Source organism: Eleutherodactylus coqui, chromosome 11 (assembly GCF_035609145.1).
Source record: "Eleutherodactylus coqui strain aEleCoq1 chromosome 11, aEleCoq1.hap1, whole genome shotgun sequence".
In the NCBI taxonomy this organism is placed as follows: Eukaryota; Metazoa; Chordata; class Amphibia; order Anura; family Eleutherodactylidae; genus Eleutherodactylus; species Eleutherodactylus coqui.
Window position 1 is genome coordinate 128,012,081 of NC_089847.1, and position 274,475 is coordinate 128,286,555.

Genomic DNA, 274,475 nt, shown 5'->3' on the forward strand with positions numbered 1-274,475 from the left:
CACACCCTGGTTACCAGGGTGACGGGGAACTTTTGGAGTGTTGCGCTAAACACAACTTTCCCCACCAGTGCCCAGAGGGTATAGTAATAAAACAGAACATTACTAATAAACAGCATTTAAAGGGAGAGTACAAGCAATAACATCCCAGGACTAGGTTCCACCTTCTTATATTACTATAGTGCCCCTGTCCACATAGTTAGGGGTGCTAACAAAGACTCATGTCCTGGTTCTGGCCAAACCGGTTCCGGCAAAGGCCGGTGTAAAAAAATATGCTCTTTTAGTTGCTAGAGCATGGAATGCTTCGAGGGTAAGTCACAAAAGACTTAGGAGTCAGCATTGTTGCTATAACCAGTAGGAGGCACAAAAAAGGGGGATACTATTACTGTGTGAAGCACCACAGATGGCATCATTACTATCTGGAGCACTATAGATGGGGAGATTGCATAAAGATGTGGAAAACAAAAGCATGTTGCTGGAGAATTGAGGAGCCAAAAATGTCTGTGTGTCATTCTGCAGAGACAAGTTGTGACAGGGAGAAGTCCTCATTGTGGTCTGGGCTGGATGGAGAAGAAAAGGGAAGATGAATTACTCCAGTCAGAGGGGACATCGCCTCACAATATGGTGGTATTATGTAATCACGGTCTTGGGCATTGCTATTTTTGGTATTACTGATCTTTGTAGTGGTCTTTATTCAGTAACATCATGGCAGTATTATTGCATCACTATATGGTGGTAGTATGTGATCACGGTACGATATGTCCCTCTTTTCTCTTTTAAGTTGGGAGGTATGTGTTTTGTGCCTTGTAGAAAATTTGGTGTGGCGAGCTATGCACTCTGCATATCCTTCTTCCCTCCTATCGCCAACATGCTTGTGTCTTTGTAACCCCTGTCTAGTTGTGTTCCCCCCCACTTACTGCTAGTTTTTGTGCCTACCTACAAGATGAGCCCACTTTGTAATTTTTTTGCCGGACCACTTTGGGTTCCCAATCCACCCTGTCTGACACAATAGGGCTAGCCACGGGAACTGATATTGTTTGGGGAGGTAAGCTAAGTGGGGCATGGTTAACTTGTAGTGGGCGTCATTTGCCAGAATTGGGGTGGGTCATATTATTCATGGGAGGAGCCTCTAGGAATCGGTGACACTATACATACAGTGTTCACTGTGATGCTTTAGATTTTTCAGCTGGTCATGGCATCGGAGGGGTTAAAGTCAACGCAGAACCGCACTACTTCTGTTCTGCTCCTAATCCTATAAAGAAGATGGATGGTTTGTTGCCACCTGAATTATTAGTTACGCTATTACTTACAGAGGGAATAAAACCAAAAGCCATTTATCCGCCTGTCAATATTTTCTAAAGGCAGCTCTTCAGATCCGGCCCATAATGTGCGGTCATCAGCGCTTACGCTAAATTATTATTAATGCCGGCAGAATGGGATATGAGATGTAGCTGTGAAAGTGTACATTAGATTTATCGTCTCCCATCTACCGATCTATGCTGCTTCATGCGCAGGAAGGCGGTAGGATTTACATAACCACATTGTTTCCTTCCACGTCCCGTTCTATAGAAGAGCGTGTAGCTAATCCGTTCAGTACAGTCATCGGAATATCAGAATGTTGCGAGTTGTGATCCTAAAAGCGCCTGCACCAGGCCACTGTATATTACGCTGTGAGCGCATGTTGCAGTCGGATGGCGGTATCAGCAGCGGTACTCTACATTTCGTAGAATGAAGAACGTTGCATGGTTTTTTCTGTACAGCAGAAGATCAATTAAGGCAAAGTTCAAAGACATGGCTACTTACTCCACCGGATGGGCCTAGTTGGGGCTCCCAGAATGGGGGGTGTGATGACCAGGATGGACACAACCAGCCGGACAGGACGTAGGCCACCTATTGTGATGGAGCCTGTCTCGGTACTGAAGCCACAGCTATAAGCTGTAGTCTCTATGCCGACCGGAGGAACATAGATCGTCTTCCTTCTGGTAGCCTTGTTTTCATCTCTCTTGATAGTACATCCACATCTCAAAAAGGCATGAAGCACCACTATATATATGTCCAACCTCGGGAGGATGTCCTAGAACACATGTGACCACCACCACCATCATATGACTACATCCCAAAATGAACATCAAGTGGAGCCGGAACCCAACCATTAAACCTCCCATGATTCATTGTATAGCTCATTCAATAAAACATCAGAAATAGGCAAACGTAACACATGACCCCTTCGATACCACAGCCAAAGTGGGACAAGAACCGTGATATGACCACCATGTGTGCCATATGCTGCCATATGTTTTAATTACCTTTAAATTAACTTAGGGTTTACCTTCTAAAAACTCTTACAAAAGCCTCTGGCCTTAAGGCCTAGGTGTGACTGCTACGAAGAACCCCCCATGTAGCCACAGCCCAGATCTAGTTCATGTGTCATACTAATGTCATGGGGGGGGGGGGTATACTTTTTTGTTCCATTATCTTCTGAAATTTGTCACAGTAACAGGGTTTATTGGTCCAACAGTCACCAACCTGTGACATACGGCACCCCGGGGCAGACCACAGGGTCGATTTATTTCCAGCTTCATGCATCCTGCAGTGATGCAATACAGAGCCCAAATCGCACCTTGCATGGCTTAGCACGCCCCCAAACCACTTTGATGTTACCACTGACCGTTTCTGACAGGTAGGTCAGCCACCTTGGTTTCCATCAGCCGACACGCAATTAACACACTTCGGGGTGATGGATCACTTAAAGCATTCATGGACGACTAATACATTTTGAAGCTTTATTCTAAGAAGGGTCAGCAGTGCTTGGGTAAAAATATACAAAAGTGTGAGGAGCTACAAATACACACAAAACGGTATGGAAACAAAAGGGATAAAACGATAGAAAATGCCAGTCTATGAAGTTGTTTCCAATAGTACTGGGGGCGAGGAGCACGTGGAAAGGTGGACAGTCTGTCATTTAGATGCCACTTTTGGGTCTAACCATGAAGGGGGAGATACCCCTTTAGTTTTAAAGTCCCTCGGGTTCCACCTCCGCCGTCCTCCTCATGAACACATCACCGAATGCTGGCTAAGTAGATGCGCAGATCTTCCGGATGGAAACTGTTACGTCTGCTGCTGGGATCTGTAGTTCTAAGCTTCCTAGCAGCACAGACCTCACAGGGTTAATTGATTGAGCTGGCTGGGTGTGGTTCTTCCTGCTAGCCAATCTCCTGGGTCTGTGCTCACATATAAACCCAGCTCCTGGTCAGTCTCTGCCTGGTATTCAGGGTGAGCGGTCATGAATCCTTGTCTGTTGAAGTTTTCTGTGTGATCTGTGTCTTGCAGGTTCATGTCCGTTTGTTCATTTATTTTCTGTCAGTTTTGTGTTAGCTTGCTGTGTGACCTGTGATCTGTGTCCTGTCCTGTTGCAGCGTTCTGTGTGAACTCTGTCCGGTTCTGCTGGACTCCTGGTTAGTGTAGGGACTTGCAGTATAACCAGGAGCCGTGAAGTGGCCCGCTAGCTTTCACGTTTTGTACAAAATGTCAACTAATACCTGGTATTCATATTCAGCTTCCTATCTGTTACTAGTGGTTGCATTTTGGCTGCTGTATGCAGTGTATTCTGGGTCTGTGTGTCCTGTTGTTCAGTCCCTGTCATGTGACATGTGAATGCATCCTGTTCTGGTGTGTGGTTCCTAGGATCAGCTAGGGCCCAGATCCAAAGACCGCTGGGCTGCCCTTATTGGGGCAATGTCCCCGCTTAGGTAGGGCCAGGTCAACCTCCCTATAGCCAGGGCCAGCTGCTTGAAACCTGTGTGACGCGTGTGCGTACCCAGTCCTCCTTTGGTCGCGATCTTTTGGGCCCCGTGCTTAGTTTGCCCACACGATCGTAACAGAAACCCAATTTTACCTTTTGTCCATATTTCCCTAGGAGGCTGCCATATTTCATATCATGACTTTACCTAGCAGTGGATACCAAACATATATGCAACAGATGATTAGCTTCATGGGTATGCGATTCAGTGCATTCCAGGGGTCACACAGAGACAGGACTGCATGTAATGCGTCCGTGGTACACTCACGGTTTCGAAAATGTAATTGCTATTGAGCTGGGACCTTCGATTGATCCATAATCCTTGTTAGCAATTTTTTCTTTGTCCCTTCACAGTGGAGGGAAATCGCAGTCAGCAAGTCAGAAGAATGTGTACTGGAGGGGCAAGGAGACAGTTGGATCTCCGGCAAATAGTTAATTTCGTCATCACTACAACAGATGGCTTTCTTGTCCATCTCAAAAGGAGAAAATGCGATCAAAGGCGCCTCTGGTACAGGTGAGAAAGGCAGTGGAATGGATATTGATGAGTTCTGCATGGCAGGAAATACACTTAAACATTTGCCTAAATCCACTCCACTTTTCCCAGACCAGGAAGATGGCAGATTGGCATGCAGCGATGGGCGATGATCTACCAGTGTCATTTCATTGCAAAATTCAAAAACTTTTTCTAGTCTCCCCAAACGACCTCACAAAAAAAAACCAGTTTGGATAATCGCCAGCGGAGGATTAATAAGAATGTGCAGAATTTTTACGCAGCCCCTGAGCAGTCGCTCTAAATGCGAGTAACCTAATCCCACATTTATATTAGATTCTCCAGAAAGGACAAAAAGATGATTATATTGTCTTGATACACCGGGCTGAGCACATGTAAATCACCACCAAAATGATGAGTTACGCACTTGGCGCCCATTATATTTATTTTACAAAGACGACGTCAGGAAAGCAATTTATATTCAAATTTCCACAGCTTTATTCTATACATTACAGCACAATATCAGAGAACCTCCAAAATCCCAATAAATGACCTTAAATGAAGACTAATCTCTCGCAAAACAAAATGAAATAAGACATAAAAGCTCTTCAAGCAGCCGATGTGGATCTATGGAAAGGCAAAGGCGGCCATATTGAAAACTGAGCAGTTGGCGATAGCAGCCAACCCAACAGCTCTGGGGTTTCTGGGTAATATAACGCTTCCAGTACATTTACTATGAGCCACATTCATGTCAGGGCAGAAGTATGTAGCTGATGGTCACAAAGGGCGCCATCCACTAGCCTGTAAGGGAGGCACCAGACAAATGTAGGCTTGGGGGCGATCACCCCCTTTAGGTCCGCCTGGCCAGATGATCTTCTTCCTTCATGTGGCAGTGTCTTGTGGAGCTACATGAATCTCCTCCTCGTATTCTGTCTCCTCCCCTCTGATGTTCAGTGGTGCCTCTGTCAGCCCATTGGCCCCCCAAAAAACAAACAATTAGTTCTGCTATTGTATTTATGTATTGAGCTTCATTCTGGTGCTGTATTTGATTATGAGGTTGGTTCTGGTTTTGTATCTATGAATAGAGCTTGATTTAGGGACTGTATTTATGTTATGTGTTTGGTTCTGGAGCCGTAAATATGTACTGAATAGAGATGAGCGAGCGTACTCGGAAAAGCACTACTCGCTCGAGTAATTTGCTTTATCCGAGTATCGCTGTGCTCGTCCCTAAAGATTCGGGTGCCGCTGCGGCTGACAGGTGAGTTGCAGCGGGGAGCAGGGGAGAGCGGGCGGGAGAGAGGGAGAGAAAGATCTCCCCTCCGTTCCTCCCCGCTCTCCCCTGCAGCTCCCCGCTCCGTGCCGGCACCCGAATCTTCAGGGACGAGCACAGCGATACTCGGATAAAGCAAATTACTCGAGCGAGTAGTGCTTTTCCGAGTACGCTCGCTCATCTCTAGTACTGAACCTAATTGTGGTGATGCATTTATGTTATGAGGTTGGTTTTGGTGCTATATTTATGCTATTAGCTTTGTTCCGGTGCTGTATCTATATTATGAATTTGGTTCTGGTGCTGTATTTTTGGTATGAGCTTGGTTCTGGTATTGTATCTATGTATGAAGCTTGGTTTGGGGGCTGTATTTATGTACTGAGTTTGGTTTTGGTGCTGTATGTATGTATTGAACTTGGTTCTGGTGCTGTATGTATGTTATGAGCTTGGTCTAGGTATTGTATTTATGTTATGAGCTTGGTTCTAATACTGAACTTGGTTCTGGTGCTGTATTGATGCCATGTGATTGGTTTTGGTACTGTATTTATGCTATGAGCTTGGTTCTAGTACTGTATTTATGTGATGAGGTTGGTTCTGGTGCGGTATTTATATTAAGAGTTTGGTTGTGGTACTGTATTTATGGGATGAGGTTAGTTCTGGTGCGGTATTCATATTAAGAGCTTGGTTTTGGTACTGTATTTATGCAATGAGATTGGTTCTGGTACTGTATTTATAGGATGAGGTTGGTTCTGGTGCTGTATTTATTTTAGGAGCTCCATTTTGGTACTGTATTCATGCCATGAGATTGGTTCTGGTACTGTATTTATGTGATATGGTTGGTTCTGGTACTGTATTTATGTGATGAGGTTGGTTCTAGTGCTGTATTTATATTAAGAGCTTGGTTCTTGTACCGTATTTATGTGCTGATCTTATTTCTGGTACAGTATATATTCTCTGAGCTGTTCTGGTGTGGAGATATCGCTATCTTGCTGCTTTTTGCACAAACACAATACAGGCAGACTGCCTATCATTGCAATGTATATATCATTTATTTTCGTAAGAAGGGGGGTAGCAAAAACATTTCTGCACAGGATGTCATCTAATCTAAGGCCGGCACTGCAGGAGTAGATGGGTAGATGATTCATTAAAGGAGTTATTCCACAAAAATCATTTACCATCTACCCAAAGGATAGATCCAACTGCTGGGACCACCAATCCGAAGAGTAGCGCAGCCCAAGTCCATTAGTGAATAGAGTGATGATGCGCATATGTGACCACTGCTTCATTCATTTCTATGGACTCACCCATCTCCCATCGAAGGGAATGGACCGGTGGTCACACCTGAGGCACCATCACTTCAATCAACAGCGGATTTGGGACACCCTATTCCCGTGATCGCAGGGGGTCCTAGAGGTTGAACCTCCAGCGATCAATCACTTCTCCCCGATCCTGTGGAAAGGTAATGCATGATTTTAAGGAGATAACCCTTTTATTTTCATCATCACCATCCACCTATGTGCAGACAAGCGGGTCATCACACATAGGAGTAATTAACTTAGATCAGCTATTTATATGTTGGCCTTAATCCAAAGAGCGCTGGAGTGAAAAGTGGCAAATTTATGAAGAGGCTAATGCCAATTAATAAATTTGTTGCATTTCTGGTCGTTCATGCGTCAGAAAGTCAAATCTACGCCAGCTGGAATAGATTTGCACTATAATTTATGCCAGTCTCTGGTGAGGTCACCCTGTCGCCTTCTGCTAAGCCCCACCTACTTTTATAGAAACGTTTCAAGAAGGAGGAAAAAGGGCAAAAATGTGCAAATTTTTATGCAGATGTGGGTTGTATGCAAGTTTTAGTGTCAGACTAGTGACGTACAGCTCTAGTTACATTTCTTGGAAGACTTTAAAATATGTTGGAAAGTCTGTGAAAGTCTCGGGGCTCAATGGCGTAAATAAAAAAACTCTGCCCACAAACGGATGTTTTTCCATCCCTGTGCAGCTCCGGGTGGCCTGTGTGTTTCGGTCCATCAACAAAAAAGAGCTGAAACAAGACCATTTTTTTCTACATTTTTTTTTTTTAAAAACAGACTGCGCACGGACGCATTGAGTTGGGGAAAACAAAAAAAGTCACAGCGGCACTACCACATTACCACATTCGTGGGAGGTTCCTGCGATCAATGTTGCAAAGCTTCACCAGCGAGCGAATCAGACTCCTGTGATTCCAAATTGTCCAAGTAGTGACAGCAAAAAATCAGTGAGCAGCAACCTGAGCGTCTTCCTTAAAATTGCACCCAGTTGGTGCTTCTTTATTTACTCCATCAAAACACCACAACGTTTCAACCCACCCAGGGGTCTTTCTCAAGTGAGTTGAAACGTTGTGGTGTTTTGATGGAGTAAATAAAGAATTTTAAGGAGGACGCTCAGGTTGCTGCTCACTGATTTTTTGCTGTTACTGCATTGAGTTGGGGATGAGCCTCGCCTGTACATTGGCTTAGAATAGTAGATGTCATAGGCTTTTTCTCATAGTCCGTGTCTGCGTGAAAAAAACGTTTTTTTAAAGGACGCCTGTCACCTTAATTTGGCCCAGTAACCCAATATACTGTTATGTAGGCGCTGCCATAAGGAGCTCAGCGTTACCTTTATCTTACGCTGTGGTTTTTCTATCTCTGACTCCAAGTCCGACGGAGAAAAATGACTCATGTGTATGAAGATAAGGATAATAATGGGTCGTTTTCTCATGTGAGTTCCGTTCACATCACAACCGGAAGAAACTCATGCAACGAAATGATCTGTGTCGATAAATTGTCCTGAACATATCACTGAGCTGTCGTTGTCCCTCGTACCACCACTAGGGGGACCGACTGTTGTATGCGATGGCCCCCCAGACCATCACACCAGCAGGGGGCAGTGTGCTGCTCCACAGCAAGGGCAGGATTGAAGCGCTCACCCTGAGGTCTCCAGACATGAACACGGTCGTCAGCGCCCAAACTAAACCTGGATTCATCGCTGAAGACAACCCGGTTCCCCTCCATAGCGTTCAGTTTCACCGTTTGTGATGCTGCTGCAAACTGAGGCCACAGTGGGTGTCAGAGGCCGTACATGTAATGGGGGCCCTGAGACCAAATGTCCTTCATCCAAGCACCTGGAAATGGTTCTGACAGACACAGGGGTGTAACGATGGCGCCCCTTGTCTCTGGATGGCGGACAACGAGACAGTTGGAGCTGCTTGTGGTTGTTGGACAATCAGATGCTTCTCTCTACTGGTGGTCTGTAGGGGGCATCCTGAGCTCAGTCACCTTGTGTGCCCTCACACATCCACTGGTCCCAACACTTTCTAACAGACTGGTCAGACGCTTCTCTCTACTAGTGGTCTGTAGGGGGCGTCCTGAACCTGGTCGCCTTGTGTGCCCCCATCCACTGGTCCCAAAACCTCATAACAGTCTAGTCAGACTCTCCTCTCTACTGGTGGTCTGTTGGGATCCTCAGTCCGGTTACCTTGTGTGCCCTCACACATCCACTGGTCCCAACACCTCCTAACAGTCTGGTCATACGATACTCTCTAGTGGTGGTCTGTAGTGGCGTCCTGAGCCCAGTCACCTTGTGTGCCCTCACACATCCACTGGTCCCATAACCTTTTAACAGTCTGGTCAGACGCTCCTTTCTACTGGTGGTCTGTAGGGGGCGTTCTGAGCCCGGTCACCTTGTGTGCCCTTACACATCCACTGGTCCCAACACCTCCTAACAGTCTGGTCAGACTCTTTTTTCTACGGGTGGTCTGTAGGGGGTGTTCTGAGCCCGGTCACCTTGTGTGCCCTCACACATCCACTGGTCCCAACACCTCCTAACAGTCTGGTCAGACACTCCTCTCTACTGGTGGTCTGTCGGGGGTCCTGAGCCTGGTCTCCTTGTGTGCCCCCATCCACTGGTCACAACACCTCCTAACAGTCTGGTCAGACGCTCCTCTCTACTGGTGGTCTGTAGGGGGCGTCCTGAACCCGGTCACCTTGTGTGCCCTCACACATTCACTGGTCCCAACACCACCTTACAGTCTGGTCAGAAAGGTCGGTTGGGGACAATTAATCAATACGACCATCCAACTTCTCACATCCCAATAATGCGCCCCTCTCAAACTGGCAACGGGGTGAAATCTCTTCTCTGCGTCGTAGAGGCGTCTAGTGGCCAACAAGCTCTACACAAGCGGAAGAAGCGGTCACTACACACAAGGAGCCTCCGAGAGCCTCTTATAGGCCAAGGGGGGAACCACTTTTAGGGCCTACGGTGACAAGACCGTCCATCTAATCACCACAACTCATCATTTACAGATCTGCCGGAGATGGAACTGCATGCCCAGCTTTGCAGCAAAATGACTTCTTTTTCTGGGGGCGCAATTGTTTTTGACAAAGAGTGTATAATGGATGTGTTGCACCATTACTATTTGATGTGTGCCTTGGTACATGCAAGAACTTCTGTGCTGCAAACCGTAGTATTGGCGGATCAATGTTAATTATAGACTTTATGATTGATAAGCAAATTTTTGGAGGGAAATGTGTCTTTGAAATTTTGTATCTCTGTGGTGTTGGCGGGAGAAAGTTCACTTCCTGGAGTCTGTAGTAATCTATGACATCTCATTATCAGTTATGTCCTCCAGAGAATAGGAATTGCTGCATACAGAGCCTAAAGGTGCCTTTAGATAGAATGATTATTCCAAAGGTCATTCAAACGAACAGAACGAACAATAATTGTCCAGAAAAGTAAACGAGAACTGAACGATTCTCAAGAACTGCCTCGCTAAACAGGCTGCACCAGTGCAAACAAGCTGGTGATGACGTCACCATGTTGTTCACTCAGGCAAACGACAATCGTGCATTTCTTGTTGTGTGTCAAAGGAGCATTATCTGGATAGAAAATGTGTAGTGTTAGCATCCTGTCTTATCTAGGTCTCCAGCAGTATAATGGAGCTGTCATTAACTAATGACGATGAGATGACTCAGCACCTCTGTCCCAGTCTATACAGCAAAGCTAACAAGTGAACTACAGGAACAACCAGCTTATTATCCGTGTGAAAACTAGATATTTTACGATGTTTTATGTAGATAATCACAAAAAACTACCAAAAAAGCCAACAATAAAAAAAATCATCTCTATCATAAAACCTGATTGAAATATGTTTTTTAATCTCGCTTTGCCTTTAAGGCTAGGTTGACATCTGCATCGGAGGCTCCAGTTGAAATCTCAGATGAAATAGCACAACATGCTACGCAATTTCATCTGGGAAAGCATCTGTCAACCTGCTGGAAGCCTTATGGACCCTATGATAGTCAATGGGCTTTATCTGGCGTCTGGGTATGCCGCGTGCTGAATCAGGCCCTCCCGGTCTTTCTATTGCTTGGATCAAAGGATGGAGATGAACAATGGAAACATTTTATTGGCAGCGTGAACTTAGCCTGACATGAAACATGAACATCAAGGACTCCGGGCTTAGTGAGTCAATGTATAGAGAAGGCCTTACTGTACTATTCCCATCGCGTTACTACTGAATGGGTTAAGAAGTGCTGAGTAGCAAAAAAGCCCCAGGCAGTCTGAGAGAAGGGGCTGCGCTCACCTTCCATCAGCCGAGATCTGCTCTCTATGCACTTTCCAAGCAAATTAACCACTGACAAGCCGATGACATGGCTCGGAGAGTGTATATGACCGCGGCCCACTCCATAAATCATCCGCTATAACCTGTTCCACTGATGCCCATGAGATGGAAAGCTGCATCCAAGCCCAGAGGTCAGCAGCACTTACATTCTAGCAGCACATCCGCCCCATTCATCACAGCTTCCCAACCATGTGCCAAAGGACCACAACCCACCACCGCCCATGGCCGGGCCCACCCCGCTGCTGTTTTTATACCGTTACCACCAGGCTTTGGAGATAAAATATTCCGTTGCGTTCGTTTTCACAGCCCAAACTTGTATCCCACATAGAGTGCTTATAAATAGCAGAGGTGAAACTTCCAAGAATCATCACAACGTAACGGAAAAATATCTGCGGAAAGACAGGAGCGGAGACCTCGGGGGGGGCAGGAGGTTTCTTACAGAGCTTCATAGGATCACCATTTGGTCCATACAGTCGGAGAAGACACTGAAACGCTTTCTCTAAATGCTTAAAGGGCAATGACCCTCACATGTAGAAAAGTCCTTGACCTGTTCGGATCTATTCTATTGTCTATAGGGGGCAGTATAAGTAACAGTGAAATACTTTCTACTGAAGTGCCCTTTGCAGAAGTGGCCAACAGTCGTCCCAAGGACTGTCACTCCAGTGATGGTCATTCTGTGAATAGAGGTGGAACGGGCCGGAGATCATTTCAGCCCACCATCCTCCATTCACAGTAAATGGGCAGTCGCTCAAAAATCGGCCTGATAGTCGTTTGGTTTTTAGACAGTTGTCCTGTGTAAACCCTCATGGATGAAAGCTCTCCCAGATAAGGGGAATGTGAAATCTTTGCTCCACCCACAGGTATAATAGGAGTGTTTATATGGATTTGACTTTGACTAAGAAATTTGCTGAAGTCAGACATAACAACTAGAAAGTTCTAGAAAAATTTGGGAGAGGGTATGAAATAGTTAAAAATAGCAAATTAAAGGAGTTGTCCAGTTGTCAACTGTTGATGGACTAGCCTCAGGATAGGTCATCAAGAGTAGATTAACAGGGGTTTGCTGCCAAGGACCTCCGCCCATCAGCTATTTGCGGGGCTTGTGTACTGAGCTGATTTCTCCAGAAAGCAGATAGCTCTGTTCTTATTGCAGTGGCCAGGCTTGGTATTGCAGGCTGAGCTCGCATTGAATTGAATGAGAACTCGGCCAGCAATACCACACCTGGCCACTGAAGTGGCAACAGAGCAGTTTCCTTGTTGCAGAAATTAGCTCATTGCATAAGTACACTGACCCACAAAACAACTGATTAGCAGGGGTCCCAAGTGGCAAACACCCCCACCTGATGTATTATTGATGGCCTGTCCTGCCGATAGGCTATCAGTAGTTTACGACCCCTTTAAGACATACTCACAGGTCCAGCAATGCAGCTCCTATTCTCTTTTCACTTGGCTGCAGAGGTGATGTTCTGTATGCATGTGACTGCTGCAGCCAATCACAGGCCTCAACAGTACACTGTTGGGGACTGCTGAGACCTGTGGTTGGCTCCAACCGTCATATATGTATTCAGAACAAAAGTAAAGTAAACACAGACTAGTGGTGAGAACAGGAGTGGCAGTGCTGGATCGGCAGGGGATCAGAGCAGTGTGTATGCATCAGTTTATTATTTTTAACTATTTAATACAATCTCCCAAATTGTTCAAGACCCTTTAAATGCTGTGAACACTTTGCCAACCTTTCTTATGTTGCTCCATTGCATCTAAAATAAAAAATAAAGGAATGATAAAAATTGTCCCGATTAAAAAAAATCTATTAAATTGTGTCTACAGCTTCTGTGCAGGTCTATGTGTCTCCATGGTAACAGACTACAAACAAACTGTGCAGTCTGATTCTGTAGTCATACTCTCATCTGTCCTCTACCTGCCAATAGAGGTCAGCAAGAAGCAGGGAACAGACGGATAGGTGTATAACATCAGGATCACACTATACAGGGGTTGCTTTGTCGTTTGCACAGGTGCATTATGGGTGGTGCTTGGAAACAGTATGGACGCTGGCACAGCCTTTACTGATGCCCATGATACCTACACGGAATAACACAATGTGTGAAGCCCTGGTTTAATATATATATATGCAGTCCTCAAGAGGCCTTGTCATGCCACAGTCAATTATCTCTAGTTTACTCAGGAACCAATGCGGCATCGGCGCTGGCACCTCCCGTAAATTGGGTTAAATATTATTCGCCATCTGCCATTACCGTTTATAGACTCTGCGAATCTCATATAAGATTACACATCCAGAGCTGTTATCTTGGACCGGCACACGCCCCATCTGTTAGAAATTCTGTTGACTTTTACATTTGACGAGCGAACTACCTAAGACAGCGCCAGCCGCGACAGAGGAATGGATTAGACTCTCCGCTGTATTGAATCCATCTTCATTATTAGCAGGCGATACTTTGGAGAAGACACTTTACAATGTAGCAGTAGGAGAGGCAGGAGTATCAACTTTAATGTGGAACGGTTAGTCCCTTCTGTCCTGTCATCGTGAAATGGGGGTAACTAGATACTTATGATGCCATGCCCTGGTACCGAGAGGGGCACAATAGCACCTCTGCCACATACGAAGACACCAGTGTATTAAATGGCACATACTTGGTGTGGACACCAAACTGTAAGGCCGTGCTTAGAGTTGTAGCCGGAGAGCCACAGATCCCAAGTCTCCCTCCCGGCAAACTTTGATTCTGCCAGGGAAAGGCACTGCCAGCCAGGCATTTTGCAGGCGAAATGAAGTATTACATAATGGCCATTTACAAAGACAGTTCAAAGTCCGCCAGCATGTTTTAGCTCATAAGGGGCGAGCAAAGGACCCCCTTTATGACTTTTGTATGTCCTAATTGGGCAGAGGTTGTCTTCTTCTTCAGACAGTTGAGGGCGTAACTGAAATAGGGGCAGAAGATGCAGTTGCTCCTGAGCTCTAAAGCCTTAGAGGACCCATAAGGTCTCTTTGGTCCATATGAGGAGACCAATACTATGAATGAAGCATTATAGTTGGGGGCCCAGTTACAGATTCCTTAATGAGGACCAACAGATTCAAGTTACGCCTCCGGGGACAACCGCTTTAATAGAGGGGGGTCCACTGTTCAGGAACTTCATCTATTAGTGGCTTCAAAGAGAATCTCTCTCTGGAGGACCCAAAACATGATTAGCTCATTGATTCCAATGGGAGCCATATAATACTTCATTTCCCCTGTGGAGGTGCTGCAGGAAAAGTGAACACTTGCTGTCAGGTCTCTTGACAGATGGCTGGGAATCACATCAGTGAGGCACCCTGTTATCAGCTTATTATCAGGAGACCAATTTAACAAAAAGTTATTAAGTGGACAAACCCTTTACTAAAAAAAACGAATTCACTCCATTTACTTATTCTTAACAGAAGTCACTAGATCCTAGTCTTCTGTTCAGGATCCTCATTTATTAGTCAGTGTGGAAAGTGGCTTTAAAGAGCCCCTTCTCTGGAGGACCCAACACATCCATTACTGAGATCATCAGCCCATTGATTCCAATGGGAGCTGTGCAATACTTCATCTTCCCTGTGGTGGTGCTGCAACGAAACGAAACACTTGCTGCCAGGGTTCCTGACTAATCATAGTTGATAGCTGATGATCACATCAGTGAGGCACCTTGTGATCAGCTAATTATCAGGAGACCCTTCTAACAAAAAGAAATTGCCAAAGCTGAAGACCCCTTTACTAAAAAAATTATTTGCCTCATATACTTTTTTTTAACAGGAGTTTATAGACCGGAGCCCCCCATTCAGGATCCTTATTTACTAACCAGTGTGCAGAGTGACTTTCAAAAGCCTCTGTTTAGAGGACTCAACACATTGGTACCCAACATGGTCAGTCAACTGATTTTGAAGGAAGCTGTGTAATACTTCATTTCCCCTGTGGTAGTGCTGCAGGGAAAATGAGCACTTGCCTTCAGGGTTCCTGACTGATCATAGCTGATCGCTGAGGATCACATCAGTGAGGAACGTTGTTATTAGCTTAGCAGGAGAGCCTTACGACAAAAAAAGAATTGTCCAAAGTAGAAAAAAAAATGCTCAATTTACTTTTATTTAAGAGGAGTTAATAGATTGGAGTCTCCCATTCAGGATCCTCATTTATTAGGTTTTAAACAGCCTCTGTCTTGATGACCCATCACATTGGTACCCGACATGGTCAGCCAATTGATTTCAATGTGCGGCATGTAATGCCTCATTTCCTCTGTGGAGGCGCTGCAGGGAAATTGAACACCTACTATTAGGTTTCCTGACTGCACATAGCTGATTACTGAGGGTCACATCACATCAGTGAGACTCCCTGTGATCAGCTAATTAATGAGAGACCCTTTTAACAAAAAGGAACTCCCCAACTGGATGACCTAATTAAAAAAAAAAAACCTACCCATAAACCTATTTTCTAAAGAGGAGTTAATAGATTAACACCCCCTTCCCTCATTCAGGACCCAAATATTTCAGTAGCTTTAAAGAGCCCCTCTCTGGAGGACCCAACACATTGATACCTGACATGGTCAGCCCATTGATTTCAATGGGAGTGTGTAATGCTTTATTTGCCCTGTGGAGGCACTGCAGGGAAATTGTACACCTCCTGCTCAGTTTCCTGCATGATTGATGAGCGTCGCATCAGTGAGGCACCCTGTGAGCGGCTAATTATCACGAGACCATTCTAACGAAAAGGAATTACCCCAAATGGATAAGCCCTATAATAAAAAAAATGTCCCCATCTACTTTTTTTCTTTTTAACAGGAACGATCTGATCTTTTTATATCCGCACGGCATCATTTTGCTGTATCCCATGACAACAAGAGGTTAGCTTTTCTTGCTCAGCGCTATAATCGGGTCGCTATGGGTCACGGCGCGGGCTCGGCCGAGTAGAGGTCATGCTCAAAAACCAATCAGTCTTTTCATTTTTTTGTGTCTGATAAGCTTAAACTTTATAAATGTGTCAGGATTTAAGGTGGATTAGGAGCAAACTCTCTGGCGGTCTGGAGCTGGAGTGAATAGAAGGAGAAGTTGAAAAAAAAAAAGAGGAGGAGGAGGCGGGGGAGGGGGGAGTCTAGTTTCAAAAATTCTGGTCTTTGATGTGGAAAATCCCTGCCGGAGCGGTGACCGGCTTCTCCATGATCAGAAGGTAGAAAATCTATTATTGTAATGTGCCGACATGACAATAATGTATGCAGATGGGGTAACAAGCCCACCAGGACCACCTCCGTACCAACCTGCTGCTGTGCACCACACCCAAGGGGCATGTCGCCCATGAGGACTTATAGGACCTCCAGGGCTCACTCACATATGTGTCCTGTATATTACACGCACTTCTGCACACGTTAAATCCCCATAGCCTCCATTGGGGCGTAGTACACACGTGAAAAGCAACGTAGGCATGGGTGGCCCAATAGAAGTCAATGGGATTTTAGCACCACATATTGTAATATGGGGCAACATATGAATGAGTCCTACATGATCTGCCCTATCAGACCTCACACAGGGTCATCCTCTGGTGTGCCTCGCCACATGGTCTAGCCAAAAACTGAGCTCATCACTGGCTTCTAATGGGCCAGTCTGCCCCCAGACCCCAATATCCATCATTGTATGGAGGAAACACCTACTATGACCCGCTCTGCGGTGCTGATCACTGCTCATTCCTTGCTGCGATACCAAATACCGTGTTTACCCGAAAATAAGACAGTGTCTTATATTAATTTTTGTTCAAAAAGGTTTGACTTTTTTACATGTGTAGCTGCCTGGACACTATTTGAATTGACTTTTTTAATTAACTGTTAGCAGGGCTTAATTTTGGAGTAGGGCTTATATTTCAAGCATCCTCAAAAAGCCTGAAAAATCATTTTGCATCCTCAAAAATTCTGGAAAATCATGCCATGTCTTATTTTCAGGGAAACAGGGTACTATGTAAAAGCCATAGATGTAGCAGAGCCAACTTTTTGCAAGTTAGACCAATGCAGTGGGCTTGTCTGCAAGACATAAAAACATATTAGGGCGTTTTTACACAAACCGGAATATTCCGCAAGGCGCCGTGAAATATTCCGTTGTCCGGAAAAATCCGCAGGTTTTGATGCGCAATTAAAAATGGCAGAATTCTACTGTCAGTTTTGCGTAACAATCCAAGTTTAGAAGTGCAGATTTTGGAGAGTTGACTATTCCACAGAATTCCGTCTACAGAATATTGCGCCGTTAGAATCCGCGCGTCGACATGAGGACCCGCCAGCGTTTTGTTCACACGGTGGATTCCAGCGCTGACGTTTCTGCATGTAATCCACCTGTAAAATCACAGCTATTCTACCGCGGTTTTTGCCGCGGTTCCGCACGTGGATTTAGCCCAATCAATGAGCAAAATCTGCGCGCGCAATTTCCAATGTGTTTTCCCGCGGATCCACGCAAAGGACTGGCAGGTCACTTCTCATTACAGATCTGCCAAAAATGCGCACCAAACTCCGCTAATTGACAGCAGAATTCGGCCATTATCAATTCCGCATCAAAACCCGCTCGTTAGCAGAAAAATCCGCAACAAAATGCGCATGTTTAACGGAATATTCCGCAGCGTCTTGTGACGGGGCAGATTGGCCGCACATCATTTCCTGCCATGAAAATCTGCAGCAATTCTGCGCGGGAAATCTGCTTTTCAAATCCGCAACACGTGTAGATTTGTTGCAGATTTTCTGTGTATTTTACGTGGAAAGTCAACAAATTGCGCGGCTTCTGTTGCAGATTTGATGCAGATTTCAGCCTCTGGATTAAAGTCTATCGGCCTAAATCCGCAGCATACCCGCTGCTGTAATTGCCATGCTTTGGATTTAAATTCCGCATCACATGTCAATTTCCGAACGGCTTTTGCGCGTATTTTTTCGTGACACGGAACAGACGGCACACTCCCGCCATTTTCAAGTCCGCATCAAAATCCGCACATGCAGATTTGGGCACAGCTCGTTACACACAGCGGAATGTTCCAGAGCATCCTGCGGAATCTTCCATCCCATGTGAAAGTGCTCTTATGGTATCCTAACAAGAGCCGAAACTCACCGCGACAAACTCAGCTCTGCTACATCTGTAACCAATCGCGGGTCATTTGTTTTCGACAAAACAAAGCAAACAGCAGCGACTTCATAAGAGAATTTATTTGGTCCCTCGTTTCTTCTACAGCTGGTGGGGAATAAAATCCGTTCCTGATAAATTATTTCCGTTTCGCCCTATTTACAGCGCTAAACCCATTGTCGCCATCGAGGCATTGAACGTGGTGCCCCTTAAAGGGCCATACACACCTAATACAAAAGTTTCCTTTATAGAAAAGAGAAGTTAGTAACATTCAGAAGAACATTTCAATATACCTGGAGAGTAGCTGACATCATTTGCTAAGAGCTATTGTTCTCTGTTATCAGCCTAGATATAATCTGGCATCCTGCTGCATCCTAGACAATCGTGAATGTTATTAGTAGTTTAAACATTACATTTTTAGTCCCTGAAACGTTAAGAAATATCATTTCCATCCTAGTGGGTAGAATAGAGCGGCCTCCAACCGGTGGCTCTCCAGCTGTTGGGGGACTACAACTCCCACCGTGATGCGGAGGGCCAGAGAGCCACCGGATGGAGACCACCAACCCAGAGTCAGTAGTATTTGCCTATCTCAAGACCAGATCCTGTAATACCATAACCTACACCGCTCCCCTCCCCCCCACATCTCCACACCGGTTCTGTCCATGGTAACTGGTATCTGGCGCTGCCAGTTAACCCTTTATCAGCTGTACTTGCCTTGGCAGGTTTGTATATGTCTATAAATTACCCCCACCCTTTCCTGCAAGATCTGCGCCTCTTGCTCAGTCAGCATGCCAAGATCTGCCGCCAAGGGCTCCCTGGCCGTGTAGAGCGCATGTAGCTCTTCAGCTGCTCTCCGCCCTATGTAGAGTTCCCGCAGTCGCCTGAACACGCCCCTGCGGAACAGACACACTGTGCTTAACAGCTGCCCATTGTACTTGTCCCACGTGTCCCGTAGGCGGTATCCATGGACCAATCCGGCCTCGTTATCCAGTAGTACAAGGGTCCCATCCGGGGTGCGGTGTAGATTGTTCGTTCCTCGCAACATGACGCGTGAATCCCACTGGAGACTGAAGAGATTGCTCACCAGTCTGTCAAAGTTGGCGGTCAGATAGTCAAAGAGAATGAGGTCCCCCCATTGTGCCAGTTCCACCAGACTGGCATGGCCTGAGCGCAGTTCCTCACGCAAGGGGAGCAACTTGCCATCCTCGGCACGAAGCGCTAGAGGCGGCAACACGGAACTTAGATTGTACAGCCAAGGGGTGATGGTGACCAACGACCCTGACGTCCATCCTGTGCCCCCTAGTTCAGCTTGTACCGGTGCCCACTGGGAGCTACCCACTTTCGAAAGAACACAAGGTGGCACAGTACGCAAGCCCAGAAGGCGAGAAAGGTAGAAAGAGAGGACCTCTCCCTGGATCTGCTCCGGGTTAATTCCATAGCGTACACATGCTCGACTGCCATCGGATAGGGTCACCAGTCTATTAGTGCTGCGCCCGCAGCCCCTCTCCATGGACACAACACTCGCTGTGCGAGCAAACTCCTGCCAGTGTAAGGTGTACTCATCGGAGAAGCCCTGGGGCAGTGCCCTTTCCAGTGCCCGAGCCCAGAAGATCCCTTGCTCTAGAGGAGTAAAGGTCTGCGAATGGTTACCCGCATCAGTGGTGCCCACCGAGTGCCCATATGCAGTAGTTCTATGTTCTGATCTAGATGGGTGACCCTCAGTGGCTGGGGGTGTCTGCGGAGAAAGTGCAGGCAGGCGCAAAGCTCGGGGTGCCCTTTGGGGCAGATATCCAGGGTGATCAGTTGGGTGAGGGTCTCTCCATACCCAAAAAATGCCTGCAACGAGGAGGAGGACTCCGGATATGATCAAAGCCACCGCTGCTTTCATCCTGGAAGAAAACCCCTATTCAATAGCGCTTGGAACATCCACAGGGACCCTCAGGGTGCAGCGCAATTACTCGCTGGGTGCATCCTCGGAACCTCTGTCCAGTTTTCTGCGGGCATATGCCAAGGGTTAGTATTTGGTCCTTTGCCTCGGTAGGCACATTGTGTCTTTGGCCAGTTCTTTGTGTCCTGGAGCAAAGTGCTGGAGATCCCACGCCGGGCACATTGCTGGATGATGAACTGGCATACAACTACAGGCAGCTCATTGTGTCCTGTGCGCGGCGGTGGCGGCACATGCTGGGGGCTTTGTCTTCGGAGGATGAGACCCTCATGCCAGCCAGGGTCTCCCAGTTCCTAGAAAGTTACGATTAGCTCCTTGTATTCAGCAGCCAAGCATGCAAACCCAATAGAGACTATGCAGGGGGCATGCAGGGTGCCCTGGGGGCTCAGCGTGCAGCCTCTGCGCCTCGCCTCGCTCCCTCTTATCTGTTGTGAGAAGCATTAGGCTTTGCATCTTCCAGATGAAGAAGAGAATATTCCCACACCCTCCCCAGCCCACTCATGACCCTGCAGCTCCTCCTCTTAAAGGGGCTGAGTCTTCCCAGGCTAATTCTGTGAAGGATTCCAGATGCAAGAAGGAAGAGGAGGAGGAGGATGCTTTCCATTCAGGGCTTGAGCTGTTGCAACATTTTAGGGATTGTCATTAACCCTTTGCAGGAATAGATAAGAATGTCAGGGAGTTTCATCTGTCATTTCCCTTTTTTTTTGGAGGGGGGGGAGGGGCAGATTTAATAATGCAACCTGCAGTCCTATGTAAGAGAAGAGAAAATAACGAATGCAATGCCAAAATAGTAATTAATACATTGTATCATTAATACAGCAGTGGAAGAAGTGCAATGACAAACTCAGCTCTGCTATATCATTACAGTGGATGTCCTTGCTTATTCACTCGGGCGAGAGAATTGCAGGCGTTCTGTGCGTTTGCGGGGCGCACGGAACCCGTGTGATGTATTAACCCATTGTTTCTAGCGGGTTTATTTATACAGGCGTTTTTCCTCTTGCAGAGATGCTGTGAGAACAGAAGAATGCGGCATGTTCCGTTTTTTTGTGATATTGCTGAAATCTTGCGCATTATTTGCTATGAGCAAATTAAAAATCGCGCACATTTGCATCTCGATGTGAATGTATGCAAACGCAATTTTTATTTTTTTCCTATGGAAACAAGTGATTTTTCACTCGCGTGAAAAACATGTTTGAAAATCGCAAAGCGGCGAGATGCAGTTTTCTCGCAAAAAATGCATTGCACTCATTTAGAAATTGCAAATGTAAGATGTACTTTCAGGGCGAGTTTCTTGGACCGATATCGCACTCGTCCGTGTGAAGACGCCTTTAAATATAGTAGGTTGAAGGGGTCGTACCAAGATCGATCCCAAGTGATCCACCGGATTTCCGCAGGTTCTGAGATAACTTGCTGATCGGAGAGCTTCTCACTGCTGAGACCCCCCAACACTCACGCATGTCTCAAGAATGTGACTCCTGTGCCCCCCCTCTGGTTGTTGCTTCTCCCCTCCGCAGTGACATCACTGCGAATGGAGCGCTGGTCGAGCATGCGTGGTTGACGCTCCATTTATATTAATAGGGCTGACGAAAATACCCGAGCAGCTGCCGCTCGGATATCTCCGGATTCCCATTGAAAGTGAATGGAGCGTCAGCACACTTGCGCAACCAGCACACCATTCAATCTCCTCCACACTGTATGGGTGTGTGGGGGAGGGGGGGGGCAGTAAATTAGTAGTGAGGAGGAGGGGGGACATGGGACCCCCATTCTCGGGATTGGTGAGACCCCCGCTGATCAGCAATGTATCCCCTTCGGGTTTTCTGCTTCTTTCAGTTGGTTGGTATCCATTTTGGTACAACCCTTAAAGGGTTAACGTATTCTTACATGCAACATGTTTTTTATTTATGTTTTTTGTGTCCTTTTAATGTTTCTTTGTTACATTCAATATTTTTCTTCTCTTCTCTGAATTTGGGAGCAAAGAGTTAATTCCCCCCCAGCGCATCTCTCCAATTAGGAGTGCTTTACACAGGCACGTCCACCAGCAAACTTGCTGTGCTTGCAATTTTTTTTACGTGCGTGAAAACCGCTAGTTGTTCCAATAGCAAAAAAAAAATTTGCATCCTATTCAAGTGCGATGCCATTTTTTTTTAACTCACTCATAGGAAATAATGGACGAGTTTTCTGCTGAATCGCAGATAAATGGGACATGCTGGTGTATTTCTATCGGTGCGAAAAAATATATATATACATGTAAATAGACCCATTTAAAATAATGGATTGCGTTACCGTGCGATTTCGGAGCGTCTCGCAACGTGCAAAAAAAAATTTTGTTAAAGTTGCCCATGAAAATGCACCCTTAAAGGGTTAATATATTCTAGAAGGCGAAATATGTTTTGTTCTGTATTTTTGTTTATATTTAATGTTTCCTTGCTACATTAAATATTTATCTTCTCAGCTCTGAACTTGAGAGCGAAGAGTTAATTCCGCGCGGCTGCATCTTCCCTATGAAGTGGCAGCCTCAGCACATCGTCCTGCAGCCCACCTGCTCTGCCAGGGTCATCCATGCAGGGTCTTCATGCTCCCCTCCTTGTAGCTCCTAATTAGGAGCTGTTGCTACTGTAGCAATCTGACTGATGTGAATAGATACACACAGGGCAGATCAGGAGCTCCCCCTAGTGGAGCATAAGGGGAATTGCATTTCTGGTCTTTACAGCTCGTATAGAATAGTATTTCATATGGGCGCGACAGCTGCTGTATCCGCTGGCTGTAAAGGTCACCGGCTGCACTTTTTCTCGCTTTTACTCCTGTATATCGAGGAGAATGGAAGTAGCCGCTGTAAATCTATTACTAATGAAGATCAAATTAAAGGAATTTTCTTGGACTTCAAAAAATAAAGCCAAAAGGGTTTAAAATGACTAATAATACTAATCTTTATTTGTATAGCGCCAATTTATTCCGCAGCGAATAAAAAATGAATACTCGCCTCTCCTGTCCGCTCCCCGTCTAGCACTGCAGCCCCGATGCCCGCCGCGCGGAACCCGGAAGAAGGCGGTCCTGTGCCGTTCATTGTGCACATAACCACTCAGCCACTCGCAGACTTCAGTGGGGATTCTTCCATGGAGTAGCTGAGTGGTCACATGCACAATGAACGGCACATGACCGCTGCTAGCTTCTTACGGGTTCCAGCGGGCACCACAGCTGCAGAGCTGGACGGGGAGCAGACAGTTTTATACAAATTAAGCTCATTTAATGCAATGTAAAAAGAAATGCAAATGTACATTTTTAACTATTTTCTGCTTCCTGTCAGTGAATGGAAACATTCAATGTTCATATTCTGAGCTTAAAAAACGAATTTGGCCAAGATACATGAGCCCACTAACCGCATCAAGGTTCCTTGCTTGTAGTGAGTCCCTACACTACTATAACTATGTCACAGAAGGGGAAATGTAAAAACAATCACAGAACATGGCCATATACTAACTGACTAAGGCCGCCTGCAGACGGGCGGAAATTCTGCGGCGGGATTTCCCACGGGATTTCCGACGCTGGAAGCCTGCATAGGATTGCGTTAACAAGCGCGATCCTAGGCAGACGGCCGCACGAAATCTCATGCAGCAAGCAAACCGCGGCATGTTCTATTTCTGTGCGGGGCTTGCAGAGCCCCGCACAGAAACGTCACTCACCCGCCGCCGACTCCAGTCTGAATTCTCGCTGCCGGATCTGACCGGACCGTCTGCAGGCAGCCTAAGGAGCGCATATAGCTGCATCCTCTAACCATGCAGGTAGCATTGGCCAAAATCCAACCAATGCCTTGCATTTATTATCTATCATTCACATGCAGTGTGGCTTTAAGACTCCAGGGGGAGCCCAGGGTGGCAGTACCAATGTGGTTCACTGATGAAAGTGCAGGGCAGCCCGCCGAATTATCATGGCGTCATTAATAGGTTGCTGGTCTGCATGGTGAACTACATATATCAGAATGGTCTGCCACTTTGTATCTATTCTGTGTAGGAGTGTACACCAAGCATCCACCCCCTCTATAGTAGGAGGTTGTGTGAGAGGCTGTCTCATCGGTGGATGCAGCTATCTGCCCTCCTCAGTCAGTAAGTATATCTTTTATATTTCCCCTCCTGATCATGTCGAAGTATAACTGAAGACTGTAGTCCTGTGGGAGTATAGGAATATCTACACTAAACGGCCGCTTTATTAGAGACCCCCATCTAGTAACGTTGGACTCCTTTTGGCTTTAGAACTGCAGCCATACATCACGGTATAGATTCCACTCAGTGATAAAATCATTCTGCAGGAATATCGGCCCCTGTGGACAGGAAGCTTCTTGTAGTTGTTGCAAATCAGACAGAGGTGCTGACATGTTCTGGCCAGCTGACAGGAAGAGGTCAGCGATTCATGGTGCTTGTGCCAAGTTCTGACCCCATCAGCACAGGGCAACAGAAATCTGGATCCATCTGACCAGGAGATGTTTCTCTTAGACACATAGTGCTGGAGCTGGCCGTCTGAGTTGTACATTTGCACACATTAGTTGGAGCCCCAGTGTTGTATTTAGCTGCTCCTGACTGTGTTGGTCAGAACGATTCCTGACATCCTCCTCTGACCCCTTTCGTTGACGAGTTTTTTTCTATCCACAGCATCCCCTTTCACTGGATATTTGCTTGATCACACTATACTCAATACACACTCCACACTGTTACACAAGAAAAAACCCCTGCGGTTGGCAGTGAGCCCCTGCCTAGTCCAGCACCGATGACCGGCCTCGTTGGAAGTCGCTCCGATCGCTGGATTTTCCCATCGAATGAGGATTCACACTGAAGCTGATCCACAGAAAACTTGTGACGTGATTTTATGCCGCGCTCCGGGGTCACGGGGAGAATTTCTATGCAGGGAAGCATCAATCGTAGGGGGGGGGTCAGGGGCTCTAATAAAGGGGCACTCAGTATGTAAGCTGGGAGAGCCCTTTTAATGGGCATTTCTTGAGAAAAATGTGAAAAAAGTTTATTAAACTCTTCTTATTGGAATCTCAAACTTGGGTAGCAAAATTAGAAAAACATGACTGCTTTCTTCCTAAAACAGTGCCACGCCTGACCACAGGTTGTATGCAGTACTGCAGCTCAGTCCTATTTACTTCAATAGCGCTGAGCTGCAATTCCAGGCACAAGCTGTAGACAGATGTGGCGCTGTTATGGTATTGATAGACAGATTTTGCCTTGCCACAGACAGTCAGTTAGGCATCAGCGGGGGTCCGCCACTTGGAAACCCTAGCGATCAGCTCATCTTAGCCCCAGTCCTGACTGCAGCCGGCCAGATGTTGATAGTTCCATTCACATTTGGGTTATAGTTAGAAAAGCAATAAAAGGTGTAGATTGATTTCAATAGGACGTTGGACTTCAAGCTTTGACCCCAATGCGGATGTCCAGTCCTGCTGCAGTGAGTGCAGGGGCTAGGATCAGCTGTTTGGATCCAGTCCGATCCACTACTGAGGACCTATCCTAAGACTAGGTCATCAATATTGCAATGGGTTAAATGCCCGCAATACGCCTTTAAGTACATCCCACCATTCATTGTATATTGCCTAACTATCAACATCTGATCAGTGGGGTCCCTGAAATATGAATGGGGCTGCGCTGCAATTCCCACACGGCATCTGATTGGTTTGCAGTGTCACTGTATTGGGGATAATGGGCTACTATGCTTTACCAAAAACCGGGGACCCGTCATTCATAGAATGGTAAAGTTGGAAGGGACCTCCAGGACCATCGGGTCCGACCCCCTGCTCAGTGCAGGATCACGAAATCATCCCAGACAGATGTCTGTCCAGCCTCTGAAGACTTCATTGAAGGAGAACTCCCCACCTCCCGTGGTAACCTGTTCCACTCATTCATCACCCATTCTCCAGATGTAATCAGTTTCTTACCAGTGTTATTGTTGAGAACCCTCTTCAAGTCAGCCATAAGAGAAGGAGCCCTACATTCAAGATCAAACTTTGCAACCTTTATGGAGCCACGTTTTATCATACAGCACAGTAGGGCTGGTATTTGTTTGGCCCCTTCTGTGGCATTTGGGCCAACCCACACCCACTTAACTGACAACTGGCAGTTGGAATCCTGCACAAGCTCTCCCCATGGATGGCCATAGCTATGTGTGATCTCTGTTGCTGCACAGGCCACCAGCTTAGGGAGGGTGAGGGGGCACCAGGCGCATGCTGTGGGTCCACATGGCCAGATGATCTTCCTCCGTCTGACAGCATCTCTTGGAGCTACATGAATCATCTTTCTCCCGGCTCTGTCTCCTACCCTCTGATGTTGGCATATGCTTGCTGTCAGCCCATTCACGGCCCTTGCGACACAATCGCTTAGGTCTGCTGCTGTATTTATGTTCTGAAGCTGCATTCATGTTATGAGCTTGGTTCTGAAGCTGTATTTATCTACTGAGTATGATTATGGTGCTGTGTTTATGTCATGAGCTTTGTTCTGGTGCTGTATTTATGTCATGAGCTTTGTTCTGATGCTGCATTTATGTTATGAACTTGGTTCTGGTGCTGTACTTATGTCATGAGCTTGGTTCTGGTGCTGTACTTATGTCATGAGCTTGGTTCTGGTACTGTATTTATGTCATGAGTTTGGTTCTGGTACTGTATTTATGTCATGAGCCTTGTTCTGGTACTGTATTTATGTCATGAGCCTTGTTCTGGTGCTGTATTTATGTCATGAGCTTGGTTCTGGTGCCGTATTTATGTCATGAGCTTGGTTCTGGTGCTGTATTTATGTCATGAGCTTGGTTCTGGTGCTGTATTTATGCTTAATCAATTTTTATTGAAAAAAAAATGTTTTAACAAAACCAAAAATCGACAATTTTCCTGACAAATGATATTTCCAATTTCTAGCATTTAACATATCACTTATGTTAGAACTCAGTCTATTGATTAGATACCAGAGGTGATAAATTCCTCATTAGACTGCTAAATCTTAATCAATTTCAACCTCCATTGAATGAACCAAGTATTGTACTTCTCTAAACCCAACTCTGAGCTTTCCTATATCCTAGCTCCTAGTATGACTACCCAAATTAAAATATCCTAATAGGGAGAGAGAGGGAAGGAGAAAAAACCACAACCGTCCACGCACCTTGCACACGTCTGTGGGATAGGAGGGATACTTAATATAAGGATAGATAAAGGGGGAGATATGAGTCCACAACCCTGCAGCGTTATCCCTCCTCAATCGCCAATGTACCAATCCTAAACAACTGCCTGCGAGTCTCCAATCAGTCTCCAAAATTCCAGGGAGCTCTGAAAAAGTATCCAGGGACTCCAAATGCGTATAAACTTGTCCTGATCGTCCCTTTCCTCCGCCACCAACTCCTCCATATTCATCAACTCGTTAAGCTCCTGCATCCATTTGACCGTTGTCAGGATCTTTTGTGTTTTCCAAGTCTTGGTAAGTCTGAGATAGACCTGGTGCTGTATTTTTGTTATGAGCTTGGTTCTGGGGCTGTATTTATGTTATGAGCTTGATTCTGGGGCTGTATTTATGTTATGAGCTTGCTTCTGGGGCTGTATTTATGTTATGAGCTTGGTTCTGAGGCTGTATTTATGTTATGAGCTTGGTCCGATGCTGTATTTGTTAGGAGCTTCGTTCTGGTGTTTTATTTAGGTACTGAGTTTGATTCTGGCACTGTATTTATGTTATGAGCTTGGTTCTAGTGCTGTATTTATGTTAAGAGCTTGGTTCTGGGGCTGTATTTATGTTATGAGATTGGTTTGGGGGCTGTATTTATGTTATGAGCTTGGTTCTGGGGCTGTATTTATGTTATAAGCTTGGTTCTGGGGCTGTATTTATGTTATGAGCTTCGTTTTGGGGCTGTATTTTTGTTATGAGCTTGGTCTGATGCTGTATTTGTTATGAGCTTTGTTCTGGTGTTTTATTTAGGTACTGAGTTTGATTCTGGCACTGTATTTATGTTATGAGCTTGGTTCTGGTTCAGTATTTATTCCCTGAGCTTTCTTCTGAAGGTATGTTGCTATCTTGCTGCTTTCTGCTCAAGCAGAATACAGGCGACTGGCTAGTAGTGCAATATAGATAGAAGGGGAGACAAAAACAATTTTTCACAGGGAGTCATCTAACCTAAGGTCAGCACTGGCTCTCCACCTAATAGGAAAAGGGATGAAACTGACCCTGACTGGCCCTCTCTCCAGGGGCCCCATAGCAGCCACATCATCTGCCTCTATACCAGTATTAGTCTGGGTCCTGGATTTCTTTAATACCATCCGTTGCCCTTTAAGCTTTGAAGTGTTTAGGAAAAAAACAACCTCGATCACAGAAGACTCCGGGTTTGATTGACACCTGAGCTGATAAGCAAATTATTCCCTGTGGGGAATTCTCCGGGCTGACAGCTTTGATACTGACAGCCACACAGATGCCTAATCACCGCACAATGATGCCGAATATTCAGGTACTCTACATGCAAACCACACCTGATGCCGTCTGATTTACACCCCTGATTGGCAGGAAGCCGGATTATTAATAGTTTTACTTGTGTCATTCTAGTTTAACCCTTCGGGTGAACTTCCAAAAACTGTTCAGTGTTTGTTTAAAAGTATCACCTTACTTTAGTGCCATTATTAATAAAACCCAAGTAGGAGAAGAAGTTGCCACTTCCCCTCTCACTGATGTCACCACGCAACTACATGGTGGTATTATCATTGGCCTTACAGGATATAAGTGAGGTTGGAGGCTCCGGTCACCCTGATGGACAACTAAACATTTGGTCACCAGATTATGCTTCACAGTTTACAGGATGAGGGTCAACCAGCCATGTTTTTACATAGTGGGAAGAATGGGAAGCAGGGAGGGAGAGGAGGGCTGCTTTAACCATGGAGGTAAAAGGTGCATCTATGCTGGGCCCTCTGGCAGAGTCACCACTTTCAATGTATCCATGTTACATACACTATCCAGCAAAGTAATTGCGCATCTGAGCAAGAATCAAAAGTAGTATTTATTTCCATGTGTTAACACTTATTGGGGCTCCTTTTGGATTTATTGACATCAGGTTCTCCCCATGGCATATTTTCTACTAACATCTGATAAACATCAGTTGGTATTTCCCTCCATCCATCCTGCAAACATCTGGCACGTTCTCATACAGAAGATGTACGCTATTCATATTTCCTGACCAGACGTTTCAGTTTGTCCCAAAGATGTTCAGTAGGTTCCGGTCTGGACTCTGTGTAGGCAAGTCTAATCATGGAACATCCACATCCTCAAAGCAACATAAAGCATCACTGGATTGGTGACAAGCAAGTTGTCTTGTTGGAAGTATGGCCGACCATTCCCAGAGTATTACCACATTGTTGGCAGCACATTATTGTCTAGAATGTCAGGGTCACCTCCGTGGTCATACTTCTTGTCACTACAACCAACCGAGACCATGCCATGTAACACATCCACAGACCATAATAGAACTTCCACCGTGTATAACTGTTGGCACAGCACACTCAGGCAGGCGGCGCTCCCCAGGATCCTCCACACCCGGGTACATCCATCTGATGTGAAGATGGAGTAGCGCGATTTGTCACTCCATCGAACTTTCTTCCATCTCTAAACTTTCCAATGACGACACTCATTGCACCATTGTAGATGGACTGATACATTTTCTTTGAGAGAATTCACCAGATGTTTGAAGGATGAATGGAGGGAAATACCAGCTGAAGTGTATCAGCTGTTAGTAGAACAGAGAGTACCTGATGTCATGAGTGCCAAAGGAACCCTACTAAGTATTAAAGGGGTTGTCCCGTGCCGAAACGGGTTTTTTTTTTTTTCAACCCCCCCCCCCCCCCCTTCCCGTTCGGCGCGAGACAACCCCGATGCAGGGACCTAAAGAAAGCTTACCGGAGCGCTTACCTGAATCCCCGCGCTCCGGTGACTTCTTACTTACCAGCTGAAGATGGCCGCCGGCATCTTCTCCCTCCGTGGACCGCAGCTCTTCTGTGCGGTCCATTGCCGATTCCAGCCTCCTGATTGGCTGGAATCGGCACGTGACGGGGCGGAGCTACACGGAGCTACACGGAGCCCCATAGAGAACAGGAGAAGACCCGGACTGCGCAAGCGCGGCTAATTTGGCCAGCGGAGGGCGAAAATTAGTCGGCACCATGGAGACGAGGACGCCAGCAACGGAGCAGGTAAGTATAAAACTTTTTATAACTTCTGTATGGCTCATAATTAATGCACAATGTACATTACAAAGTGCATTAATATGGCCATACAGAAGTGTATAGACCCACTTGCTGCCGCGGGACAACCCCTTTAACATAGGAAATAAATACTAATTTAGATTTTGGTTCAGGTGTCTAATTACCTTTGGTAGAACAGTGTATACTCACCTCGTGTGCCCCTGCTTCTCTGTTCCTGCAGTCTCTGCTCAATTCTGGGTCCAGCAGTCACATGCCCGTCTTAGCATGTACCTGCTAGAGCCAGTCACAGGTCTCAGTACCGTTAAGACCAGTGAGATTGGTTTCAGCAGTCACATGCTTTAATGGGTGCATAACCTCAGAGCATAGGCCGTGGGAAGTAACACAGGGGCAAGCAGCCTGCTGGGTAAGGGGTATGACATTTATGATTTTCTTTATAGTCACAGAGAAGTTTGGGGGTGAAAGAGGAGGGGTGATGGCACAGAAAACACAGGACAATATTGGAAGGGCCCATTTTAATTTTAATACCCAGGCACTGAGCCTATTAGGGCAATAAAACAGCCCCAGAGGGCTACACCTATTGTGATTGACTGCCAGGAAGAACTAAGAGAGGGAGCAAGGAGGAGCCACTGGTTGACCAGATGACAGAGAAATTATATTTGAAGAGCTAATGTGATGGTTGCTGTCAGAAATCTACTTTTCATGCTAGAAATCAAAGCTGCAGTAAAGATGGAGCATTCTGGGTGAGCAGACAGAGAAAGGGCTGGCTTAGTGAATAAAATGAGCCGAACAGCCCCCTGTGATGTCTTAGCGAATGCAGAGAGGGTTTGTACCATGTGACCCAGTGGGCTGGAAGTGGAGGTCCATATAGGTATTTTGACTCCCTGCACAATCCCTTTAACCCAGCGGCATAGCTAAAGGCTCATGGACCCGGGTGCAAAAAAGTTTATCTTGGGGCACCTCAACTTCTTTTACCCCTTAACCCAGAGGCACAACTTGAAGCTCCCGGGCCCCGATGCAAAACCTGTAACGGGGCCCCCACCTTTAATGCTTTATTCATAGTACTGGGCTCCCTATATGGTGAAGAGAGGCCTTATGGGCCCCCTAAGGCTTCTGGGCCCGGGGGCAACCGCATTCCCTATAGTTACGCCAGTGCTTTAACCCCTTCAGGACCAGAGAATTTTCTTTTTCTTTGTTTTTTCCTCCCTGCCTTCCAAGAGCCATAACTTTTAATGTTTTTGTGGGACTGCTTGTATTTTGTAATGGTACCATATAACGTCCAGGAAAACCTTTACAAAGGCTTAAGCGGTAAGAAATGAAAAAAAAAATCTAACTGAGCTCAATATTGTGGGCTTCTGATTTTACAGCCTCCACAGTGCAGTAAAAACGATACATGACCTTTGTGTTATGAGCCCGTACGCTTCCGGCGAGGCCAAATTTATATAGTTTTTAAAATATTTTTCTATTTTTTTAAAGAAAATCATTTTTTTCTTAAAACTTGCCTTCCACCACCGTATTCCGAGACATGTAACTTTTTACAATTTTTTATCGAGTGGGCTGATAAGGGCTCGTTTTTTGCGGGGTGAGCTGCAGTTTTTTGCGGGGTGAGCTGCAGTTTTTTGCGGGGTGAGCTGCAGTTTTTTGCGGGGTGAGCTGCAGTTTTTTGCGGGGTGAGCTGCAGTTTTTTGCGGGGTGAGCTGCAGTTTTTATGTCTTTTCGAATCGCTTTGTAGTAAATTTTTGGGGGTAAAAAAAAATATTGAAATTCTGGCATTCCGTCTTTGTTTTGTTTTTTGCTCATAGCCTTGCCCATGCAGGATAAATATTGTGATATTCTAATACCTCTGACTTTTACGTACACGGCAATATTAAACATGGGGAATTTTTAAATTATTTCAATATTTTTATGGGGAAAATCGGAAAAGATTTTTTTTAACTTTTAATATTTTAGTTACTCTTAAAAAAACTTTATTAATTTTTTTTTTACACTTTTATTTCTTCCCTACGAGGTACTTGATCTTGTAATAACTCAATCGCTCCTATTATATACTGCAATTTTTGATGTTGCCTTTCAAGCATGTCAGCCCTGGGCGCCTGCAGTAGGTTTTGGGCTGCCATGCTATTCCATCGGTACTCCCTGATCATGTTTTTGGGGGGTGCTGATGGGGCGCAGGATGGTGCCCCCCCTACTGCTGAAAGAGGTATCTGCCACAATCAGCTGGGTATTGGGCAGACTCAGCTCCCAAGCCGACTCCATACACCCTTGACGACCCCCCAACATAAATTTATATTACGGACTGGCGGTTACGGTAGATGATGGCGGACACAGAATTTTGGCGTAAATCTGTGTTGTTTAGCGGGGGAGTAAGTAAAGGTCCTGGTGCAATGTACATATGATCCCCCTGCTACATTTCTCATGTGTTTTACTCATATCCGCGGGACAGATGTTTCCACACTCAGCGGCCGCAATGACTTTCCCGTAAACAATAATAAAGTGAAAGGGAAATTGCGGCGGCGAGGATGGAGTTCCATCACTCAAGGTCCCCCAAGTCCTGGCATCTGCCCATGTTTGCCTGGTGCTACCGCCATGTCTGCCATGTCTGATTCTGCCCCTCTTACTAGCAGCAGGGACCTTCCATGTATGATGATACCGACGAGGTTATAATAGCGGACGTGATAATACCGGACGCCGGCAGAGTAACACTTTTCATTCCAAGTTTAAAGTAGCTGTGAAATCTCAGCGTGCGACTAAATTCTGATGTAAAGAAAAGGCTATTATTAATAAATAACCAGTAGGTAACCGGTGTGATACTGCCCCCTAGTGGATGAGACAAGCAATGAACATAGATCATTTGTCCATAGAGATCAATGGGAAACATACAATCCGCACCAAAATATGCAAATACAGTCATTTTGTTGTGGATTGTAAAGCATTTCAGCTGCGGAAACCTAAATCTGCTTGAAAATCCGTGTTTGTCCATGTTTGAAAATAAAGTTTACCATCCAGGAACTATAATGTCGCAAAAATGCAACACATTCTGCAGTGAAAAAACGCAAAGAAAAAACAGAATTACATCAACAAATCTGCAGCAAAGATTGCTGAAAATTCCGCAAAGCTTATTAGCTCCGCCCATTCTGCAGGTGAATGATAATGCGTGACAAGCGTCCTGTGAGCTTCGCTGTGATGGCGGGACGAGCGCACGGGGCTGAATATTACTTTAAATTTGATGCAAAATTCCACACGCAAGTTTCACATCTGTTACTTCTTGATTATGATGCAACACCGTATCTACACAAAATCTGCATTGAGATCTACATCTGGTATAGATGTGCATTGCAGGACTTAGGTCTAAAACACATGAGCGCATGCAATAATAAGTTTGCCGCTATGGAGCATATTAGTGCATAAACCACATTTTTTCGGGACTATTCAGAATCTAGTATGAACAAAATAAAAAAGCTGGAAGGTAGGTCCTGCCCTAGCTTTCTGGCGTGTAGTATTAACCACATGCAAGAAAGATAGGGCAATTCCTATTTTTTCTCACACTATTATAATACTGCCTCCTATATACAAGAATATAACTACTATAATACTGCCAGCTATGTACAAGAATATAACTACTATAATACTGCCCCCTATGTACAAGAATATAACTACTATAATACTGCCCCCTATGTACAAGAATATAACTACTATAATACTGCCTCCTATGTACAAGAATTTTTCTACTATAATACTGCCCCCTATGTACAAGAATATAACTACTATAATACTGCCCCCTATGTACAAGAATATAGCTACTATAATACTGCTCCTATGTACAAGAATATAACTACTATAATACTGCCCCCTATGTACAAGAATATAACTACTATAATACTGCCCCCTATGTACAAGAATATAACTACTATAATACTGCCTCCTATGTACAAGAATATAACTACTATAATACTGCCTCCTATGTACAAGAATATAACTACTATAATACTGCCCCCTATGTACAAGAATATAACTACTATAATACTGCTCCTATGTACAAGAATATAACTACTATAATATTGCCCCCTATGTACAAGAATATAACTACTATAATACTGCCCCCTATGTACAAGAATATAACTACTATAATACTGCTCCTATGTACAAGAATATAACTACTATAATACTGCTCCCTATGTACAAGAATATAACTACTATAATACTGCTCCTATGTACAAGAATATAACTACTATAATATTGCCCCCTATGTACAAGAATATAACTACTATAATACTGCCTCCTATGTACAAGAATTTTTCTACTATAATACTGCCCCCTATGTACAAGAATATAACTACTATAATACTGCCTCCTATGTACAAGAATATAACTACTATAATACTGCCCCCTATGTACAAGAATATAACTACTATAATACTGCTCCTATGTACAAGAATATAACTACTATAATATTGCCCCCTATGTACAAGAATATAACTACTATAATACTGCCCCCTATGTACAAGAATATAACTACTATAGTACTGCTCCTATGTACAAGAATATAACTACTATAATATTGCCCCCTATGTACAAGAATATAACTACTATAATACTGCCCCCTATGTACAAGAATATAACTACTATAATACTGCCTCCTATATACAAGAATATAACTACTATAATACTGCCAGCTATGTACAAGAATATAACTACTTTAATACTGCCCCCTATGTACAAGAATATAACTACTATAATACTGCCCCCTATGTACAAGAATATAACTACTATAATACTGCCTCCTATGTACAAGAATTTTTCTACTATAATACTGCCCCCTATGTACAAGAATATAACTACTATAATACTGCCTCCTATGTACAAGAATATAACTACTATAATACTGCCTCCTATGTACAAGAATATAACTACTATAATACTGCCCCCTATGTACAAGAATATAACTACTATAATACTGCTCCTATGTACAAGAATATAACTACTATAATATTGCCCCCTATGTACAAGAATATAACTACTATAATACTGCCCCCTATGTACAAGAATATAACTACTATAATACTGCTCCTATGTACAAGAATATAACTACTATAATACTGCTCCCTATGTACAAGAATATAACTACTATAATACTGCTCCTATGTACAAGAATATAACTACTATAATATTGCCCCCTATGTACAAGAATATAACTACTATAATACTGCCCCCTATGTACAAGAATATAACTACTATAATACTGCCCCCTATGTACAAGAATATAACTACTATAATACTGCCTCCTATGTACAAGAATTTTTCTACTATAATACTGCCCCCTATGTACAAGAATATAACTACTATAATATTGCCCCCTATGTACAAGAATATAACTACTATAATACTGCCCCCTATGTACAAGAATATAACTACTATAATACTGCTCCTATGTACAAGAATATAACTACTATAATACTGCTCCCTATGTACAAGAATATAACTACTATAATACTGCTCCTATGTACAAGAATATAACTACTATAATATTGCCCCCTATGTACAAGAATATAACTACTATAATACTGCCCCCTATGTACAAGAATATAACTACTATAATACTGCTCCTATGTACAAGAATATAACTACTATAATACTGCTCCCTATGTACAAGAATATAACTACTATAATACTGCTCCTATGTACAAGAATATAACTACTATAATATTGCCCCCTATGTACAAGAATATAACTACTATAATACTGCCCCCTATGTACAAGAATATAACTACTATAATACTGCCCCCTATGTACAAGAATATAACTACTATAATACTGCCTCCTATGTACAAGAATATAACTACTATAATACTGCCCCCTATGTACAAGAATATAACTACTATAATACTGCTCCTATGTACAAGAATATAACTACTATAATATTGCCCCCTATGTACAAGAATATAACTACTATAATACTGCCCCCTATGTACAAGAATATAACTACTATAGTACTGCTCCTATGTACAAGAATATAACTACTATAATATTGCCCCCTATGTACAAGAATATAACTACTATAATACTGCCCCCTATGTACAAGAATATAACTACTATAATACTGCCTCCTATATACAAGAATATAACTACTATAATACTGCCAGCTATGTACAAGAATATAACTACTATAATACTGCCCCCTATGTACAAGAATATAACTACTATAATACTGCCCCCTATGTACAAGAATATAACTACTATAATACTGCCTCCTATGTACAAGAATTTTTCTACTATAATACTGCCCCCTATGTACAAGAATATAACTACTATAATACTGCCTCCTATGTACAAGAATATAACTACTATAATACTGCCTCCTATGTACAAGAATATAACTACTATAATACTGCCCCCTATGTACAAGAATATAACTACTATAATACTGCTCCTATGTACAAGAATATAACTACTATAATATTGCCCCCTATGTACAAGAATATAACTACTATAATACTGCTCCTATGTACAAGAATATAACTACTATAATACTGCTCCCTATGTACAAGAATATAACTACTATAATACTGCTCCTATGTACAAGAATATAACTACTATAATATTGCCCCCTATGTACAAGAATATAACTACTATAATACTGCCCCCTATGTACAAGAATATAACTACTATAATACTGCCCCCTATGTACAAGAATATAACTACTATAATACTGCCTCCTATGTACAAGAATTTTTCTACTATAATACTGCCCCCTATGTACAAGAATATAACTACTATAATACTGCCTCCTATGTACAAGAATATAACTACTATAATACTGCCCCCTATGTACAAGAATATAACTACTATAATACTGCTCCTATGTACAAGAATATAACTACTATAATATTGCCCCCTATGTACAAGAATATAACTACTATAATACTGCCCCCTATGTACAAGAATATAACTACTATAATACTGCTCCTATGTACAAGAATATAACTACTATAATATTGCCCCCTATGTACAAGAATATAACTACTATAATACTGCTCCCTATGTACAAGAATATAACTACTATAATACTGCTCCTATGTACAAGAATATAACTACTATAATATTGCCCCCTATGTACAAGAATATAACTACTATAATACTGCCCCCTATGTACAAGAATATAACTACTATAATACTGCCTCCTATGTACAAGAATATAACTACTATAATACTGCTCCCTATGTACAAGAATATAACTACTATAATACTGCCCCCTATGTACAAGAATATAACTACTATAGTACTGCTCCTATGTACAAGACTATAACTACTATAATACTGCTCCTATGTACAAGAATATAACTACTATAATACTGCCCCCTATGTACAAGAATATAACTACTATAATACTGCTCCTATGGACAAGAATATAACTACTATAATACTGCCCCCTATGTACAAGAATATAACTACTATAATACTGCCCCCTATGTACAAGAATATAACTACTATAATACTGCCCCCTATGTACAAGAATATAACTACTATAATACTGCCCCCTATGTACAAGAATATAACTACTATAATACTGCTCCTATGTACAAGAATAAAACTACTATAATACTGCCCCCTATGTACAAGAATATAACTACTATAATACTGCCCCCTATGTACAAGAATATAACTACTATAATACTGCCTCCTATGTACAAGAATATAACTACTATAGTACTGCTCCTATGTACAAGACTATAACTACTATAATACTGCTCCTATGTACAAGAATATAACTACTATAATACTGCCCCCTATGTACAAGACTATAACTACTATAATACTGCTCCTATGTACAAGAATATAACTACTATAATACTGCCCCCTATGTACAAGAATATAACTACTATAATACTGCCCCCTATGTACAAGAATATAACTCCTATAATACTGCCCCCTATGTACAAGAATATAACTACTATAATACTGCCCCCTATGTACAAGAATATAACTACTATAATACTGCTCCTATGTACAAGAATATAACTACTATAATACTGCTCCTATGTACAAGAATATAACTACTATAATACTGCCCCCTATGTACAAGAATATAACTACTATAATACTGCCCCCTATGTACAAGAATATAACTACTATAATACTGCCCCCTATGTACAAGAATATAACTACTATAATACTGCCCCCTATGTACAAGAATATAACTACTATAATACTGCCCCTATGTACAAGAATATAACTACTATAATACTGCTCCTATGTACAAGAATATAACTACTATAATACTGCCAGCTATGTACAAGAATATAACTACTATAATACTGCCCCCTATGTACAAGAATTTTTCTACTATAATACTGCCCCCTATGTACAAGAATATAACCACTATAATACTGCCTCTATATACAACAATATAACTACTATAATACTGCCCCCCCTATGTACAAGAATATAACTACTATAATACTGCCCCCTATGTACAAGAATATAACTACTATAATACTGCCTCCTATGTACAAGAATAGAACTACTATAATACTGCCCCCTATGTACAAGAATATAACTACTATAATACTGCCAGCTATGTACAAGAATATAACTACTATAATACTGCCCCCTATGTACAAGAATTTTTCTACTATAATACTGCCCCCTATGTACAAGAATATAACTCCTATAATACTGCCCCCTATGTACAAGAATATAACTACTATAATACTGCCCCCTATGTACAAGAATATAACTACTATAATACTGCCTCCTGTGTACAAGAATAGAACTACTATAATACTGCCCCCTATGTACAAGAATATAACTACTATAATACTGCCTCCTATGTACAAGAATAGAACTACTATAATACTGTCCCCTATGTACAAGAATATAACTACTATAATACTGCCCCCTATGTACAAGAATATAACTACTATAATACTGCCTCCTATGTACAAGAATAGAACTACTATAATACTGCCCCCTATGTACAAGAATTTTTCTACTATAATACTGCCCCCTGTGTACAAGAATATAACTACTATAATACTGCCCCTATGTACAAGAATATAACTACTATAATACTGCCCCCTATGTACAAGAATATAACTACTATAATACTGCCTCCTATGTACAAGAATATAACTACTATAATACTGCCCCCTATGTACAAGAATATAACTACTATAATACTGCCTCCTATGTACAAGAATAGAACTACTATAATACTGCCCCCTATGTACAAGAATATAACTACTATAATACTGCCTCCTATGTACAAGAATATAACTACTATAATACTGCCCCCTATGTACAAGAATATAACTACTATAATACTGCCTCCTATGTACAAGAATAGAACTACTATAATACTGCTCCTATGTACAAGAATATAACTACTATAATACTGTCCCCTATGTACAAGAATATAACTACTATAATACTGCCTCCTATGTACAAGAATTTTTCTACTATAATACTGCCCCCTATGTACAAGAATATAACTACTATAATACTGCTCCTATGTACAAGAATATAACTACTATAATACTGTCCCCTATGTACAAGAATATAACTACTATAATACTGCCCCCTATGTACAAGAATATAACTACTATAATACTGCCCCTATGTACAAGAATATAACTACTGTAATACTGCCCCCTATGTATAAGAATATAACTACTATAATACTGCCCCTATGTACAAGAATATAACTACTGTAATACTGCCCCCTATGTATAAGAATATAACTACTATAATACTGCCCCCTATGTACAAGAATATAACTACTATAATACTGCTCCTATGTACAAGAATATAACTACTATAATACTGCCCCCTATGTACAAGAATTTTTCTACTATAATACTGCCCCCTGTGTACAAGAATATAACTACTATAATACTGCCCCCTATGTACAAGAATTTTTCTACTATAATACTGCCCCCCTATGTACAAGAATATAACTACTATAATACTGCCCCCTATGTACAAGAATATAACTACTATAATACTGCCTCCTATGTACAAGAATATAACTACTATAATACTGCCCCCTATGTACAAGAATATAACTACTATAATACTGCCTCCTATGTACAAGAATAGAACTACTATAATACTGCTCCTATGTACAAGAATATAACTACTATAATACTGTCCCCTATGTACAAGAATATAACTACTATAATACTGCCTCCTATGTACAAGAATTTTTCTACTATAATACTGCCCCCTATGTACAAGAATATAACTACTATAATACTGCCCCCTATGTACAAGAATATAACTACTATAATACTGCCCCCTTTGTGCAAGAATATAACTACTATAATACTGCCGCCTATGTACAAGAATATAACTACTATAATACTGCTCCCTATGTACAAGAATATAACTACTATAATACTGCCCCCTATGTACAAGAATATAACTACTATAATACTGTCCCCTATGTACAAGAATATAACTACTATAATACTGCCCCCTATGTACAAGAATATAACTACTATAATACTGCCCCTATGTACAAGAATATAACTACTATAATACTGTCCCCTATGTACAAGAATATAACTACTATAATACTGCCCCTATGTACAAGAATATAACTACTATAATACTGTCCCCTATGTACAAGAATATAACTACTATAATACTGCCCCCTATGTACAAGAATATAACTACTATAATACTGCCCCTATGTACAAGAATATAACTACTGTAATACTGCCCCCTATGTATAAGAATATAACTACTATAATACTGCCCCCTATGTACAAGAATATAACTACTATAATACTGCTCCTATGTACAAGAATATAACTACTATAATACTGCCCCCTATGTACAAGAATTTTTCTACTATAATACTGCCCCCTATGTACAAGAATATAACTGCTATGCGTAGGAGCGGTCTCATCTATGACTGCTATACGTATATATAGTAGTAGACACTACCGGACATTCAGGGTTCATCCATGACTTCCCTTCTGTCAGTGAGATTGTTATGACCCTGCACTATGTGGCGTGTGATGCAGATGGGGTCGCCTCTCCATCACAGGTTGGATTTGACTCTCGCTGACTCTTGTTGTGTCTTGTAAGAAGGTCAGATATTATTGTGAGGGGGTTTGAAGAAGGAGCTGCTGCATCTCAGGATATAACTGACTGTACTTTCCCCTCCTTAATCTGAGGTATTAATAGCGGAGGTGCCATCACCCTGCAGAGATCTCTTCTCACCTCCGCGCTTGTCATCCTGTTCTCTCTGCGGCTCTTCCCCAGATAAATTGCTCTTGTTTAACTCCCTCTGTTCTGACGCAGGAGCATGCTGACCTGACTGCAAAGAGAACATCATGCAATATCTGTCAGTAACGAGTATAGAAAGTATCTTGTAGACTAGACAGATCTACTGTACCTTCCAGGCTCAGGGAACTCTGTTCCTTCTCACTGCTGTGTGGGGAAGGAGACTTGACAACCTCCATGAGTACATTCCTCACCCAGAATATGAGTTGTCACTATCACCACTGCAGGCATTCGCGTACGTAGAGGAGAACAGTTCCCCATTACGGTACCGGATTTTTAAACTCAAAAGAGTATTTAGTTCCCCATCTACACTTGTTCCACCTTTGGGCCAATTTCCCATCCCCTTATTTGCTACCAATGTAGTTGCTAGGGTACTCTGCTGGTGGAGTCACTGTGTACATACATTACGTATCAAGTACTTTTCAAGTACTGATCCTGAGTTACATCCTGCATTATACCCCAGAGCTGCACTCAGTATTCTGCTGGTGGAGTCACTGTGTACATACATTACTTATCCTGTACTGATCCTGAGTTACATCCTGTATTATACTGCAGAGCTGCACTCACTATTCTGCTGGTGGAGTCACTGTGTACATACATTACTTATCCTGTACTGCTCCTGAGTTACATCCTGTATTATACTCCAGAGCTGTACTCACTATTCTACTGGTGGAGTCACTGTGTACATACATTACTTATCCCGTACTGATCCTGAGTTACATGCTGTATTATACTCCAGAGATGCACTCACTATTCTGCTGGTGGAGTCACTGTGTGCATACATTACCTATTCTGTACTGATCCTGCGTTACATCCTGTATTATACTCCAGAGCTGCACTCACTATTCTGCTGGTGGAGTCACTGTGTACATACATTACTTATCCTGTACTGATCCTGAGTTACATCCTGTATTATACTCCAGAGCTGCACTCACTATTCTGCTGGTGGAGTCACTGTGTACATAAATTACTTATCCTGTACTGATCCTGAGTTACATCCTGTATTATACTCCAGAGCTGCACTCACTATTCTGCTGGTTGAGTCACTGTGTACATAAATTACTTATCCTGTACTGATCCTGAGTTACATCCTGTATTATACTCCAGAGCTGCACTCACTATTCTGCTGCTGGAGTCACTGTGTACATACATTACTTATCCTGTACTGCTCCTGAGTTACATCCTGTATTATACTCCAGAGCTGCACTCACTATTCTGCTGGTGGAGTCACTGTATACATACATTACTTATCCTGTACTGCTCCTGAGTTACATCCTGTATTATACTCCAGAGCTGCACTCACTATTCTGCTGGTGGAGTCACTGTGTACATAAATTACTTATCCTGTACTGATCCTGAGTTACATCCTGTATTATACTCCAGAGCTGCACTCACTATTCTGCTGGTGGAGTCACTGTGTACATAAATTACTTATCCTGTACTGATCCTGAGTTACATCCTGTATTATACTGCAGAGCTGCACTCACTATTCTGCTGGTGGAGTCACTGTGTACATACTGTACATTACTTATACTGTATTATACTCCAGAGCTGCACTCACTATTCTGCATTATACAGTGGACTGCAGAGCTTTTCGCTGCTGGATTTTGCACAATTCTTTGAGATGAGATCAGCTGCAGACATATCACACATGATGGAGCGCTGTATGGCAGCACACTGAGTGCCGTATAGTTTTTTAGTCTGGAGCTGAATTAGACTCCATGTTGGTGCTGTGCACAAGAGGTCTAAGGGCTAATGCCCACGGACGGATTATCGCTGCAGACAACCGCCACGAAGTCCGCAGCAATAACCCTCCATAGACATGCCATGCAGTCAATGGAAGCCGTCCGTCCCGCAATACTTCCGCTGCAAGTACAGCGGAAGTATCACGTCACCGCCCACCGCTGGCGCATCATGCGCTGCATTGCACATGTGCACCGGCTCGCCGGCAGAGACTCTCGCCGCGGTTGCGGAGAGGTGAGTGTAGGTTTTCTGGTTGGCGCTGGGTCTGACCCGGCCGTGGGGCATGAGCCCTAAAGGTAATATAATTGGATAAGCAGCTGTACTCAGGTTTATCGGGAATCGCTGAAGGAAAAGTGTAAAATAGAGTTTTCTATCACTTGTGGATTTGTTTTTCCAGCTCTATCGTCCCATCTGGTGGCAAGAACGAGAACTACAACCTATAATCTGCAGTTTAAAAACACAAGTCTGTTTTAGGGCTCACACCCACCAGTGCTCTGACTTCCCTGCGATGCGAGAGTGACTGAAAACGCACGATAATGAAACCAATGATTTTCAATGGTTTCATTCTCATTTGCGATGTCTTCACTGTAACCTCGCATCGCAAAGCAGAATATCGCCCATTGTTTTGGATAGGGCCAGGGGCAGCAGCGCTAGCCCCATTGAAAACAGAGAGAACATTGCGCTCCCCTGACACAGCCCAGGGACTGTGGGGATGAAGGAATGCCTTGTTACAGCTGTGGCAGAGGTCCGCGATGCTATCCCATCGCTTTGAAAGCAGTGGAATAAAGGCTACCACTGCGGCAATGATTTTCGGGGAAGGGCTTGAAATATAAGCCCTTTCCTGAAAATTTATGGCTAGCTGTAAAAAAAAAAATGTGAAAAAAAAAAAAAAAGGATTAAATCACCTAGAAGAGCCATCTGGATCTTCTCTCTGGTTCCGGCCGTTGTCTTCTCTGATCTGAAGAAGTACGAAGAAGAATATATGCAATTATATCAGGGACAACTCGTATATAGGGGTAAAACGAGACCCTGGAGGTGATAGCTATCTCTTTGGACCACGCATGTTATGGACATTGATGGTGCTAAACAATACACAACATCACCAACTATTGTAACCCCCCCCATGTGAACAACGCCCTAAACTCCCCCAGACTCGGCTATCATTTCTTCTTCGATGACTTTCGATTAGGTCAATAGGTTTGTTTTGTCACTTTGCAGTTTGCTTTGACAGTCCGAGTAGTTTCTGTGATTAATTATGGATGACTTTTCTGCGCTGGCATCAGCTTCGACTGTAACCTTCTTCTACAATATCCTTACGCAGCCGCTTCATCTGCCAATTACACACGGTGAAGGGCCCATTTCCTGCCCACCTGGGACCCATATTTTTCCACTTTAGATAATTCTCCTTGATAAATATTCATGATCAGAAGAGAGGAAATGATATCAGATATTTATCAGTAACTCAAAGTAAGCAGAATTAGAAGGTAGGATCTGCTACAATATCATAAAATACGGCTGAGCAATCCGCTAAGAACTGTAATTACCGTGAGCCCTGTGGGGCATTTGGCCTCAAACTGCTGTGTTTTATTGGTTCTTCTTGGACAGATTGGTACGCCCGACGCCCTGGGATAGCGGTATGTAGATTGCTGATGAAGTGGCATTACTTCAGGTGACATTTGGGGACGCCCGCACCTGTAGAAGTAGTGAGGGGTTATCTTGTGAGGTTGAAAACCGGCCAGCGGGCTCATGGGAAGGTGACACGAATTATCGGAGTTGGAACGAGGCATAGTAGAGGGCACCAGACAGTTGGCACGTTCTGTTTCCCGAAGTTGTCGCGCATTTAATATTTCTCGATCAGCAGTGTCGCATGTGTACCAGGAATACGTCATAGAAGGCATTCGCACCAACAATGGACTGTGCAGTCGAGGCCCACAGGTGCTCAATCATGGTGAAGGGCACCGTCTGGCTAGAACTATCCGTGCAGACATATTAGGGACTTCATCAGAAATTACATCCACATTGAGTACAGGAGACCCCGCAGGTATATCCCACAGGTCAGCGCAGCGTTCTGTAGCTTTCATGGGATATGGAGCAGAATCATAGACTCCTAGAATGGTAGGGTTGGAAGGGACCTTCAGGGTCATCGGGTCCAGCCCCCTGCTCAGTGCAGGATCACTAAATCATCCCAGACAGATATTCGTCCAGTCTTTGTTTGAACACTTCCATTGAAGGAGAATTCACCACCTCCCGTGGTAACCTGTTCCACTCATTGATCACCCACACTGTCTAATATCTAATCTGTGTCTCCTCCCTTTTAGTTTCATCCCATTGCTTCTAGTCTTTCCTTGTGCAGATGAGAATAGGGATGATCCCTCTGCACTGTGACAGCACTTCAGCTATTTGTAGACAGCTATTAAGTCTCCTCTTAGCCTTCTCTTCTGCAAGCTAATAAGGGAGATGGAATAAATCCTCCACAGTGCCATCTAGTGAAAGGCAGTATTCCTTCAAGCCAAAGTCAGGCTTTTTATACAAGCCTTGTTACAATGACCGGGAATTACAAGCAAAGCCAGACTCCATGTACAGACAGCTGTTTCAGGGTTTTTGCCCTTCATCAGTGTACAGTAGGAGTCTGACTTTGCTAGTGAGAGGCCTGGGATGGGGGTCAGAAACGCTATCTTTTCTCCTTAGGGAGAGCAAATATAAACTAGGTAAGGAGCTAAACATTCCCAGATCCCTTAACCATTCCCCATAGGACACGATTTGCAGACCACTCACCATTTTGGTAATGTAGTGGCCCAGTACAACGGGCCCCTTCTTTAATGGTGTGTATGCTCAGAGTTAGGTGTCTGGTATGTGGATGACTGTCTGGTTTTGTATCTTTTTGTCTGTCACGGGATGATGCTTGAGGTATGTTTTCTGAGTCTGAGCGGTAAAGAGAGAGTCTGTTCTGAGTTCTGCTAGAGAGAAGAATGCAAGGCAGCTGTCTGTGGGAATCTTCAACCCACAGGCACAGAATGGAGGAGGTCAAGAGGATGGTCTAGCAAATGTGGGGATTTCTACTCCCTATCGGTTCTGCAGCGTGTTCCCGTTTGTGAATGTGAAACCGGTAGAGAGAGAGAGAGAAAGCCAGGACCTACAGAGAACTGTGACTCTGGTTTCTCCTGTCATCCCGTGAGTCCTCCCCGTCACATCATTTTCCAAGAAGCTGCTGAATTGTTATGTTCTTCAAGTTAAGTAAAACGACCGGTCGCCCGTCTGTTTCTGGAGGCTGTGTCTTCAACTGTACCCGTGTGTGTGTGTGTATTTACTCCGTCACCCAGGAATCCCCCCCTTCCCCCACGGAAGCTACATGGGAGAGGATTTACCTCACTATCCAGGAATCCCCCGTTGTGGAAGAAACGGTGGCGTCATGAGACAAAAACAGGACACAAGGTAATCCATCCCTTGGGTTCCCCTTTATTAACCTGTCCTTGGCCCTTGGACATGTCACTGGTTACCCTCTGGGTGAGAGATGGTAGCGCACCATGACTAGGCCAAACTCAACCCTGCTGTCTCCTAGCCTGGGACCCGCTCCTCGGTCACTGCAGTAACTCTTCTCTGAACTTGCTCCAGTTTGTCTGTCTTTTTTAGAGGCCTATGTTACTGTTACGACACTGGACACCGCCTGTTCTGGACTCGTGAGGTTGTTCCTAGACCCTAGAGGATGTAACTTGTGGCGCGGTCTGATGAGTCACAGTACAAATTGTTTTGGGCTAATGGTTGGCTTCATGTGTGGTGCAGCCCCCATGAAGCCGTGGATCTCAGTTATCTACAAGGCACTATGCAGATGGTGGTGGTTCCATAATGGTGTGTGTTGTTCTCTTGGTATGGGTTGGGTCCACTGGTCCGCCTAAATACATCATTGACCTGTGCTTGCTACGTTTCTCTGCTTGGTGACCATTTGCAGCTCTTCATGGACTTCATGTCCCGCCACAATGATGGGATATTCCAGCAGCATAATGCACTGTGCCATCGGGCCCAAGTTGTCCAGAATTGGTTGGAAGAACATTCTCGAGAGTTCCTATGAATGGTTTTGCCTGCACATTTGCCCAACATGAGCCCAATTGAGAATTTATGGGATGTGATGGAGAGGTCCATTCGCACCCGAGATCCTGCACCTGCAATGCCTCAGAGCTCTGGGTGGCTATCCAGATAGCTCAACATCCTTCCAGATGTCTGCCCATTCAATTGTGAAATCGATGCCATGTTGAGTTGCTGCACTTCACCAGACTGGAGGGGTCCTACATGATATTCTTCCCAGGCCCATGACTTTTGGCATTTCAGTGTACATTATAACCCATATCGGGCTATGTTACCTGAATATTACATATCTGCACAGCACTTACAATTTGTCCATCTTGGGCAGAGTGAGTGTACTGATGCTCTTGTGGAGATCCAGCTGTTGTAGGGAATTTTACAAGCAATGCTAATTGGGAAAAGTATGCAAATTAGTTTTAGCAGCATTTAGAAGTCTGGCTGTCTACACGTTGGGGGTTAAGTGGTTTATATGCCTGCCCTCTTGTATCAGTATATCCATGAATATATGGGCGCTTTCTGTGATATTCTTTAGTTTGTTTGTCACTTTCTGTGATTTTACTTCAAACTCTGAACCAACTTTAGTTATGTAAGGAGGGAGCCCAGGTTGGAGTTTGTGCTGTAATAAGCTCTGTCATGGTTCCTACAGTTATGTAATTTGGATGGTATAAAGGCGACCTCTGCTGATCGTCATACATTACTGCAATTTGTACATTTCTCTTTGAAGTGTTGTATGTAACTTTCTATTGCCTGCAGAGATCAGGTGGGAGATCTGGAGGACTTGAGATCAGAGAGAGCTGCAAGCTGGAGAGCAATTCCAGTGAAATGATCCAGTGATCGCTCTGAGAGAGATCTGCCAAAGGAGTGAGGAGTCAGCTTGGGGAGCTGTGTGAGACGTGTCCTGGAGAATCTGTGTCTGTTAGGGGCAGTTGTACAAGAAAGGAGGCAGACGGTGTTTGAGAAATGCAGCTCCATAACACACCAGGACCGACGTCGCTGAGAGAACAAAGCTGCAGGGACTACAGAGACTGCTGCAAAGATTCACTTCGTCCTGCTGCTCTGTGAATCTAGGCGCCCCCAACAGATGTCCAAAGATGCGTCACCTACATTGCGGTACACATTAGATATATGTAAGTGAGGTAGGCCCTCAAAAAAAGGCCCGACGTATGCACAGAGGTAGTGACTCAAAATCAGACCTGCAAGTTGAGCTTGAGCAACACCAATGAAACACATTCATCTGCCAGCTGTGGGCAAGTTATTGGACAACACTCGCATTACTTTTGAACTGTTTGCGGGTGACCGCCATTGCTGTGGTGACACGTTGGGTGGTACAACCACGTCTTCTACAGTGAAATGCGTTGCTGATGTCTGTGATATATATAACAGGTTGTTACCATCCCCCATTCACATGAGAGTTAAGCATATTATTAGTTACAGCCAGTTGGGTTGTCTAACGTTTCTGAAAAACTGCAAATTACTTATCTACTAACAGAAGCTTCTACTTCAGGCAACCTCATTTCCAAGTTATCTGTTAAAATAAAAATGTATGTTTTTGTAAGCCCGGTGTCCGCATCGTACCCGATTCCTGTGTCGCCGGCCCCTACCACGACAGTTACGTCCCTGCTCTTGACCCTCAACATCTGATCTCCATTCAATATCTAGAAATGGATGTACATTGTTGATGAGGGCGCCGTGCCCAGGAGGAAGCAGCAAAAAGAATCGCAAGTAAGTTTGTGAGGCTGCAGATTCCTTTAAGGCAAGATTTTTTTATTTTTCCCCATGTTTTTGCCCGGTGATCATGTGGGACAATCTCCTTGAGTAGCCGCATCCACAGTGGATTCCACGGTCCGCACGAGGTAGCGGGTCTCAGACATTTGTGTATGGCGCAATAGCTGGAAAGGAATTCCAACAACTTGCAGCGTCATGGTAACGGGGAATACACATGGTGTTATCACAGCTACAAGCGTGTGGAAAAAACATCTCAAGCTAAACAAACGAGCTGGAAACACTTGATTTATTTCACTTTGTTACATTCCATTTTTGTCTTCATTTAGGAATCAGTGTATTCCTTTCACATTTGGAGAAATACGGTATGGCGCCCGCCGGGCAACAGTCTGCACTATTTATCTTACGAGCCTGAAGTATGTAAATAGAGGCCTGTTACAGTAATAAGTTGCCACTGGACTTGAGCAGAATTATGGTGCCCTATCAAAGTTGAAGCCATGGGTGCAACTGAACCCACTAAATAGCCCCTTGAACACCTTGGAGGTCGGTCCAGTGGCATAACTCCCAACTTTAGAAAAATGAAAAGAGGGACAATTTTTGGGGTGTACAGCAAATCCTTATATGCTAAGTCACATCTTTTGTGTCCCCTCACAGTAATAGTGCCGGTTAGTGACCCTCTCACACTAATAGTGCCCCTCAGTGACCCCCTCACAGTAATAGTGTCTGTCAGTGACCCTCTCCCACTAATAGTGCTCCTCAGTGACCCTTTCAGTAATAGTGCCCCTTAGTAATAGTGACCCTCAGTGACTCCTTACAGTATTAGTTCATCTAAGTTACCCTTCTACATTAATAGTGCTTTTAGGGACCTGTTCATAGAATTAGGGCCGCTCAGTGACCTCTTCACAGTAATAGTGCCCCTAAGTGACCCATCCACAGAAATCCTGACCCTCAGTGACTCCCCACAGTAATAGTGCCCCTCAGTGACCCACACACACTAATTGTGACCGTCATGTAATAATTACTGTGAGGGAAACTGAGGGGCACTATTACGGTGTGAGTGTCAGTGATTTGCACTATTACTGTGAGGGGGATCTCTGAGGGGCACTATTATTGTGAGAGGGTCACTAGGGGGCATTACTACTGTGAGTGGGTCACTGAGGGGTTCTATGACCGTGAAGGGGTCACAGAGGTGCACTATTACTGTAATAAGCCACTGAGGGTTACAATTACAGTGTGAGGGTCACTGAGAAGTACAATTACTGTGAGGGAGGCCCTGAGGGGCAATATTACTGTGAGGAGTCACGGAGGGCCACTATTACTATGTGAGGGTCACAATTACTGTGTTATGGTCACTGAGAGGCACTATTACTGTAAGGGGATCACTGAGGGGCCCCTCAGTTTCCCTCACACAGTAATAGTGACCCTCAGTGACTCTTCACAGTAATAGTGAGCCTCTAACAATAATAGTGTCCCTAAGTGACCCCCTCACCGAAATAGGGACACTCAGTGATGCCTTCACAGTAACAGAGCCCTTCACTAACCCCTTCACAGCAATAGTGCCCCTCAGTAACCCCTTTACAACAAAAGTGCCCCTCAGTAACCCCTTCACAGCAATAGTGCCCCTCAGTAGCCCCTTCACAGCAATAGTGCCCCTCAGTAACCCCTTCACAGCAATAGTGCCCCTCAGTAACCCCTTTACAGCAATAGTGCCCCTCAGTAACCCCTTTACAGCAATAGTGCCCCTCAGTAACCCCTTTACAGCAATAGTGACCTTCAGTGTCCCTCACACAGTAATAGTGCCCCTCAATAACCCCCTTCACAGCAATAGTGCCCCTCAGTAACCCCTTCACAGCAATAGTGCCCCTCAGTAACCCCTTCACAGCAATAGTGCCCCTCAATAACCCCCTTCACAGCAATAGTGCCCCTCAGTAACCCCTTCACAGCAATAGTGCCCCTCAGTAACCCCTTCACAGCAATAGTGCCCCTCAGTAACCCCTTCACAGCAATAGTGCCCCTCAGTAACCCCTTCACAGCAATAGTGCCCCTCAGTAACCCCTTCACAGCAATAGTGCCCCTCAGTAACCCCTTCACAGCAATAGTGCCCCTCAGTAACCCCTTCACAGCAATAGTGCCCCTCAGTAACCCCTTTACAGCAATAGTGACCTTCAGTGTCCCTCACATAGTAATAGTGCCCCTCAATAACCCCCTTCACAGTAATAGTGCCCCTCAGTAACCCCTTCACAGCAATAGTGCCCCTCAGTAACCCCTTCACAGCAATAGTGCCCCTCAGTAACCCCTTCACAGCAATAGTGCCCCTCAGTAACCCCTTCACAGCAATAGTGCCCCTCAGTAACCCCTTCACAGTAATAGTGCCCCTCAGTAACCCCTTCACAGTAATAGTGCCCCTCAGTAGCCCCCTCACAGCAATAGTGCCCCTCAGTAGCCCCCTCACAGCAATAGTGTCCCTCAATGTCCCTCACAGTTATAGTGCCCCTCAGTGTCCCTCACACAGTAATAGTGTCTTCAGTGACCCTCTCATAGTAATGACGCCCATCAGTGACCCTCACAATATTAATGCCCCCACATACTCAGTCATAATTCATCTAAGTGTCCCTTTTTATGCAGTAAAATCAAATAAAAACAGCAGCAGCACATTTTTGGATGATATAGAATTAATTAGGAAGGAAAAGAAATCTTTGTTTCCTAATTGTCCATCGGTCCCAGAGGATGAGGTCCTCTGTCCCAGAGTTGTTTGCCAGGACATGTAGTAATAATAATCATTTTTATTTCCAAAGCCCCAACACATTCCACAATACTTTACAAATTGGCGAAAATATACAAAATAAGTCAAAACATCCAGTAATAAACCAATGACATCTTGAAGAATAGGGGTGACGGCCCTGCTCACAAGAGCTTACAGATAATAGGGAAGTACACACATAGGACACTATACACACACACACACATATATTATATATATATATATATATATATATATATATATATATATATATATATATATATATATACACATATACATATACATACACACACACATATAGCTGTGTGAGTGGATCACCAGTCGTGTTTGTGAAGCAGATAAGAGGTGCAATGGGATGTGTGGGGGAAGCAGTGGGAAGAAGGGGGAGTGTAAAGGCAGGGTAGATGGAGGAGAGTTTAGATTAGGGAATATGATGGGCCTCCCTAAAAATATGTGTTTTTAGAGTACACCTAAAGCGGTGGGCAGGGAGAACTAACCTAATTGTCTGGGGTAGCGCATTCTAGAGACCTGGTGCAGCTTGAGAAAAGTCTTAAAGACGAGTGTGGGAGGTTCGGATTAGAGAGGAATTTAGTCTAAGGTCCTTAGCAGAGCAGAGAGCACAGGTAAGGCAGTAGACAGAGATGAGGGAGGAGATATTGGGTGGCGCAGCATTGTGGAGGTACAGGGTGGAGGCATCAGTGTAGTAACGTGTACAGGGTAGAGGCACCAGTGTAGTGACTGGCACAGGGTGGAGGCATCGGTGCAGTGACTGGCACAAGGTGGAGGCCTTAGTGCAGTGACTGACACAGATTTAAGGCATTAGTGTGGTGACCAGCACAGGGTAGAGGCATCAGTGCAGTGACTGGCACAGGGTGGAGGCACCAGTGTAGTGACTGACACAAAGTGGAGACATCACTGTAGTGACTGACATAGGGTGGAGACATTAGTGTGTCAACTGGCACAGGCTGCAGGAATCAGTGTGTCGACTGGCACAGGCTGCAGGAATCAGTGTGTCGACTGGCACAGGCTGCAGGAATCAGTGTGTCGACTGGCACAGGCTGCAGGAATCAGTGTGTCGACTGGCACAGGCTGCAGGAATCAGTGTGTCGACTGGCACAGGCTGCAGGAATCAGTGTGTCGACTGGCACAGGCTGCAGGAATCAGTGTGTCGACTGGCACAGGGCGCAGGAATCAGTGTGTCGACTGGCACAGGGCGCAGGAACCAGTGTGTCGACTGGCACAGGGCGCAGGAACCAGTGTGTCGACTGGCACAGGGCGCAGGAACCAGTGTGTCGACTGGCACAGGGCGCAGGAACCAGTGTGTCGACTGGCACAGGGCGCAGGAACCAGTGTGTCGACTGGCACAGGGCGCAGGAACCAGTGTGTCGACTGGCACAGGGCGCAGGAACCAGTGTGTCGACTGGCACAGGGCGCAGGAACCAGTGTGTCGACTGGCACAGGGCGCAGGAACCAGTGTGTCGACTGGCACAGGGCGCAGGAACCAGTGTGTCGACTGGCACAGGGCGCAGGAACCAGTGTGTCGACTGGCACAGGGCGCAGGAACCAGTGTGTCGACTGGCACAGGGCGCAGGAACCAGTGTGTCGACTGGCACAGGGCGCAGGAACCAGTGTGTCGACTGGCACAGGGCGCAGGAACCAGTGTGTCGACTGGCACAGGGACCAGTGTGTCGACTGGCACAGGGACCAGTGTGTCGACTGGCACAGGGCGCAGGAACCAGTGTGTCGACTGGCACAGGGCGCAGGAACCAGTGTGTCGACTGGCACAGGGCGCAGGAACCAGTGTGTCGACTGGCACAGGGCGCAGGAACCAGTGTGTCGACTGGCACAGGGCGCAGGAACCAGTGTGTCGACTGGCACAGGGCGCAGGAACCAGTGTGTCGACTGGCACAGGGCGCAGGAACCAGTGTGTCGACTGGCACAGGGCGCAGGAACCAGTGTGTCGACTGGCACAGGGCGCAGGAACCAGTGTGTCGACTGGCACAGGGCGCAGGAACCAGTGTGTCGACTGGCACAGGGCGCAGGAATCAGTGTGTCGACTGGCACAGGGCGCAGGAATCAGTGTGTCGACTGGCACAGGGCGCAGGAATCAGTGTGGTGACTGGCACAGAGAGGAAATAGGGTTACTTCCTAATGCAGGTAGTAGGGTGAGAAGAAGAGAAGAGCCTGGAGACTTCTTCTGTTGTCTCAAATACTGGGAGTGAACTATCAGTGCTAATTGGGAATCGGGAAGTTATATCCTGCTGGATGTTGTCAATTTTCTCTTTGAAATAAGCTGCCAGATCTTCAGCACTGAGATCCATCATACGGGGCCGTATTTTAGGGCTGAGGAGGAAGCGAAAAATATCAAAGTCTTTTTGGTTTATTAAGGAGAAGAGAGGTGAGGTAGGCTTGTTTGGCTCGTAACGTAGCATGATTTTGCAGTGAAGGAAATATGCAGAAGTTGACGATTTTCTGCACATGCATTTGGCATATCTAGAGCGCCGTCAAAGGAAACATGTTTGAGGCGTGAGCCAAGGTTGCCATGCGCTGCAACAGGAGGGATGGGTCATGTGGATGGGGGGGGGGGGGATATGCCCTTTCATCAAGTACATGTTTTATTGTAATGCTAAGCTGCCTGACCGAACAAGAAACGGAAGAGATTGGGGACAATGATGACTGTAAGGAGCCTGAAAATTGCTGAGTAGAAACATCCAGTAGAAAGAAATTCATGCAGAAAAGATGTAGAAATAAGGAAAAGGTTTCCGAAAGTACGTGACAAGTTATTAAATACAATTTCTATTCATCTTCCTCAGCAGGAAAACATCAAGAAGACAATTTACAAGGAATGTAAATACTAATGTAGCTGCACTATGTCCTCCAGTGCTGGAAATTGATCCTGTTGTCTAACATACTCATTTGTTATGATCTACAGATGTAACTTGTGCAACTCGATGAGTCTGGTGAGGTTTGTCAATTTTCAATAAATAATACTGCCCCCTATGTACAAGAATATAACTACTATAATACTGCCCCCTATGTACAAGAATATAACTACTATAATACTGCCCCCTATGTACAAGAATATAACTACTATAAGGGCGAGCACCCACTGGCGTTTTTTTACCTGCGTTTTGCGTTTTGCGTTTTTCCTGCACAGGCATAGAGATAACATGTGTTCCTGTCCACTGGCGTTTTTTTTGCGTTGCGTTTGCGTTTTTAACATAGGAACTGTCAGTTGCATATGTGTCCTTATTTTTCTCCATGGAAATTAATGGAAAAGCCGCGAAAAACGCCGCGAAAAACGCTGCGTTTTTTCCCCGCGGAAAACGCAAACGCCAGTGTGTGCTCGCCCTTATACTGCCCCCTATGTACAAGAATATAACTACTATAATACTGCCCCCTATGTACAAGAATATAACTACTATAATACTGCCCCCTATGTACAAGAATATAACTACTATAATACTGCCCCCTATGTACAAGAATATAACTACTATAATACTGCCCCTATGTACAAGAATATAACTACTATAATACTGCTCCCTATGTACAAGAATATAACTACTATAATACTGCTCCTATGTACAAGAATATAACTACTATAATACTGCTCTCCTATGTACAAGAATATTACTACTATAATACTGCCCCTATGTACAAGAATATAACTACTATAATACTGCCTCCTATGTACAAGAATATAACTACTATAATACTGCCCCCTATGTACAAGAATATAACTACTATAATACTGCCCCCTATGTACAAGAATATAACTACTATAATACTGCCCCCTATGTACAAGAATATAACTACTATAATACTGCCCCCTATGTACAAGAATATAACTACTATAATACTGCTCCTATGTACAAGAATATAACTACTATAATACTGCTCTCCTATGTACAAGAATATAACTACTATAATACTGCCTCCTATGTACAAGAATATAACTACTATAATACTGCCTCCTATGCACAAGAATATAACTACTATAATACTGCCCCCTATGTACAAGAATATAACTACTATAATACTGCCCCCTATGTACAAGAATATAATTAGTATAATACTGCCCCCTATGTACAAGAATATAATTAGTATAATACTGCCCCCTATGTACAAGAATATAACTACTATAGTACTGCCCTCTATGTACGAGAATATAACTACTATAATACTGCCTCCTATGTACGAGAATATAACTACTATAATACTGCCCCCGTATGTACAAGAATACAACTACTATAATACTGCCCCCCTATGTACAAGAATATAACTACTATAATACTGCTCCTATGTACAAGAATATAACTACTATAATACTGCCCCCTATGTACAAGAATATAACTACTATAATACTGCCCCCTATGTACAAGAATATAACTACTATAATACTGCCCCCTATGCACAAGAATATAACTACTATAATACTGCCCCCTATGTACAAGAATATAACTACTATAATACTGCCCCCTATGTACAAGAATATAATTAGTATAATACTGCCCCCTATGTACAAGAATATAACTACTATAGTACTGCCCTCTATGTACGAGAATATAACTACTATAATACTGCCTCCTATGTACGAGAATATAACTACTATAATACTGCCCCCGTATGTACAAGAATATAACTACTATAATACTGTCCCCTATGTACAAGAATATAACTACTATAATACTGCCCTCTATGTACAAGAATATAACTACTATAATACTGCCTCCTATGTACAAGAATATAACTACTATAATACTGCCTCCTATGTACAAGAATATAACTACTATAATACTGCCTCCTATGTACAAGAATATAACTACTATAATACTGCCTCCTATGTACAAGAATATAACTACTATAATACTGCCCCTATGTACAAGAATATAACTACTATAATACTGCCTCTATGTACAAGAATATAACTACTATAATACTGCCTCCTATATACAAGAATATAACTACTATAATACTGCCTCCTATGTACAAGAATATAACTACTATAATACTGCTTCCTATGTACAAGAATATAACTACTATAATACTGCCCCCTATGTATAAGTATATAACTACTATAATACTGCCCCCATGTACAAGAATATAACTACTATAATACTGGTCCTATGTACAAGAATATAACTACTATAATACTGCCCCCTATGTACAAGAATATAACTACTATAATACTGCCTCCTATGTACAAGAATATAACTACTATAATACTGCCCCTATGTACAAGAATATAACTACTATAATACTGCCTCTTATATACAAGAATATAACTACTTTAATACTACCCCCTATGTACAAGAATATAACTACTATAATACTGCTCCTATGTACAAGAATATAACTACTATAATACTGCCCCCTATGTACAAGAATATAACTACTATAATACTGCTCCCTATGTACAAGAATATAACTACTATAATACTGCCCCTATGTACAAGAATATAACTACTATAATACTGCCCCCTATATACAAGAATATAACTACTATAATACTGCCCCCTATGTACAAGAATATAACTACTATAATACTGCCCCCTATGTACAAGAATATAACTACTATAATACTGCCTCCTATGTACAGGACTATAACTACTATAATACTGCCTCCTATGTACAGGACTATAACTACTACAATACTGCCTCCTATGTACAGGACTATAACTACTACAATACTGCCCCCTATGTACAAGAATATAACTACTATAATACTGCCCCCTATGTACAAGAATACAACTACTATAATACTGCCCCCCTATGTACAAGAATATAACTACTATAATACTGCTCCTATGTACAAGAATATAACTACTATAATACTGCCCCCTATGTACAAGAATACAACTACTATAATACTGCCCCCCTATGTACAAGAATATAACTACTATAATACTGCCTCCTATGTACAAGAATATAACTACTATAATACTGCCCCTATGTACAAGAATATAACTACTATAATACTGCCCCTATGTACAAGAATATAACTACTATAATACTGCCCCCTATATACAAGAATATAACTACTATAATACTGCCCCCTATGTACAAGAATATAACTACTATAATACTGCCCCCTATGTACAAGAATATAACTACTATAATACTGCCTCCTATGTACAGGACTATAACTACTATAATACTGCCTCCTATGTACAGGACTATAACTACTACAATACTGCCCCCTATGTACAAGAATATAACTACTGTAATACTGCCCCCTATGTACAAGAATACAACTACTATAATACTGCCTCCTATGTACAAGAATATAACTACTATAATACTGCTCCTGTGTACAAGAATATAACTACTATAATACTGCCCCCTACGTACAAGAATATAACTACTATAATACTGCCTCCTATGTACAAGAATATAACTACTATAATACTGCTCCTGTGTACCAGAATATAACTACTATAATACTGCTCCCTATGTACAAGAATATAACTACTATAATACTGCCCCTATGTACAAGAATATAACTGCTATAATACTGCCCCCTATGGACAAGAATATAACTACTATAATACTGCCTCCTATGTACAAGAATATAACTACTATAATACTGCCCCTATGTACAAGAATATAACTACTATAATACTGCCCCCTATGTACAAGAATATAACTACTATAATACTGCCTCCTATGTACAAGAATATAACTACTATAATACTGCCCCCTATGTACAAGAATATAACTACTATAATACTGCCCCCTATGTACAAGAATATAACTACTATAATACTGCTCCTATGTACAAGAATATAACTACTATAATACTGCCCCCTATGTACAAGAATATAACTACTATAATACTGCCCCCTATGTACAGGACTATAACTACTATAATATCGCTCCCTTATGCACAAAGTATAATTACTAGTTCTAGAGTTGAGCTGATTGCAGTGTCTCCGTTAGCAGGAAAGTAATAGTAGATAATAACCATTTATTTCTGGCTAGTATGATGTTTATCTCCCTCTGAGGAGTTCCTGTAAACTGTTGCTAATAATCAGGTCAGCTCATCCTTTAAAACCGCAAACTTCTTCTAAATGATCACACAATGAAAATATAAAACACAATCTGCAGGATTATCTCAGTGTCAGTACGGAGGAGCCTGGAAGTCCCATCGCTGCTATTTATTATCTGCTACATGATTCATGTGTTTTATGGGAAAATGGTGTAAAAGAAGAACTCCTGACTGAGGCGTACAGATTAGAGAGGCACTAGTCTTGTAGAACTCAAATACATACTGGGGGGAAAAGAAATTGTAACAGTTGTATAAACAATGTAGCAACCCGGGGATCATTCGCTCGCATTACAGGTAGACACCAATGGGTTAAACTCCAAATTTCTATTTATTTTCAACTTCTGAGCAATATCAGCTTGCTTCAGCTCAGCACTTTATGCAAGTAAATCAACTGAAATGTCCTTTTTCATTAGGTTCAATAAACAGTCCAACTGTGGTTCTCACCCACTCTCCAGGGCAGCTTCATACAGTTGTCTTCAGGACTCACTGTTTTCCCTCAAGAAGGCTTCACCCCAACCTTCCTGAGGCACACGAACAGTCTCTTTCAGCGTCCAGGTCTCTCTCCAGACCTCTTGCTCCCAATCCAGGTCTCCCCCTGGATCTGTCTTGGATTCCCACAGCCCAGGTCCCTCTCAGTGGACCTGTCTGGCTTGCAGCCCACTTCACCTCTGATTGCAGCAGGAACAAACACCTTTATCCTCTTTACTAACCACACCTGTGGGTGTTTTCCCTTTGTCTCAGGCACCAGACTGCCTGTCTGTTGCCCCCTACAGGTCACTCTCTGCAGTGCACCCCTACAACAAGCAATGGCACAGTATTTTATAGCCCCGCCCATTTATAAGAGCCCCCCACAATTGGCGCTTCCCTGTATGAGAATCATGCCCATGACCCTGGAGTGCAGCATAAAATCACGTGACATGGATCAGTTTCAGTGTGAATCCACATTAGATAGGAAAATCCAGCAATCGGAGCGACTTCCAACAAGGCCCGGTCATCGGTGGCAGACTAGCCGGAGCCGGAATGTCACTGCCAACTGTGGAGGTTTTCTCATGTAACAGTGTGGAGAGTAGCGAGAATGGCGTGATTGAGGAAAAACATCCAGCGAAAGCAGAACCTGTGGACCGAAATAACTTGTCAGTCAAAGGGGTCAAAGGAGGATGTTAGGAATCATTGTGAGGAACAGGTACTGCACAGTCAGGAGCAGCTGGATACAACGCTGGTGCTCAAAATAATGTGTCCAAGCACACAACTCACCGTTCCTTAGAACAGAATGGCTATAACAGCAGACGACCAGTTCCAGCACCATTGTCTCTGAGAGCTACAATAAGGCGAGTCTCCAGCAGGCAAAAAAAGCCCAAAAATTGTATCACTAAGCAGTGCAAAAACATCGCCTGGTCAGATGGATCCAGATTTTTGTTGCATCATGCTGATGGGATGGTTACAATTTGGCACAAGCAGCATGAATCGATGACTGCTACCTGTCAGCTTGTGAGACAATGTCAGGACCTAAATCTAGGAGTGGGAGGAGTCTGTTGATACTCAAAGTCCTCCGGCAGGCATGTTGGTTGGTGGCTGGAGGTTCAGGAGCAGGGGCTACAGTTTCAGTAGTTAGGACAGTGCCAGGTGACCCTGGCCCCCCTCGTCCTGTACCATGGTCTGCTTTTATTGCCGGAACACTATTGCTTGTGAACATGGTTAACATATTATTTTGCAGATTGCTTCTACAATGCACTGCAATACTGAAGTATTGCAGTATATTGTAGAAGCGATCAAACCATAGCAAGTTCAAATTCCCTTAGATCTCCTTCACATGAGTGTATGCGCTATTGCGCATGCCTCAGCGCAACTTTTTTGAGCACTGAACAAGGCTTTTTGGCCTGTGCATTAGCATATTTTACATGCTTTGCTTGATGCAGGTATGCCATGGATTTCACTATGGAGTTCATTCATTGCAATTAAATGGGTGAATTCCTGTGTATTACCACCAAGTTCTGCATCTAAATTCCCACAGAATTCTGGTTGTGTGAACACAGCCTAAAGAATTGTTACTTGATTTTCTTGCAATTGCTATGACTTTATAAACAGAAGTTTGTTGGATGGTTGCAGTGGTGTCACGTCCACCCAGGATGTGCTAGAACCGTAACCCGCAGATTTCGCACATAAACACAAAAACTGTGTCAAAACAATAATAAACTAAAACATGGGAACTCTTTCCCTATCTGAATAATCTCAGGGATGGGGACCTGCTTACACGCAGGCAATTCGCCCTGACAAGGACGTACCTGAACTTGTACCTCGGTCCTTAGTTAAACCTGCATGGAATATGGGGATTAACATAAGAAACACAAAAGAAAAGAAACACAAACTTAGCTTTGTGATCCAGCAGGCAAATGATAATTCCAGGACCAAGCTCTGACTGAGACCACAGTCATAGCTAGGCTGAAGATTCAACAGCAATTCAGTCCAGCAGCAGCCAGACTAAAATAGCCATGACAATTAACCTTAGGTGGGCTTAAGCATGTCTTACCTAATACCACACCCACCAGGGCCAGAAGATTGAGAGCCACATGCAAAACCTGCACCAGACTATCAGCATGGCAGCAATCCCAGAACCACCGCAACAAGTGGCTTCTTTTTTGTCATTTTCGAATTCCATTTATTTGTTAACAAGCCAAATTATTTATAGTCGTTTTAGACAAATACATTGAAAGCGAGGCTGAAAGGTCACCTGACTTATACATATGCATAACTTGTTACTCCTCTTTATGATTGATTATTAAATTTAGCATGTGCAGTGATGTCGTTCTCTGCGCAAAACTCTTCTGTAGTCATGCGCTGTTTACTAACCATCTGAGGTGATTCGCGTTTTTGCAGAACGAACTATGCTTTTTGGGGCATCAGTGTATCTCCCTGCACTGTTTGCGCCCGCAGGGCTAGTTCAATAGCATGCAGCAAACAAAGATGCACCAATGTAAATGGCTAATTAGTCTAATGAGTTCCAGATGTGTTCTCTTTTACCTGCGCAATCACGCAGTGTTTCACGCATTTCCTAGCATATCTGATGCATTTACGCATCCCCATTGACTTCTATGGGGGCTTTGGGTGCGCAATTGCTCAGAGAAATACAGCATGCTGCATTTTTGTTTGCGTGACCAAAGTGTGCAAGAAAAATACACGCATGCGAAAGAACCCGTTGAAATCAATAGAAGTGGAATAAAATTTTTTAAAAATTAACAAAAATTAAAAAAAGAAAAAGCAATGCCAGATTACCATTTTTCTCGTCACCCCACCTCCAAAAAAACTAAGTAATAAAAAGTGAACAAAATGGTACTAATAGGAACTAACGGACGTCCCACAAAAGACGAGCCCCAACACAGCTATGTCTGCGGCAACACAAAAGTTATGGCGGTTAGAATTTTGTGTTTTCCAAAGATATTTTATATTTTAACAGTAGAACAGCAAAAAATATCAATTTAGTATCGCAGTAATCGTACTGACCTGAAGAATAAAAATATTGCGTCATTTTCGTTGCAGTTTGTGCGCCATGGAAACAAGACCTCGCCAAAGATGGCAGAATTTCGCTTTTTTCCGTTTCACTCCACTTAGAATTTTTTAAAGGTTTTTCAGTACATTAAATAATACCATTGAAAAATACAACTCGTCCCGCAAGAAACAAACCCTGATATGGCTATTTTGGGCGGGAAGATAAAAAAGTCATAGTTCATGGAATTCGGATGATAAAAATCGAAAATGGAAAACCCGAAAAATGTCTGTTAAAGGGTTAAAGAAAATATCTAAGGACATAAACAATTTCCGAAGCTGTACCAACCAACCATGCTGTACCAACATAGAAGCCATACTCATCTTCTCCCGCTGCTCCTGTTCTTCTACTGCCTGGTGTCCTACAGGCAACGGGACATGTAACCGCTACAGCTAATGACTGGCCAAAGTGAGCTAGTGATTGGCTGCAGCAGTCACATGTCCCTGGTGACCGAAAATGTGTCATCCTGACTCTTGCCCGACAGCAGTTATCAGAGGAGACAAGAATTGGGCAGCTATATTTCTGCACCCCCAATCCTTTTATTACGGTGGGAGATAAGCAGCTCCCAGGGTGGACTGGCAGTAGCTTGTTCTCTCCTCCCTATTGAATGCACATGCACCCAGTGGGAAGGATAGCTGTCAGCTGCTACGGGTTCCTTTGATACAGAAGGCCCAGTCCTAGATAGCCCCACCCCCCTTTGTTATTGGGTGACAGAAGTCCATGTAGGATTCTCCTCCCCCGAGGAACTGGATTGTTAGCAAACAGTATGGTGTGGAATGGGCCCATGGATAATGGAAAGAATAAGAGGTGGGGAAACACACACTAGGTCCTTTGGTTGCATAACTTGCTACCATAAGGGTCCATTTTGAGTTTTGCTATGGGGTCCCCTCTACTCCTGATGGCCTTCACTCTCTTTGTTAACTTCTTATATCTTGTATTCTTACTGGAGCTGCAGTCAGGGTCACCTTCAAGCCCTGAAGAATGGTCACGATGGCTCTGAGGTCCATACTCCTCATTACATCCCAGCCCTGTGGTTTTTTTCAGCCATCCTGAGACCTTCGAACATTTATTTTGGATATTCAGAAGGTCTCTTTGTACTACATGATGAATGGAGGTAATCACACTAGTTAGCTACAGTCTCTGGAAGCCATCAAATCGAGAACCACAGTCTGTTGTCCGACTGCCCAGATGTGTAAGGTACACTTACCCCATATACCAGTGCGCTATAGCCCCTCATTGTCTACCACAATATCATGTTACTTGCCGCTGGTTCTGGAGCTGTGAATTCCTGGCAAAGAGCATTGGCAAAAAAGTTTCAAAAACATTCCTGAACTCTGAAGAAACTCTACACCATTGGGGTAACGGTAACCAGCAAAGGTGACGTAGTTCATACCTGGAGCTGTGAGTAAGGGTGGCTTTACACAGGACAACTGGCATCTAAATACTTGCTCAATAGAGCAAATGTAAGCGGCAGTCATTTCCTGTAGCCAACCGGGTGACGAGTGAGAATTCATTCACTAGTCGCTAGTCACTGGCTGATTAATTATCGTCTGGTGTAAAGGGGTAATCATTGTCTTTCAACCACTTGCCAACAACTTTGCAGGGAGGTGTGCGCTTGCTGGAAATGTGTGTTCCATCAAATGCTGATTGGCTTCCACCGTTTTTTTCAACAAGGGGTTGTCCAATTGTAAACTACTAATGGCCTATTAACAGGATAGACCCTCGATAGTAGAACGTCTGGAGTCCACCTCTCAGGACCACCGCCAATCAGTTGCCCACCATGCCAATATACTTCGGCACTGAGCTGATTTCTACAAGAAGCAGACAGCTCCATTGCCACTGTTAGGCCAGGCTTGGCATTACAGGCAAAGTTCCCATAGAAGTGAAATGCTGCAATACCAAGCCCGGCCACTGCAGTGAGAATGGAGCTGACTGCTTCCTGCAGAAATCAGTTCAGAGCACAAGCCCAATGGCCCAGTGAACAGCCGATCAGTGTAGATCCTGGGTGGCAGAGCCTAGCCAATCTATTGATGGTTTATTCTAGGCTATCAGTAGTTTACAACTGGACAACCCTTTTAAATCTCAGGGGGCAATTAGCTACCCTACTGGAAATGGCAATTCCAGAGAAGTGGTATATTGTACAGAGGAATGGCATCCACAGACCACCAGGGACAGTGCCAACAAAAGTGCATAGTGCAGAGGAGATAGTAAGACGGGCTATAAACATGAAGAGTGTCCCCATTGTCCTGTCTCATCTGCTGAGAATTTGTAGACTCAGCTTTCTTCCAAAAACAGCGCCACACTGAGCTGCCATACCATATACAACCTGTGGTCAGGTGTGGCGCTATTTTTTTTGAAAAGCAGAAATCTTCTTGTAATTCTGACAGGTAATCCTATATGGAATGAGGAGCTGCTGTCAGATGTTCCTGCCTCCATACACAGCGCTCCCCTAGGTGTTCTGTACTCCCACATACACCCTGCCGCTGCACTATAACCCCCATCACATCCTCCCCTCTCAGTAGAGCGATGTGAGCCGGTGATTCCTAGTATTACATCTACGCTCCCCGCTCTCCTTTTTATTATAGATGTATACATGAAGAAAATGGGATTCTCTTCTGCGGCGGAAACCTTGTAAAAGTTCCAGCGGTCTTAAATGTTCCTCACAGCTGTCAAAGTGATTTTCAAAAACCGCAGCGTTCAGCCGTGCTTAAGACGAAAATAAGAAGATGAGTTTCCATTTATTAAAACTTGGGCCGCTGCGAGGAAAATACTTCACAAGCGTGTTTTATACGAAAAGCCAAATATGTGGTATAATACAGAAAAAATGCATGTCAGATCCATCATCTGTCTCATATATAACCATCATCTATCCAATATCTATCTATCTATCATCTATCTATCTATCTCATATCTATCTATCTATCTATCCCATATCTATCTATCTATCATCTATCTATCTATCCCATATCTATATCTATCTATCTATCTATCTATCTATCTATCTATCTATCTATCTCATATCTATCTATCTATCTCATATCTATGTATCTATCTCATATCTATCTATCTATCTCATATCTATGTATCTATCTCATATCTATCTCATATCTATCTATCTATCTATCTATCTCATATCTATCTATCTATCTCATATCTATCTATCTATCCCATATCTATCTATCTATCTATCTATCTATCTATCTATCTATCTATCTATCTATCTATCTATCTCATATCTATCTATCTCCTATCTATCTATCTATCTATCTATCTCATATCTATCTATCTAATATCTATCTATCTATCTCATATCTATCTATCTCCTATCTATCTATCTATCTATCTATCTATCTCATATCTATCTATATAATATCTATCTATCTATCTATCTATCTATCTATCTATCTATCTATCATCTATCTATCTATCCCATATCTATATCAATCTATCTATCTCATATCTATCTATCTATCTCATATCTATCTATCTATCTCATATCTATCTATCTATCTCATATCTATCTATCTATCTATCTATCTATCTATCTCATATCTATCTATCTCATATCTATCTATCTATCCCATATCTATCTATCTATCTATCTATCTATCTATCTATCTATCTATCTATCTCATATCTATCTATCTCCTATCTATCTATCTATCTATCTATCTATCTATCTATCTATCTATCTCATATCTATCTATCTAATATCTATCTATCTATCTCATATCTATCTATCTCCTATCTATCTATCTATCTATCTATCTATCTATCTATCTATCTATCTATCTATCTCATATCTATCTATCTAATATCTATCTATCTCATATCTATCTATCTCCTATCTATCTATCTCATATCTATCTATCTAATATCTATCTATCTCATATCTATCTATCTCCTATCTATCTATCTATCTATCTATCTATCTATCTATCTATCTATCTATCTATCTATCTATCGCCTATCTATCTCCTATCTATCTATCTATCTATCTATCTATCTCCTATCTATCTATCTATCTATCTATCTCCTATCTATCTATCTATCTATCTATCTATCTCATATCTATCAATCTATCTATCTATCTATCTATCTATCTATCTATCTCATATCTATCTATCTCCTATCTATCTATCTATCTCATATCTATCTATCTATCTATTATCTATCTATCTATCTATCTATCTATCTATCTATCTATCTATCTATCTATCTCCTATCTATCTTCTATCTATCTATCTCATATCTATCTATCTAATATCTATCTATCTATCTCATATCTATCTATCTCCTATCTATCTATCTATCTATCTCATATCTATCTATCTAATATCTATCTATCTATCTCATATCTATCTATCTCCTATCTATCTATCTATCTATCTATCTCCTATCTATCTCCTATCTATCTATCTATCTATCTATCTATCTATCTATCTCATATCTATCTATCTATCTATCTATCTATCTATCTATCTCCTATCTATCTACCTATCTATCTATCTATCTCCTATCTATCTATATATCTATCTATCTATCTCCTATCTATCTATCTATCTATCTATCTATCTATCTCATATCTATCTATCTATCTCCTATCTATCTATCTATCTATCTAATATATATCTATCTCATATCTATCTATCTCCTATCTATCTATCTCATATCTATCTATCTATCTATCTATCTATCTCATATCTATCTATCTAATATCTATCTATCTCCTATCTATCTATCTCATATCTATCTATCTATTTATCTGTCTCATATCTATCTATCTCATATCTATCTATCTATCTAATATCTATCTATCTATCTCATATCTATCTATCTCCCATCTATCTCCTATCTATCTATCTCATATCTATCTATCTATCTCATATCTATCTATCTCATATCTATCTATCTATCTCATATCTATCTATCTATCTATCTATCTATCTATCTATCTATCTATCTATCTATCTCATATCTATATCTATCTATCTATCTATCTCATATCTATATCTATCTATCTATCTATCTCATATCTATCTATCTATCTATCTCATATCTATCTATCTCATATCTATCTATCTCATATCTATCTCATATCTATCTCCTATCTATCTATCTCATATCTATCTATCTATCTATCTATCTATCTATCTATCTATCTATCTATCTCATATCTATCTATCTCATATCTATCTATCTATCTCATATCTATATCTATCTATCTATCTATCTCATATCTATCTATCTATCTATTACCTATCTCACTCTTTTTCTCTTTTTCTTCCTCTCTCCTTCTTACTCTCTGCCTCTCTCCGTTCCTCTCTCTTTTCATCTCTATTTTCTTCTCTCCCTCTTTCAATTCCCATTTCTCTTCCCCTCTCTCTTTTCTATCCTTTCTTCATTTCACTCTTTATCCCTCTCTTTCTCCCTATCACTCTTGTTCTCTTCCTCTCTCTTTCTCTCTTCCTTCCTCTCTTTCCCTCTCTCTCTTCCTCACTTTCTCCGTTCCTCTTTCTTCCTTTCTCCCTTCCTCTCTCTTGTCTTTCCTTTCACTCTTTCTCTCCCTCTCTCTTCCTCTTTCCCTCTCTCTATTTCACTCTTCCTTCCTCTCTTGCCCTCTCTCTTTTCCTCTCGCTCTCCGTTCCTCCTCTTTCTTACTTTCTGCCTCCCTCCCTCTCTCCCTTCCTCTCTATTGTCTTTCCTCTCACTCTTTCTCTACATTTGTGTCTTTCTCTTTCCCTCTCTCTCTTCCTTCCTCTCTTCTTCTCTCTTCCTCTCTTTCCCTCTCTCTCTCCCTTCCCCTCTCTTTCCCTCTCTCTTCCTCTATCTTTCTTCTTATCTCTGTTCCTCTTCTTCTTACTCTCTGCGTCTCTCCCTCTCTATCTTCCTCTCTTGTCTTTCCTGTCACTCTTTCTCTTCCTGTGTCTTTCCCTGTGTCTCTCCCTCTCTCTCCTTCCTCTCTCTCTCTCTCTCTCTCTCTCTCTCTCTCTCTGTTCCTCTCTTTCTTACTCTCTGACTCCATCCCACTCTCTCTCTTTCTCTCTCTCTGCTTCTCTCTTGTTTTTCCTTCACTCTTTCTCTCCATCTCTCTCTTCCATTTACTTCCTCTCTCCCTCCCTCTCTCTTCCTCTCTTTTCCACTCTCTGTTTCTTCCTCTTTCTTTCTTGCTCTCTTTTCCTCTCTCTTCATCTTTATCTCTTTCTCCCCTCTCTCTTTGTATCTTACGGTATATCTGCTTCTACTCCCTGTGTAATACACATATTTAGAGTCTCTGACTACGTCAGCTGTGCAGCGGTGTACATACGATCAATGTGGCGCAGGCCTCTGACTGCCCTTGGTGACACCTCTGTGCTCCGCGCGGCTCCGTTCTGACGTAGGTTTCAGCTATAGTTTATGCCAATTTCTGGAGTACATAACAGTACGTCTGACAGGCTGCGTGTGGTCGCCCCCTGATGCGAGGCCCCGCACGCTTTTAACCCCTAAGTCTGCCAAAATTGTATCTTTTCTGCGCCAGAATTCTGCCCTGAGGGGTTTAATAGATATAGTATACTCCACTGCGGTCGCCGACAATGACAACAGGGTCCTATAAGGGTCGGCTCAGCTTTTGAGCTGTGAGTGACAGTCGGCCACTCGCTGCAATAGCAGGGATCGGTGAGAATGCTGATCGGCGCCGTTAACCCTTATGTGCAGCGATCAATGTTGATTGCAGCATGTAGATAGTTCACAGAGGCAGCGCGCTCCTTCTGTGACATCATCAGCCCTCAGCTATGTACTCACAGAGGGCCGATGGATTGCCATAGCAACCAGACATCAGATAATAGTATCTGAGTCTGCCATGACCTGTGTTTGCTAATAATAACAATAATATATTGCAGTACAACTTACTACAATGTATTATCAAAGCAATCATAGACTCACAGGTTCAAGTCCCCTGCAGGGAGATAAAAAATGTTAACAAAAAATAGTAGAAAAAATGTTGTAAACAATAGTACTATAAAAAACACATTTTTGCGCACTTTATCCTTAAAAAAAATTCCCACAATTTGGATATTGTCACTTCGATAATAACAAATACGATAAAACCCACTTTTTATCCCGCATGGCAAATGCTGTAAAAAAAAAAGTATAAAAAAATGGAACCAAAATGCTTTTTTGTTCATTAGCTTGTCACACTAAAACAAGCCCCCACAGTGCGCCGCTGATGGAAAAATTAAAAAGTCATAGAACTTTGAATGCAGCGATGCCAACATTTTTTTTTTTTTTTTTAAAAAGGGGTTTTTAATTGTGCAAAAGTAGAAGAGCCTAAAAAAAAAGCCACATCATTTTGGTATCGTCATAATTGTACCGACTCGAAGAAAAAATTCAATTCATGCTGTATGATAAACGCTGCGGGAAAAAAATGGCAGAATTGGTGTTTCTTCTCCCCAAAAAATTACTACAAGTTATACAATACATTATACGTACGCCAAAAATGGTAACAATAAAAAAAGAAATGTTACGGCTATTGAAAAGTGGAGATGAAAATCCGAAAAATTGTTGCGTCTTTAGCGCCAAAATAAGCGGTGTGACTAAGGGGTTAATCTTTGTTCGTCTGCTACATGGTTGTCTTCGAGAATAGAGCAGCGGCAGACACATATTGAGATGCCATAAAGCGGAGCGCCGGTGCGAAGGATTCTTGATGTACAGCGAACTTGGAACAACCAGCTGCAGTTTATTTACACTTTTCTGCCCCGGGGTCGTCGGGGACTTCCCATTCTTATTACGCACACTATAAATTAGGTAATAATTAGTATTTGGGGGTGGCGTCACTGATGAGGCATGTATGTTATTGCAAACACATGTATTGGACGCGGAGCCGAGAGGTTTTTCCAGACTCCATGCCAGGTCAGGACGAAACATTATATAGACGTCTCGGTTGCCTCAAGACACATCTGCCTCCTGCGTACGGTCCCTACTACTGTCGGCGTAGGGTCGGGGCGTTGCGGAGCAGGAACTCCACATCTGCAGCTTAGCGAATGACCTCCGCTACATTGTTTGGGATTCCCTACCGCCAGGACTGTCTGCTGCGGGCCGCCAAGAGTTAATACAGCTGAGTGTTTTTGGGGTGACGTAGTCTGGAAGACCCCAGTGGAAGCGTTGGATGAGGGTGTCACTGCCGGAATGATAGAAAAGCCTGAAACCCGAGACCCCAGCACTGCAAGCATGAAGAGACGGAGACCCTGAATCCACGCAGAGCGCCTGGACCGGGATCGCAGCCGGCACCATGACCCTGCTGCTGAGGAGCGCTCTGGCTCTGCTCTACCTCTGCGCCTGCCACATCTCTGCCCACCCCAGGGCTTCAAGTGAGTACCAGCTGTGATGTCAGAGGGGCGTCAGACTAATGGAAGGGCTCTCCTTCTTGGTCCGAAAATGAGTCAAAGGTTTTCTTGTCTTCGAGGAACAAGTTACGCAGATTTTCCGTTTTTGAGTCACATCGTAATAGAATTTAGGGCTCGTTCTCATTTGCGTTTTGCTCTCAGTATTTAAAGGGACCCTGTTCCCATGAACAGCACCATAAACTAAGTTATTCAGGAAGTGACGGGGAGCCGGTGGATGTCTTTTTTATACTCCCGCGTTCCCCGGTTCTTGTGATATTCGCCAGTGAAGTCGGAAGATTTTACTCTTTTCAGATGGCTGTGCTGGGGACTCCCATAGAAGTCTATGAGAGCGCAGGCACAGCAGACTGAAAAGACTCAGATTTTCCATCCGCGCACAGACTCCACTGGCGAATACCGCAGGAATCGGGGAACGGGTGAGTATAAAAAATACACCCCCAACTCCCTGTCAGCTCCCCAAACTGCTATTCGGTGGTCACTGGATCCTTTCATATAGGATGAAATTTCACAGCAGCCAAATCCGCAGCTACGGAATTTCGCCCTAAAATCCGCAGGACTAACTGTGGATTTAGATATGGAATTACAGGTTTTAGGGTACGATCACATGAGGTGCAAATGCTGCGGAGTTTGCGGTGGAATTTCCGGCTGGACATTTAAAAATTCTACATCAAAATCCGGGTGCGCAATTGTTCAAAATGTTTGCCCGCAGCATGTTAAATGGGGCGCAAATATCTTTTTCTCTGTGGTGAAAGGCCATCCTGTAAATAGACCTCGGCGCGGGAGTAGCTGCGCAACTTTTTATGCAGCTTTTTAAAAATAGATCAGGTCTGAACTGCTGCGCCACCTAAACCACGCCTACAAATTTAGGCAAAAACTTACGAAGGGCTCCTGCACACGGTAGATATTGCGCACGTTTTCAGACATGCAGAACCTCTCGTGCAAACTGCAGACAATAGAACCCATTGATTTCAATGGGTTCCCTCACATTGAGCGTTTTTGCCCCCGCATTTCTGTCGGGCGAAAGAATATGTGACATTTGCGCACCCGACGCACAACAGGATTCTATTGGGGTGCACAAATACGCACTCCATCATGCACATAACTGCGCAATTTCCCGATGTTAAGCACTGCCACTTGGGGACTAATTAAGCTGTTGAGCCGGTTCAAAACTAACTGATGTGAACGGGCCCAGCTGCACAAAAATGTGCAGTAAAATGCACAGAAACGCACGCAAAAGCACGTTATCACGCTCCATTCAGAGCGCAATCACGTCATCCTCATACACATACGCTCGTATGCAGACCGCTATTTCTAATGACAGTTTTATTACAATTTCCGCTGCTGCATCATGCACCTAACATATAAAGAGGCTCACATCACCGAAAGGGGTCAGAGGAGGATGTCAAGAATGGTTCCAGCAAACAGGTGCTGCACATTTAAGAGAAGCCAGAGTAATGGGGGGAAGGTTTTCATGTCACATGATACCTCTGATACCTGTGGACAGGTGCCACAATGAATTGCTGCGGTTCGGAAGGGCCAAGTAGGTCCAACACCTACTAGATATGGGTCTCTAATAAAGTGGCGATTCAGTGTATTTGTAAACTCTGCAGAACGCCAAAAATTGCAATGATCATGTAATGTAATGGAAGAATCCGGGAGCCTGGAGGGGAATTGTAAAACAGTTAGTCATGGAAAACACATTAGTAGCAGATGTATCTGTTCTGCCATACAAGTTATAGTAAATAGTATGCTGACAGCCAGCACGTCCATCTCACTGCGCAGGACGAAGGGTCAAATAGAAGACACACACGTTCCAGCCGAGAGATTACTAGCAGGCGCCTGGACATAATAACCTCCGTCAGAAAATGACACATTCATTTCCATGGAAGAATGTTGTGAGCATGCTCAGTGCCTGTGTATAAAAAAGTCCATGAGCAGCGAGAGGGAGGAGGGAGGAGCAGAGCTTTCCCCATCACCTTATCCATGGCATGGTCCTGTAATATCTGCCTCCGGATTAATAACAGAGGTGTTAATTCTCATTGTAATCCTGACCTCTAATGATAATGTGTTGACTGCTGGCCCCGCTCCCGGCGTACACGGCACATGCTGTAAATTGCTGCCCTTGCAGGTTTATATTGTTACTTGATGGTCATGAATTTTTCCACATTTTGAACGTATATTGTTTTTTTCCTCAGAATACACAGTGATTAATGAAAACTGCCCGGGAGCCGAGTGGAATATCATGTGCCGAGACTGCTGTGAATACGATCAGGTGGAGTGTACATGTCCGGGGGTCAATAAGAAGGTGGGATATACCATCCCATGCTGTAGGAATGAAGACAATGAGTGCGACTCCTGCCTCATACATCCAGGTATCTGGATATTACCTCTCTGTGATAGAACCTTGCTGTGTGAAGGCCATGATAAATAGCAGAACTCCAAACCAGAAATACCGCGCCAATGTGCTGACAGAATGACGTCCAGGAGCCATCCATACGGGCCTAATACAGCTGTATACATATGGCAGATAAGGAGAGGGAACAGAACAAAGGCACAAAACACACGGAGATATCTGTTACCAAACTATTTCCTTTACTTCCTTTTCTTTGTATGACAGTTCATCCTTCTTCCTGCAATCTTCAGTCTCTAACCTTCGCTATGTATAATCCTTGCCTTTATATCTTTCTTCTCTTATTACATTCCTCTGTTCTGTACAGAGGCGTAACTTGAAGCTTCTGGGCCCCCAACTATAATGCTTTATTCATAGTCCTGGGCTCCCTATATGGAGAAAAGTGGCCTTATGGGCCCCTAGGCTGGGTTCCCACGGGACAGATATCCCGCGGAGATTCTTGCGGCTTGGCCGCACCAAAAAACCGTGAGATTTCCGCGGGAGAGCCGCAGCTTTAAAACCCGTGGCATTTCGCCACAGGTTTTGGAGCGGTTCAGCCGCCGGCATTCTGTGTCAGGTTTCTCTCCCCATAGAGAGGAGTGAGACCGCAACGGAAAAAAAAAAGAATTGACATGCTGCGGCTGTTAATTCTGCGCCACATCGCTGGTTCCGCCTGGCTTTGCCGTGATGGATTGGCTGTTCCATGTGGACGAGATTTTTGAAAAATCTTGTCCCCATGGCTGGCCAATCCCGGGATTAGGAGCCGCGGGCAGATTTGCTGTACACAAATTCTACAAGGAATTTCTGTGGCAAATTCATCCCGTGTGAACCTAGCCACAGGGTTCCTGGGCCCGGGTCCAATCCTTGTCTTTACATCTTTCTTCTCTTATTACATTCCTCTGTTCTGCATCCTTCTTATCTTAATACAATTCTTCTTTCTATATCCTTCTTTAGTTACTGTTAGCTAAACTGAATTCTTTCTTCTCTGCTTTGTCTAGCTTTGTGTTAATTATTTTCTTGGGTACCATTTGTTATGACTAGTCACTCCTACCTGAGTATGTGTACATTCTGTTAAGTCCAGTTCACACATGAACTCAAGAATTCAGATGGAACACGAAAAACTGTGAACTGGACTCATGGACAGACATACCACAAACACAGGGGAGAGGCCCAAATGACACGCATACCTCCCACCTGAAACGTGTACATTCTGCTATGTCTAGTTACTCCTATCTGCCATACGTGTACATTCTGTTACGTTATTCATACTCACTAATTGGCAAAACTCTGGCGGAACTCGGAAACGGCAGATATAAGTCATGTACAGACATAACACACTGACTGACAAACACCCAAAACACAAGCAAGCATACCCGCACGCATAAACGGATGTAAAAAGATACAATGCAAGGTATTGGTTTGTAGTTTAGCCAAGATACTTAAGCCCGAGAGCCCACTTCAAGGGTCCACGTTGACTCGCAGGTCCCTACTCTAACGAGACAACCTCCAAATGAAACCTGCCTGCATGTGGGGCGATCGTCCCGAGAAGGATAGCCCTGTGCTGGAACCTAGGGACCTACCGAGACATAGATGACACATGAAACACAGCAGGACTGTACACAGCAACACAGCAGGGATTTGCATACAACACATCACACCATGCACCCTGAACAGGACTGTTCACACCACAAGTCTGGCCCATGCAACGACACGTAGAAACATTACTCTGTTCACATTGAACAAATTTAAGAAAATGAGGAAAGCCCAGCAGCCTCTAGCAGAGGAGCTGGTATATATGAGCAGCAGACCAGTAGTGATTGGCTGACTGGTGAAATACACACCTAGCAAGCTCAATCAACTTCCACCTGTGGGGCGGCGCTGCTGGAAACCCATGTAGAAGACCAGATCCCAACAGCACACCCTAACAGCTCCCTATGTATAAGACTATAACTACTATAATACTGCCTCCTATGTACAAGAATATAACTACTATAATACTGCCCTCAATGTACAAGAATATAACTACTATAATACTGCCCTCCTATGTACAAGAATATAACTACTATAATACTGCCCCTTATGTAGAAGAATATAACTACTATAATACTGCCCCCTATGTGCAAGAATATAACTACTATAATAATGTCCCCTATGTACAAGAATATAACTACTATAATACTGCCCCCTATGAACAAGCATATAACTACTATAATACTGCTCCCTATGTACAAGAATATAACTACTATAATACTGCCCCCTTTGTACATGAATATAACTACTATAATACTGCCCCCTATGTACAAGAATATAACTACTATAATACTGCCCCCTATCTACAAGAATATAACTACTATAATAATGTCCCCTATGTACAAGAATATAACTACTATAATACTGCCCCCTATGAACAAGAATATAACTACTATAATACTGCCCCCTATGAACAAGCATATAACTACTATAATACTGCCCCCTATGTACAAGAATATAACTACTATAATACTGCCCCCTATGAACAAGCATATAACTACTATAATACTGCTCCCTATGTACAAGAATATAACTACTATAATACGGCCCCTATGTACAAGAATATAACTACTATAATACTGCTCCCTATGTACAAGAATATAACTACTATAATACTGCCCCCTATGTACAAGAATATAACTACTATAATCCTGCCCCTATGTACAAGAATATAACTACTATAATACTGCTCCCTATGTACAAGAATATAACTACTATAATCCTGCCCCTATGTACAAGAATATAACTACTATAATCCTGCCCCTATGTACAAGAATATAACTACTATAATACTGCCTCCTATGTACAAGAATATAACTACTATAATACTGCTCCCTATGTACAAGAATATAACTACTATAATCCTGCCCCTATGTACAAGAATATAACTACTATAATCCTGCCCCTATGTACAAGAATATAACTACTATAATACTGCCTCCTATGTACAAGAATATAACTACTATAATACTGCCCCCTATGTACAAGAATATAACTACTATAATACTGCCCCCTATGTACAAGAATATAACTACTATAATACTGCCCCCTGTGTACAAGAATATAACTACTATAATACTGCCCCCTATGTACAAGAATATAACTACTATAATACTGCCCCCTATGTACAAGAATATAACTACTATAATACTGCCCCTATGTACAAGAATATAACTACTATAACACTGCCCCCTATGTACTAGAATATAACTACTATAATACTGCCCCGTATGTACAAGAATATAACTACTATAATACTGCCTTATATGTAATGGTCGTTCATATATTCTTATTTAGTCTCTATAATTGACTGAATGTTGGTGATTTTGACTCTTTCATAACACTTTTGTTGTTTTCTAGGATGCACTATATTTGACAACTGCAAGTCCTGTAACAATGGCTCGTGGGGCGGTACTCTGGATGACTTCTATGTGAAGGGCAAGTACTGCTCGGAGTGTCGGGTCGGCTGGTATGGTGGAGACTGCATGAGTAAGTAGTACCAGTAGCCCGATGACTCTCTGCACTCCATGTCTGTTGTGTTTTCTTAGAATGTGTTCACGTGCACCAAAAAACACCCTGCGAGTGTAAAGTGCCTGACTAGTTTTTGTGTGACTTCAACATGGAAAATGTGGCTGATCGACCGTGAACGGGTTATTCCTTATTCAGCTTCCTGTCGCGGCTTCTCCAGTTAATACACGGACATGTCTAACATGTGTGAACCTCTCCGGCCGCAGTCCAGGAGTAAGAAGATACTTGGATTTAAAAATTCTTTGAAATGCATGATGGTCCTAGATCAAGGACATAAAAAAATGTAGCGAAGCTGAAAGAAACGCTGTAGAGCCGTGTTTGCCACACTTAATACTGTGTCCACTTGTGACAATCCCTGTTGTTTGTAGGAGACCCCAATAATAAACTGATCATGGGTTATGTTACTGCTAGGATCCCCAGTGATCATCTGTAATCTGTGTAGGAATCCTGAATGTTCAATTCCCCTGCAGTGCCACCACAGGCAATATGAAGCATTACACAGCTTTAGATCCCATCCATCAGCTGATCATCCGGCCCACTGTCAAGTACAGCAGGCCTGACATCCTGCCATTATCATCAGCAGACAGGGGACGAAGTGGGAGCACCGGCCTCACTTCAAATTAAATAAATGGGAGTGCCGGCCTCACTTCAAATGATATCAATGTGAGCGCTGTGCTGCTATTCCACTTCCTGCCCAGCACAGCACATCAGCAACAAGAGTGTAGTGGCGCCCCTCCATAAATGTTATATGTCTGTCCTGTGTCAATGTCTTGTTAGAGTCTTATTTGTGGAATGCATCAGGTCATGTGTATTGGATGTTTGCCGGACTGAAGGTACCCTGTATACTTGACTTACGTGAGGAGCTGAAAGGGATAAGTGTTGGCTTGTCATGGCGGCACTTACGGACTCCTTTTTCCCAGAGGGATAACACATAGCCAAGGACAGAGCAGGATTGCAGGACACCTTCAACAACCCTGGGATATGGAATGCCAATAAACAGGATGAGGGGGGTAGTAGTTGTTGTCACGGGTGACACCACCGTTCCCACACACTGGTATGCTACACGGCGGAAAATAAACAGACACTGCTGTATAGTACCCTGGGTCCCCAGGAATGGTTAGGGCCCGGTATAAGCTTTACTTGAATGAAAACAATGGTGTAGGGCAGTGTAGACGTTTAACTTTACAGTGCAGGTAAAATTATGTGCTGCAGAAATTAGACTTTAACCCTATTAGACTGAAAGATGCACGTGTGTAAATGAAGCCACAGAATGGCAGTACCTCCACTCCGCTCTCATAGACTTCTGGGTGGGTGTGACAATTATTGGGTGCACCTGTACACGGTAAACCTAATTCTGGACGGCCGTGTAGGAAAATCAGATAATCAAGACGTGTTTTAGTACCTCTGCACTGGCCTTGTCAGGGGAAGTGATTACTTACAAAGCTCTCTTTTAGGCTTGGGCTCACTCCACTCTCATTCAGAATGCAGCTGCTACGGGATATCTCTCCTTCTCCTCCATCTTCACCACAAGGAAGCTGAAGGTGCTTCCATGCGGCTTTGTGTTAGCACTCTCTCTTGTGTCAGGCAAGATGGCACTCTCAGTGAAGATGAATTCCGGACCTTTTCCTGCTCTCACGCACTCCTATTTATACCCTCACTTATACCACATGACATGACAGACTGATAGATTTACAGGCAGGCAATGATTTTATTAAGAGTTAACCTCTCAAGCGCCGCAGCTGTGCAACACACACACTGGAGATAACAAGACAGGCTTGCACAGTGCATCCACATGAGACTAACATGTATGACATTTATGGAGGGGATCTGGATGATATTGATATGTGCCTGAGATATATGTGTTTGCAAGGATGCAATGAGTAGTTATCAGGTCAGAAGGAGAGAAGTAGAAGTCTGTCAGTCAGGAAAGAAGAGTAAGGTCTGACAGTGAGTGAGCTTCACAGACATCGGGCATCGGTCTGCTTGTGGAGGGAATGGAGGAAGCCAAGCGACTTTCTTATCCTTGGCCTGGGCCCATTCTACAGACAGAACCAACCTTCCCAGTTCTTGTTCAGGAAGTTGCCCTGTGTAGGAACTACTTTATTTCATCGGGAAGATCCTCCGCAGAGGACGGAACGGTGGCGTCACGAGTGACAATCGGACTTAAGGTAACCCCCGATCTCCCCCAGCAGTAACGTGGTCGGGTCCCAAGCTACATCCAGGGAAGGAGATGGTAGAGCCCCGTGACAAGGTCTTTATCTACCTTGTTGTATCCTCGGCTGTGGGCCCGCGCCTCAGACGCTGCAGGAACAAGAAGTGGAATAGCAGCATGGTGCTCCCATTAATATCATTTGAAGTGAGGCCGGCGGTCCTACTTCCTCCCTTGTCCGCTGATGATGATATCCGGCTCGAAGATCAGCTGATGGACAGTGATCCTGATCGGCGGATCCCCATTCATCAACTACTGATGACCCATCCAGAGGTTAGGTCATCAGTTGAAAAAAAGAGCAGAAAACCCTTTTAGTAGGCTGCCACTTCTTGACGTGGATGCAGGCGGAAACACGCCGTAAGTTCCGCATGTTGAGTTTCCCCATTTACAGAGTTCAATCCTCCTGCGCCACGGTTTTAAAGGCAGATTCTGCATTGAAAATTCCACCGAGGAATCCGCCCTGTGAACACACCCTCAGGGCTCTTTTACACGGGCGTCTTTGTGCGTGTAAAATTTACGCACGGACTGCGCAGAGAGTAGAACTCATTGATTTCAATGGGTTTGTTCTCATTTCCCTTTTTTGCGCGCACATTTCTCGTGCATGCAAAAAAATAGGACTTGCTCTATATTTGTGCATATTTGCGTACCAAGTGTCCCCATAAAAGTGGAAGCCTATGGGAGCTGCCGGCAAGGGGAGGGGGAGGGACTTTAGCAGCGGCTCACACTGCTAAACTCCCTCCAACCTCCCTCCCCCCTCCCTTTGCCGGCAGCTCCCATAGGCTTCTATGGGAGCTTCTATTGCTACGAACAGCCGGAAAGGGACCACAAAAAAAGTTGAATAGTTGGCGATAACAAGCAATCAGCTCCTGTGATTGGTCGCTGTCGCCCAGTGCCCCGCTAGTTCTAGCACATTGAGTTATATTACATAACATACTAGAACAACCTCGGCTCTGCTACATCTGCATACAAGTTATGGAGGAAATGTTTCCTAATTTAATGTGATGACTTATTTTCTGTTTGCTCTTATTTCCTGATAATTATGCCCGCTCGTGTGTGCTTACGGTAACCCGCGGGCCCGGTAATGTATGCGCTGCGTCTGCCCAATGCACACAGCACCCCTGTTGACTCAACCCTCCCTCCGTCCCCCTCTTTATACAATGAAGCACTTTCTCTGCAGGCAATTAATTAGACTTTTTCTCCATCTTGGCCGGGCAGAAGGATTTTTTAATTACTGTGCATTCTAACTGCTAATTATGCTTGATCAGGCCGCTGGTTAGTCTGTACTCCGTATGTGCTGGCGTGGGATGAGAGGCGGATCGGGAAGTTCTGTTCCCGGGACCGCTCCTGCATCTGCCCGTCTGCTCGCGCTGGCACGTCTCTGGGCATTAAGTAAATAGCTGTCATTATTCCATCACACACACAAAAGCGCAAATGTGTAGCACGGCACAAAGCGTCAGTAAGGAGGCGTTATGTTTTTTGTTTAACCCCGTGGAGGACTTTGGGTCTTAAAGGGGAATTCCAGTCCAAATCGTCTTCAGACACAGTCCTTACCTAAAGTATTTGGACCACCTATCAGTAGAATGGATCGTGTCTTGTTAGCATGTCACGTGTCCTAGACCACGCTACATCAGATGTAGACCCTTGGAGGTGTCCATGTGGTTTGTGATGGGAACTGCCGGCATTGGATATGCGGGTTATGCCGCTGCACACAAGCCGTCCATCCTGAAGTGCAATGCATTAGTCCGTCTACAATGGTGCAAGGAGCGTCGTCATTGGACAGTTCAGCAATGGAAGAACGTTCTATGGGGTGATGAATCGCACTTCTCCGTCTTCACATCAGATGGAGGATCCTGGGGAACGCCGCCTGCCTGAGTGTGCTGGGCCAACAGTTAAGTATGACGGAGGATCTATTACGGTCTGGGGATGTGTTACGTGGCATGCTCTTCGTCCGTTGGTTGTAGTGACAAGAGCCATGAACATGGAGGTGTACGCTGACATTCTAGACAATAATGTGCTGCTGACAATGTGGCAATACTCTGGAAATGGTCGGTCATACTTACAATAAGTCAACACACCTTGTGACAGACACGTTGATTTGAGGTTATGGATGTTCCACCACCTGAACCCTACTGGACATCTTTGGGACAAACTAGAACATGGAGCTAGTAAATATGAATAGCGTCCATCTTCTTCGAGAAATCACCTGACATTTGCAGGATGGATGGAGGGAAATACCAGCTATCAAATATTAATAGAAAGTATGCGAGGAAGAGTATCCGATGTCATTAGGGCCAAAGGAGCCCCACTAAGTATTAACAGATGGAAATAAATAATGCTTGTGATTCTTGCTCAGGGGTCCGATCACTGTTGGTAGGATCGTGTATTATTTTGAGCCCCCACCCCCTATAAATCACCAGTATGACACAAAAACCGAAGGCCCTGACATGCGTTGGTTCACTGCATATCCCTGAATGTGCATTTCTCAATTATCATTAACATCCGTCGTTGAACTCAACTTAAAAATAGCTGCGGAGCGCCGGAGAGCGGCATCTGCGCCGCCGTATGCCTCTTTTTTTTCCAGCGATGTAAATGAACTTTGGTGGCTGTAAGTAAGGCCGATCTTTACGCTGCAGCACAGCTGTCACACTTCTGTTGTCAGTTCCCTGGGAAACCGTGTGTGATGAGAAGCGCGGGGGGCCGCTATCACCAGGGAAGTCTCCGGGAATTTGCTGTAAATGCATATTTTTGGGTTGGGGTTATTTATAGTCAAACCATTCATGAACTGCAGCGTTAACCTCACACACGGCGTCCCTGAGGGCTTTAGGAGGATGCAGCGAGGTAATAGGCAGCGTTCCTGGGCTCTTCTGTATAGTAGTACCGGTTACCATGGCAACAGCCCGGAAAAAAAAAAATTCCACAACAGCAACTTCTCCTTTTTTAATTTTAGCAGCAGGAGATGAGAATGGAAAAATATGGGGAGGCCCTTACATGCTTCAATGCTGGAAGGCTTGTAGCTGACTGTGACATGAAGGTTATGGACATTGTTGCACTTTATACAATGTATCTTTAACTTAGGGGGGGGGGAGGGGGAGAAGGGGGAATTCAAACTACGCCCCATATGTGCAATATAATTCCTCGTTGTGTATAGTGCGAGGTCCCTGCAAATGTGTTCGCAGGAATATGACTCCCACTACATACAGGGTGGAGTCAAAAAGACGGATCCAGCGCTAGATGTCGATACTGGCGTCCTACAGTGAGATAACATCGTACTAGGAAGGGATGGATGCGCTACATAATGATATGGCGCACGGGCTCCTGGGGGCCCAGGGAAACAAGGATTTCAATTTTGTGTTGTAACTCAAACACAATTGCAAAGTTGAAGAATAGCGAGTGAGAAGCAGAAATCCGCTTTCCGCGCGTCTCTAAGGCCTTATTGGCACAAACGCTTTATCGCAGCGATGTTGCCGTGATAAAACGTCGGCTGAAAATCGCGACCATCTAAGGCATTGGATTCCAATGGATTCGTTCTGATAGGCGATTATCCGGCGCGTAAAATCAGCCAGCCGGAAAAGATAGCGCGTACGCTGCGGATTCCGGAAAAGAAAGGTCTTGCCCTTTCTTTTGACCGCAATGAGCCGGCAGCTCCCATAGAAGCCTGACTACACCTTTACATGCAGAGTGATCACCCTACAAATGTGACCGCCAACGCATTCTTTGCACCTTTTATTTAATGCACCCTGCAATGTGACCCCCCACGGCGTGCCATATAATCCCTATGTTGTGCCAGTGAATGTAATGACCCATCTACATTGTAGTGGTCCTCCTATGATTGTGACCCCTCCACCAGAAGTGCAAAGACATGTAGTGATGTTGCTCCCAGAACTAATCAAATTCGTTATAAAAAGTCCCAAACATCCCAACTATGACGGAGGTATAAAGTTATGGTTATTCTGTTACCCCCCCCCCCCCCCCCCCCATCACCACCAAACCCCACCCATACATGCATCGAATTTGGCATATAAAAAGGAGCCAGTCTCTCTGAAACACCATTATCCGTACAGAAAGATTCACAATAGCGTTCTTTATCTTTTTTTATGTCTTCTTTTAACTGTTTATATTCCTACATACACAAAGTAGTACCCTGATGTGACCAGTAGAGGGAGCTCTAACACATTGCAATGTGTTGTAACTGCTGAAGACAATGACCTGAATAGGATACTGCTGTTTTAATTTGATTGTTGTATAATGGACTATGATGGGTTAAATGACTGTTTTCTTTGTTTTCCTCTTCTATAGGATGTGGGGAGGTGATACAATCCGCCCGCGGAGAGATCATGATGGAGAGTTACCCGTTTAATGCTCAGTGTGAATGGAGCATCCAAGTGTCACCTGGATATACTGTAGAGCTCAGGTAGGGACACAACGGACATATTTTCTCATGCACTTGGCGCCTTAAAGGAGACGTTCACCTTCCAGCGCCATTTCACTGAAGACAACATCTGTATGGAGTTTGGCTTCCTATGAAATTGGTCATAGCGTGTATAAGATTATGCGCTCTACTGGCCAATGATATGGTGAAAATGTCTGTACTGCGCCGCAAAATATGTTAGTGCTATATAAGCAATGGAAATTCATATACACATGTGCAAAAAAAATAAGTTAACCCTTTGTAACTACACTGAAGTCACAATTACAGACACTAAATAACACACAAATACAGATAGTTGTATCACCCATGACTTTTTTTGTGCATATTGAGTAATCATGCTCAGTACGGAGAGAAAAAGTAAGTAAACCTTTGCGTAAATGACTTCCCCAGGAGCTAATTGGAAAAGGGTTAGGGAAATGGGTTTGCATTGCGGGTTACACAGGTGCTTTGCCCATTAAATAAAGGCACATAAAGCCTGGATACTGACAAAATCAGTTCTTCTCAATAAAGGTTGGTTATTGTCACCCATGCCCCAAATGCAAACAACTTCTAGAAAGTCTCAGAAGATGTCTTATAGAGATACGTGAAATTGGAAAAGGCTACAAAAGTTGAAGATCTGCGTGTACATCAATCCACAGACAAATAATCTACAAATAGAAAACATTCAGGGGAGTTACTACTCCCCCTAAGAGCAAGCGTCCTGTTATATCACGCCAAGAGTCATCCTGAAATAGGTGAGAAAGAACCCTATAGAAGACTCTTCAGACTGCAGGAACCTCTGCTCATCTGTTCACTATTAGAGGAACACTGAACTGGGATGGTGTTCATGCAAGGACACCACAAGGAAGCCGATGTGGTCCCAAAGAACATTGCGGCCTGTTCCAAATTTATCTGAGACCATATGGATGCGCCAAAATGCTTCAGGGAAATGTTCTATGGATGGATGAGACTAAAGTGGAACATTTTAGCTCAAATGCATAATGCTATATATGGAGAGAAAACAGCAACGCCAAAACCTCATCCAACTGTGAAACCTGGTGGAGGGTTCATCATGGTTTGGGGCTATGGTTGGTGTATGGGACATCATGGTTTGGGGTTATGGTTGAGGAGGGATCATGGCTTGGGGCTAAGGTGGAGGGGACATCATGGTTTCAGGCTATGGCGTAGGGGCATCATGGTTTGAATACATGGTGCAGGGCACATTATGACTTTGGGCTGCGATGGAAGGGCATCATGCTTTGGGGCTATGGTGGAGACAGCATAGTTTGGAACTGTGGTGGAAATAGGATCATGGTTTGGGGCTATGGTGGAGGGGCATCATGGTTTGGGGCTATGGTGGAAAGGTATCATGGTTTGGGGCTATAATGGATGGGGAATCATTGCTTAGAGCCATGGTGAATGGGGCATCATGGCTTAGGGCTATGGTAGAGGGGCATCATGGTTTGGGGTTATAGTGGAGGGGACATCATAGTTTCGGGCTATGGTGGAGGGGCATCATGGTTTCAGGCTAAGATGGAGAGGCACATTGGTTTCGGGCTATGGTAAAGTAGACATCATGGTTTGGAGCTAAGGTGGAGGGGCCATCATGGTTTCGAACTATGGTGAAGTAGGCACCATAGTTTGAGTTTATGATGGAGGGGCATCATGGTTCGGGGCTATGGTGGAGGGCACATCATGGTTTGGGGCTATGGCAGAGGCAACATCATGGTTTGGGACTGTGGTGGATGGTGCATGATGTTTTGGGGCTGTGGTGGAGTGGGCATGATGGTTTTGGGCTGTGGTGGAGGCATGATGGTTTGGAACTGTGGCAGAGATAGCATCATGTTTTAAGGCTCTGTTGGAGGGACATCATGCTTTGGGGATATGGTGGAGGGGCATCATGGTTTAAGGCTCTGCTGGAGGGACATCATGCTTTGGGGATATGGTGGTGGGGCATTATGGTTTGGGGCTATGGTGGTAGGGCATCATGGTTTGGGGCTATGGTGAAAGGGCATCATGGTTTGAGGCTATGGTGGATGGGGCATTTGGCTTAGGGCTATGGTGGATTGACATCATGGTTTGGGGCTATGGTGGATTGGCATCATCGTTTGGGGCTGTGGTGGAAGGGCATCATAGTTTGGAGCTATGGTGGAGGGGACATCATGGTTTCAGGCTATGGTGGAGGGGACATCATGGTTTGCGGCTATGGTGGAGTGGGCAAGTTGATTTGGGGCTGAGGTGGAGGGGACATGATGGTTTGGGTCTATGGTGGAGGGAGTATCATGGTTTGCGGCTGAGGTGGAGGGAGCATCATGGTTTGGGGTTGCTTTGCTCCTTGGGGCCTGGACACATTGGGGTCATTGAGGGAACAGTGAATTCTGAGGTGGATCAAAAGATCTTACATGGGAATATAAGGGCCACCATTACACAAGTAAAAGAGGAAAAGGGAAACAAGGAACAGGATAAACTAAATTACAAAGTATTATTAGAGATTTGCATAATTATTTTTTTGCATTATCTTCTAATAAAACTTTATTTCTACAATACAGCAAACTCCTTAAAACTGAAAGAAAGTAATGTCATCGGTGGCCTGTATATACGTACAAGGTTGGCTGAGTGTAGCGGTTGGTGTAAGAGAAGAAATGGCCTTTCATGTGTTTTTATATTTCCATTAAGCCAAATGACTGTAATGGGAGATCCTTCAGTAAGTGCCCCGCCTCCCTCATCATCCCATTATACCTTCATTATAATAATCACCCTAATTAACCAAGTATAATAAGTATGAGCTATCCTGGAGGCCATTATACAGGTAATAGCCGGGGCCTCCGTGCTAGCGGGAGAACATATTCATTAACTGTAAAGAGCAACGTACGTCATATAGTCTGGATTATTCACATTACACACTAGCCTACAAAAGTATTTGAACCCCCTATCAGTAGAATGGATTGCGTGTTATTAGCATGTCACATGTCCTAAACCACGCTACATAAGATGCAGACCCTTGGAGTTGTCACTGTAGTTTGTGATGGGAACTGCCCGCTATTGGATATACGGGTTATGGCGCTGCACACAAGCCGTCCATCATGAAGCGCAATGCATCGGCCCGTCTACAGTGGTGCAAGGAGCGCCGTCATTGGACAGTGGAGCGATGGAAGAACGTTCTATGGAGTGATGAATCCCGCTTCTTCATCTTAACATCAGATGGACCTACCTGGGTGTGGAGGATCCTGGGTATTCTGCCTGAATGCGTTCTGCTAACAGTTATATACGGCAGAGGGTCCGTAATGGTCTGGGATGTTTCGTGGCATGGTCTCCGTCCGTTGGTTGTAGTGACAAGAACCATGAACACGGAGGTGACCCTGACCTTCTAGACAATAATGTGCTGCCCACAATGTGGTAATAATCTGGGAATGGTCGGCCATACTTCCAACAAGTCAACGCGCCTCGTCACACATGCAACGCTGTTTCATATTGGTTTGACAATATGGATGTTCCACGATTGGACCGGCTACACAGAGACCCAACCTGAACCTACTGGACATCTTTGGGACAAACTGGAACATCGGGTCAGGAAATATGAACAGCATCCATTTTCTTTAAGAAAACTTGCCAGACATTTGCAGGGTGAATGGAGGGAAATACTATCAGATGTTAGTAAACAGTATGCCACAGAGAGTATCTGATGTCATTAGGGCCAAATGAGCCCCACTAAGTATTACCATATAGAAATAAGTATTACTTTTCATTCTTGCTCAGGTGTGCCATTACTTTTGGTAGGAGAATGTATATTAGGTTCGGACCTTTTGGCCCCATTGATATCATTAGAGTCCTGTACGTCCTCCACCTGTACTGTTGGTGGCTTCACCGTATTCAGGTGGCAGTCACCTTTCCTTTTTTATCATGGTCAAGTAGCCCCTGGAGATGGGATGGGATCATCCCCATTCCTATACCACCTCTCTGCACCCATTTGGAGCTGCATAACAGATATATCTGTCTATAGGGGACCACATCCATGAGATGTACAACAGAAGGACATATATACCAGAAGAAAGGGGCCCCATTCCAGGTTGGTCTTGTTGCCATTTAGATGCCCACAGGTGCTACAATGTTAGCAAACAAGGATATGTAATTACAACATGAAAAATGGAAGGGGCACCAGGAACGGGCGGTTGGGACTCATTCATATCTATGGAGGCTTCATCCAAAGCCCTCATTGCAGATCTCTGTCACTTCCGTTCAGTAGCCTGAAGGCTACAGTTTCTGGCGTAAATTATAGTAAAACTGATAGGCCAATAAGGTCACTCCCACTTTTGTGCCTAGTCCTGCCCACTTCAAAAAAAATGTTGTGGCTCAACACTTACTCCTCCCCCCAACCTCCTAAAAAAAACCACAATTTTGGCACTTATGCCAAAACTGCAACTTTTTCGTTCTGGAATTCTGGTGCAAGTGATATATGCCCCACTGTGTATGTTGTGTACTGCAGAAAGCTTAGGGGTCATTTATAGAAAGCTGAGACTGTAAATAAAAAACATATACTTTACCACTAGGTGGCGCTTACAAATATTGTAATACCTCTGTCTGAATAAGGGTGCATTGCACGTTGTGCCACTAGGGACAGCACTGCTAATAACAGCACTCCGTGTGGTCAGGCAAGGTATTGCAAATAGCAACTGACAATATCTGAAGAGTTACAATGATATAGTCGTACATCTGTGCACTCCTGTTCTCGTCAATCACATTATACATTAGATTGGTTGATTCTACAGGTCAGCTCCATACTCTACCTAGGAGGGAAGGATGGTTTAAGTATTTTTCAGGCTCTGCTCCAGTTAGACTACAGGTCTTCTTACTGTACTTACCTTTGCTGCTGTTAATTAGACATCTCCCAAGTAGTTGCGCATAGTGTTAATGATGACGAGTATGAATTATTAAGTGTCCCTGCTGAATCATCTCTTAATATATGGCGCAGTGAGGGAAGATTAATAACGTGCCGGCCGCCCGGGATGCGACACGGAGATATGAGATGAAAAATGATGGCAGCATCAGGTCCCCAGGTCCGATCCGCGCCGAACGGAATCTCACTTTTATTAAAACGCAATATCTATTGAAATTCATATGAACTCAGCGGAGACTTGATTGTGACTTCACCGATCATTTCTCATATTTTTTTGGATGATCTGAGGGTATTTTTAACCCTTCCGTGTCAGTGTGGACTGGCGCACTCAGGACTAAAGCAGAGAACCCTGTCAAGAGTCGCCTGTATGATCATCACTTTTATCATCAGGTCATCTTATGGTCCTGAATTCTTAATATAACTTTATTGCAGTTGGAGCTCCAGTTTTCTGATACAGAACTCCAAAACTTCTCACTGAAGCTGCCATTAGGGGGAACTAAAGAGCTTACTTCAGACTGTTTTATGATTAAGCTCTATGTATAAATAGTATGCATTTAGCTCCTAAGCTCCCCCTAGTGGTGTCTGAAGGCAGCCAGAATTTTTATTTTAAGAGTGGTACATTCAAAAAGCGTTTTCCAGAACTAGGATATTATTGACCTATCCACATGATAGGTCATCAATAGTCAATCTTTGGGGTCCGCTGCTTGGGATTTCCGAAGACCAGCTGTTTGAAGAGGATCTGGTACTAAGTCGAGCCTCTTCTTAGGCAAGTGATTTTACCTGGCCATTCTGCAGCCCAGTCTCATTCAAATAAATGGGATTGAGCTGCTATACCAGGCCCGGCCACTATGAAATGTACAGCACTGTTTCTTGTATGCAGTGAAGTGGTTATAGCACTCTTCAAATAGCTGATTGGCAGTAATCCTGGGTGGTGGATCCACACTGATCCGGATGATAGGTCATCAATATCCCAAATTCTGAAAGCCCCTTTAAATAAAGGTCGTGGTCTGACCACTGGATCACCCACAATCACAAAAAGGAGGTCCCTGTGAATGGAATAGCAGTTGAGCATGCTCCATTCTTCTATATGGGACTGGAGTTGTCTTCAGCAGTCCCATGGACGTTTGTTCTCACAATCAGCAGGGGTTGTTATCACATATAATAAGCCTTGAATAACTACTCTTCATTATTATAGGGGTCCAGAATTAGGAGAACATGGCTACTTTTTTCCAGAAACAGCACCACACCCGACTATGGGTTTGCATCTGGTATTGCAGATCAGCTCCATCTGAGTGAACGAAACTGAGCTGCAGTACAAGACGCAACCTGTGGACAGGTGTGGCGCTATTTGTAGAAGAAAGTAATGTATTTCTACTGTAATCCTGTACAAACCCCTTAATAAACATGGCTGCCTACAGTTCTGCACATTGCCCCTGATGTGATCTTTTTTTGTCGGCCAGGTTTGCGATGATAAGTCTGGAGTTTGATTACATGTGCCAGTATGACTACTTGGAAGTCCGAGACGGCGACAGTGTGGATGCTAAAATCATCAAGCGGTTTTGTGGGAACGAGCGGCCACCATCCATCCGCAGCTCAGGGAATGCTCTACATCTTCTTTTCCGCTCAGATGGGTCTAAAAACTTTGATGGGTTCTACGCTACCTTTCAAGAAGTTACTGGTAACAGTTTTACTACTGAACAGTATATCTGTCCTCTGAAAGCATCATGTCAGGTGTATGAGGGCTTAAAGGGGTTGTCCTCTTTGGACAATACGTATTTGTTAGAAGGGTCCCTTAATGAATGGATGATCACAGGGTGTCCCACTACAGTTATTCCCCGAGACCAGCTGTAATCTGTTGGTGAAGCCAGTCCAGGTATTTGATGTGTTTTGGCTCAAGCACACCTGATGCAACTAATGAAGCCATTGATTAGTTGCATCAAGTGTGCTTGAGGTATGCTTGATCTTACCTTTAGACCTATTGATATATGAGAGAGCAAGGTATTCCGGGTAATTCATCTAAATTCTGCGTTATTGTATGTCTTTCAGCGTGCTCCTCTTCTCCATGTTTTCATGATGGGACATGCATTGTGGAGAAAACTGGAACCTATAAGTGTGCTTGTCTGGCTGGATATACAGGAAGACACTGCGAAAATGGTGAGAGCTGAAGCATTAAACTGCAAACACTCATTTAGCGTTCCCATCAAGCTCCGACCAACAAGAGGATGGGGTGCATTGTCTTGCCTAAAGGGGAACGCTACTGAAAATGCATAATTATCCTATTGATTCACTATCCGGTCCCATCGTACTGCTTTCAAATAAATCTCAGCTAATTCCAATAGACCCCCAATGCCTTTAATGGAGTCGGTCGGGGTTCCAACGAGGTTTCAGTATCGTGTGATGGCAATACAGGCTCATATACACTTTTATTTGGAAGCAACCACTTACATTCCAGATTCCCATATACTATGAAGTCAACTAAGGGTAAGACCCCATTTACACTGACAGATGATCACTCAAAAGTCGCTCAAATGACAAATGAGTGACAATTTTGAGCGATCGTCTTTGCATAGTCTATAGTAGCTAACTAGCTACTTAAGAGCTATGCAGGCGGAGCAGGCCACCACCGCTATCTCTCGGCGAATGATACAGCTGTTTTCCATAAGCAAACAGCTGTATTGTTCTCCACGATTGCAGCTCGCGTCCCGCTGTGAACTACCAGCGGGACGCGAGCTGAAAGAATCTTACCAGCGCTGCTGACTGTGATAACAGCCTGCACCGCTGATAAGAGTTCATTGCTTAATTCAAGAAAACTAGAATTGAGCTAGGAACGACTTGTGCACGAAAACTGCATGATGTCCGTCCAGTTAGACCCAACGATTCTCACTCAAAAGACGACTTTGAGCAAATTTTGAGCGAGAATTGCTGGTCTAAATGGGCCTTTAGTCTGGCAATCTGTCTACTAATCTGTTTTCTAACACATTACAATATCCTGCTGGCGTTAGAAGAAGCAGTTTAGTAGATTGCTGCTGGTGAGCTGAGCAAATTTGACTCTTCTCCAAAAATCGGACTCTTTCCCCCTAATTTGCATACAGAATAGGAAAACGTCAAACGAAGATTATAAAGCTACCGATGCTCCTACAATACATTGTTTAGTGCTATTGAATTGACTGTATCAGTGCTATTACAACATTAGCTTAGATTGCATTGTGAAAACCCGATGACTGGTTCCCTTTAATGCCCCTGTGATGTCAGAGGGGTTTCTAGGTCCCTCAGTTTGTCTCAGTTTGAGGACGTTCCATCAGGTTTCAGTTGTTGTTTCACAAAGCAATGCTACAGGCTGCAGGGATATTTTTTCATCCACAAAAATGGAAAACCGACATAGCAGCCTTCCATCTGCACACGTTAGTTGCCATTGAGGAACAGATGGCATTTAAAAGTCCTGAAAGTCCACAATGAGCTTCAGGTGTCATGGCAGCCCTCATGAAGGCGCCCAGGACGCATATTTGGTACTTCAGCCGCACTTAAGCGGCGCTGCTGATTAGAGCCACCTGATTGGCTCTTTGGCACCACGTGACTACACTGCGTGCACGCGGATTGCCTTAAGCAGCTGTGCACAGACCCCCCTTTGCAGATGTGCACGATTGCTACTTAGGGTTAGGTTTAGGGTTAGGTTACGGTTAGGGTTAGGTTTAGGGTTAGGTTTAGGGTTAGGGTTTAGGGTTAGGGTTTAGGGTTAGGGTTTAGGGTTAGGGTTAGGTTTAGGGTTAGGTTTAGGGTTAGGGCTAGGGTTAGGTTTAGGGTTAGGTTTAGGTTTAGGATTAGGGTTAGGTTACGGTTAGGGTTAGGTTTAGGTTTAGGGTTAGGTTTAGGGTTAGGGTTTAGGGTTAGGTTTAGGGTTAGGTTTAGGGTTAGGGTTTAGGGTTAGGGTTTAGGGTTAGGTTTAGGGTTAGGGCTAGGGTTAGGTTTAGGGTTAGGTTTAGGTTTAGGATTAGGGTTAGGTTACGGTTAGGGTTAGGTTTAGGATTAGGGTTAGGTTACGGTTAGTGTTAGCACGGATGCTTAAGTGTAGTGTGTAGTGCACGGCTGCTTAAGGCAATCCACGTGCACGCAGTGTAGTGACGTGGTGCCGAAGAGCCAATCAGGTGGCTCTAATCAGCAGCACCGCCTTATAGCGGCTGAAATACCAAATATGCGCCCAGGGCTGCTTTGTACGTTTGCCTATTAAGCCCTTCCAGGGCAGGTTGCCTGTCAAAATATAGTATAATGCAATACTGATGTCTTGCAGTATATTGTATAAGCAAGCAGTCACAACTTCAAGTCTCCTATGGAAACTAAAAAAAAAATTTTTGTTACAAAAAATAAACATTGAGGGCGGCTTTTCATGGGCGTATGTGCAATTGTGCGCACCTTAGTGCAACTTTTTTGCGCTATGAACGAGGCTTTTTTTGTGCATGTATCAGCGTATTTTACTGTACCTTTTTGATCAGCAGGGCATGCGTTTTTGCGCCCGGGACACAAACGCGCACCGCTTAAAATGCTTAATTCATCTAATAAGTTCCAGTGCGCAGTGCAGAGAATGTCGCGCCGGCGATTGACACGGATCCGCGTTAATTTCAAAAATTGACATTTCAGAATCGCCGCGGGATGGATGGCTTCCATTTACTGCAATGCCAGGCCACACTAGAATGGACATGCTGCGATTTCCCCCCGCGAGCGGAAAATCGCAGTCGACTTCCGCCGGTGGGCATGGAAAAGCCTTTTGCATAGCATGTCTATGGGCAGTATTTGCCGCGGGATCCGGAGGTGCGAATATGGCCGTGGGCATTGGGCCTAAATGGGGCCATTGAAAAATACAACTACTGCAAAAAAAACAAGCCCTCCTGTAGCTCTGCTGTCAGGAAAGGAGAAGATGAACGCACAAAACCGTCTGCAACGGGAAGGGGTTAAAACGGAGATGTAGAGGGGCCGCTGATCCAGCGCCAGCGCAGCTCATCGTGTATTCTGTAGGACCTGCAGCTTGTCTACACATTGCTGGTGATTGATGCTTGGTGTCACAGTAAATATACTGAAGACGCCTTATTATCCGGGATGGACGTTCACCGTGATTTGTTCTTCGCGTTGCTTCACCCGATGCCACATGTGGGAATAGAGGAGTGCGAGATGGATGGAGCCCAGAGATAGAAAGTACTGCACGGTATATAAAAATGATATACGCTGAAGCAGGCTTTATGTAATGTATGCCTACCAGGGCATGCTGGGACATTTAGTTCCTCCATTGGGTTGTCAGTATACCCAGATCAGAAGAAAAGTGTCTTAAAGGGGTTGGCATATAAACACGATTGATCACTTAGCAAGGATGGATGATAAATGTATGACCGCCGGGGTCCGACCCCGCTGATCATGAGCATCGGGGTCCAAAGACTCCAATGAGGATGCAGCGGCGGTCGCGTACGTGCGCTAACGTTCATTGCAGCAGTTGACTATTGCCTATGGACAGTGAATGGACTGGTAGTGCCCATATGTGACCATCGATCCATTTAAAGAGGGGGCTAACTAGCCCACCGGAAGCTTTAGGCCCCTTTCGCACGGGTATATTTGCACGCGCAATACGCAAAGATTAGGACCCATTGATTGCATTGGGGTGCGCGAATGCATGTGCAATAAGCAAGGAGGTGCGCGATACACTGTCATACCGCTGGAAGAGGAACACGTCTGGAACTCATTGGACTAATCAGTCATTTAAATTGGAGCGTCTTTATTTGCCGGGCGCAAAGGAGCGTGCCTTGTGGGCGCAAAAATTACACTAAAATACGGGAGCAAAAAAGGCTCATTCAGTGCGCAGAAAAGGTGCGCCGAGGCGCGTGCAAATGTGTGTGAAGGGGCCTTATCTCCATACTGCACTGGAATGCAGCAGGAACAGCCGACTGATTGACTTCTTGTACGATTTATGAGGACAGGGAGTAAAGTGCGTTTCATTGTTAATGATGAGGGAACATGAACATTTCGCGGACATTTTACTCATTTATCCCGCAATCCGGACGTTCTGTCACTTTCGTCTTCGCTCATTATAATTGAATTTTTGATGTGCACATTTTTAGCTTCGCTCATTTTTGCTCCCGCAGATCACAGCTCAAGGTTTTTTTTCCTGAAGTCACTTGAGAATTAACCTGAAGTCTTGTGTCGCTTTGTGTTTAATGTGAGGATTTGGCGCAGCGGGCGGATTTTAAAATAACCTGCGTTTATAATATTCATATTGCAGCAGACTTTAGAAGAGTTGGAGCATTAAATAGTCTTTTTTTCTGTGTGAGAGACACTATTTTGGTGCCGCGACCGTTGTGCATATGTGTTAGTACAGTCTGAGGCTTATTTTGCAAAAGGAACAGATAGTACTGCCTCCCTGTCTCTCCCTGTAAATGATATAGGTACAGATAGTACTGCCTCCATGTCTCTCCCTGTAAATGATATAGGAACAGATAGTACTGCTTCCTTGTCTCTCCCTGTAAATGATATAGGAACAGATAGTACTACCTCCATGTCTCTCCCTGTAAATGATATAGGAACAGATAGTACTGCTTCCTTGTCTCTCCCTGTAAATGATATAGGAACAGATAGTACTACCTCCATGTCTCTCCCTGTAAATGATATAGGAACAGTTAGTACTGCTTCCTTGTCTCTCCATCTAAAGGATGTAGTTACAGATAGTAATGTTTCCCTGTCTCTTCCTGTAACTGATCTAGTTACAGTTAGTACTGCCTCCCTGTCTCTTGCTGTAAATTATGTTGGTACAGATAATACTGCCTTCCTGTCTCTCCCTGTAAATGATGCAGTTACAGTTAGTACTGCCTCCCTGTCTCTCCCTGTAAATGATGCAGGCACAGATAGTACTGCTTCCCTGTCTCTCCCTGTAAATGATGCAGTCACAGTTAGTACTGCCTCCATGTCTCTCCCTGTAAATGATGTTGGTACAGATAGTACTGCTTCCCTGTCTCTCCCTGTAAATGATGTAGTTCCAGTTAGTACTGCCTCCATGTCTCTCCCTGTAAATGATTTAGTTACAGATAGTACTGCTTCCCCATCTCTCCCTGTAAAGGATGCAGTTACATATAGTACTGCCTCCATGTCTCTCCCTGTAAATCATGACGGTACAGATAGTACTGCTTCCCCATCTCTCCCTGTAAATGATGTCGGTACAGATAGTACTGCTTCCCCATCTCTCCCTGTAAAGGATGCAGTTACATATAGTACTGCCTCCATGTCTCTCCCTGTAAATGATGTCGGTACAGATAGTACTGCTTCCCTGTCTCTCCCTGTAAATGATGTCGGTACAGATAGTACTGCTTCCCTGTCTCTCCCTGTAAATGATGTAGTTACAGTTAGTATTGGCTCCATGTCTCTCCCTGTAAGTGATGTAGTTACAGATAGTACTGCTTCCCTGTCTCTTCCTGTAAAGGATGTAGTTACAGATAGTACTGCTTCCCCATCTCTCTCTATAAACGATGCAGTTACAGTTAGTACTGCCTCCATGTCTCTCCCTGTAAATGATGTTGGTACAGATAGTACTGCTTCCCTGTCTCTCCCTGTAAATGATGTAGTTCCAGTTAGTACTGCCTCCATGTCTCTCCCTGTAAATGATTTAGTTGCAGATAGTACTGCTTCCCCATCTCCCCCTGTAAAGGATGCAGTTACATATAGTACTGCCTCCATGTCTCTCCCTGTAAATCATGACGGTACAGATAGTACTGCTTCCCCATCTCTCCCTGTAAATGATGTCGGTACAGATAGTACTGCTTCCCCATCTCTCCCTGTAAAGGATGCAGTTACATATAGTACTGCCTCCATGTCTCTCCCTGTAAATGATGTCGGTACAGTTAGTACTGCCTCCATGTCTCTCCCTGTAAATGATGTCGGTACAGTTAGTACTGCCTCCATGTCTCTCCCTATAAATGATGTCGGTACAGATAGTACTGCTTCCCTGTCTCTCCATGTAAATGATGTCGGTACAGATAGTACTGCCTCCCTGTCTCTTCTTGGGAATAGAACGTACAGGCTTCATACCTCCTGCTATTTAGGGAGTCCTGATTCAGTCTCTTTTATTTGCTTATACAACATTAGAATTCAAAGTACAATCTTCCTGATAGTGAACCAGTGATCACGAAGCGACGGTTTCTTATATTTATCTCCTCCATATAATTTTCTCCGCCAGTCATTATACATGATTCCGCTGTATTACTCTAGTGTTACCACATTCAGATATTCTTCGTTACTTATATGGTCATTTCCACTCTTAGTTATAGAGGAGAAGAGCTGCACAGATCCGGGACCACCTCTCAACGGATATAGGAAACTATCTGAGCAGGGGGCTTTTACGTATGGGAATCGGGTCAAGATCGACTCCACTATCAACTACTTCTGTAACAACTCGCATGTCCTCAGTGGGAACCAGGAACGGAAATGTCTCGAAACAGGTCAATGGTCTGGGAAGCAGCCGGTCTGCATTAAAGGTAAAGTGTTTAAAATTTAATTGGCTATACAATGAATTAATCTAGCAGGTCTTTACACTGACCACTTTAAGCTCTAATAACGGACCATACGATCGTACGACCATACGTCATTGCTGGGCTGCAGGACAAATACGGCAAGTTGGACAGCTGTTTGTCCTTTCACACGGCCAGGCAAACCAAAATTCTAGCGAGTGCTCTTGCCTGACAAAGGGGCTGGGCAAAAAGCCTTTTACCGTATTGCTTGCGTGCAAGAATATGAGAAGTTGGCCCAAGTGCCTGTAGGGGGAAACAAACATCGGACCCTCGAGTCTTGAATAGCTAAACGCAGCACCTTAATTGGGAGACTTGATTGTATGAAGCATACATACCAAGCTATGGGTCTCCTAGGCTAAGGAGGTTCATTCCAGGTTGGCCTCATCACCAGTTCAATGGATGGTGGGATGTTGCACAGTAGTAAGATTTCTACAGGAGCCACAATGTTAGCATACAGCAAGGTAGAACTAGACATCAGGACCTTCTATCCCAGGTGGTTAGGACTGTGGTGATGCTTAAGTGATCCTTGGGTTTTGGAACAAAATTTTGTCCCAGAACTGGAGGGGCAGGGGGTACATTATCTTTTCTGTAAACCCTCTGATCCACCGGTTCCAGGTCCTGTTTTCAGCCGTCCAAGATGACCGACACTTGTCTTGCTTGGCCAGGCAATAGAGCAGATTTTTACAGAATCAGATTGGGTCAGCTCAACCTGATTTTTACCAAAAATAGCTGAAATATAATGGAAGAGGAGAGTCGGTTGTTAACACTGTTGCCTTGCAATGCTGGAGTTCTAGGATCAAATCTTTCAAACTCCATGCAGATGTTGTCCTGGATGAGATTGGACCCCAGGAATCAATCGCTGTAAGGCAACAGTGCTAACCACTGAGCTACATTCATTGAAGGGGCTCCTCCTCCTCCATCATCAGCATTAGGGACCTTCTGCAGGCCAAATTAGTAAACCCAATTTTCGTTCCCATTGCCTTTAATGAGAATCAGGGTCAGGTTGTTCCAATTCTCAATTATTTTTGGATAATTGGGCCAATCACACCCGACTCGATTATTTCAATAATTGCTCACTGACACCCACTTCAGACTACCTAATCTCCATAGTGCACTGATAGTGTTAGACTACCAAAACACTATACCTGCTATCTGATTGGCCATGGATGGTCATATGATCAACACTGGCCAATCAGAGAACAGTGTGCAGTGTATTAGGTAGTTAGAAAATTGCTGCAGCCATCTTGGATGGCCAACAACAGGGCCTAGAACTAGGGAGGGTTGGTAGAGAAGAACAGCTGCAGTTCATATACTGTACCCCCATCCCCTTCTTATCCTGGGACAGAATTTTGTCCCAAAACCAAAGGATTAAGGAACTCCTGAAAGTAGAATGTTACTCCACTGGCGGGAAGTAATCTGTTAGAAGTTTAATGAAGTTTCTTGCTTCTCCCTTTGAGAACACAAGTCTCCCTGCATATAACCGTGTTGTATATGAGTAACAGGCTGTAATTGACATAAGTGGATCCCCGCGAGGGACAACATTTTTTTGCCTTTTACATGGCTTGCCCTAAAGTAGATCAGATTCCAGCACACAGCTGGTTAACGCCCGTGGCGCTGACTCTCTCCGGGTGGTTCCTTTATCCGGATTACACATCTACAGTTAGACAAATTGGAAGTGGATATTTTCTGAGTAATTCCATTTTCATTTCAGGGTAATAGCTAAATATAAGCTGAAAAATATGTTTAAAGAGCAACTCCGGCCCGAACTGATAATAACATTAATGGCACAGGATGCGGCCCTAAGTGACGTGCCGAGGAAATGAGAAAAGAAAATCACTAAATATTCCACTCCCATGATGCCTCACAACAGAGTCCGGAATTAAAAGGGGATGCGCCAATATGCACAATCCTCTCAGGATGCCAGGCCAGGGGCGAGCAGCTGATTATTACGAGTCCCGTTCCTGGCACCCACTGCCAACAGCTGGGGCCAACCAATCCTATCCCCTGCAGCAGATATGTAGTATTACAGAATGGCTATCCCGTAATACCAGGACGGCACAGAGTCCGCCAGAATGGGAGCCGCTCTTACAAGAGTAGACTATCCTACCAAAAGTAGCTGAGTACCTTAGCGAGAATCACAAGGATAATCCCATAGGGTAATACTTAGTGGGGCTCATTTGGCCCTAATGATATCAGATACTTTCCGCATCCTACTTTCTAGCAACTTCTGATACACTTCAGCTGGTATTTCCCTCCATTCATCCTGCAAACGTCTGGCGAGTTCTCTCAAAGAAGATGGACGCTGTTCATATTTCCTGACCCAACGTTCTAGTTTGTTCCAAAGATGCCCAGCAGGTTCAGGTTGGGACTCTGTGCAGCTGGTCCAATTGTGGGACATCCATATTCTCAAACCAATGTAAAACAGCATTGGATGTGTGACGAGGCGTGTTGACTTCTTGGAAGTATGGCCGACCATTCCCAGAGTATTGCCACATTGTTGGCAGCACATTATTGTCTAGACTGTCAGGGTCACCTCTGTTCATGGCTCTTGTCACTACAACCAATGGACTGAGACCATGCCACGTAACATCCCAGACCATGACAGAACCTCCACCGTACTTAACTGTTGGCACACCACACTCAGGCAGACAGCGTTCCACAGGCTCCTCCAGGCACGTCCACCTGATGTGAAGATGGAGTAGTGGGATTCGTCGCTCCATAAAATGTTCTTCCATCACTCAATTGCCCATTGACGATGCCCGTTGCACCAGTGTAGACGGGCGGATGCATAGTGATTTATGATGGTTGGCTTGTGTGCACCGGCATAACCCGTATATGCAATAATGTGCAATGTCCACCACAAACTACGGTGAGATCTCCATGATTTACAACAAGTGACATACCAACAAGACACAATCCAGTCTATGGATTGGGGTGTCCAAATACTCTTGGTAGAATACTGTAGCTCTCCCTTGTGGGTCAAAGAGGGGGTTCTGACTGGGGGACCCCACTCTATGTCATTCATATACCACAATAGAGCATATGAAGAAGGGCTGCCTTTTTGGAACAAGTGCTTTAACATTCCCTTCACCTTGGAAGAGTATTCTCCTGCACTCATTCAAGTCCTTGAAGACATTGGATACTGGTTGACTGATTCTGGCAGTTTTGGGTGAATCTGCTCACAATCTGATCTTCATTAAGGGCCGAGGTGTATGATTGTTTGTAGATCCTAACAAAAAAGGCTGGTTTTGCATATATGTGCCAGTAATACGGATGGGATGTGTGATTTGGCCTGACCATGGGTCTATTAAACAGTACTCATAGTCCAGGAAACTATGATATTGTTAATTCAGGTCTGCAGAATCACAGTCAGGTCAGGACATAGCGATAATCATTTTGTGCAAATGCTTCAATCCTTCACTCTTCGGCTGAGCGATGATTTTTAGGTGAGCTTAAAATCCATTGTTCAGAGGGAAAGAGATAGCAGGGACCACATGCTGTTTTCTCCAGGGGCACAGCTGATTACATTGTATTCAGCTGACAGCCCCCAGCAGCCTGTGTGAACACAATGCAGCTGAGCGCAAAGTCCAGACCACATGCTGGGATTTGCAAACAGCTTCTGGAGGCTCATTTACATGCAAATGAAGGTAATAAACTGCTAATGGACATTAGCAGTTTATGCAAAACGATCACTAAAACTGTCGATCTTTCAATTGTTTGAAAGATTGTCTTTGCATGTAAGTGGGCCTTAGGAATCTAAAGCCCATGACCTTCCACAACCCATCCAACAACTTAATATTCAAAATGGGCCTATCTATGGTAATACCGCCATACCGCTACCACATGTTTGGCGCCTGTAAAGGGCAGCATGATCAGATAAGACGGTCGGTCATAAGTAAACCTGATTTTCTCACGTCTTTGTTTCAGCTTGTCGGGAGCCCAAGATTCCTGATCTGGTACGTCAGAAGGTGCTGCCATCGCAGGTTCAGTCACGGTGAGCTACTACACCCCCTGTCACGGCCCTGAATGTTGTAAGCCGTCTGCATCTACTTACTAAACCTCAAATTCACCATTAGTAAGTGGAAGTATTATCTTAAAAAAAGCGGATTGTGCATGTTAAAGATAATCCCGTCTTATGTCATCCATTTGGTGACTTGGTTTCTCTATATAATCCATCCCTGTCTTGGATGCTAATGTGATCCTCTGATGGACAATAGGGGATCAGATGTAATGCAATGAATGGAACGAATGGGAAAATGACGCAGAAAGCTGATTGGCTGCAGCTCTGGGGATATGCTAATTTGCAGACACATGATAAAAAGTGTATTAAGTATCTCGTTAAAGGGCCACTTTGAAGAAAACACATTTTTCCATCCCTGCCCCCTCACCTGATTGCCTGTAACACTCTGAAGGGCTCCTCTGTGTATTGCAGCCACTTCCCTGTAGTGCAGCCCCCTGTCTGATGCTTATCAGGCACCAGATTTTTTGCTTTCACTTTCAATCAATCCCGTGATGCATCAGCACAACATTAGCTGAGGCTATACCATTTCTGCCTGCTGGGGGGAACAGTTTAATTATCATTACATTCTATATTCTTCTAAATAAGCTACAGCCCATAACTTTAGAGTCAGGAGGATAAGCTATGATCTCCTCTATTATACCTGTGTGATCATCATCAGCAACTGTGATAGGAGTGTCAGTTTCTATGGTAGATCCACGTAACAGCATCACACAGACTGAGAATATGACTAAAGAATGAATACATAACCCCAAGGAGATCTGAGCTGGTCAGAATTGAGATCACATGACCCTCTGTGGAGCCGTCTGAGGACCCTCTGTGGAGGCTCAGATAGTAAGGAACAACTAACCAAGATTAGACTAGCCGACATTAAATAAAATCACCGAAGTGGGCCCTTTAAATTGACGGTGCTGGCCAGTTATGAGCTATGGATGGTCCATCCTCAGGGTAGGTCATCAATAGCAGATCAGTGGAGATCCACCAACTTGGGGCCCCCGCTGATCAGCTGTTTTCCCGGCCGTTGAAATTGAATGGAAACTTGGACTGCAATACTCAACCCGGGCCACGGCAGTAGCAACGGAGCAGCCAGGTGAACAGCTAATCAGACGGGGTCCCGAGTGGCAGATCCTCGCTGATCTACAATTGAAAGGCCTATCAATACTTATTACTGAACAGACCCTTTAATTTATCACCAATCATGAAAACAGAGGTTCAGAGCGCCACTCCATGAATGGCGTGGTGGTCACATATGCATTCAACTGCTCCATTCATTTAAATGGGCCTGCTGGAGACAACCGAGTGCAAGCGCTTGTCCTGCTCCGCATTACCATAAAGATGAATGGAGTAGTAGTGCGCACATGAAACCCCTCTCCATTAATCTCTGGACACTCAGGATCCCCATTCTCATTATTGGTAAGGATCCCAGCGGTCAGATCCCCACCTATCAGATGCTTATTACCCCTCCTGTAGCTAAGTGAAGATAAGTTACTTTCGTGGGACAACCCCTTTAAACTCAAAATGGCATATGTCCATGTGAAGTGGCCCACACTCCGTTTCCATAATTCCTATTGAAGTGAATAGGAGTTACGGAAACAGAGTTAGGCTGCCGCCACGGTTGTGTCCATGGCACCCGAGACCAGACGTGGGTTAGTCTTCTTAGCCAGGAACCGGTGAGATGGGAATACCCCTTTAATGCATTGCATGCTGGGGGCTGTGCCGCTTCCTTGACTCCACTACTGTCTATATTGTTTAGGGAGACTCCTCTTCACCAGCTCTACTCTTCATCATCATCGTCATCATCATTCATCAAGGAGAAGATTGAAATTTACCCCACGAAGAAGCCGGCTCTGCCCCCCGGAGAGCTTCCTAAGGGATTCCAGCACCTTCATACACAGATACAATATGAATGTGTATCTCCATTCTACCGGCGCACAGGAAGCAGCAGAAGGACCTGTCTGAAAACCGGAAAGTGGAGTGGGCGAGCGCCATCTTGCATCCCTAGTAAGTCCTATTTATGAAAATGCCCTGCTATGGGTTTGTGGCCTGCCTTTAGCTGTGGGAGTTGTAGTTTTGCACCAGATGGATTCTTGAACCTTTGAATCCCCGGCTACCCTTCACACAGTCATTTATAAATGATAGAACTCTGTCTGCCTGCAGCCACCACTAGGGGGTGCTCTGTTTATGGAAGTATACAGCTGCTATTGCAAATCAGCCTCCTATCAGGAGAAAGAAAACTCAATAAATGCCACCTACTAGAGGTAGCTATCATATAAGTCAGCGTCCCACAAGGCAAACTCGTGCCCCTCCCTAACTAAAAAGCTACACTGTTATTTAAAGGGGTTTACAAAATTAACAAAACAGGACTGCTTCCTTCCAAATGCAGTGCCACATCTGTCCATGGGTTGGTTGTGTTTGGTCCTACAGCTCAGCTCAGTGAATACGGCTCAGCTGCAATACCTCATAGAACCGATGGACAGATGTGGTGGCAGCGACACATCTTACGAATGTAGGGGCGGGGCCGTGCCCACCGTCGTGTAGCATCCCCTCTTTTTTTACTACACTCTGTAAATGTCTGGGAAGTGGGAAGACGAATGGCTGGAGTTTTGGGAGAAGAATACTTTTCCATTCTTGTGTGATGGAGGATTCTAGCTGCTCTATTGGTGAAAAGTCTGGACTTCAGGCGGCCGCTGCAGCACCTCGACTCTCGTCCTGCGAAATCAAGCTGTTGTGATGGGTGCAGTATGTGGTTTAGCATTGTCTTCCTGAAATATGCCAGGCCTTATGTGAGAGGGATGCTGTCTGGATGGAGCATATGCTGTTCTACAACCTCTATATACTACTCAGCATTGATAATGCCTTTCATGATGTGTGTGCTGCCCATGCCATAGGCACCAATGCCACCCCATACCATCAGAGATGCAGGCTTTGGAACTGTGCGCTGATAACAAGCTGGACGGCCCCTCTCTTCTTTAGCCCACAGGACACGGCATACGTGGTTTCCTACATTAATTTCAAACTTTGATCCATCTGACCACAGAACAGTTTTCTAATTTGCCTCAGAACATTTTAAATGAGCTTTGGCCCAGAGAAGATGCCGGCGCGTTTCTGGATTGTGTTGATATACGGCAGCTTCTTTGTGGATTGGTAAACTGTGTTCACAGACGATGATTTCTGGAAGTCCCCTGAGCCCATGCAGTTATTTGCATCCTGCCTATTTTTAATGCAGTTCCGCCTGAGGGCCCGCAGATCTCGAGCATTTAATATTGACCGTCTGCCTTTTCCCTTCTGCACATACATTTCTTTTGATGCTATTATGTACTGTAGATGGTGGAATATTGAAAGTCTTCTCAATTTTATGTTAAAGAACATTTTTTTGAAATTGTACCCCAATTTTTAGATGCAGTTTTTCACAGATTGGTGAACCTCTGACCAGCTTTGCTTCTGAGAGACTCGGCCTCTCTAACATCATTTTTATATACAGAGTCATGTGACTTAGTAGGAAATTGACCCCCCAGCTGTTTTTTATTAGTACCGCTTATTTTTCAAGGCTTTTTAAAACCGTGTCCCGACTTTTGTTAGATGTGTCGCTGCCATCAATTTCTAAATTAGCTCATTTAAAAAAATAATATAGAAAAATGTCTCCCGTCCCCCTTCTGATATGCGTTCTATGTTCTATTACAAATAAAATATGGTTGGTGAGATTTCCAAATCATTGCATTCTTTTTCTTTACATTTATTTATAGTTTACACAGAATCCCAACTTTTTTGGAATTGACGGCTTTGTCAGACATCCGTATATTAGGGGGGTTTTTACGCTGTCCCTCTCTGCAGGGGAAGGAGGTGGGCCGGGCAGGGAGCAGTGCACTGAGCTCCCGCCCCCTCTCCACTATTTGCAATGGGAGGGGAGGGGCGGGACTTAGCTCCGTCCTCCCATTGCAAACAGTGGTGATGGGCGGAGAGAGGGCGGGAGGTCAGTGCACTGCTCCTGTCCTGCCTCCTCACCCTGCAAGGGGGACAGCATGAAAACCCGGCCGATATATGGATATTTGAATAAGCCCTGAGGTTGTAGACAAATATACTATTGATTTGTGCCAAAAAGAACAGATGTCAAGCTTTACTTTCAAAAGTTTCTATAAAAGGGGGGCCACATTCGAGCGGCGTACGGTTTTTAGACATATTTATGAATTGCAACTTTTTGGGGTACCTCATGTTTGAGCTACATTTGGACCTTTTACCATTTCTGCCTGCTTCAGAAAAGTGGCAAGTAAATGGATGTGGCCTCCCGTGGTCTAACAGCTTAATTCCAGCTTTTAACTAGGGTGGGTTTGACTCTCTGGCACACGGGGTAACCAGAGCCGCGTGCCTCTTAATAAATGAGCACATTACTACAGCGCAGCTCATATCCAGACCTGCATAGGGAAGTGTGTGTGGGAGGGCGGATTTTAAAGAGAAACCAGAATTCTGGCATAAAAAATTAAATAAAAACAATTTTGCAAAATTCATACATGCACAAAGATTTGCAATTTTTTTACTTTTTCTGATTTTCTAAAAAATGAGTGGGGTAAGTGTAAAGGTGCAGGGCTACAGGGTTCTGAAAAGTTTGATATCACAAATCTATGGCAGCTAATGGCTTGCTTAGAATTGACTCTCTAGTGTACAATTGGCCAGAGATGCACCTCTTAAGGCGACCCTCTGGTTTCAGGACAAAACTCTGTTGCAGGATCTAAGAGTGTGGAGGGTATATCACCTGCAGTTGTTCTCCTTTGCTGGCCTTCCGATCTGCTGGTTCCTGGTCCTTTTTTTGGCCATCGAAGTTGGCCGACACAATCTTTGGACTACCTAATCCCCAGAGTGCACTTGTAGTGTTAGACTACTAATCTACTATACCTGCTCTCTGATTGGTCAGAACTGCTCATGTAATCGGCACAGGCCAATCAGTGAGCATCTTGGATGGCCAAACACAGGACCCCAAACCCTTAGATTGCAGGGGTGGCTGAGAAGAGCAACTGCAGGTAATGTACCCCCCTCCAATTCCAGACAGAATTATGCCCAGAGGGTCGCTTTACTAAGTTTGTCACACATTACACCCTCAGGCGGTTCAATAAGTGTATGAAATGCCGGTTTTAGTAAATATGTCGCACCATTTGTATTTTGTCAATATGCAAATAAGGGAGATGGAATAATGCTTCCAGAGTGCCACCTATTGGAATAAAGCATTCCTTCAAGCCAAAGTTAGGCACCTTATAAAAGCCTTGTAACAATGACTGGGAATTAATTGTTACCATGCTTGTATAAAGAGTCTAACTTTGGCTTGAAGGAATGCTGCCTTCCACTAGGTGGCACTGTGGAGTTATTATTCCATCTCCCTTATTTGCATATTACCCAGAGGAGCTTGCATGGCCTTTTGAGTCTCCTCACTCACCGTCTAGGTGCTCTCCCTAAGGAGAAAAGATAGTATTTTGTCAACGTAATGATATATTATAATTTTTGTCGCAGTTTGTGGGAAGCTGGAGAATTTCACCATTCCCCGGGTGTCCGAAACGCGCTGGCCATGGCAAGCCGCCTTGTATCGCAGATCGAATGGAGTAAAAGACGCCAACCTGCGGAAGGGCGCCTGGATCCTGGTGTGCAGTGGGGCCCTGCTAAACGAGCGCACGGTGGGGATCGCCGCTCACTGCGTGACCGACCTCGGCAAGAGTACCATTATCAAGGTGTCAGACCTGAAAGTTGTGCTGGGAAAATTCTACAGAGACGACGAGCGAGATGACAAGAGCCTGCAGCATCTACATGTCAGTAACCATGGCAACTGGGAGCAGGGATGTATATAGGATGGCAGCCGCGTTCCTATAGAATACCAGCTGAATTCTCAGGAGTAGACGTGGCTGTCCCTGATAAGGATTTAGGGGTCGTCGTTGCTCGAGGTCTAATTTCCCCCGAGGAATGATGACTTGTCTCACAGAAACAGATCCTAACAATGGCGACCATTAAATCTCTTACTACTCACCACCAGCCGTTTATAATGTACTGTGTATACTACCTTATGGTGCTTTACACGGGACTGTTGTCTGGAGAGTCACTAAGTGTATGAACAACTGTTGTTTGTGGGCCTTTACGCCAGTGGGCCTTTAACTAGTTCGGGGGCGTGAGGGTCTTTGACGGGCGTCTATTCGATCTCCTAAAGCCATTTTTGAACACTCTTTTTGCAGATCTCTGCAGTCATCATACACCCCAACTACGACCCCATCCTGCTGGACTCCGACATCGCAGTCATTAAACTACTAGACAAGGCGAGAATCAGTACCAACGTCCAACCGGTGTGTCTGACCTCGTCATCCGATCTAGACTTGGCTACACTAGACTCCAGGATTGTCACCAGCGGTTGGAAGATCCTCTCCGACCCCAAAGCACCAAGTTACAAGAATGAGACCATTCGTGCCGGGTTGGTGCTGCCGGTGGACTCCCTCCTCTGTGAGCAGCAGTACGAAGAGAACGGCATCTCAGTCAGCGTGACAGAAAGTATGTTCTGCGCCAAACAGGCACCGAGCCCCGCACCTCACATATGTCCTTCGGAAACTGGGGGTATTGCCGCTGCTCTGTTACCAGGACAGGCATCGTCTGAGAGCACTTGGCAACTCGTAGGACTGGTCAGCTGGGGCTATGACAAGACCTGTCATCAGGACCTCTATACGGGGTACACTAAAGTCATCACTTTCAAAGACTGGTTGGAGAAAAATATGAAGTAGACTTTGAGGAGGAGGTATTTGTCTCCAAATAGACATGGATTTAGGCCTCAAAAAGTTGGATGTTTTTGCTTTTTCTATTATTTATATATTTGGTCACAAAATTATTCATCTCAGAGTTCCGGACAAGTAGAATTTTTGTCGTAAGATGCAGATGTAGGGGAGGCAGCCTTTTTGAGGGCTCATTTAAAATTCACGAGGACATTGATTGATGCAGAACCAGTGAACATTTCAAGTCGCATGAATGTTAGGCAATGTCTCCACAATGTCAATAGTTTCTAAATAATTTACAGCCTTAAGTCAACACAAGGGAACGCCTCATCCAGGGGCGTAGCTACAGGGCATGCAGGGATGTGGTTGCACTGGGGCCCAGGAGTCTTAGGGGGCCCATAAGGCTTCTCTTCTCCATATAGGGAGCCCAGTACTATGAATAAAGCATTATAGTTGGGGGCCCTGTTACAGAATTTGCATTGGGGACCAGAAGCTTCATGTTTTGCCTCTGGCCACAACTGATAATGTAGTATAGACACGAATGTAGTAGTCAGTAACTTAAAGTGACCCTCCGGTCGTGAAAAAACATTTCTCCCGGGACTGGAGGGCGAGAGTAATACCACCACTGACCTACTTGTTTCTGGAGCCCCTCTTCGTGACAGAAGTATTGGTGCCTCACTCCACTAACTGCAGTCTATGATTAGCCCTTCCCCAAAATAAAGACACGACACAAGGAGATGGATTGGATTGGCCACAGCAGCCATTATGTTTAACAGTCATACATAAATAACATTCTCAACTAAAAAACCCCAGGAGGACATACTGAACCCCAAAACGCAGACAAAGTGAAGGTTGGTCCTCGAAGCCTCAAAGTCTGGCATCCACCAAAAGCTTCCACAGCACTCAGTTGTCTTACTATTAGCTGATCGCCACCGGACCAGTGGCACCAATTACTGGACTTAGTGCCCGTAATAGCTAGAACATCAATTTTTTTAGGTCCACATGTAGCCAGACAATAACATTTTAGCCATCTTGGGGTACAGAACCAAAACTGGCTCTCTGCCCCCAACTTCAGGGAAGGTCCAACAAATCACCAACTTTGAGGATTCTCCCACCACTCAATTGCTAAGCTGCCATGAGAAACCAAAACACTTCCACTGGCCCAACTCAAAACATGTAATCCCCAAACACCCCCCACAAACATACATACTTCTCCAAATGCAACCACCTAGCTGACTAACCATACACAAAAAAGAAAGGGAGCGTAGGTGAGAGATACAACCAGATGATAACCAAAATGGTATAAAACCCTCCTAATTTAAATTCACCCCTATCCCTCCTGACATCATATCTCCACCCCACCATAGTTCTGTAACCACCCAAGCTATGTCATGCTCCCCTCCCCACAATGCCGTCAGCTTTCAATAGATCTCTACTTTCTTTCAAGACAGTCATGGAGATTCTTAGACTTCCCGATGCACACTAAGCCTTGGTGGTGCATCGGTAGTCTAAGACATTACTGTACATGTCCCTCTGATTGGCCAGTGCTGTTCATGTGACTGTCTCCCAGTGCAAAATGTGTATGGAGTAGTAACAGTGACATTATGGTTATCTCAGAAGAATGAAGAGGGCCTCCAGGAACAGAAGGATGGGCTCAGAATGTGAAGAATGGACGGTACTAAATAATATATCGCTCCTCGTCCAGTCCCTGGACAAATTTCATCCCTGGAATCGAATGGTCGTATGGGCACAGGGCAAGTTTTTGACCACCACCTGCACAAATTATTACTCAAAATATTGCGCTTCTCCTTCACTGTGGATTTCACCGAATACTATATGTTAAAATGGTGAAATCTGTCCAGAAAATCTGCCGCTTTTCTACAGCATGATTGGCATGTTCCCATCTCAAGAACCCCATTCCAATGTGCTACAAATAGGAAACTAAAGCACTCAGTAATGACATGTCCTCTTCAAAAATGCCTCTTTTTTTTTGAAAAGCTGTATTCTTCTTTGCAGTTGTGTATTGGTCATTGCTATGGAGCCACCACATGCTAACTCCTTGTGCAATGATCTGCTGGGTGGCTGGGATCTCTGTAGCGCATGCACAATAGCATCTGGCCACCAGCTACCACTGCAATCTCCTGTTTCTTTACGTCTGAGACGCGTGAACAACAAAGATTGCAAATTTTTGAAGGGATATGTCATTGGTGAGTGCTTTAGTCTCTTATTTGCAGCATATTGGCATAAGGTTCCCAAGATGGGAATGAAGGTGTGAGCCAGCGGTGGGGCAGGAACCTCTTCCACTCCAGACCTGGTCACAGCTTCTGCAGTCCCAAGCATTATGACCCTGGTCCATGCCAATCTGTACCAATAGTCCATAGTGAGTAGTCAAATGATGATTAGCAGATGATTGCTTTGTATGGGGGTCATCTTTTCACCTATTAGTGGCCATAGGATGGTAAAGGTATTGTACAGTAGTAGAAGGCCTTAAAGGTGTTGGGCCAAGAGTATAACTGTTCATATGCCCTGTAAGGTATATGAACATCATTAAGTAGGATCCTTCGCTGGGGCCCCCCTCTGTGACCCACATGTAAGAGCCACTCAATAAGAGAGGCTCCCATTCTGGTGGACCTTCTGCTGTCTTGGTGTTATAGAAATCAGTTGACCGCTGGGGGTGCTGAGAGCGGGACCTGGGGCAAACAGCTGTTCACCCCAGGCCCAGCATTGTGGGAAAGTTTGTGCAGGCTGGCACAACTTCTTTAAGATGCCCCTACATCTACAGTAGCTGTTGGCCAAATGCTCATTAGGCTGAAAAGTATTTTCCCCGACACTGCCAAACATGTAAATGCTTAGTTTGGTGGAGTGTTCATCTGTTTAACATGAGGACAGTGGAGGAAGCTAGAGCTAGACTGTTCTGGCGGCTGCTTATCTCCCAAGTTGACGAAAGGATCAAGCATTGAAATTCAACCTGCCCGATCCTTCTTTTCCCCCCGAAATCATTCATAGGGGATAAGTCAGGAGGCCCCCATACACATACAAGAGCCATCTTGTCCCACCAATATTGGTCGGTTAGGATGTCTTTTGTCTATTGTAGATCTTTAGATATTCAATGTAGAAGGTCAGGTTTCCAGTTTCCCAGAACTCAGGATGTATTTGGGATCAATTCATTGACAAATTCAACCCCACCTCATCTATATGGCCAACCGAATGGTCAAAGAGATTTCCCTGCCTGGTCATTGGCCTTTCTGTAGGGTGGACTACATGCTTTCATTTTTGAGGGGAGAGTTATGTTTCTTGCAATTAGATCTCCTCAGAAGCATTCCTTATCTCCCCCTTCATGGTCAGAGAGACAGGAGAAGACAGCCATGTATGTATTATATACTTACAAGTAGTATAAAGGAACGGACATCATACACACATGTTAGGACCAAAGCTTGCACAACTTTTAGTAATCCATAATTTACTGTAATGTCATTTGATGTTCGGCCCCGATGTCATCAGGGCTGACAACTCTTCACACATGTACTTTGCTAACATTTCTATAAAAATTTGTTGGTGACTTACATGTAATGCCAACTTTTTTACCTAAGAAGTTAACAAGACGATCAACCATCAAAACCTGGAAACCTGTTTCATACGAGGATGGAAAATGTGGATGTTTTTGGAAAAACAAGTTTTTGCTATTGGTCTTCATGGGGAAATGTTTCAGATCCTAGAAACTAGTCTGTGTGTATATGTAATTACCGATCACAGATTTCAATAATGGGAAACATTGGAAGGCTTGTTGGGGGGTCTTTGCGTTCATGAATTGCTTAAAGTGGTTTTCTAGGACTTTGTTAGCAAACTGCTGGCATTCGAGCTAATCAGTTGAATGATGGGGCCGCGCCAGGAATCAGCTGATCAGCAGGGATCTCGAGCGGCGGGTCCTCGCCAATCTGCTACGGTATTTATGACCTATCCTTAAAAAGTGGCAAAACCCCTTTAAAGCATATACATAAACTCTTTGGGGGGCATTGTGTGCCATAAACTGCGCATCCCCTTAAAGTCATGATTCCCAAATGACCCCCATCTAGTAGCGCGTTGGACTCCTATTGGCCTTCAAAACTCGTCGTGGTGTAAATCCTACTGGGTGATGAAATAGTTCTGCAGGAATATCGGCCCCTGCGGACAGGAAGCTTCTTGTAGTTGCTGCAGATTAGATGGCGGTGCTGGCACGTCTGACCGCCAGACAGGAAGGGGTCAGCGATTCATGCTGCTTGTGCCAAATTCTAGCCTCCCATCAGCACGGGGCAACAGAAATCTGGATCCAGCTGACCAGGAGATGTTTTATCGCTGCTCAGTGATACAAGTTTTGCGCTCTTTTGACCCCTGCCAGTTTTTATAGAACTTTTCATCTGCTGTTATAGTCCATCCGTGTTAAGAAATGGCGATCTATACATTCGGACACGCTCGTCAGAACACTAGCGCTGTGTTTGGCTGCAGTTTGCTTGACTGTATATCGCCTGTTCATCAGAACGATTCCTGACATCCTCCCCTGACCCCTTTTGTCAATGAGTTCTTTTCGTCCACAGTATCCTCTTTTGCTGGATATTTTTCCTTGATCTCGCCATTCTTGGTATACTCTTCACACCGCTACAAAAGAATACCCCAAGCGGCTGGCAGTGAAATCCCGGCCCCGGCTAGTCCAGCACTGATGACCGGCCTCGTTGGAAGTCGCTCAGATCGCAGGATTTCCCATCTAATGTGGATTCACGCTGAAACTGATCCTCGGAAAACTTGTCACGTGATTCTATGCCGCGCTCCGGGGTCACGGGGAGAATTTCTCTACCGGTAAGCATCAATCCTTTAAAGACCGTGGGCCGTTCTGTGTCTATATGTATCTTTCTGGCATTCTAATGCTTTTTAGGGCTACCAGAATCTGGGTCAGTACGATTCGTTCTAATCCCCCAGTAAAACAGCTGCGAGCTTCCTTCTGGCTACATTGAGTCTTTCCCAGGCAGAAGGATCTGAGACGGAATATTTGTAAGAGCAGCGCACCAATTATTCCAGGGGAAGAGCCGCGGCGAGCTGCTGACAGGTGCGGATTTACAGAGTGATGGGGGCGAGGTGTACGCAGCTCATTTCGTAGGATCAAAACCCAACTAAATGGGATGCCGTTACCCAAAGATTCCCTTGTGAGACATAAGTACATTAATCTCGGCACAATGAACCTTGTATGTAGAGGATCAGACTGTAAGATGAGATACGAGGCTATTCCTCCACTGCAGGCAATGAGGGGTTAAGCATCTCGGTGGGAAAACCCTGGATCTGGGAACTTTTCAGACACTAATGATGCCCCCGAAGAGTTGTATAATGAATGTTAAACGCAGGCGGTTATCGCTAAATGCTGAATCATCACTTGTCGGCGGTTAACACGATGCCGAGGATCAGGCTGGCGTTATCCCCGGGCCGCAGAGGGGGTGAGCTCGTACCACGGTGGCTTACATAGCAGTGTCAGCCCAACACCGAGTCAGGGTGCTCAGATCAGCTTTGGTGGGTAATGGGGTCATAAGGCATTCGTGTCTGGTCACGATAAATCTGGTTTGGGCTGTGACCGGATCTCTCTGACATAGACCTGGGCCAATGCGGCCATTCTGGTCTATCATGTATGACTGGCATAGGCATCAGACACCATCACAGGAGTCCAAAAGTTCTTTTTCCCTGTCAGGCGAAGTAATAAGCCAACATGAACAACAGTCCACTATAGCGCCAGTACTTCACAACTTGACATTATTTATGAGGATTTTCCAACTTGGTGCTAACTCGTAGAGTGGAAGCGGGAGGACACGGGGCTGCAGTGATCTGCTAATCATGCACATACTCCATTAATTCGTTTTAGGCTATGGGGCTTTGCAATCATTCTATACTCATCCATAGGGCTCAGTGTAGCTTTTCTTTTTTCTGTGCAGCACCTTGCTGCTCACTGCCTCACTGCAGACACTACACTTTAGCTGTCCTCACTGCAGACACTACATTTTAGTTGACCTCACTGCAGACACTACACTTTAGCTGTCCTCACTGCAGACACTACACTTTAGCTGTCCTCACTGCAGACACTACACTTTAGCTGTCCTCACTACAGACACTACAGTTTAGCTGTCCTCACTGCAGACACTACACTTTAGCTGTCCTCACTGCAGACACTGCACTTTAGCAGTCCTCACTGCAGACACTAGACTTTAGTTGTCCTCACTGCAGACACTACATTTTAGTTGACCTCACTGCAGACTCTACACTTTAGCTGTCCTCACTGCAGACACTACACTTTATCTGTCCTTACTGCAGACACTACATTTTAGCTGTCCTCACTGCAGACTCTACACTTTAGCTGTCCTCACTGCAGGCATAGCATAAACACGTCAGGACAGCGCCTCTATGGACAACCCGGAGTAATATAGATAGAAATACATAGTAAAGTAAAAACAGGACTCACCCGGTGTTTAATGAAAAACCCCTGTATAGGGGCTCCACTAACACCTCCACGTCCAGGTGGGCTTGTATGGATCCCATAAGTGATCTTTTTGTTGTTTCTGTCATTCTAATGATGTATCGGAAGAGCTGCTAGGCTTCTGTGTCCAACTGTCAGGCTGGACCCACGTAGTAAACGAAGTTGAGTAGAAAAAAGATCCGCCTGCGCTCCTTCAGGGTAACACCAGGGAAGACGTCTCCATGCAGCCAAAGATTTGTTTTATTAAAATACTGAACAACGCGTTTCATCACTTTAAACTGCGACTTTATCAAGCTGACAGGCAAACAGCCCCCACACAGCATATGCAGAAATCAGGGGGGAGCATGATAGCAAAAAAGGAACCCATCAAAAATGCAGGGTGGGCCATGGAAAAGTAGCGTGCCACTAACAATACTGTAACAGGAAGAAAAAGCAGGCGCATTGTTTTTTCAAAAGCTTTATTGATTTACCCACATGTTACAACAAATGCTGGAAGCAGTCCCTGTTCACTTTTATGCACATCTAGGCACATCACAGCATGTTGGCTGATACTGCCTGTAGCTCTTCAACAGTGATGCTGCAGATAATGTTTATGATGTTTTCTATGAATTTTTTTTCCCTTAAATGAGGAAAATTGGCTTCTACCTCATTAGAGTTTTTTTTGCCTTCTTCTGGATTAACATTGGAGGGGGTAATAGGCTGAACTGAATGGCGATAGGTCTTTTTTGGGCCTGTGGCTTTGGATGTTTGGACTGAAGGAAACCTTGCTTTCTTCATGTTTGCCATTTCTGAACCAGGCTTGGAATACAACACTTGTAGTGGCCTGAAGGGCCCTACAGAGTAGTCAACAGGTTTACGAAGTCCTGGAGAACTCACTTTGAGCCCTTACAGGAATGCAGAAGGTGCCTTGCATGAGAAAAAGATGTTTCTCCTGTATAGCGGGTTAAAGCTAGTCTGCCTGGCAACCATTCAATTCTGATTGGCTGGTGGCATATAGATTCCTGATTGGTGGAGTGGGAGGAGTTGAGTGAAGTAAACAGTCAGTTTGCCCTTTGTCAAGCCCATGCTAGCTGCTCCATTCCTCCACAAACAGCCACTCAGTTCAGTACCAGATAACCTAGCCTGGAAGAAAGAAAGAAAGAAAGAAAGAAGTAAGTGAGTTCAGGAATTATAATGTGTTGCTTCATGCCTGTAAGAAGAATTGTTGAAGTGTTCTACTGTCTGCTAACCCTACTCAGTAACCATTAATCTGTCAAGTTGCACGAGTCAGTAAAAACTGTGTGCCTCCGGTTTTACAAAAGCTCGTTGGTCTGGACTCTTTATTTTATTAATTACACCATACTTAGAGGCACTGGCGTCACGTTGAACTGTTACCACTCTTATTATCAGTCACCCCTGTGTAATCCATCTGCTGCATAAGCCATCATCTTAACCTGGGTACTTGTCGGAGAAGACCTCATGCATTTCCTTAATTCCTTAATGCTATGCACATAGCCTTCTACAATAACTATTCGCTATTGCAGGAAGAACACAATGGGGAAGATTTATGAAAGCTTTCTAAAAGAAAATCTGTGTTTGTTGCCCCTAGCAACTAATCGCAGCGCAGCTTCTATTTCTTATATTGCTGAGGTAAAGTTAATGGGCTACGGCCTACTCCAAATAGTGCGGTGCTTGGATGGGAGGTGGGCTACATTTCAATGGCCCACCCTGTAAACCCTCATTACTAGCCATGTCTCCATTATCATCCCACTCCCACTGTATCATGGGTAGTAGCAGTTCTGTGGACATGGAACAGAATAGTAGTCACCTGGTAGCTTTTAGGCTGCATGAATCTATTCTGGAGAAGGTCTAAGATGGTCATCCTCATCACTACAAGCCCAATATTGTCATCCAATCTTCTGCCTGGGATACTTCATGGGTAAGTGATCCACGTCCTCAGTTATTATTACCCGCCACATATTCAAATAATCAGAGCCCAACAGTTTTTGTCTTCCATCATGTGTCAGAACTTCTAAGCCAAGTAAAATACTTTTTCCCATTTTGGTATTGTAGACAATTGAGACCCTCAATACAAATGGTTCCTTGACCAAATCAAGATGTATCTTGAGGTACACATCATAGTTATAGCTGTCACATGGATGGATGTGGACACACCTTGCTGAAGCAGCCCCTGGGGTACCCCCATTTTCACCCTTGCCTCTCCAAGCGGGATACAGTCTTTGCTGCAGTGTACCCAAGCCATTACTTGTTCAGTGGTGTAGCTTCTGATGCTGCACAGGGCCGGGCGCGGTACATAATGGTGTGAATTGCAGACAGGCAATGGTTGGGGCTGGCGGCACAGGTTTAGTAACAAAGTCCAGGCAGAAAGTTAGGGCAGGCAACGAGCAACAATAAAGTCCAATAATAAGAATTGAGGTCAGGGAGCACAGAGGTCAGTGTAGTTGATGGTCAAGTAGGAGTCAAATGGAATACATACTTACAAGGCCTTTGTCACAATGGCTATAGGAGATCGATTGTGTAGGCATCTTCCATAGGGGGAGGATGCCTAATATAGGAGGATGTTGCAGGTAGTTGATGGGGGATCAGATAGAGAAGCACTTTATGAGAAGGAATAGGAACACGCATGTGCCCTACAGGTTGGAACCATGGAGGAAGCAAAGACAGTGGAGTGTGCATGCTGCGGGGAATGCTGGCCTTGACCGCTGCTCCAGTGACAGGTGAGTTGCGGTGGTAGTTCACCAGGACAATAGCTAAGGTTTGTTTTTCACAGTTTCAGTTTACTGCCTTGGCTCCGCATATACATAAATTCCCTTATGCAAAGCAAAGTAGCTTATTTGAACTTTCTCTAGTACCCTGGGCTTGTGCCACTTGCCCCATCTATACTGCTAGCACACACAACCAGATCGAGCCGTATCTCATGTTGGACCTGCTGTAACGCAACGGGTCACTGGCTGATTTAACTTTAGGCTAAGCCTGAGAGCAGCTCCAAGAGGTCCGTGGTCTTTACCCTTCAAGCCTTTTTTGAGAGAACTCTTCACTTAAGAGAAGTGTGTTCCCTCTGGAGTAGTCTCAACACAATGATAGCTGCCTCTGGCGGGTCAAAAGGCATTGAAGCATGGTACCAGAGGATTGGGCTAGGATGGAGTAAAATATTGGTCCAAGATCAGGGCATACAGATTTTGTGCAATATAGTAAACAGGCAGGAGATTGAAGCAGGCGGAAATCAGGCAAAACGTGGTTAAAAAAAGCAAGTCAAGGTTAGGACAGACAGACTTTGGAAAAGCTGGGTATACAGGCTGAGGTTCAAAACTAGAAGGCAGACAGGAGATAGAACACCTATACTTGGAACACCACTCGAAGGTACCTTATTGCTTGCGTACTTTCCAGAGGAAAAAGGTGCCTTAAATAATCCAGGTAGGGCTAGGATGCGCTGGGGATGGGAAAGTTGGGCATACAAGATGTGGGCTGAGCACATTTGCACACCTTACAGACAGAGGCAGCAGTCAAGGTAATAGTGTGGCATCTGCACATAGAAGACAAGAGGATGCCAATGACCTTGACCAGCAGGAAAGGAAGATGAGAGAAGGCATCATTTCACCTGCTACGAGAAAATGCTGCTTGATGGAAAAGACCATAAAACTCAGAAGATTCAAAGTTAAAAGTGCAATAAGATGAGCAACTATAAGACAGACAGTTATCACGACTACGTCATTGAGAAGCCCGAGGGACGAAATAGAATGCAGAATGTTCAGAAGAAACACTTAAATGGTCTTCGGGAGTTGACAGCGACTTGATGTCAAGATGATGATGTCTCTAGACGAGTTCCTATCAGGTTGTATAATAGCTCCTGGGCTCCAGAGCAGAATCTGTAACAGGGCCCCCAGCTGCCATTTATAATACTGGTGTCCTTCTATGTGGCAGAAGGGTCTTTAAGCCCCAGGAGCACCCGGCCCGAGGGCTATACTGCTGAAACAGAGCAGTACGTTCGTCACGCTACTGCATGGGATGACAAGTTTGCTTCTAAGTTCATGAGATTTACCACTAGATGTCATTACAAACTCACTAATGATGCACCAATCACGACTCCCTCACTAATCTGGATTCCGATTTGTATTAGCACAGTGTCGCTTTAACCTGCCGCATATCACTCGTTGTATATTAAACTGCTTAACGGGATCAGCAGAGCCTCCTGCAATCTTATCATCTCCGTTATCGTCTCCTCGATTATTGTTTTTTTTGGTATTTTTCCTGCCTGTTGTCGTCTAATCCCGCAGATCAGACCAGTTGCTCGCGAGTCCATTCTGTGGGCTTTATATAAGTCTTCAGGGAATACAACGCCAAGAAGCGTAAATGTCACATTCCTGTTGCGCATCACATGGTGTTTGATAAAGATCTTAACTGTTCAGTTATCTGTACTGATGCACCGAAGAGACAAATCTAGTAGAAGCATTCGAGATGAGGCTTATTTCTGGGCACTGTTATAATGGACCCTCTTAACTTTTGAGTAGAAGAGATAATGGGGTACAAATTCTGGACCATGCTGGCCACACTGGAAAAGTTCTAAAGATGTTTCCTCCATTACCGTAATGTCACCCTCTTAAATGGGAGATAAGTAAGAAAACGGCAGAGCATCCCAAAAAGGTCCTCTGCAAAGAGTGCAGGGTGGTGTTACCAACTGGTGGAATCACTACACCAGTGGGAGGTGATCTCAATAGACCAGGTAAAGGCAAGCAAATCAGGATTTGGCGCACAAGTTAGATAGCGATTGCGAATAGTAATGGGTGAACTTTTGAAAACTCGATTTTCCCAGTTTCCTGAACTCCAGCAAAAAGTTCAGTTTTGTTCGAATTAGTTTGAGCCAAATCAGAATTTCACCAATACTCCTAAAACACTCTCTAAAAGCCATAAAAGCTCTCTATATAGTGCCGAACTGGGGTGCCTAAGGCCCACCAATAAAATTCATTTTAGAGGCCTGCCGTATAGCTAAGCAAGGCAGGGACTAGGATGGGAGGATAGTGGCCGACCTCCCGAACACCCAGGTATCATTTCAACCAGTCTATGGGTCCATATGAATAAATAAACCAGCCACTTTACTATATGGGTTTTTAGGCTGGCTGATATGTTGCCTATCTGTATGCCCTTCAGTGAGCGTACTGTGCCATGTGCTGTTCATACAGGGGTGAGGGGCTGGGGTGCCCACCTCTGGCTCAGGACCCACCGGGCCATCCATCCGTTGGGCCAGTCCGAGCATGCCTGTATAACATTCTTAGAAGTGTATCTACGTACGTTTGAGCTGTTGGGTTCACGGCAAAATAGCTACGATAAAACGCTGGCGTGAAAGAGGCCTAAGACGGCAGAAAAAGCAATTTTTCTTCTTGCATTGGCTGCCAGATCTCTGACAGGATCTCCATGGTTCCAACACAGACGTGAACCTACCTTTAGGCCTCATTCACATAAGCACTGCGATCTTCAGCTGAAAATCGTACGAATGATGGAAAGCTATGACAAGTTGCAGCTAAATCTCACGTTTTCTCCCCAATCCAATTAGAATTCACTGTTTTTAAGGCACATTTAATGAAGAAAAAGAAGAAAGAAAGAAGAAGAAAAAAAAATGGTAAAAGAATGAAAGATTATTCCTTTTTTTCCTCTTTCATTTTTCTCCTTTTAGCAAGGTTTGACCTAAAACAGGGTTCAACTGTTTTGTTTCGCTCAACACCAGTAGTGAAGAACAAGTCCAGGCATGAACATGGCTTCGCTTTTGTTATAGCCAGAGACTCTAGGACGTTTCGGGGCAGTATGCTCTTCCTCAGATGGCTCTGGGGTGTGCACTCTCAGGTGATCCACAGACGTTGGGATGGATCCGTGGACTTCGCCCATAACTGGAGTTCCTACAAGGAGAAGCCATTAGGAGTTCGGGCGACACTTTGTATTTCGACCTTTCTATAAATATCTCCTGTTTTCTAGATTCGGCCACGGAAATCATGTGTAACCAAGTAGATGCGTCGGAATCATCCAGAAAATGGGAGAGATTTATAGAAAGGTCGAAATGAAAAGTGTCGTCAGAACTCCGAATGGCTTCCAAATCCGTTTCTGTAAGGAGTGCCTTTACACAAGAACGAGCATCGCTGGTGAATGGAGGTGGAGGAGATCGGAGATCGTTCAATAGATGGAATGCTGTCTGTTTACACGGGCCAATCCGTCATTCAGTTTTTTGCATGCATGATGATAGGCAATCAATAGTTTGCAACTGGACAACCTTTCTAAGTCCGAAGGCCCTGATTATCAGGTCCAATCACTGGGACCAGGGGCGTAACTATGTAGCATGGTTTAGGTATGGGTACGGGTACAGATACAGATAGAGGGGGGGGGGGGCCCAGCTCACGTTTTGCATCAGGGCCCCTGAGCCTTTAGTTACGCCCCTGACTGGGACCCTTACCAATCCCAATAAAGTCCTGCTTTTCGTCCATGAAGTTTGCACATATTCCCATTGACCTAGATGAGATGTGGAAACCACCCAGTGGAAATGCTTAACAGTGTCCAAGGCATAAATTATACATAAATCTGTTAGCCTGGGACCACGCCCCCTCTTGACAAGCCCCACCCACTTTTCTACACAGGAGGAAGAAAAATTTGTATCTGTCCCACATGATTCAGCCAATCATTGGCATCTATGGTCACATGCGGTTCATAGCCATATCACTGCTGAAGCCAGTGACTGATTGTGCGGTCTTGTGTACAATGACCATATGACCGCTCCAGCAGCTCAGCGGGGACCGGGGTGGCTGCTCTGGTTTGGGAGGCAATTTAACAGGTGTGTAGTGCTTATTTTATAATTTTCCACCCAGCCTATAGAAGCTTTTTTTAGTTCCCGAAAACCCCTTTAAAGTGACCCTTCGGTTTCAGGACAAATAGTCTTCGTGCTGATGCCCTTCTGATACGCTGGTTCCAGTTCCAGGACCAGAATCTGGGAAGGGGGCAGAGTGCAGCTAAAGTGTAATGTCTGCAGTGAGGGCAGCTAAAGTGTAGTGTCTGCAGTAAGGACAGCTAAAGTGTAGTGTCCACAGCGAGGACAGCTGAAGAGTACAGTCTGCAGTGAGGACAGCTAAAGTGTAGTGTCCACAGCGAGGACAGCTAAAGTGTAGTGTCTACAGTGAGGACAGCTAAAGTGTAGTGTCTGCATTGAGGTAGCTAAAGTGTAGTGTCTGCAGTGAGGACAGCTGAAGAGTACAGTCTGCAGTGAGGACAGCTAAAGTGTAGTGTCCACAACGAGGACAGCTAAAGTGTAGTGCCTACAGTGAGGACAGCTAAAGTGTAGTGTCTGCAGTGAGGACAGCTAAAGTGTAGTGCCCGCAGTGAGAACAGCTGAAGTGTACAGTCTGCAGTGAGGACAGCTAAAGTGTAGTGTCTGCAGTGAGGACAGCTAAAGTGTAGTGTCTGCAGTGAGGACAGCTAAAGTGTACAGTCTGCAGTGAGGACAGCTAAAGTGTAGTGTCTGCAGTGAGGACAGCTAAAGTGTAGAGTCTGTAGGGAGGCAGTGAGCAGCATGGTGCTACACAGGAAAAAGAAAAGCTAGTGAGTAGAGACGAGCGAGTATACTCGCTAAGGCACATTACTCGAGCGAGTAGTGCCTTAGCCGAGTATCTCCCTGCTCGTCTCTAAAGATTCGGGGGCGGCGGGGAGGAACGGAGGGGAGATCTCCCTCTCTCCCCCCCGCTACCCGCCGCAACTCACCTGTCACCCGCACCGGCCCCCGAATCTTTTGAGAGTAGTGAGCCTTATGGGGGAGTATGGGATGATTACAAAGCCCCACAAGTGGAAACTGATAATAGAGCATCCGCATAATTAGGAGATCACTGAAGCCCTGTGTCTTTCTGTTGATCAACACTGAGTTGGAAAATCCCCATAAGTAATGTCAGGCAGTGAAGCAGTGGTCCCATAATGCACTGCTGTTTATGGTTACTTACTTCCCCTGATAAAGGACAGAGGACTTTTGGACTCTTCTGTCTTGGTGACTTATATTCGGCCCCTATACGGCCTTCAACCTGTTGGGCTCGTTGCACCATTAAAGTAAAGGTGCGCTGTTGTTCCCAGCATAGAGAAGGTATCTGATGCCTATGACAGTCATACATGATAGACCAGAATGGCCGGATTGCCCCAGGTCTATGTCAGAGAGATCCGGTCACAGCCCAAACCGGGACATGAACGCCTTATGACCGTATTACCCACCAAAGCTGATGAGAGCAAAGCTGTCTTTGGCTGAAACTGGTATGCCAACTGTTCTAGCTCAACCCTCTCCAGCTTGGGGAAAACTCCAGCCTGGTCCTTGGCATCATGTAAACAGGGGAACCGGTGAATCCCCTGGTGGGCCCTGAGTGAGGAGTGGGCCCTCAGCACCCCAGTGCTGACACAAGGGGCACAATATGGATAGGCAGCCTTTCAACCACCTATTTATTAAACTGGCCAGTGCATTGGGAGGTCTGCCGGTATCCTCCCTCTATAAGCCTTTACTTTCCATTGACATGTATAGAGAATGTGGCAGTTAGTAATTTGTGAAGGAGGATCAGGTAATATTTGCATGCAGCTGCCATGACCACCAAGAAAGACAAGGGCTCCATGACTACACCGCTAGCCCGGTTACAGACCCAAACAGTATGGAGGCTCCAAGCCATATAGGGAGGGAGAGTGGGACTGCATGGGAATCTAATGGGTTAGTTTGTGCATTCGCCCGGTTATACTGGTTTGAAAATGGCCCCTGTCATTGGTTAATGTTTGGGGAGGAGATGGGGTTAAGATTAAATAAAAGTGTAGATAAGGGGAGTGTGCTCCTTCTTCCCCCCTGGACCACGTGCAGCACTCCCTCCCATCCCTCCCTATGATCTGGTGGTTTGGGATTTTCACCCAGTTTTTTGATGATTGCTATATTTTGGACAATCATTGGCTTGGAGTCTTGGTTTCACAGATGTCACTGTTGGTCCCTGAAGGCGATGGAGCAAATACACGCACGCCGTCCGTTTGGCGTGGGTTAGTATTACTGGACTTTCGGTTGAGTTCAAGTTCATTCCTTTGGGGGTCAAGGTTTTTCCTTAAATATTTATGTTAATAAAACCTGTGGGGACTCCCTCTAGACCCAACACGAAGAGTCCAAGTGGTTATTTACTGGATGGTTTATGGTGCCTGTTTTTAAAATGGGGAAGGTTGGTCTTATCCATGCAGTCTTGATCATGATTACTGCCTCCCTCATGTTCGGTTGGACTGACTATTGCTGAAGTAGAGCGACAGGGGAACCCCTAATCTCCATCAGGGGCCACGTCTATTTCTTTACATTGGGCCAATGTGAACCCTGATATTGTAGTGCCATCTCAACGCTTGGACATCTGCCTGAAAGAAGTACTACAGTATATGAGGTAACTACAAGACGTTCTTTATATCCTAGTAGAAGGAGCTGGATGTGGGGTTGCCCCTTTCACACATTAGGAGATGACTGCCATGATGTGTACGTGTGAATTCGTCATCTCTCGGGACATAAGTGTGGGGCCATGATTTTCACTACTGTATTTGGTCAAAGGCAGCTGGGCAGAGGGGTTCTTAGGAGCTAACATGCTGAACCCAATGGGGAGTCTTCTACTTACCTTCCCCGTTGCTTCCTGGCTCTGCGCTGTCAAAGTTGCAGCTACAACGTATCCCGCAAACTATATGGCTCATGCATAGAATGACAGAAGTAGTCGTCTCATCCTATGTGAATGGCAAGAAGTCCGCCGGGTCAAGACCATGCAGAATTCAGGGGATAACATTGTGATGCAGGAATGACCGCACGGACTAATTCCATCCAGTGTGAAAGGTCCATTAACGATTTTACAATTTCCACTTTAAGGGGGTTTCTGACCTTAAAAAGCAGAGGCGAATACCCCGGTTGGCCCGGAGTCAAGGTGGGCCGCTGACCTGGTAAACAGGATTTGCAGATATTGGTTAAATGGAGTCTACCAATTCCTGCTCGCCGCATCCTCCATATACATCAGCGGAAAGAGGGCGACATGCATAGGCAATCACCTTCTCTTGAAGTATATGGAGAATGCAGCAGCGAGGAATTTGTGAACGGGATCAGGTGATTGGGTAATATTTGCAAGTAGCTTTACTGAGGCCCCCAGAATGAATTGTACTGGTGGGCCCTGGGCACTCTGGTCTAACACTGCATAGGGCAGAACCATCTCCTCCCCATCATACTGTCAGATCTGAGTATTAGTATAGTATTGGGGTGATCAGGATAACAGCCTGGAGCACAATGTAGCAGAGGGTCGCGATCAGCCGCGGCTGTACGATTATGTGGGAGGTTTGTGTATGCCCCAATAAAGAAGTAGACATGTTCTTGCTGGTGTATGAGATCTGCTGGGTACAATAATTAGGGTCCTCGGTGAAGAACAGTGTGAGGCTAGGCTTGGTGTGTTCTGAAAATGTGGTTTGTCAATTAAGATGGCCATACACAAAGAACGTTAAACTGACAATCAAAATAAGGAATAGAACAAATGTCTTCTTTTTTGCCCAAAACAGCACCACTCTTGTCCATGGGCTGCGTCTGGTACTGCAGCTCAAACCAACAAAACTTTGAATTGTTGGAAGTCCTTGATTTCCCCTCTCAACTTTTGCCCAATGTAGGGTTGTATGCTGGCAGTTAACATATTCTGAACCGCCCCTTTACCAGAGCATCCGTCCCTTTCATGATTGGCGGTTCCCTAAATGGAAATTAAGAGTCATGACAGCATAAAATCACATGATAAGTTTTCAGTTGATCAGTTTAACATTAGATGGGAAAATCCAGTGATCGGAGCAACTTCCAACGAGGCCGGGTCATCGATGCTAGACTAGCCGGGGCCGGGATGTCACTGCCAGTCGTGTGGGGTTTTCTCATGTAACCGTTTGGAGAGTATATAGAGAATGGTGTGATTAAGGATAAACATCCAACAAAGGGGATTCTGTGGATGGAAACAACTCATTATCAAAAGGCGTCAGAGGAGGATGTCAAGAATGCTTCTGATGAACAGGCACTGCACAGTCAAGCAAATCGCAGTTGAACACAACACTGATGTCCCAACTACCATGTCCAAATGCACAACTCGCCATTCCTTAGCACCGATACATATGACCAGTTCAGCACCATCCTGCATAAGTAACAGAAAGGTGAGACTCCAGCGGGCAAAAGAGCGCAAAACTTGTATCACTGAGCAGCGGAAAAACATCTCCTGGTCAGATGGATCCAGATTTCAGTTGCTGATGGGAGATCAGAATTTGGCACAAGCAGCATGAACCGCTGACCCCTTCCTGTCCGCCGGTCAGAACATGTCAGCGCCGCCATCTAATCTGCAGTGACTACAAGAAGCTTCCTGTCCGCAGGAGCCGATATTCCTGCAGAACCATTTTAACAACTAATGAAATTTACACCGTGATGAAGTGCTACAGCTTAGAAGGCCAAAGAAGGTCCAACACATTACTAGACGGGGCCTTCAATAAACTGGCTATTCACGGTAGGAGTTAAATACATATAAAGATTAACCCTTTGCAATCCAATTTTTGATTCAGGGTTTCCTAGGGGGTTTTCTCTTTCTGCTATTATACAATGGCGCCATCTGTTGGCTAGAGCCAGTACTGCGGTATGTGACATGCCAAAGAGGCCCCCGACAACAGAGCGGCCAGTTTTCTACAGTAAGAATACCCTGCCGGATGTCTTCCAACATTGGAGGTGTACAGCCTTCAATCAGAATGTCTTCAGACATCAGACAGTGGATTGGAAAGGGTTAATACAGTTTGGACATTTTGGTAAATATTTGTTTTATGATTTTTCAAATTAAAAAAAGAACTAAAATCATGAATCTCAGTTTCCTATTGAAATCTAAAACAAGCGAACTGCTCTACAACAGAACAGCACAAGAATATCAGGATTTAGCTTTCACATTTAAGATGAAAATTCTTTTTAAAAAAGTGCTTTATTAATTTTTTTCCCCAATTTTTGTAAACAAAATTTCTTTTTTTCCTGTTTTTGGTAAATGGAAAACATAGAAGAATAATCTAAATATCGAGGGCGCTCCTCGCTTCTTTTTTCTATGTATGACGAGATGCTGACTACGATGTAAGGCTAGGTTTAACCGGAGGCAGAGAATTCCCAGTTCAGAGTGAGATCTCGATTGCCATGCATGCTCTTAGGGAAGGCTGAGGATTTAAAGGAGTAGCAGCGAGTGATGTCAGCCCTGCCTAAAATAGAGAGGGATAGACTGCAAATCCACTGCTAGGAGACTAAAACCTTCCAATCCCGCTCTAGTCAGCAGCAGGTCAACACAGTGCTCCTGGAAGAGGAGAAAGCAAAGGATCAAAGCAAACCCACAAGTCCACCTCCCCCCTGGCATCAACCAAGAGAGCTCAATCTTCACCAGGGGTGGCAGTGCAAGCCCTCAAGTCATTTCAGGTCTAGATGCTGGAGAGACATTGAACGGAGGCAGGTGCTCAGCGCGGCCAATTCCTATTTCTTTTTTGGGTGGGGGGAACTCTGAGGATTATTAGAAACGTCTTATGTCACTATTGAAGGACTTCCCAAAGATCTTTTAAAGTGACCCAGTCCTAGGGACCTCTTGGAGAAGACACAGAACCCTGAAACATCATGACGTCTACTGAAGGGTGAGATGAGTCTTCTTCTTCTTCTCTAGTAGGTTCCACCAGGTTGTTTTGGCTTCAGGTGGAAAGGAGTGTAATATGATGGCATGAGAATTGCTCAATGATGTTCCTTTAGACATTCGAAAACTAGGCTTTTGCAGTGGGAATTCACTACGAGACGGATGATCCTACTGAGATGAGCAGAGCTGGAAGGAGCGGGAGGATAGCAGGCTTTACACACAACCCATTAAGGGGTCTTTGTTGTGAACAGCTGTTTCCATTCTCCCCGTGTCTTCCAGACAAAAGATCGCAGTCGTAGACCGGAGGTTTTGTCTACGGTTTTCTAGTCTGTAGCTTCAGGGGATCGGGAGAACCTGCTTCATTCTTAGGTTTTTTTTTACAGATCTTCTTGATGCACCTTGGCCAGATCTTTGAGGGATCTACCACATGTATTTATATGTATGATTGGGTTAGACTGACAATGCTTTGATTTCCAACGCCGACTTCCTTCCCCAATTCATGCAAGGATGATTGATTGCTGAAAATTACCATAGCCATGTATAATAGGGAGGTGGAATGATAGAACGCGCCGGGGTCATGCACTAATTTGTTGCCAATTGTGAAATTATGGTAATGCCTTCCTATCGTCAACGGGTTCCTCATTCATTGAGTATTCCTTGGAAGAGCCGAGACGTCTCTGGAGGACGTTTCGCAGATTGTCCTTAGATTAATACTTTTACAACCACAATCTAGATGATTCAATTACTTTTTACCGAGAGATAAAACAGGTCCCGTGGGGGGCAGCGATGGCAGAAGGCCACAAGATGATGTGCCTTTTAACAGCGCTTGATTAGAGAGCATGGTTGTAAACACACGAGGCTGCTAGTCCAATCTCGCTCCGTCTCAGCTCATTTTCATTGCGTTGGAGTTGTTTCGATGTGCCGGGAAGAGGTTGAGCGGCCTTCGGAGACCTTCTGTTGTGTAAAGGAAGGGAATGCAAGACTTTCGACCAGGTGTGAAGTCATGTTGCATCTGGATACATAAGGGCTGCATTAAAATAATAGGCACAGAGCTACAAAACAAAGCAGGCAGCACTCAACCACCTCTACGGCTCAGAAAGGGAATGGTAGGGTATGGCTTGGATTCTGAGGGGTTATTGGGTCATTTAGGCAATTTACTCTATGAAAAGCAATAAAAGCTTTCCGCATTGATGGCTACTTAATAAATCATGCCTAGCCCCAGGTGTTCGGTGGAGCTGTATACAGCCTACAATTATTCATTACCCTACTTTACCACTAGAGGCGCTGTTTCCCATTGGCATCTAAAAATATTATTTCTTTTCGACCATTCGATGATATGCACTGGTCATAGATGGAAAGACTTGTCCACTAGCCCACCAGGTCTCCGATGTATTTTACTATAGGGATGTTCTTTGCATAGACAATGGTACGGCACATGATGTTTGGACAGACGTGGATGAGTTTTCTCCTTCTTGTAACTTGTGTTCATGGTTATTGGCGAACATGTATTCTTCAGTCATATAACTGATTTAATGATTCAATTATCATAAGAACAGGAATAAAAAGTTAAAGAAGGTCACATGATCGTTTCATTAAATGTCATCTGTAATTCCTTCTTCCCCACATCTGTGAATCCTATCCATAGATGGGGGAGTGTAGACCATCCTATCCGCACCTTCAATTCTGAACAGCTTCCCGCCCCAGAAATCAGCTTTTTTTTCACTTTGCATGCCGTATGCTAATTAGGTCTAATCCGTCTGATGGGTGGTCCTGTCCATGGCACTGGTATGGCTTTCTCCCCCTCCTTTCATGAGAGCCCTGCCCATTGTTAATTGACTGATTGTGTGTCTTTGACCCCGCGTGGGCGCAGAACGTCAGAGAAAGGTGCATGCGCAGGGACTTAAGCACCCGCATGTACTTTTTTACTGGTATTGCGGTGCATGTACGGCATCTGGAATGCACTATGTATGTCTTCAGCTTCCTGGATGTCAATCAATAACCAATAGGTGGGATTATTACAAAAGGAGGGGGGAAACCGGATCGGTGCCGAGGAGTCGGGGACTGAACCGCCCATCAGTCAGCTTAGTCCTATATGGAAGTGTGGAATGAAAAAAAGCTGATTTGGGGGACCTGGAGCTGCTCAGCACACAAGCGAGTGTAGACAGGGTGGTCATCATCCCCCCATCTCTGGATAGGAGTCGTAGATGGGGCAAATAGAGGGTGACAAACTTCTTTACTAATTAACTTTAATGGCACATTTTCATTGGTGGAGAGCTGTACTTAGGCCTTATTCACACGGGCGAGTGCCATTTCGGGCACTGAAAAATTGACTGGTTCCACTAAGAGTGTAGGTGGGCTGTACATCAGTTTGTATGGTGTTTAACCTGCGAGTGTCATCTGAGTGTAATCTGTTTTTCACACGTGTCAAAAAAAACCTGAAGTGGCTCAATTTTTTGTCATTTAAGTCCCAACCCCTTGAAGTCAATGGATATGTAAAAAAAAACGGAGCACACACGCAGGCCATATGAGCGAGTTTTGTATTGCTTTCATGCGCTCATTGACTTTGTGTTCTTGCGGTGCCAGAATAGGACATGCTGCCATTTTTTACCATGGACTATCAGGGCTCCTTCATACGGACGTATACGTCTTTGTGCACGCCTACGTATTTACGCTATGTGCGAGGCTTTTTTGCACGCAGATCGATGTATTTTATTGTACTTTTTGCACACGCAGGGCATGCTCATTGATGCGCGGCAGACGAACGCGTCACTCTTTAAATGGCTATTTAGCCTGCCGAGTTCCAGATGTGTTCTTTCGTTCCACGGAATTGCACAGCGCATTGCGCATCTGTGGGCGTTAGCGCGCCTCCCATAGAGTTGTATGGGGACCCTTGGTGTGCAAAGGCGCAGGAAAATAGAGCAGGTCCTTCTTCTGTGATGACATTTTGAACCGTAAGATCCACAAATTGCAGAGTAGATGCATTTGCCGGACCGTCTTGCAAATGAACCAGCCGTCTAATCTTTGTCGCCCACTTCTCAACCGTGTGACTACAATTACAATTTTACTGCAATATTAAGGCGTCACCATATGTGAAAACACATCTTTGATATTTTTCTTGTCACTACAACCAACGGACCAAGACCATGCCATGTGAAACATCCCCACCATAACGGACCCTCTGCTGTACTTAAAGGGGTATTTTGGTCACAGACTAACATTTTAATATCTACTGTACATCATCACAATAATTGGCTCACTATACCCGCTCGAGATACTTTCTTCATTCTTTTCTTCATATGACCCTCCGCCTAAAAAATATCTCCACTTCCTCTAACATCACTGTTGCTACTTCCTGTCCATAGCCTCCAACTTCCTGTGAGCAGTGCATGATGGGAGGACAGGAGCGGAATTGCTCATGTGCAGGTCAGAGTGCTGGGCAGTTATATCTATTGGCTTCAGTGTGAGGTTGGTGCAGGTAAGTTGTAGGACCCGTGAGTTGTGGGCAGAGCTACGGTGCTGGCTCTATGCATGTAATCACAGCGGCAGATCGGCGGCTGCACGGGATGAAGAAGAGGATCCAGAGTGGCCGATAAAAGGTTAAGGCTGCTGCTACTTAACTGTAACTCCTAGATTTCAGTCTTTTCAGAATTTCCATCTTGTGCCCAGAAAAGCCCTTTAACTGTTGGCGCAAGACACTCAAGCAAAAGGCTTTCCCCAGGATCCTCCACACCCAGGTACTTCATCTGATATGAAGATGGAGTAGTGTGATTCGTCGCTTCATAGAACGTTCTTCCATCACTGAACTGTCCAATGACGACGCTCCTTGCACCATTGTAGACGGGCTGATGCGTTGTGCTTCGTGACGGATGCTTGTGTGCAGTTCACATCATACACTATGGTGACACGTCGAAGGGTCCGCATCTCACGTAGCATCGTTTAGGACATGTGACATGCTAATAGGAAACAATCCAGCCTACTGTATGAACAGACTGGTGTGGTGGGCCATACCCAATCAGTGGGATATGGACTGATTCCAGAGATTATGGTTCATGGCAGGGATTTTGGCAACACCAATGGAATAGTCTACTTTAGACAATTTTGCTAGAAGGGTTCTCCGATAAGTTAATAGCTCCAGCGAGCAGCTGTAATGTGTTAGAGATCTTGGCAGCAGGTGTTTGATTCTCCTGCAGCACCACAACAGGGCAAATGAAGTATTACACCGTTCCCAACATGTTGTGTCCTCCAGAGATGGAGGCTCTTTTTGCAGACATGCTTTGCTCTGTTGGTTCTAAACACAGGACGCCTCTATTAAACCAGAATTCCCTAATAGGGTATTTGAAAATGGGTTTTATGAAGCCGGCATTTGTGAGATTGCAGCATTTCAATCAGTCGCTTTCAATCAAATGCAACATTCATCTGTTAGAAAGCTGGAAGCAGTGCAGCACCTGCCATTGTGATAAGCTTCCTTGGCTCTGCAGCCTCGGACGGCGGAATCCACTCAAACCGGATCTTAATGCACCCATTTCTGTTATTACTAAAGGCTGTAGGTGGCAAGAAGGGTTCTATACTATAACAAAATATACCATGTGATACCTGGTGATACCATGTGAAATACCTACAACCCAATCTGCATGTGGGCAAGAGAATGTACTGGATATAGATGCGGCTCAGTTACAGAATAGGGACTTATAAGAGTGTGAAGATCGTGAAAAGTGCTTTGCCGGATATGATTTTCACTGGCCATTAGATGACATTGAATACATTGAGTTACGAGGTTTGAAATCAGCTTTTAGTGTTTCTACGAAATCAACAGGTGAATTAATTTACCTATTGCATTGTACAGACTGATTGTCACTGCATGTCGGCCGCACCATAGTTACGGCGCACCGGCTGCAACACAGAAGCATGTCTGGGCTTGTGTCGTGATCTCAGTCCAGTCCATGTAATAATGACATTAGTACATGCTCCTTGTCATTCAGCGCTAGTCGCGAGTCCACATTCATTTGCTGATTGGTGGTCTGATTGGTCAGCAAGGAGGTGTTGTTCCTAGCCAGCCAATCATCCACTATTATATATATATATTACAGCCCCTCCTTTCAGAGGGCACCGGTTATTCCCTTCATGGTGGAGTTATGCTCCAGTCCATGTCCGCTGGGAGCCATTCTTGTCTCAAATGAGTCTCTAGAGTTGATTCTTATTTTCTGGTCTTGTACATCTGCTATTACAGTTGATATTTGTTGCGTCCTCAGGACGTGCAACCTCAATAACACAAACAAAAGGCACAACTGTGCAAAGGAAACATAAAACTAGGAGGAATTCTCTCCCTATAGACCCCTAACCCGGGAGGGGTCCCTGCCTACTCGGTGGACCGATCGCTCTGACAAGTGCGAGCCCACACGCGTGCCTAGGCCACTGACTAGTCCCTATCAGGGAGCCCTTGCACAAAAGAAAGGTGAAACAGAAAACTAAAACAGAAAAGCACTTAGCTAGTATGGAGAGCTTCAGCCGAGATGTGCTGCTCCGTCGCTGTCCAAAGGCAACTGAAGAAATTGACCAGCACAGGAGATAATGCTGGCACTGTTTAAGTAGGAGCTGGGCTACTCAGCACCAGGTGCTGACTGACATTACTCCTGCAGCTACCACACCCCTCAGCTCCCGGAGAAGCAAGGGCACACCCAAAACCTGGTCTGGCCTGCAAGCAAGGTGCAGGCCTCAGAACGTCTGCAACAATATTCTTGATATTTACATCTGACAATTGTTACCCATTTCTAATCGTGGGATACCCTCAGTAGCCCCCGTGTTCCGGATGTGGGTCCGTCCTCGTCAGGACGATTGCTCCACATTAATGTGATAGGGCGAGGTTTCCCTTACCTCATTTTAGTTATGTTATATGTTGTTTTCTTCTCCGCATTATTACTAGTGTGTATATCTGTCATGATGGACAACTATTATGTCTGATCCGGACGAGGCGTTTTGGCTCAGATGTAACACTGAAGAAGTAGCAAATCAGCCAAAAAGGTGCAATCATTTTCAGAACATCAACTTGCCCTCTGGCCTCTACAACACCCTCAATGGCTGGAACAAGTGTATGTTAGAATGATGCCTCATCTCAATGGTGGCTGTAGACACTCACTCCAATGATGATGGCCCTTCCCCAGAAGAAGTGAAGGTTCACATGTATGTTCTCTACAGAATTGCGTCATTCAACATCCAAAAACATATGATTATGTCTCTGTATAGGACTTATCCTTAGCGGCCTACACGGACGTTAATATATACACTCTATTAACGCGGATCACACAAATTAGTTAAAATTAAGCACAAAACTAGGAAACTAACCGTAGACAACTAACAAGGGAAGTTCTTGCCTAAAGGCAGGGCACTCACCCAGATGAGGGCAAAACCATGTCAGGAACCTAGGGAGACCCTGACTATCCCTAGATGATTAAAGGAATATGTGGTAAAGATAGATGATAATCTATAAATGACCACTTAGGAGCAGGTAATAAAATGTTAAATAACCTCCAGTAAGAGTACAAAATACACAGTGGGCTTAATTTAGCTTGAGATCCAGGCAAGGAAGAGCAGACTGGACCAAAACACCTATAGACAACAGTCTTCAGACAGGAGTCCACAAATTGGACAAAGAATACCTTCAAACTAGAGCCCACCAATAGACAAATGCCACAGACTTGACCAAAAGTATAACCGGCGTCCTCTCACAGGAGGAGCTGGAATAAATACACATGCACTTATGCTGATTGGTTGGTGGTCTGTCTCACCTCCCAGCCAACCAATCTGTCCACAGAAAAAAGAGCAAGGAATCTGTTGATGCCCAGTGCAGAAAATGAAAGGACGCACACACCAGTGTGATGATGATGTGGGCATTGGCTGACGCAGTCATGTCACCCTGGACCCATACTTTGGCTGCACTGGGACTTCTATGTAACATTTTGGACTACGCTTAGCTAAACAGCCAACATGCAAAAATATCCTCTAGGAAATCTACAGGACACCGAATTTGAGGATCACTCTGCATACTAGAACTGGCTTGATAAACGAGCTCAACTACTTCTTCTGGCCACTAGAAGTTAGCTATCTTAACACTGGAAACAGGGGCGTAACTATAGAGGGTGCAGGGGATGCGGTTGCACCCGGGCCCAGGAGCCTTGGGGGGCCCATAAGGCTTCTCTTCTCCATAGAGGAAGCCCAGTACTATGAATAAAGCATTATAGTTGGGGGCCCCGTTCCAGGTTTTGCATTGGGGCCCAGGAGCTTCAAGTTACGCCTCTAACTGGAAATATTCACCTCTATTGTCTTCTATGTGACAATCACAATATGTCTAGTACTTCACCAAAATCCACCTAGACAGTCCTACATAAGTCATTAACAACTATGACGTCCAGCATATATTAAGGTATGAAGATGGTCCTAATGTGTGTGTTCTGGACCTTGTTTGAACGACCTTGTCTTACAATCAGCCATGTTTCCATGTGGAATATTGCTTCTAAAGTATAGGGTTGGGTTTATACTCACATGTGAAAGATCTGACTTATGATCCAATAGTTATGAGGATGTCTTCACAATGGCTTTTTGAGTTTGAATGGATTCTACTTGGTGCTCATCAGGGATGGTGCAGAGACAACATTTGGTATGAGTGGATAAATGTTCGATCTCAAGATTCCCAAGTTCTGAACTATTGATCGTTTCAATGATACTAAACTGGTCATCTTGGGTGGAGATTGTTGGCCCACCATGGCTGAACATCTCATCTCAGTATAAACTCATTGACAAAAAAATAATGCGCCAAGGAGTTTCTGGAATTAAACGTTATTTGTGTGAATGTATTGATGATATGTGTAAGTGATTGCAGTAATAGAGCAAAAAGATACGTTAATTGGGGAAAACTGTACTATGTAAAGCAGGCTCGAGTACCCTACAGGGCCTAGATACATGATGAGATATGGTTGGACATAGAGGCATACAGGCTTCATATGTTATACTGAAGCACATTTGCCTACAGATGTTGCAAACAGGCCTCTAGATCCTGCACACTCATAGGCTGTTGAAGTTGGCATCCCAACGGGTCCCATAAAAGCTCAATTGGCGATAAATCTGCCAAACGGGCAGCACACGCACCCTTGCTGGGTGGAGGCGAGCATTATCCTGCTGAAAAATTACTCTTGGAAGCCTTGCCATGAGAGACAACACATGTGGCTGCTGGATTTCCGGCACATATTATTGAGTTGTTAGTGTCCCTCGATCACTAATAGAGACGACCAATTGTCTTATCCGATGCCCACCAGACCATCACACCAGCAGAAGGCAGTGTGCTGCTGTACAGCAAAGGCAGAACTGAGATACTCACCTCTACGTTTCCAGACATGAACACGGCCATCATCATTGCCCAAACTAAACCTGGATTTGTCATAGCCGTCCTTGTTTTTTGTCCACACCACCACTGCAAACAAGGCAACAGTGTTGGGGTGTTAATGGCAAGACACAGAATGGGCACCATAACACCAAATTTCCATTTCTGCTTGGAAATGGTCTGGGCGGAGATAGGGGTCCGTAATGAAAGTGCCACCTGTGTCTGGATGGTGGACAGCAAGACTGCTGGATCTGGTTGTGCTCGTCAGCGAATGAAATGGTCCTTTTTACCGGTGGTCTGTCTGGGTGGTCTGGAGCATGCTCTCTATGTGTGTGCCCTCATGTAACTACTGCCAGAATGTTAGAATGGCCTAGATGGTGGAAAATTCATCGAAATGATCCTACTTCTCTCATTCTAACAATGCGTCCCATCTTAAAGTCTGTTAACTTGGCAAAATGTCTTCGGATGCGTCGTAGAGGGTCCTAGTGGTCAACGATCTCCCAACAAGAGGTCTACTACAAAAAGTAGCTTCTAAAAGCCTTTGTATAGGGCAACGAGGGAAGGACTTTTATGGCCATTGGTGGCAAGACTCAGTGACTAATCAGATCACAACCGTAATATTTACATCTCTGCCTGAGACATTATTTTTCTTGTCAATGACCGTAGTTCATCAATAGTTCAGCATTAAATATGTAAGCTAAGTACTTTCCAAAGTTACATACCCAAAAGTTGGTTAGACTAGAGATGCCGACATCATGTCACTGTTACGTCGGCATTATTTTACACCATGACAACAGACTAATCTGCACGCAAGACATTCGAATAAGTATGTCTAATAAGTATGTGACATCCTAAGTAGTCTTTTAGGAACACACCAGAACATACCGCACGAATAGTCAAGATCTGGAGTAGAGAGGGCCAAGTGGGAAAGGATAAAACATGAGTTCTCTCCATGTGTTCCACTTCTGAAGGAATTGCAGTCTCATTTTGATCGCCCAAAGCTGAAAAGATCAATAGAATCTTTGGCTTTCCAATCCCTACTTCAAAGCTTGTCGGGGGTCTATTCCTCGGTCCCTCGCAACACGACACTTGAAGGAGGTGACACTTCAAAGCTGCTCCCTCCGTACACCTTGAGATGTTGTAAAAGAGAATGATTAATACATCAAACAAAGCGCGTAAAGCTTGAAATAATTAATTAGCTCATATACGGAGAATTAAATGTTTGCAAAGTGCGATTAGAACGATCAATATATGTAGGACAATGCCGAAGATGAAAGAAGCAGCAGGTGGAGAAGAAGGCTGGACCTGAGGCCTCGTCAGCCTATACTATGAGCATACACTGAATGACCTCTTTATTAGAGTCCCCCATCTAGTAGCGTGTTGGACCTCCTTTGGCCTTCAGAACCATAGTAACACATGGTGACGTCCATCCACAAGTAAACATTCCAACTCCCCTTCTACCAGTCTGACAGGAAGGGGTCAGCGATTCATGCTGCCTGACCAAATTCTGACCTCCTATCAGCACGGGGCTACAGACATCTGGATCCATCTGACCAGGAGATGTTTTTCCTCTGCTCAGTGATACAAGTTTTGCGCTCTTTTGCCCGCTGGAGTCTCGTCTTTCTGTTTCTCTTAGACACAATGGGGCTGGAACTGGTCGTCGGCTGTTATAGCCCATCCGTGCTAAGGAACGGCGAGTGCATTCGGACTGGTCAGTTTGAGCATCAGCGTTGTATTTGGCTGCAGTTTGCTTGACTGTGCCGCGCCTGCTCCTCAAAATGATTCCTGACATCCTCCTCTGACTCCTTTCAGTTGTTTCTGAATGCCCAGCTCCCGCAGGAAGAGTCCATTCTACTATATGTTATATTATTCGGCCACTGCATGTGCCATAGTGTCTGCAGAGTGCAAAACATCTGCCTCCATAGAACTCTGTGATCTCTTGAAGGGGTGTATCCCCAATTGTTGTCCCATATTTTTGTGGAAAAGTCACATGTGCTGGAGCCCAAAAAGGGTGGAAACATATGGAAATTCCATAAAAGTGAAATTTCTGGGCATTCTTTTGCAGAGAGGGGGTTAGGTTTAAATGTCTTACAACCTGAGCTTCAAATGTTTGGAAGTATGGCCAAATAAATGAAGGAGTTGTCTAGTTGTAAACTATTTATGGCCTATCCACAGGCAGCCTGGAGTCCCCTCCAAGCAGCTGCTTGAGGGGCTGATGTGCTCATGCACTGAACTGGTTTCTGCAGGAAGTGAACAGCTCCATTCCCACTACAGTGTCCAGGCTTAGTATTGCAAGCCATTCACTTCAGTGGGAACTTCGCTGTAATACCAAGCCTGGCCACTGTAGAGATAATAGAGCTATATGCTTCCTGTATAAATCAGCTCAGTGCACAAGCACACTGGTCTTGGAAACAGCTGAATGATGGGGGCCCTGTGTGGCAGACCCCAGCAGATCTTCCACTGATGGCCAACACTGCAGATAGGTCATAGTTTACCCCTGGACAACCCCTTTAAAGGCTGTAACAGCTTATATATAGATGGAGTTCAGCAGGGTTTGAAGTATTTGATATGATATGCAACGTTCTCTTTAATCTTGTGGTGCCTGTGTGCGGCGCAGGATGCGGTCCCGTCGCAGCCCCCTGAGCCCTTCCTTTAATGGAGACCCGTTTTACATCCAGCCCTCCCTGGTTATCTACACACATACCATAATTAAGCTGTGATTCTGTACTTGAAGCAACCTATGAAATGGGGAAGAGGAGCTATGCGAGTATCACTGGTAATTTATATAGTATAGTTCAAGCACAATGGAAAAATCCTCTTTGGACAATCCTTTTTGTCTCAAAAATAAGTTTTTTTTTCCAGGCATTTATGCTGCTCTGACCCCCAGCAATCAGCTGTGATCTGGAGAACAACCTCGGAGCAAGTGTTCAAATCCCCTGCAGTGCCTCCACAGGAGAAATGAAGTATTACATTGTGCCCTTTGATATCGGTTAGCTATCTATGTAATGCATGGACGTGGTAGGTCCTCCAAGGTGACCGATGTTCTTTGTAGTCAGTCTATGGAACTAGAGGTTTATACTACATTCATTTTTATAGGTTTTATCTTGGCTGGCCTTAGCTACGTGTGACTCCTGTGGTCACACAGGGCGCCGGCCACCAGGTTGTAGGGGAGGCACCAGGTGGATGTATGCTGGGGGCAATCTCTATCCTCAGGTCTGCCCGACCAGATGATCATCTTCATTCTGGCAGCAACATATTGTGGAGTTGCATGAATCCTTCCCCTCCTGGCTCTCCCTCCTGCCCCTTAATGTTCCGTGGTGCTGCTCTCAGCCCATTTAGGCCCCCGCAACATAATGGCTCAGGTTCGTTACTATGTTCTTGTATTGTATCTATGTACTGATGTTGATTTGTGCTGTATTTATGTTATGAGCTTGGTTCTGGTGTCATATTTATGTACTGAGCTTGGTTCTTGTGTTGTATCTATGTATTTATCTTGGTTCTGTTACTGTATTTATGTTATGAGTGTGATGTTAGTATTGCATCTATCTACTGATGTTAATTTGTGCTGTGTTTATGGTTGTGACTGTGGTCTTGGTGTTCTTTCAATGTACTAAGCTTGGTTCTGGTACTGCATTTATTTTATGAGTGTGGTTCTGGTATTATATTTATGTACTGACACTGGTTCTGGTGTTGTATCTGTGTATCTGTGTACTGATGTACTGAGCTTGGCTCTGTTGCTGTATTTACATACTGAGCTTGATTATGGTACAGGATTTATTCACTGAGCTGCTCTGGGTAAGCTGCTACCTTGCTGCCTTCTGCACATGCAGACTACCTATGAGTGCAATATATATATATTTTTCTTATCATCGGGGGCGCCAAAATCTTGTGTTATTTGTGCTGGTCACATTGTTACTATGCTGTCCACGCGGTTGGGTGTTGAATACTCTGAATGGATCGATTAGTAAGTAAAGCATGGCATCCATCAAAAACAGGTGTAAAGTTTATATACTCTTATGACTTCTTTACGCAGGTGTATTAACCCTTTGCAATCCAATTTTGGATTCAGGGTTTCCTAGGGGGCTCTCTCTGTCTGCCATTATACAATGGCACCATCTACTGGCTAGAGCCAGTACTGCGGTATGGGATATGCTGGAGAGGCCCCTGACAACAGAGTGGCCAGTAATATGCAGTAAGAATACCCTGCTGGACGTCTTCCAACATCGAAGCTGTACAGCCTTCAAGCAGAATGTCTTCAGACGTCAGACAGTGGATTGGAAAGGGTTAAAGCACGTAAATTTATGTGCACAATATGCAGAGAATAGAACCCATTGAAACATATTTTACGTTTTTGTGCAATTCTGTGCGAAAACAACACATCTGGAATTCATTAGGCTAAATAGATAGGCAAATGACCGTGTCCTGCCAGCTCCAGAAGTACAGTAAAATGTGCCGATAGGTGCACAAAAAGGCATCGTACGTAGCACAAATACATTGCCTTGAGGCGTGCTCAAAAACACATGTGTCCATGTGAATCTGCCCTTAGGGCTTAAACAGATGAGCGCGATGTGCCAGGATTTTAATGGGTTTGTTCTCACTTGTTTTTTTGTGGGTGTTTGCGCGCCAAAGAGCCCCATAGAAGTCTATGCACATCTGCGCTCAACGCAGCTCATATCACCAGCACTCCCTTAAACTATTCAGGGCAGAGTGATTCCTGAAGGACCTGGTGATGGCACCGTCATGCTCCATCCCTGATCATGTGATGCTCATCCCAAGAGAATGTCTTACATGCTCCGCCCCTGATTACATGACTGTGACATCATCCAAAGTCCTGCATCCTTGTGCAGATTACAGGTGGACTACTAACCCCCTGAGGCCTCAGTTGCCATGGAATACTGAAGAACACCTAGCCGGACAGCAGCCATGTGCGTACAGGACTGGTGATGATTTCACCATCATGTGATCAGGGGAATAGCATGTAACTCCTTCACTGGGGATGAAGCACCTTCGACAATGTCACTATCATGTGATCAGGGGCGGAGCATGTAAGTCACTCACACACGAACAGACAGGTCGTCGTTAGTAGTTTGACTAAATAATTCCTATTCTAAGGGTATATTCACATGGACATTTGCAAAATCCGGCCAATCTAAACTGTCCGAATTCGCAAACTACTACCCTGCAATTTTGGGGCGCAATTGTTATTTTTCATGCAATTTTTTCATTTGGCGCAAGCGTTTTTCAAACGTGTATGAAAAATAACATCTTAGTTCTCTCTTTTTTTAAATTATGATTTCCCTGGTTACCTTCGTTAAAATCAAATCGCATTCGCATCATGCGACTGCAATCAGTTTTTTTGTAAATGCACCCATAGACTTGCATGGACGATTTTCTGTTGAAAATTACACCAAAATAGGATAAACAGTATTTTTTTTTCACTCGGACTCTGTATTTTTGTTTGATTTCAAAGTGATTTCTGCTGTAAGTCGGTTGGATAAATAGTTCCTGTGAATTTACCCATAGGATGTAAACTAGTAATTATTAGGAATTTATATAATACCAATGTTTCTGCTACATGCACGTCACACTTACAGCTCTGCTACATGCACGTCACACTCACAGCTCTGCTACATGCACGTCACACTCACAGCTCTGCTACATACACGTCACAAACAGCTCTGCTACATGCACGTCACACACACACATCTCTGTTACATGGAAGTCACACACACACACATCTCTGCTACATGTACATCACACACACAGCTCTGCTACATGCACGTTATGCACACAGCTCTGCTACATGCACGTTACGCACACAGCTCTGCTAAATGCACGTCACACAGCACAGCACTGCTACATCCACGTCACACACAGCTCTGCTACATGCACGTCACACACACAGCTCTTTCTTCATACAACAAGGAGGAAAAACAGGACAGCAGAGTCCTGCACACCCAGATCACCCCCTTACAGGACCTGGCGACATCATGACAGGTCCTGTAAGCACACGGCTGTTGTAGGTGTTCATTAGCATTCTATTCCCTACAGACACCAGCGGGCCTCAGTTGCTATGAAATACTACCAAACACCTAGCTGGACAGCAGCCGTGTGCATACAGGACCTTTGATGACATCACCATCATGTGATCAGGAGCAGAGCATGTAACTCACTCAGACACGGACGGACAGGTGGTTGTTATTATTTTGATAGCCTTCTTGTATCTCATCTTACAGACACTCTTGTACCGCTAAGGACGAGACATCCTTGTTTTACTGACACTTAAGACGGATTAATTCGGCCAGGGGGTGATATTTCACTGCTCAACGAATGCAGCGGGATAATGGAAACCTCTAGCGCTGATGTGAACAAGTCCTTATGTGTATAGACAGCTTCACAGCCGTCCCAGCGGCGGTCGCTGAGTGAATGGAATCGGCGCCCACCTCCATTCACAGTAAACGGGCCGTTGTTCATAGATGAATGAACCCCAGTTTACACGGAACGATGATCACTACGTCTGCATGGAAGATCTGATTTGGCCATCTTTTGTATAAATAGGGTAGTATACATAAATCTGTATGTGCTGCTCACCAGCCGCTATCTTTGTATATACAGATATGAGGTGTATTAGGGGGAACAGGGTGTGAGGGATACTGATGGATGATGGCACAGGATTGGATTTTGGGGAAGAGGGTAGAAGAGGAGTTTAACCAAATTGTCCAGAGTAGCGCATCCCAGAGACCTGGTGCAACTCTGGAAAAATCTGGGAGACAGAAGGGGAGGTTTGGAGTATGGAGGAACTTAGTCTAAGGTCATTATCAGAGCGGAGATCATGTGTAGGGCGATAGACAGAAATTAGAGAGGAGAGAGGGAGGTGCAGCACCGAGGAGAGCTTTATGGATGAGAAGGATGAGGATAATTGTATTCTGTAGTGACTGGCACAGGGTGGAGGCATCAGTGTAGTGACTGGCACAGGAAGGAGGCATCAGTGTAATGACTGGCACAGGGTGGAGGCATCAGTGTAGTGACTAGCACACGGTGGAGGCATCAGTGTAGTGAGTGGCATAGGGTGGAGGCATCAGTGTAGTGACAGGCACAGGGTGGAGGCCTTAGTATAGTGACAGGCACAGATTTAAGGCATCAGTGTAGTGACCGGCACAGGGTAGAGGCATTGGTCTGTAGTGTCTGGCACAGGGTGGAGAGCTTAGTGTAGTGACTGGCACAGGTTAAAGGCATCGGTGTAGTGATCTGCACAGGGTAGAGGCATTGGTGTAGTTAGAGGTACAGGGTGGAGGGCTTAGTGTAGTGACTGGCACAGGTTTAAGGCATCAGTGTAGTGATTGGCACAGGGTAGAGGCATTGGTGTAGTGACAGGCGTAGGGTAGAGACATTAGGGTAGTGACTGGCACAGGTTTAAGGCATTGGGACAGTGAGAGGCATAGAGTGGAGGTATTAGTGTAGTGCCTGCCACAGAGTGGAGCCTTTGGTGTAGTGACTGGCAAAGGGTAGAGGCATTGCGGAGTGACTGGCCCCTAGTAATAATATGAACCCCCACAGTATCCCCAGTAGTAAAAAATAACCCCACAATAGCCCCAGTAATATTAACCCCAACAGTAATAATAATAACCCCACAGTAGCCCCAGTAATATTAACCCCACAGTAGCGCCAGTAATAATATTAACCCCACAGTAGCCCCATTAATATTAACCCCACAGTAGCCCCATTAATATTAACCCCACAGTAGCCCCATTAATATTATCCCCACAGTAGCCCCAGTAATATTAACCCCACAGTAGCCCCAGTAATAATATTAACCCCACAGTAGCCCCAGTAATATTAACCCCACAGTAGCCCCATTAATATTAACCCCACAGTAGCCCCAGTAATATTAACCCCACAGTAGCCCCAGTAATAATATTAACCCCACAGTAGCCCCAGTAATATTAACCCCACAGTAGCCCCAGTAATATTAACCCCACAGTAGCCCCAGTGGTAATAATAATCCTACAGTAGCCCCAGTAATATTAGCCCCCCTAAGCCATATATTTACCTCCTCCCTCGCTTCTACTCTTCTCTGCGTTGATCCCGGTGCAGACTCTGACAGCAGTATGTGCCGCCAGAACGTTTCCACCCTTCTCTCCTGCAGAACCAAGGAGGAAAGATCAGAGGAGGAGGATCCCGGGTGGACACTGACGTGAGGGTGTGCACCGGGATCAGCGTCACTGCGTGATTACCGTCTGGGGAGCCGTGGTAATCACTATTGTGGTGCGCAGCCGTCAGTGCGCGTGCCAGCCGAGAGGGCTCAGCGTGCTTTCCCCAGCAAGCGTAGGTTCGCCACCACGGTCCTAGGTGCTCCCCCTAAGGAGAAATGATACCCTTATTGACCTAAGATGCATGTGACATGAACCAGAAGAAATTGAATAGAGTGACCCCAGGACAGCGGGAGTGCTGCCGAGGAGTTGTGGCGGTTCCACACACTGAAATGGATTTAGATTGGCTAGTTGACAGTAGAAATATTAAGGGTGTATTTATACGGGCGATTTCCCACGCAACTTCCATCTGATTGCAGGACGAATGGATTTATATGTTGGGGGGGAGCGGGAGGGGGGGGGGGGGGTGGCACCAGATTCACGATGGCACGGAGGTGGCAGACTGAGGCGGAGACAATACTCCCCAGGAAGGAAATGGTCCTTTGGTCCTCAAGGACCAGATGCTTTTTAGGGATTTTACCCAGGTGGTGGTTTTACTGACCTATTTTTTTCTTCACCCACCAAAATTATTATTGCCGCGTTTTTTCCCCTTGAGATGTGTATATTTATGCCAATATAACGTACAGGAATGGGTTCCTCATGTCGTGTCGGGGTTTTGATATAGTATTTGTATACGGATTACAGGGTGCAAATGGCGACGCTTTTGGTTGGCGTCGGCGGTGGGGCATTTTCTTTTTTTATTTATATATATATATTTTTTTTTATTTTATTAATGTGCATTTTTTAAAACTTATTTTATAACTTTTTTTTAACATCTATGTCCCCCATTACATCATATAAGACCTCTGGGGGTCATTCTGTAGCTGGGGCACCCATAGGAGACGCATCCATAGGAGCTCCAGTTATGGGGAAAACATCCCCTGTAGTGAAGAAAAGGTTCAGGGGCCGGCGGGAGGCGGGGAGCGGCGGGGGAGAGGGGGGAGGAACGGAGGGGAGATCTCTCTCTCCCCCCCTGCTCCCCCTGCTCACTGCTGCAACTCACCTGTCACCCGCGCCGGCAGCCGAACCTTTTCTTCTGAGCGGGCAGGTACTCGCTAAGTGCAATGCTCAATCGAGTAATTGTCCTTAGCGAGTATGCTTGCTCATCTTTAGTCACTTCCCAATTAAGTACAGTCCCCAGCATAACTGGCCCATTGGGGAGATACCCCCCCAGTCCGAACTTGTCCATAAGTCTCCGGATTCAGAGTCGTGGCACCATCATCTACTTTAAGGTCCAAGTCCCCTGTGGGAAGGCGCTCCCTCTCTTTCAGTTGGCGTTCTCAGCCCCGGGCCATTGGGCCCTTTCACTGTAGGGCTGTTCTTCTGGCGCTGCTCCTCAGCATGGGGACAGTGCTCGGGTTGCCCCCTTTAACGCCCGCCTGTGCTGTGCCCCTATAGATCTCCTGCTGGGTGTACGCTGCCTGTCTCACCAGTGACGCAGCACAGACCCTTTCATATTGCGCCTGCAGAGCGCCAAAAGACTTTCCCATGCAACAGGAAAGGGGTGGATGCCTAGTTGGCACTATTTGCCAAGGGGGGACAGAACATCCTTCAAAAGCCTTCCTGGGGCTTGAATTAAATGACGCCATGCTCCTCTTCTGTCTCCGCTCCCCAGCCATAGCTATGGTTGGCAAAGCGGGAGCTTTTTGTACAGTACTACCACACTGTCTTCAGCGAGCGCCATCTGTTACTGTGCTCCCCGTCCCCCTACTGGCCAGATCCTGAACTGTAGGGGGCGGGCCTTGAACTTGCAGCCGCCGACCGCTATGACGGCAGCTTTATGCCGCTTTCTTCAGTAAAGCGGAATGCTGTATCGTTACCTCCTTACATAAACATATGAGTGATATTTCTCTTGGCTGAGAGTCTGAGGACGAAAAATCGTAGCACGTCCTATTTTTGGGTAATTCTTGTTAATAATCGCCATTATTTCCTACGGGAGCGTGAAAGAATCACATCGCACTTACAAACCATGCGAGTGTGATGCATTTTTTAAAATCATCACAATCAATGGCATGAAATGTGATTTTTTTTCACCTGTATGAAATCCGTGCGCACAGCGACGAGAATTGGGCGAGTTCCGGTTTTGACAGCTTCAGCATCAGATAGAGGGAGGATGCGGTGTGAGAGACGGCCGCTGGGGTTCTGCAGTAGTGCAGGGGTGACGTCCCGGGAAGCAATGTACAATTGTCTATCATTGGTGTAGATTAGAGATGAGCGAGCATACTCACTAAGGACAATTACTCGATCAAGCATTGCCCTTAGCGAGTACCTGCCCGCTCGAGAGAAAAGGTTCGGCTGCCGGCGCGGGTGAAAGGTGAGTTGCGGCAGTCAGTAGGGGGGAGCGGGGGGCAGAGAGGGAGAGAGAGATCTCCCCTCCGTTCCTCCCCGCTCTCCCCTGCCGCTCCACGCCCGCCGCTGGCAGCCGAATCTTTTCTTCCGAGCGGGCAGGTACTCGCTAAGGGCAATGCTTGATCGAGTAATTGCCCTTAGCGAGTATGCTCGCTCATCTCTAGTGTAGATGCATTCAATATATTTTGGTGGCGATGTTCATTAACCCCTTAGTGACTGCAATATGCCTTTTTACTGACCTCACTAATGGGCTATAAACCGGCACATACATCTTTTTAGGGCAGTGGCTTGAATGACTACTGACAGCCAGGCTCCAGCTCTGACTGCCAAGAATGGAGAAGCCTCAAATTCCACCAGCTTAACATGTCACAATCAATAGCATGTAAGCAGATGAGTGGGGAGAGGGCTCTTTCTGTCACCCATCAATTGTAAGGTACCAATGGGTCCCCATAGCAGCTGGACGTCTGGCAAATGCCTCCATGTCTGCCATGTCACTCATCTTATTAGGCCCCGCCCCCCGGCAGAGTCTAATAGGCTTCTGTCCTAGGCTTAGTAGAATGCAGTACAAAAGTAATGCAGTGTACTGTCCTAGCGAACAAACCGTTGGATCTTTAAGTTCTTCATGCGGGCCAAAAAGTAGCGTCAGAGAAGGTTCAATTAAAAAAAAGAAAAAACATTCAGTTTCAAAGAAATATGTATTTTCCCCCACAAACCCATTTTATATGGATTAAAATAAGTAAAAAAAAGCAGCACCTACCAGGTATTACCGCTTCATAACGACCCGACAATGAAAACATCTTATCTGGCATGATGAACGCTGTAAATAGAATTTTGAAAACCAACGCCAGAATTGTTATTCCCCCCCAACCCCCCCCCCCAAAAAACGTAATCAAAAGCAATCATAACGGCACATGTACCTCCAAATGGTACCAATAAAAACTGGGGTACAGAGCTCCGTGACGGGAAAATAGAAATGTTCCGGCTCTTAGAGCGCCGCGGTGCAGAGTCAATAGTTTTCCTTTAAAAACATGTTTTTATTGTGCAAAAGTAATTAAAAAAACTCTCTCTAATCTTGGTGTCGCAGTAATCACGCCGATCAGATAAGAGAGTCATCAGGTTATTTTTACTAAAAGGCGAAAGCTGTAAAAACGAAACCCGAAAGAAATGGCGAACTTTCTGGACGTCCCCCCCCCCCCCCCCCCCAAAAAAATGTAATAGAAGTTCTACAACACATTATTTGTACCCCAGAGTGCAGCTCATTCCGTAAAAGAGCAGCGTTCATACAGCGATGCCAGCGCAACGCAGCAGTGAAAATCAACGGGTCTTTAAGGCCCAAAATAGTCTGGTCACGGAAGGGTTAATTAACCCTTCCCACGCCGCTATCGCTGTAACTTTAGATGCTGCTATTATCATATGATCGTCTCATTCAGAAATAAAGAGCCAATCAGACGACATCGGCGGCTCCTGCAGGGGGCGCCACACGCCCGTGTTTGCAGGGCAGATGGTGACTGCGTTTAGCTCGCAAATGTCATCTGGGCTTCCAGCTGCTAATTGAGAAATGCTGATCGCTCGCTGAGGCGGAGAACATCCACGACTGATCTGCACTTACTGACTCCTGTCACTCCGCTAGGGCTCAGCGGAGGAGCAGAAAGCTAGATTTAACTTCTGCGGGGAAACTTAGAAAAAAAATGGGAGGTAAAGGTAAAGTTTATTTCTGGGGCGCCTTTACCTGTATAGTAATAGAGGCATATAGAGCAATCCCCTAATGTAATCCTGTTACTGGAGAGAAGAGAGTGGAGACTCAGAGACGTAACAAGAAGCTCCCGGGGCCCAGTACTAAATCTGTAACGACCCCAACCGACTAGGACTATTTGTAATACTGGCATCTCCGGCGGGGCAGTAAGGTTATTGGGGTGCCTTGGGCACCAGGTCCGGGGGCAACTGCTACTTCTGCGCTCTCTGAAGCTACGCGGATGTTGGCATGGTGAGGCGTTGGGTGGCACATTTCAACAGCGGTGATAGCGGCATGAGGTTCCGTTCCGGACGACGTTAAGAAATGATGAGCGCCTCGATCAGCTCATCTGCGCAAATCAGTGGATCATACGCACTAGCTGGCCATAATCCACCGATTTCCGCAGATGTGCATGCAATACGCAAGGGGATGCATGAAACACTGCGCAATTCCATGAAAAAGACCTCATCTGGAACTCATTAACTAAATAGCCGTTTATATCGGGTGCGTTTGTTTTCCACGCATAAATGAACAAAAATTGCGCAAAAATGACACTAAAATCTCCCGATACGCGTGCGAAGAAACGTTGTACATAGCGCAAATACATTATGCTGAGGCATGCGCAAAAAGACATACAAGTGCCGGTCTGACTCCGCCCTTATGGTTGCCTTCAAAGGGCAATTTATGAGGGCTCATTCACGGGCGTATGATGCGCAAAAACAGACAGGCGCATGCGCTAATACGCTCGCCGCCATGGAGTGTATTAATGCATGATCCAGGGGTTTTTTTCTTAGACTAATCAAACTCCACGTTAGTGCATGCGAGTTAGAAAAAAAGCGTGAAGGTAGGTCCTGCCTGATCTTTTCTCACGCGTGGTATTAAATCAATGGTTTCGTTTAGAGATGAGCGAGCATTGCCCTTAGCGAGTACCTGCCCGCTCGAGAGAAAAGGTTCGGCTGCCGGCGCGGGTGAGAGGTGAGTTGCAGCAGTGAGCAGGGGGGAGAGAGAGGGAGAGAGAGATCTCCCCTCCGTTCCTCCCCGCTCTCCCCCGCAGCTCCCTGCCCGCCGCCGGCACCCGAACCTTTTCTCTCGAGCGGGCAGGTACTCGCTAAGGGCAATGCTCGCTTATCACTAGTTTCGTTTCATCCCGCTATGCGGCTGTGATTTCCATGTCCGTCAGTTGAGGCCCTTTGGGTGGCGTCACACGAGCGTGTTATTGTGCGTACATACACACACGTGTATGAAGGTGCGTGCATCGCCTTTAATGGAGCCGCCAGCAGCAGCCGCGGCTCCATTGAAAACAATGCGTTCATCCACTATGGCGCACGCCTGTAAAGAGTGGACATGTGAACGCACCATAGGGAATGCATTGGGGCTAATAGACACGTTTTTGTGAGCGCGTGCGGACGGCTTAAACACCACTGACTTGCATTGGGGTATTCAGACATGGAGTTTTTCACGTGTCTATGTTAAGTGCTGTCCTATTTTGGTCCGTCCTGCTTTTCCATCACTGCCGCTTGCGATTTTCTTGCGCATTTCTTTCACGCGAAAGTCAATAGGACTTTCGCATGAGTGAAAACATCGCAGACGTGAAGGAAACCATTGAAAATCATTGGTCTCATAATTCTGCGTTTTCACTCACTCTCGTATTGCACGAAAATCGCACGGTTTTATGGCCAGTGTGAAGGCGCCCGCACTATGTATAACCGCATGAAGTCTGGAGAAATCCACGGGACCTTCCTATGTTTTTTTGAACGTGAAAAACACAAGAAGGTCCAAATACACAGGAAATACACAACATTTTCGATCTGTGAAAACGCTGCGTAGTTCACTGGCTGAAACTGCATCCGCCGGTGTGAATGAGCCCTAAATGTACCTGCCCCATAACACGGCTGTGGGGCTCTCCGCACTATGATGGGGTTTCTTCCCTTCCATCTCTTTAACAGTGAGCTGGGGTGGCGGGTAGGGCTGTCAGAGCTGTGCCACCACCTGTGAGCCGCTGAACAGAGCGGTCTGGAGGTGTGCCAGAGCTCAGAACCCAATATGGCGCCCGCTACCTGTGGTGGCGTCGTCCCCTCTGCCAACCGCTGGCTGCGTCTTCCATGGAAGGTTGAAAGTTGGCCCTTCTGCGTCCGTACCTCGTCGTGGGCCACATAATGTGGTGGGCTGGATTCGGACCGCGGGCCTAGAGTTGGACAGGTCTTAAAGGGCCTACGGCACTGGCATAACTATAGGGGGTGCGGTTGCACCCGGGCCCAGGAGCCTTAGGGGGCCCATAAGGCCTCTCTTCTCCATATAGGGAGCCCAGTACTATGAATAAAGCATTACTGTTGGGGGCCCTGTTACAGGTTCTGTATTGGGGCCCAGATGCTTCAAGTTATGTCTCTGAGTTAAGGGGTTAAGAGAAGTTGGGGTGCCCCAAGATAAACTTTTGCACCCAGGCCCATGAGCCTTTAGCTACGCCCCTGGCTATGGGTACAGTTACGATTAGTAAAGCTGATTGTTATGACCAAGAGAGCCCTGCAAAATGTATGACTAACCTACAAATGGTTAATCCAGAAAATGCGTAATCTCTCGCCGTGGTAGATGTCGCCAATTCACTACCAGGTGAACGTCACAGGTCTTCCAAAGTGAGATACAGATCTTAATTAGGTTGCAGCCGGCGCAGTAAACCACATGAGCGACTTAATATAGCAGGCGCGATAAATGTGTTATTATTTGTGCTGATATCTGGATGTTTTCCGTGGAGGGTGGAAGCCTCCGCCCATCGGAGATAAATGGTCCATCTCCTTATAGAAAAAACATAAAGGGCAAAACAAACCCTGAAACAAAGCGAACTGACAGCCAGAAACTCAGCGGGAAGAACATAACAAGATGTCAATGCTCCCTTCAATGGACTGCAGCAACGCGTTTCGCGCACTCAGCACATTTCAGCACTTCTTCACAATTGCACAAAGAATATCGGATCTTTTTAACAAGAAGTAGACATTTGGAGAGCTGACATTTGCCCGGTTAACAATTTAATGGCCTACAATTGGTCTGAAATTCATGTGCTTTTTATTATAAGCTAACCATGAGGTGCAACACCACTCTAATTGTTGGTCGGGGGGGGGGGGGGGGGGGGGGCAGGAAACGTCATCTTGGGTCTAGAAGACTCAGGATTATAATGTTGGGATTTGTATTTTTCAAGTATTGCATGTATCACTGTCCACCTAGGGCTGAACTGGTGGATGTTTGGATGGGCCTGCAGCTCCAGGGACGAGGGTAGGTGACTGCCTAGGGTGCCCCTTGTCACAGGTGGGGTGAGGGGGTGGGCAAAATTTTATTAGTAAAAATATTTTTTCACGCATCTGGAGCGCTTCTGTCTGTGATGGAAGATTGCTTTGGAACGCTCATTTTTGCAAGAGTTCCTGGGAGCAGAGAGCATCTTTTCTATTGCTCACCGATTCTCTCTCCTGACTGCTCCTCCTCTGCTGCAGGTGAAGTTCCCTGTCAGGAAGTAGTGTGCATGAGCATCAAGTTGTGGTGCCACACTTGCAGCAGAAAAGTACCCAGAGATCTGGCAACGGTTTGGCAAAACTCTGCAGTCTTTGGGAGAAATTGCCAGAATGGTCTGGGCTAAAAGAGAAGAAAAATAAAGTAAGTCACTAGATTAAATAAATATTTATTCTGCTTGTATCCTTTTCTTTTAAGATGTCTTTAAACATCTTGCATTAATAAGTAAGGTGGCTTTCACTTGATTCTTGGAGTTGCAGGGGAAACGGAGGTCAAATCTGAATCTGCCTAGTGCACTGATCTGGCCCCAAGAGGCTCTGACACAAAAATTTGCCCCGAAGGTCCAGAAGTAGACAATCCAGTTTGGAGGTGACGTTGGAGCCAATTACAAATAACATATTAGGCCTTAGTGGGATGAGAACAAAAGATGACTACAGAATTACATATGGCCGTCACGTTCTGTATAGATGGAGGGTGGGCTCTCTGAATCATGGCCCCTGCTGGGCCCAAGGAACCCTAGTCTGATATTGCTGCCATTAGTCCTGCTGGAAGATGAACCTCCAGAGAAAGGCTTACAATGATCAGGAGTTTTTAGGGCTACCGTTGAAAGGATAACAAAGGCCCTTTTACACGATCAGATGATCAGGCACGAACATTTGCCTTAGGCCTGTTTCACATGGGCAACACAATATCGCATTGGTGGTCTGTGCAATATCGCTGCGTTTTCTCTCGGCAATATCGCGATTTTGTGACTTTGTAGCGCTCCTCTGCCAGGATTTTCGTGGGGTGAAGGGAGCAATGAAATATAACCCCTACCCTGAAAATAAGCCTTAGCTCCATAAAAAAAAAACCCAAAAACACACACATCACCTAAGAGGCGCTGACCGGCTCCGGCACACATCTCCCAAAGCTCCCCGGCACTTGATTGAAGTTCTCTGGCAGCGCTTCTTGGTCAGGATTTTGAAAAATCCTGCATCCATTGAATAGCTGTGATTGGTTCATCGAGCTCTGGTTGTGATTCGCAGAGCTGCGGCACTCAGCCAATCAGAGGCAGCGCTTCCTGGAGGCGGGGTTTTTCAGAATCCTGATTTTTTTCCTGCCGGAAAACTTCAAGCAAGTGCCTGGGAACTTTGGGAGACGTGAGCCGTACAGCGCGGTATGTTGTTTTTTTTTTAATGCAGCTAGGGCTTATTTTAGGGCTTTTACAGTAGGACTTCCTACTGTAAAAGTTGCATGGCAGCACATGAACACCGCGTTTTTGCGCGATGTGATGCAGCAGAAAGGACGGGTCCATAAGGAAACATGGGCTACAAAACATCGCAAGTCGCAGGCATCTCCAGCAACACGCGATTTTTTTGTCTCGCAATGTCGCATGCTACAAAACATCTCTCATGTGAAGGAGCCCACAGGAAAGCACGGGCCTCACATGCATGCGATTTGTAGCGCTGTCACATCGAAAAAACAATTGCGCACTTTTGTCGTCCGTGTGAAACCAGCCTTAACGTCACATTATCCAATCCGTGTAAAAATGTCCCAAATCAGCCAGTGAATGAGCAAGCAGTGATACACCATTGGGCGAAGAACCGTCCAATCAGTGATCATGACCGGCGGTGGACTGTAAGGCTGGGGTAACCCGGGACCAAAATCCTGTGGAAATCTCGTGGCGTGACCGCACGGAAATTCTGTGAGATTTCCGCTGGTGAAATGCAGCTTCCAAACCCGCAGTTTTTCACCGCCTGCATTTCGCTGTGGCTATCTCTCCCCAGAGAGAGGAGAGCGGCCGCCGTGGAAACGGGGGAAGAATTGACATGCCGCGGATTTGAATTGCGCGCCGCATGTCAGTTTCAGTGTGGTTTGGCCGCAACGGATCGGCTGCAGCGTCTGGACGGGATTTTCGCGGATCTCGTCCACTTTGCTGGCTGATCCTGGGATTAATAACACCGGCGAAATTTCCGCGCAGAAAGTCCGCACGGACATTCTGCGCAATTCTGCCCTGTGTGAGCCCAGCCTTAAGGAGGTTGCAGTCCACAAAGTCATAGAATCATTTAACCCTTTTAAGGACCATCTGTCTCTGCAGGGGGAGGGAGGATAGAAGATCCGGGAGCAGGAACTGTACTCCCGCCCCCCTCTCTGCCTCCTCTCTGCACTATTTGGAATGGGGAGAGGCGGGACGGAGGTGGGGCTAATTAGCGACACTTAGCCCCGCCCAGCCTCCTTTCATTGCAAATAGTTCAGAGGGGCGGAGAGGAGGCAGAGAGGGGGCGGGAGCTCAGTTCCTGCTCCTGGCTCTTCCATCCCCCCTCCCCTGCAGACAAGGACACCATATATCGGCCAGGCGTGAAAACCCGAGCCGCTATACGGTCGTCTGAATCCGCCCTGAGGCTCTTTTACTTTTGCGGCACTACTTCTAAAAAATGGAATATCTTTGGAAAAATACAGAAATCCTCTTCTGCCGCCATAACGTCTTTATTGTTCCGTTGGTATAGTTGTGCGGCGGCTCGTTTTTTGTGGGACGTCCCGCAGTTTATGGTAACATTTAGTAGTTCGTGTGACTTTTTGATCGCTTTTTATTACATTTTTTCTTAGCGATGGCGTGACCAAAAATGCGCAATTCTGTCGGTTTTTTTTCTGTAAACATTTACCATGTGGGATAAATAATCTATTACTTTCATAGATTGGAATGCAGCAATACCAAATATGCTTTTTTTTATTATTAATATAAGAAAAGTTTTTTGTTTTTTTTTACTTTTGCTTCCTTTATTTTTTTCCAATAATTAAAAAATACTTTTTTTTTAAAACTTATTTTTACATTCTTTAGTCCCCATAGTGTTACATCACACCATATGATGACAGGCGGTCTATGCAGGTGTAACACATAGGCATTTATTCAAGACAGCCCTGGGGGCTTTTAAAAAGGCCCCATCTACCATGGCGATCGAAAGGCATCCTACGATCACATTGCAGGGGGCCATTCGGGACCGCTGAACAAGGATCGGGGCATTTAGAGGGTTAACAGCCATGATCTGCATTAGTGCTGATCATGGCTGTTGCAGGTGGGTGTCGGCTATCACAGACAGCCGGCACCCGCCTTGTGTGGAGTGGGATCACCCCGGGGTGATAAGGGGTTGGCTACATTTTGCAATTTTTTTTTGTTAGAAGAGTTCCTCAAAAATAAATTAATCTGCATTAATGAACCTGCAATAAACCTGGCAGTAGGCGGTCAATTTCCCTACAGCGCCGCCACAGGAGAGATGAAGCATTACATGTATTCACTGAACAGAATAGGCTCACCATGTAATGTATGAACATGTCAGGTCCTCCAGAGAGGGACCCTCTTTGTAATTGCTCCCTTCTCAGGCTTATTGATGGTGGTCTTAACCCTTTCCAATCCACTGTCTGACCTCTGAAGACATTATGATTTAAGGCTGTACAGCTCCGATGTTGGAAGACGTCCATCGGGGTTCCCTTACTGTATGTTGCCAGCCTTTCTGCGGTCGGAGCCTATCCAACGTGTCACCTCATGCAGTACTGGCTTCAGCCAGCAGATAGCGCCGTTGTATAACGGCAGAAAAAGAGTAAGCCTCCTAGGAAAACCAGGATACAAATTGGATTGGAAAGGGTTAAACTAAGGACCCCCTTCGGAATGCAATAACAGTATATAAAAATGGGGTTTGAGTTCCTCACACTTCATATTACTGTAGGATCCTCTCTAGTCAGCTTGTCCAATCCACTTTATCAGGTAGCCAGCTAGATAGCATAAAATATTCAGTACATAACAGCATGATGATGGCGCCCCCCGCTGGTCACCACCGTGCCATAATGTTGGAATAAATGGTCAGAGGAATAGTTGCTGCATGTTGATTGATTAACCTCCTCACCTCTGGATTGCTACAGGCTAGTAATACTGTGAGCCGAGGCCACGAGTCGGTGGATTCATGCAGAGCCGACACAACCAGGATCAATACTGACAGCTGATGCTCGGGGTACGGTATGCAGAAACTGGCAGTCAACGAACTGGACTTGATCTCCTTGGGTTGGGTTTCCATGCCCAGCAGCTGAAGTCCTTCCACCCGCGGTGTCCAATGGCTGCTTAGCAATAGAGGCACAATTGTGCATGTTGGCGAACTTGAGGTTGAGACTCATGAGGTTGCCGCAATCTGAAAATCCGAATCTTAAGGTTTAAGGCGCTATTATATGGGAGCGAATAGCGCTCACATTTTAACGGTGATTGCTGGACCGCCGCTGGATTCGCCACGGGTGCAGCCCCGCAGCTAGCAGTCTATCACAAGCATTAGCGCTGGTGTTCGTGTACTGGCACCTTAAGGGTATAATGGCGGAATTCACCGTGGAGTTTTCCGTGTGAATTCCACTTCTAAAACCACATAAAAATCCACGGATTTCTGCAAATGTTGCCGATTACGTCAGCGGGCAAAATACGCATGTGGAATTTCGACGTAGAAAATCGGGTTTCCTTCAGTTTTCGAGTCTAGAAGTTCCGCAGAAACACTTGTTCCAGTGCTGGAATGCTGCCAGTAGATGCTGCCCATTGGCAGGACAGAATGTGCCGACCGCGCCAAAAATGTGGACAGGTTTTAGAGACAATTCATGAGGAAAATTCCACTGTGAATTGCGCCTGAACGCGCTGTGTCGGGTCATATTCACGCTGGGCGGATTTACAGTAGTAGTGGATGGGATTTTCAAAAGCTCGTCCACATGACGCAGAAAAAACATGTGCACAAAAAACGTAACTTGATATGCGGTGCGTAATTTAAAAGCACGGATTGTGAATTTTGTCGCCATTTACACGAGAGGATTCCAGCTTTCCTCAACGAGGCATCTGTTCCGCAACAAAATCTGAGTTCTGCAATTAAAAACTGCGTCAAAATGGAGCGCGTTATAATGCCGACTGTCAGCGGTCCGTCTGCTGCACAATCTCCGCCGTGTAGAACCTGCGCCAAATCCGTCCCGAGTGAATATACCGCGTTTTTAAACGCTGCGTTTTACAGAATTTTCAAGCAGCGTTTTCAAACGCACCCCGTCGTTGTAGTGGGTGATGCGTTGGCTAAAAATCGCCTTCACGCTCGCAATCGCGATATCGCCACGAGAATATTGCGACAAAATGGTGGCTTTTTTCCCATGATATTTGAGCGTCGGCATTGCTCTTCATGCAAAAATATCACCGCCACTTGCGATCTTCACGCAAATTTTTTTCACGCAATTTTGCCATGCGAAAGTCAGTAGGACTTTTTTGTAATGTTTAAAACGCATCGCGCAAAAATCGCAAGTTTGTGCTTTGTGATGCGTTAAAAAGAAAACGCGCCGTAAGGAAACATGGGAGATTGAAAAAAAACGGAAAACGCTGAAAGGTAGGGCATGCTGCGACATCGCAAATGTGAAGGAAACCATTGAAAACCATTGGCTTCAAAATTCTGCGTTTCCACTCAGTCTCGCATGGCGTGATTTAACCCTTTCCAATCCACTGTCTGACCTCTGAAGACATTATGATTTAAGGCTGTACAGCTCTGATGCTGGAAGACGTCCGTCGGGGTTCTCTTACTGTATATTGCCAGCCTCTCTGCCGTCGGAGCCTATCCAACGTGTCACCTCATGCAGTACTGGCTTCAGCCAGCAGATAGCGCCGTTGTATAACAGCAGAAAAAGAGTAACCCCTTAGGAAAACCAGGATACAAATTGGATTGGAAAGGGTTAATCACCAGTGTGAGGGCGCCCTAACAATGAGTGACCGCTCTGCTGGGGTAATGATGGGTGTCTAATTTTGCCGTATAGGGGGCGCTATGGATGCATTGGAATATCCCCGTCAATATCCGCAGTTCTAAATGTGGATTCCGACGCTGGATTGCCGGTAGAATTCTTCCATTTTCAATCCCGGATCAAAGTCCTCCTGTTGGACATAAGACATTGGTTGTCCGTGCGGATATTCTGCGTGTCCGCTGGGATATTCCACCTGTGTTACGGCCCCTTCACACGAGCGTATACGTACTTCTACGATTATGAGCGCTGCGGATTTGCAGAATGAACAATGATTTTTTTTGTGTACGGATCTGCATATTTTTTTTAGTACTTTTTGCACATTTGCGCGCGGCAAAAAATATACACTGATTGAAGTGGCTGATTAGCCTAACGAGTTCAAGACGCGCTTTTTCCTGTGTAATGACACAGTGTTTCACGCATCTCCTAGTGTTTTGCACGCACATTCGCACATTCTCACGGACTTCTATGGGGACTTTAGGTGCGCAAATGCGTAAAAAAAATAGAGCATGCTGGGGTTTTTTTTGCGAGCGATGGGTGCTGTTCCATGCCTTGTGCGGGCACAAATACACCCGTGTGAAGGCCTGACTGGCAATAAAGAAATTTGAGTTTTAGGCCGGTTTCACACTGGCGACAAAATTGCGCGATTTTCTCGCAATGTGACCAATTTGCATGTATGTGAGGCCCGTGCTTTCCTGTGGGTTCCTTCTCATTAGCGATGTATTATAGCATGAGACATTGCGAGACCAAAAAATTGCGCGTTGCCAGATATGCCCGCGACTTGCGATGTTTTGTAGCTGATGTTTCCCTATGGAGCCTTCCTCTCTGTTGCATCGCATCGCACGAAAATGCGTTTTTCATGCTGTGCGATGCAACTTTTACAGTAGGAAATCCTACTAAAATAATAAAAATCTTTATTTATATAGCGCCAAACATATTTTACAGCGCTTACAAAAACAGGGGGATACAGAAAGACAATAAGCCCTAGCTGCATAAAAAAAACAAAAAAAAAACACATACATCCCCGCTTCCAGGAAGCGCTGCCTGTGATTGGCTGAGAACCGCAGCAATCAGCCAATCAGAGCCAGTGTTCGATGAACAAATCACAGCCATTCATTGAATGGCTGCGATTGGTTCATCGAGTCTGTCTCTGATTGGCTGAGCCACACCGCTCAAAAACCAATCAGAGGCAGCGCTTCCTGGAGGCGGGGAATTTAAACCTCTAAGCTGCAAAGAAGATGCAGTGGAGTAAACAGCAGACATAAACTCGTAGGTGGTGCTACAAAGTTGCAGGACTTTGTAGCACCACTTGTGAGGATTTACGGGAAAGGGGCTTGAAATATAAGCCCTACCCCTAAAGAATAAAAAAAGGAGAATACATCACCTTAGAAACACTGCCCAGCATCGCTGCATCTTCTTTCCAATTCCTCACACTGGCCTTCATCATCTCTTCTGGCCGGGGAATGAAAAATCCCCGCCTCCTGAAAGCACGCTACCTCTGATTGGCTGCATGCTGTGATGCTTAGCCAATCCGAATCAGCATTCAATGAAACAATCACAGCCATTCGTTGAGCGCTGGCTCTGATTGGCTAAGCATCACAGCGTGCAGCCAGTCAGAGGCAGCACTTCCAGGAGGCGGGGGTTTTTTAGTCCCCGGCCAGAAGAGATGATGAAAAGTGGTGGGGAGCGGGAAGGAGATGTAGCGGAGCCGGACAGCGCTTCTAAGGTGATGTATTCTTTTTTTTTTTGCAGCGAGGGCTTATATTTCAAGCAACCCCCCCTCCCCCGAAAATCCTCGTAAGTGGTGCTACAAAATTTTCTTGTGGCGAAGTTGTGTCGCCTGCACAGGGGCGGATTTGCATTGCGGAATCCTGGGCGTTCGTCCGCCTCCGGATTCCGCAGCAAATGCCGCCCATAGCATGCAATGGCAAAATGTGATTTCCTACCCATAAGCCTGCTGCGATTCTGTGCGGCTTCCATGTGGAAGGCTTACTTTGAAGTCAGTGGAAACCGTCCGCCCCACGACCCTTCCGCAGTCATTATTGCGGAAAGGTGGCGGGATCTTCGTCATCGCTAGGCGACAGCACAGAATTATCACATCCGCAGCAGAAATGCGGCCAGACAGCGCACAGGCACGCAGGGGTCGCCAGCCGGGCACAGGGTCAGATTCTGCTGTGGGGTCCCGAATGCGGAATCCAACCCAGCCGTGTGCAGGTGGCCTTAATCAGGTCGTGTTCGTCTCCTGCATGCAAATGACCATGCCCTGCTCGCACAAAAAGTACACTGCAGTGCACCGCAACGCACCTCGTTCATAGCGCAAATATGTTGCACTTAAGCGTGCACACTTGCACATATGCTTGTGTGAAGGAGCCCTGAGTATATTGATTTTGTGCGTATTTCGCTGTATTTCCGGTCACCCCTTGATTTCATTGGGCTTTCATGTGTGTTCGGGCTTAAACAAATGAACGCGTTAAAATCATGCATATAAAACGCGCTGAACCGAAGACATTGATTTCAATGGACTCTTTCTCACGAACGTGTTTCTAGCACGTAATTCCTACATGCAAGAAAAGTTCCTGATCGGTTAAAAAAAAGAAGACTGTTGGCTTCTTAATGAGCAAATATGCTCCGTAGCGATGAGCGTATTCCCACATGCGCTCATCTGTTTAAGCCCTAGCTAGTAATTATTAGGAAATTATAGTACCAGTGTTTCTGGTGGCACGTCACACACAGAGCTCTGCTACATGTATGTCACACACACACACAGCTCTGCTACATGCATGTCACACACACAGCTCTGTTACATGCACATCACACATACACAGCTCTGCTACATGCACATCACACAGCTCTGCTACATGCACACTACACACACACAGCTCTGCTACATGCACGTCACACATGCACAATTCTGTTACATGCACGTCACAAAGTTCTGCTACATGCACGTCACACACACAGCTCTGCTACATGCACGTCACACATACACAGCTCTGCTACTTGCACATCACACAGCTCTGCTACATGCACATCACACACACAGCACTGCTACACGCACGTCACACACACACACAGCTCTGCTACATGCACGTCACACACAGAGCTTTGTTACATGCACGTCACACACACACAGCTCTGCTACATGCACGTCACACACACACAGCTCTGCTAAATACACGTCCACACAGCTCTGCTACATGCAAGTCACACACACACAGCTCTACTACGTTGCTTTCACATATGAGCTTAATGTGATTTACAAACTTCAGCTGGTGGCTGAGGTGACATCGTGGCTTGTCGCTGTCATGTTAGCTTCACGACGGGGTTGAACTCTCTGTTTTGACATGTTTGCACAACAGCGAAAGTTTGTTCCAACACTGGACAACAATTGACGATTAGATGAATGCTGGATTGGTGTTGGCGGCATTAGCACTTGTGATGACGTGATATCACATTCAGGGGATATGAAGATATTTGGGAAGGACGATGCTTCAATGTTGTTGGTCAGTATGCACAGCTAGATATGTATGTGGACATTTATGAGGCGTTATTTATTGCGGTCTCCACACAGGTGTGCAGCTGCCTCACAACAAGGTACAAACTGCCAGACTGAGTACTGCTGTATCCATAGCAACTGAGGCCGCAGGGGTTTGTGGGGGATGTAGTCCGAGGAGGATAAAAGACCTGTGATGATGTTACTGTAATGTGATCATGGGGTGGAGCTAAGAGCCAGTAACTGATTATATGATGGTGACATCATCACAGGTGCTGTCAGGCTCTGCATGTAACTCACACAGCACACACGGACAGACGGACAAGTGGTTGTTAGCACTTTGATATACACCAATATAAGACATGCCACATACTCCTCATGTGATCACACATTGTCTTAAAAATATGTTCATGTGAACGAACCCATTGAAACGGCGTATTGTGCGGGAAAGAATTGCGTGCGTAATACATGGCGCAAATATGCTGGTGTGAACAAGTCCTTAGACTGGTAACAGTAGACGGCAGACACGGGACACAATGCTTTTGAACAAGGTTGTTTCTGCACTATGAGAAACATGCTTTAAGTAAACACGGTGACTGTACTCTGAAGACGCACGGGGTTATATCGCATTAAGTCTCTGTAGACAGAAGCGCTGTCTCTAACTAGAGATCTCTGCAGTGTTTCCCTATATAACGGGCCTGTTGAGAGTCTGTACTAGTTTGCACACTTATGATCCGGGTTGGGGCAGATCTCACTTACGGTTTGTCGCTAAAGAGTGCAAGCTTCTATGTTCCGGTTTCTGATTACACAAGCCGGAGCACATGGACCTTTAAAAAGCTGCACCAGGAATTGATCTCCCTCTCTGCAGTTCGTGCCTCCGTTGTCTTCTTGGGGTTTCATTGGGGCTCCCGGTGTCTCTCCTTCCAGATTCTCTGCTGCCCTCTCACTCAGGGATGTATCCCAGAATATCTTTAAGTCCTGACAAGGCCTTATCTTTTCAGGCCTACACCCTCAGGCCATCTCCACACAAGCACCTCTCTCTAGCCACCACCCTCTAGCCCTTGCACCACTTCTTGCCGAGCTCTTGTGGCTGTAGGACCTGTAATTGGGGCTGGGTCTGACCTAGCAGGCTCTTACCTCTAACCCCTCTTGGGCAGCCCCTTACAGGTGTATGACATTGCCATGTGTTGTATTATATGGTAGCGTTATTGGGTAGTGTTGTATAGCCCTACTTGGTAGTATTATATGGACACAGTATGGCACTATTATTAGTGTTATTCTCCACTTCCAAGTAATCAGTGTGGGGTAAACATATACTTTACTCAGGAATCTCCATAAATCCTGATCCATCGCAGTAGACTTGTATGGCAAATATACGGGGCTTACTGTCTGTGCTGCATGGTCACATATTAGTCTGAGCCTCTATGTAGCCCCCCACCTCCTCACCCCTCATTCCCACTTCAGCAATATGGCATTTCTGCTTTAATAGAGCCCGGCCCCTAACTCTGACGGCTGTGAAAGTATTAAGAGAGGGTCTCGTCTGGACTTGAATTGACTATTAAAGTCAATGCGATCATGCAAATACATATGATAAACGCATGATTATGCATGAAGGCCGCAGAAATCAATGAGACCCTCCAAAATAGAACAAAAACGCAAGAGCAGCAAGATACGCAGAAGGGCCGGATCCACACAAGCGTATTTGTGCACATGCTCTATTTTCCCATGGATTTGTGCAGGGGAAGAGAACATTTTGAGCTTATGAGACTATTGGCCATTTTAATGGCTGAGAGCGTCGGGGGCGTGTTTTTTTGTATGCGCAATTCACACAGTAAAATTGCTCATTCCACAAGAATGGGCGGCAACACTTACGGTTGTGTGAATCCAACCTAAAGGCTCCTTCACGCGAGCATACGTGCAATTGTGCGCAAATCAGAGCTATGTTTTTGTGGAACAAACAATGTTTTTTGCACACATGTTGGCGTATTTTACTGTACTTTTTACGCTTGCGGCACATTAACCTTCCCCTAATTCAAAGGGCTATTTAGCTTTATGAGTCTAGATCTGTTCATTTTCTCATTCCCTTGTACGTGAATTTGTGCACCCTCCATAGACTTCTGTAGTACCCTAGAGTTGAGGTCCCACAGCAGTTCTATCGCTATTGGTGGAAATGTGTGTGTATATATTTATTTAATGATGTGGAAGTATGTGAATATGGTCAATGAGGGGTTAATTGTTGATGTTCCTACCATCTAACACTGAATGATTCAGCAGTATACACGCTAACCTGCTCTCACACCTGTCAGTCAACCTTAGCTTAGCCTGGGATTGGTTAGTTAGCTTTCTTTAATTTAGGATTGGAGAGGACTTAAGGTATAAAAGGTAGAGAGTGGGCGGGGTTAGGCAGTCTAGCCAGCTCAGATGAGCCTGAAGAAGACTTGGGAGGAACAAGGAGTACATCTATCCTAGCCAGTGCGTTGGGAAGCTAGAACATCACATGTGAGTACTAACAACCAAAGGTTATAGAGATAAAGTCCACTAACTGAGTCTATAGTGAATGATGCACATAGACTTTGTAATCTAAATATTGACGATGTAATGAAAGTCTATGATCTACCTCGAGTGAATATAATGAAAGTGATGTAACTACTGGAAACCAATCCAAGTACCCTCTCTCCCTGAAATAATTAAATTGTTTTCATCTAAAGTCTGCTACCTGGAGTTCCTTCCCACCAACTACAACTGCACTGAGGTACCACACAACACTACAGGAGAGCCAGGACTACTACCCCAATTTTTGTTTAGTTCTCCTTTTTATTTTTGGTTTTGTCCCGAATGGGTCCCTACGCGTAAATGCACTGGTGTCACGTAAAGTAACATCTTACCCCACCCGACTCCGCAGGTAGCAGGTTACAGCAACTGACTACTGGTTATTTTATTTTAGTCGTTTTACCACCCTTGCGTGTGGCCTACGTCCCCATATTGGAGGGGAGCAGCAGAGCCACCGTTGACAACCATTTTATTCCTTGCTGCCCTTGCCGTTGTTCTGCGCCCGGTCTGGCTCACTGCGCTTCTATGGGGACCTTTGTGTGTGAATGCGCACAAAAAGAAAACGTGCGAAATGCGCGCTCAAAAAAAGGAAAAGAGAATAAACCGATTGAAATCAATGGATTCTATACCATGTGTATTGTGCGCTGATGCCCGTGTGAAGGAATTCTAAAGATGCCCATATCAATGAAGTGTAACCAGCAGTAAATCAGCTCCGCCTCTTGGACCAACCAAGCTTTGCGCTACATTGTAGAACCACTAAATGATTTATCCAGAATATCAGATGACAATTATGCTGGATTATCGGAATTAGTGCTGCCGATTCATGTAGTCCCGCGCCAATCAACCGCTGCGGTGCTTGTTTACAGCTGCAGTCTTGCCCAGTTAATGGGATGTCACAGGTGCTACAGCTAACGGCGGTCGATGACTGCGCTCTACCATTGGCTGCTGTCACATAAGCGCTGCTGCTATGACTGACAGCTGGTCTCTAGCTGCTACAGCGGGGATCAGTAAAAACATTGATCCCCGCTGTTAACCCTTTACATGTTGATCACAGCATTTAATGGGATCACAGTGGTGAGCTCTCTCTCTGTGACATCATTGTCTTCCACTTCATAATCGCGGTTGGCCAATGGCTTGGCATGGCAACCACAAGCCAGACAATCACTTCCAGGTCTATCGTAGCCTGCGATGGCTGTTCTTAGAAGTACTGCACTGTATTATCATAGTGATCAGAGGTTCACAGTTTGAAATCCCCTAAAGGGACAAAGAAAATATAAAAAAATAGTTAAGATAGTTAAAAAATGTAAAAAAGAAATAGTAGTAGAACATTTTTTGTGCACATTCCCCTCTTTTTTTTTTAATAATTTTTTTGGGTTTAAACCCCCGTTTGGTACTGTCGCATGTGTAACGACTCGTGCAATAGTTTGAATGCATTGTTCATCCTGCTCTGCAAACGCAGTAAAAAAAACGTAAAAAATGGAGCCAAATTGATGTTTTTTCTCCCCGCCCTCCGAATAAATTAAGAAACGTTATAGAATACATTATATCTACCCCCAAAAAACTGAACAAATAAAACATACAACTCGCCACGCAAAAAAAACAACACGGCCATGTGGACGGAAAAATAAAAAAAGTTATCGCCTTTGAAAGATGGAGATGAAAGTCCCCAAAAATTGTTGCGTCTTTAGGTCCATAATGGGCCGGGTCACTGAGGGGTTAATGCTGCTAACTCAAGATTCAAGTAATACAGTATCAAAGAGTTAATGACCAACTTCAGCTCTGCTACATCTGTCTTTGTGCACCAATTCCAGCTCGTTATTCGCATTGTGACAAATGACTTTAGGTGGCTCTGAGCAGTAGGGGGACGGCTGCAGACGATGCAGGGGGTGCCCGTTGGGCTGTCATACAGAACAATTTCCGTGTCCTATTTAAGGGGAGGGGGTACTAGAAAATTTGGCATTCGGGCCTGGAAGCCTCAAGTTACAAATCTGCTGGGCGGCACCACATACTGGGCCTCATGGGTAAAAACTAATACTGACAATGACTGGATGTGTGGCTCAAAGCAACCAATCAGATCACTGCTTTCTCTCAGACCTGCACACAGTCTGAAAGTTATACAGGTGTTCTCCAATTACTTGTCCACACCTGCGGATGAATATGTGTTTCCGTGGTGTCAGCTCAAGCTGGCATATCTTAACTGGCAGGCCTGCTTTTAAGTCTCTACCTGTGTGTATATGTCGGGCCTTTTCCTGAGGGCCGACCTCACTTACATATCTCCAGCGTGTTTGCTACTATAATGTAGGTGACTCATCTTTGTATGTCTGTTGGAAGTACGCCAATTCACAGAGCTGCAGGACACTGTGGATCATTTGTAGCAGTCTCTGTAGTCCCTGCAGCTTTTTCCTCTCAGTGACATTGGTTCAGGCGCGTTTAGGAGCTGCACTTCTCAAATACCGGCTGCCTCCTTTCTTGCGCCACTGTCCCTGTCTAACGGGCACAGATTCTCCAGGACACGTCTTCTATGACTCCCCAAGCCGACCCCTCACTCCTTTCAAAACTCTCTCTCCCAGCAATGCAGTCTCTCTTAAGGCTCAGTACCACTGGAATTGCTCTCCAACTTGCAGCTCTCTATGATCTCAAGTCTTCCAGATTTCTCACCTGACTTCTTTAGCCAATGAAAAGCCACATACAACACTCCATAGAGAAATACACAAACCGCAGTAATGTGGGACTGCCAGTAGAGGTCGCCCTTATACCATTCAGATTACATAACTATAGGAACCATAACAGAGCTGATTATAGCACAACTCAAACCAGGGCTCCCCCCTTACAACGACACTGTGTAAAGCAGGGTGAGGGTGATATGGCGGCGCAGTACCTGATGGAGGCTGAGGTGGCACTTAAAGCAAAACACATCTTAGGATTAGTGCCTTCACTCTCCACAGGAGGGTATGGCTTCTTGAATGTTTCTTAACAACCCTCTGTATCACCAGTAATATGCAGACAGTGGCACTCTATATCAAAAACATTGCTGGAGATGATTGAGTTCAGTACCGCCTCCGCTCCATTCACTCGGAATACCTTCTGGACCCCGATTCTTGAGATCAGTGGGGGTCCCAGTGGTCAGATCCCCCCCTAGCATGAAGTTAACCCCTATCCTATGGATAGTGGATAACTGTACAACTTGGTAAAGCCCCTATATGGGGTCTGTATTTAGGGAGGCTGGTGTGGGGTGTGTATGTCAGAGTTCTGGTCTCTTATGGGGGGCATCTGGAGGTGTATATTTATGGGGTCTGGGTCTGCATTTGTTTAGCAGTCTGGGGTCTGTATTAATTTTAGGCTGTGATGAAGTGGGTCATATAGAGAACAAAATGTCTTCAGTTGAGGGCGGGGCGTATATATAAGAGAATGGGGCGTTCGTAAAAATATGTAACAATATTTTCAAAAGTCACTTCCAAAAAGTTAGCCGCTCCGCGTTCTCCATCCGGAGGGTCCAAAGAGACCAAATCCATCATGACTCTTAATAACAAGAACTGCCGGTTCTCTGCGCCGTAATATTACCATCGGCCTGAACTGCTGCACGCAGACTGCCGGCCTCGGCTTCCACATTTATAGGCGCATCCATCCTCCGCCGGACGGGAATTACCCGCTAATCATTCTTATCTGAAGTTAGTGCAGGAGATCCATCAAAGCAGCGACCGACCTGCTGCCGCGGCGCGTCTATAAACCACTGCCAACGACTCATTAGCGCACAATCCGTTCTACCATAGTGAAGGGACGATGATTAAAGCCGCAGCGATGGGGGAATGCTGAAGGAAGCTTTATGTCCCTCCATATTTATGCACCTCCAAAAGGTACAGGAACCTTAAAGGGATATTCTGATGAAATAGTAGGGGATGTCGGATGAGGAGACCGTCGGCCCCGATACCCTGCTGTACATATAGACATCATAGAGCAGGGGCTCCTGTACTGGACCCCATTTATGGGTCAGAGAGGGGAGCAACTGCAGTAATTAACGTGGTTCACCAAAAATAAGACCCTGTCATATTAATTTTTGCCCCAAAAGAGGCGCTAGGTCTTATTTTTGGGGATGTCTTATACTTACCCTCCCACTGCTCTCCAGAGCTCCGACACGCTTCTTGCAGTCCTCGGCCGCCCACAGAAGATCACTTCCTGGTAACGGGATTCATAAATCCAGCCTCCAGGAGGAGATGGCTCTGATTGCACATGTATGTTTATCACCGATCAATGACAAACGAACAAACGATTATCGCTTGACACGTTTCCACTGGTCAGTGATTGGGAACGATCATTCTAACAATCATCGCCCCCTACGTCTCAGGCCTCATTCACACGAGCGTCTGTGTTTTCCCGCTAGCCGCGCGCCATAAATTTGCATCAGTGAAGAACAGCCGTGATTGATCCCGATCCCGAGATTAATTAGCGTCTTCTCGTCCATTCACATGAGTGTATCGCGTGAAATATACGCCGCCATGCGGAATTACCGGGGTCGGCAGAATGACTTCTATTAGCTTACATAGCGGAACCTTTCTCCTTCTCCCAGCGCCGGACGCAGCTAAACTCCCACCCCTCCCTTTTCTTCAGCCCCCATAGGGGTCTATGAGAGCTTCCTGTGTCTTTTGACACAGCGAGAAAAATTGTCGGTGATTTTACATTCTGAGGGCTTATTCAGACGGGAGTATATCAGTAGTGTCTTCACGCCTGGCTGATATATGCTACCCCTTTATGCAAGAGGAGGAGGCGGGATGGGGCAGGAGCAAGTGCACTGAGCTCCCACCCCTTGCCACTGTTTGCAATGGGAGCGGTGGGACAGGGCGGAGCTAAGTCCCCCTCTCCCATTGCAAACAGTGGCGAGGGACGGAGAGAGGGCGGGAGCTCAGTGCACTAGCTTCCGTCCCGCCTCCTCACCTTGCAGAGAGTGGCAGCGTATAACAGCCGGGTATAAAACCCTACCGATATACGCCCGTCTGAATAAGCCCTGACAGTGTGATTTTTTTTTTACGCGGCAGAAAATTGCTGCTAATTTGTGTTGCTGGTGGGTGAGCTCTGGCCAGAATCAGTCTCCTTCTCCCTCTGGCAACTGACAATATAGTCTTTTCATACTTCTATAGAAGCTGTCCCACTAGGCTGCTGCTTCCTGACAAGTGGAAAGCATTTCTAATGGGCACACTATGTAGAGCCCTGGCCAGGGGCGTAACTATAGAGGATGCAGGGGATGCGGTTGCACCCGGGCCCAGGAGCCTTAGGGGGCCCATAAGGCCTCTCTTCTCCATATTAGGAGCCCAGTACTATGAAAAAAGCATTACAGTTGGAGGCCCTGCTACAGATTTTGCATCGGGGCCCAGAAGCTTTAAGTTACGCCGGCCCCTGGCTGTGGGGAAAGTGACTGATCATGTGTGCCCACCAGTGCTCGGCACATTAGGTGGACTTGCACAGTTCTAACACTGTGAACACCAGGTGGCGCCATACTATGAAAAGAAATGCCATAACTGTTCACTGGATTGTTTTTCTACCAGCAAATAAATGGTGAATACTGTTTATTCCTATGATCTCTACAATGATTATTGTGTTTGCTGATGGGACTACGTCTAGAGATGTGAAGTACAGACCCTCAAATAAATACGAGCTCAGATCCTCTATCTCTGGCAGCGCCACTGAAATGAATGGAGGGGCAGTGCACAGGTATGACTGTCGCTCCCTTTATTCCCATTCTTGGGATTGGAGGAGGTCCTAGTGGTTAGACCCCCTCCAATCTGCAAGTTCTTCCCTATCCCCCCCCCCCCGCTTTGTTGATGGGACAACCCCTTTAAATAGAGACAAACTCTGGAGGACACGACCCCCAATAAATATTAAACCCAGACCATACACTGCAGTATCAGGGCAGGATCTTCATGGGACTGAAATCTGGCGCCTGCGCCGGGAGATCGCGGACCGGTGATGTGCGAGATTTTACTTGTCCTCAAGAGATCCTGTCCCTTCATTTGCACATCTGCCAGCCGGCAATCTCCGGAGGCTTCATTTATCTTGTGTCATAGGCGTCATCCACCCCTGGGAGGGGGCAGAGTTTTTAAAAGAACTGATCAGGACAAGATACGGTCCGGTCCGCCCATTGGACTCGCGCATCACTATTAGCATACAGCGCAGGAATTTTTTAAATGCAGAATTCTCTAAAGTATGCCGTTGCATTGCTTATACGATTAGCGCATTTGGCAAAAGCTAAACTTCACCGTCAGGCTGGTACGGACGGTTTAACATACTGACGGGCTCCCTTTAAAGGGGTTTGCCAGGTTTTATCCTACTGATGACCTATCCTTAGGGTAGTTCATCAATCGTTAATCACCGGGGACCCAATACTGAGGATGCCCAAAGGTCAGCTGATCGCCCGGCCTCCTGCCAGCGCAGTGGGGCCAAATGGCATCATTGGGGTCGAAGGTGGAAGCATTATAGAGGGCTTCACTCCCACTGAAATCAACAGGAGGTGAAGCCTTCTATGACGGTTCTGCCTCTGACCCCAATCACGACATCTATCCGGCAGTACTGGCAGCGCATCAAGCAATCAGCTGATTTCCTGGGATACAGAGAGGTGGGGCCTCTGCGATTAACTATCCTGAGGATAGGTCATCAATTGGTGGTTAAACCGAACCAGAATGCCCATGTATCGCCCCTCACCAGTGTGCAGTAGGGTCAGAAGCCCTGGCTGGAATGTTTCTCCTTGTGGAGAACACCACAAAGGTGTAGGAAGTCTTATAGGCCACACCGTTGTCTCTGGGAAAACACAATGCAAATGAGTGATGGAATAATGCCTCCTCAGCGCCACCTACAGGAAGGTAGCTACTCTGAGAGTCAATATGAGATCTTTTGTACCTGAAGGACCAGATGCTTTTTAGGGGTTTTACCCCTGTGGTGGTTTTACTGCCCCATTTTTTCCCTCGGCTAACAAGATTAATTTTGCTGTATTTTCCCCGTGACATCGATATTTTTACATCTTTCTTCAGTGACTTTTTTCCATTTTTTTGTTTAACAGGGGATAAAAAAAAATGAATTTTTCAAACATTTACAGTTGTTTTTTTAAAAATTAGTATATTTACGCTAAAATAAAGTATGGGAACGGGTTCCTCATTTTGTTTTGGACGTTTTGACATATAATATATATGGTTTTGGTTTACAGGGTGCATACGGCAACAGTTTTGGTCGGCGTCATCTTTGGGTCATTTTCTTTTTTTGCATATATTTTTATTTTATTCTGTATTTTTTGTATTTATTCCTGTAACTATTTTTTACCATCTATGACCCCCATGACATCATATAAGACCTCTGGGGGAGGCATCCGTAGGAGCCCCAGTTACAGGGAAAACATACCCTGTAGTGACATCAGTCACTAACAGAGCTAATCAGGGTCTGCTAGGACCCTGCAGCTCTGCTCTAACAGCGATCGCCAGGTCACATAGTGGAAGAAACACTTCCACATTCACTTCTTAGTACATAGTGCTCATTGAGCGCTATGTATCCGGGAAAGGAGAAGGCAGAAGCTATTAAACTCCATTTCTTCCTTCTCCTTCAAGTCCTTGGCTGTGTCTGACAACTGAGGACCAAACCTGCTTCTGCTTGATTGCAGGCTTTAATCCCACACCGTACTTCTGCTATTGGGCGGGATTAAAGCCCAGGACCAAGCACTATATATTTACTGCGCTTGGTCTTTAAGGCGTTAATAGATTTGTACCATGTGTAGGAATGTGATCGAAACCGGAATATCCATATAGCCATTTTGGGGTTCTAGTTGCAGGGCCAGCATTAGGCGGGAAGGCAAACTGGGCAGTTGCCGGGGACCGCCAGGCAATCTGAGGCACAGACAGGTTGCACTATTCACCCCAAGCAGTGGCCTAGGGCCACACTTTCTCTAAAACCAGTCCTGTCTGGTTGGGTGAGAGGCAATATGGGTGCAGGGGTAATGCTAGTCCTTGTGGAGAGCACCACAAGAGTGCAGGAGGGGGTCTTATAGGTCATAAATCGCTCCCTGGGAAAAGGCCATGCAAATGAGTGATGGAGAGCACCACAGGATACATTACAGCGAGTGTGCTCCCAAGGTGCATTGCATGACCTACTGTATATGGTGCTCTCCACAAGGAGAAACGTTATCCTCCTGGACTTAAGAAGAAACCACTATAGCAAAACTGGTGCATCATGCCTCCATTTTTAGGGAATTCTCTTCAGTCCTGCTTTGGCCCCCATAATAGCTGCTTCCATTGTCTATCAGCGTCATCTATACTGTAGTACTCTGCGAAGACGCGATTTCCCGCAGGTAGCAATTAACATGGTAACGTAACAGATTCTCCCCAATGGTCTGAAATTATCCCTTGGGGACAGAAAAAATAGACATCAGAAAACAAGTACTAAGAGAACAGCTGCGGCGCTCAGATGACAGCGAGGACGAAGAGGAGAACTGGGCTGCGCGGTGGACATAAGGACACAGGACAGTCACGCATCATGCTGCCCTAACAGCCTGCACAACCTGTGTGATATGGACCTAAAATAACTTTATAGATCCACTGGAACCGTAGCTGGGAGATATGAGGGAGATCCAAACCTGCTACCCAAGGTCAGTTACTACTAAACATCAGTCAGGCCGCTCTACTAGAGTCTCAGGAACTCCCACTATTATTTATATATTAACAATTTTGCTAGTTTAGAAAGCTCTGGGTTGTTAAAGGAGTCCTTCCACAAGGATCCTCATATATCTCACTCTGGAGGACCTGGGATGTCTACGTATTACATGGACATTCCATGCATTCTAATTTTCACTAGTAATACATCATTTCCCCTCTGGAGGCACTGCAGGAGAATTACACACTTGCTGCCATGTTCCTCTACAGATTCCTGGGGGTCTCCACTGCAGGACTCCCCTATCTGCCTATCATTATGGACTCGTCTAAGAATAGAAGCTTATAAGTAGGAAACCCCTTAAAGGGGTTGTGCGAGAATTTCAAGTTATTCCCTATCCACGGCCCTGCTGACTCCAGGGCTCATCTTAGATTTCACCTCTGGGGCTCTGTATGTGTCAACTAGGAGGTCCTATCCTCTTACTGATAATTAGGTCAAACATTACCCATTGACAGTGAGCATTGGGGATGGGACTAATCATAGACATAACTGTAGATTGAGAGATGATTGGCTGGTGGGATAGGGAATAACTTGCTGATTGGTGGGGTCTCACCACATTCATTTCAATGGGGCTCACGGAACTACCAGGACGGTGCGGCTCGAATATCTTGGTAGTCCCATTAAAAGTGCCTGGAGTGCTAGTGTGCTTGCACAACCAGTGATTCATTCAGTCTCCTACTCACTGCGGGGGTGCAGTAATCCCGCAGTGACGAGGACGGGGACACGTGGATAGGTTTAACTTGAAATTCTGGTACAAATCCTTTAAAGTAATCCTTCAGTTGCAGGGCAAAATTCTGTCCTGGGACTGGAGAAGTTGGGGGTATATTACCTGCACTTAACCTTCTCTGCCGTACATCTGCTATGCCCGTTTTGGTTCCAGTTTTCAGTTGTCCATGATGGCCACTGCAGTTTTATATCTTACTAATACACACTGTTCTCTTTTCTCTGATTGGTCAAATGAGCAGCTCTGGCCAATCAGAGAGCAGGTGTAGTTCATGGGTAGACTAAGACGACCAATGAACTATGAGGATTAGGTAGTCTGAAGATTCTGATGGCTAGATTGGACGGCCAAAAATGTGACCAAAATGGGTAAATTGGGCAGACGGCAAAGAAGAACAAGTTCGGGTAAAATAGCACCCAGAGTTTTGTCCCAAAACCAGAAGGTTGCTTTAAAGTGGACCCATCATGTCCTCATGTCAATGAGACCAGGTATATAGCTTTGTATAAACAGTCCTGCTGACACTAGTGAATCTGTCTCTGTTTATACTCATCGCCCCTGTCCCATAGGGCTCTTCTTGGATTTCCCTCCTGTTGCTCCTTATGTGTCAACTAGGAGGTCCTTTCCTCTCACTGTCAATCAAGTCAAACATTGCCCATTGACAGTGAGCAGTGGGGATGGGACCAATCATAGACATAACTGTTGATTGAGAGATGATTGGCTGGTGGATATCACTTAATAGGCTAATAGACCCTTCTGGTGCCATCCTGGCGGAAAGCAACTTGGATCCGTTGAAAAGAATCCAGCAATGCCAATTCTCCTTTCTCCCAGACAATGAACGTCATGTGTGGTCCTCCTATGTCCCATCAAAAATGTTGCCCGTAGTTTGTCCTTGGCCACCCTTACAAGAGCAGAGTCAGTACAGTCAGAGTACAGTAGCTCATTGTCCACCCACAGCTTGCTTTGGGAAACTGCATTGCAGCGTCTGAGGCCCACAGCCGAGGAGATGGCGGTGTAGATAAGGGTTTTGTTAAGGTAGCTCTACCATCTCCTACCCTGGGGGTAACTCAGTTCCCATCTAAGTCACTGCTGGGGTGAGACCAAAGGGAAAAGCAACTGGAAATTACCTTGAGTCTCTTTTGTCACTAGTGATGCCACCATTCCGTCCTCCGCGGTGAAACTGGATGTAGTAATAAAATAGTCCACACACACAGGGAAAACGTTCATGGACAAACGGGAACGGTCGGTAATGTCCGCTTACTTCAAATCCAACAAAGTTCCAACAACAACTGGTAGATTGGCACAAAGGTGGTGTGACAGGGAGGACTTCTCAGGGTAATCCAGACAATCCACAGTCCCAGTTATCTGTGTGATCCCGCTCCCGGCGACTCTCTTTCTCTTCAACTCTCTACTGGTCAACACTCACGCTTCAGGTGCCTTTCTCTCTCCTCTTCCGTGCTTTAATGGTGGCACTGGCACATCCTGGGTAGAGTAGACCCAGGCCAAGCTGAACGATGTCACTCAGCCTCTTCCATTCTCCCCACACAGACCAATCAGTGTCTGTAGGGCTCAGTTACAGACTCCAACAACAACTCCTACTCCTCGCGTTCTCTCTAAACTGACTAGACTTTTTTTGACCAACTCCTTACAAACATATATATATAACATAGTCACATGACATACAACGTGATACATTTCTCAGACATAACCCAGACATTAACTCATTCAGTGCCGCAGAGATGCAATACTCATAGCAAATGCATACTACATAGAAGACACTGACAAGACAATTACACAAGAGAAACACATAATATTATGGAGGGGCCCCACTAACATTGGGCCACTACAGCAGCTTTTATATCAGATGATTCAGAGTAATATGATGTAGGAGCTGAAAGCTGAAGACTGTTTCTAGTAACCAGCAGAAATATGAATGTGGCTCTGCAGTACAATATGGGAGGTAACTCATGATATTGCTTTATATGATTAAGTTGTTATTCTTATTGTTACAGTCTGTCTTTATTGTTATGTTTTCTACTTTTATAATAAAAGATATACAGGATGTAACTCCGGATCAGTACAGGATAAGTAATGTATGTACACAGTGACTCCACCAGCAGAATAGTGAGCGCAGCTCTGGAGTATAATGCAAGATGTAACTCAGGGTCAGTGCAGGATAAGTAATGTATGTACACAGTGACTCCACCAGCAGAATAGTGAGTGCAGCTCTGGAGTATAATACAGGATGTAACTCAGGATCAGTACAGGATAAGTAATGTATGTACACAGTGACTCCAGCAGCAGAATAGTGAGTGCAGCTCTGGAGTATAATACAGGATGTAACTCAGGATCAGTACAGGATAAGTAATGTATGTACACAGTGACTCCACCAGCAGAATAGTGAGCGCAGCTCTGGAGTATAGTATAGGATGTAACTCCGGATCAGTACAGGATAAGTAATGTATGTACACAGTGACTCCACCAGCAGAATAGTGAGCGCTGCTCTGGAGTATAATGCAAGATGTAACTCAGGGTCAGTGCAGGATAAGTAATGTATGTACACAGTGACTCCAGCAGCAGAATAGTGAGTGCAGCTCTAGAGTATAATACAGGGTAAGTAATGTATGTACAAAGTGACTCCACCAGCAGAATAGTGAGTGCAGCTCTGGGGTATAATACAGGATGTAACTCAGGATCAGTACAGGATAAGTAATGTATGTACACAGTGACTCCACCAGCAGAATAGTAAGCGCAGCTCTGGAGTATAGTACAGGATGTAACTCAGGATCAGTACAGGATAAGTAATGTATGTATACAGTGACTCCACCAGCAGAATAGTGAGTGCAGCTCTGGAGTATAATACAGGATGTAACTCAGGATCAGTACAGGATAAGTAATGTATATATACAGTGACTCCACCAGCAGAATAGTGAGTGCAGCTCTGGAGTATAATACAGGATGTAACTCAGGAGCAGTACAGGATAAGTAATGTATGTACACAGTGACTCCATCAGCAGAATAGTGAGTGCAGCTCTGGAGTATAATACAGGATGTAACTCAGGGTCAGTACAGGATAAGTAATGTATGTACACAGTGACTCCACCAGCAGAATAGTGAGTGCAGCTCTGGAGTATAATACAGGATGTAACTCAGGATCAGTATAAGATAAGTAATGTATGTATACAGTGACTCCACCAGCAGAATAGTGAGTGCAGCTCTGGAGTATAATACAAGATGTAACTCAGGATCAGTACAGGATAAGTAATGTATGTACACAGTGACTCCACCAGCAGAATAGTGAGTGCAGCTCTGGAGTATAATACAAGATGTAACTCAGGATCAGTACAGGATAAGTAATGTATGTACACAGTGACTCCACCAGCAGAATAGCGAGTGCAGCTCTGGAGTATAATACAGGATGTAACTCAGGGTCAGTACAGGATAAGTAATGTATGTACACAGTGACTCCACCAGCAGAATAGTGAGTGCAGCTCTGGAGTATAATACAGGATGTAACTCAGGATCAGTACAGGACAAGTAATGTATGTACACAGTGACCCCACCAGCAGAATAGTGAGTGCAGCTCTGGAGTATAATACAGGATATAGCTTATACAGTACATGGTATAAGAATAGGCTGTATAAAGAGCACAATAGTCCACTCAATAGTATAATTGGTGCCCTCAGAGTTTTCTGTCTCTGGTAGTTTGGCAGAGAAGACATTGATGCCTTTTGCTTGTTGTTAAGTAGTAGCTACATCACAGTCAGGGTCCATTATCATTGTAACTCCCGAATGCCTACCCCTTTACCCCATCTATACACATAAATACATGGTTTAGTGCATTTATTCCTGTCGTACGGACCTCTAGTTTGGGTCACTTTGCTTGGAAACAAAGGTCCGCCCTGCGCCCAGTTCCCATCCTTGCTGTTTAGACATATCCAGGGGCTCCGGCTATTATACAGTTGCTATTTATGCACTTCTCCAACAAATTAGCCTAATTAATGTAGTAAGGATTGTAACCTTAATCAAAGCTGTTAGGAGCAGCAGCGATTAGTCCCCCTGATGTGCGGCATGTATGATACAAGCAGACACATCGCCTGCTCAGCAGCACCGCGTCGGGGGAAATGATCGTCAAACGGAAGATGGAGGGAGACAGATGTGCAGCTCTGCGGTCTAGTGCGCCCCAAGAGCTGCAAGGGTTAATGCCTATGACCTTCGGTGACTGCAGCCATCGGGACGGCAGTGGTTAACGGTTCATGAGGCTGACAGGTGATTTTATTTTTGGGTCAGAATCAGTAAGGACTGCGGCTGCGAGCACCAGACAGCGGAACCGTCTCAGCCGCCGCGCTCTGTAACGAGCTGACAGCTCTTAATGAAGTCGGAGACTTTGTCGGAATGGATAATGAAGATGCGGGAAATACTCCCAGATGCATTATTCTCCCTTCACTCTGGGCCAAGGGTAACAGGCTCAATGTACAAACAGGAAACCGAAAATAACCGGGCCGCTCTATTAACCCCTTAGTGACACGGCCTATCTTGGACATAAGGGCGCAACGATTTGGGGGGGTTTTCTTCTTCACTTTTTAAAAGCCAAAACTTTTTTGTTTTCGCCTAGTCATGGCGTATGAGGGCTCGTTTTTGCGAGGTGAGCTGTAGATCTTATTGGTACCACTTTTTGGGTACTTATAATGTATTGTACAACTTTTATTAATTTTTATAGAGGGTGGAAAAAACAGACACATCAATTCTGTCATTGTATTTTTTTTTACAGTGTTAGGGCTCTTACAAGTGTATATCAGCTGCGCTTTCATGGCCGGCTAATATACGCTGCCCATCTGGTGCATTGGTTTACAATGCATCAGCTCAGATGGGTGTATTCCCATGGCGCAAAATCCCCCGCGCGGTCAAGATAGCGCATATAGCGTGCAATTCGGCACTTATACAACAGCCAGGAATGATAATTCTGGACTATCTTCCTGGCCGGAATATGGCAGTGGCTCCCATAGACTCCTATGGGAGCCTATGGCAGCTGCCGGGGAAGGGAGGTGGGAGGAAGATTAGCAGCGTGACTGCTAAACTCCCACCCCCTTCGCTCTTCTTCTCCGCCCCTTGCCGGCTGTTTCCAATGGGAGGTGGTTGAATGGGGCGTGAGCTAGTTGCTAAGCACCCACCCTGTCCTGCCCCGCCCCCTACCATTGCTGGCAGCACACTAGCTCCCGTCCCGCTTCCTCCCCTTGCTGAGAGTTGGCGAGAGGGTGAAAAGGGGGAGTCAGTTTAGCAGTTTAAACTGTCACCCCCCCGCCCGACAGCTGGGCGTATATGTGTCGGACCCGGGTCGTCTGATCCCGGCCGTCTAACATTCGCTACGCTCATGTGAAAAAGCAATTAATAATATAGCATACATTTTTGTGGTGGTCGGTACGATTACAACGATACCGAAATTATATAATTTTTAATAAGGATTTTTCCATTTATGTACAATAAAAACCCTTTTTTAGAAAAGATTTTTTTTTGCATCGCTGTATTAAAAGTCTTATCACTTTTTCCCCCCATGCAGCACTCTGGGAGGTCTTGTTTATCTCACGACGAGTTGTAGTTTTTATTGGTACCATGTTGGGGTACGAACGGCTTTTTTGATTAGTTTTATTGCAGATTTTTTTTTTTGGGTGGGGGCTAAATGAACAAAAAAGAAGCATTTTGGTAGTTTTTTTGCTTCTTTTTCTAAATAGCGCTTGCCTCGCATGATAAAAAGTGCGTTCAATATATTGTATGGGCGTTACGGATGCCAAAGGAAAGAGAGGAAAGTGTGCAAAAAAGAGTTTTTTTAAATTATTTTTTTCCATGTTTTTTTTCTTTCTTATTTTTTTTACATTCCTCCCAGTTTCCCCGCAGATTCCCGCTGATCTCTGTTGGTCCCACGAGGGGGGCTCTTTTTTGCCGTGGACTATGGTGAGGAGTTCACCCCCTCATCTGAAGAGCTGGAATCTGCATTGAAAGTCTGCTTCTATAATTGGCGCGCACGATTTAAATCCCGCATCGCACGCCAATTCCGGCAGCATGAGAAGTAGATTTTTAAAACCTCATTCACTTTGCTGCTGCTGTCAATGCAGCAGATGGCAGACTTCCGGAACTCCTGCGCTCGCCTCTCCTGTACTTACAATTCGCAGGCTGTGAAGTGACGCCCCGGCATGTCTATGTAGCGTCCGGGTTTTGCAGCACTTAGGGCTCCTGCACACTTGCATTTTTCTTGCGCCTTTTTTTTTCACGCGATTGTCAATGGGACTTTCTAATGTTGAAAACGCATTGCAAGTTGGTGCTTTGCTATTTTTGTGCGATGCGTTCTTAACGTTAGAAAGTCCCATTGACAATCGCATGAAAAAAACGTGCAAGAAAAACGCAAGTGGGCAGGAGCCCTAACGGGGAAAGTTTAATTAGTGTTAGTTTGCGGAAAGTTGCGTTTTATATATTGTCCCTAATGGTTTCACTAACTTTCCTTGTGAATGCAGGTTTGCTGCCATCTGCTGGCCGGCAGCTATAGTGCCTTTACTGTACTTTATGCTGTAACATTGTGATTGGTGGCGGAGAGCATGCGTCAGGGGCGGCGCGAAATGGAAGTGGCCTGAGCCAGGGAGTGTAGCGGAAGTCGCGGCGAGTATGAGCGGACGTTCTTGGTGTTTGGCGTGTGGGTGGATAATGTACCAGGGCCTCCGTTTCGGCCATCAGTTCGGTGATTCTCATAGGGTCTTAATAGAAGGTGGAGTGTCTACAGCCAAGAAGGAACTTAGCGGAACCAGATTGTGTCTAATGGCGGCTTCACATGGATATATTTGCGTGCACAATACGCAGAGAATAGAATCCTTTGATTTCAATGGGTTCACTCTTATTTCCTATTTTTTGCGCCCATTTGCACACTAGATGTGCTGCGCAATTCCGTGAAAAAAAGAAACATGAGGACCTCAATAGCCTTTTAAATCACGACCTGATAGTGTCCCGTGCGTAAATATGTTACGCTGAAATGTGCGCAATTGCATATACGTCTGTGTAAAGCCGCCCTAACTTGCGCAGCTCTTGGGCCACCATGCCTGCTCCTCAGCCCGAGGACTAAGTACAACGGACAGATTATCTTAGACGCCACGACCAGCACTTGGCGCTACCGGACTTCGCTTTATTAAGGGGCACAGAGAGAGACTCGCCCACTCCCGTCGTTATTGGACCGCGGGGGCAGTGTACGTGCGCATTAGAGCTCTTTAACACGACCGTATGCGTTTTTACGGTCGCCCATACGCGCCATAAAATCGCATGAATGAAAAAGAGCCGCGATCGAGTCCCGTACTTTCTGCTATTCACACGGGTGGCTGCAGCGTATCAGCAAATAAATATGCCGCAGCGCGGAAACCCCTCAGTCGGCAGAAATCCTTGGAATGACTTGTAATGCTTAAATAGCGGTAGCTGCCTTCTTTTCCGAGCGCCGGATGCAGGTAAATTCTCCCCCCCCCCCTTTTTTTCAGCTCCCATAGAAGTCTATGGGAGCTTCCAGTGTATCTTAGTCAAAGATAAGGCGAGGCCTATATTTGGACGCAGCGTATAAATTCAGCCACCAAAAATGTGCTATTTTTCACGGCACGATTTTTTTTTGCGCGGCCAAAAATCGCTCATCTGAATGAATGCATTGGATTCGAATATTTCAGACGGTCGCGATTTTTGCCCAATTTTTGGGCACAGCTGAATAGACGCGTATATATGGCCATATACATAAAGCCTCGGGTGCCGCATTTGAAAGACTTTCGCTCTGATGAGCTTGTTTGCAAACAGTAATCCGTGCCGCAATAAACCGTACCGCGGTTCAGCATTATGGATCACGACTTCACTGCGCTGGCTGCTTCCTCTTACGTTACAAGAGGGTGACAGGAGGCACTACCAGAGTTCTCGAAACTAGGATGAGAGATTCGCCCCCACAGCTGGAGGTGCGGAAGACCCCCATTGCCTGTCATTCTTTAGGGGCCCCACTGCCTGTCATTCTGGAGGGTCCCCATTGCCTATCATTCTGGAGGGTCCCCACTGCCTGCCCTTCTGGAGGATCCCCACTGCCTGCCCTTCTGGAGGATCCCCATTGCCTGTCATTCTGGAGGGTCCCCACTGCCTGTCCTTCTGGAGGATCCCCATTGCCTGTCATTCTGGAGGATCCCCACTGCCTGTCCTTCTGGAGGATCCCCATTGCCTGTCATTCTGGAGGATCCTCATTGCCTGTCATTCTGGGGGGTCCCCACTGCCTGTCATTCAGGAGGGTTTCCACTGCCTGTCATTCTGGAGGATCCTCATTGCCTGTCATTCTGGGGGGTCCCCACTGCCTGTCATTCTGGAGGATCCTCATTGCCTGTCATTCTGGGGGGTCCCCACTGCCTGTCCTTCTGGAGGGTCCCCACTGCCTGTCCTTCTGGAGGATCCCTACTGCCTGTCATTCTGGAGGGTCCCCACTGCCTGTCATTCTGGAGGGGCCCCACTGCCTGTCCTTCTGGAGGATCCCCATTGCTTGTCATTCTTGAGGGTTCCCACTGCCTGTCATTCTGGAGGATCCCCATTGCCAGTCATTCTGGAGGGTCCCCACTGCCTGTCCTTCTGGAGGATCCCCACTGCCTGTCATTCTGGAGGATCCCCACTGCCTGTCATTCTGGAGGATCCCCACTGCCTGTCCTTCTGGAGGATCCCCACTGCCTGTCCTTCTGGAGGATCCCCACTGCCTGTCCTTCTGGAGGATCCCCATTGCCTGTCATTCTGGAGGATCCTCATTGCCTGTCATTCTGGGGGGTCCCCACTGCCTGTCATTCAGGAGGGTTTCCACTGCCTGTCATTCTGGAGGATCCTCATTGCCTGTCCTTCTGGGGGGTCCCCACTGCCTGTCATTCTGGAGGGTTTCCACTGCCTGTCATTCTGGAGGACCCTCATTGTCTGTCATTCTGGATGGTCCCCACTGCCTGTCATTCTGGAGGACCCTCATTGTCTGTCATTCTGGAGGGTCCCCACTGCCTGTCATTCGGGAGGATCCCCATTGTCTGTCATTCTGGATGGTCCCCACTGCCTGTCATTCTGGAGGACCCTCATTGTCTGTCATTCTGGAGGGTCCCCACTGCCTGTCATTCTGGAGGGTCCTTATTTCAACGTGGGGAATCAAATCATCCATGTTGGGCGCCGCTAACCCAAAGGGGGGCCCCCAACATCTATACAGGCCTCTGCTCAGAGCACTCCGCTAATAATTCAGCTCTTATTTGATGGGACACTTCCATAACATCCGCTATTTTGTCCTGCAAAGCCAAGATCTCCGTATTAACCTCTTCACCACCAAAGTCATTTGTCAAGTTTCCGCTCGGGTTTCGAATCTTCAATTAAAAGATTGCACGCTTGACTTTTCTTTTTCGGATGCTTCACCATCGATGGAACCACGAGGGTACGTTCATACGTTAAAGAGCTTTTGCTGTGTAAAGAGAATCTGCTGTGAAATTTAGCGCAGATGTGTTACATGCTGGTTTTATAAAAAATCTTGGTGCCGCTACTGGGGGGTATGAATGAATGAAACAGGTCATTACATTTTTTTTTTACCGTTCAAACTCTGTGATAGCGCTGATTTTCACAGCCGCATAACGGGACTAACATACACCCAGCTGTTGAAGCCCGAAGAGGTGGAATCTGCAATCAAAGTCCGCAGTATTGCGCGTGCTGTGGATTTAAAATCTGTACAACAGGTTTTTTCCTGGTGCGGGTTGATGAGATTTTGTCACCCCATTCACACTGGATATATATTGCACAAATTCTGTGTTGAGCATCACTACTTCACATGGGAATCACCCCGCCCTTAATGTAAATGGTTATAATGCCAAACGAGGTGCCGATGTTCACATTTATGTGCAGCATTTTGCACCTACCTACCCATAAATATGTGCTATGGAGACCTTTGGTGCACAAATGCCCACTAAAATAAAGCATGCTGGGTGTTTATTTTTTCACGGGTGCAAAATGCGGGCACATAAACACATAATGTGCGAGGACTAGAGATGAGCGAGCGTACTCGGTTCGGGTGTTTTTGCACTCGAGCACCGCTTTTTCCGAGTAACTCACTACTCGGACGAAAAGATTTGGGGGGCGCCGGGGGGTGAGCGGGGGGTTGCAGAGGGGAGTGGGGGGGGAGAGAGAGAGCTTCCCCCACTGCTACCCCCCGCTCCACCACGCCGCCCCCCGAATCTTTTCGTCCGAGTAGTCCGTTACTCGGAAAAAGCGGTGCTCGAGTGCAAAAACCCGAACAGAGTACGCTCGCTCATCTCTAGCGAGGACCCATTGAAATCAACGGGTTTTATTCCCTGCGTATTCCACGCAGATACGTCCGTAGGTCTTCTTTTCCCACCATTGTACGTAGGATAACTCCCTCCGCCTCCCTTTTTTCCAGATTTCTGTGTATTATGTTAGGGGCTCATACCCTCTTTTTTTTATCGCTATGGTAACGCTGCGTATATTTACCGCGATTGACAACGGGACTTTCTAATGTTAAACGCATCGCAGGTCGGCGCTCTGCAATTTTGGTATGATTTGTTTTTAACATTAGAAAGCCCCATTGACAATCACGTTAAAAAAATCACAAGTGTGCAGGGGCCCTAAGACCTTTCTTTTCACACACCGTATAAAATATACAGCTGAAAAAGGCCCAGGGGGTCCTATTTTTTACTCGCATGATTATTTTGCGCAAAAAAAAATAGTTTGTCAAATGAAGCCATTGAAATCCAATTTTTTACGTGCTGAAGAAAATCCTTAATAAGTAGAGTTGAGCGAACATACTCTGGCGAGCTTGATGCTCGTTTGAGTAGTAGCGTACTCGATGGTGCTCGTTACTCGAACGAGCGTCAAATTGCGTTCGACCACGCGCCAGCTTTTGGCTCCTCCCCATTGTGACATGTCTGATTTTGCCCCTTCCTGCTACAACGCAGCGCGCGTCATTTGAAAATTTTTGGTCTGGCAGGAATGGGAAGGGGAAGGGGAGAGGGAGAGGGAGAGGGGGAGATGGGGAGAGAGAGAGAGAAAAAAAAAAAAAGCTTGTGACCCTGCGTTCCACATACAAAAATGTTGTAGTCAATGGGGTTCGTTACTCAAGTAGAGCTCTCGAATTTTACAAAAAGCTCGACGCGAATAACGCGGACCCGAGCATTTGGGTGCTCGCTCATCTCTATTAATAAGCCCTAATTAGCCATTTTAATCGGCGCGTTTTTGTTTGCCGCAGGCAATAGTGAAGACACGCCCATTTTTGCTGTGGATTTCAGGCAGAATCCCGGTAGAGATTGCATTAAATCCACAACCAATCCGCATCAGCCAAGTGCCCCATGTTGGTCCACACCGTAGTCTATGCAGTGCTGATTTGATATCTGCGTGCGGAAAAATAATAGCAACATGTCACTTCTCGTCACGGACTCCGTAACAAGATTCTTATTGGACAACTTGCACATGGATTCGCTCATTGAAAAGGCCTTAATCAGCGCGCAGACTTGTGGGCGTAGAAGTACTTATCCACGGCAGAAATCCACACAGAGCCGCAGATTTCTGTTGTAATTTGGAAACGGGACAAACGCTGAGAGTCGGGATGAGATCTCATTGCCACTCCACTGGAGAGGGAAAGGCAGAATTAGCTGTGGCGGAGCATGTTTCTAGTCATGGACACAGCATAGAGCAGATGAGAGTTATCATACTGAAGGGCAATTCAAGTCGAGCATCACAGGGATTTGGGAGTATAAATTTATGACCATTTTTGATACCCTCAATAATGGAATGAACCTCGGAGCGGGATTCCTGCATCAGTGGAGAATATGACAGGATTGAAGGAGGTCAAGAGGGGTGTCCTTAAGGAGAGCACCCAGGATGGGGGTGGGTCAAGGGATGGCATCTTCTCTTTCCCAGAGGGGCACCCAGAAGGGGTGCTTTTCCCAATCATTGCTTTAAAAACTTTGTAAAAAGTCATACATTGATTTGAAGGAATGCTGCCATCCAATAGGTGGCGCTGCAGAGGTATTGTTCCATCTTCCTTATGTGCAGGTCTGAAGGAGAGATAACACACAGGCCTGTCACTTACTAGCACTAATGTAGAGATCATAAAACTGTCACATTCCTTGCCAGTGGACTGATTATTTATTTACTTTCTGCTCATCTTGTCTGGTATTGTTTAAAGTACAAATCAGTCTCCTATTTCTGTGCCTTTTCATGTGAATCATAGAATCCTAAAATAGTAGAGTTGGAAGGGACCTCCAGGGTCATCGAGTCCAACACCCTGCTCAGTGCAGGATCACTAAATCATCCCAGACAGATGTCTGTCCAGCCTTTGTTTGAACACTTCCATTGAAGGAGAACTCCCCACCTCCTGTGGTAACCTGTTCCACTCATTGATCCCCCTCACTGTCTAATATCTAATCTGTGTCTCCTCCCTTTCAGTTTCATCCCATTGCTTCTAGTCTTTCCTTGTGCAGATGAGAATAGGGCTGATCCCTCTGCACTGTGACAGTCCTTCAGATATTTGTAGACAGCTATTAAGTCTCCTCTCAGCCTTCTCTTCTGCAAGCTAAACATTCCCAGATCCTTTAACCGTTCCTCATAGGACATGATTTGCAGACCGCTCGCCACCTTGCTAACTCTTCTCTGAACTTGCTCCAGTTTGTCTATGTCTTTTTTAATGTGGGGTGCCCAGAACTGGACACAGTATTCCAGATAAGGTCTGACTAAGGAAGAGTAGAGGTGATAATGACCTCACGTGATCTAGACTCTATGCTTCTCCTAATACATCCCAGAATTGTGTTTGCCTTTTTGGCTGCTGCATCACATTGTTGACTCATGTTCAGTCTGTGATCTATTAGTATACCCAAGTCTTTTTCACATGTGCTGCTGCTTAGCCCAATTCCTCCAATTCTGTATGTGCTTTCTTCATTTGTCTTGCCCAGATGTAGGACTTTGCATTTTTCCTTGTTGAATACTGTTAGTCGCTGCTCACTGTTCAAGCTTCTCTAGATCTTTTTGAATATGTGTGAACATTTGCATATATATATATATCCCATCCAAATCTGTTTCATTATGCCTGAAGAAGGATTCTGAGAGGTTCTGAAAGCTCGCATTAACATCATGTATTTTTGTTAGCCATTAAAAGGCATCATATCTACAAGATTACTTGGGTTCTCTTACTGAGAACAATCACATAATGGCTGAGAAAACTCTAATGAAGATCGGGACTTGATCTCGGCTATTCTTCATTCATGTGATTTTTAGCCACGATTGGCCAAGTGTAAAAACCCACACAGTTGTGTTAAAGAGGCCCAAGACAAGTCTACAGCTCAGGTCGGCTTCACACGGGTGCATTTGCATGTGCTTTTGTGCACGTAAAAATGTACATGCGCAATACACTTACAATAGAACCAATTGACTTCAATGGGTTCATTCTCTTTTCCCGATTTTGCATGCTCATTCCTTGTGCGTGCAAACAAATCGGACCTGCTCTATCTTTCTGCATATTTGCACACCAAAGTTCCCTATAGACGTCTATGATGGGGGGTGCGCACATACACATGCAATGCACAGTGGGATGCGCAATACGCTGCATAATTCTGTAAAAAACAGAACACATCTGGGTCTCGTTAGGTTAATTAGCTATCTAAATTGGGACGTGTCCGTCTGCCGTGAGCAAATGAACATGCCCTGCGTGGGCAAAAAAACAAGTAAAATATGCCAATATGTGCGCAAAAAACCTTTGTACTTAACACACATATGTTGCACTGAGGTGTGTGCAAAAACGCCTTCGGCCGTATGAAGGAGCCCCAGACTGGCAGAGGCTGTAAGCCTTGAGATAACTGGTGTGCAGTTCCCATGAAACGTGGACCATGCACGAGGATGAAGAGAATAGATCAGCTTCTATTTACTTGTCTGTGATTTATGGTTGAGAACAGAGTTCCTGTGCCTTATGCATCCCCTGCCTGACTCTGAGCTCACATCTTCATGTCTGTCCTGGATGTAGGAGATTGATGGGCGCCCCAGGCTTGCTCTACAGGCTCGTACATCTCAGGGACATTAACGCATTCCTCCGGTGACATCTATATATTTGCTATGCAGAAGCGGGAGCAGACAAAGGTTTATGGATCATCTATCTGCAGCCATAAAATACATCTGTCTGCTAGGAGGTGGAATGTGACATCCACCCAGGCATTGTAAGAAGAGGTAAATGTTCCGCTCCGCCTCATAACGGTAAAAGACTGCATGTAATATATAGTGGTTTCACCGCTGCGTTTGGAGGCCTTTTATGGCTGATCAATTTTTAACTGAATGTGGACTAATTACAAACTGCAGCCTTGGTCAGATGGGCGTTTTTTCGCGCGATTTGCACATGTGCATGCGATCTGCGCATATATAGACCCAATGCTTCGCAATGGGATGGGTCACATGTCCGCTTTTTATGCGGATATGCGATAAATTATAGGACACAACAATTCGCAGAACGCGCCTATCTGCGTTCTGCGATTCCTTGTGTTCTATATATGCGCTCAATGGGGCCGGCGGCAGCAGCGCAGACCCGATTGAGAACATATACTATAAAGATCGTTCTCCTCTGCCACAGCTGTAACAGCTGTGGCAGAGAAGAACGATGTTCGCCCATTGAATTCAATGGGCAATACAGCCGGCTCCATTGAAAGCAATAGGCTGCTGGCGAGCGCCGGATGAATTTTCGGGAAGGGCTTAAAAATATAAGCCCTTTCCTGAAAAGCATCCTAAAATGTGTAAACATTTTTCAAAAAAGTATACTCACCTTTTCCCTGCAGCCGGCAGTTCTCCTGAACTGCTCTGTGTAGTATTCAGTAGGCGGGGATTTAAAATCCCTGCCTGCTGAATGGGCTGCCTCTGATTGGTCACAGCCCTCACCAATCAGAGGCATCTCCCACTCACCCATTCATGAATTCATGAATGGGTAAGTGAGTGCTGCCTCTGATTGGCTGAGCTCAGGGACCAATCAGAGGCAGCTCTCAGCTATTGAATGACAGCTGTGGCAGAGGATAGCAGGCAGCGCTGGGCCGCTTCGCCGAAATCGCTGTTAGCTGCAGATTTTTCGGCGAATCGTCAGCCCCGGTCACGCGATTTGCGGATGCGCATCCGTCAGGCGATCCGCAAATCGCGCGAAAAAACGCCCGTCTGACCGAGGCCTGAAGCAGAACTGATGCATGCAAATACCTCTTTGGGGTAGAGTAGCTGATTACTGGACATGTCGGTCATTGCATACTCTACAGGTTGTACTCTGGGAGGTCTACCAGTGCTCTTCCTCTAAGCCAACACAATGCACACAAAACATGGTCCTGGCTGGTGGGTGGTGGCTGGGCTTCTTCCTCCCCTTCCTCTTCCTCAGGCTTCTCCAGCTTCTCTTCTTTTTCCTCCCTCTTGAGGCCACCTATTGTTTCGCTTTGCACTGTACTGATAAAAGGATCCATTCAATGCTGGATGCAGACAGAAGCCCTTCAGTTTACTTCCTCAAAATGTAAAGGTGCTTCTTGGTTTCTTTTTGGACGGTAACAATAAGCATGCTACGCTTTTTTTCCATTCAGAAAAACTGAAAGCAAATGGAATGGAGTCGAACTGAACCCAAACTGTGAGCAAAAAAATGTATCGCTCTCTCCGGGTCCAGTTTGCTTCACTTTTTTTTATTTAAAAGAACGGAAAACAAAGACTGAGGGACAGACGCAATTGGGAAACTACCCTTCGCTATACTGTATACACTCTTTATAAGAAACAATTCAGCCCCTAGAAGAAGTTGTCATTTTGCTGTAGAACCCGTCCCGCAGTTCCATCTCAGGCAGATATGCAAATGATGAGAGTTGTGGTGATTAGATGAACAGTCTTGTCACCTGAAGCCCTAAAGGTGGTTCCACCATTGGCCTATAAGAGGCTCTTGGAGGCTCCTTGTGTGTAGGGACCTCTTCTTTCCCTTGTGTAGAGCTTGTTGGCAACTAGACGCCTCTACGACGCAGAGAAGAGATTTCACCCCGTTACCAGAGTCTGAGGGGGGAGCATTATTGGGATGTGAGAAGCTGGAGGGTCGTATAGATGAATTGTCCCCATCGGGCCATTCTGACCAGACTGTTAGGAGGTGTTGGGACCAGTAGATGTGTGAGGGCTCACAAGGTGACCGGGCTCAGGACCCCCGACAGACCACCAGTAGAGAGGAGCGTTTGACCGGACTGTTAGGCAGTGTTGAGACTAGTGGATGTCTGAAGGCACACAAGGTGACAAGGCTCAGGACACCCCCTACAGACCACCAGTAGAGAGGAGCATCTGACCAGACTGTTAGGAGGTGTTGGGACCAGTGGATAGGGGCGCACAAGGTGACTGGGCTCAGGACACCCCCTACAGACCACCAGTAGAGAGTAGCGTCTGACAAGACTGTTAGGAGGTGTTGGGACTAGTGGATGTGTGAGGGTACACAAGGTGACCGGGCTCAGGACGCCCCCTACAGACCACCAGTAGAGAGGAGCGTCTGACCAGACTGTTAGGAGGTGTTGGGACCAGTGGATAGGGGCGCACAAGGTGACTGGGCTCAGGACACCCCCTACAGACCACCAGTAGAGAGTAGCGTCTGACAAGACTGTTAGGAGGTGTTGGGACTAGTGGATGTGTGAGGGTACACAAGGTGACCGGGCTCAGGACGCCCCCTACAGACCACCAGTAGAGAGGAGCGTCTGACCAGACTGTTAGGAGGTGTTGAGACCAGTGGATGTGTGAGGGCACATAAGGTGACTGGGCTCAGGACACCCCCCGCAGACCACCAGTAGAGAGGAGTGTCTGACCAGACTGTTAGGTGGGGTTGGGACCAGTGAATGTGTGAGGGCACACAAGGTGACCGGGCTCAGGACGCCCCTACAGACCACCAGTAGAGAGGAGTGTCTGACCAGACTGTTAGGAGGTGTTGGGACCAGTGGATGTGTGAGGACACACAAGGTGACCGAGCTCAGGACGCCCCCTACAGACCACCAGTAGAGGGAGCATCTGACTAGACTGTTAGAAGGTGTTGGGACCAGTGGATGTGTGAGGACACACAAGGTGACCGGGCTCAGGAAGTTTTGGGGAGTCTGCTGGACCTGCAAGAGACATCAAGTGTCTGTTAGGCGATGTTGGAACCAGTGGATGTGTGAGGGCACACAAGGTGACCAGGCTGAGGACGCCCCCTACAGACCACCAGTAGAGAGGAATGTCTGACCAGACTGTTAGGAGGTGTTGGGACCAGTGGATGTGTGAGGACACACAAGGTGACCGAGCTCAGGACGCCCCCTACAGACCACCAGTAGAGAGGAGCATCTGACCAGACTGTTAGGAGGTGTTGGGACCTCCTAACACCTCCTGAATGTGTGAGGGCACACAAGGTGACCAGGCTGAGGACGCCCCCTACAGACCACCAGTAGAGAGGAATGTCTGACCAGACTGTTAGGAGGTGTTGGGACCAGTGGATGTGTGAGGACACACAAGGTGACCGAGCTCAGGACGCCCCCTACAGACCACCAGTAGAGAGGAGCATCTGACCAGACTGTTAGGAGGTGTTGGGACCAGTGGATGTGTGAGGACACACAAGGTGACCGAGCTCAGGACGCCCCCTACAGACCACCAGTAGAGGGAGCATCTGACTAGACTGTTAGAAGGTGTTGGGACCAGTGGATGTGTGAGGACACACAAGGTGACCGGGCTCAGGAAGTTTTGGGGAGTCTGCTGGACCTGCAAGAGACATCAATCTGGTGGTAGCCAAGGCATGCTGGGTAATGTTAGACTTAAACCCCAGGAAGGCTACAGCTGAGTCTGGGAGGGGCTCTGTGAAAAGGGAATTGGTGATCGGCATGTAGCAGGAGGCTGACTGCCTGGCAGCCTGGTAGGTTCACTTCTATGTTGTAGTGGACTGAGTGGCAGAAAGGGTCGGTTGTGGAGTGGACTCTTAGGAATAGTGCTGGAGTAGTAATGACTCCCAACCCCTTCCTGTTTGGATGCAAAAAATGTATTATAAACAGTGAGTGAACAACGAAGACAACTTTCAGACGTATGTAGTTAACATTGTCCCAGAAGTTGGTGTGAAGGCAACATTGACCTGAGGCCCCTGTGAAATCAATAATGACCTGTGAAGGTTATAGTTATTATGTGATAAAGACTGTATAGTCCAGTAATAATGCCACCTAAGGGGAACTGCAACCTGTCGGCGTCTCTCCCTCATTGTAACCATCAAGCATGCTGTAACACTAAAATGTGATTGTTCTCAGTAAGAGAAACCAAGTAATCTTGTAGATATGATACCTTTTAATGGCTAACAAAAATACATGATGTTATAGTGAGCTTTTGAACCTCTCAGGGTTCCTCCTCAGGCTTATGGAATAGATCCGAAGGGGCATGCATATATATACACACACATACATATGGCAAGGCACAGACATGGATGTGATTAATTTGCACTTTAAATAAATTATACCAGAACAGGATGAGTAGAGAAATAAATAAATACTTAACTGGTCCACTGATAAAGATGAGTACGTTTTATGGTCTCTGAATCGCTGTACTGTGAAGAAAGACAAAATGTAACCTCTGTGGCCCTTTTTTGTTACAGTGCCCCTTTCATGACTCCACTTAGAGTGCTCCCTCTGTGGCACTACTTAGATATAGTAACCTACTATGTGGCCCCTCTAAGTTATGGGGACCCCTTTTATAGTACTGCATCTATGGACCCTCTTAGTAATAGTGACCTCTTTGTAGCCCACAATATTACAGTGCTGTCAGGCAGACAGAGGTGGATACACCTTGTCACACACCGATGGGCTATCTGAGGAGGCAGCACCTGAATTCCTGAATGGCTGAGCGCTGCTCTGATTAGCTGAGCTCTGTGACCAATCACAGGCAGCGTTCAGCTGTCATTCAATTAATGGCTGAACCTAGCCTGTGATTGGCTGAACACTCAGCCAATCAGACGCAGCACTTTCAGGAAGCAGGGATTTTAAACCCCTGCCTTCAATGACCGGCTAAAAGATCTTCAGTACAGAGCCGGCAGGGCCAAGTAGGAGGTCGCGCCAAGCCCCCGCAGCGGCGGAGAGGTGAGTATATATATATTTTGTTATTTTTTACACAAGCTAGCCAGGGAGGCAAGTGGCAACACCCACCGGAACCTGACAGCGGCGGAGAGGTGAGTATATGTATGTATATATATATATATATATATATATATATATATAATATATATAATATATATAATTTTTTTTATTTTTTTTTACACCAGCTAGGGATGATTTTCAGGGAAGGGCTTATATTTGAAGCCCTTTCCCAAAAATCACTGCTGGGGTTGTCTGCATCCCATTGCTTTCATAGAATTTAAATTGCTTATAAAAAAGTGACATTTTTAAACCCGTAAACAACTAAAAAAGGCATCACTTAAGTGGTTAAGGGGCTACTCCAGCAAAAACACATTTTCCCATGCCTGCCCCCCTCACCTGATTGCTGACACTCTGGAGGTCTTCTCTGTGTATTTCAGACATTTCCCTCCAGTGAAGCCCTCTGTCTGATACTTATCAGAGACCATCTCGAGAGATTATTTTTACTTTCATTTTCAATCAATCCCATGATGCATCTGTTCAGAATTAGTTAAGGCTGTACCATTTCTGCCTGCTGGAAGGAAGAGTTTTATTATGATTATCTTATATAGTCGAATACAAAAACTACAGACCATAAATATACAGTCAAGAGGAAGAGCTGTGATCTCCTCTATTATACCTGTGTGACAGGAACTGTATGATCATCATCAGTAACTGTGATAGAAGTGGATTTGTTTCCCTCTAAGTAGCTGCATTGGTAGGTGCATGTGATTGCATCACACAGACTGAGAATATGACAAAAATATGAATACATAACCCAAAGTAAATCTGAGCTGGCCAGAACTAAGATCACATGACCATCTAAAGAAAAAGAGGCCAGGAGTTTCAGACAGAAGGAAATAACTTCCAAAGGTAACACTAGCCGACATACATATATATACCGGGGGTATAGCTGTGTAAGGACTGAACTTAAAAGTCACCGCACTGGCCCTTTAAAGCTGCAGATGAAGTTGCAAAGTCTTCTGACATTGCAAAGGTTTACCAACTTAAAGATGGTCTTGTTGAATCCCAGCTTTCTTGGAGCCTCTAAGTGTCAGCGTGTCCTTGCAATCTATTACTGTGTGCAGTAAGTCAAGGTTAAGAGAGCGGAAGATTATTCCGACTAAATATACCCCACATAGTACATAACAGCACGGCCGGCAAATGTGGCTGCATATTGTTGGTTAAAGGGATTGCTCCATGCCGATGTCTCTTAGCAGATGGCATGTATTCTGTGCCATACTGAACACAGCAGAGGGAAGCAGCTTGGAGAGAGAGGATAAAAGGCGTACGTTAAGCCTTCAGACCCAAATAAAGCGCCTCATGAGATTCCTTAACACTGGGCTTCACTCTCATAATCCCTTCAGCGCAGGCCTGAGAAGTAGCATGCTCAGGAGGCAGAAGACACAAGTGCAATTACTGACCATCATCCTGCTCCTGTATATCACATTGAGTAATAGTGATATGGGTGGACTGTAGCTATAGAAGTCATTGTAGGGCCAAGGGGGCCCACTCATGCCCTTTTCTGCAGGGTAAAGTCATGGTGGTGGTTTTTTGCTACTTACCAGTACCAGGGCAGCCCGAAGGGTGTATAAGGAGTGGCTAGTGTGGATTCCCTTTAAAATAAACAGTTGCAGACCGGAAGGTTGAACAGTTAATAGTTACAGTTCACACTTGGAGGCTCAGTACGCATGATAGTTGCAAATGTCACAATTCACTTAAACATTACTGAACGCTTCTACTAACAGGAACAGTTTGCAAACAGTTCCTAAATGGGGATGGGGATTGTGAGGTACGCCATAGGCCCAACACCGATGGGTTGGGCCCAAAGTGACTGCCGTGCTTTCACCTGTCCTTCTGTGCCACTTTACCGGTGGGGTTGTTTTGGTCACTCTATATGGGTAAGCACTAGAGATGAGCGAGTATACTCGCTAAGGCACATTACTCGAGCGAATAGGGCCTTAGCCGAGTATCCTCCCGCTCGTCTCTAAAGATTCGGGGGGGCGGCGCGGGTGACAGGTGAGTTGCGGCGGGGAGCGGGGGGGGGGGGGGGGAGAGAAGGAGAGAGAGATCTCCCCTCCATTCCTACCCACTCCCCCCCACCGCAACTCACCTGTCACTCGCACCGCCCCCCGAATCTTTAGAGACGAGCGGGGAGATACTCGGCTAAGGCACTACTCGCTTGAGTAATGTGCCTTAGTGAGTATACACGCTCATCTCTAGTTATGAGTTCTCTTCCCTGAGAGTGAAGTCATCAGCACCACGGCTAGTATCTAGTAGGCACCTTCATGGATTATTGTGACTGCTAACCACTCCCTTTCATGGATTTGTGCTGTTACTCTTTAGCTACAAGTGAACAATATATATTGTATGTGATACAGAAACTGGTAGACCGCCCGCCATTTTGTGTGTATCAGGCCTTAGGCCTATCTCAGTTTCCATTTTATATTAGCCCATTCAGGCCTGGCTATAGTGTCACCCATTTTGTGTGTTGTTAGATTGCACTGGTAGGTTCAGTTGACCCTTCACCCTTCACCCACTTTCTATTCGGATTTAGAGAGGACATTGTCTCAACTTACCCTGGACAAGAACTAAATAAGGGAGTAAATCACTCCCTTTCTTTCTTTTCCCACTGGTATCTATTGGTGTAGAATTAGCACGAGTAAACCACATTGTGTGACCAAGTACTTGTTAATGAAGTCTTAGGAAAGTCATTCACCCAAGAGCTGGATTCTCGCAGACATGCTGGCTCCAACATTTATAAATTAGGGAAAAATGTTTTAATAAAGATTATTGGTTGTGTAAAGGTTAGAGATGAGCGAGTAGTGCCTTACGCGAGTACCTGCCCGCTCGTCTCTAAAGATTCGGGGGCCAGCGGGGGGCGGGAGCAGCGGGGGAGAGCGGGGAGGAATGGAGGGGAGATCTCTCTCTCACTCTCTCCCCCCGCTCCCCCCTGCTCACTCCCGCAACTCACCACTCCCCTGCACCGGCACCCGAACCTTTGGAGATGAGCGGACAGGTACTCGAATAAGGCACTACACGCTCGAGTAGTTTGCCTTAGCGAGTACGCTCGCTCATCTCTAGTGAAGGTTCTAGCCTGATATAAATTATATTTTCAGAATCGGTCAGGCCAGCTGAACAAAACTCACCTAAAAACTTTGGGGTGCGGGACCCCGAACACCCCCAAATGGCGTATCCGCATACCTGGTTATAATTTGCATATCATGTTTGATATCGCTGAATAGATAAAATCATGATTGGAAATATGCTAGGCATATGTTCCTGATCGGAGGATCTCCTGCGGAGATATGGCTGAAAAATTAAATTGGGTTTCCATTGAAGTGGGCTACGCATATATTCAACACACCCCTCGGTGGTGTCGAAAGGAAGCTGGAGGAGTTGTGGTCCAAGAAGACCTTAAAGCAGAGGGGTTCCCTCTCCCATGTGTCAGTCTTCAGAGATACACCCTGACGTAAGTCTGTTCCCGTTTGCTTCAGTGACTCTGCACGAATCAGAAACTTGGGCTGGATATCCCAAATCTGGTGTTTTTCATTTATTTTTCTCCTTGTTATATTTTAAAATACTGTCTTGTGTATGCCTGCATACCCTTATACTCCCATATAACAACCTTTTTTGTTTATCCTTTGTATATATATCTCTGCACTGCTAGTCGTTTTTTAGAATAAATCTGCTATTTATTAGTCAAGTCTTGTCCGTTTTAAAACGAACCATAACTTTGAGGTTTGTTCATAATTCATAAGTCTGGGTTCCAGTTTACCTTTAAAAGTAGGTGATGGCAGCGTGTGTACAAGCGACATTGTGGAGTGCTGGAGTGAATTAGACCAGATCAGGGGGGAGGGGTGATTTGTGTTTTCAGTCTGCATGAGGCAGGATCCCATCAAAGCTGGTTACAAATCCACTTGAAGTCTGGCGACTACACACTTGCTGTCTCGCTAGAGTGATCAGACTCTGCCATGACAGAATTGGACTCAACAGTTAGAGTGATCGTCTCTCCCCTCCCTGTCTTTGACACTGTACATTACCCAACACTCGCTGCAGTAGGAGCATGGTCACAGTGTGGCTAACTCAGTTCAGTCCTGTTTTAAAGGGGTACTATGTCTTTTAAAAGCACTTTGACCTTTGGAGGGCTTTGCTCCATCTGCCTTTTTCAGCTCCTTCCACCAGCTGAAGGCAGACCCTTATGTGGCTGTCTTCAGTTGCCGGATGGACCTGAAAAAGGCCAACAGAGAAGAGCGCTCCAAAGGTGCAAGTGCAGATACCCTTTAAGAACCACTTACCTTGGCTTGCATGAATAGTAACTCAGTAGTACAACTGCAGCAGTACATCAAACACTAAAACTTTACATTTGCAGGCCAATGTCACAGTCACACAAACTACTTTTATGTGTCATAAGTTAATTTCAACTTGTGATGCAACATGCAACCATTAAACAGTACTTGAGTTTTCAACAAGTTTTTTTTTAAATACTCCAGGATCTCCTTACCTTCACTTCCTGAAGTTTGCACCCTGTTTCATGTCTGTAAGTTTTGATTTTCGGGTGGACTTCCACATTTTCTGCTGTCCATGATCCACTATCAGGGAGGGGGCATATAACAAGCATAGCATCCTGCCAGTAGTTACTTGTCCTGCACTTCCTTGCCCTTACTTCCCATGCTGCACCATACAGTCTCTGGTTCACTCAGCAGGGAGGCAGTATCTGACTGCTCACCCTTCTGCTTTCCCAGGACAATCAGGCATTTGGAGACATTCTGTTCAAATGGTTAGTAAACCCAGTATAGTATGTATATGTAATGTGTGGATAGGCACACACCCACATGCTGTAACAGCAGGAGAGCGATTGGGAGAAGCAACCCAGCAGTGAGAAATAGGTGAGACACGGGTCCCCTGTCCTCAAGGTCAGTAGGGGTCCTAGCGGTTGGACCCCCGTTGATCTATCAGTTCTCACCTATCCAGTGGATGGGTGGAAACTTTAAAAAAATGTTATTCCCCAGAATACCCCTTTAATGTAGGAGAAATAGGTGGAGAGAGAAGTGGAGCAAAGCCACAGTGAAGCCGGGGACTAAAGGCCTGGGAAGATACCGTGATCTTAAAGTGCTTAGACTGGATATGGTAGATAACAGGAGGTGCTGCCACCCAGATTAACCCAACAATGTTGGAAGGGTAGTATATGCTAAAAGAAAGATCTGCTGTGTAGACACAACTCTCCGGAGGTTCCAATAAAGGTACCAGAACAATTGGATGAAGATCCCACTTCTCATTTTATTTAGAATATTAAAATTTAAGATCCATTTCCCCCTTGGACATCCACTGTGCTCCAGCTCACGACTCTGTTACCCAGTGTATAGGGTTATGAGTAGATATGAGCGAGTATACTCAGTAAGGCACATTACTCGAGTGAGTAGTGCCTTAGCCGAGTATCTCCCCGCTCGTCTCTGAAGATTCGGGGGCCGGCGCGGGTGACAGGTGACTTGCGGCAGGGAGCGGGGGGGGGGGGGGGGGGGGAGAGGGAGGGAGAAAGAGATCTCGAGATCTCCCCTCTGTTCCTCCCCGCTCTCCCCCGCCGCTCTCCGGCCGCCGCCGGCCCCCGAATCTTTAGAGACGAGCGGGGAGATACTCGGCTAAGGCACTACTCGCTCGAGTAATGTGCCTTAGCGAGTATACTCGCTCATCTCTAGTTATGAGTTCTCTTCCCTGAGAGTGAAGTCATCAGCACCACTGATGAAGGGGTTCACCCCAAAACGTGTTTATTAGTTGGATTTTAAATTTTAATATTCTAAATAAAACGAGAAGTTGGATCTTCATGTAATTGTTCTGGTACCTTTATTGGACCCTCCGGAGAGTTGCGCCTACACAGCAAATCTTTCTTTGAGCACCTTTAATGTTAGGACCCTTTTGGTAAATTTTAAGATGCTTGGTGGGGGTTAGTGAAAGGGGTAATACTTCATCTCTGGGGTCCAGTTGTTACTCACCTCTCCAGTCTCCAGTACCGTTCTGGTTGTAGCTTCCTGTTTCCTTCCTGAAGAGTGCAGGCGGGGAATAGGACAGAGAAGCAATTGCTACACAGCTGAACTGTTTTCTCTATGATCAGGTACAGCGATTGAGGAATAGTCTGCCTGCTCATTAAGGGGAGAATCAACATTTGGCGATGGGGGACTGTGGACCCTCTGGCTTAGGGCCTCCATCACTGCAATCCCTAGAGGTATGCCACTGAACACTCCCGCAATGGGCAAAAAAAGTCCTATAGACCATGCAGAAATGAACAGGTTCTCTAGACCTGTCATGCAGTCTCACTGCATTCTCCCCCTCTGGTGCCTAATCATTGGCCTATATACATTCCTCTTTTCCCTCTTCTATCAAAGTTACAACTACGTAAAGGCAGTTTGAGTGGCCATCCAAGGGCCATGGCCACCAAAACCACCCACCAGCTCGGCACTGGTGGAAGTAAGAATCTGCTTCACCACATGAAGTCGGATTGTACTGTTACTTGTGATGCTCACTTCTGCCATACATCCTGCGGCATCGTTATGTTTAGTATGCATCTTCTGTGTCCTCCCCTTTATGTTCTGAGACACCAGAGTAGAGCAGATGGAGTTGGGGAGGAGGAGGATTCATGATGCACATTTAGATGTCTCAGGACGCTAGAAAGGAGTGAATAGTGCAAGTAACACTGCAACCAGAGAGCGTCTTGTAGCGCGCAAAGGCACCACTATTGATTTATCAGGGCACAGAGAGTTTACTATTAACTAAAGGGGCACTATTACCTAAAAGGTAATTGAAAGAGACACTAATGAGGGCACAAAAAGGACACAGTTAGCTAATGGGAGCACAATGGGGGCATTATTACTTAATGGGACTATAAAGTAGGCACTATTAACTACGGGGGGCTGAGAGAGCGGACTGTTAACTAATTAGGACACAAAGAGGGCATTGTTAATTATTGGGGGCACAAAGAGGGCACTATTAGCTAATGGGAACACAAAAGGGTCACTGTTAACAAATGGGTAAATATTACCTAGTAGTGGACACAATGGGGGCATTATTACTCTGTGGCGGTACAAAGTAGATAATATTACCATGTGGGCACACAGATGGATCCTTTTTATTGTATCTCCTTATGAAGCGTTCACAGTCTGCATACAGCCCAGGGCCCACGGTAGACTTAATCCATCCACAGCACTTCAGTACCAAGTTATGGTGGTGCCGCCACATAAAACGGACCACCAGTGCACTAAAGCTTGGGCAGAAAGGTGATATGTACACAGTTGTCTTATGTAAGGTGGAGGATACTGTATACCTCCCTCACGTGTGGTCGCCTGTCTTCAGAAGATTTTGCCCTAATGGAAAATCTGTAACATAGCGCCCATCAACCATGTACCATTTATAATGCTGTGGGAGAGGGGTCTTGGGTCTCCTCACACATCAGAGGGTGCACTGGGTGCAAACACTACCTGTGTACCTCATACAGCTCCCTATTGTAGAGGGTGCTACTAGCTGACCTGGCATTGAGGAGGTGCACCCCTGATCCTACTCTACTTAGGATGCTCTGCTACTACTAGTTTATGGAGGGTCACTGCATGGCATTGTTATTTATGGAGTTCTGTGGCATAATATTAAGGCACTGTATGGTCTTATTTAGCACTGTATGTGATGATAATTAGGTACTATATGACTTTATGCAGCATCCCGTAGGGTGACTCTGGGCACCAGGCACACGCTGAGGAGTTGGGAGGGCAAGATGCTGGCTTGTGACCGGGGCACTTACCATGCTCCCTCCCGGAGGGACGGACCAACCAAGCCCAGGGCAGCTCTGGGCCTCTTCCGGACACCCCTAGGAAAGGGATGCCCAATAGATGGTAGAACAGGGAAAGAGTTTGTCATGGGTGACGCCACCGCTCCAGTACACAACAGAATGAACTCCGGCGGAGAATAAAATGAGCTGCAGATAGATATGAAGTACCTCAGGTTCCTGGGAATGGTCAGGGCCTGGAATAAACTTTACTTGGCAAACTTCAACGATTCAAGGCACAATTTAGAGAAATGAAAGTGCAGGAAATTAATAGACTTGAACAGTAGTACCTTCACCTGGTGATCCAGACTTCAGAACACCCATGCATGAACGACAGACTTAGGAGTACCTGCACCCGGTGATTCCAGACTTCAGGACGTCCGAGTGTGAAAGACAAAATGGGTGTACCTCTATGAGGTGATCCACCAGATCCGGACGGCCGTGTAGGAAATTATCACATAGACAGTACCTCTGCACTGGGCCTTGACAAGCACTAACTCACAGTTGCTCTCACTCTGCTTAGGTGGGGCTCACTCCTTCCTCCTCACATGCACATTCAAGCTGGGAAAACCTCTCCTCCTTTTCCATGCTTCACTAGATGAGGGCTAAAGGTACCTCCATGTAGCTGGACATCCTGACTATGACTCCAGAAGACATGGACTCTCTTCCCACTCTCAAGCACTCACATTTATAACCTCTCTCATACCACGTGACAGAGGACATATATTGATACATTTGCAGGCATATCCCAATCTCATGCAAACATTAACCTCTCATTTGCTGCAGCTGTGCAATACACATAACAGGAAGACAAGACAGTTTTTGCACAGAGCATGTACATAAGACATACATGTATGACATTATGGAGGGGGCCAGGAAAGCATGTACTGGGCCACTACACTTATTTGAGCAGTGTATGGTGATGATACTTAGTCACAGTTTGGTGGAATTATGTCTACACTGTGTTACACTATTATTTATGGCTGATAGTGGAAATCAAGCACATGTATAACATAAGTAAAAGAAAAAAGTTTGCTCAAATCATTTTGTTAGGTTGTAGTTAGAGATGAGCGAGCATACTCGCTAAGGGCAATTACTCGATTGAGCATTGTCCTTAGCGAGTACCTGCCCGCTCGGAAGAAAAGGTTCGGCTGCCGGTGCGGGGGAGCGTTGAGTAGCGGCAGTGAGCAGGGGGAGCTGGGGGGAGAGAGAGATCTCCCCTCCGTTCCTCCCCGCTCTCCTTCGCCGCCGGCAGCCGAACCTTTTCTTTCGAGCGGGCAGGTACTCGCTAAGGGCAATGCTTGCTCGAGCAATTGCCCTTAGCGAGTATGCTCGCTCATTACTAGTTGTAGTACAGATTTCTTGAGTTGCCAACACATGAATGTCCAATGTAAGTCTAAGCAATGCCTGTTGTTAGAGTATCTTTGGGGTACATCTGTTAACGAGCATCAGGTATCCATCTGTTATTGAGTGCTGCTGTCTTGGATATTTATACCACAAGTCATACTAAAGTCTATTCATGGCAGACAACCTGCTTGTTGATGGTTTCCATATAGCGACAGGTCTCTCCTGCATTACAAAAAATGTAAATTGCTGATAAACAAAAAAAGCATAATAGAATGTCTGACTGTATAACCCAGGTTCATGTAAAACGAAGCTTCCCGCTAGTCTCACTCCATCTACCGTGTTTCCCCAAAAACAAGACAGTGTCTTATATTAATTTTTGTTCAAAAAGGTTTAACTTTTTTACATGTATAGCTGCCTGGACACTATTTAAATTGACTTTTTTAAATTAACTGTTGGCAGGGCTTAATTTTGGAGTAGGGCTTATATTTCAAGCGTCCTCAAAAAGCCTGAAAAATCATTTTGCATCCTCAAAAATTCTGGAAATTCATGCTATGTCTTATTTTCAGGGTATGTCTTATTTTCAGGGAAACAGGGTAGTAAAATCAACCAAGGATCCATCTCTCCATACTTGTACACACCTCTCATATCCCAAAATTGTCAATTCTTCCCTTTTCTGCACCCCAAATTCAACACTGTCCCCAAAACTCAAGGAGGTGGGATGTGGGACCCTCTAACTGATCGCTCCTGCCCGAATTCCTTGGGTGGCAGAGATTGTTATCTTGGAAAATATAAAGAACAAAGGCTGAATATAAAGACTCTGTGATCATCCTCATGTCAAGACTGGTCCCCCATCATAGTGCAGAGAGCGCCAGAGCCATGCTAAGGGGTAGGTACTTTTAGGGTTCATTCACACCGGCGGTCTGTTAAATACGCAACATTTTTATGGACCAAAAATATGCGTATTTACCGTGTTTTTCACATAAACCAAGGCTCCTGCCTGCATGCATATTTATGCAATTATCATCTGTATTCACTGTGTATTTATATGATCCCATTGACTTCAATGGGCAATTGTGGTCTGTAATATGGACCAAAATAGGTCATACTGAGATATGCTCATAAGATGGAGCACCCCTAGGAAGGAGCCCTTATAAATTGCCCTTTGAAGGCCTTTGATGTGGTTCCCCGGGGAAAATTAGTTTGACACCCCTGCCCTATCCTATTGAGTGACTGGTGGGTAGCAGGTGGGTGGCACCTACAAGTTGGTTTGGGTCCTTTGCCGGATGGTAGTTCTACCCTGATGGTGCCAGGGTTGAAGTTTCTGCACCTTGTGTACAGGACCTCACGGGTTACAACCCACACCTTATAGTACTGGTTCCCCCATGCTGGCTAGAAGGAGTCTATGGGCCTCTACTGGATTTAGGGCTGTGAGTACAATAGAATCCTAGATTGGTAGAGCTGGAAGGGACCTTCAAGGTCATCTGGTCCAACTCAGTGCAGGATCACTAAATCATTCCAGACAGATGTCTGTCCAGCCTCTGAAGACTTCCATTGAAGGAAAACTCCCCACCTCCCGTGGCAACCTGTTCCACTCATTGATTCCCTTCACTGTCAAAAAGTTTTATAAGTTGCTACATATAATTGCAACTTCTGCACCCCAGTAGTTACGCTCCTGCCACTATCATTTTGCATTGACTGGTAAAGTTGAACATTTCGGGAGGGCATGAGGTGGCACAGTTCCCTCTACGGCCCATCTATCTTGTATTCTATATGGCATTGATAAAAACACCAGGATGCAATTGATAAACTTGTCAGATAGTTGTTACTGTCATCTTCCCCCCGGGACACACCAGTAGCCGGCGCTATTACATATCATGTCTAGTGAGCATAAGGTATGTGTAGCCGCGGTAGTGCCGTACCCAGTCCCGCCACTCCTCACCATTCCCCATAGAAGCCTCTTGTTAATGGAGCAGTGACCCCCCGTTAGCCTCCGCTGGCTCGGTAATTCATGATAAATGCGCTTCCCCCAGAGTCTCATTCATACCCAGGAGACGCCGATGGAATAGATTCAGTCTTGTAGAAGGAGACTTGGCAAGAGCTGTATGTAGAGCGCGGGCCGCGGCCAGGAGGAGAATTCTGGATGATTTAACTGCATGTTAGCGGCTCAGGAAAATTGAGATTTTATCTAAATCTGTTAAGCGCGAGGAAATGTGCTGCTGCTTATCCAGAAGCAACCCGGACTCTCTCTGTACAGAATCCAGTTTAAAGGGATCATTTATGTTCTTAACCCTTTACGGACACGGCCTAGTTTGGTACTGAAGGACGCAACAATTTTTGAGGATTTTCATCGAAAAGCCAAAACTTTTTAACTTTTTCCGTCAACGTATGAGGACTTGTTTGTTGCGTCCCGAGCTGTAGTTTTTATTGGTACCATTTTAGGCTACATATAGTATAATGTATAGCTTTTATTAATTCTTGAGAGGGGGGCAAGAAGAAAAAAACACATCAGTTCTACCATTTTTATTCAAGTTTATTCAATGTGATGGCTGTGATTGGTTCTCAAGTGCCGCAGCCAATCACTGCAGCGCTCGATGAACCAATCAGAGCCAGCGCTTCCTGGAGGCGGGGTTTCTGAATCTCCAATCCAGGAAACGCTGTCTGAAGACTTCAAACAAGTGCCGGGGACCTGCGAGGAGAAGTGTGGCAGAGTGGACAGTGTCTGTTAGGTAATGTATCATGTTTTTTTCTTTTCAATGCAGCCAGGCTTATTTTCGGGTTGGGGCTTATATTTCAAGCCCTTCCCAAAAATCCTGGTAAAAGAATGCTACAAAGTCACGTGACTTTGTAGCGCCACGTTGAATTTGTAGCCACACAACATTGCAATATCGCTGTGAGAAAATACAGCGAAATCGCACAGAACACAGTGGCGATATCACTGTCACCTGTGTGAGAGAGGCCTTATGGGAAGAGGTATAAAGGGGTTTTCCAGGGAAATACTACGGTATTGATGATCTATGCTGAGGATAGGTCATCAATACTTGATCGTCTGGGGTTCACTGTTCAAGAACCCAGCCGATCAGGTAATCAGGTGCCCGCTATTAGCCCCTCAACGCACAGGTGTACAGAGCAGAAGCTGCTACTCCAACCCTTATAGTGGCCGGTGCTTGTAACTGCAGGTGCAGCTTTATTTTAATGACACCCCAGCCTGCAGTTACAAGTGCCGGCCACTACATGGGTTGGAGCAGGAGCTTCCGCTCTGTACCCCTGTGTGTTGCGGAACTGACAGCGGGTGCCAGATCAGCTGGTCGGCCAAGGTACCAAGCGGTGTCCCCCAGCCGATCATTTATTCATGACCTATCCTGAGGAAAGCTCATCAATAGTATTTCTCTGGAAAACCCCTTTAAGGAAATCTTCTTATTGAATTTTTGAATGTTTTTGATAAAAAAAAGACAAAGAATCTGAAACCCTTCGGAACACCCAGCTGGTCATCAGTGGGGTAAAGGGTCAGATTGGCCCACCGGACTACCAGAGAATCCACCGGTGGCCCAAGTACGGACACAATAATAAGGCCCAATGGTCCAGCAGAAGGCAACCCCATTTGGAGGTGATTTAGGTGCAATCAGGTCTATTTCTCATGGATGATACAGAAATAACTTGCTAGACCGTATTGATGATATGTTCTATGTGGTCTGTCCAAATAATTTTGCTCTTTTGGACCCGTGGAACCTCAGTTCATTGCTGGTGGTGTAGCTACAGAGGTAGCAATCACAATGACAGGCTTTGGCCTGTCAACACCTTGGGGATAGTCAAACCAACTACGTAATAAGCTGAATGATGGCTTTGCCGTAGAAACAGCTATATAGCATAAAATCCTGAACAAAAGGTTTTTTTGGGACTCAAATAGTGATGACCGGTCCATAGGATACGTTGTGTCTATCAGATCAGTGGAGTCTGACCCCAGCGATGATCAGCTGCCTGAAGGTATAGGAGGGGAATGGGCCAGCCGGGTGGACAGCCGCGGTACATCACCATTTTCGTCCTACTGAACATTCGCTTCCAACCTACGGTACATGGAGTGGAGAGGTGGTGGGGCGTACAGGCGCTAGCAGTCCAAATGTGCCAGAGAACTTTTTAACGAGCAGACGGCCCCTGGCAGGTTATGTCCTCACCTGCGTCACGGTGTAATAATAGTTGCAAGAGTCACAGCAGGGTGCGTCCCGGTCGCGTCTCCTCAGTCTCCTTAGCAGCGTTGACGTGTCTATGTTCCTCTTTTTTAACAAGAACCCCAACTGCGGGCTGAGAACTGCGAAGAACTTCTGCATAGATCGCTTTCAGAGGCCTTTACACGGAACGCTTATCGTTAGGATTCCCGCAATCCAGTAAAAATCTGAATGATTGTAATTCAGTGAATGAGCACGCAGCGACTGAATGGCGACTGAACAGACAGGGGAGGAAATGGGGACACTGGCTTCACTGCCATTGCAATCAATGCGCTGCTATTCCACTTCCTGCTCCTGTTACTGGGCAGACAGTGGAATAGCAGTGCGGCACTTCCATTGGCATCAAGCTGACACCCTTACTTCCTCCCCTGTTGACAACATCTGGTCCGTTGCACTGGACAGTGGGCTGGATAATCACCTGATGGACCAGGGTCCCAAGCAGTGGACCCCAGTCCTTCAACTACTAGTGGCCTTTCAAGGGGATAGGTCATTGGTTGAAAGGAGCCGAGACAACCCCTTTAAGACAGCTAAGTGGGTTGTCTGGTTTAAAAGACTTGATTCAGGTAAATAATAGAGTATAGGTATCCTATTTATGGCCATCATCTACTACCTGGAGCCAACAGTGGCTAGATAGAGCATCTCTCACTCTGGAGGACCAGAACTTTGTAATACTACACTTCTCCTGCGGGGTCACTGCTGGAAAATGGAACACTTGAGTTTTCTCTCATAGATTACATTCCTTGACCAATAAGAATGTAAGAAATGGCAACTCATCAGTCTAACTGTCTTAGAGGCCATTCCTAGTTGAACAAGGCTGTCTGTTTTAGCGCTTCAAGTAGGTCGTCAGAAGAGCTGACAGCCTTCTTGCTGTCACACATCACCTTGTCCTATATATAGCACCACTGACAGAAGCTATAATTGTCGCCACTGATATTTTCGTTTCCATGGCAATCGCTAAAATACACGACAGATGTTCTCCGCATAGCAAATTAAATTAAGCAAAATAACACAAACTGTTGTTTACTGGCAAACGTCTCTTCTTCGTGCTTACAGTTCATCTGCGTCGCAGCTTTCACTAATATAAATCGCGGTAGCCGGAGACATATTGAGGCTTCCAGCAGATGAATGATGGGGGTTGTTTCCGTATTAAACATCCGGAGCTCCAGCCGTGTTTGTATTGTGGTCATCGCTTGTTTAGATTCTTCATCGCTGGTCAGACTTTTGCTGAATTTTTGGGAGATCTCATCTTTTATGTAGCAGCGAAAGAAATGCCAATGTTAAAGGAGCTGTATAGATATGGGAGTTGGGTTTGGGGGTCTTCAAAGACCTCACTAAAATCAATGGGGCCCTATTATACTTTCTTTACATTATCATTATATTCGAGATGTGATGGCAGCTGCAGTTATTGAAGCTTCTCATAGAACCATAGGGAAGAGAAGAATCATGCATACTTATCCTTGGCACCAACCCAATCCTCTTGGCTCTTCCCATCTCTTTGGTATTAATGCAACATCACATGATCTTGCTTTTGCGTCTGAGAGATCGTAAGAACCAGGAGGATCAGGATGGTCCTCAGGAAGTTACCTGTGAAGGGTATGGAAATACTAGCTTTGTGTAGTTTGGTAAAGGCCATAGCTGCTGAGGCTTATTGGGCATTGCTTACTCTGATTATTGTAACAGTCTCTGTCGTGACCCGCGTGGACAATGTGTCAGTGGTGTCAATACCAGTCTAAGGGTTTATATAAACAGTCACCATACTGGAGGGGGCATGTGCATCTGATAGACGAATGGTAGGGCATATCTTGTCCCACAGAGTGGTGCCTGTGTTTGGTACAAATGGTGTGATGTGGCATGTAATATTGATTGTTCTTGCCTCTGTGGTGAAAAGCACAAGCAATCATGAGAGATCTGTGTAAGTTTGGGTGAAGCCTGTAGTCGCAAGCCACAAGAAAGCCATGTAGTCTGAGTGCAGCTGAGAGATCCCTTGGCAATTCCGACTATCGAGCTAAAGGGGCGCTTTGGATGTTGACCTGCTACATTGCTGAGAGAGAGTGGAAGCCTTATACCATAAAGACTGTGAGTTCATACCTCTTAGGGACCACAACGGGCCTGCAATGTGTTTATAGAGACTATAACTTGATCCCACAAGAGCTGAAGTGTTGCAAGACATTGAGGGCTGATGTGTTGCTGGGACAATGTTGCCAAGTCCTGAAATTGCGTTGCAAAGTTTAGAGACTGTGAGTGCGCACCTCTGTAAATTGTGTAAGAGCCACGACAGGCCTGTGATGTGCTTAGAGAAACTATGACTTGATCCCACAATGACTAATATGTTGCTGAGTCCTGAAACTGTGCGCCAGGTTAATGAGACTGTTACCATTTACGGCAACACGTGTGCTGTCCCTTCGCCTACCTGCCCGTGGTGTCCCACGTGCCTCTTACTGGTTCTTGGGGTAGATTTGTGCCACTTTTTGTGTTGAGTGCACATGGATGTCCTACAGAATTATTGGATATTTTACATACCGCAACTAACATGTGAACACAGTCTAAAGCCTTTGGTGTATATGGGCACACCACTGAGGACTTTATAGCAAAAATAGAATTGCCCCCCACCCCATCATCTAATGAAATTGTAGCACTGAGCAGTGCCAATCAGCTGCACAGTGATCGTTAGCCAGTACTGTACTTTGGACAAAGGCAAGAGGATGTACTGAAGCACCGATGTTTACTGCAAGGCCTTATACCAACGGGATGGTTGGCGTCAAGAGTAGATACTCAACTGGTGCCACCGATGATGATATACAGTCGGCAAAGTTAACTTGACATGTTAGGTTTTATGATAAGGTAACATCATGTCCATGTTGATGCCTCGTTGAGCTATGAGGGGTGGCGTTTGACCAATGTTGTAGAAACCCCCTTCCATTGCTGTAGCCATGTGGCAGCCCTTGGGTGGAGGCATACTGCTTTTAAAATAGATGGATTTGCACTACTATGAAGGCCATTGCATTGTGACATGTAGCAGATAGGCTCGGCTATTTCACTAGTTATGATACCAAAACTCGCAGATGTCTAAGCGACTAATGTTTTTCTGAACTTTTTCTTTTGTAGTGCCAACAACACCCCTAAACAGGTGGAAGTGCGTATGCATGAGAGCCAACTGACCTCAGACGAAGTGCACCCTAGATCACCATGCCTGCGAATGTGCGACAAGCTCCGAGGAAACCTCTTGCTTACCCTTACAGTATTTGGTAAGTCCATTCTTATTGATAGACCGATACTGCAGATTGAACAGGTCCTACTGAAAAGTCTTAAGAGATTATATGGCATGTATACAAAGTCAGGTGAAGTTATAGTGGAGTTCGAAGGGCCCAAAGTGGAGATCTTCTATCATTACTTAGTGCTTGTTAGTCCTTGTTTCTCATACAGGAGGTCCTGTTGCACAAACTTTTGAAAAGTTTGGTTTGGCAAGTTTGCTGAATTTCAACCAAAAGTTCGGTCCGAATTAGTTTGAACCAAAACGTCACCAATAACCCTAAAATTGATGTATAACATTGGTGGTCGTCCTCATGGGACTCAGTGTTGCCTTGCAGTGCTGGGTGTCCTAGGCTCACATCTGACCAACATCTGCATGGAGCTGGTATGTTCTCCCTGTGTTTGTGTGGGTTGCCTTCCACACTCCAATCCCAATGGGGGGTAGTGATGTCATTCTATAAATAAAGGTGATTATTATGAGACACGGGGAGAACATACAAGTTCCATGCAGATGTTGTCCTTGGTTGGATTTGAACCTAGAGCCCCAGTGCTACAGGGCAATGGTGCTAGTGGGCTCAGCCAGAACAACCCGCTCCAAGGTTCAGGTGTTGTGAACAGAACTTTTAGCGAGGTGCAATCCGAAATAGGGTTCAACTGATTCAGTTCACTCAACATTACTCATAGGCTGGCTGGGTAGCTAGATCTTCAGGCCTTGTTTCCTATGTTGGTATTATTTGTGCACTGTGTGGTGGCATTTACTTGGCATTGTGTGGGATTGTTATGGTATATTATTATTTCTGTGTTGGATGGCGGTGGTGCTGACATTGCTCAGAGTTGCTATCTGGACCACTGTGTGAAAGTATTATTTGGCTAAGTGTAATGGATCGTGCATCTGTGTGGTGGAGTAATTTGTGCACTGTATTACGGTACTATATACGCCAATCACATATAACATTAAATGGGTTGTGCCAACAGCTGTTTGCTCTGCGTTCTGCTCTTGGCACCCCCAGCCATTGAAAGGAAAATCTAGTATCATAGCCCCTTCAAGACTGCATAACATAAATATATGTCATGAGGCTGTGAAGGGTGTATGGAGCGGGATCGGGAGCCGAGTCTGCACCATGGCCAACGGCTACCAGCTGCTTTTGATATCTGACAGCTGCCAGCAACAATTTGCCACAATTTGAGCTAGTGCGGATTGCGGCAGTTAACTATTTAGATGCTGCGGTCAAAGCTGACCATGCATCTAAACAGTCAGCTGAAGGAGGACCCCCTCAGGCGCCCCATTGCCCCACCCCCCACCCCCCGTCCTGTGCAATATGATTGCTGGTTGTCAATGGGGTAGCATGGCAGCCCAGAGAACAATGAAGGCTGTGATGAATTCTGCTTAATATGTAACTTTAACAGATTACTATATACTGCAATACTGCAGTATTACAGTATATAGCACAGATGATCAAATGACCGTAAGTTCAAACCCCCTATGGAAACCAAATGAAAAAAGTTAAATACAATTTTTTAAACAGCAAAAAAAAAAAAGAAATAAAGCAGGAAAAATGGTAAGTATGAGTATCCGAGCGACTGTGACAAGGGCTTGGATTCCAATTCCCAATCATTGCTCTAAAGACCTGTCTATAGGGTCAGGCATTGATTTGAAGGGATGCTGCCATCCAATAGGTGGCGCTGCAGAGGTATTGTTCCAGCTCCCTTATTTGCTAACTGCCCTTAGACATGCGAATGTTGGTATGGAATTGCGCAGCTGCGGATTTGGTTGCATCCTGCGGCGTCATTCCGCCCTATATGAAAGATCCCTAAATAACATAGTCCCAGTGGGCGATCCGACATAAAAAAACTCTGCCTAGCGGGGGCTCCTTAGTTTGAGCAACATCGGGCCCACGGGAGCTTCAATTAGCTGCTGATAAAAAGTCATTTCAAACTGTTGGCTAGAAATGCCTAATTAGCAGAATGAAGTGTGTGGATAATTACGTGTCCTCGCGTTACCTGCCTGGGATCGGTAATCACTGCCTGTTCACAATATTATTTCATAGTTTTGTATTATTATACTATCATTTGTGTGCTTTCCTCTCTTGGTTGTTCTCAGAGACTCGGGGCTCTTTCACACGAGCGTATATATTGGCCGCTGTTTTCACGGTCGGCCGATATACGCTGTGATCTGATGCACTGGATTCCAATGCATCCGATCACATGGCCGTATTCCCGCGATGTAAAAGCGCCCGGCCGGCCAATATAGTGCCGGGCGTCTTTACATCGGGCCAAAAAGATAGTCCTGGAACTATCTTTTGGGCCAGCATACATCAGCCACTGCATAGACTCCTATGGCAGTGAGCCAGCGAAGGGAAGGCTCAACGGCATGCCAGCCTCAGCGTGTATGCGCCGGGGTCCATGCCATCTTAACGGGTGCACAAAAGTTAGATTTGTGCGCCAGTTCACGTGCTTTTGCACATCACATCGTAGCGTATATCAGCCAGCCGTGAAGACGGCAGCCAATATACGTTCGTGTGAAAGAGCCCTTAAAGGGGTAATCTGAGACTTTACTACTGATGCGCTCTACTCATTATGGGTCATCCATAGTTGATCGTCAGGGGTCCGTCGCTCTTGATCCCCGACGATCAGCTGATCGTTCTGCCGGCTATCAGTGCAGCGAGTGGCCGTTGTCATAAGTGGTCAGGGCAAGAATAATAGGAGGCATTGCTCCCATTGATTTCAGTGGGAGAGAAGCTAGCTATTACACTTCCAGCGCTGACCACCGATGATGACTGTGCTGAAAACAGGCCAATCAGCGGAGGTTGTGAGCGGCGGATACCTGACGATCAAATATTGATGACCTCTCTTAAGGACAGATGATCAGTAGTTAAATTCTCAGAATACTCCATTGGAGAGACATGGATAAGGACTTAGGGCGCCCTTACACTGGCGATGAAATCACACGATTTCCCAGCGCTGTAAGGCTGCGAGAAATCGCTAAATTATGAAGCCAATGGCTTCATTCACACGTGCGATGTTTTAACACTTGTGATACAGCGTGAAAACAAAATCGCGGCATGTCCATTCTTTTTGCGATCCCGCCTATTGTTTTCAATGGGTCAGGCGGCAGCAGCAGCGGCTCCATTGAAAGCAATGGGAGATGATCGCAATCCACTGCCACTGCGGGGACAGCAGTGGCAGGGGACTCTCCACGGCACAGATTTTTGGGGACGGGGGCTTGAAATATATAAGCTCTAGCCCAAATATAATCCCTAACTGTAGAAAAAATAATAATAATAATACATCACCTTAGAAGCGCTGTCATCTCCAGCGCGTCTTCTAGCAGGTCCTCGGCACTCTTCGTCAGCTTCTCCTCGGGCAGGGGATTGAAAATGCCCGCCTCCTGAAGGCGCTGCCTCTGATTAGCTGAGCGCTGTGACCAATCGGAGGCAGCGCTCAGCCATTCATTCCCTGGAAAACACCTCACATCCAGGGCTTCAGAAGGATTGCGAGAGCGATATCAGGGCGACAATCACATCCCAATATTGCTATCGCCAGTGTGCAGGAGCAATCAGTGTCAGGCAGCTGCTGCCAAGGCAAAAAGGATCATGGGGTGCATCAGAAGAGGTCTAGGGGCACATGACGAGAGTATTGTTCTTTCTCTTTACAAGTCGCTGGTCAGACCACACAAGGAATATTGTGGTCAGTTTTGGGTACCGGTACTCAAGAAGGACATATCAGAGCTTGAGTGGGTATAAAGGCGGGCAACTAAAGTAATAAATGGCAACGAGGCGACCAGGGCTTTTACTAACCACTCCACTAACACCACGTCTCTCTGCCAGTCAGTTTACTGATTACTGATCTACTCCAGAATTAATTTTATCTACTTGACTAGAAAGTAAGCAGGATCTAATTGAGAATGGAGACAGATCCTCCACATGCAAGAGTAGCCATGTCTCCACTCTGGCAAAAACACATTTTTCTATCCCTGACTGCCCGTCACACTCTGGAGGTCTGCTCTGTCTATTCCAGCCACTTCCCTGCAGTGCAGCCTCCAGTCTGATGCTTGTCAGGCACCATATTGATGGTAAGACTTTTTTACTTTCAGTCCACATCTCTTCCATGATGCTTCAGCGCAGCATTAGCTGAGGCTATACCATTTGTGCCTGCTAGGGGAGCAGTTTAATTCTAATTGCCTTCTGTATTCAGCCATATAAGCTACAGCCCACAAGTATACACTCAGTAGGATGAGCTGTGATCTCCTCTATTGTACCTGTGTGATCATCATCAGTAACTGTGATAGGGGTGCATGTATACCCTTCTAAGCAGTTTCTGTGCTAAATCCATGCATCACCCCCAAATAGATCAGATGTGGTAAGAATTGAGATCACATGACCATCTGAGGAAAAAGAGTCCGGTAGTCTCAGATAGAGACAAATAACTAACCAAGGTGACACTAGTATATATATGTATATACATTGGGGAGATAGCTACTTGATCAAAGACGTTTGTTTCTAACAAGTTTTTAAAAGTTTTAAAGTTCCTAAAAAGTTTTCTAACACCTTCCCTGTTTCTGTTTTTTTACAGGTGTTATCATGGGAGCGGTTAGTGGGGGTCTCCTTCGACTGGCATCCCCCATCCATCCTGACATTATTATGGTCATAGCCTTCCCAGGAGACATTCTCATGAGGATGCTGAAGATGTTGATTCTTCCTTTAATCATCTCCAGTTTAATCACAGGTAAGTGGTTGGTCTCTTGTAGACGGACGCTCTGGTAGAGAAGTCTTACTCGGTGTCTCCATGCCGGGGACCCCCTACTCAAACCAGTTATTTCAAAGTACCCCAAGAATGTGATCAATCATGCACAGTACAAATACCCCCTAGAGATATGGCACGTACCCTTGATCATGCATGTGCCACAGGTTGAGAATCCAGGTTCTAGTGCGGGCGGGGGGGGGGGTGTCAAATCAGCATTAACCTTTTGCAATCCAATTTTGGATTCAGAGTTTCCTAGGGAGTTTTCTCTTTCTGCCATTATTCAAAGGTGCCACCTGCTGGCTAGAGCCAGTACTGCAGTATTGCGCATACGGTCGTCTGAATGAGCTGTTATGGTTGCGTTGAAAGGGTCGCCTATAAGCGCTCCTTCACACGGGCGTATTTGCACTCTGTATTATGTGCATATTTTTATTTATTGTTAATCCCCATTGGTTTGCATTGGGAGATTCATGCATTTCACACCCAAAAATCGTAGCGTGTCCTATATAGGTCGTATTGCCGACTGAAATTGTCCATTAAAGCGGTTTCAGACGGCCGCATGCGCAACTTTGCTTGCTGGTATGGAGCGTAGTTTTTTTTAATTCGCCGTCCATTCAAACTCCGCACCATAGCTGTGGAGCCCTCTGCACTATGATGGGTTTCTCCTCTTCCACCTCTTTATCCCTGAGCTTTCTACCTAGGCGGGGGGCGGTTAGGGTAACAGAGCGGTGTGGGGGTGCAGAATCCAAGATGCCACCTGCTCTGCCAATCACTGGTTGCATCCTCCAGGAAGAGTGGACAGCCCATCCTTCTGTGTCTAGACCTCACATAAAATGACATGGTGGGATGGATTCAGCTGACGGACCTTGAGTTTGACAGGAGGGGTGTCATGTCTCCTTAAGGAGAGCACCCAAAAAGTGTGTGGAGACTAACTAGGGGCAAGTGGGTTGGGGTATGGTATAGTCTCTCCCTAAGGAGAGCACCAAGAAGGGGTGTGGGGACATCAAAAGGTGATTAAGGAGATTTATAAGGCCATGCAAGCTCCTCTGGGTAATTTATGCAAATAAGGAAGATGGAAACATTTCTCTGCAGCCATCCAATAGGTATTTTTCCATCTTCCTCATTTGCTTGAGTTTGACATACATGTTCTAGAGTATGCTAACAAGTTGGACTAGGAGTAACCTTTGAGTCCGCTGTCTCTTCCGCCAGCTCATCTAATGTCACCCACTCGGTCAGTGGATTAGTAAGGACGGCAGTAGACTTAAGATTTCCAGATGCGATCTGCTGAGAAAGACAACGATGTGCATTGGCACCAACAGACCCCCCCCCCAACCCCCCACCCCCCGGAAAGCTGTGTTGGATTATTTTTTTTGTGGGTTCTTATCAATATTTCCAACAAGGTCGGAGGCCTTTGGCAGCCATTGACCCCCTGCATCCTCCATAGAACTATCACACCAAGCCGTAGAAATATCAGGAATAGACAAGTGGGATTATTCTCTTAAAGGGGTTTTCCAGAACTAATATATTGATGACTATCATCAGAAGAGGTCATTAACAGCACGTCAGTCGGGGTCCGCCGCTCAGGATCCCCACCAATCAGCTGTCTGCGCATGCAAGCAGCACTTTTACTTCAATCCATGCCAGGCACAGCACCATACATCCCATAGTGGTTGTGCCTGGTATTGCAGCTGTCTTCCAACCATTCATACCACGAAGTGAAGAGCATCTGGATCAGCTCATCCGTGTGAATCTGTGAATTAGGAGTATGACCAGAGGATTGTGTAAGGCTTTACTCAGACAAATGCATTTGCGCAGAGAATGGAACCTATTGTTTTCAATGGGTTTATTCTCATGTGTTCTATTCTGGTGCGCACCAAAGGGACCAGAAGAGTCTATGGGGGTACGCACGTGCACACCCGATCCCCGCGCACCGCCAATATCCGCTTCTGTGCCATGAGCCAATATAATAAGATAGGAGGCGTTCGTTTTGGAGCGACGTGTATAGTGCAATCGCAGCAAAAAGCAAAATTTCATGCTTTTAGGCTGGGCTCACATGACCGCGGGAGCGGCGTGCCGTGCGTGAGAGACTTGTGCACCGGCACACAGCAAGTACACAGTGACATGCCTATTTACTGTGCGCCGCCAATCCCCATCTATGCCCCAAGATAGAGCATGCTGGGATTTTTTTCGCACACGTAAAAAAAAGGTATCAGTGTCTCAATACAGATCAATGGGCTGTTGGCATCGCGTGTCGTGCATGGCAAAATTGTGACGCCCAATGACAATACGCCCGTGTGAGAGCGGCCTTAGCCGCTCCCACCCTACTGGTCAGTTGCGGATACATTTACGGAACATCCCTATGGGTTCAGCCAAAGCTGTAGGAGTTGCTATGGGGCTCGGACTCTGGGGGGATCCACTCCGGTGCAGGGTCATTGTACTTAATGGGCAAAAGTGCGGTGGTGGGCGCCTATTCCTGGCCGCGCTACGGAGCTCTCCCTGAGCTTCACGCATTTTATCGAAGCGCTCCAGACATCATAGCGCCGTTCGCTCCGAGTCTTTTTATAGCTGCACAGATGTAGGGTGCAGATTTGCTCCGTTTGAGGGTAGACGGCTCATTACCGAGACGGAGGAGATGCCTATTACCGTTCGGCGCTCTCATCTACAAGGACGGACAGATCTCTCGCCTGAGATGCCGAGTCTCCAGCAATTAAAGGCAAAACACGTCAGCTGGATGGAAACATCTGTAGCCCCTGTTTTCCTGCACACAATTAAATCCCCTGTGACAGCTGGAATTAAACCATATAGTAATCTGGTAAATGAAAGAATGCGGCCGGGGACCGATCCATCCGGTAACCCTTTCTGTGCCAGACACGAAGCATTTTGTGCATTACCATGGTTGTGCACATCCATCAGTGTAGGGACAGTATAATGGGGGCCGCACACTGTAATGGGTAGGTGGTCCGTGCCCGGGTTCAGGGTCAGGAAGGGTATTGTTTCTCCTTAAGGAGAGCACATAGAAGGTGAGTGAGGAGACCATGCATGCTCCTCTGGGAAATATGCAAATAAGGAAGATGGAACAATACTACTACAGCGCCACCTGTTGGAAAGCAGAATTCCTGCAAGTCAGTGTTAGACTCTTTAGACAAGCCTTATAACAATGACTGGGAATTGAAAAGCAAGCCAGAAACCATGCACAGACCGCTGTTTGCCCCTGATCAGGGTGCAGTAGGTTTGGCGCGGCGATGACATGGCAGAAAGTCCATTTGTTTCTTGCATAAATACGCAGTGAACAGGCAGTCACAGTCAGCTTAGTCGTGCATTTTGGTGCATAATACACATATTCACTGTGTATTATGCGCATAAACGATACTCACATAATAAGCAACATATTTACGTCTCTCAGAATGACCCCTAATAGTTAATAGAAATTTATAACACTATGTGTAATAAAGAATAAGATACAGAAGCAGCGGAGAGGAGTTTGTCATTTGCCTCAAACTGCATTGTTGATAGCTGAAATGTTGATTGCAGAGATACAGTGAATTGCCCCTTTATCAGAGCTCCCGGCCCGCTCACAATTGGCGCTCCCCTGTATGGACATTCTCCCCGTGACCCCGGAGTGCAGCATAAAATCATGGGACAAGTTTTCCGTGGATCAGTTTCAGTGGATGGAAAATCCAGCGATCTAAGCGACTTCCAACGAGGCCCGATCATTGGTGCTGGACTAGCCGGGCCGGGATGTCATTGCCACCTGGGTTTTGTTTTTGTCATGTAACAGTGTTGAGAGTATACAGAGAATGGCGCGATCGAGGAAACACATCCAACAAAAGGGGATCCTGTGGATGGAAACAACTCGTCACTGAAAGGGGTCAGAGGAGGATGTCAGGAATCGTTCTGACCAGTCAGGAGCAGCCGAATACAACGCTGGAGCTCCAACTAACAGGTCCAAATGCACAACTCGACGCTCCTTAGCACGGATGGAGTATAACTGCAGACTTGAGTCCAATGTACTACTAGATGGGGGTCTCTAATAAAGTGGTCGCTCAGTGTATGTAAAACCATAGATACTACCAGGACCTCGCGTGGCGCAGTGTGTTAGGGCAACAGAATGCAGTCCTCAGCTGTTGCTTGCAGTGAACACAACCAGAGCAAACCAACGACCTGGGTAATCAAACTTCCAAATATTGGGAATAGTAGTCCTTACGTGGCTGGAGAATGACGTGGTACCTGTGATCAGTGGATGTAGGCTAGCGAGAAGCAACTCCCAGCTCTTTATTACAGGTGGCACTTGATATCACATTTGAAGCAGAGGCTCAGGGTGGCTGTGGCAATAAGTTGGAGTATAACACTGCCAGCTTTCATCCCCTGCTTGGGCTACAGTTTAGGACGCCCGTCTCTGTCTCCATCCCAGTCTGGTTCCTTCTCTGGTTACTCTGTCTCTGTCCTGCTTTGAAACATACTAACGCTTTGCATCATTCTTCTCCACTGCTTTTAGGGTAGATCACCTCTTTCTCCTCCAAACTCAGAACTCAGACTCCTCTCCCCCCACTTCCTTTTTTTTTCTCTTCCTCTTCCTCATTTCTCCATTCTCTGGCTCCTTCCACTACCTCCAACCAACTCTTCACTCTCCCTTCTTTTTCAACTCCGCCCTCTCTCTCACCTTTATACCCTCGGTGTCACCCAATCCTAAGCAAGGGTCCCACTAACTGTCCAATACCCAGGCTATCTAAAGATGATTGACAGTGGTGACAGGGAATGAGCTGATATTCTGCCTAGTCATGCAGAGTGAATATTATACTTTATTATTAGAAATTAACCCCTAGTAAACCAGGCATTATTGTTGTTTCATAATTAAACATACCTTTCACGTCATTTTTCCCCAGTTTCTTCTTAGTATACACAATTTAGCTGACTCAGTGTTAAACGTGCTGTGGGATAATACATGCTCATGACCAGAAAGTTGCTAGTTCAATCCCCGCTTGGTTCAGGTAGCCGACTCAAGGTTGACTCATCCTTCCAAGGTCGGTAAAATGAGCACCCAGCTTGGTGATGGGGGGGTAATAAATAAATTACCTGAAAGCGCTAGCGGAATAAGTTGGCGCTATACAAATAAACAGATTTATTTTTATTTATTTATACCTTATCATGAATTACTACAAGTCTGGCGCCTGTTTACACTACTGTCAGGCTTATTTGTTCTTCCGTCCATTCACAGAAACAGAATAACTAAATGATCAGAGTCCCAGCGCTGTCCCACCCCGCTGCCCGTTATTTTGAAGGAATCTCCGATGGAAGTGTGAACTGAACCTTCTTAAGATTAATGTCTGACAATGTTAGCTCTGCTACATCTGGTGGGATCTGAAAATGTCCCATAAGGCAAACACTCAAGGGTTTCTTTTAATGTTGCTTCGCAGGGTTGGCTGGACTGGATGCAAAATCGAGCGGACGCCTCGGCACCAGGGCAATGGTATATTACATGGCGACCACCATCATAGCCGCAGTCTTGGGAGTCATCCTGGTGTTGGCAATACATCCTGGAGACCCCAAACTAAAGAAGCAACTTGGAAAGGGACAAGAAAATGATGAAGTCTCCAGTTTAGACGCGTTTTTGGATCTTATCAGAAATCTATTTCCGGAGAACCTGGTGCAGGCTTGTTTCCAGCAGGTAACCCAAATCCTTTTACCACCCAAATCAGACAGCTCGTCGCTTCCTTAATATGTCCTTTATCAGATGGGCGGAGCTCCAGAAGCAATTAAATTACTACAACGACTTGGTTCCACTTTATTGGTGATTTAGACAATCAGCATTAAAATACACGTTTCGGGCAAGATAACCTCCAGTTCTGACCGCTTCGCCCTCGACTGACATCTCCCTATTCTTTTCCAGCAGTTGGGACTTCGCGTTCATCAGGTCCCTGTATGTAACCAGGTGACCTGAGGAAGGAGTCTCACCCCAAAACACGTATTTTAACCCATTAAGTGCTCATAGTAAAATTACAACACAGGATTAAAGCTCCTGCAATATATCAGGAGCAGCTCGGGTGCTTTGCTCTTAGTCACAGCTGAGGACCCGGAGGAGAAGGCAGTAGAGGTTTTTAACCGCTTCTGCCTTCTCTCTTGCAGGCTACATAGCATTCAATGAGTGCTACGTAGTGAGAAGAGAATGTGGAAGTGTTACCTCTGCTATTTGACCTGGCGATCTTTGGGTGCACCCTACCAAGGCAGAGCTGCAGGGTCCTAGCAGACCCAGATCAGCTCTGTTAGTGACTAATGTCACGCTAAGAGGATGTTTTCCCTGTAACTGGGACTCCTATGGATGCAGCTCCTATTGATTACCCAGCTACAGTGGAAAAGTGTGAAATAAAAAAAAGAAAAAGACCCCCAGTAGTCTTATATGATATTTAAAAAAGCCCTATATGCCACAGGAAAAAAAAAACACACCAAAAATAATTTTGGTAGCTTAAGAAAAAAAAAAAAAAGGGCCGTAATACCGCCAGATGGATAAAATCCCTAAGTGTCTGGCCCTTTAGAACCAAAACAGCCTGGTCCATAAGGGGTTAATGCTGGTTGTCTAAATCACCAATAAAGGTGAAGTTGAACCTAATCGCCTCTGGCGCGCAGCACCGAGCCACCAGTTTTTTGTCTCTCCATTCACCCACGCCCACTTTTGCGTCGCAGTATCTTTTCGGAAACCCCTCCATAATAACTTGTACACTTAAAACCCATATGGCCCCTGCCTCTTCTTTGGGACCCTCCTACCACACAGGTTTTGCTCCACCCATTCTCCTATTCTGCATCATTGATATGCAGAGAGTGACTACTACTTACGTCTTTTACTTTCGCAGCCACAGCTTGTGCATGCATTGCATCAACAGCATATTGATTTCAATAAGAACTGTGTAATGCCCAATTTCCCCTGTGGGGGTGCTGCAGAGAAGTTCATCACTTACTGCTGGTTCTCCCACAGTTTAATGATAAATCCCAGCAGTTCCTGCCTTACTTGCACATGACAAAAATATACTTACAAGGGGTTACCGAAAAGAAATAGGAAATGGTATGCCAGCCGACATTGCTGGGGAAACGTAGCGCTTGGCTCCAGTTGGTCAGTTTTTCACCTATTTTGTGATGACTGATTCATACAAGCACACTGCAGCTGGGATAGTTGGTTTTCTCGTTCACAGAGTGAGATCGTATGGATATTGAAGGTGGGGCGAAGGTGTTATGCTATTTTTTGGCAAAAATTAGGCCTCCTGCACACGGGCAGATTTGCATTGCGAGATCCAAAGTGGGATTCTTCCTCCAGATTTTGCAGCACATCCAGCCCATAGCATGCTATGAAAAAATGCGATTATCTGCCCACAAGCGGAAATCGATTGCGATTTTCCACTCGTGGGGAAGAAATTGCACCATGCTGTGAATTTGTATGGGCTACGCATGGCCGGCTTCCATTGAAGTCAATGGAAGCTGTCCGTCCCGCGGCCATTCTGCAATCATCACCGCAGAATAGTTGTGGCAGCCGCGTTATCGCCATAGCGACCGTGCGGCGTCCTCTGTACTGTGTATGTGTGCTGGCACGTCAGCCGGCATATCGGCAGCAGAGGAGAAGAAGGCAGAAAGGTACGCTGGGGCCGCCAACCGGGCACTGGGTCGAACTCCCCTGCGGGAATCCTGCATGCGGGGTCTGTCCCGCCTGTTTGCAGGCGACCTTTCTCAACACTCGGCACTGTGCGGGCAAGTGTATTGTCCAATCAGCTGTTTGCCCACACAGTGCCAAGTGTTAAGCAATTTTTGACAAAAAATGGCATGACACCCTCGCCTCACCCTCCATATTCACCTAATCTCGCTCTGTGGCCTTTGAGCAGTGAAAGAGGAAACAAAACTTCCCAGCTATACGCTGTTCGTCTGAATCGGCCGTCACGAAATAGTCGAAAAACTAACCAACTTGTTGAAAAAAAAATCCCCGGAGCCGAACGCAACGTTTCCCAACACTGTCGGCCGGCGTACCGCCTCAGAAGAGTTCCGCAGACATTGCCCCACACACAGAAGCCTGTACTAGTAACACTCCGTACACCAGTAGACGGTCCCTGTTTCTTTTGGGTTCCCCCTCGTAAAATGTGAGTCAATAAGACTTTGAGAGAGGGGAGAAAACTAACGTAAATCTACTGGTTTGGCCCCTAGATTCAGACTGTCACCAAGAAAGTGATTGTTGAAGTTCCTACCGAAGAGCCTACCAATGTGACCGACTCCGTCTTCTCACTCATGAACGAAACCGCCCCCACAACTACAGAGGAAATTATAAAAAAGTTGGAGTTCAAAGATGGCATGAACGTCTTGGGTATGAAAATCAAAATCTGAGATATTTTCATCTTTGGATTGTAGGACATTGCTCCCCGCCCAGTTTCCTGTCCTTGTGGCTCGATTTAGTGACAGGGTTGGGTTTCCTTCAGCAGCTCTTTATTCTTAGACTAACAATGTATAGTTCCATATATAATCTGGAGGTTATGACTTGTTGGCCTTCTAAAGATACCGGTATTCGCTGTTAGAAACGTGTTAATATGATTAGTGTACCTCCAAGAGGAACAGGCTTCTCAGATGCATACAGTAGCTTTCTTAAGATGGCCATAGACATTAGCAGAACATTAGTTGAAGGAGAACTGGTCATATAGATGTTCACCCATGAAGAACTTGCGTTATCATCCATCAAAGTCTACCCTGGGTACACCAAATCAGCCAAATCTGTGATTTCCGGGCTGCAGGATATGGTCCAGGGAGATGTCACAACGCCATCCCCGGATCCTGTGACATACAGGGCGATGCGTGACCCGTGTCATTAAGCTCTGGACACCGAGTTAGTAGCTTCTCCCTTCAGTTCCAGTGCTGATAGGCTGCCTGGGCTGTCTATCAGTCCAGTCAGTCTATCAATTACTATAAGGACATTTAAACCAGTCCCTTTTTATTAAGTATGTCAGTTACATTGTTTGTGTACCTGGCCATGCTGTGCCAGAGGTATCTTATCTCCTCAGTGATCATAGTCTTTGGTATTAGGGATTTTGCCTGTGTAGTACTTAAGGTTTTCAAGCGTTTTAGAAGTAGTGTTTAATATAGCAGCTGTCTGACTGTCTTAGACTGGTTTCCAGTCTCTTTCCTGTAGTGGGGTCGCCCTTTTCAGGGCAGGGGCTCCACCTGAGAGATTGGTTCAGTTCTGGCTATTTGGTCTGTGTAATCCTCTGTACCTCGCAGTATGCAGTCTTGTTGTTTTTTGCAAGTCTGAAAACACCTGTATCACCAATCACCGGTTTTAGCCCGTCTTTGCATCCGAAAATTGCCACCACTGGTTATGCAAACTAGTGGATCCAGACGTGACACCATATGTCAACCTTAGATGCAATTGTTTATGTAGAATTATGGAAGATTTTCATTAACGTCTATGGTCAGTTTTCAGGTGCTCCTATCCCCACGAGGCACATATGATAGGTTTCTTGTCACCCATGAAAGAGAAAATTACCAACAAGCTAACGCAAATGCTCAATAGTGGAAGACTCCCAATGGTAGACAGTAGGATGTAGGGTTCCTCCGATCTATGTCTTTTTTATGTACAGCCACTGACTAGGACTAGTGATGGATGAACTAAGTTGCTTATTGAAATCTAACATGACCTTCTACGCTTTTTTTTTCGCAGGTGTAATTGGCTTCTTCATTGCATTCGGCATTGCCATGGGCAAGATGGGCGAACAGGCCAGACTGATGGTGGAATTCTTTAATATCCTGAATGAGATTGTGATGAAACTTGTGACGATGATTATGTGGTATGTAGAAATGGGGAGCAGTTTACATTACTCAATCACTTTCAGCTTCACATTATAACCCCAAGTCACTTCCACTTCAGGGATATCAGACTGTCCAGTTAGGCCCCCGGTCCAATGGCGTGATTTCGTCGGCGGTAAATCGCCGGCGAATCACGCCGTCTGAAGCTTTCCATAGCGTTGCTATGGAAAGTGCCGCCCCTCTGTCCACGAGCGGAGAATCATTGCGATTCTCCGCTCAAGGTTGACTCAGCCTTCCATCCTTCGGAGGTCGGTAAATTGAGTACCCAGTTGACTGGGGAAGGCATTGGTAAACGACCCCACAAAAACAGTCTGCTGAGAATATGTGACATTGTGATGCCACCCTAGGAGTCAGTCATGACTCGGACTTTACCTTTACCTCCTCTACAAAAATGTGAGCAGAATAAACAGTTTGTAGACACCGTCCACACATCAAGATTCGATGTGAGATTTAAGCATTGCTTAATATTTTTTGAGCAGTGTGTAATATATATTGGCAAAGGTCAAAGAGTAGAAACTTCTTTTACGGCCCCCTTGCCTCTGTTAGTTATTTGCACTCCCAAGGGTTATACTTGACTCCTTGGACACCAAATAAAGGGATGAAGGCTCCCAGTAGAGACCCACTGTGGCTAAGAGATGTTTGAATTCTCTATTTTACTGAACTCCATCCAAGTTCTTGATCTGTAAAAAGTTCTGAAGTCTTTTCATTTTTCGACTTGTTCTCAATGCTCTGCACTTAACTTGTCTTCTTAGTGGAGATCCCTCCAACCAGGCTGGCCTGGGGTGGTGCTCCATTAACAGTGACATGAAGCAGTATGCTTCTACCTAATCCCTTTTTAGTTGCCTCTTCTTTCTTCCTTACAAAAGTCATTTTTCCAACAATGTGTCAAGCTTTGTAACAGACGCTATTTCACAATGTACGTCAGACCCAGTTTCACCGCTAACAATGGCCATTCTATCCAACCGCAGAAGCCGAATTTCCTGTTGGTTGCAGATCTTTTGTCAATTCTTTGTAAAAGCCGCAGACCCAGTTTCTGAGAGACAATAAGGTCTCTGGGGAAATTCTGGACCTGTTACAGGTGGATGATATCCATGGTCTCGGAGGAAGCAGACTGACACAGCTTTATTGAACTCGCCTTAAGAAAATAGCCGTGTAGAGAACAGTCTCGAAAGAACAATGAGTTCCCAGTTGAACAAATTACCATGTGCTTTCTTCCTTCTGGAAACACATCTGGTTCCTCGTTGCCGACTGGTTGGATATTTGCAATTTGTTGCTCACTCATAGTTGTTAATTCATTCGGGAATAAATTGCAGACGTAAGAAATGGGCATCGCCTGCCAACAAACTATAGCTTGTAGGAGAAAACCACCAACTGTGACCTTGTGACATGTAATGGAGACAGATCAGGAGCTCACATCCGCGTTGTCCTTGAGCTTTGACCTTCACCGATTCTAATGGTCTTCACGGCTGACTTCTTGTCCCATTGTAAGAAGCACCGATCAACACGCATGTCAATTGGCTCTTGTTTCATTTTCTTTTACACGGGCCGCGAATTGGCTATATGTGGACAAACGATCAGTACTATGATCGTTCATCCCCATTGGCCGGAGTACATCGGAAAGCATTTTTATGTTTTATGCAATTTTTATGCAAATTTTTTTGTAAACTGGAATTTTTTTTCAATTAAACTTTATTGAACTTTTTTGACACTATTTTTAGTCCCTAAAGGGGACTTGACGTTGCGATCATTCGATTGCTTGGTTGGTACACTGCATTACTTATGTAGTGTATTCTATGACGGCAGCCTATTAGACTCTGCAGGAGGCAGGGATTAATAGGCTGACTTATACAGCAGACATGGCTTCCGGCTGCCATAGGAACCCATTGGTACCTTGCGATTGTATGACAGGGTGCCCATGGGTGACAGAAAGAGCCCCCTGTCATTTGCTTAGATACTGCCGTCGCTATTGATTGTGGCATGTAAGGAGTTAAACTGCAGGGGTCTGAGGTTTCTTCGCATCTGGCATTTAGAGCAGGAGCCTGGCTGTCAGTACACCGCCTTAAAAAGATGTATGTGCCGCTTTAAAACCCATTAGTGAGGACAGTAAAGAGGCGTATTGGCGTCACGAACTGAGCAAGAAGTATTATAGAAGGAGCGGGGTTGCGCTGTAGACTCGGTATACGCTGTACATTATGTTGGATGTTCATAATTTGAGAAGCACCTGTGCCCTTTTGTCTTTTCCAGGTATTCTCCCCTCGGTATCGCTTGTTTGATCTGCGGAAAAATCATTGCCATTAAAGACTTGGAGCTTGTTGCTAGGCAACTGGGAATGTACATGATCACCGTTATCGTGGGCCTCATTATCCATGGAGCGATCTTCCTGCCGTCTCTGTACTTCATCATTACCAGAAAAAGTCCCTTCTCCTTCCTAGCTGGGATTTTTCAGGCTTGGATCACGGCTCTCGGTACAGCGTCCAGGTAAGGGCGAGTGATTATGGATAACTTACCACCCCAAATATACTGAAAGTTATATTTTGGGTTTAGCTGACTTTTGGGGACGAGTTATGGCTCCGGACAGGTTTCATGTTGTATACGGCCACAATAGGGCACACGTAGAAGCCTATAGGACGTAGGACCCCACTGTACCGCCATGCGTGTCGGACATCATACGTGCTCTTGGAGTGATCCTAACAAGGCGCTCCTAGGGAGGACAGGACAGTGGTAAATGTTTTCATTTATAGGTAGTAAGCGTGGATTGCTGTACATCAAGGTCTTCAGCTTTTCTAGCCTTTTGAAGCTTTATGAGTGTCCATAATGTATCATCCAAAAGTTATTTGCATCAAGGCAGGGTTTCTTGAGAAGAACAGATTTGTCGGTAACCTGGCTTTATGTGCCTTTATTTAATCGGCAAAGCACCTGTGAAACCCGTACTTCCAAACTTATCTCTTTTTGGAGAAGTTATTAAAGAGGTTGTCTGAGTTCTATCTTCTCTGTAAAACCTGTGTTCCATGCAACTAACATAACAAATAGGCCAGAGGTGTAACTTGAAGCTCCTAGGCCCCAATGCAAAATCTGTAACAGGGCCCCCAACTATAATGCATTATTCATAGTACTAGGCTCCTTATATGGGGAAGAGAGGCCTTATGGGTCCCCTAAGGCTCTTGGGTCCGGGTGCAATTGCATCCCCTGCACCCATTATAGTTACGCCACTGAAATAGGCATATACTAACCTCTCCCTGCTCCCCGCTGTGTCCAGCATTGCTGCTCTGGGTCTTCCCTTTGACATCATGTTTATAGGTTGCCCCAGCCTGTTTATGGGTTGTCACTAGTACTACAGCCAATGACAGGGCTCAGCTGTCAGTTGTTGAGCACTTTCATTGGCTGCAGTGCTTGTGATGTCCTGTAAGCCAGGCGGGACTACAGCCTGTAAACTGAAGCAGAGGACCGAGCAGCGCTGTGGGACACAGCGGGGAGCAGGGGCAGGTGAGTATATAACTATTTGTTATGCTAGTGCATGGAGAATGGGTTTTACAGAGAAGTTACAACACAGACCACCCTTTTAACAGAAAGGTTCACTTACTTTTTTTCTGCACTTGTTCAATAAAAGACATGGATGGTACAACTGTCTGTGTGTTATTACCTACATTGTGTTTTTCTAACAATCAGACCACATTATAATAGTAATCAAGGCAGAAATCTAAGGAATTTCACTTCCTTTTTTTTGCAACTGTGTCTACTGATTCATGAATATAACGCTAGGATGACGGTAAAAACTGACACTTATAAAAGGAGAATGATGAAGGAAAGTAAGAGCAACAGGTTATAAAATAGCATGGTCTGAGGAAAGCTGGATGGCAATCCTTAGACCGGATGTAAATACTGATTGACGTGCGGCATAGACCACCCCGGTATTAAAGGGACCCTGGGTATAATGTACAGCAGCACGTTATAAGTCCTCGTTCTCCGCCCGCTCACTCCTGAGCTCTGGCTTGGAAGTTGTTAGCACAGTAATCTGAGCCTTGACTGATATTTTGCAGCTGTCTGGTACTGAGGACACGCTCCACCGGTAGCTAAAAGCTAGCATGCATGTATTGTCTTTGGCGAGCAGCCGGCAGAGGCGTGCTTCCCTCCCCGGTCATTGTCTGTTACAGGCGCTCCGTCCGTTCTTAGTAAATCTGATTTAACGGTTTATTTTCACGGACTCATTTGGCGGTTTTTTTCTTTTCCGCCTGTCTGTAACGTATCTGTTCATTCTGTATCATTTGTACCGACTGCTCTTCAAAACTAACAGGATTAAAGCCCCTTTCTATGAGCGTATGCGGGCGCCTCAGCGCAACTTTTTTGTGCACCGAACGAGTATTTTTTTCCGCATATCGGCGTATTTTATTATTTTGTTAATTTGCGCGCGGCAAACAAAGACGTACCAGCGGCTAATTAGTCTAACGAATTCCAGATGTGTTCTTTTTTCTGGGCAATTACGCAGTGTTTCACGCATCTCCCAACGTATTGCGTGTGCGTTTGCGCGCCCACCATTGACTTCTATGGGGACGATTGCGCAGGGAAATAGAGCGCGCCAAAAAGTATCCATACATATAAATGAACCCATTGATATCAGCGGGCTCTAATCTCTGCATATCGCCCCGTGAGGAGGACTTGTCAACTGGTCAGGGAGAATTGTGAATTTTTAAAGGGGCCGTTACCATATTTTACAGTACTGTGCAAAAGTTTTAGGCAGGTGGTGAAAATGTTTGCCGCAAAGTAAGAATGCGTTCAAAAATAGACGGGTTAATGGTTTATTTGGTCAATTAACAAAATGTAAAGTGAATGAACAAAAGAGAAATGTGAATCCCATCAGTATTTGGTGCGACGTCCTCCATCTTCACAACAGCATCAGTTCTTTTAGGGACACTTGCACACCGTTTTTGAAGGAACTCGGCAGAGAGGTTGTTCCTGACATCTTGGAGAACTAAGCACAGATCTTGTGTCTCTTCATGTAATGACAGACAGACCGGATAATGTGAGATCAGGACTCTGTGGGGCCAAATCAGCACTTCCAGGACTCCCTGTTCTTCTTTATGGTGAAGATAGTTCCTAATGACATTGGTGGATCTTGGGGGTTGTTGTGCTGCTGCAGAATAAATTTGGAGCCAATCAGACTTCTATTTTTTGAAAAAAAAAATCTTATTTTGCAGCAATTTTTCTGACTTGACTGAAACTTTCACAAAGTTCTGCATATTTCGGAAACCAGCTTACCAAAATACAGCGCCGAGATAACCAGCGCATGAAGGGCTGAAGTAGCGCTGTCAGACAGTCCCCAGAGAGTACCACACAATGCTCAGATGAACATTGTTACTCAGAGGTCCGAGATAGATAAGGTGCGATTGAGGAAAACATCCAGCGAAAGGGGATCCCCTGGACGGAGACAAATGGCTCAAAGAGGATGTCAGGAATCGTTCTGACCAACAGGCTACACAGTCAGCTGAATACAACCCTGGGGCTCCAACCACCGTGTCCGAACGCACACCTCACCATTCCTTCTCACGGATGGACTATAACAGCGGACGACCAGTTCCAGCGCCATTGTGTCTAAGAGGAACAGAAAGACGGGACTCCAGCGAGCAAAAGAGCGCAAAACTTGTATCACTGAGCAGCGGAAAAACCTCTCCTGGTCAGTTGGATCCAGATGTCTGTTGCCCCGTGCTGATGGGAGGGCAGAATTTGGCACAAGCAGCATGAATCGCTGACCCCTTCCGGTCCACTGGTCAGAACATGTCAGCACCTCCAGCTGATCTGCGGCAACTACAAGAAGCTTCCTGTCCGCAGGGGCCGATATTCCTGCAGAATGATTTCATCACCCAGTGGAATCTACGCCACAAGGAATTGCTGCAGTTATGGAGGCCAAAGGAGTCCAACGCTACTAGATGGGGCCAGTGACTGAACACACTACAGACAGTGTCCAAATAATTAGTCTGTACAGTACCCCAGTAGTGCAATGCAGTGCCAATTAGCGCCATATTGTGCTCCATTAATCCCACACAGTGCCCCAATCACTCCTAAAGCGTCATATAGTGCCCCTTCACCTTAGGACCCCTTCTTTGTTGCGGTGTCCATTTCTAATGGTAAGTGTGGTGTTATCCCGGATCCATCATATGCCAAAGACCAATGGTGTCCAACGAATGTCATTGACTTATAATGGGGTCCTTCAGGATCCCCCAAGATGTTCATTACTGCGATGGAATCAATAACTCTGCGTGCTGCTGTAGTTTTGCTATCAAATGTGACAAAACCTGCAATGAAAGCAGCTATAGGATCCTCCGATACAGATATTAAGAAAGCCTAAGGGTGGGCTCACATCTGGGTTTCCTGCTCCATTCGGGGAGCAAGTAAGGGGAATCCCCGTGGCCGAATGGCTCCGTCTCAGGATGGACCCGAGCAGTCCAGAACGGGTCATATTGACTATAATGGGGTCTGTTCAGATTTCGCCCAAGGGCTTGGCTTGTAGTGTTTTTTTGTGCCAGATCTGTGGTGGAACCTTCAACCAGAGGTTCCAACCTAGATGTGAAACCACCCTAACCTGCCCTACTGTAGCTCCTTGGTCCCATGGCTGGCCTGCGGATTATATGGATTGGCACAGGCCAGCACGGCGGTGACATATGGACCCCACATGGCCAACGAGTGCACCAAACTAAACGGAAATGACCTGGTTGTTGTGAACAGTTAGGCAGTAGGACACTTCTCTACGGAGATCGTCTACATTAACGACGTTCCAGTTGGTTTGATACAACATAACGGCTTCAGTCTACTTTCTCATGGTTGCATTACAGATATATTCAGCTTCATGTGCCTTGGAAAGCTCTGGAGAGCGGCGATTCCCAGAGGCCCCCCGTGTACATAGTAAAGTGCGGGTTTATTTATAAACAAGGTCACGCTTCAGTCTTGCTCATAGCAATCTCATCGCTGCATGGCGATACAGGGAATACGAAAATAGGAGTTGTTTATTCCATGGAGGCAATGCTTTTATCAAGGACGGACGGGCCAAAAAGGCAGCTAAGGGGACTTTGCAAAAAGAGGGCTCAGCCCTGGATGGTCCCATCCCATTTCCTTTTGGGTGGAGAGAACTTGTGCTAAAGTCTGCTCCATGTTAGTAAGGCTGGCGGTTGTCCTTTTGTAGTTGTGGTTGGTTGTAGGTAACCAATAACCAGCAAAAATAACACATAAACCCAAAGAATAACAAAAAGAAGGAACCATCTGAAGGAAATAGTGGAGGAAAGAGCATGTAGAAAAACAAGTTAGGAGAGAAACTGTAACACCAAGGAAGAGCAGGAAAGAAAGGGGTCGGGCGGGAAGAAGGGGTACGGATGTAGCAAACTTTAACTTGACTCTTAACTTGTTAACTTTATTTGCCCTTTCAATTGTTTTTCAATGGCTTTTGTTGCATTAAGATAACTTGTGGTAAAAAAAAAGTTATCACCATCAAGTTCCACCTTGCTGCATTTATAAATGAGAAAGTCGGAGAAACTAGAAGAGGGGGAGAGGATGAGGTAGCTGGGATAGGGGTCTTCCCTTCAACTACCCCATTAATAACAGTGGAGTTTAATTTGTTGTGTGTGGGGTGGTTGTCCTTGGACCATAAAAGTTGATTGGGGAAAGTTGCGTGTTATTTTTATTACATGTCATAGCAGCATGGGATGGCAGGGTGGGGGGTCCTTGGAGTTAGTGTGAAACTAGGGGTCTAAGGGTTTTCATGGGAAACGTGGGTTATAGTGGTTATGTTCCTCCTAAAAAGTTATATGGAGTTTTTATTATCATTTCTGGCCTGGCTTACTTTGGGCTCCAATTGGGTGGTGTCCTCAGGAGTGGTATGGTTACCGGAGTATAACCATCTGCAGTTGGGTGTAGTGCCCTCAAGCCTGTAGGTTTCGGTTGGGCGTCATTGTAGGTGGTGGTCAGATTGATGGCCAAATCTTGTAGCTCCAAGTACTTCTTTCCCTTTCACGTATGGTTGTCTGCTGGAGTGTTTTGAAAAAACTGATGGTTATATTTTAATGTTTAGGTTTTTGTAAAAGTTTGTTCATACATGGTTGCTGTGTCCAGTTTAATCCATCCTCATGTGCATGTGCCCTTTTGTTGGAAAAGTGGGAGAAAGTTTGGGATTTGGGCAGGATATCGGTCACTAGCTGGGTATTGGGCAGGTGGTAGTGTTTTGATGGACTGATCTCTGCTGTGCCAATGTCATGGTTGTCACTAGGCTTTACCAACTTGGTAGTAACTTGGGTTCAATTCATCCTGGTCCTAAATTTCAGAGCTATGCTATATGGTGTCAGTTAATACTGTAGCCTTCTTATCTACTCTACCCTATAGCATTCATATTGTCTACATATAATGATAATGTCTCATGTTGGCAATAACAAGGCAAGGAGCAGATAAATGCAAAGAGTCTGTTGTGTGTTGCAGTGCCGGAACATTACCCGTCACCTTCCGCTGTCTGGAAGAAAACCTAGGTATTGACAAGAGAGTAACACGGTTTGTGCTTCCTGTTGGGGCCACCATTAATATGGATGGAACTGCTCTGTATGAAGCTGTGGCGGCCATCTTTATTGCCCAGATGAACGGTGTGATACTGGATGGAGGACAGATCGTAACAGTGAGGTGAGCAACCACATTTTACTAGATACTGTATTGCAAAGTTGCAACCTAATGTCTGAGATCCCGCTTATATTTGATATCTGAGAATTCTCTAAATTGTAGAAAGAATGGTCAAAAAACCAAATCCGTGCTCACTAGAGAGATTTAGTGGTGGAATGGAAAAATAGGCACAACTAACATGGCTTGTGTGGGTAACCTAGGTACTGGGCACCTCCCCACTCCACCAGTGCACAGTTCTTTATAACTCCATCAAATGTGCTCAGTAGAGGAGACAGCTTCTTGGCCATCAGTAGAAAGCTGAACCAGAATCCATGGCAGACACCTCTAAACTCCCTCGGACCACTGTCTTGGTCACAGCCTAACTATTTTGATGTAGGACAATCCTTAAGAACACATATCCTCCACTCTTAGCACTTTCTCTGTACTGCCACTCCAAGTAGCAGTCTAACCTCACTTTATAGGATCCTCTTCATGCAAGAATAGACCCTGCATCTTGCACTTCCGCTCTCCAACAACCTAACAAAGTATGTTAGGTTGAAAACAGTCATATCTCTATCCAGTTCAGCCTGTTTTCCCCCCCAATGTTGATCCAGAGGAAGACCAAAAAAAACCCCAATGAGGTAGAAACCAATGTTCCTCATTTAAGGGAGAAGTAAAAGTTCCTTCCGGCCTCCAATCTGGCAATCAGAACTATCCCTGGATCCCCGACCCTTCTGAAATAATCAGTGACTATAACATGTAATATTGTAACGCTCAAGAAAGGCATCCAGGCTCCTCTTGTACTCTTTTATTGAATTCGCCACCAGCGCGTCCTCAGGAGAGAGTTCCATAGTCTCACTGCTCTTACAGTAAAAAACCCCCTACTATGACAGTGTAGAAACCTTCTTTCCTTTAGACATTGAGGGCCCCCCTTGTTACAGTCACAGTCCTGAGTATAAAGAGATTATGGATGAGATCTCTGTACGAACCCCTGATATATTTACCTAGGGGCATGATACTACTTCATGTACTGCAATCAAAGCATGGGGCCTTGTAGACCCCCTCTGCACGTAGAACATCCTACTGGAGGATAGTTCGACAGCAGACTTGATCCCAGCATTAGTGGGAACCAGAGTAAGAAGACACCATAAACACCCCCAAATAAATATTTGGGCATGAATTTGTCACTTCCAGTCAAGTTTGTCGGCCACTGATAGGTGGAATGGACTCCATAGACTTTCTATAGAGCTGGTACACCGCTCCGAGCAAAGTCAGGAAAACAGCCGACCGAGCACAGAACTCAGATGACCATTCATTTTAGCAATTAGTGGGGATCTCAACATCTGAACCTCCACCAATCAGAACTTCTGACATCATTATATACTAGTAGCCCCTCCACATTGAAGTAAGTCAACCTGATTTATCATTTACCCTTTATGCCACAATATGTATTTGGTGGTTTTTCTTGAGTGGTTTCCCATGTTTTTTCTCTTTGTTTATGGTATCTCTAGACAGTGGCAGCCTCTTAGCAACTTAGAACTAAAGTCCTTTGGAAGTGACCATAGCCCAGGCCTTTCTCTACAGAACTGTTAGATCATGGAGTGTCCCCTCCTCTCTTCACTCACCTGGGGGTCTAAAGTGTATTGTTAATTTTTCACTTTGTGTATTTTTGTTCCCCAGCTTGACAGCCACATTGGCCAGCGTTGGAGCAGCTAGTATCCCCAGTGCCGGCCTGGTGACCATGCTTCTCATCTTGACGGCTGTGGGGCTGCCCACGCAGGACATCAGTCTACTCGTCGCTGTGGACTGGCTTCTGTAAGTATTGGGCGGTGAAAACCTCTGTAAGATGATTATCCAAAATTGCAGAACAAAATGATCTTCGTAGAGGAGCGGTCCAATAAGCTCATCATATATGGGGATTGGAAAATCGGCTGAGAAAAGTTTAGACTAAGGGCAGTTTCCCCAAACATGCTGTGGATCCAGCTTTAGTTAAGCTGGAATCAGCTGTTGAACTTGGTTTAAGGAAAAAGGGCGGCACCAACACTTTTTGATCTAAGTTTTGCAAAACCAAGTTCACTTACTCTGCGACCAAAGGTTGAGTGAACCTAGGAGTAATGTATAGCAGATGGTGATTGGTGATTGTAGTCAGCTGATCTTTCCAGCATTTATACTGAAAGTAAAAACATGGCTGCTGCCAGCAGCAAATGTGGGTGTAATTTCACCATCCAGGAAAGGCCTATCAAGTTATAAGTCCACCATCTTGTATTGCTGAACTAAGTCCAGCCAAAATCAGGGGATCCTATTGAACCTAGATTTGAACCAAAATCACGGGCTAAACCCATGTTGGTGCAACGTTTTTCTACTTGATCCCAGATCATAACTTTGGTGCAACCGGCCCTAGGTCAAGGGTTGTATTCTCCAAGCAGTGGACTTTTAAAGAGAATACATTGTATAGTACATCCATTTGTTCAGTGCTGGAAAGTCCCTCAAGGTCTCAGCAACTCCATATTTTAGAAAATGTTATCCTCAACTTCTGTTCACACATTCTATTATCTACCTTTGGCTGCCATATTGGTTGGGTGGGAACTACAAGAGAATGAATAGCTGCCACCCCATATGCTATCAACCCCATATTCACAACTTCAGATCAGCTAGGAATCGTGACCATATCTCATTGCCCATGTGTGTTCTACTGGGATGGCATGACTTAGGTAGGCCATCATAGTCTTTTCTTTGTGTGGACCAATAACCATTTTTTACTTTTGACCATAACTAGAGTTCAACTTCTTTCTTCTAACCCACACCCCAAAAACAAAATGTGGACTCTGACTGGTTACGTTGGGCGATATTACCCCTTTGTATGACCAATGCTCATAACTCTTGTGTCTCTTCAATATAAGGGACCGTATGAGGACTTCCGTCAACGTGGTTGGTGATTCCTTTGGTGCCGGTATAGTCTATCATCTCTCCAAGGCAGAGTTGGAAGCTCTGGATAAGCAGCACGCACAGCAGGAGCTAGAAATGACCAAGACTCAGTCCATCTACGACGACATGAAGAACCACAGGGAGAATAACTCAAACCAATGCATTTACGCAGCGCACAATTCTGTTGTAGTCGACGACTGCAAGGTACCGTTCACCTTTATGGATATCGAGACCTGTATATAGACTGCATGCTCCAGGGTTGCATCTGCATGCCCGATTTTGCTGTTGTATGTTTATATCCTGTTGCAATTACAACAGGCCAAGTCACCCCCAATATAGCGTCCCAAACCTTAATGGTTACATTGTAAGTTGGCGTGAAGTTACTAGAAGCAAATGTTCTCTCTTTTTGCTACAGTGTATCATGGAATAGTGAGCATGACACAACAGGGAATTTTCACTAATGACATTCACTGAGCAGTACGTCAGTATGCAATATTAAGGAGGTTGTCCATTTGTAAACTTTTGGTGGTGTGTCCACAGATAGACCATCAATAGTAGATCGGCGGGTGTCCACCATACAGCACCTCCTTTATTGAGCTGTCTATGCTTGTGCACTGAGCTGATTTCTGTAGGAAGGGGACAGCTCCATTTCCACTACAGTGGCAAGTTCTGGTATTACAGGCAAAGTTCCCATTGAAGTGAATGGCCTGCAATACCAAAACTGGCCACTGAGAATGGAGCAGTCTGCTTCAGCTCATTGCATAAGTACACCAGCCCAGAGAACAGTGGATCAGTAGATGTCCTGGCTAACGAACCCTCGATTATAATCTACTATTGATGGCCCATCCTAAGAATAGGCCATCAGTAGTTTAATGGAAAACCCCTTTAATGCAGTGTATACAGTTTCCTCAACACTGTGGTGGAGGAATTAGGTACTGGATCTCAGCAATGTCAGTTGGCAAAAGTGGTGGAGGACTAAATTAATATGGTGCTCAGCCTGAATGCCACTCTTTACAATTTAGTTGCACCACAAAAACTTAGTAATCACATTCATAAATATACCTCAATATGTCCTTGGAGTTCTGCTCTAACCAGTATAATTGCTAATATCGATATTAAAAGACAACCCCTACTTGTTAGGAGGGTCCCTCAACAATAAGCTGATCACAAAGTGTCCCTCGGCCTTGATCCCCTGCAGTCAACTGTGATCTGTGGGTAAGCTTGGCAGTAAGTGTTTATTTTCTCTGCAGCACCTCCACAGGAAAAATGAAGTATTACACACTGCTCATTTACTTCAATGAGTTGGCTGTATAATACAGCACAGGATGGGTCCTCCAGAGCAAGAGATGCTCTTTGCAGCCGCTCTCCACCTTGGCCAAGAGAGGAGAGCCCTAAATAGAGGACCCCCTGTAAGAACTCCCTAATGGGGTATATGAAAATGGGTTTTCTAAACGAGACCATCCATGCAGAAGGCACAATGCACCTTTATTAAGGCCAGTAATGTTAGGCTTATTTAAAAGAAACTTTTTGATATATTTATTTTAATATTTTATTTTTAGGTTTTTAATATTATTTATTTATATAATAAACATTTTTTGTTATCTGTTATGTTTTTAATTTATTGATTTAGATAAATATTTGCATTCTATTTACAGAATGTTAAGCTAATAAAGTTTTAAGTTATTTTTTTTATTTATTTTTGTACTAAATTAACTATAATTAAAGGGGTTTTCTGGTAAAATAAAACTCTGATGGCAGTGCAGGCAATGATATCTAAAGTAGCTAATTTAAAGGGACACTGTGACCACCGAACACCACCGTGATCTAAGTTATGGTGTTGTTTTTGGAGGTAATGGGGAACCAGGGGATGTATTTTTTTTATACTTACCTGCTCCCCACTTCCTGCGGTGTCCCACGATGAAATCCACATGTGGTCTGAAAATCTGAAACCGGGGAACACCACAGGAGCTGGGGAGCAGGTAAGTATAAAAAATGCATTCCCTGGCTCCCCATCACCTCTCCAAACAGCATCATAACTTAGGGTATCTTTACAGTGGAGCATTGGTCGTTCTGTGAATGGAGGTGGAGTGACTGGAGATCACTCGGGCCTCCCGCCTCCATTCACAGCCAACAGGCAGTCGCTCACACATTGAGCTGCTCTGTCTATAGGCCTGACAGTTGCTTGGTTTTTAGTTTAGTTTTGCTGATATATATATATTAATAGGGCCCCAGAGACTACAATGGATGTCATATTAGAAACTCAGTGCAGCTTGCAGTCTTGAAGGGGTTGTCCAGTTGTACTCTGTTAATGGACTATCAATAGTAAATCAGCGGGGATCTACCGCCCAGGATCCCTGTCAGTCAGTTTTTTTCTGAGTTTGTGCACTCATGCACTAAATTAATTTCTGCAGGCAGCAGACAGCTCCGTTCCCACTGCAGTGGCCAGGCGTGGTATTACATTTATAGTTCACACTGAAGTGAATGGGAACTCTGCCTGTAATACCAAGCCTGCCCACTGCAGTGGAAATGGAGCTGTCTGCTTCCTGACAAAATCAGCTCAGTGCACAAGGACACTGCCCCAGAGAACAGCTGATCAGCAGGAGTCCTGGCAACAGACCCCTGCTCATTTTCTATTGATGACCTATCAATGGTTTACGGTACAACTGGACAACCCCTTTAAGGCTTCTTCCATGATACACGGTAACATATTAGCTTTCCAGAACTGTAAACATTTTGTTCAGTTTTCCCAGCATTGAGTGTAGTCATTGTTATTACCGATGTATTCAACGCCAAATGAACGCTCAGTGTACCAGAGCTGGGCTATGCAAATAGCGTAGGTGCGCTATGATAATAACGTAGCGCACCGTGACAGTCATGTAAAGGAATAGTACATATGTATTATATTGTTGTGCCTTTTTTGCTGGTCAAGGGGTTTGTTACCTGTTGAAGGACAGGGTAATGCCAAGCTTTCTGACGGCAAAGGGGTTAGAGGATATCTGTCAGCATCCCTACAGCTATTAAATCAGCAGCAAGGCAAGGATGCTACATGGGGAACAGGCTACACTTACCTCCCCACTGCTCAGTCTGCCCAAGGAGCCTTGTAACCACCAAGCATTGTATGTAAAGGATACTGGAGTAGTCCGATGGGCGATTCACTGTCGGATAGTGGTCCTGGGTCATGATTGCTACTAATATCATATTTCAGCCATGAATCAAAAGCCACGTGGAGAGGTTGGTGATCACTTACTACAGAAATCCCAAGATCACCATCCAGCAGTGAACCGCCCATGGGACCGCTCTAGTGTCCTTTACATATGGTACAGATTTCAGGGCTCCTGAAACAGACTGAGCAGTGGGGAAGAATGTATACCCTATCGCCCATGTCGGCGCCCCTGCTATGCTATTACTGGTTTAGTAGCCACAGGGACGCTGATAGATGTCCTTCAATAAGATGCCAACACAATTTTGTATATATATATATCTATACATACAATATAGGCTGGAATTATAATGGAAGCCTCCATTTTCCATTGACTCTTAAATGATGGAAATGTTGCTATTTCTTGAAGAATTGGTGCACAGAGTGGCGGCTTCCATTGTGCGTAGCCAATAGTTTCCCCTTAAATCCCCCCCCTAGTCACCAGTTACATCCTGCCTGGGAATTCTGTATTATATTTGGGGTATTATGGCTACCTTTGCATGATGACTTTTTGTATATTTTTGTATAATCATCTTTTCATTGTTACTTTGTATCTTTTTGTAATGCATGCCAATCCTTTCCTCTTACGGACGGGAGGGATGTTTTTATTGTTTTTTTGTTGAAATGTTGGTGCATTTTGTCATGTTTCCATGTTCCAACGCTCTCATGTATCCAGTATTTCCACCGAGTCGAATACCAGTCCTGTCTCTAGGTGTTGTGTTCACTGCGGGGACCTTAGCATGTAAGGTAAGGCACAGACATGCTCTTAAGGGTAGATGTAGTGGATTATCGTAGTCTTAATGGAACTGTAGATTAGTGATGTCTACAAAAGACTGAATAGTCTAGAAAATAACGTTCTCCTTCCTTCCGAAACACTAAATCATCAAGACCTTAAAGCAGACACTTTGGACAAACCTTTTTGGTTAGAAGAGTCCCCCGATGATAATTTAACTGGTTGTCCCTTTGTTGAGACTTCCAGTGATCAGCTGTGATCTATGAGGAGTCCTAGCAGCAGGTGTTCAAGTTCCCTGCAGCACCTCCACAGGAGAAATGAAGTATTACACAGTTCTCATTGAAATTAATCTGCTGGGTCCTCCAGAGTATGAGATGTATTTTGTCGCCACTCTCTGCCCTGGCTACTATATAAGGTCCTTAAAGTAGGAACCCCCACCCCCCTCTTAACTTAATTCATGGAATTTTATCAGAATAGCAGAATAAAGTGAGTATATAAAGACGAACCTATACAGACGATGGTCAGACTGATCAGAATAATTGGGTTTAGTTTCTTACAGGGCACTTGGATAAGGGTTGTCTTCATGAAACAACCCCTTTAAAGCATTGTGATTAGATAGTAAACCGGAAAGCTTCAGCTGCTAAAATGGTTCATAATCGTAATATACTCAAAGCTTGGAGTAATTAAAGTTTATGTTCAGTTTGGAAAAAGTTGAGCAACTTTGTAAATATGTTACATGTGAGGAGTGTGCCTGGAAAGAAGCAGGGGCATTGTTTCCAGTAACAAGCAGAAGAATTGCTTTGGAGCGTAATGTAGGCTATAACTCAGGAGCAGTACTGGATAAGGAATGCTGTGTGCCGTATATAAAGGACCTATGTACACAGTGACTCCACCAGCAGAATAGTGAGTGCAGCTCTGGAGTATAATACAGCATGTAACACAGGATCAGTACAGGATAAGTAATGTATGTACACAGTGACTCCACCAGCAGAATAGTGAGTGCAGCTCTGGAGTATAATACAGGATGTAACTCAGGAGCAGTACAGGATAAGTAATGTATGTACACAGTGACTCCCCCAGCAGAATAGTGAGTACAGCTCTGGAGTATAATACAGGATGTAACTCAGGAGCAGTACAGGATAAGTAATATATGTACACAGTAACCCCAACAGCAGAATAGTGAGTGCAGCTCTGGGGTATAATACAGGATCAGTACAGGATAAGTAATGTATGTACACAGTGACTCCACCAGCAGAATAGTGAGTGCAGCTCTGGAGTATAATACAGGATGTAACTCAGGATCAGTACAGTATAAGTAATGTATGTACACAGTGACTCTACCAGCAGAATAGTGAGAGCAGCTCTGGAGTATAATACAGGATGGCACTCAGGATCAGTACAGAATAATTAATGTATGTACACAGAGACTCCAACAGCAGAATAGTGAGTGCAGCTCTGGGGTATAATACAGGATGTAACTCAGGATCAGTACAGGATAAGTAATGTATGTACACAGTGACTCCACCAGCAGAATAGTGAGTGTATCTCTGGAGTATAATACAGGATGTAACTCAGGATCAGTACAGGGTAAGTAATGTATGTACACAGCGACTCCACCAGCAGAATAGTGAGTGCAGCTCTGGAGTATAATATAGGATGTAACTCAGGATCAGTACAGGATAAGTAATGTATGTACACAGTGACTCCACCAGCACAATGGTGAGTGCAGCTCTGGAGTATAATACAGCATGGAACTCAGGATCAGTACAGGATAAGTAATGTATGTACACAGTGACTTCACCAGCAGAATAGTGAGTGCAGCTCTGAAGTATAATACAGGATCAGTACAGGATAAGTAATCTATGTACACAGTGACTTCACCAGCAGAATAGTGAGTGCAGCTCTGGAGAATAATAAAGGATGTAACTCAGGGTCAATAATGTATTTACAAAGTAATTCCACTTTTTTAGGCAGATTAATTCTATGTAGGGTAAAATAATATTTCTAGGTGAATATTGCCTATAAATAATCGAATTACTGTTATTTTTCTACAGTTGTATATAGTAAATGTATATAAGTTGCCAGTTGAGAGCAGCTCTTATTTCCTGTTATAACTGTGTTAGTTTAGGTTACAGACTTTGTACTCCTCACATCGCACAATGCCGATTCTCTGGGATCTGTCCCCATTTAATATAGTGGGTAAACCCCCCCTAAAGCCCGTCATGTGCTTCCGACCCCTCCCAGCACTGTTCTTATGGCAGTGGTCCCATGTTACTGTATATATTTGTATAGTATTGATAAGACAATGAGTGGACTATGTGATCTGTAACGCGGTTGCACTTTTTCTCAAGTGACGCTAATCATGCAGCTGTTTTTCATGCATTAAAGGAACTTTGCTAGATTCTGCTGCCTGCGTTTTCCTGACTCCTGTCGCCTGCTATGTGCATGTGTGGAGCTGCCGCCCTTCCCTGCATGTGGTTGATAAATGTGCTTGCTCGCTTGCTTGCTTGCTGCATGGTAAATACTTTTCTTGCCTTCTCTGCACTAACACTATAGGCCTTTATCAAGATCCCCTAGAAATAATGAACCTCCAGCAGCAGCATTATAAGCTATGTGAACATGCTTGAGGTATATGGAATTGCCCATAGTATAGGGTTGCCCAAACCAGGTCATTCCAGATCAAGAGGGATCATGTATTTTTAGGTGCATACCCCAAGTATATCGCGATGGCAATTTAATTTTGCCACTTTTCTTTACCCCTCCTGGACAACATAACTTTACCATAATTAAAAACCTATATAGCAAAAGTAACCAAGCATAAGAGACACACTTGGGAACCACAGGTATAGTCAAGGACGTAGCTATAGGGGGTCAAAGTCACACCTGGCCCTGGTGCCCAAAGGAGTCCAAAGACCCCTCTGTCTAATGAGAAGACCAGTATGATAAATGTCACATAGTAGGTTGGAGGCCTGTTGTATGTTTGGCCCAGGAGCTTCAAGTTAAACTTTTGGCTGCTATAGCAGAAGATGGAGAAGAGTTTGGTTCCTACATCTCTTTATGGATATGGGGTGGACACATTAACTCAGCCATGGAACCACTGATGTAGGATTTGTGGTCATAGATGGCCATATTGCTCCTTGGCACCAACTACTCTTGAGACATAAACCCTTTTTGAACCAACACAATTACAGTGCAGCGCTCTTCCTAATGAGGAAAGGGGAAAAAAAGTGACCTCTGACCCCAGGGGACAAAATTTGTCCAGGGACCGGAGGTGTGGTTATATTGTGTGATACCCTTTTTTCTCCCCAGTCTGCAGCTTATCCACCTGTTCACAGGCCCATCTTCATTCTGGCTGTGGCTCCCCTGTCACTGCTCATAGTTGGGAAGTGTATGTTGCTATCCTATTGGCCAGTACTGCTCATGTGAGCTGTTCTGGCCAATTAGAGCACTGTGTAATGTCTTAGACTACTCATGCATCACTGGTGGTCAGTGTGAATTGGGAAGTCTAAGAATCACTGAAGAATAAAGAAGAACCACATGAAAGGGTGGTTTGGCTTAAGATTGGGGAAAAGAAGGGCAACGGGTAATATAATACCCCCTCCCCAATACCTAGACAAATCTTGTAGTGGGAATAGAAACTCGCTTTAAATTGCTCAGTGACTTATCACTCAATGTGATCACTCAAATATTAACTCGATATTAGATCATGCAACATTGGTCCAAGTAGGGCCACAGATGTCCAACAATATTATATCACTATGTATGCAACCCATGGTCATGGTCACTCCCATCATGGCCACTGAAATTAGGCTGTGCCATAACCATGAATCTGGTGGGGCCAATATAGTTAAAAAGTGGTCGAAATTCAGTAACATTATATCTATGGTATAGGCCTTGAAACAATTAACCTTCATGCAATAGATATCTTCCTCTCTTAGCTAACAGGATATGTTGGGGCGGAAGCTTTGGAAACACCTTAGGTTGGTCCTTCAGACTTTTTGTAGAAATCCAAGGTCTTCCAAAAGCTTGGACCTCAAAGTATTGCTTTAATTACACTACTTCCACTTTCATTGGTGGCTAACAAGGTCCAACACTACTCTTCCCTACCTTACTACAACATTACTGATCTTCTAACCCTACATCCATCCACCTTCGACACAATCACATAGGGAAGTTGCTCATCTCTCGGCTATCCGAGGGGGTTGAAATTGTTTTCTTTGGAGCTAGATCATAACCGTGATCATTTTCAGGTGACGCTGGCAAACAACGGCAAAACGGCAGACTTCAATGCTGTAGTCGAAGAACCTCTGGAAGCGTAAGGGTGAAAGAACACCACCGCCACAGCCTGTCTTCATGAAGAGCGTTAGCGTGCAGTACGATTTGATGAATCTCATTTCACCCATAGCTACCCAGCACAACCCTTACAGTCATAGCACAGAAAACCTTTTTTTGGGGGCGTCCGAATATGCAAAATGGGCAAAACCAGACCAATGACTGACTTGGTCTTGGGGTGTCGAGAATGTTCGAATGAGCTCACACCTCCTTGTAAGAACTCAGGAATCAAACGTGAAGAATTTGGAAGGTTTCTGTCTACAGGACAGTGTTCATTACATTCCGTTTAATGGCTGGTCTTCTATCTGTTCCATGTCAGGATCTACGTTCAGTACAAATACATGGTATTACATAGCGGTGACCAACTTGTTTACTCAACAACTACTACCGGAGTCTTGTATTTTACTACTATCCGATTCTATATATATATGTCATGATGAATCTTTTATTCCGCAGTCTTCCTGCTGTAGGCCTGATGCAATGTTAATGTTATCAGCAATGAAGAATTCTTCTGGCTTCATACTTTTAGTGACCATTGACCATCTAACCAAGATTCTATATCATATATTTTGTATGCATATATTTATAGGTTGCGGTCTATTTCGGAAGAGACTTTATCGCATAGCACTGATGTCATTGTTCTTGAATTTAACGAAATCTTCCTTAAAATGTGAAATTTTATTTGAAATTCAGAAACCTGTGACTTGTATTATTTCGGTGTACCTTGTGTTTTATGGTGTTTTTATGCTCATTTTTTATTTTCTCAGTATGTATTATTTTATTATGTTTTTCACCATTTTTTGCTTTATCGGTGATAGACTAGAGATAGGCTAGAGATTTCCTTGTACTCATTAACATTAGATCATGTACATTTGATGGTTATTAGAGCACATATTGAAATGATCATTTAGGAATTAAGCATTTTGTTAGCACAATTCCTGTATTAAAAAAGGGTCAAAAATAACCCGTTTGGATATAGATTTATTTTTTTGGTCAGAGTACAGAATTAACCATGTTGGCTTTCTGTGCTTTTTTCAGACATATTAATGCAATAAGTATGAAGGGATAAGAAAAATATCTAATTATTGAGTTTTTTTTTTATTAAGCAATTTAAAAAAAAATTTTACCAAAATTTTCTATTCACTTTTTGAAATTGAATTCTAATGGGTTAATTATTATTTACTTTCACCCACATTCTTATGAACTGTCAATAAGGTTAAAGGGAATGTATCACCTATAATTTGCATTACTAATTAAATCCCAGATAGTGACATTTTCCATTTTTCTAATCTTCTATTTTCTTACTGTAGATTTTTTTTAAATTCTACTTTCTGTATACGATTATGTGGGCAGCTATCTGGCCTGAGCTGCAGTGAACAGCATTTAAAGATATGCTTTACAGCAGTCTCGTGGGTCATAGACACAATGAGCAGGAGGGGCCCATTGATTTCTATGGGAGAGTGTTGTGAGCATGCTCTATGACCTATGCAGGGAAGGGGGAGGAGGTGAGTTGTGTCTATCACCTATTGTGAATGGTGGTTCCTGTGTTATCTACACGTAGGTGTCACCTCTCAGTGGAATTCTGCCTGTGATGGTAATGAGAAAGCTTCTCAGAAGTGATCTCTACAGAAAAGGACAAGTTAGAGTATTATTAGGCTTAGTGTGAGAACTGTAAGATTTTAGGATTTTTGAGAAAATATAGATTGTAGCATCAAAAATGTAAAACAAAAAAATTTGCTTTAATTATTTAAAAAGCTGTTTAATATAAAAACGGGATTTACAAAGTAGGCCATTTTCTGATGACACATTCCCTTTAAAGAGACGTCGGCCTAGAGGGTTACCGAATTCCAAAAAAAAGCTCCTATAATTTGATATTTTCCTTATCCATCTCTATTAAAGTCAATTATATTTTCTGTTATATCTTTTGTAAAAAAAAAATAACTTATTTCCTGCCAGATTCTCTACATTTAGTCGATGTATCTCTATGAGAAGAGGAATATTTTTATGGGGTCTTAGAATGCAGAATACGTGCACAGTGCCTCAGATATCCGCACCTTCTTAGCACACATGTCCTCCCTTTTCGCTCGGTGCCTACAGGGTAGAATGGATTAGCCTTACTCTGGAGACAAGTTTCCATGGCATCTTGTATCTACACTTGGCTCCCGATGGTAGCACAAGCAGCAGTGATGCTCTATATAGATATTGCAGGTGAGGCTTGGCAAAAAATAGCCTTCAAGAAGCGCAGTCCCCTCCTTTACATAATTATAGGATTGACATGTCACAGCTAAATAGGTACTAAGTGTATACATAAATGATGGAATCACAGCTTATACTGTATCTATATATTATAAGATATTTAAAGGGGTTCTTCAGTTGTAATCCTTAGTATATCAGCGGCGGTCCACCTCTCAGGACCCCTCTCCTATGTTTCTGCACTAAACTTATTTCTGCAGGAAGCGGACAGCTCCGTTTTCATGGCAGTGGCCAGGTTTGGTATTGCAGTCAGAGTCTGCATTGAAGTAAATGACCTGCAATACCAAGCCTGGCCACTGCAGTATAAATAGAGCTGTCTGCTTCCTACATAAATCAGCTTAGTGCATGAGCACACTTACCCGGTGAACAGCTGATCGGTGGGGTTCCCAAGAGGCAGACCCCCAATGATCTTTTAATGACCTATGTTGTGAATAGGCCATTTACAGTTTTTAAATTGACAACCCCTTTAAATATTTCATATAATTGTGTCTGTTTTGAAGTGTGCATTGAGCTCCCATAAGCCCCTGCACTATAAAATGGAGCATACACCATATTTGACACCCATATGGATTCCAAAGAGGGATGTCTTTTTTGTATCATGCGCTTCCGAAAAATGGGTCTTCATAGTTATGGACAATAAGAAAGCACAAGCAGAGAAAGCACAAATTAATTAGAAAGCACAATGATTATAAACCTAACGATGGAATTCAGGCTAACTAGTTCATGTATTTATGAAGCTTCGAAAACCAGCAGGCATCAAAATTAAAAAAGTCAAAGCAGAACAAGCAAGTTTACAGAGCTTGGCATTAGTTCTAGTATTCTGTTCTTGGCTCCACCCAGATAGAGGACTGCTTCAGTGTAAAGCATAGTGGAAAGAAACTAAAAAGATGGATGTTATTGGTAACCTTTAATGTTGATTTTTAAGGAAACCTATATACCGCTGTCAAATGTCATTATCTACATGATCAAGAGCCAGCCCATCATCAGTCACACCCCGACCTACTCCTCACACAACAAGTCGATCATTCCACCAGAACATATCATAAAATAAGATTCTATATTATGAAATATAACGATTGCTATACTGCCAGTGATGTCATGTGGTTTACAATATTCTGACTTTGCCTTTACAATTACGGACCAAATATAAGGGTAACGGGACCAATGATTTCCATTCCTATAGAAATCACCCCTCTCTATATGGTGCAAGCAGAAGAAAATGATGCATTCCAAAAAGTCATGATCCAAGGGGGATTACTACGAGATATACATTTTTAGATAATATTTTTTAGATTATTGGCGCAGTTCTACCACCGCCGCTTTATGGAAAACGGTCACAGAAATATATATGGATAATATGTTGCCAAATGAAGCAATAGCATTGATATCATCTGAACTCCAGTTTCTGTGGGTAGCAAGAGCGCTTTTTATGGCACTTGGACCAGTGAGCTGATTAACTGATTTGTGGTGCTGCTGGGAATGGCTGAGCCACATACATATCAGACACCACTACCTCAAAGCTCTTGAAACGGTCATCCTAACCCCAAAACCTTACACATTAGTGTTATGATGAAAAAAAATTAGATTTTTTTTTTAGATTTCTCTACATTGTTTAAAAATGTACCCTTTATGCATAGCAAGACGCCACCCAAATCCCTTTGTCACTATAGGATATTCATGTAAAATGACAAAAAGATACTAAAAATCAATAAAAAATCATGAAATTGATCTTTGAAGAGGCTCTCTGCTCTGGCCAGGGGTCTTGAACAAAGGGAATACCGCCATATGGATAGCAGTGTCCAAGAAGGACACCAATAGTGTCCATGAGTTGCTGTATGAACCCTGGATGGTGGCAAACAGAGTCCCTTAAGGGTACGCCAACACCTGACACTGGCTCTGTAGATTGAAGGGCTTGTGCCAAGAAGGCATCCCATGTTCATATACCCTAGGAGGGTATATGAAAATTATAGAACAGGCTACCCCCCTTTGGCTGGAATGGAGAGCTGTTCTATAGGAGTGGCTCCCATCTAGGCGGATCGAGTACCATCATTGTAATTACAGGAAGGATGGCCACTCATGTCAATGTCCATCCTGTAATACTTTACTTCCCTGGAGAGGCCACTGCACGAAAAATGTTTCTCTAGCCATGGATCCCCTGGCAAAACCAGATGATTGCCAGGGGTGGGACCTGGGGCAATCAGCTGATCACTCTGGGCCCCACATTCTGAAACGAGTTGTGTCTGTTGGCACAACCCTTTTTAAGTATAGTGTAAACTATGGGCAAATACCACATTTGGCCCCAAGCCCTGCTCCATGGTCCTTGTTTTATGCTTCTTTTGAGGGTGTAGTTTGTTACACCGACGATATAAATATCAAAAATCTACTACTAAACTATACTTCATAGTAGATCTAAAGGTGCTCATCCACACTAGACTAAAGTTAATGAAAATGGATCATTCTAACTAAAACAATCTGTTGGGTGAAGTTTAGAAATGTATCAATGGAAGACCTCTTTAACGGGCCGTTGACAGACCATCATTTGGAAAGATATTGGCTATCCTTGTAGAGATGTTGTTCAAGAGTTGAACCAAAGATCTTTCGTCAATTTTTGAAACAGCATTGTTTGGCCTTTTGCCCGTAATTGAACACGAATGGCCAGTATGGGCTGTAATATGTGTACAGCTGTGTCGGCAAAATGGTCATTCAGCAGATGATTACTTATTCAATGGCTATTCTTTCGTCAATCTACCAATGTCCAATGTGTATGGCCACTGGTATTGAGCGAACAGAACCAGTACAGCCCTGTTTCAGGTTGAACTTTCAAAAAGTTCAGTTTGGCATGAACCCAAACGGAGGTTTTGGCCAAGTTCTGTTCCACCCGAGACAGGGTTCTACTGGTTGGGTTCAGTCAACACTAGTCCTGAACACTGGTGTATAACACTGTCTAAAAGGCATAAAAGCCCTGTATGATACTCTCCAAATGTTTCGCAGAGACTTCATGTCTCTTAAACAGTGTTATACACCAATGTAAGGGGTTTTAGTCAACTTCTGGTTTGACTCAAATTAATTGGTCCAAACTAAACTTTTTGCAAAAATTTAGCGAACTGCCCGCACCGAAGTTTTCAAAAGTTCACTCATTACTAATGGTCACCTTAAGAACTTGAACCTTGACAACTTTTTTCAGGAAATTTTTGTTTTTGCCCATAAATCTACACAGTGTTGAATCCTATTCGTTGTGGTTGCAGAATCCCCCAGCATTTTCAATAGACCGATGTAAAATTGTTGTTCTCATCAATGGGTTCCATTGAGCATCGCTAGACCTAGATCCATCGTAGCCTCATCCGAATGTTTTTGTGTAATAAGTAGATTACGTGCCTCTTGCACTTTTAGTAGGTAACCTTCAATGCAATCATAAACAATTTCTGCAAAGCGTTAGCCTGTTCTCACCATGCCGTAGAAATGTGCCAGTCTGTGTATATCCATCGACAATTCCTCTCTTCCAAGACAGAATGTTTTTGTTTTTGCCCCTCATATTCCATATGGTGATCCATGATAAAGTGTATATAGTCTATACATATATACAGCCAGCGTGTTGTAAATATATCTGAATGTGTCTCACGGTTCTGTAAGCAGCAACGCTTGTGATGTTTCATAATTGATGAGTGGCTACTCCAGATTGTGATGTACTGATGGCCGTAAATTTGAATCAATATATTTTTGATTATTTTTATGTTTTTGGAGTTTTTTTTTTCCTGATCCGTGGCTTTAGTGACTTAGATGTGTGATGTAGCAAAGAGATTAGGAGCTAAAGTAGAACTTAATAATTAGGTAATGTGGCATGTTACAGCAGTAGAGACAGATAAGGTTAGTAAAACATTTAACACAGTTGTCGGTAGTTTATGAAGTGGATATGGTAATTGTCGTTAACTTTTTTTTACCTCCAAGGAGAGTGTCCCGTTTCACTGGCCAAGAGTGGGTTAAGTGTTTTTGGGGTCAGGCTGGTAGATTTTTAGTTTTTTGCCCAAAATGGACTGTTGACGAGTTGACTTTAGTCCTAATATCTATCGGAAACTCGACTGGAATATTCAGGCTCCGTTTTCTGTCTTAAAGTGTTTTTTCAGGTATTTAGCCCCTTGTAGCGCTGATAGCCCATCCGCAGGGTAGGTCATCAGTAATTGATCGTGGGGGGCCACTGCTCGAGACCCTTGGTGATCACCTGATCTCAGCCCCTGCACTCATTGCAGCTGAGCTGGAGGTCTGCATTGGGGGTCAGAGCTGGAAGTTCAGGCTTTGCTTGCAATAATGTATGGCAAGATAGGTCATTAGTACTGAAGAGGTATTGAATGGGGTTAATTGCCCAGAATACCCCTTTAAATTGTACCTACAAGTAACAAATTTGTAGCAGCATCGATTCCCCTCTCCTTGCCTGTAAATGTTCAAAAACTTCCTCAGTCACCAAAAGTTCTTCGTAATGTAAAAGATTAAATAGTAGACAAGGAGGAGGGGGATGCAGCTGCAGCACTTCACAGCATGCTGTGAGAGGGGAGCAACGGTTTGGAGTAGGCTACTACACCAAGGCATATTTCCCTCTCAGAAAACAAATATGGATAGGTACGCTTTGAGCCGATGCTTATACCTCCTAACATTCTCATTCGTGGGACATATTAAGCCCCTCCTCCAATTCAGACAGGAAGCTTCCCAGAAACACCCAATTTGCAGAATATTTACATGAGCCCACCTCTTTTACGGTAGGCTTGATGTGGGTGGCAACTTTTGGACAGTTGAGAGATACAGTGTACTCCTGCTAATAATTAAGGGTTCAGGGTTATCACTATGTCCATGGGACTCTGAGTAGTTCCGATTGACGGGACATGTTTTCAATTTTTTATAGTGGTTACTCCTTAAGGCCCAATGTCCACGGGGAAAATAGTTTTATTAAATCTGCGTGGGTCTCCCGCACGCGCGATTTGTGCCCATAGGGAATCATTGGGCACCCGCAGGTAATTAAATACACGCAGGAAAACGCCCTCAGCATACTCCATTTTGTGCGATTTTCTCACACGGATGGCTTTCACGGCTTGTATTGAAGTCAATGGAAGCCATCCGCCCCACGATGCAGATGCAGCTGACACTGCGTCCGTGCTGCGGGACCGTGGGAAAGCAGGAATTCAAAAAAAAAAGACGGCATGGCGCATGCACCCGGCACGCCGCCAGCGTCCCGAGCGCATCCGCCAGGCAGAAGAAAGAAGATCTGGCCTCGACGGAGGAGAGCCCCCAGCGTCCGGACAGGTGAGTACACTGTATTTTCTGGGCTGATGTCTGCGGGCCGGGTGGAATCTGCTGCAGGATTCTGCACGGGGAAACCGTGATTTTAAGAAAGTTACCTAGAACAGGAGATAGTGTAAAATGGTTACCCCTATTTACCGCTAAAATCCTCAGTTACTCCAGCACTGCTACTCCGGTGGCCCTGACCAGTCCTTTAGAGATAATGTCTCATATATCATTCACATGACTGCTACGGCCAATCACTGGCCTCAATAGTGAGGCTGGCATTTATGGCACATGATAACTGAGACTAGTGGTTGGCTGCAACAGTCATGTGTGTCATCTTTACTGTAGGACCATCAGGGACCTCCGGAGTGGCAAGAGGATTTAGGTAATCAATAGTAGACCAGCAAGGTTCTCCCACCCAGAACCCTCACAGATCAGCTTATCCCCGGAGCACTCTATACAAAATTGTACTATTTAATTGAATGGCAACTGTCTTGTAGTACCATTCTGGGCCTCTTAAATAGATTCTACCAAAATCAACTTTTATCAGCTATCCAAAGGGGGGTCTCCTTGATCCCAAGAATAGGGGTCCCATGTCTCCTCCATACTATGAGCTTGTTGCACCCCTTGCAGTGATATCAAGCATTGCTGATCTCCGATATATTGTTGCATATCTGAGGTCAGCACCACTTATTTTGGGGTCTGTTGAATAATTTATACTTAGGGCTTGTTAGGGCCTTATAGGTATTTGGAGCACAGGGTCGCCCTTTTCAGGGCGTTTACTCCATCATTTAGAGCCATTAGGCCAGGGATTCGTAAGGGTGAGCCCAGTTTATCAACTGCACCACTTCCTTTCAGAGTCTAGTTTGCTATTATCTGGTAGTATAGCTTTATGGCCAACCCCCTACATTGAGAAGGAGATTGCATTGGGTGGCAAACATCTATGCGCGGTGCTGCTTCATTCATCTTCAGTTGGGCTGACAGCAATAGCTGAGTCCAAGCGCTTGGTTACCTCCGTCAGTTCCATTAAAGAGAAATGGTGCAGCACCGTGCATGCCCAACCGCCGCTCAATTCAATCTCCTCCTTACTGCAAGGGGTGCAGTGAGCATGCAGTGAGGAGGAGAAGGGGACATGGGACCCCTGTTCTCAGGATTGGTGGGGATCGCAGTGATGAAACCCCCACTGATCCCATTTTTATCACCTATTCTGCTCTTAAAAAAGTCGATTTTGGTACAATCCCTCTAAGAGTGTACAGATCTGTGCATTATCAACACACAGCAACTCCGTTCAGTAGAGCGAGAACCCCAGCAATCAGCTGATCTGTGGGGGTTCTACCAATCCACCATGGAGGATATGTCATCAATATTATAGACCCGGGAAACCCCTCTAACTATTATGTAATTTCTATTTTATGTTATTTTATACCTTTTCCTTAAACTTTATTAAAATCCCGGCTATCCTTTTAAACTCTACCTCATTATCTCACTAGTCTTCTTATCCAGTTATGGCTACTCATAGATGATCAAAGCTCCTCCCAGGGGCGGAGAGTAAATGTAAAACAGTGATTGAAAATGATTATAAAACAGGACAAAACTACTATAAAGAAAAGACAATTCTGCATTCTCACTCTAGAATTTTTAGCCCTTTCTGACTTCTACAGGCATCATCAGTGCAACATATATTAAAGCGCCCCTCCAGCTTCAGGACAGAAGTTTAGGACAAGACGGGGTACATTACCTGCAGCTGTTCTTCTCTGCCGTCCCTATGTTTTCAGATCTCCAAGTTGCTAACTACCTGATGCACACATTGCACTGCTTTCTGCTTGGCCGCTGCTGATCATGTGTGTGACAAGTTCTGGCCAATCAGAGAGCTGGTGTAGTATACAACTTGTCTAACTAGCAATGCATTGTGGGGATTAGGTAGTCTGAAGATTGTGTTGAGCATCTATGAAGGTCCAGAAACAAGACCTGGAACAAATGGAACGGAGAGGCAGCCAAGAAGAACAACTGCAGGAAATATACCACCCAACCCCTCCGATCCCAGGACAGAATTCTGTCACGATACTGGAGCGTTGCTTTAATGAGTGGAGATTTCCTTGAAGAGAAGGATAAGGGTCCGTTTAGACCTGCCGATTTCTTGTTTGAATGAGCAAACTCTATTAGAGTTCACTTGGGCATCCTGTTCATACCGGACAAAACCTGTCCAAATTAAACTCACTCAAAAAAGCACCTAAGGGATTATATAGATTTAGGAAAAACTGCTTTTTGGCCTGAAATAGCGCCACTCTTATCCACAGGTTGTGTCTGGTATTGCACACCAGGCACAAACACATGAACAGGACAGAACTACTATACCAGAGAAATTCTGCCTGAAACAGCGCCACCCTTTACCAGAGGTTGTGTTTAGTATTGCAGCTCAACTCTATTCAAGTGAATGGGACTTATCTGCAATACTGTACCAAGAATGGCGCTGTCTCTGGGAATAGTAGCCATGCTTTTCTAATCCCATGCAGCAATTTTAACCCATTCAGTATAATTGTCTCATAAGAAATATATATGGTCGATTTCCTACAAATGAAAGGGAGTTCTGATAGAATTGTACTTGTGTGACCCGATCGACGCCGTCCGTCCGCTGTTTTCTTTTTGCTTAATTTTTCTGTAGGCTAAAATTGCTTAAGTGCGTAAATTGTTAATTGGATGGCTAATGAGTGAGAGCGTCCCGGCCTCCCGCGTCTCACGCTGACATGTAGGACCTCTCCTTTGTGACTTGTGCTGTTGATGTGTTAAACTTCTGCCTTTTGAGATTTCTAGGAAGTTGCTCTGATGCTCTCAAACCGTGTCACATCATTTTCTGTAACTTATGTATAAAACTGGAGATTCTTTATACATGACGATCTGAATATAATATAATTTGCTGAGTGTCGTACCTCTGATGTACATATTAATAAATGTTGGTATATAAAGCCTCACGACTCCGGGGGTCTTCATTTCGTCGCATGGGGAGTGCGGGGAGCGGAGAGGTTGTTGCGTGAGCTTCAGCAGGAAATGGAGACGAAGTTTTGCAGCCTGAGAAATACCTGGGATTGGATGCAGCCTCCGAAAATCAAGGAATAGAACCTGCAGTAACTTGTTTATTTAACCCCTTAATGACTCGGCCTATTTAGGCCGTAAGGGCACAAAAATTTTGGGGGGGGTTTCATCTTCACTTTTCCAAAGCCATAACTTCATTATTTTCCGTCAACATGGCCACAAAGGGAGGAGGCAGGGCGAGCCGAGAGCAGTGCACTGAGCTCCCGCCCCCTCTCCGCCCCTCGCCGCTATTTGCAATGGGAGGGGCGGAACCTAGCTCTGCCCCTCCCCATCCTCCCATTGCAAATAGTGGTGAGGGGCGGAGAGGGGGCGGGAGCTCAGTGCACTGCTCTCGGCTCGGCCAGCCTCCTCCCTTTGCAGAAAGGGACACCGTATATCGTCTGGGCGTGAAAACCCGGCCGATATACGGACGTGTGAGTAAGCACTTAATCACGTAGCATTAATGACCTGCTAAGTTTTTTTTTCACGAGTTGGTACGATTACGGCAATACCAAAATGATATGATTTTTAGTTTTTTTCACTTTTGTACAATAAAAAATGTTTGTTTGGAAAGTCTTTTTTTTTTTTTTGCATCGCGGCTTTCAAAGTTCCATAACTTCTTTACTTTTTCATGGACGGAGCTCTGTGAGGGCACGTTATTTGTATGACAAGATGTACTTTTTGTTGGTACCATTTTAGGGTGCATATCGCTTTTTTGATCACTTTATTGCGTTTTCTGGGGAGGCAAGATGAACAAAAAAAAAGCATTTTGCTCTGTTTTTTTTTAGCTTTTATTGTGGATGCCGGTCAGGAAAAAAAGTGTGTTTAATTTATTTTACTAGTCATTACGGATACGATGATACCAAACAGGTGGTTGTTTTAAAAAAAAAAAACGAGGAGAAAGTGCGCAAAAAAAGTTTTTAAAAAAAATTTATTTTTTTTTTAACATTTTTTATGTCCCTGTAGGGATCTTGAGCCTATGAACCTCTGATCACTATGATAATACATTGCATTGTGTGAATACACCGTAATGGGCATAGAAGCGCCGCATTACGCTCTGAGAGTGCTATAGAGGGCTTTTATGGCTCTGAGGGTGCCTTCACACGGGTGAGCCCGATATCTGTCCAAGAGACACAGAACGATATTGTGCTTGTCAAATTGCTATGTTCACTGCAAGTGTGTTGAGATTTGCAAAAAAATCGCATCCTATCGCAAGGTGAACGTGCGCCTGAAAATCACATGTATTTCCAATAGGAAAAATAAAAAATTGTATTGCACTCGCATGAAACTCGCTTCTACATGTGAGTGCGATGCGTAAGTACGATGCGATTTTTTTTTTTCTCACCCATTGGAAACAATGGGTGAGATTTCTGTGGACTCGCACAAAAATAGCACATGCTACGATACTTCTATCTCACAGCATCGCTGCGAAGGGAAAACTGCACATGTGAATAGATCCATTGGAAACAATGGGGTCTGTGTCAGTGAGTTTGGTACATCTCGTGGTACTCGCTCATGTGAATGCATCCTCAGTCTTATACACCAGTGTTCAGGCGAACCAAATCAGTAGGACCTTGCTTTGGGTAGAACTTTGTTAAAGCCCGGTTTGGGTTTGTGCTGAATCGAAAGTTCAACCCGAAATAGGGTTCTATTGGTTCGGCTCGCTCAACACTACATAGAACCCAAAAATAAAAGTATTAAAAGGGACCGGAGACAAATATGTACGCTGCATAAGAATCAATATACTCCAATCCGAACGGAGCTTTGAGTCACAAGGGCGATGCTGCGTCGGCCCTACATGCCACCTAAGGTGAAGTGTGACGCCTCCTCCCCAGGGAAAAAAAACACTAATTTTACAGCGCCAATTCATAAGTTACCCAGATACATATTTAAAGCACTGAGACTTGTCCAAACTGAGAGAGTAGTAATACCCCCAGAAGTGGTCCGAGTAGTAATATTGACACTGGTAGGAGTCCCACTAGTAACAGTGGCCTCAGTAGTATTAGTGTACGCCAAAGTGTCCCTAGTAGTAATAGTGACCCTTAAAGTGCTCCCAGTAATAAGTGACCCTGAAAGTAGTCCCAGTAGTAATAGTGAACCCCATGGTGGCCCCAGTAGTAATAGTGACCCCCATACTGGACCTCCAGCTGGGCAGCAACTCCATAAGCTCCAGTCAGGCAGAGGCTGTGACTCCTGACCTCTCTCCAGCATCTACACCACATACAAGCCAAGGAGAGAGGTCAGGGGTCAAAGCCTCTCTAAGATGACTGGAGCTGCGGAAAGAGTGAGTGCTTATCAGGTCACTGCCCGGCGGCTCGCAGACGGTAATTATTTATTACCGCCCTTTAATATGACCGGTAAAAAAATAAATACCAGCCGGGTGGCAACCCACGGCCCCTCTGAGGTCATGCTGCCTGAGGAAGGGGCGCCCCTGTATATATGACTGCAATATGGTTTCAAGTGAAGTATGGGTCCCAGTGATGACTTGGGGCCCCAATATAATGTTTCATTAGATATCTCCACCAACTTTAAGCATGCCCGGCTGTCCTTACTAACATCATCACATGAGGGTATCAGTCACTATTGCCTACAAGGTCAGCACACTCCACCCCTGTAGTATTAGCTTTCAGTCACCCATTTCAATGGCATCCTAACTGGGCATTTGCACGGGGTTTGATCATGAGCCAACTCCTTTAAGTGCACCAAGTGGTAAAAATCACTATACCATGGAACGAAGGTACTGTATGCACATGGCAACAGAAAACCCCACTTTGTACCCCTTCATCTGCTCCAACATCAGGCTCTACTGCTATGTTGCTCACGTAAACAGCTTCACTAGACCTCTCTGAGTTGGGACATTGCTCCTGCTGCCATGTACCAGGTTCAGTTAAGCCGTGCACAGTCATAGCATCCTGAAACCATGCCACTATTATACCATCAGAAACCATGGAAAGTCATAGAGGAGTTAAGACTATAGCTCCGTAGACTGCCAGTGTTTCTTGTGTTTTTTCCACATTGCTCGGAGTTCTTCTGAGCTCTTCCAAAACCTCATTCTTCAGCAAGAAGCTTTATTATCCAGCTGGCACTTGGCCTGAGAAGCTGAGGTCTAGTAACATGTTTGCAATGAAAAGGAAGAACCGATGTTGGTGGCAAGCTATGCTCTACAGCAGTGGTCTACAACCTGTAGTCCTCCAGCTGCTGCACAACTACAACTCCCAATATGAATGCTGTAGTTGTGCAACAGCTGGAGAGCCACAAGTTGAAGACCACAGATCTACAGGGATGCAGACCTGCGTTTTGGTGTCCTACAAACATGAAGAAGCTTGAGTCACTGCACATCTCCAGGTAAGGACAGAGGTAGCAGTTGCACCATTGTGCAAGTGGCTGAGGAGCCTCAAAACCTCCTCTGCCATACAAGAATACTAGTACTATAAATGGCACATGGTAGATGGGGAGTCCGGTTATAGATCTTGTATTGGTGTCTAGAGATGCCTCTGTCTCCATGGATAGATTTGAAGGGGCTTCTTCAACTTCACCACTGGTTTGACAGCCAAACACCTAGTTACAGGTCCTGTCCGAGAACTTGAAGATCCAGAATTTTGCTTGAGAATTGAATTTCATACAATTCAGAAAACATGTCTGCCATTCGTGTAGTTCTAAAAAGCATTTAGGATGGGTACTTGCATTTAGGCTGAATGCTAAGCCTGACAGGAATGAACAGTATGCAGTCCCTACCCTTCTAGAAGCGGGGTACTAGAGCCTCCATGCCCACCCGTATCACATCTTGTATCCAAGCTATAGACGATACAACAGGGTACTAGAGCCTCCATGCCCGACCATATCACATCTTGTATTTAAGCTAGAGGTGGCCCAACAGGGTACTAGAGCTTCCATGCCCACCCGTATCACATCTTGTATTCAAGCTAGAGACGGTACAACATGGTACTAGAGCCTGCATGCCCACCTGTATCACATCTTGTATCCAAGCTATAGACGATACAACAGGGTACTAGAGCCTCCATGCCCGACCATATCACATCTTGTATTTAAGCTAGAGGTGGCCCAACAGGGTACTAGAGCTTCCATGCCCACCCGTATCACATCTTGTATTCAAGCTAGAGACGGTACAACAGGGTACTAGAGCCTCCATGCCCGCCCGTATCACATCTTGTATTTAAGCTAGAGGTGGCCCAACAGGGTACTAGAGCCTCCTTGCCTGCCCGTATCACATCTTGTATCCAAGCTAGAGATGGTACAACATGGTACTAGAGCTTCCATGCCCACCCGTATCACATCTTGTATTCAAGCTAGAGACGGTACAACAGGGTACTACAGCCTCCATGCCCCCCATATCACATCTTATATCCAAGCTAGAGGCGGTACAACAGGGTACTAGAGCCTCCATGCCCAACCATATCACATCTTGTTTCCAAACTAGAGGTGATACAATGGGGCACTAGAGCCTCCATGCCTGCCCATATCACATCTTGTATCCAAGCTAAACGTAGTTCAACAGGGTACTAGAGCCTCCATGCCTGCCCGTATCACATCTTGTATCCAAACTAGAGGTGGTACCAGATGTGATACAGATGTGTTGTACAGGATGTGATATGGGGGGTATGGAAGCTCCAGAGGGTACTGGAGCTTCCATACCCCCCATATCACATCCTGTACAACAGGGTACTAGAGCCTCCATGCCCGCCCGTATCACGTCTTGTATCCAAGCTAGAGGTGGTACAACAGGGCACTAGAGCCTTCATGCCCTTCTGTATCACATCCTGTATCCAAGCTAGAGGCGGTACAACAGGGTACTAGAGCCTCCATGCCCGCCAGTATCACATCATGTATCCAAGCTAGAGGCGGTACAACAGGGTACTAGAGCCTCCATGCTTGCCCGTATCACATCTTGTATCCAAGCTAGAGGCGGTACAACAGGGTACTAGAGCCTCCATGCCTGCTTGTATCACATCCTGTATCCAACCTAGAGGTAGTACCACAAGGTATTGGAACCTCCCTTCAAGGAGTCAGTTTATCACAATAAATACTCCTTTGCTCTGATATTGTAATCACTTACTTATATCAACGTTACAATCACACAGAACGTGTCATCCCCCCGACAACTTCTAGGGGAGGGGGTGTCACTGACTATGAATACATATATACTCCTTCTAGGGGAGGGGGTGTCACTGACTATGAATACATATATACTCCTTCTAGGGGAGGGGTGTCACTGACTATGAATACATATATACTCCTTCTAGGGGAGGGGTGTCACTGACTATGAATACATATATACTCCTTCTAGGGGAGGGGGTGTCACTGACTATGAATACATATATACTCCATCTAGGGGAGGGGTGTCACTGACTATGAATACATATATACTCCATCTAGGGGAGGGGTGTCACTGACTATGAATACATATATACTCCTTCTAGGGGAGGGGGTGTCACTGACTATGAATACATATATACTCCTTCTAGGGGAGGGGTGTCACTGACTATGAATACATATATACTCCATCTAGGGGAGGGGTGTCACTGACTATGAATACATATATACTCCTTCTAGGGGAGGGGGTGTCACTGACTATGAATACATATATACTCCATCTAGGGGAGGGGTGTCACTGACTATGAATACATATATACTCCATCTAGGGGAGGGGTGTCACTGACTATGAATACATATATACTCCTTCTAGGGGAGGGGGTGTCACTGACTATGAATACATATATACTCCTTCTAGGGGAGGGGTGTCACTGACTATGAATACATATATACTCCATCTAGGGGAGGGGTGTCACTGACTATGAATACATATATACTCCATCTAGGGGAGGGGTGTCACTGACTATGAATACATATATACTCCTTCTAGGGGAGGGGTGTCACTGACTAGGAATACATATATACTCCATCTAGGGGAGGGGTGTCACTGACTATGAATACATATATACTCCTTCTAGGGGAGGGGTGTCACTGACTATGAATACATATATACTCCATCTAGGGGAGGAGTGTCAGTGACTATGAATACATATATACTCCTTCTAGGGGAGGGGTGTCACTGACTATGAATACATATATACTCCATCTAGGGGAGGGGGTGTCACTGACTATGAATACATATATACTCCATCTAGGGGAGGGGTGTCAGTGACTATGAATACATATATACTCCATCTAGGGGAGGGGTGTCACTGACTATGAATACATATATACTCCATCTAGGGGAGGGGTGTCACTGACTATGAATACATATATACTCCTTCTAGGGGAGGGGGGTGTCACTGACTATGAATACATATATACTCCATCTAGGGGAGGGGTGTCACTGACTATGAATACATATATACTCCATCTAGGGGAGGGGTGTCACTGACTATGAATACATATATACTCCTTCTAGGGGAGGGGTGTCACTGACTATGAATACATATATACTCCTTCTAGGGGAGGGGTGTCACTGACTATGAATACATATATACTCCATCTAGGGGAGGGGTGTCACTGACTATGAATACATATATACTCCATCTAGGGGAGGGGTGTCACTGACTATGAATACATATATACTCCATCTAGGGGAGGGGTGTCAGTGACTATGAATACATATATACTCCTTCTAGGGGAGGGGTGTCACTGACTATAAATACATATATACTCCATCTAGGGGAGGGGTGTCAGTGACTATGAATACATATATACTCCATCTAGGGGAGGGGGTGTCACTGACTATGAATACATATATACTCCTTCTAGGGGAGGGGTGTCACTGACTATGAATACATATATACTCCATCTAGGGGAGGGGGTGTCACTGACTATGAATACATATATACTCCTTCTAGGGGAGGGGTGTCACTGACTATGAATACATATATACTCCATCTAGGGGAGGGGTGTCACTGACTATGAATACATATATACTCCTTCTAGGGGAGGGGTGTCAGTGACTATGAATACATATATACTCCATCTAGGGGAGGGGTGTCACTGACTATGAATACATATATACTCCTTCTAGGGGAGGGGTGTCAGTGACTATGAATACATATATACTCCTTCTAGGGGAGGGGTGTCACTGACAGTGAGTGTAGATTGCAGCTTCACTACTGAGGAAATACATTTGGAGGATTGAATAGTGGAGCCAGTTCTCTGCACAGATCACTGCTGACTGTGAACGTCGCGTGTTTTATGACCCGATGATGGTAATTCACACCTATATATTTGGACATTATGCAATCTTCACACAGATTACTCACGCAAATCAAATAAAACTCAGCAGCTAATTTGCATGCGAGCAAGGATGTTAAATACAAAGACAAGGCCTGAATTAACAAGCAATAGATTTCACAGACAGGAATTCTCTTGGCAGCCGGGATGAGTTTCTCAAGAAATTTCTTTTAAAAAATAATTTGTTTCAGCCTTCGAATTGAGCCAAATGTATCCAAAGAGTGAAGATCAGAGAGAGACAACAGCACTCCAGACCTGAAGGAGTTATGCCAAGATGCAGAATGTGGGGCTCAGTGTGATGAGCTGATTGCCTCAAGTCCTGCTCTCAGCAAAGAGCTAAAGGGTACCAAGCTTTCTACAATACCCCAGGTTTCCCTTGCCCTCAATTGCTGCCATTTGCACCTTGTTCCATATCTGTAAGTACTGATTTTCAGGTAGTCTTCCCAATTTTTTTGTTGTTCTGCTGCTTGCAATCCACTATCGGGAAGGGGTGTGCAGCAAGGCTGACAAAATGCCAGTAGTTCCCTGTCCTGCACTTTCTTGCCCTTACTTCACCTGCTCCATTGCACAGTCTTTGGTCCAATCAGCAGGGAGACAGTATCTGAATGCCTGCCCCTCTACTTTCCCAGGTCTATCAGGCATTCAGAGACATTCCAGCCAAATGGTTAGTAAAGCCACTATAGTGTGTGGACACATACACACATACTGTAACAGCAAGGGAGGCAGAAACTGAAATATGAATAAGGAATGCCATCTTGGCAAAACTCCTTTAATGCAAATCAGCTAACATTTTTCAAGTCTTCAAACACATATATCACCCTATCTGATGAAGGGCTGTGACTGAAACATCACTACACATTCTACATATCGAAACCCAAGTTATGAACTGTACTAAACTTCTACGGTTAGAAATAAAAATATCATCTGATTTGCCTTATGTCTGGTGTTTCTGGGCAGTAGGGGCAGGAATCCACACACAGCAGAACAATCTCCACAAATGGACGGTTGCTCCATAAGTTACATTAATGTAGAAGGAGTGGCAGCGGCCTCTACTTGTCCACTAGAGCGAGTAGTGCCTTAGCCGAGTATCTCCCCGCTCGTCTCTAAAGATTTGGGGGCTTGCGGGGGGCGGGGAGCGGCGGGGGAGAGCGGGGAGGAACAGAGGGGAGATCTCTCTCTCCCTCTCTCCCCCCCGCTCCGCTCCCCGCCGCAACTCACCTGTCACCCGCGCCGGCCCCCGAATCTTTAGAGACGAGCGGGGAGATACTCAGCTAAGGCACTACTCGCTCGAGTAATGTGCCTTAGCGAGTATACTTGCTCATCTCTATTGTCCACCCTACAGACTCAACTCCAACATTGGCGACATTTGTAAGGTCCAATGTTATCCTACAGCATCTTGAAAACTACAAGAAATGTCCCTTTTATTAAGGATGTTAGGGATTTCACCCCCTGCACTAAGGAGACTTGGGTGACTTCCAGTGAGCATCTTCCTATACTTAGGGGATGTAATTCAAAATCATCTCATCTACTAAGAAAACTGATTTCAAATCCTGAAGCCTTCTCCCTCCAATTATTTCAAAAAACAAAAAAGAACTCAATATCTGATTGGAAAAAAGACAATATTTACTTGTATCAGGTCAAAACCATTCATTAAGAAACGACTTTATATCAAAAAGTTACAGGAAGGTCATAGACAAAAATTTCAAATCCAATGATCTGAGCAGATGACACAAGGTGATTCATAAACAGAAGGAGGAACTTTTACTTCTAAGTGTGTACGTGTTACAGCTCTACCACACAGATAACCTCACTGTGGCCTGTTCGGCGTGACAATTGAGAAACAGCGGGCTTCCCCACAGTACTGAGAAATACATAGGCGGACCATTACAAAAGTCCCCTAACATGACCATTTTTGAACTTTTCACCTTCTGAAAGTTTGATCAAATGAAGATAAAGATGACTAATTATATTTTTGGCACCTTTCGCAAATATCTGTCAGATTCTGCAGAAAATTGCTAACACTGTAGTAGGAACACCCTTATAGTGTATAAGAAAAAAAGTCAGGTGGCAACTTTTTTTTAAAGGGAAACTCTACTTTTAGCTGTGCTTACCCTCTAGGAATATTTGCTTTTGCTTTCTTCTCCATAGATACATTGAACTCATGGCCCAAATGTTGCGCAACGGCTTTGGCGGAGTTTCCGTCTCTCAGGGCAACAAAACAAAAGGTGGGCAAAACAATGCAAATGTACTGAGTAGTTCTTTGACTTCTGATGTATTGGGAACTGCAGCATTTAATAAAAGGGCCTCTAACTGCTGAGCCTTGAAGTGTCACCTCCTGTTCTATAGGCCAGTCCTAGGGTGGTATTATTATTCAGTCTCCTCTTTTCTTCATTAGGGTTGACCTCCATAATGCTATGGTTTGGCCTGGGGGCCTTACCAATGGCAATGTATGCCTTCAATATAGGCACTTCCTCCCTCACCCTCAGTATATAATTGGGGTAATTTAATAGAATGGTAGAGTTGGAAGGGACCTCCAGGGTCATTGGGTCCAACCCCCTGCTCAGTGCAGGATCACTAAATCATCCCAGACAGATATTTGTCCAGCCTTTGTTTGAACACTTCCATTGAAGGAGAACTCACCACCTCCTGTGGTAACCTGTTCCACTCATTGATCACCCTCTAATCTGTGTATCCTCCCTTTCAGTTTCATCCCATTGCTTCTAGCCTTTCCTTGTGCAGATGAGAATAAGGCTGATCCCTCTGCACTGTGACAGCCCTTCAGATATTTGTAGATATTTCCCTGTTACCTCCTCTTCCCCTATGGATCCTGGAAGTGGCATTTGTCCTACTTCTTAAAAAAAAAAAGTTCTGGTGTTTTTTAATTGTGAAATGTTTCTTATGGTCAATATCTGCATTTATTCTTCAGCGTTGCTTTGGTTGGTGCATCCTACAAAGTCACAGCGGTGGACAAAATTGAGAAATTTGGAGAATTGGAGGTTCGGAGATGGATTTGCCTGCTGGGAGTCCAGCATTGACATACTGCTTTGACCTAATGGTTTTGTGACTTCAATGGTAATTTGGGTTATGGAATACAGCTGTTGTAAGAGGGGCTCACCTAAAGCTTTGCAGTACAGCATTATATTATTATATCATCTGTTCGGTGTGTTTGGGAAAGGGCTGAAGAACTTAAAAGTTAGAGCCAGCAATGTAACACGTTTCGAGGTTCACAGACCTCTTCATCAGACAGCTGGGTATATATGTGCATATGTGCTGGCTCTAATTTGGAAAAATAAAATATCTTTGGACTCTGACCTTTACTGACCTGGTCTCTGCAGGCCATCTAATAGGCCTATTGGATTTGTCCCTGCAGTCTTAGGCAACCTCTGTAGCTGCACAGGGGCAAAAAAGATAAAGGAGTCCATCGCAACCTTAAAAAATTGCTTCCAACTTTCTATCAGATTTCATAAAGCAACTGAGCAAAAGAATTTCATGGCCAACACTTACTAGTGGATTATTAGAAAAGCAGGGTGTTCTTCACTTCTACTGTACCCAATCGCCGTATGTCTCCGGATGGAAGGTCCAAGATATGGGAATCAACCAATAAAAGTGTCCATAATATACTATTGTTAGAGACCTCATTTAAAGTCCTACTTGGATGTTACTTGGTTCCCACCAGACTAGCTCATGGTGCCCCTGGTTACCCCTCAAGCTTTTTCCACTTTAGTCAATGAGCTAGGGACCAATATAAAGTTCTTACATGAGCAATAATTTCGTAATACTCTGGGAAAAAGGTAAAAGCTATTTCTTCATGGCGGCAGTGCCTATCCCAGCCCAAAATTCTTGTTAATTTCGATCCCTGACACAAGTGCTTTCTGGCAGGCTGCTCACCCACCCGAGAAGCTATTTAGGTAATGACTCACATCAAAATTGGCTGCACAATGAGTCACTTCCTATACAGGCTTCCTGGTGGTGGGTCATCCTGACAACCCGCTGCGTGAGAGCTTCATGTATAGACAGGTTCTAAGAGCAGCCTGCAACAAAGAACCAATGGATCCCTCATTGAGACCACGTAAGGACCAATCGAGAAGAGGCTTTGCTAATATGTTCTAAAGCTGTTATTAGGTAGGCTCCATAGGCAGACAATATATGGTACAGCGTGTCATATATTCCCACCCGGGGTGCGTGTATAGCATGATAATTAATCATTTGTTTCGAGAAATTCTTGAGAACTAATGTGCAAGTTCTTTCTTTTTCCTCGTTTCTCGTGAAATAGTAAACCGGAAGCAGCAGAGTTCTATGTGGGAATGCATTGTGCTAATATCTCGGCCATCTCTAGCCAGTCTAAAGTTTGGATTTACTCATTCACGGTGATTGGTTTTTTCGGTTGGCTGATTCACAGTGATTGGTTGTTTATGTTGGCTCGAGTAGAGGTGGTATTGAAATGGATATATGCCCCCAAGACCTGCTCTCTTTTTGGTCACATGATCAGTTTACTCCAATCACATAAATCCGCTCAGATAAAGAGGCTGAACAACCAGATAATTAGCTTCAGGCAGCCAATCGGAAGAGGCACTGTTGCTAGGTAGATTACATTTAACCCATTATGCAGGGAAAGGCAGTGTTTTTTTTCCCTAAAGGGTGCCTTCTATGTCCCCCCAAGGACTCATAGCGAGGTCCCTGGGACCTATTAGGCCTATGTTTACCCTGTCCATACACAACCAGAATATTTCTTCTTCTAATGCATCCCAAATGAAACAAAAAGTAACTTTGCCAATAGCCTTGGTTAATAACATCAGACCGTTTTGTGTATACAGCTTTAATGCAGAATGATGTGTCTCCATAGGTGCAATCTACAAACATACCCTGTGTAGCATAACCTCTGCAGCAATGTGCAACAAAAAATATATAGTCGGAGCAATAGATTTTTTGCCGATTCCCCCTGTCACATCAGAGTCCTAAGCCAAATGTTTTTGCAATGCATGCTCAGTGACTCTAGCCAAAGAAGAATCTTCAGGCTTCCAGAACAGGGTCAGTATGTACCGTAATAAACCCCCCGTATGCACTACCCCCTGCCCGTCCGGTATGAGGCAGCAGGCACCTCACTGCTTTTGCATGTTATAAAATGGAGATTAAAGCCATATTCAGACAGCTGCAAGCCATATGGGTAATGTAAAACATGTGTGCCGTATTCCTGCTCCGCATACCACAACCAGAAGACGTCTGATCTGCTGAAAGACTTTGGGTAACGGCCTGGATGTCGACATAAAAAAACACAGAAGTACATGAATCCTGAAATCAGCCGCATACTGTAAATGGTTGGAGCCATCAAATGTTCAGACTAGGATATAAGTTCCTTCCGAGTGTGCTGGGGGATGACAGACAAAAGTTCAGTTGTCTTGTAATGCTGGGGTTCTGGGTGCAAATCTAATGTCTTCAAAAGCCGGCTTTGGCTGGTTGACTTGCTGTTATGTGGGCCCATTTGCATTTCTGAGATGAGGGGCTGGATGAGGACTGCAGGACCTGGATCAGGTAGGCAGAGTAGGCAGTCACCTAGGACACCATTGAGGATGGGTGCAAGTGGATGATTGTCCAACTATCATACTAAACTTTATTGATTAAGGGTGATGGGGTGCAAAGGAAACCAGATCCTTTGGCACTAATTAAGCTTGCCTTGCTGCTGCCTAAACTTGAGAAATAACACAATGAGCTAATATTAACGGGTGACATTAGTCTATGTTCGGGATCCATATCACACGGGTCTTGAACATGCCACCTATGGGTCCATATTGTATTAACATGTCCCTAAATATTACATGGAAGTACAGACTTTTTTTCTTTTTGGACAAATTTTCTGAAGCGAAGGAAAGGTAGCATGCATTCCGTATTATGGAAGTATTATCTGATATGCTGTTTCACGGTGGCACCATAGAGCGGCATACAATGGACTTGGAGGTATACCATAGGTATTGCAATTTGGGTCCATGAACCACATATGAGGCCTATGGGTGATCATAGACAGGTAACTGTCCAGCCAGCACAACAGTCAGGTAGCCATCTACCTTTCTTCTATCCCCTTTCCTCTTCCTGAAGACCATCATTCGGAGCTTGGGAAGACCATACAGTGTAACAATCATGAAATAGACTCAGATTGATTCTCAATTCCCTTTCTTCCGATAGAGATAAGGAAAACCTTGGATATAGAGTTCTTATCATTTTAAGCCTTGGCCATTAAATCTTTAGGCCAGTCATTGTAGAATAAGATCCAGGGCAGCAGAAGAAGGTCCACCAATGGCTTCTACAATGTTCTCAACTAAGTCTACCCTTCTCTATACAGTAGTAACACAATTTGAATTGCGGGGATAGACTAGCCATTGACCTATGGACACTTCCATAGTGACCCAGTGACCATTTTACCACTACATGTAGATCACAATATAAGATGGACTAAGCAGAAAGAATATAGAAGTCTGGAAACTAAGTGAAATTATCATATATCTTGTGTTCCTCAGAAACCTGGTGGTTTAGACCAAAGCCTTTAATATACAATTAATCACTCCGGTAACAACTCAACGTGACCAGACAAATGCTGCATGTTAAATACAATAATTACACTTAATAAGAAATCATGAGCAAGCAAGGAAATTGCTCTAATTCTTACAGATGGGGATACGAAACCTCCTAACCAACACGTGACTGAGGCTTATCTCCGAAATGTATCTGTGTTAAGTATTGTATCATCTACAGCAGATGTGAGATATGAAGCCATAAGCAGAAAAGCATTACACATCTGTACCAAGTGAACCGGACTTTACTGCAAACTGGATAATAAAATAAATAGTAATCAAATAGCCTTAAACAGGTCATACGGTTTTGTATTACAAAAATATACCATACATATGTATCTGTGTGCTCAGAAAGTCCAGCTGCAGGTCAGCTCTGCTGCAGCTCCCACTAGCTGAGTCTTTCTCTTCCTTGCACTCTGTTAAACTGTTGAGTCACACTAGAGTCCAAGAACAGGACCTCTCTTTTATGCCCAGCCCATCAACCAATTAGTGTGCAGCTCAGATCCTGTCAGTCCATAGCAATGAAAAAAGTAATGTGACCTCTTTGGGAAGGTCCTGTTAGGGCCATAAAACAAGGTACAACAGTAATAAGTAATATAGATACATTTTCATATGTAGTTTGAAACACCGCCATTAACTGAAACAGAAATAGCTGTTTAGGAGGCTTAAACCTGGATGGGGAGAAGCCAAATTCCACATCAGCAAGTTCTCTCACAAGCAAAGATTTCAGAGCAGACTGGGGTTTTCAAGATGTGCTTCTCAAGCTTTTTTTGAAGATGCACAAAGAAATGGGCAATGTTGAGGATCGTAGATGCAGCGGTTGGTCAGGGAAATTTAATGCAGTAGATAAAAGACACATCATGCTTACTTCCCTTCAAAATTGGAAGATTTCCAGCAGTGGCATCAGCTCAAAACTGGGAAAAAACAATAGGTACAGGTAGAACTATCGACTGTTCAGAGAAGTCTGTTCAGAAGTGGTCTTCATTGATGAATTGCCAGAATTACCAGAAAGCCAAACAAGACCATGCGACTCAACTATCCATGAAAACGTAGGAAATTGGGTGCAGAAAAATGGCAGCAGGTGCTCTGATGAGACAAAAAATATTTGGCTGTAGCAGAAGGCAGATTGTTCAGTGAAGGGCTGGAGAGCAGGCTCATAACGAGTGTCTGCAGGAAACAGTGAAGAATGGTGGGGAGCTGTACAATACTGGGTGTCTGCAGGTAGCAGTGAAGCAGGGGGAGAACGGTACAATAATGTGTGTCTGCAGGGAGCAGTAGAGCATTGGGGAGAGCGGTACAATAATGAATGTCTGCAGGCAGCAGTAAAGCATGGGGGAGAGCAGTACAATAATGAGTGCCTGCAGGCAGCAGTGAAGCATGGGGGAGAGCGGTACAATAATGAATGTCTGCAGGCAGCAGTGAAGCATGGTGGAGAGCAGTACAATAATGAGTGTCTGCAGGTAGCAGTGAAGCATGGTGGAGAGCAGTACAATAATGAGTGTCTGCAGGCAGCAGTGAGGCATGGTGGAGAGTGGTACAATAATGAGTGTCTGCAGGCAGCAGTGAAGCCTGGTGGAGAGCGATACAATAATGAGTGTCAGCAGGCAGCAGTGAAGCATGGTGGAGAGCGGTACAATAATGAGTGTCAGCAAGCAGCAGTGAAGCCTGGTGGAGAGTGGTACAATAATGAGTGTCTGCAGGCAGCAGTGAAGCCTGGTGGAGAGCGGTACAATAATGAGTGTCTGCAGACAGCAGTAAAGCATGGGGCAGAGTGGTACAATAATGAGTGTCTGCAGGCAGCAGTGAAGTCTGGTAGAGAGTGGTACAATAATAAGTGTCTGCAGGCAGCAGTGAAGCATGGTGGAGAGCGGTACAATAATGAGTGTCTGCAGGCAGCAGTGAAGCATGGTGGAGAGCGGTGCAATAATGAGTGTCTGCAGGCAACAGTGAAGTATGGTGGAGAGTGGTACATTAATGAGTGTTTGCAGGCAGCAGTAAAGGATGGGGGAGAGCATTACAATAATGAGTGTCTGCAGGCAGCAGGGAAGCCTGGTAGAGAGTGGTACAATAATAAGTGTCTGCAGGCAGCTGTGAAGCATGGTGGAGAGCGGTACAATAATGAGTGTCAGCAAGCAGCACTGAAGCATGGTGGAGAGCAGTACAATAATGAGTGTCTGCAGGCAGCAGTGAAGCATGGTGGAGAGTGGTACAATTATGAGTGTCTGCAGGCAGCAGTGAAGCATGGTGGAGAGCGGTACAATAATGAGTGTCTGCAGGCAACAGTGAAGCATGGTGGAGAGTGGTACATTAATGAGTGTCTGCAGGGAGCAGTAAAGGATGGGGGAGAGCGTTACAATAATGAGTGTCTGCAGGCAGCAGGGAAGCATGGTAGAAAGCGGTACAATAATGAGTGTCTGCAGGCAGCAGTGATGCCTGGTGCAGGTTCCTATCACGTATGGGGCTGCATTTCAGCAAATGGAGTTGGGGATTTAGTGAGGATTAATGGTGTCCTCAGTGCTGAGAAATACAGGCAGATACTTATCCAACATGTAATATCACCAGGTAGGCGTCTGATTGGCTCCAAATTTATTCTGCAGCAGGACAACAACCCCAAACATCCGACCAATGTCATTAAGAACTACCTTAAGCATAAAGAAGAACAAGGAGTCCTGGAATTAATGATATGGCCCCACAGAGTTCTGATCTCATTATTATCTAGTTTGTCTGGGATTACATAAAGAGACAGAAGGATTGGAGCGAGCTGACATCCACAAAAGATCTGTGCTTATGACCCCCACCAACCAAATTAATGTGACTCACACATCTCTTAACCCTTTACAATCCAATTTTGGATTCAGGGTTTCCTAGGGGGCTTTCTCTTTCTGCCATTATACAATGGTGCCATCTGCTGGCTAGGGCCAGTACTGCAGTGTGAGAGGCCCCTGACAACAGAGCAGCCAGTAACATACAGTAAGAATACCCTGCCGGACTTCTTCTGACATTGGAGCTGTACAGGCTTCAATCAGAATATCTTTAGACGTCAGACAGTGGATTGGAAATGGTTAAGTAACCATGCCCCAATGTAAGAAGAGAGAGAGAGAGAGAGAGAGAGAGAGAGGGAGAGAGGGAGAGAGGGAGTGAGAGAGAGAGAGAGAGGGAGAGGGAGAGGGAGAGAGAGAGAGAGAGAGAGAGAGAGAGAGTCTGGGAGCCGACTGATCAGCTGGGCTGTTGTCACCATGTACATCACAGGAAACAGAAAGCTTTGTACCCTTGGCAGTGGTCTGGCATGGCATTGCAGGCACAGGTCTCATTGAAGTGAATGGGAGCTGTACCTCCAATACATTGCAAAGTGCTTGGCCAACGTACGGAGCTGTCTGCTCCCTGAACTGTACAAGGCTCAGCGAATGCCTTATCAGCCGGGTCCCAGGCGGATCCTTTGGATAGATCAATTTTTAAGATCTGGAAACCCCCTTCAAGATATGTTTGTATAAGATCCCATTAATAAGTACACAAAGCAATGATGTCTGAATAGTTTGTAAGAACATTGCGTATGAAGTAGAACATCTGGAAATAGAAGCCTGCGAGGTATCATTATGGTTTCTTAGAAATGTCCTGGAGTATTTATGGAAACCTATCGTCAGTCTCGAAGGGAAATACTTTCCCCTATTTAGGCGTCCCGTCTCCAGCTATATTGGATTTTTTTCCTTTTTCTACTCCCAATATTCTTCATATGAATAGTGCAGTCCTGGTTGTTGGATATTCGGCATTGTGATGGACACAGTTGTTTTTTTGATTTACATTATATCAGATCCTCATTATAGGAAAGGTAAGATAGGCAATTGCCCAAGGGGCCTCCATCCCGCTGGGGCCTCAAGCACTTTGCAGAGGGAGCTCCAGTAGCTAGACAGAAATGTTACCAAATTTGTACATGTATCTCTAAAACTGATTGATAATTCACATGGGAGAGGCAGTCTTGAGCGTCTTTGACCATTAATGTGTAGAACATATCATTAGAGGGGTTTTCTGGGACCCAAATATGGATGGACTATTCTTATGATAGGCCAACAATGTCTGATCGGTGGGGGTTCACCTCCCAGCAGTGCAGTTCTCAGCAGTTTTCACCGGTCCACAGGTTGTGTGTGTTATTACATCTAAGCTCCCTTAACTTCAACAGAGCTGATCTCCAATACCAGACAGAACCTGGTGATAGGTGTGGTGCTATTTATGGAAGAAAGCAGACATGTTTTCCCAATCCCGTACAACAAATAGGTCAGCGTTCTGGTTAAATTGGAGATATGCCTTTTGTCTCAAATTGGAGGACTATAAACAATAATTCTGCAAAATGGCTGACTATTTTTAAAACTTCCTGTTTCCTGTTACAGAGTGGAGAAAAGAAGAGCAGCTCTGAAGCACAAACTGCAGCTCAAATGTGTTTATCACTGTACAGAGTAAATGTCTTTTTACATGGGCCTATTGTCAGCCCGATGTAATGATCGACAAAGTATGTGATTGGAGCTGGTTTACATTTTTTTTTACGCAGGCCGAGAATCGCTGATATGGGGATAAACGATCATTACTACTATCAATTGTCCCCATAGAGCCAGGCGTACAGTTGACAAGCATCAGCTAATGAATGAACACTGGCTAATTCGTTGGTTGATTGTTGCCCCTCTTTCCCCTCAGGCCATGTAGAAGGGCCTTTAGAGAACAGGAGCGACCATGAGTCTAGTTTTGGGTGGAGATCTACTTACTCCAAGTTATTTCATACAAGCCATGGATAGTGAGATATCAGATTCTCATATCTTACTGATGACCTCTAGATAGGATACAAGCCACACGTTGTCCTCTACTAGATGAAAGTGCTCAATGACCCCAGTTATAAAAGCCTCTGCTTCATGCTCCCACGTGTTGTACTGACCCCAAACCAGACCTAATTTCATTATCATCACCCAGTAGTTACGAGAGGTGCAGGGTGGAGCTGGAACAATCTATCCTCCAGCTTCTGTGCTTGTTAAGCTTTGATCTTGTGCTCTTTCTTCTTTCTTATGAGACTTGTAGAAATGATGTTGTTTAGTTTCACTTACGCTTCTTTTATGCTTTGAAGTCTTGAATACAATGGGCTTATTATGTCAGATACGTTCTTGGGTCCTCCGATAGAGATGGTGCCATCTGACCTGGTGGCTGTGCATTGTGCATTGAATGTTTTTCTACATCTACTTTTCCAAACATTGTCCAACCCCTTTATTAAATTGAGCTGTAGGACAGGCTTCATAAAGGCATAGAGACCAGCTGACATATTATATTGGAGCCAGGAGAAGTCATTGTTGGCCAAACCAAATTTGGCCAATAGTTATCTATGACGCATGACCCCCTTTGCATTGCATAAAGGTACCTTTACATGGGGTGATTATCACCCAAATAATCACTGGAAATGACTTTGGGTGGAAGTTGTCTTGTGGCTGCCAACAGGGCACTGACCTGAGACAATCACTCATTTTTCGGAGTCACTTGGTTTTCAGCTCACCTAAAAACCAAGCAACTGTTGGTCTGTGTAAACAGCAATTGCTCAATCTTTGAATGACTACCTGTTTATTGTGAATGGAGGTGGGTGGCTGTAAGAAATCTTCAGTCCGCTCCGCCTCTATTCACTTATGCGGCCAACACTCATACTGGGTAAAGATAACTCTACTGTAAGCAATATCAAGATCCCTAATGGATTAATGATGGACCGAGTCAACAATCATTTTGAATGTCCATGCCAAACAATGTATATATTCAGCTCCACTGGATATATAAGCACTAAAGATGAGCGAGCATGCTCGTTTAAGCCTGATGCTCGATCAAGCATTGATATTTCCGAGGTACTGAATACTCTCTCCCCGCATGGCGCTCGGTCGAATAATCAGTTACTCGAAAATATCAATGCTCGATTGAGCATCAGGCGTAAACGAGCATGCTCGCTCATCTCTAGTAAGCATGCTCGATGGCCTCAAACATTGTTTTTAATGTTTTTCTGATGATTCCAAAATCCAAGACCACGCCACTTTGCAACAGAGTGACAAATTTTAAGACGTCCAAACCTGGGTAGATTCACCTGGGTGTCTCTTGAGATTCCAGTGGAGCCAAGAATTAGTGCATTATACAAAGTCCGCTGTGAAGACTATGCAGGACTGCATTTGCCTCAATAAGAAATTCTTTCATGCCACTTAATAGTGGTAAACAAATATTGTGCCAGGTGTATGATGGCATGTACAACGTGCCGTAGCATGCCAGAAAAAAAGTGGAATGCCAGGGCAATAGCAATAAACAGCCTAACAGCAAAGAAAAGATACTCAGAACAGCTTTACATGACAGAACCTCTCTTTTATTGGGATCATTTTGTAAGGTTTTGTGTTGGAAATGTGGTCCTCAACAAACATTTAATGAAAGGTAGGCAATCTTTGAATGGACAATTCCCAGCAAGCCACTCTGCCATCACACACCATGTCTTAGTAATACCAGAAATATTTATTGCATGTAGGGTCAATCGGAATAGTCGATGGACAAATACTTGTGGTTGGGGATTCTTCCATGTAAACCTTGACATGAACGGAGACAAGAATGACCACTTTCCCTCTGGCAAGGAACTTCGAAGATAGCCATACAAATTCACAGAGACACAAAGGATCTCATGTCTCAAAATTGTTTCAATGAAAAATGGGCCTTGTTGACTAGGACAGTCAGAGGCATAACTTTAAGAGCCTGAGTCCTGTTGCAGTAATACTTTAAATTTAAATTTGGTAATAAGGTTACTGAGTTATCTCATGTGTCCAAATTAATTACTGATGACCATTAGAGAACAAACAAGAAACCTCAACTGCGCAAAGTTACCACTGCGCTCTTTCTAAAGAGCCCAGCCCAGTTTTAACTTTATTAATAGTGCGAGCAGACAAAGAGAGTATAATGGCCTGTCAGGGTGGACCACCTTCCTGAACTTAACAAATCATGCCAAAGTTTAATGAATAATTATGTGACTCCTTGCCCTCACCATCCTAGTAAAGGAATGCGGACACAATGACCCAATATCGTCTTCAGGAAATGCTGATTCTACTAGCTTCAAGAACAGCTCGGTGAGACTAAATATTAACACTTAAATAACAAGTGTAACAAATCATCCTACTACTTTCACAGTGCCAATGCACAACTGTAGCAGGGACCTCCATCTTACAGTAACATGGGTTATTTATTATACTGGTGTCTTCAGAGGGATCTTTGGGCTCATGCACCCCAAGAGCTGCAGCCAACCAGGATTCCAGTCCATTATTGTTCCCTAGTGAGTGAAGGCCCTGTGTGGACTTTAACTTACCACAAGGAATTTGTCTCAAAGTTATTATCTGCAATCACCTAAGACATGACAAGACTTAAAGCTTATATATGTACAATAAGCAGGTGAAATATGTACAAAACCTTTAAAGAGGTTTCTGATAATTGGCTTCTGTGACGTGTCAACCAGACGTCATAAAAGTCACTAAGTTGGAAGTCCAACATTGGAGACCACCACTGAAAGCAAGAAGAAAGAGGCCAATGCTGGTTCTTATCAAACGATGACCAAGCATATAGTACATGCCAACCATAATAATGGAAAGCTATGAGTCGTCAGTCAA

General features: G+C 44.9%; 3 protein-coding genes across 3 annotated transcripts; 2 read left to right on the forward strand and 1 right to left on the reverse strand.

Annotated features, from left to right (window-relative positions):
- Positions 1 to 18,364: 18,364 nt before the first annotated feature.
- On the reverse strand, positions 18,365 to 20,700 carry FJX1 (four-jointed box kinase 1). The gene has a single exon (XM_066583495.1). It carries the CDS (start codon positions 20,185 to 20,187, stop codon positions 19,000 to 19,002), a length of 1,188 nt encoding a protein of 395 aa, XP_066439592.1. The 5' UTR covers positions 20,188 to 20,700; the 3' UTR covers positions 18,365 to 18,999.
- A 49,811-nt stretch (positions 20,701 to 70,511) lies between these two features.
- On the forward strand, positions 70,512 to 108,537 carry PAMR1 (peptidase domain containing associated with muscle regeneration 1). Its single transcript, XM_066583497.1, has 11 exons — positions 70,512 to 70,968; positions 73,197 to 73,373; positions 76,781 to 76,909; positions 83,454 to 83,568; positions 89,920 to 90,137; positions 90,506 to 90,613; positions 96,748 to 96,960; positions 100,921 to 100,987; positions 102,765 to 103,012; positions 106,508 to 106,800; positions 107,218 to 108,537. Exons 1-11 carry the CDS (start codon positions 70,890 to 70,892, stop codon positions 107,752 to 107,754), a joined length of 2,184 nt encoding a protein of 727 aa, XP_066439594.1. The 5' UTR covers positions 70,512 to 70,889; the 3' UTR covers positions 107,755 to 108,537.
- An 18,287-nt stretch (positions 108,538 to 126,824) lies between these two features.
- On the forward strand, positions 126,825 to 243,064 carry SLC1A2 (solute carrier family 1 member 2). The gene is made up of 11 exons (XM_066582484.1): positions 126,825 to 126,889; positions 207,915 to 208,054; positions 212,631 to 212,783; positions 218,213 to 218,463; positions 220,977 to 221,133; positions 222,478 to 222,604; positions 224,868 to 225,101; positions 231,078 to 231,272; positions 232,929 to 233,063; positions 234,149 to 234,377; positions 242,356 to 243,064. The coding sequence occupies exons 1-11, from the start codon at positions 126,873 to 126,875 to the stop codon at positions 242,422 to 242,424; spliced, it is 1,707 nt and encodes a 568-aa protein (XP_066438581.1). The 5' UTR covers positions 126,825 to 126,872; the 3' UTR covers positions 242,425 to 243,064.
- The last annotated feature ends 31,411 nt before the right edge of the window (positions 243,065 to 274,475 follow it).

Bases quoted from the DNA above. Each gene is read 5' to 3' on its own strand.
- SLC1A2 (XM_066582484.1), top strand. The intron at 225,102-231,077 runs GTAAGGGCGAGT...TGTGTGTTGCAG, and splicing joins GCTCTCGGTACAGCGTCCAG to TGCCGGAACATTACCCGTCA. The intron at 233,064-234,148 runs GTAAGTATTGGG...CTTCAATATAAG, and splicing joins GTCGCTGTGGACTGGCTTCT to GGACCGTATGAGGACTTCCG.
- PAMR1 (XM_066583497.1), top strand. From the start codon at position 70,890: ATGACCCTGCTGCTGAGGAGCGCTCTGGCTCTGCTCTACCTCTGCGCC. The intron at 76,910-83,453 runs GTAAGTAGTACC...CCTCTTCTATAG, and splicing joins GTATGGTGGAGACTGCATGA to GATGTGGGGAGGTGATACAA. The intron at 96,961-100,920 runs GTAAAGTGTTTA...TCTTTGTTTCAG, and splicing joins GCAGCCGGTCTGCATTAAAG to CTTGTCGGGAGCCCAAGATT.
- FJX1 (XM_066583495.1), bottom strand. From the start codon at position 20,187: ATGAAAGCAGCGGTGGCTTTGATCATATCCGGAGTCCTCCTCCTCGTT.